Here is a 288,358-nt window from a genome sequence, read left to right as displayed (position 1 = left end):
TGTAGGCTTTAGGTGCAACATATTTAGGTTCTTCCTCTTTACTCTCCCTCTCCTTACTTCCTTTTTCTTCCACTGAATTTTCTTTCTCAGCTTCAATTCTAACTTCAGCTTCAGTTTGTCCATCTCCTTCTCTGCTTTTCTTTTCTTCAATTTTCTCTTCAATCTTTTTATCTCCATTTTCCAATATTTTTCCACTCCTTAATGTAATAGCCTTGCAATGCTCCCTTGAATTCTCAGGCTGGCTAGGGAGCTTCCCAAATGCTTTGTTATTTGAAGAGCTAGCTTGTTGAGCTATTTGATTCTCTAACATTTTGTTGTGTGTTGCCATTTGATCCACTTTAGATGCTAATTGAGAAATCATTTCTTGTTGACTTTGATGGCTTACAAGTAGAGTCTCAATCATAGCTTCCAATCTAACTGTCTTGTCTGGTTGTGCTTGTTGTGGTAGAGGTGAAGTAGGTGCATTTTGAGGTTTAGAAATTCCAGGAGGAGGGCCTCTATTCTGCTGAAAATTCTAATGTTGTTGATACCCAGAAGGCTGCTGAAAATTCTGATTTTGTCCTTGTCTACCTCCCCAAGAGAAATTGGGGTGGTTTCTCCATGCTGGATCATAAGTTGCAGAAAATGAGTTACCACCTGGTCTTTGATTGTAGTTCCCCACATAATCCACTTGCTCACTTGAAAAATCTTGATTAAGTGCAGAAAAATCTGCTGCACAATTGACATTTGTAGCTCCAACTTCTGCTGAATTACTAGACCCTCCAGCTGAAGAATCTACTTTCATGCTTAGCTTGTCCATCTTCCTTGTCAAAGCATCAAACTTAGCATTAATCATATTCATGGCATCAAGCTCAAACATACCAGCTAGTTTCTTGATCTCATTCCTCTCACAACTCCATTGGTAGTTGTTATAAGCAATTTTATCAAGAGCAGAAAAAGCTTCATCTTCAGATTTCTCCATAAGATCACCTCTAGAAGATGCATCAATTGTACTTCTAATAGCTGGTGAAACTCTATTGTAAAAGTGTTGAACAAGCATCCACTTAGGAATCCCATGATGTGGACATCTTCTTTGCAAATCCTTGTACCTCTCCCATGCTTCATACAAGCTCTCATCATCTTTAGGTTTGAAAGAAGTCAGCTCATTTCTTAGCTTAGCTGTCTTGCTTGGTGGAAAATATTGAGCTAAAAATGCTTGAGAAAGTTCATCCCATGTTGTGATAGAACCCGGTGGCAAAGAATGTAACCACTCTCTAGCTCGGTCCTTCAGAGAAAAAGGAAATAATCTGAGTCGAATTGCATCATCAGAAACTCCATTTATCTTCAACATATCACTGATCTCAAGAAAGTGTGCTAGATGCACATGCGGACTTTCACTTGGATTTCCTCCAAATTGTGATTGTTGTACCATCTGACAGAGTGCAGGCTTCAGTTCAAAATTATTAGCTTCTACTCTTGGTCTTGTGATACTTGGCATGAAATCCCCAATGTTAGGATAGGCATGATCCTTCACAGAGCGGTTGTTATTGTTGTTGGCCATTTCTTCTTGTAATTGCTCTTGCTCTTGTGCTCTTTCTTGTTGTCGTTGAGCTTTAATTTCAGCTTTTCTTCTTTTAGATTCTGCTCTTAAAGCTTTTGCTGTCTTTTTTATTTCTGGGTCAAAGAATAGATTGATTTCTTCACTTTTTGTCCTTCTCATAAAATAAAGTACCTGAAAAAAACAAAATAGACAAATTCTCAAAGTAAAATGGTAAAAAGAAAATAAAATAAAATGCCCAAATTAACCAAACAAACAATTGTTCAATATCAAACAAAAATCAAATCCCCGGCAACGGCGCCAAAAACTTGATGTGGCGAATCCGCAAGTATACGGGCCGTCTCAAGTAATAAAGTGATGAATCAAGTATCGTTCCCACGAGGATTTGCTGTTTGAGTACCAAACTATGAATGAAGCGATTATTTGGGCTAATGATTAATGGATAAATGGTAAATGTAAATAAGCAAGGTAAATTGATTAATCTAATTGAAATGGGTAAAGAGCAAACAAATAAATTCTAATTCTAGTTCGCAATTAAACTAAATTAACAATGGGTAATTTAAATGAAAGTCTAATTATGTTAAAAGTGATTCCAGAGTTGGGGGTTTATGCATAAATTAATTAGGATTTGTCTTGGGCATTCCAATTTTTAGGGAAAAATAGAGTTTGAAGGTGATTAATTCTAAATTCCTTTGATTTCTTTTTCAAGCAAACCAAAGTGTGTTCTAAAATAACCAAACCTACTTTCGTATGATATTTGATTAATTTAAAACCCATTAAGTTTTGTAACCAATCATTAATTCCTCTTAAAACCCAAGTTTATTTCTAAATCTAGGTAATTTTAAGTTCCAATCCTTGATTATTTATCAATGACTTTCACCTTTCGGTCCTTCAATCAAAGATTAACACAATACCCAATGGGTACCAACATTAGGCAAGTAAATCAAGTGCACAAGGAAGGAATCAAAACTCATATTTATGTAAAATAAGGAAATACCCAGTCCAAATCCACAAATTAATCTAAAACATATTTCCCAACTCTGAAATCTAAAGAGTTTTACTCACTCATGATGGTATTTACAAGAAAGGTTGATGGAAAAGTAAAGAAAAACATGATAAAAGGACTAAAATAGAAAAACCCAGATAGAAGAACCAAAATCTCTGGTTTCTGGAGCTCCAAAACTAGTGCAGCAGCTCCTCCCCAAGAGAAAAATGGCGTCTCCTCTCTCTCTCTATTAAATTTTCTTTCCTTTTGTCTTTCCTCTCTTTTCCTCTTTTCGCAAAAAATTAGGAAATGATGAATTTATATGGTCCTAAAAAGCTGCCCTAAAAGTAAATAAGAGCCAAGGAGTGGATAGAAAATGAGATATAAAATTATCCAAGTCAGCAATATTTTTCACGTTCTGGGCAGTCTGCTTAGGGTTCGGCTTAACCCTAAGCAGCTTTTTAGCAGATTTCAGCTTCTGGTCGCACTGTCTGCTTAAGGTTAAGCAGACCTTCAGCAAATCTCGGCAGACTTAGAGTAAAATAGACTTTTCTGCTCATGCTTAACTTGTGCTGCACCTTAAGCGCTGCCGCTTTACCCTAAGCATGATCTTAAGCAAAGTCTCAAGCAAATTTCGGCTGGTTTGCTCTTTTAAGGCTTGATTTCTTAAACTTTCCTCCATGCTTAAAGAACTCCAAATCTCTTCAAATCACTTCCTATTGCACTCATTGATCTTCGATTTGCCACAAAATCCTATCAAAAACAACAAAATTACGAAAATCAAATATAAAGTATCTAAAATTAACAAATAAGCTAAAATAAAGCTAAAAACATAAAATATACTAAAATATAAGGGCAAAATGAATGCAAAACTACCCTAAAATGCCTATATGAAATGAGTGTAACAGGTCACATGGGTTAGGGAAGGGAAGAGACTAGTAAGGATTTCACCTACACTACTTAAGATGGAAGAAACTATGGCCATGCTTGATGAAATATTAAACGCTAAGATATTTGAGCTAGAAGAGAAAATTGTGGTCAACTTTAGAAAGAGGCCCCGAGGTAGGCTAGTTAAGTGGCATTAAAGTTATTGAGGTTCAAATTATGTCCCACACCCAAAGGAGATTTTTCCAATTCAGCCAACCATTTTCCAAAGTTTTGGAGCGTGTCAAAGCTCAAGACCTCCTATAGCTCTTAGCACCCAGAGCACTATCAAATCCACTCCCACCTAGCTATGATATCAACCAATACTGCCAGTTTCACCAAACCCACAGTCATGACACCGACTGATGCTTTCAACTTAAGCATAATATCTAAGACCTAATTGATGCCAAAAGGATAATTGACCTAGAAAATTAACCAAAAAAAAAAACCCACACTAGCCCCATGCCTAACCAAAATTTCTACCTACACCAGGTATCTACATGATCTCCATCACCCCAAATAACCCTAACAAAATTATTGACTTTATCCAACCCATCCAAAAGCCCAATGAACCTATCCAACCCATCCAAAAGCCCAATGAACCTCAGTCTATAATGGTTGTTGACATTTGTGATAATTCTAGCTATGATGAGGGTTCTTTGGATGTCTGGACTGATTCTGATGAGGAGATAGTTGCATTACAACTAGATGGTTCAGTTCCACTAGTGTTTGATTTTCAAGTTGTTGGGATCTATGAAAACTAGATGGATCTAAAAGTGGCTACTATGAAGAAAGGAATGAAGTTTTTTCTTAGCATAGGCCTAGGAGAAAGTATAGATGGTCTGGTAACTTTCTTGAGATGAAGGGATAGATCATGAGTCATGGTTTGGGCTATGAGCCAACAAAATAGGAAGAAGAGCCAAAGCCTCCTAAGTTCTTGAAAGAGGGGGCAATTACCTTGATATATGATTAGGGGTTACCACATGTAAAAGAGCTAAAGCAGAAAATCAACACCATTGATCTAAGGATTGCATGGAAAGCCAAACACCTAAAGCTACACCCCTAAGTTTGAGTCTGTCTTTTGTAATGCTCACAGTAGTGATACTGATGTTTCCAATTCTGATGTACTTGATAAAGATTTTGAGGCAAAGATCAATAACATGACCAGTCCTTTTGCTTACTTATTTAATGTTTATTCTAATAGGTGTATGAATGGCATTCATAATCATTTAGAATTTATTTCTATTAATGCATCAAAATCAATCTCTATTAATTTGGGTACACCAAATAATCCTAAAGACATTAAGTTAGCTGAAGATTTAACCCAAGAAGAAGAGATAAATTTATAGCCTTGTTAACAAAGTACCAAGAAGCACATGCCTTAAGCTTAAAATTAGATGGCCGATTCCCAAGCCAAGCTAGTGTCCCCATAGGAAAAGAATGATCAAAAGTTGACTTAGCTAGTTATCCTAATGAAGAATAAAATTTCATGCTATGAAAGATTAATAGTAGCACATGTGGACCTAGAGGGAGAAGGAAAATGATATGAAGACATAAGGAGGTCTCTGGAAGTGAGAGAATACTCGCAATAAGCCTACAAAAGAGATAGAGCAATAATTCATAGATTAGCCACTCAATTTACTTTAGCTAGGGGGCAATTCTACAAACTCTTATATCTGATAGAAAAATAGGCTAAGCAAATAATGAAAGAAGTATATGCAGGAATGTGTGGCCCCCATATGAATGGAAAGGTTCTAGTTGGAAAAAAAAAATGTTCGAAACATATAAGGATTGGCCTGAAAAACTCCTTTATGTTCTTTAAGGTTATCGTAGTACTACAAGGACATCCACGGGGGCAACCCCATTCTCTTTAGTGTATGGGACTAAAGTAGTGCTATCCATTAAGCAAGAGGTCAAATCCTTAAGAGTGATGTTAGAAGCTAAGATCCTAGAAAATGAGTGGGCCTAGAAGAGATATGAGGAACTAGCTTTGATTGATGAAAAGAGGATGTGAGCCTTGTATCATATGCAGGCTTATCAGAGAAAGATAGCTAGAGCCTTTAATAAGAAGGTGAAGCCAAGAAAGATCAAAGAGGGAGACATGGTTTTAAAACAAGCTCGGCCCATCCCTTTTGATTTAAAAGGAAAGTTTACCCAAGCTAGGATGGTCCATACATAGTCAATAAGATCTTATCACAGTAAGAATATCAGACCTGGATGGGAATGAATTTCAAGAACCAGTCAATTTAGATAGGCTCAAATGGTACTTTGTGTGAGATAGGCCCGCTAGGTTGAAAACCTACAAAAGGCGGTCTAGGCAAAAGTAAGAGTTAAAGAAAAAAAAAAGAAGAAAAGCAAAAAAATACTAGATTGAAAATCTGCAAAAGGTGGTCTAGGCAAAAGGAGAGATGAGAGAAGATTTGGATGCAAAACCTGAAAAGGCCATTCAGCAGGTTATAAAGCTTATTTCTAACTTTGTAAGGTTGAAAATTTAGTAAAACTAAATGTAAGAGGGAGTAATGATGTACTTGAATAGATAAAGAAGGTTTTATTGCATTAATCAAGAATAGGTTTTATTTAATTGTGATTGTTAATGTTTGTGTCTTAAGGGATACATAAAATGATTAGATAATTGAACAGCATTGTTTTGATTTAATCTATGTCTTGTGAGCATGACAGAATAGGTGCTTGATATGAATGCCCAGGTGATTGTCTAATTTCAAAAAAAAAAAAAAAGAGAAAAAGAACAAGAAAAAGAAAAGAAAAAAGGAGCTCGCTAGGTGGAAAACCCAAAAGGGCCGCTTAGGCAAAAGTTAAAGCAAGCCCACTGAGATGAAAACCCAAAAGGGCATTTCAGACAAAAGTTAGGGCATAGAGAATGGAGTTCATGGAAGAGAAATGAGTCAAGGCAGAAACCATGGAGAGAGAGAAGAAAAAGAAAAATCAGAGGGAAATTGTATTGTGCTTAAGGAAGTCTTTTCTGATGAACAATTCTTCTAAAAAATTTTGAGGTTATAAGAAAATTTTTTCAAAAAGAGGTCCCCCAGAGGACTAAGTTTTTTTAGAATCTCTAGTAAAATCAGCATGCCCATGATAGGAAGTAGCATACAGAAAGCATAAAAATCAGAGAGAATTTTGAGACCTAGTCATCCCAATTTTTTCAAATCATGAATTAGATATTTTTTGGTAAGTCCTTAGACATTGTTTAGGGCGCACGACATAGTTATGTAAGGCATAGAAGAACATGCATCAACATGTCACCTGTAGCTGTGTAAGGCATAGAATAACATGCATCACCACAGTTTTAAGTGTCGAACTACGAGGGGGTCTGATTCTTCCTCAGGATAGCGAGGGGGATACGTAGGTAGTTTAGGACTGCGGTCCTAAATACGAACCCACAACATTTCATGACAGATGTTTTTTTGATAAGTCCTTAGACATTGTTTAGGGCATATGGCATAGTTGTGTAAGGCGTAGAAGAACACGCATCAACATGTCACTTGTACATGTGTAAGGCGTAGAAGAACATGCATCACCACAGTTTCAAGTGTCGAACTACGAGGGGGTCTGATTCTTCCTCAGGATAGCGAGGGGGATACATAGGTAGTTTAGGATCGTGGTCCTAAATACGAACCCACAACATTTCATGACAGATTTTTTTGGTAAGTCCTTCGACGTTAATTAGGGCACATGGCATAGTTGTGTAAGGCGTAGAAGAACACGCATTAACATGTCACCTGTAGGTGTGTAAGGCGTAGAAGAACATGCATCACCACAGTTTCAAGTGTCGAACTACGAGTGGGTCTGATTCTTCCTCAGGATAGCGAGGGGGATACGTAGGTAGTTTAGGACTGTGGTCCTAAATACGAATCCACAATATTTCAAATCACATAGTTGCCATTGTCATGAGACCGTAGCTAGTCTCATGACACGGAGTGTATCGATAGGGCAAGATGTACTCAATTTTCACATGACACAGTTATCACTGTTATGAGACCGTAGCTAGTCTCATGACGCAGAGTGTATCGACAGAGCAAGATACACTCATTTTTCACATGACACAGTTATTACTATTATGAGACCGTAGCTAGTCTCATAACATAGAGTATGTCGACCGAGCAAGATATACTTGATCCTCATAGCCAATGTTTCATAGTTATTAGAAATTTGAGTTTCACTTTGATGAAAGTTGAGCAATGCTTTCGCATTGATTTTAACTTTCGCCAAAGTGGGGGGGCAAACTGTAGACCCTTATTTTGTAATGAGTATGTGCATTGAAGCTGTAGGAAACCCGATGATGAAAAATTATATGACTGTAAGATATAATTGAAGGCATGGAACTGAATTATTAATTTCGTGGCATGATCTTAAAAAAAAAAAAAATATGCTTTTTGGAAAATTAATTTAATTTAAATAAAATTTTGTTTTGTTTAAATTTAATATGGGTAGTTCTTAAATGGACCTAATTGAGTTTAATTGGGCGTCATGGGCCTAAGAAAGCCTAGTTAGGAATTTTAAATAAGACCTATTTAATTTATTTTTTAAAAATTAAAATTAAAAAAAAATATATCTTTTTCTCTATCCCTCTCTTCCTATTGGTTGGAACACCTCACCCATATCCCAGTCTCACCCAAATTCCTCAATCCCAGTTGTTTAAGTTATCTGAACTTTATCACACTAGGACTTCAAACCCTACCACACCTCTTCCTCACTCCCTATTGGTGCCTTCCCCTTTCATTCTCTTCCCATTGGTTGAAACACCTCATCCATATTTCAGTCTCACCCAAATTCTGCAATCCTAGTTGTTTAAGTTATCTGAACTTTATCACCCTAGGACTCCAAACCCTATCACACCTCTCTCCCAAAATCCTATAAATACCCCACTGATAAAAAATGAAAAAAAGAGGGGGAGGAAAAAAAGGAAAAAGGAAGGAGGTGGAGGAGAAGACAAAAAAAATTAAAGAGAGGAATAGCCAAAATTCTTTTAGTTCTTCTTTCTTCCTAGCGATATTTCTTAAAGGTTAGTTTTTTTATTTTCTTTTCAAGATCTATGCTATGTAATGTTTAATTCTATGTTCTTTGTTTTTAATTTATTTTATATGTTCATATAAATCATGTGATCATGTTTAATTTGAGAAGATACACAATTCTGCACATGTTCAGTTTTCTGTCTCTCGTATTTTTATTATTTTTCGTTATCTTCTGAATCTGCAAAAAATTTGTAAAAATTATATTTATATTCTACACGAAATTCTATTAATTTTAGGCTCAAGAATCACTAAAAAAACTTTAATATTTTGTAAGTTATGGCTGTTTGAAGTTAAGGTTCCTATAAAATTCGATTTGCAGGATATCCAACTTGTGGAGCCCATATCTCCCTTGTTTCTTAATATTTTTGTATAAATCTAGTGTCTAAAATTAATTTCAGAATCTTATGAATCTTTTTCAATTGGTTTTGTATTTATATCTGTTGTGGTTAATGAGTTATGAATTTTATAAAAAAGTAATACGATTCTGTCACTTAAAAAAGTTACGATTTATGTAGACTATTCGGCTAGGGTTTTGTTTGATTTATAAATTTTATGATCTTGTATGATATGTAGGCTATCTTCTGTAATTTTGTTATGATTTTTAGGCATGTCTAACTATTTTTAAAAAATCGGATTTCTTGCTACCGTTAATCTGCCAGAATTTGGAAATTGTATATTTTTGTATTTTCTTGGATTTTAATTGATATTTGATCTATTTTTCTGTATTTTTTTTAATTCAAGAAGTGTTATGAAGTGTTTGGATCATGTTAGAAGACTTAGACTATTAGGTAGTTGTAACTAATTAGAAATTTTAACCCTTTAGAAGACTAGAGTTAGAATCCAATGTAAATTGTTATTAATATTTTCTTTATTTCTTTTATTTTCTTTAGTTTCTTTATTTTTTTATTACAAATAAAATTGTTAAGTAGCCCTAAGCTAAGTACCAAAGAGGGCATTTGCGTGGAGCTTATGTGGAGCTAAACGGGAGTAAGCCAGGGATATCATTGCCATACTAGAAGAGAAGACCCTTTTTTAAGGGTAGCTTGTCCCAATGACAACTGCATTTACCAACAAATAAGTAGCTCTAAACTCTTCGAATAACCATTGGCATGAAATTGTAGTAATAATAGAATATTTTATTTGGTAAATTAAAATTAACTTTATTTTTAATTTAACTGACTTTTGCATGTAATTAATTTAAATAAATACTTTGTAAATTAAAATTAATCTTGTTTGTAAATTAAACTAACATTAGCATGTAAAACAAATTTAATTTAATACTTGGTAATTGTAAAATAAATTTGCATGTTAGAAATTTTTATTAGGTTGTGATTGTTTGGGCCTTATGTGATATTAGAATAAATTACGCATGTACATAATTAACTTAGTTCAATTTTCCTTAGGGTAACTTGGTGAAAATTAATTAATTAGGTTAAATAGAAACGTAGGGTTATTTGAAATTGAATCTGTTTGTAAATTAAATTCTCAATAATAAATTAATTTTAGTAATCTGGTAAATATCATTTAAATAATTAGCAACCCCATAGATAGGAATTACTTGTGCATGAAAATTGTGTGTAAACAACAATCCTTTTGTGAATTACTTTCGTGTATAGGATTAGAATTGCATTTTTTAGGATAAAGTTTAATAAATGAATAATAAACAAGACTTCTAAAAACATTAGTAGAGGACTGGCACTCGAATCAACGAGGTTAGACCAAGCGTAAGGGGTGCCTAACACCTTCCCCTTACGTACCCACTATCCCGAACCTAGACATTGGGCTATGGTAATGACGGTTGTGAAAACTCTGCAAAGAGTAAGTTGCCATCCATGACTCTCGAAAAAAACACTGAATATGTCCCGGTTATTACTCGGGTGGCGACTCATGTATATCTATGCCTTCGTGGAATAAATCCTTAGTACCGTGGTAATGTTATGGGAAGACGGTACTTACCATTGGTTTGATTCTATTAAGATTGTATGAAGTGCATGTTTAGGAAATGCAGTCTAAGAAGGTGGTACTTAAGTGAGACCATTATGACTCCATCATCTTTCCTAGACATTAAAAAAAAGTATTCTTTAACGGTATGATTTTTTTTTTGTTGTTTTCCTTTCGTAGCGGGAGTCCCTGTGTCCGCATATGCACAAATAGCTGTGTGTTATTAATGAGACTCAGCTCAATGATAATCAACTCATTTTTTATGGTTTTTAAATTAAATTTTAATTTAAACTAATTATGTATATAAAAAAAATATTTGCATGCTGGGACAGGCTTGGGCAACGCATGGGATAATATAAAATAATAAATGAAATCCAGGAGCATTACAGCTTAATTAATGGAATATATTAATTAATCAACGAATGAAAAGTCTTAATCAAAATCCGTCGCTGACCGTTATCATATAGTTGTTGAAAGCTTTATTGACTAATTTTTAATGGACAAAATTCATTTAATACCCTTATCAGTGATTTTGGAAATGAAAATTTGTATAGATCTTTCAATTTATCAATATAAATATTTTAAATTGTGCTCACTGCTCTTTCTTTACTTAAATTCACCAATCCATAATAATTTATATGTTCTATTATTATTATTATTATTGTTATTATAGACATAAATAGCAAAGCCAATTAATCTACTAATAAGATGATAAATTTTTTATTTTTTAGTTTTTAGTAAGATCTGAAATAAGTCTAAAATTATTAAAATTGTTTTTTTGAAGACATCAAATTAGGAAAAGTCAGTTTTAATTTCTTGCCTAAAAAAATAATTAATATAAAATTTATTAAAAATATACAAATGTTTTTAACATAAAATTAACAGAATGTAGGTCTCTTTGGTTTAACCGTTAAATATAGCTAATAGCTATTAACTGATAGTTATTACTGTTAACTGATAGCTAGTAGCTGATTACAGTACATTTATATTAAATGTTTGATAAAATTATGTTTAATTATTATTATTAATATATAAATGACTAATAACAGTGTGTATCATATAATTTATTTTATTATTAAAATAAATATAAAATTATAAATTTATTATATTATATTATTTATTTTATTATTAAAATAAATACATAATTATTAATTTAATATATTATATTATCTATTTATCTATATAAAGTACGAATGTATTAAAAAAAAATATCACACAGTTTCCCTTTTATAATACTGTCATGTGACATTCTATATTGTCACATAGTTAGGCATTATCTATTATATATAAATTATAAATTATTTAATAATTATCTTATTAATACTATAATAAGTAGTTATTATCATAAGTTAAGTTACAATATATTAACATATAATAATTATATATATTTATATTAATGTTATATATATAGATACTTATATTAATGATATATATATTATATATAGGTAGATTTTAATTATTTATTATGACGAAATCTTTATTATAAAGTTTTAGAGATAAAAGTAATAAAAATAAAATTTAAAATAATTAATATGAGCAATTTTCTAGTTGATTATATTATTAAGATAAAAATATAATTACTTGTTTATTTATTATATTATATTATTTATTTTATTATCAAAATAAGAAAATAATTAAATAATTTTAAAAATATAATTATAAAATAATAAAGTAATTATTATTGTGGATAAAGAAAAAAAATCTTATAATTTTAAGTTTTAAAAAAAATTATTTTTTTAACAAATAAGTATTTTATATTTTATGTTATTAATTAAAAAATATTTTAATAAAATTGTAATATTAATAAAAGTATTAAAATTGTAAATGAAAAAAAAGTAAATAATATTAATAATATTAATTTACAAGTTACATGAAAATGATAATATAGTTTAAATAAAAAATAAAATAAAATTAGCTATCAACCAATAAAAAATAACTCAAAAAATAGAGGTAATAATATATCAATTGCTCATTAGCTACTAATTATATATTTTTTAGTTATCAAATACTTTAATTTAACTATTTGAGTATCTATCAGTTATCAACCGTGCTTAAAAGGTGAATGAAACATCTATATATAGAGATATATAAAAAATAAATAATTTTATTATTTTTTTTAAATTAATTATTTATTTCTTATAATTACCTATCTATTGTAATAAAAAAATATACCAGTTAAAAATATAATTAAACTTTTTAAATTACTAGCTTAATTAAAACTATATTTTTTATTTAAGGGCATAAAACAAAGATTTTAAAAAAGTTTGAAGAGATCAACAATCATAAATGATAGAATTTTCTTAATAATGATTTTTTCAGTGATTTCTTGGATATATAAATGAGTTATAATTAATTTATTTATTAAGACAAACAATTAAAGATCTTCGAATTGGTCCCAGTTAGGTGTATTTTAATATTCGACAAGTCTCAATCAACCTCCATAGATAAGACATTCGAAGCTTCTTATTGATAACTCTCTTTCTCATGTAATAAAATATTTGGACTAATTCCAACTCCACAATTTCACGCGCTACGACTTTTACGGTTCTACGCTTAACGACAACGCGTAAGTGTTTTCTTTTGAAGTTGAAAAATAAATTAAATCGATTCATTGGATTTATTTTTTTTTTTTAAATTATCATTTAGTTTTCGTATCTTAATTATTTTAAAAAATTATATTATTTAATTTTATATTTTATTTTCATTAAATTATTTAATACAACTCAACTCAACTAAGCCTTTATCCCAAAAATTTGGGGTCGGCTATATGGATTCGCTTTTTCCACTCTGAACGATTTTGGGTTAAATCCTCAGGAATGTGTAATGCTTCTAAGTCATGCTGTACTACTCTCCTCCAAGTCAATTTAGGTCTATCCCTTTTTTTCTTTCTCTAGCCTAATGTGCTCTACTTGTCTAACTGGAGCCTCCGTATGTCTACGCTTCACATGACCAAACCACCTCAATCTCCCTTCTCTCAACTTATCTTCAATTGGCACCACTCCTACCTTTTCTCTCATACTTTCATTACGAACTTTATCTAGTCTAGTATGGCCACTCATCCACCTTAACATTCTCATCTCTGCAACTCTTATCTTAGATGCGTAGGACTCTTTCAGTGCCCAACACTCACTACCATATAGCATAGCCACGTATGGTCATGCGGTAAAATTTTCCTTTTAATTTATTGGGAATCTTACGATCACATAAAACTCCCGTGGCACGTCTCCACTTCAACCATCCGACTTTAATCCTATGACTAACATCCTCCTCACATCCCCCATCTACTTGAAGGACTGAGCCTAGATATTTAAAGTGATTACTTTGGGACAGTGTCACTCCATTCAAACTAACTCCTTCCCTATCACCAGTTTGGCCTTCACTGAACTTGCAATGCATGTATTCTGTCTTCGTTCTACTTAACTTAAAACCCTTTGACTCTAGAGTACTTCTCCAAAGTTCTAGCTTCCTATTGACTCCTTCTCGTGTCTCATCTATCAGAACAATATCATCCGCAAACATCATGCACCAAGGAATACTCTCTTGTATATGTTTCGTCAGTTCATCTAAAACTAATGTAAAAAGGTAAGGGCTTATGGCTGATCCTTGGTGTAATCCAATTGAGATCGGAAAATCTCTTGTTTCCCCTCCTTTGCACAATAGTAGTTGCTCCTTCATACATATCTTTCAATACTTGTATATACCTAATAGATACCCTCTTTTGTTCTAACGCATTCCATAAGACCTCTCTTGGAACACTATCATAAGCCTTCTCCAAATCAATAAAAACCATGTGTAGATCTTTCTTCCCATCTCTATATTTCTCCATCAAGCTTCTAATGAGAAAGATCGCTTCCATAGTTGAACGACTGGGCATGAAACCAAATTGATTGAGAGAGATAGAAGTATCATGACGTAGTCGATGCTCCACAACTCTCTCCCACAACTTCATAGTATGGCTTATGAGTTTAATTCCCCTATAGTTTGAGCAACTCTGTATGTCTCCCTTATTTTTAAAAATAGGTACTAAAATACTCTTCCTCCATTCATCATGCATTTTCTTTGAGTTTAGAATCTTATTAAATAATTTAGTTAACCATGCCACTCCCATATCTCCCAAATACTTCCACACTTCAATTGGTATTTCATCGGGTCCACAGGCTTTACCTACTTTCATTCTCTTAAGTGCTTCCTTTACTTCTAAAGATCTAATCCTTCTAGTATAATTTACATTCTTTTCTATTGTTCTATAATCTATATTCACGCTATTTCCATTTTGACTATTATTAAAGAGATCATTAAAATAATTTCTCCATCTTTCTTTAATGTCCTCATCTTTCATCAACACTTTTCCTTCTTTATCCTTAATGCACCTAACTTGATTGAGATCTTGACATTTCCTTTCTCTACTCCTTGCTAATCTATAAATATCTTTCTCCCCTTCTTTAGTTCCAAGTTTCTCATATAACTTTTCAAAGGCCTGTGCTCTTGCTTGGCTAACTGCCTTTTTTGCCTCTTTCTTTGCTATCTTGTACTGTTCATATGCCTCATTATTATCACATTTAGGTAATTTCTTATACCATTCCCTTTTTCTCTTCAACGCTATTGTACTTCCTCATTCCACCACCATCTCTCTTTTGAGGGTGGTCCATGTCCTTTAGACTCCCCAAGTACTTTTCTAGCTACTTCTCTAATCTTTGATGCCATCTGTATCCACATATCATTGGCCTCCATATCTAGCTTCCATACTTCAGACTCAAGGAGCTCATTTTTGAACTTCACTTGCTTTATTCCTTTGAACTCCCACCACTTTGTTCGAGCTACACTATTTCTTCTGACCTTACTTGAATTGTTCCTAAACTTGACATCCAAGACCACCAACATATGTTGACTTGTTAAAGCTTCTCCTGGAATGACCTTGCAATCCTTGCATAGAGCTCTATTTGTCTTCCTGGTTAAGAGGAAGTCGATTTGGCTTCTATGTTGCCCACTTCTGAAAGTCACTAAATGTGACTCTCTTTTTATAAAGTAGGTATTTGCTAGTATTAGGTCGTATGCCATAGCAAAATCCATGATGCTTTTTCCCTCCTCATTTCGACTGCCAAAACCAAAACCTCCATGAACATTCTCATAACCTTGCCTATCACTTCCTACATGTCCATTCAAATCTCCACCAATGAAAACATTCTCTTCATTCGATATGCTTTGCATTAAATCATCCATATCTTCCCAAAACCTTTGTTTACTCTCACTGTCTAGTCCTATTTGTGGGGCATAAGCACTAACTATATTTATTGTTTCTCCGTCTAGTACTAGCTTTACTAGTATAATTCTATCTCCTACTCTTTTCACATTACTCTGCGTCTTTCAATGTCCTGTCTATGATTATACCCACTCCGTTCTTATTTCTCTCCTGTCCGGTAAACCACAATTAGTTACCTGAATTACCCACTTCCTTACTTATCTCTCCTACCCATTTAGTCTCCTGAATGCAAGCAATATTCACCCTTCTCCTTTCCAAGGTATCCACAAGCTCCATTAATTTTCCTGTAAGTGATCCAACATTCCAAGTACCAACCCTGATCCTCCTCCTATCCTGCTCCTTCCTAATTGGTCTCCTTCTATGATATTTTCTATTATTTTCTATGTCTATCTTGTGTTCTGTTCTACTATTTGTTCTATTATCTGTCTTATGGACTAACTTCTTTACCCACACCCGTCCATGATGTGGGAACCCTTGCTCACTTAACACCACACCCGGGCGCCGGCATGGCGCTTTCCGTGAACGCCCTACACCCTTGCATATTTATCACTACACCCGGCTCCGGCGTAGCGTCGTTAGTAGAGGACGCCCCAACGTTTATATCATTTGAATCCATATCATAGGGTGTGACGAAATTTTTACGCTGGTTGTCACCTACCGCAACCCTCCTCCTTTATCCGGGCTTGGGACCGGCTAAGCGCAAACTACTTAGGCGGAGTTTCATTAAATTATTTAATAATTTTATAAATTTTTAATTAATTAATTCTATTAAATTATAATTTAATATTTTTTTATTTTAATAAAATTAATTATTTAGTCATGTGTTTTTAAAAATGCTTCTATTTAATTTTTTTAATAATACTAATTAGTTAATTTTTACATTTTAAAATCATAATGTTTTAATAAATATATTTCTAGATAAAAATAAAATTTTATTATGTAAGACTAAATAAGAATTTATATTTTTTACAAATTATTTAAATATTTTCATTTAATTCTTTAAGTATTATTTTCATATTTTATATATTAAAAAATAAATTTTCTATATTATTTTATAATTACTTAGAGATTTAGAGAATTTAATCTTTTTATATATTAAGTGTATTAAATTCTATTAAAATATAAAAAATACAAAGAGAATGAAAGAGAATAATGTAGACATAAAAGAGAAGAAATATGTAAAAAAAAAAAAGAGAGGATAAGAGCAAAACATGAGAGAGAGGGTCAAGACAATTTAGATATTAAAAAAAATGACTAAAGAGTTAATGAAATCAAGTTATAGAGACTAATTAATGTGTTTTAAAATATAAAAATTAATAAATTAGTTTCATTAAAATAAATAGATTAAATAATAATTTAATTGACATTAAAATATTATGATTAATGAAAATTTAATGGAATTAAATAATTTAATAAAAGTAAAATATAGTAATTATATAATATATTTTTTAAAATATGTAAATTAAATAATTAATTTTATTAAAATATATTGATTAATCTTTTATTTTTTAAAGATTCATTTAGTGTAATTTAAAAATTTTTGAAATTTTGATTTACTGGGTTTGGTAGGATTTAATGATTTAAAAAAAAAATAATTGAATGGTATGTGTAAATAATATATAATTATTGTTGATGGATAATTATAAAAAAATTAGATATTTATCTCTTCATAAATTCAAAGTTAATTATTAGCTTATCACCAAAGTTTACAAAGTATGAAAAAATATTTTATTTAATAAAACATAAATTGAATTAAAATATTTTAATTTTTTAATTTACATTTTGGTTTATAATTAATAATAGGTTTGATTTGATTCCCATATATACATATGTTTTCAAATATTTATAATTTAATTTTAAATTAAATCAATACATTTTACAGTTCAATTAATTATATTTATCAACTCTAATTTCTATGAATAAAATCAGAGGATAAAGAAAATAAAGGCGCGCAGACATAGCTCTTTTTTTTTTTTTTTAATTGACATCCATCACACTCGCCACCATTATTTTAATTATTATTATTATTACTTTTTCACTTGGGTCTCTCTCTGCGCCAGCTGAGTCAGAACACCGTTCCGCACCTTGTTTCTTTGGCTTTGCTCTCTCTCTTTCTCTGTCTCTTGTTTTTACTTGGGTCCCTTCATTTCTCCGTCGCTTTATCGCCGATCGCAGCAGAATGGATACCGGCTACGTTCTCAGCGTCGAGCCTCAGGAGCTCCAATTTCCATGTAAGCTCCTTTCACAACTAGGTTTTGCCTAGCTAAACTGCCTGCTTGCCTCTGTTTTCACATTCTTGGTTTTGCTTTTTTCCTGTTTCGATTTTTTTTCTAAATTTGTTTTTTTTATTTTTTATTTTTATCCGGACAAGTTGAATTGAGGAAGCAGATCTCTTGTTCCCTACACCTGTTAAATAAGAGCGAAAATTATGTGGCTTTCAAGGTATTTAATCAGTTTCAAATTTTTTCTGGCATTTATTGTAATCCTTTTTTATTTTTTTGGGAGTTCTTGTGCTCTAGAATTTTGTAATTTTCATTTGGCTGGTAATTTTAGGTTATGACGACGAATCGAAAACAGTACCGTGTTAGGCCTAATGCTGGGGTTGTGCCGCCAAGGTCCACTTGTGATGTTAGAGGTCTTTCTTCTCTCCCTCTTTTTCCAATTTCCTCATTCTGTTTAGATGACATTTCTCTTTCATTAGTGTCTGATTTACTGATCAGCGATGGTCACTCATTCTGTGTTAAGTTATTTGGTGATTGATTGTCAATTTACTTAAATCAGTTACAATGCAAGCACAAACGGAGGCGCCTCCTGATATGCAATGCAAGGACAAGTTTTTACTTCGGAGTGTCGTTGCAAGTCCTGGAGCTACTGCAATGGATGTCAATGCAGAGATGGTAAGTTCTCTTTTTATCGTTTTTTGGGTCCATTCAACTTAATTTATGGTTTGCACTAATGGGTTTTTACTATTTTCTGATTCTCAGTTCAATAAAGAGGCAGGGCATCATGTTGAAGAGTGCAAATTCAAGGTTGTTTATGTTGCTCCTCCTAGACCACCATCATCAGTTCGAGAAGGGTCAGAGGAAGGTTCTTCACCCAGAGCTTCTGTGTCTGACGATGGGAGCCTGAGCGCCTCTGTACAAACCAGTGTTATTAAACCCCGTCCGAAAGATGACCCGGCGAATGGATCCGGTGAAAGGGTTAGTAGTTCAATCAATTGGTTAATGGTTAATGGGTCAATGAATGGTTCAATGAGTGGGTCATTACCAAAGTGAGTCATTACCAAGGGGTCATTAAAAATTAATTAAATATAATATCTATTAATATAAATAAATAAATATAACTATCAAGTTAGTTCAATTTATTTTGATTTTATAGATTTTTTTTGAGATTTTGAATTCAATTCATTATACTAACATTTAAAAAAAAGGATTCTATTGAATAATTGAACTGGCCGAGTCAATCGGTTCACACTGGTTCATTAGTCAACCCTGAGTTGACTGCATTATACTGGGTTGCTTTCTTATTTAATTTAATTATAAATCTGGACTGTTTTAAGAATTAATTCACCGGTTTACTGATTCAATTAGCTGGTTTGGTCCAAATTTAATGACTATGGTATGAGCAGTTGTGAGTGTTTGGTGTCTTTGTTCTTGCAACATGCATGCATGCATAATTGCAAGAAAACACCCTGGTGTCTATTGAAGTGATTGTGGTTTGCATACTTGCAGCTTTTGACGGCTTTTCCCTCGGGAATGCCCAGTAATATTGGGCCAACACAATATAGTTATGAACAACTATCAAAAGCAACTGGTTATTTCTCCAACAAGTACCTCCTTGGCCAAGGTGGTTTTGGTCAAGTATATAAGGGTGACCTACATGGTGAAATCCTTGCTATTAAGAAACTTTGCTATTTCCAGGAACAGACCAGAGAAGAATTGGTCCATGAGATTGCAGTGATTAACAGTGTTCGTCATTGTAATCTTGTTAAGTTGCTTGGCTACTGCATTGAAGGAGGCAATGCATTGCTTGTTTTAGAGTATTGTCTCAATAAATCCTTGAGATTTCATTTACATGGTGAGTTCTTTTTCATTTCCTGAGATATTCATATACACAAATAAGAATTATGATTTAAGATCTTACATAAGAAATTGCATCATAGGAGGAGGAAAGGAGATTTTGGATTGGCCAACAAGAATGAAAATTGCCATAGGCTCTGCAAAAGGATTGGAATATCTACATGAGCACTGTGAGTAATCAATCATTGCTCGCTAAATTCTATAGGATTTTAATAGAGCTATTGAGGCTTTTTTTTTTTTTTTAAATTGTGTTGTTAGTCTTTCCTTTTAAAGTTTTCTACTCTCATAATATCTATATATCTTCAGCGTCTCCTAGGATTATTCACCGAGATATCAAGCCAGATAACATTCTTCTTAATATCAATTTTGAACCAAAGGTGAGATATATAATTTAATTACAAACAAAGTGTTATCTATATAATTAGTTATATACTATAATGAAAAATTGGAGTTAAATTTCATAATTGGATGTAATTCATAAGTAAAATTCTATCCTTTTTTTTTGTTGTATTTATGCCAAATTATATTATCTATGGCACAATCAATCCACTAATGTACTTGATAATTTTGTTTAGATTGCTGATTTTGGACTTGCCTTATTTTTTCCGAATACTGTTACTCATATCTCAAGATCCATTGCAGGAACTGAAGTGTAAGATACAATTAAATTTTCTTATTACTTAATTACATTGCTATTATGGTGTTTTTTTAGGTGCTCTTATATGTGGAATAATGACACTATAAGAAAACTAGAAATTAGAGATAAAATGATTATATTTTTCGTCCATATTAGAGAAGAATTAGGTCGTATTATGATCTATATGTGGCATTATAGGACATTTTCTTTTCATGATTAATTTTTATTTTTCTGGTAGTGTAAAAAAAATATATATATATATATAATTATAACCAAGAAAAACTCATTAATTCAGGCTTCTCTAAGCTAGGATTTTCATTTTCTTGAAACATTTCTTAACCCAAATCTTTTACTTGTAGTTATATAGATCCAGAGTATTCCAGAAGGGTATCTAGTAACTCAGATGTCTATTCTTTCGGCGTGGTGCTTCTAGAACTTATCACTGGAAGAGAACCTAAATATCAAGGCATTGACATTGTTAGTTGGGTATGACACTAGTTTATCCTCTATATAATATTAAAGTACTATAAAATTTATATTCTTTTACATAAGCCAAACCATAATTGAATATTTTTATATTCTTTCTATTTTTTTTATTTGATTCATCTTTCTCTCTGCATTCCTCTACCTCTTTCTCTCTCTCTCTCTCTCTCTCTAATTTAGATATAATCAGCAACCAATGTAAATATTTGGATTTATTTGGCCAGTAGGCCTTTATATTTTTAGATTTTGGTCTTGTATTTAGAGGCGAGCCAAAGCATATTAAATTTTAAAGTTCTTTGAAGTTTTGTTGATAAATGCATGTTTTTTTTTTTTACCTCATTTTATAAAAAATTTGATTTATGAGCTAATATATATTTTTGTTAGAGATGAATTTAGAATCATTTTATTGAGGGGTTAAATTCAAACTTCTGTCTTTTACTAAAAAGTAATAACGGCATGTAATAATTACAACGAGAAAACAAAATCTTAACAGAGATTAGCGACGGGCTTACAATATATTCGTCACTAAAGAGTTTTCATGACAAGTTGTTAGCGGCTATTATAATCTATCACTAAAAGTCATGTATTTTATTTTTTGAGTTTAAAGTTAAAATAGAATGAAAATCATAATTGTATGAGTTTTATGTAGTTATTTAAATGGAAAATAGAAAAAAATTAAATATTAAAATGTTAAAATTTACAAATTATTTATATATTCCGACTGTTCTGTCTTTTTAAATGACATTTATATATAATTGAGTTTTTTATTTATCATACATAATAATAAAAAATTATAGTAATACTAACACTCTTATGCATAAATATTGAAAGTTGCACATTTTAGTCACTGTCAAAAAAAAAAAAAAAACTACATGCTAAACAAAATTCTTAAGTTTAGCATACGTTTGCAAATATGGTAGAAAATTGTACCTTATTTTTGATGGAATTTTTTTTTTCTCTTTTATCAATATCTAGGCAAAAGCTCGAATTGGACATGCTTTGAATGGACAATATACAGACTTTGTTGATTCAAATTTGCAAAGCTATGATAGAAGTGAAATGGAATGGATGATTTCTTGTGCTGCGGTTTGTGTTTATAATCCTTTTGAGTCTCGCCCACAAATGAAAGAGGTAAAAACTTTTTTGATTACCACATTTTAGAAACTCTTTTTTCTATAATTTCATTTGGTTCTGTGTGTATTTCAAATAATAAAATATTTAAATTTAATATTATGTTGAAATTAATAATTTATAAATCTAAATTCTCAATAATTTCAAATGCACACCTCTACCTATTCAAATGCAATTGTAGTATTTTTCTGTCAAAGGCATTCAAAAATTAAGAGATTACGCAGTTGATTTATAAGTATATGCCATGCAGATAGTTCGAGCTCTTGAAGGATATGGTCCTCCAAAGGATAAGGCTGGTAATGACAACAATTTTCTGCACAATTTAAAATTTCATTTCTTATTTTTGTTAACTCTATGTTTAGAAGGAGGTTTTTAAGGGTAAAAGACATGAGTGCATTCTTGCCTGCAGTTGATGCCCCTTGCTTGGAACTTCAGCTGAATTAATAATTAAATTAAAATTGGAATTAAATTTATGTAATTAAAAATTAATTTGATTGAATCTAAATCAAAGTAAAATTTGAACTATAATTTAATTAAATATTTATTTCTATAAATATTATTTTAAAAAATCCTTTTTTTTTTCAAAATGGGTTAAGCTTGGCTTTATTGGGATTTTTCTTATCCAAAACTAATACTAATATCACTATTTTTTTTAATGGGGGCCGAGATTATTATTATATCTTTCCTTTGAAAATAATAATTTTATAATCATATTAGAAATATTTTTATCAATTCACTAAACCATAAAATCACAGCACTCTCCCTATATAAACCATCTTCTAACCTTCACTCCAACATCCACAAATATAATTATTATATCACAAGGGCTTTGGCCTTCACAGTTTCTTCTCTGTTGTTGACGTCCCTTTTCCTTGGAATCTCAGCAGAGCAATGTGGATGGCAAGCTGGTGGTGCTTTGTGCCCAGGAGGCCTATGTTGCAGCCAATATGGCTGGTGTGCCAACACACCTGAATATTGTGGCAGTGGCTGCCAAAGCCAATGTGACGGTGGAGGTGGTGGTGAAGATGGCGGCATAGACCTTGGTAGTATCATCTCAAGATCAACGTTTGAGGAGATGCTTAAACATAGAAATGATGCTGCTTGCCCTGCCAAGGGATTCTATACCTATGACGCTTTTATATCAGCAGCCAAAGCATTTCCAGCCTTCGGCACCACCGGAGATGTTGATACACGTAAAAGGGAGATTGCTGCATTCTTTGGCCAGACATCTCATGCAACTACAGGTTTTTGGTTTTATTACCCCTTTTTTTTTTCTCATTTAGAGGGTTTGTTTTGATTAAAACTCATTTAGAACTCCTAACTCCAAATCTCATTGTTTTAAAGGCTACTCAAATATTATTGGGTAAAACTCATTAATTTAATTAATTAGCTTTAATTAATTTAAAGATTAATCACCTTAATTAGTATATAATTAAGTAGTTAATTGAGAAATTTGTGTTGGTGATGCACTGTAGGAGGGTGGCCAACTGCACCAGATGGACCATATGCTTGGGGATATTGCTACAAGGAGGAGCTAAATCAAGCGTCGTCTTACTGTTCTCCAAGTCCCGCTTATCCTTGTGCTCCTGGCAAGAAATATTACGGTAGAGGTCCCATCCAACTTTCATGGTACGTTTTCTTTGGCAGCATAATTTTGATTTTAAGCACATAAATTTATTATTATAATAAAAAAAATTGAATTAATTACTTGCAAATGTAATTTAATCCATGTCTGATATAAATTTTTTTGTAATATTATATATATTATAAATGATGCAGGAATTATAATTATGGGCAATGTGGGCAAGCCTTAGGATTAGACCTATTGAACAATCCAGACCTTGTAGCGACAGATCGAGTCATTTCTTTCAAGGCAGCAATTTGGTTCTGGATGACTCCACAATTTCCAAAGCCCTCTTGTCATGACGTCATCACTGGACAATGGTCACCCACCGGCCACGATATTTCAGCTGGAAGAGCTCCAGGTTATGGTGTGATAACAAACATCATCAATGGTGGTCTTGAATGTGGTAGGGGTTGGGATGCTAGGGTTGAAGATCGTATTGGGTTTTATAAGAGATACTGTGATATGTTCGGAGTTGGCTATGGCAGCAATCTTGACTGCTACAATCAAAAGCCATTCGGATTAGGGTGAGCACTATTCGGTTTGAATCGAATAAATCGAATCGAATCGTCCTAATTCGATAATTTAGTTTAATTTTTAAGGTAATTCAGATAGGTTCGGTTTTAGATTTTAAAAATTTATGTTATTTTGGTTCAATTCGGTTTGATTTTGAAGAGAAAAAATCGATTGAATCGAACTAAATTGAATTATTTTATTGATTTTTAAATTACTTTTTTTATAGGAAATTTATGTATTATATATATTATTGTATATACAAATTATTTGATTTCATTGATTAATGGTTATTAGAGTCAAATTAATGTTAAAATCAAACTAAATTAAAAAAAAAAATCAGAAGCCCAAGAACCAATCGGCTTGAATCGAATCGAACTGAACCAAATTAGAATGATTTGGTTTGGTTTAGTTTATTTTTTATAAAGTTTGGTTCGGTTCGGTTCGATTTTTAAAAGATAATAATTTGATTAATTCAATTTTATCGGATTAGTTCGGTTCGGTTTCGAAATGAATGCTCAGCCCTACATTTGGAAATGGGCTCGGGGATTTGATAGATGCAATATAATTAATTTCCATGTTATACTGGGAGAAATAGATAAAACATATGTTTTTCTATAGTTTGTTTGCAAATTGGATTATTGGTTTATAGTTGCTTGCTTTCTTAACATAACAGATTAAAACATTTTACCATACAAGGTAAATTAAAGAATCAAATGAAATAATTTTGATAGGAGCTATCTTCCTGTGAAATAGCAAGACTGTAAATATTATTATTATTTTTTTAATAATTCAGTGAGATATGGTGTCTGTGTGTTGCTCCAGTTTGTTTACAAATTAGATTATTAGTTTTATGGTTGCTTGCTTTCTCTGTATACTTCATTAACACCCTATTCTGATAGTATGGGAATATAATTGCTTTTAACATGCTAAAGAGGTCAATAAAAGCCCTGGTTTGTAGATTTTGAAGACTGTATTTGCAACCAGCTTAATAATTTCATAAATAGGGATCAGTAAAATTATAAACTGAACTAGGTTGAATTTTTAGGCATAGTCATACTTTTTGAATTAGATGAAGCGAAATATTTATTTTCGTAAATGAATCAGAAATGTTCATTATTATATTTCTTGCTCCCCTCTCATGCGTTCATTATTTTTTGTTTTAAACTTGTCATTGTAGATTTCTATCTTAAATTATTTAGTTGCTTTCTATAGAAATGAGCTTAGTACTGTGGTTGACTATCAATAGCAGGATAAGAACATCTCTTTGATTCTAACAACCGATGAGATTTTTTACCGGTAATTAAAATTATCATATAAATCAATATTAATTCATTTAATGTGATTCGATATTAATTGATATCTATTTTAATAAGAATAAATATTGATTATAGATGAATTATTTGATGAACATACCTGATTAAATCTTAAAAATATATATAAACTTATCATCTTTCTACATATAAAGTTACACACACCTCATTTTCTTTCATACTTTAAAAATTTCCGTCATTTCAATCATTGTTTGAACCTATCACAAAAATACTATAACATCACAATGATTTATTTTCTGAAAAGGATGAGATTTATTCTTCACTAAAAAGTGCTACTGAAATTTATCATTCACTGGAAAGTGCTAAAAGTATATATCTAGACGTTATACTGTGGTTTAGAAAAAAATTTTAATATGAAAATCTGCTATTGCGAGTTAAAGTGATTTTTTTTTTATGAAATAAAATTAAACTTTAGAGATTTTTTAATAATAAATTAAAATTAATGTATAGAAGCAAAACATAAGACAAAATTCAAGAAAGAGTTATAAAAATTACACGTATTTTCACATATGTCAGCACATGTAAAGGGCAAAAGTGGGGGGGAAAAAAAAAAAAAAACTATTTGTTGAGACCCGTAGCAGCTTTGCTGTTTTTATTTTGTAAGGGCAATTTCTTAAACACACTATTAGCATCCTACACAATAGAAGAGAGTATAGCTTTAGCATTTTCAAGTGCATGTAACCAAACAAATTTCAAAAGGTAGCTACAGTATTGATTGTTTGCAGCAGCCCATTACCCATTCCCAGTAAAAGCTTTGAATTGAAGGTTGTGTATTTTTTTTTTTTTTTTTTATAGAATTGAATGCTATATTATTAATGAATTAATTACAATTTTATATTTTCAATTTTAATTATTTTATAAATATATATTTACTTTTATTTTCATATAGTTTAAAAAAATATAGTTACTATTATTAAAATAATAAATTTATTTATCTTTTTCTAATGTACCATTTATTTATATTACTTCATTAAAAATTAAATAATTCATGTTATTAAATTATTATTAAAGCTAATTAATTTATTTTTCAATGGATATTAAATAGAGATATATTAATAAAGTAATAATTAATGTAACACTCCAAAAACTTTAAATAATTATTTTATATGTAAATATCAGTATTTTATTTTATTAAATATTTTGAGAATTATTTAAAATTTTCTGAATTTTTAGAATCGGGTTTGATTTTGAGGGAATATTAAACTTTGATAATTTTTAAAAATTAACTTAAAGTCCACGTGGAAAAAATAAAAATATATTTAGACTCTACAAATTTTTCTAAATTTTCTAGAATTTTTTCGAAATTTTTGGACCTTATTTTTGTTCCTAAGATAGAGTAAAAATTTAATTTTGGGTATTTTGAATCGGACCGATCCGATTGAACCGGATCGGGTTGGACCAATCAAATCGGACCGGCCCACCTCCTTTTCTCTCCTCTCCCCGCGCACTGCAGCCCTCCTCTCTCCCTTGCATTCTCTCTCTCACCCCACCCCACACCTACCGACCACCCCCTGCCCTTCCCCAGTCATTGGCGCCCCACTTGGACACCTCCCCCTCGCTGGCCGCCACCCAGAACACCAGAAAACCGTGCCTAAAACCTCCCCAGCGCACGTGCGACCTTCCAAATTTCAAGGCTGATTCCAGCCGATCCAGCCACCAATCGGACCGGTTCTTGTCTCAAAACTCATGTACACCTCGAGAGCTTTTCATAGACACTAAGAACACTAAATTTCATTGAGTAGTTTGTCCAATTTTTATCTGAAAAGTTTTAGCTTATTTTGACTTTTGAGCTAAATTTCAAGTAAATCGTGAACCCCACGAAGAATCTTAGGGTACCAAGCACTCTACACAACGAGGGCTTCGTGGCAATATAAATTTCAAAATTTTATGACAGTTTTTCTGTAGGTCCCATGAAATTTAGCAGTATTTTTTCAGACTTTAAATGAACTTAATAAATTTCTTAAAAATTATGTTCTAACTCTCGTGATATGGGCTTTGCGTAGGTACTTTCGTTTCGCAAAAATTCGACTGTCGATAGAATCTGCATTTTCGAGTAGGACAGACAGGCCGCCGAAATGACTTCAGAACTGGGTCAAAGTTATAGGCTACCCCACCATTGTCAGACATTTCGGACATGTTTCAAGTATCAGAATTGGCGTAAGTAACCCCGAACCCTAAGTTTCTTTAATTGTTTAGTTTCCGGTTTAGATTGAAAATCCATAAAATATTCATGGATAGCTAGAAAATTACAATTATTTTTGTATTATCTTTTTAATATTGCTAAGGATTGTAGAGCAAAATTTTAGAATTTTTATAGCCCATTTAAGTGGTTTTTGCAAAAAGTTAGTTTTAGGGACAAAAATATAATTTTTCAATATTTGTGGTTATTAACTATTTTGGTGGGCCTAGGAGGGGCCATATGATGTGATTGAGATATGATTGTGAGACTTGTGGATATAAAAGTGCATTTTGAGCTATTTCACAGGTTGGGTAGGTCATAGGTATAGGGAGAACTCTACCGGATTTTAGACACAACTTAGGGTGTCTTTTGACTCTTTTAAGCTTATATTGAGTTAATTATATTGAATAATTGTAATGTGATTATTCAGGTGAGCTGGGATAGCCTTCTTCCTCCGCCCAGCCACCACAGTGATCTCGGTTTAAGTCTGTGAGTAGATATTGATTTTAATTATAATTTCAATATTATTATTTATTCAAGCATACCCATGCATCACTTATAAATATATCTATATAGTTAATTACTAAGCATGTTTTTCACTGCATATATATATATGTGATAAGATTATTGTGATGATTGTTTGATGGTGATTTAGAGTAGTGTGCGTATGTTGGCGTGCGTGTGATAATAGATATAGATAGGATGGGCAAATCGGCTAGAGCTAGTCTCACTTGGGGCTCGGCCCTTGCTGTGTTAAGTCGGGGTAGGCACGGCTTTGAGTTGATCTCGCTGGTAGAGGTTGGATTAAGAGAGCTATATAGGGGATTAGCTCCCATATATGTATTTGCTTGAATATTATATGGGTGTGTGAGTGCTCCAAATTATCTTTTTGTTTGTTTATGATGTGACTTATATGGAATCTATAAAGGTGTTGCATTCTATTCTTTAGGATGCACTAGTCTTAGATAGTTATAGAAATTCTACTTAAAATCAATACCTTACTCTATGAGTTAAAAGCTCATTCCTGTTCACTTATTTTTTCAGGCTACAGAAGGATTCTTTATTGTGACTAACCTGCTCCTCTTCCTCACAGGTCAATTAGTAGTATCTATTGTGTTTGTATAATTTAAATAAATTCTAGAACTCTGCATGTGTTAGGAGTGCTTTAATTTATTTGAGACTGTAATATATTGTTAAATTGAACTTGTAAGCATATTAAATGCATGTATGTGTGTATGATTGGGTTGGATGAGGTAGATGAGCCCCCATTTAATTATATGATATGATGAGTACTTGAAGGGTGAGCTGAGCTCCCCATTTTGAGATATTTTTGTTATTACAGGTTGGGTGAGTCATAAACTCCCTATTGGGTGGTCCAGTTTATGGCCGGATTTTGTTCAGTTGTTTTCTTGAAAATTGAATTACAGTAATGGGCCTTAGGATTGGGTTAAGGAATAATAGGCTTTTTACTGGCCTTAGGGGTTTTAGGCTGGCCCAGATCCTAAAGCCCATAAGTTGAGTTGTGAAAAAGTTGGTATCAAAGCTTAGGCTCCAGATTTGTGAGAAATATATGTTAAGGTTCTAAAAGAGAGTCTGGCTAGGAGTCACATGCGAAGTATAAGGTCTATTTTCATCCTTACTTTGTCATCCTTGCATCTAGTTTCTGCTTTATGTACCTATATATGTTTATGAAATTGTAGATATGTAAAATATTTTTAGTTTTAGATTTTGTGGGCTAATGCTGCTGAATTTCAGAAAAATGTGTAGAAGTAGGAGAGCTGCCACAGCGCTAGAATGGGAAGTGCTAGACGAAGTGTCAGCACAAGATGAGGCACCTGCCCTAAGGAGATGGGGCAGGAGACCTAGAGTTGTTCAAGTAGAAGAGCAATAACCACTAGTTCAGGAACAGTCTTTCATTGCCCAGAGTCCTATGGATCCAATGGCAGCTACCTTAGCTGGTCTACAAAGGACCATTGATATGATGACATAGTACATGGTCCGTCCTCCACCACAGCAGCAGCCCATAGTACCAAGAGCAGAAACTTATAAGCAAATTATAAGTTTCAAGAAGTTAGTACCTAGTACTTACGATGTGTTAGATGATGCCTACCAGTTTTTAGACTCGTGCAGACAGGCAGGAATGAAACTGCAGCTAACTGATAGGAGGTTAATAGAATGTGTGCAGCATGTATTGGAACCCATGCCTAGACAGTGGATGTTAGACTATGTGCTTCCTCGCACTGAGGGGTTATCTTGAACGCAATTTGTGGATTTGTTTATAAACAAATTTGTGCCAGAAAGCTTTAGAGACCAAAAGCAGTGGACATTTGAGGCCTTGAGACAAAATGGTAGATATGTAGATGAGCATGCTTCAAAATTCTTGGAGCTAAGCAGGTATGCCCCTACGGTTGTGGCTACAGAAAGCATGAAGATAAAGAGATTCCTAAAGGGGCTAGATAGAAAGTATGTAAACCTATCTATATTGTCAGATAAACCTTTTGATGTAGTAGTGGACCACACCAGACAGATTGAAATTAGTTATATGGGTGATAATGGAAGCAAAATAAAGAAAAACTGAGCTGAAGGGCCATCCAACGTACCAAAGATAAGTAGTATGGGTGGCAGTCAAACCCATCATAGTAGAAGGGTCAGAGGAAGTAGGAAGGCAGGTAGTAAACACATAGCTAGAGGGTTTAGACTGGGTTATGGCTCCAGCAGTAGTCAGAGTTCAGGCTACAATAGTTTTAGGTCTAGTTTAAAATCTTCCTTGGCACCTTGCACACAGTGTGGAAAAGGACATTCAGGGCCCTGTATGATGAGTTCAGAAGGATGTTTCCAGTGTGGCTAGTAGGGTCACTTTGCCGGAGAATGCCCATGTTCAGTGAGTCACAGATGGGGTCATAGGGTTCTATTGCTAATGTCCACCATCAGTTATATCCTGGTGCTTCCAAAGATTGTGGGCGATTAGTTCATACAACAGGCCGAGGACAAGGAGGACGTGGATTTGGATGCATCAGAGGCAAGAGTCGCCTGTGGCTCTGCAGATAGGGTAAGGGTCAGCTCGCTTTGCACTCACACACCTTACCCTCCGTAAGGCATAACATGTTCAGTAGAATACTTAATGAACTACCGAACTTCACCTACCGATAACTCATTAAGTACCCTACAAAGGATTTTAAAATGATTTTCTTACATTTTGGAAGTGGTGAGCATTTTAGTGAGAATTAAAACCATTTATTCAAAGCTTAAAGACTAGTAAAAATTTTTTTCCATTTAAATTTTGTCGAAAATTTAATAAAAATTTTGACAGAGTTCCGTTTAAAACTGGAGAAAATAGTTCTTCAAATACCTAAAAAAAACACTTCCAAAAATATTTCACAACTCCCAACCTTCAATAACTCAATCATCTCAATTCAATGCACTTCAAAATAATTTCACAATACAAATCAAGATTTCTCATTTCAAAATATTTAATATCTCTATTCAAAAAGCATAAAGGAAATTCATATGTACAAATATTAAATTTACAGAAGAAAATCCAAAATAATATTATTACAATTTATTTACAACTGCTCAACTACATTGATACATACAACACTTTTATATTTACATCAAGATTATCTACAAGAGTGTAAAATAATACCCGTACAAAATAGTCAGAGTAGTCCTCGATTTAACAAAGACTCACTCACTGCTTTCTCCTTGCTCTTATCTCATGATAAAGAAAATAAGCTATCACGAGTATAAAAATACTCAGTGGTGCACAATAAAAATTTAAAATACAATAAATAAATCATTCATTGCCAAACACAATTTAAATATTTCTCAATCACATTTCACAAATATCAAAGTTCATAATAACATCATTTTGTCAAATAATATATTAAACATAATTTAGTCAAACAATTTCATAAACACAGTGTTGCCAAAGTCATACACAACTTAAGCCATGACATAAAATTTCCGATCAATGCCGCGTTGTACACCACGACAAAGCAATCTCAACCCCATTAATCGAAATCAATGAGGGAGGTGGCTAGCTAGCTAATGAGTACTCATCCGATCTACAACCTCAACTGGCAAGCCAGAGAGGGAGGAAAATAAACGATCTCAACCCCATGAATGGAGGAGGAATAATGTGGTACTGTCATGCTAAGTGTGAACATAAAATCCATTCAAAACAATTTATGCAAACAATTTATGAGAAATCTGATCACTTTCCAAAGTCACATTTACGATTATAAAATGGCAACACAATACATAATTAATCAAAGAAGTCAAATTTTTGAGATTAAAATATTTAAACAATTATTATTGTGCACAAACCTGACTGGAGTCGCCTTGAAGCCTTGACTCAGTCTCTTTGAGCTTCCAAGTCTTTTTCAGCTGAAACACACAGTTTCACAGTGTTTCAGTACCATAACTTAGCATAAATCCAAAAATAAACTTAACTTCATTTTTACCTAGCTTTAATGTACTATTTTCGACGTTCTTGGAGTTTTTGTATTTCGGGTTACTATTGACTACACTATTCAAGTTAAATTGTTGACTTTTTAAGGCTTAATAGGTATGGGAACTCCAACTTCACCCACATACCACATTTTGGTCACCAAACTTGTTGGTTTTGGTCATTTTCTCAAAGTTTAAGTCATTTTGGCCAAATTGTCAAATTTTAGTTTTGGTGCTCTTAGTTGCACTATTCCATTGATCCTTTTACTGTTGGAATTTGGCAAACCTTCCTTCATAGAAAATGTTCCTTATTGTCTTAAGTGTATTCTCATTTTTTAATCACCCCAATTGGAGTTTTGTAGCTCAAGTTATGGCCAAAATACAATTACTGTTCATGTGCACTGTTTATACTGGTATTTTGGTTCTGGCAGATTTTTGGTCCAACTTTGTTCAGTAATTTGATCAAGTTAAGTCCATAATTTGGTCTAACTTTCTTCATATGAAATGTTCTACTATGTCTTAGGTTTCCATCGGTTCAAGAATCACCTAAATCCGAGTTTTCTAGAGAGAGTTATAGCCATTCAAACATTACTGCTCAAATGGCAATTCTGCAGTTTTGCAGGTACAGTAACTCAACTTTGCTCAATAATTTGAATGGGTTAATGGCATAATTTGGGTTTGTGTTCTTCATGAAAGTTTTAGGTCTATATCTCCTCTAACCACTGGCCAAATTTTAGGTCAATTTGACCTGTCTAGCTTGAGTTATGACTAAATGAACAAACACTATTCATTTGGTCAATTTGTGCAGTAGCAGCCTGCTCTCATTTCACTTTGGTCAATTGGTTTACTAAGTTTTAGTCAGTTTTTGGCCATGGTTCCTTAATGAAAATTGTGCTATTTTATGTCTATTTTCATTCCCAATTAGTGGCATATCTATTGGACTTGTAAAATTTCTATTTTGGTCCTTCAAAGTTGGCTTGGTCATGCTGCCAGCAGCATGACCATTTGCCCTCCGAATTTAACTTTCATTCTCACAATTTCCACGTATCTCTTTTGGTCATTATTGACCATTTTCATCTCACAATAGACCAAAGTCATCATTTAAGCATTTCTCCAAAATTTGGTTCACAAACCCTAACATTCAAACCCTAACATTTTCATCTCTACAAATTTTTCTAAATTTTCTAGAATTTTTTCGAAATTTTTGGACCTTATTTTTGTTCCTAAGATAGAGTAAAAATTTAATTTTGGGTATTTTGAATCGGACCGATCCGATTGAACCGGATCGGGTTGGACCAATCAAATCGGACCGGCCCACCTCCTTTTCTCTCCCTCTCCCCCCGCGCGCACCAGAGCCCTCCCCTCTCCCTTGCATTCTCTCTCCTCACCCCACCCCACAGCCGGCCGACCACCCCCTGCCCTTCCCCAGTCATTGGCGCCCCACTTGGACACCTCCCCCTCGCTGGCCGCCACCCAGAACACCAGAAAACCGTGCCTAAAACCTCCCCAGCGCACGTGCGACCTTCCAAATTTCAAGGCTGATTCCAGCCGATCCAGCCACCAATCGGACCGGTTCTTGTCTCAAAACTCATGTACACCTCGAGAGCTTTTCATAGACACTAAGAACACTAAATTTCATTGAGTAGTTTGTCCAATTTTTATCTGAAAAGTTTTAGCTTATTTTGACTTTTGAGCTAAATTTCAAGTAAATCGTGAACCCCACGAAGAATCTGAGGGTACCAGCGCACTCTACACAACGAGGGCTTCGTGGCAATATAAATTTCAAAATTTTATGACAGTTTTTCTGTAGGTCCCATGAAATTTAGCAGTATTTTTTCAGACTTTAAATGAACTTAATAAATTTCTTAAAAATTATGTTCTAACTCTCGTGATATGGGCTTTGCGTAGGTACTTTCGTTTCGCAAAAATTCGACTGTCGATAGAATCTGCATTTTCGAGTAGGACAGACAGGCCGCCGAAATGACTTCAGAACTGGGTCAAAGTTATAGGCTACCCCACCATTGTCAGACATTTCGGACATGTTTCAAGTATCAGAATTGGCGTAAGTAACCCCGAACCCTAAGTTTCTTTAATTGTTTAGTTTCCGGTTTAGATTGAAAATCCATAAAATATTCATGGATAGCTAGAAAATTACAATTATTTTTGTATTATCTTTTTAATATTGCTAAGGATTGTAGAGCAAAATTTTAGAATTTTTATAGCCCATTTAAGTGGTTTTTGCAAAAAGTTAGTTTTAGGGACAAAAATATAATTTTTCAATATTGTGGTTATTAACTATTTTGGTGGGCCTAGGAGAGGCCATATGATGTGATTGAGATATGGTTGTGTGACTTGTGGATATAAAAGTGCATTTTGATCTATTTCACAGGTTGGGTAGGTCCTAGGTATAGGGAGAACTCTGCCAAATTTTTGACACAATTTAGGGTGTCTTTTGACTCTTTTAAGCTTGTATTGAGTTAATTATATTGAATATTTATAATGTAATTGTTTAGGTAAGTCGGGACAACCTTCTTCCTCAGCTCAGCTACCACAGTGATCTCGGTTTAAGTCTGTGAGTAGATATTGATTTTAATTATAATTTCAATATTATTATTTATTCAAGCATGCCCATACATCACTTATAAATATATCTATATAGTTAATTACTAGGCACATTTTTCACTGCATATATATATATATATATATATATATATATATATGATGAGATTATTGTGATGGTTGTTTGATGGTGATTTAGAGTAGTGTGCGTGGGCGTGCGTTGGCGTGCGTGTGATGTGTGATAATAGATATGGATAGGACGGGCAAATCGGCTAGAGCTAGTCTCGCTTGGGGCCCGATCCTTACTGTGTTAAGTCGGGGTAGGCACGGCTTTGAGTTGATCTCGCTGGTAGAGGTTGGATTAAGAGAGCTGTATAGAGGATCAACTCCCATATATGTATTTGCTTTAATATTATATGAGTGTGTGAGTGCTCCAAATTACCTTTTTGTTTATTTATGATGTGACTTATATGGAATCTATAAAGGTATTGCATTTTATTCTTTAGGATGCACTAGTCTTAGATAGTTATGAAAATTGTACTTAAAATCAATATCTTACTCTATAAGTCAAGCACTCACTCTTATTCACCTTATTTTTTCAGGCTACAGAAGGATTCCTTATTGTGACTAACCTGCTCCTCTTCCTTGCAGGTCAATTAGCAGTACCTATTGTGTTTGTATAATTTAAATAAATTCTAGAACTCTGCATGTGTTAGGAGTCTTCAATTAATTTGAGACTGTAATATATTGTTAAATTGAACTTGTAAACATATTAAATGCATGTATGTGTGTATGATTGGGTTGAATGAGGGAGATGAGCTTCCATTTAATTATATGATGTGATGAACAGTTGAAAGGTGAGCTAAGCTCCCCATTTTAAGATATTTTTGTTATTACAGGTCGAGTGAGTTATAAACTCCCTGTTAGGTGGTCCAGTTTATAGTCGGACTTTGTCCAGTTGTTTTCTTGAAAATTGAATTATAGTAATGGGCCTTAGGATTAGGTTAAGGAACAATAGGCTTTTTATGGGCCTCGGGGGCTTTAGGCTGGCCCAGATCCTAAAGCCCATAAGTTGAGTTGTGAAAAAGTTGGTATCAAAGCTTAGGCTCCAGATTTGTGAGAAATATATGTTAAGGTTCTAAAAGAGAGTCTGGCTAGGAGTCACATGCGAAGTATAAGGTCTATTTTCATCCTTACTTTGTCATCCTTGCATCTAGTTTCTGCTTTATGTACCTATATATGTTTATGAAATTGTAGATATGTAAAATATTTTTAGTTTTAGATTTTGTGGGCTAATGCTGCTGAATTTCAGAAAAATGTGTAGAAGTAGGAGAGCTGCCACAGCGCTAGAATGGGAAGTGCTAGACGAAGTGTCAGCACAAGATGAGGCACCTGCCCTAAGGAGATGGGGCAGGAGACCTAGAGTTGTTCAAGTAGAAGAGCAGCAACCACCAGTTCAGGAACAATCTTTCATTGCCCAGGGTCCTATGGATCTAATGGCAGCTACCTTAGCTGGTCTACAAAGGACCATTGATATGATGGCACAGTATATGGTCTGCCCTCCACCACAACAGCAGCCCATAGTACCAAGAGTAGAAACTTATAAACAAATTATAAGTTTCAATAAGTCAGTACCTGGTACTTATGATGTGTCAGATGATGCCTACCGGTTTTTAGACTCGTGCGACGGCAGAATGAAAGCTGACTAAGCGATAGGAGTTTAATAGAATGTGTGCAGCATGTATTGGAACCCATGCCTAGACAGTGGATGTTAGACTATGTGCTTCCTCGCACTGAGGGGTTATCTTGAACGCAATTTGTGGATTTGTTTATAAACAAATTTGTGCCAGAAAGCTTTAGAGACCAAAAGCAGTGGACATTTGAGGCCTTGAGACAAAATGGTAGATATGTAGATGAGCATGCTTCAAAATTCTTGGAGCTAAGCAGGTATGCCCCTACGGTTGTGGCTACAGAAAGCATGAAGATAAAGAGATTCCTAAAGGGGCTAGATAGAAAGTATGTAAACCTATCTATATTGTCAGATAAACCTTTTGATGTAGTAGTGGACCACACCAGACAGATTGAAATTAGTTATATGGGTGATAATGGAAGCAAAATAAAGAAAAACTGAGCTGAAGGGCCATCCAATGTACCAAAGATAAGCAGTATGGGTGGCAGTCAAAGCCATCATAGCGGAAGGGTCAGAGGAAGCAAGAAGGCAGGCAGTAAACACAAAGCTAGAGGGTTTAGACCGAGTTATGGCTCCAGCAGCAGTCAGAGTTCAGGCTACAATAGTTTTGGGTCTAGTTCAAAATCTTCCTTGGCACCTTGCACACAGTGTGGAATAGGACATTCAGGGCCCTGTATGATGAGTTCAGAAGGATGTTTCCGGTGTGGCTAGCAGGGTCACTTTGCTAGAGAATGCCCATGTTCAGTGAGTCACAGAGAGGGTTATAGGGTTCTATTGCTAATGTCCACCATCAGTTATATCCTGGTGCTTCCAGCATTGTGGGCAGTTAGTTCAGTGGCCAACAGGGCCGAGGACAAGGAGGACGTGGATTTGGATGCAGATCAGGAGGCAAGAGTCAGCTTCAGGGCTCTGCAGTATAGGGTAAGGGTCAGGCTCAGTTTTGCACCCCTGTCACACCTTACCCCTCTGTAAGGCATAACATGTTCCCGTAGAATACTTAATGAACTACCGAACTTCACCTACCGATAACTCATTAAGTACCCTACAAAGGATTTTAAAATGATTTTCTTACATTTTGGAAGTGGTGAGCATTTTAGTGAGAATTAAAAACCATTTATTCAAAGCTTAAAGACTAGTAAAAATTTTTGTTCATTTAAATTTTACCGCAAATTTTATAAAAATTTTGACAGAGTTCCGCTTGAAACTGGAGAAAACAGTTCTTCAAATACCTAAAAAAAACACTTCCAAAAATATTTCACAACTCCCAACCTTCAATAACTCAATCATCTCAATTCAATGCACTTCAAAATAATTTCACAATACAAATCAAGATTTCTCATCTCAAAATATTTAATATCTCTATTCACAAAGCATAAAGCAGGAAATTCATATGTACAAATATTAAATTTACAGAAGAAAATCCAAAATAATATTATTACAATTTATTTACAACTGCTCAACTACATTGATACATACAACACTTTTATATTTACATCAAGATTATCTACAAGAGTGTAAAATAATACCCGTACAAAATAGTCAGAGTAGTCCTCGATTTAACAGCAGCTCACTCTGCTGCTTTCTCCTTGCTCTTATCTGCGACAGCAAAATAAGCTATCGCTGAGTATAAAAATACTCAGTGGTGCACAATAAAAATTTAAAATACAATAAATAAATCATTCATTGCCAAACACAATTTAAATATTTCTCAATCACATTTCACAAATATCAAAGTTCATAATAACATCATTTTGTCAAATAATATATTAAACATAATTTAGTCAAACAATTTCATAAACACAGTGTTGCCAAAGTCATACACAACTTAAGCCATGACATAAAATTTCCGATCAATGCCGCGTTGTACACCACGACAAAGCAATCTCAACCCCATTAATCGAAATCAATGAGGGAGGTGGCTAGCTAGCTAATGAGTACTCATCCGATCTACAACCTCAACTGGCAAGCCAGAGAGGGAGGAAAATAAACGATCTCAACCCCATGAATGGAGGAGGAATAATGTAATGTGTCATGCTAAGTGTGAACATAAAATCCATTCAAAACAATTTATGCAAACAATTTATGAGAAATCTGATCACTTTCCAAAGTCACATTTACGATTATAAAATGGCAACACAATACATAATTAATCAAAGAAGTCAAATTTTTGAGATTAAAATATTTAAACAATTATTATTGTGCACAAACTGATCGAGTCGCCTTGAAGCCTTGACTCGGTCTCTTTGAGCTTCAAGTCTTTTTCATTTGAAACACACAGTTTCCAGTGTTTGATACCATAACTTAGCATAAATCCAAAAATAAACTTAACTTCATTTTTACCTAGCTTTAATGTACTATTTTCGACGTTCTTGGAGTTTTTGTATTTGGGTTACTATTGACTACACTATTCAAGTTAAATTGTTGACTTTTAAGGCTTAATAGGTATGGGAACTCCAACTTCACCCACATACCACATTTTGGTCACCAAACTTGTTGGTTTTGGTCATTTCTCAAAGTTTAAGTCATTTTGGCCAAATTGTCAAATTTTAGTTTTGGTGCTCTTAGTTGCACTATTCCATTGATCCTTTTACTGTTGGAATTTGGCAAACCTTCCTTCATAGAAAATGTTCCTTATTGTCTTAAGTGTATTCTCATTGTTTAATCACCCCAATTGGAGTTTTGTAGCTCAAGTTATGGCCAAAATACAATTCTTGTTCATGTCTGCTTATATCTTGGTATTTTGGTTCTGGCAGATTTTTGGTCCAACTTTGTTCAGTAATTTGATCATGTTAAGTCCATAATTTGGTCTAACTTTCTTCATATGAAATGTTCTACTATGTCTTAGGTTTCCATCGGTTCAAGAATCACCTAAATCCGAGTTTTCTAGCGAGAGTTATAGCCATTCAAACATTACTGCTCAAATGGCAATTCTGCAGTTTTGCAGGTACAGTAACTCAACTTTGCTCAATAATTTGAATGGGTTAATGGCATAATTTGGGTTTGTGTTCTTCATGAAAGTTTTAGGTCTATATCTCCTCTAACCACTGGCCAAATTTTAGGTCAATTTGACCTGTCTAGCTTGAGTTATGACTAAATGAACAAACACTATTCATTTGGTCAATTTGTGCAGTAGCAGCCTGCTCTCATTTCACTTTGGTCAATTGGTTTACTAAGTTTTAGTCAGTTTTTGGCCATGGTTCCTTAATGAAAATTGTGCTATTTTATGTCTATTTTCATTCCCAATTAGTGGCATATCTATTGGACTTGTAAAATTTCTATTTTGGTCCTTCAAAGTTGGCTTGGTCATGCTGCCAGCAGCATGACCATTTGCCCTCCGAATTTAACTTTCATTCTCACAATTTCCACGTATCTCTTTTGGTCATTATTGACCATTTTCATCTCACAATAGACCAAAGTCATCATTTAAGCATTTCTCCAAAATTTGGTTCACAAACCCTAACATTCAAACCCTAACTCATTCATCTCATGCATCTAACTACATTTAATGGTTTTAATGCTAATCATTCAACTAAATAAGGTTTCTAAACTCATTCAAACCCCTTAAATTCATGCAATTCATACTCCCTTAAAGCTGGCCGAAAATTCAATAATAGTCCTTCCCCCCATATTTTCATTTCATTTAATGAATTCTAAGCTCATTTAAGTAACAAGCATGCACTTAAAATAGAAATTGAAGGTTAGAATACCAACCTTAGGTGAAGCCTTTGATCTTCACTTTTTGTTTCCTCTATTCTTTGCTTTCTAATATTTCCTCTATACTCTTCAAGATGCAATAACAAGCTTTAGTGAAGTTTTTTTTTTTGGGGATTTATGAAGATTAAGTGGAGAAAATTAAGCTTAAGTGTAAGCTTAAATGGAGGAAATTCATGGAGGGAATTGGGAGAGGATGGGGCGGCACAAAGAAGAAGAAAATGAGGTTTTTAATTTTTTTTTTCTTTTCTTTTATAAATTTTGGTTTATGGAAGACCACAAAAAGCCTATTTAATTATTTTATTAATTATTCCTTTTATGACATCATGCATGATGTCATCACCTTTTTACTTTTCCATTTTTCTCTTTTTTTTTTCTATTTTTCTATTAGTTCTTTAATTTAATTTTCGATTCTGAAATTCTCTTTTCTCCGATTTTATTTGACAGTTAGGTCAGGAGTCAGCTCTCGGGGTCAATTGACCAAATTGCCCCTCGCCGGTTCATCCCGGTTTGCAAATAATTCCATATTTCTTCTGGCTCTCTGACCTAATTATTTGACTGGCTTAACAGTTCTTTTTCGTGATTTTCTCTTTTCCACTGTGTTCATAAGGGTCCTAAGGACCACAGCGTCACTTTTTACGGTTCGAAATTTGAGTTTAAAACGACTTCGCAGTCGTTCCCGAGGAGGTCACCCATCGCTGTGACTCTCGGCTCGTTTAACTCCTTATGTTCTGTTTTTCTTGTTTATACTTAACTAATTGAACATTACTAATTATTTGTGTTTATGTCTTCTCTAATTGTCTTAAGTGTGGTTCTAATCCCCTTAATTGTCCGGATCGACACCGGTCATCGGAACAGTGAAATCTACCAGGCTATGCAAACGGGGGTGTTACAACCCCGACCCATCAAGATGCTCAGGCTTCAAATGTAGTGGTGGCAGGTATTCTTCTAGTTTGTTCCTATGAGGCTTGTGTTTTGATAGATCCGGGTGCTACACACTCATTTGTTTCCCCCGTTTTTGCTATGAGGTTATGCAGGAACCTTACAACTTTAAATTGTCCCTTGTCTGTAGCTACCCTTCTTAGTAACAAAATAGATGTAGATATGGTTTTTTCGGGTAGCCCAATGATAGTGGATGGAAGGATCCTCCTAGCGGACTTGGTTCCTCTACCATTAATGGATTTTGATATAATTTTAGAAATGGATTGGTTGGCAACTCACTATGCCATTTTAGACTGTAGGAATAAAAAGGTATATTTCCATATAGAAGAGTTTAGCTTCGATGGTGACAGGAGCATGGCTCCATATAACTTGGTGTCAGTAATTAGTGCTAGGAAGATGTTGAAACATGGATGTCAGGGTTATTTGGCTCTAGTGAGGTACACATTTACTGAAGGTGTTAATATAGAGAATGTTTCCGTTGTCAGAGAATTTATGGATGTCTTTCTTGAGGAGCTTCCAGGGTTGCCACCAGAGAGAGAAATAGAATTCTGTATAGATATTGTGCCAAGTACAAATCCCATATCTATGCCACCCTATAGGATGGCACCAGCAGAATTAAAGGAACTGAAGGAGCAGCTACAAGAGCTTCTGGACAAGGGTTTTTTCCAGCTAAGTACCTCCCCCTAGGGCGGTCCTATTCTGTTTGTGAGGAAGAAGGATGGATCCTTGAGGTTGTGTATTGATTATAGATAGCTGAACAAGGTGATTGTGAAGAACAAGTATCCACTTCCCCAGATTAATGATCTGTTTGACCAGCTCCAAGGAGCTAAATTCTTCTAAAAAATATACCTATAGTTGGGCTATCACTAGTTGAGAATTCGAAGTGAGGATGTGCCAAAGATAATATTCAGGACAATGTATGGTCATTATGAGTTCCTGGTGATGTCTTTTGGACTCAGTAATGCACCAGCAGCCTTTATGGACTTCATGAACAGGGTATTCAGGCTGTCATTATATTCATAGATGACATTCTGGTGTATTCTCGGATCGAAGAAGAGCATGTTTGGTATTTGAGGATGGTGTTACAGACATTAAGGGAGCATCAGTTGTATACCAAATTTTCAAAATCTGAATTTTAGCTAAAGAGCATCTCATTCTTGGGACATGTAGTTTCCAATGAAGGTATTCAAGTGGATTCCAAGAAGATTGAAGTAGTAATAGAGTGGCTTAGGCCTACAACAATCACTGAGGTGCAAAGTTTTCTGGGCCTAGCCAGCTACTATAGGCACTTTGTACAGAACTTCTCTAGAATAACAGCTCCCTTAACCAAGTTAAATAGAAAGAATGTCCCATTCATTTGGACAGATGAGTATGAGGAAAGCTTCCAGAAGCTTAAGGAACGTCTAACTACAGCTCCTGTACTAACATTACCTGTAAGTGGTGAAGGATATATTGTGTATTGTGATACTTCTAGAGTTAGATTGGGGTGTGTTTTAATGCAATGTGGAAAAGTAGTGGCTTATGCATCAAGGTAGCTGAAGAGGCATGAGCAAAACTATCCCACCCATGATTTAGAGATGGCAGCCATAATCTTTGCATTAAAGATTTGGAGGTACTATCTGTATGGTGAAGTGTGCGAGATATACACTGATCACAAGAGCTTAAAGTACATCTTCCAACAGAGGGATTTAAACTTGAGGCAGAGGAGATGGATGAAGCTTTTAAAGGATTATGACTGTACCATTCAATACCACCCAGGAAAAGCAAATGTAGTGGCAGATGCATTGAGTAAGAAATCTTCAGGCAGCTTGGCGCATATATCAACTGAAAGGAGGCCATTGATTCAGGAGTTGCATGAACTGATGGATCAGGGATTAATCTTGAATCTTTCTGATGAGGGTGCATTGTTGGCTCATTTTAGAGTAAGGCCAGACCTACAGGATAGAATCGGAGCTTCCTAGCATAGGGAGCCACAATTAATAAGAATTGTAGAAAGGGTATAACAGGGTGAAGATTATGAATTCAGATTTGATGTTGATGGTGCTCTTATGCAAGGTTCTAGGGTATGTGTGCCAGATGTGGATGACCTTAGAGCTGAGATCATGCAAGCGGCACACTGCACACCTTTTAATGTCCACCCAGGCTCCACCAAGATGTACCATGATATGAAAGATAGGTATTGGTAGAATGGTATGAAGAGAGATTGTTTGCCGATTTTACAACCATCGCAAGTTCACGGATCACTAACAAATAATAAAGTAGTGAGTGAAGTATTGTCCCATAAAGAATTTAGTTAGCAAGTACCAAGCTACATAGCAATTTTGACTATTTAGGCTATCGAATATGAGTGAAGAGTGAATTAAATCTAATTTGGATACTGAAAATAAACTTTGAATAAAACTATCTATTAAAGCAATTTTAGAATTAAGATTTCACACTGTAACCTCATTATGGATTTTAATCTTGTTTATTCATTGGATTGAGGATCGTCACTTTGATGAAAATTAATCCTAAGATATCCTAGGTCTTCTCTCAAGACACCTAAGGTGTGTTTCGATTAGAGCTAAACCCTTATTTTGTTGGTGATTAGTCCTAATAAAAATACTTTAAGATATTTGATTAATTATAGAACTCCATAGAGTTCATCAGTCTATCTCTAGGTCAGATTACCTAGGTTTAAAATCTCGATTTTTTAATATTAATCTTTACTTTTCAGTTCTTCAATTAATATCTATAATCAATATTAAGTGGGTACCAACACATAGCATGCATAAAGATCGCAAGAAACTGAATCAATGAACAAAACTCAAATCCAATAAATAAAACTCAATATTTGTCCATAATAACAATCACAAGTGTTTCTCTCCTAATTCCAGAATAAAGGGATTACTCACTCAAGGTGAGTTTAACAAACACAATAAAAGTAAAATGAAAGAACATGAACAGTTGGCTTAAAGAAATAGAACAAAAGAGCTGATGAGGATTTTCTGCAGCCTTGAACTTGTGGAACTTTGGCTGAAGGTTTCCTTTTGTGTTGATGCTCTCTTCTTCAAGACGGCTATGAAGAATATCTATCTAAAAATGAGATTAGGTCTAGATTGAGATTTTTTTCGAACCCCTCCTCTTGCTTTCTGCTGCCTCTATTTATATTCCAAATGTAGGGTTATGTTTTTAGAGTCCCAAAAGCATTAGAAGTCTCTCCTCTCTGTAGAAACTAGAGTTGGAATCAATTCAGGAAACTGGCTGTCGCGTGATACACAGCCGGTGTGTCACTACATGGCCCAGGGTCGTATAACTTATTGGAGCTTGAATGGTTGCCTCTTGTATAGGGACAGGAGTTTACACGGACCTCAGGAAGTTACACGGGCCTGATTACATGGCCCGTGTACTTTTGTTCTTCAGAGAAATCTTCAAGCCTGGCCTGACAGAGACTTACACGGGTCTTCATAGTTTACGCGGGTCATGGTACACGGCCCGTGTGTTTTGTTTCTTCCTTGGCTCTTTGGTTTTCTCCTGGCAGTAGGTTACACGGGTTTGTGGCTTTGCTTTCACAACCCGTGTAAGGTGTATCAGCAACACTTCTCTATCCTTAATTCTTTCCAAGCTTTCTTCTTTGCTCCTATGCCTTGAAACTTCTTCAAAACACCTGGAAACATACAGAAAACATAGAATTCAGAGCTTGGCAATGGAATTTACAAAAGTTGATGAAATTGATGATTATGTATGGTTTTACTTATCTAAATGCTATGAAATATTATACAAATGTACTTAAGAATATCTATATAATACAAGTGTATCAGAGATATAGCAGACTTTGTGTCAAGATGCTTAACTTGTCAAAAAGTTTGAACATCAAAGGCCATCAGGGAAGCTACAGGAAATCCCCATCCCAGAATGGAAGTGGAAAATGATTACTATGGACTTTGTAATTATGTTGCCTCGTACCACGCGGGGATATGATTCAATATGGGTAATTGTGAATCGTTTGACTAAGTGGGCTCATTTCTTGCTTGTGCGAAGCACCTATTCTGTTGCATAATATGCCAGGTTTTATATTCAAGAAATAGTCAGATTGCATGGAGTTTTTGCTTCTATAATATCTAACAGGGGGCCCCAGTTCACTTCTCGGTTGTGGAGGAAGCTGCAGGAGGCACTTGACACACAGTTAAACTTTAGTACAACATTTCATTCTCAGATAGATGGACAGTCTGAAAGAACGATTCAGACGCTGGAAGATATGCTTCGTATGTGTGCCCTAGACTTTGGAGGCCAATGGGATGACCAGCTACCATTAGTAGAATTTACCTACAATAACAGCTATCATTCTAGTATTGGGATGGCACCTTATGAGGCACTGTATGGAAGGAAGTGTTGGTATCCTTTGTGCTAGATAGAAGTTAGCGAGGCAAAGGTACATGATCTAGATCTGGTGCAGTACACCTTAGAGATGGTTTCTAGGATCAGAGAATTTTTGAAAACAGCCTTTAGCAGATAGAAGAGCTATGCAGATCCTAGGCGGAAGGATGTAGAGTTTGCAGTGGGTTATTATGTATTCCTGAAGGTCTCTCTCATGAAGGGAGTTATGAGATTCGGGAAAAAGGGCAAGCTAGCACCCTGGTACATTGGGTCTTTTGAGATTACTGATAGAGTTGGAGAAGTGGCCCATTGGTTGGAGTTACCCCCAAGCCTTACTCATGTCCACCCCGTGTTTCACATCTCCATGCTCAGGAAATATATACCTAATCCTTCCTATGTGCTACAACCAAATACAATGGAGTTGAATGAAGACTTGACCTTTGAGGAGCAGTCAGTAGCCATAGTAGACTATCAGGTGAGACAGCTAAGGTCAAAACAGATCCCTATGGTGAAGGTTTTATGGAGGAGCCAGTTAGTGGAAAAATGCATGTGGGAGTTAGAGCGGGACATGCGTAGTAAGTACCCCTATCTATTTAATATGTAATTCTGGTTTTTTTATTTTGCCTTCTATAAAATTTGAGGATGAATGTAACACCCCAAAAATTTTAAATGATTATTTTATATATAAGTATTAGTATTTTATTGTATTAAATATTTTGATAACTATTTGAGATTTTCTAAATTTTTAGATTAGGTTTGATTTTCCTGGAATATTAAACTTTGATAATTTTTAAAAATTAATTTAATGTCCACGTGGCAAAAATAAAAATATATTTAGACTCTACAAATTTTTCTGAGTTTTCTAAAATTTTTTCGAAATTTTTGAGCCTCGTTTTTTGTCTCAAGATAGAGTAAAAATTTAATTTCGAGTATTTTGAATTGGACCAATCAGATCGAATCAGATTAAGTCAGGCCAATCGAATTGGACCAGCCCACCTTCTTTTCTTTCCCTCTCCTCCCACGCGCACTAGACACCTCCCCTCTCCCTTGCATTTTCTCTTTCCTCACCCCTTCCCACTGTCGGCCGACCACCCCCAGCCCTTCCTCGGTCACTGGCGCCCCAGCTGGACACCTCCCCCTCACTGGCCGCAGCCTAGAATGTCGGAAAATTGCGCCCAAAACCTCCCCAGTGGGCGCACGACCTTCCACATTCCAAGGCCGATTTTGGCCGATCCAGCCACCAATCAGATTGTGTCTTGTCCCAAAACACATCTACACTTCGAGAGCTTTTCATAAATGCCAAGAATACCAAATTTTATTCAGCGGTTTGTCTAATTTTTGTCTGGGGAGTTTTAACCCATTTTAATTTTTGAGCTAAATTTCTCGTAAACCGTGAACTCCACAAAGAATCTGAGGATACCAGCGTGCTCTACACAATGAGGGCTTCGTGGTAATATAAATTTCAAAATTTTTTGACATAGTTTTTCGGTGGGTCCCATATAAATTCGTAATATTTTTTCAAGCTTTAAATGAGCTTAATAAATTCTATAAAAATTATGTACTAATATGGGCTTCGCGTAAGTACTTTCGTTTCACAGAAATTTGACTGTCGATTGGATCTGCATTTTCGGGCCGGACAAACAGGCCGTCAGAACCACTTCAGAATTGGGTCGAACTTATAGGCTACCTCACCATTTTTAGACATCTTGGAAACGTTCCAAGTATCAGAATTGGCGTAGATAAGCCCAAACCCTAAGTTTCTTTAATTATTTAGTTTTGAAATTAGATTAAAAATCCATAAAATATTCGTGGGTAGCTAGAAAATTATAATTATTTTTGTATTAGCTTTGTAATATTGCTAAGAATGGCAAGGCAAAATTTTCAAATTTTTAGAGCTCGTTTAAGTTGTTTTGGAAAAAGTTAGTTTTAGGGATAAAAAATATAATTTTCTAAGATTGTGGTTGTTGACTATTTTAGTGGGCCCAGGAGGGGCCATATGATATGATTGAGATATAGTTATGTGACTTGTACATATAGAAGTACATTTTGAACTATTTCACAGGTTGGGTAGGTCCTAGGTATAGGGAGAACCTTGTCAAATTTTCGACACAACTTAGAGTATTTTTTTTTTTACTCTTTTAAGCTTGTATTGAGTTAATTATATTGAATATTTGTAATGTAATTGTTCAAGTGAGCCGGGACAGCCTTCCTCCTCAGCCCAGCCACCATGGTGATCTCAATTTAATTCTGTGAGTAGATATTGATTTTAATAATAATTTCAATATTATTATTTATTCAAGTATACCCATGCATCATTTATAAATATATCTATATAGTTAATTACTAGGCATGTTTTTCACTGCATATATATATGTGATGAGATCATTGTGATGGTTGTTTGATGGTGATTTATAGTAGCATGCGTGTGTTGGCGTGCATGTGATGTGTCATAATGGATATGGGTAGGACGGGCAATTTGGCTTGAGCTAGTCTTGCTTGGGGCTCGATCCTTGCTGTGCTAAGTCAGGGTAGACAAGGCTTTGGGTTGATCTCGCTGGCCCCTGCATTTGGATTATTAAGAGAAAATCCAGCTTTGAGTTGATCTCGCTGGCAGAGGTTGGATTAAGAGAGCTGTATAGGGGATCAGCTCCTATATATGTATTTGCTTAAATATTATATGGGTGTGTGAGTGTCCCAAATTACCTTTTTATTTGTTTATGATGTGACTTGTATGGAATCTATGAAGGTGTTGCGTTCCATTCTTTAGGATGCACTAGTCTTAGATAGTTATAGAAATTATATTTAAAATCAATATCTTACTCTATGAGTCGAATGCTCACTCCTGTTCACCTTATTTTTCCAGGCTACAGGAGGATTTCTTATTGTAACTAACATGCTCCTCTTCCTTGCAAGTCAATTAGCAGTACCTATTGTATTTGCATAATTTAAATAAATTCTAGAACTCTGCATGTGTTAGGAATGTTTTAATTAATTTGGGATTGTAATATATTGTTAAATTGAACTTGTAAGCATATTAAACACATGTATATGTGTATGATTAGGTTGGATGAGGCAGCTGAACTTCCATTTGATTATATGATGTGATGAGCACTTAGAGGGTGAGCTGAGCTCCCCAGTTTGAGATATTTTTGTTATTACAAGTCGAGTAAGTCATAAACTCCCCATTGGGTAGTTAAGTTTATGGCCGGACTCTGTCCGGTTATTTTCTTAAAAATTAAATTACAATAATGGGTTTTAGGATTGGGTTAAGGAACAGTAAGTTACTATGGGCCTCGGGAGCTTTAGGCCGGCCTAGGTCCTAGTGCTAGTCCGGCCCATAAGTTGGGTCGTAACAATTAAACTATTATTTCAAAATAGAAAGTACCTTATAATTTGAGACAGAATAAAAAACAATAAGCTTGTCTTTATATGATGGAGGATGTATTAAATAAGGTAAAGGGTAATGGCCATTGGCCATAGCTAATAAATGCTTTGATTTGAATGCTTTATTATTAATGAACTAACTAAATGATTGTGATATACACAAATTTAATAGAAATTATTTTTTTTTTGTATTCAATATAAATTTTAATATTTTATTTTTTATTAAAATTATTTCTAATATTTTTATAAAATTTGATTATTAAAATCTACAGTATGTAACTATAATACTTTCACTTTTATATTTTATTTTTAATCTTTATATGTTCAATTTAGATTTTCAATAAAATTATATTTTTTTATCACTTTTTGTAATCCATTTTCTATGAAAAATAAATTAGTTAACATATATGTAATTAACACATAAAAATAAATAAATGAAAAAGACAAAAAATATATGAAAATGTCATTATAATAATCAGTAAATAAATAATAAAAATAAATTAAAAAAAATAAAGATGAAAGGAAACACATGCAAATTTAACTTTGGAAGCTTATATTGGTATATATCTACAAAAAACTACATTTCCTTGCTACAATTGCTTCTTCTTTTCTTTTTTTTTTTGTTGGTGATACTTGATCTTTTAATTTTTGAAATCAACGATCTCTTTCTAGTATTATAAGGAATGAACAATCAATAGAAATGTAAACAAATTTTGAGAACCAAGACTAATAAAACTTGAATAGAAATAAATAAAAAAAGAGAAAATCAAATAACAATTTGAAAGCTTTAGATGATAGAAAAAAGTTTGGTAATTCTCAAATAGCACAAAATGCTTACTATTTATAGGCAAGATTATGAAGAAAAATTGAAAATAAATTTAAATCAATTATTAAACAATTTTAATTGAAAAAAAAGAAATCCTTGCTATTAAGAAACTTCACTATTTCTGGGAACAGACCAAAGAAGAAATGGTCCATGAGATTGTAGTCATTAGCGGTGTCCGTCATTGTAATCTTGTTAAGCTGCCTGGCTATTGCATTGAAGGAGCCAATGCATTGCTTGTTTTAGAGTATTGTCTCAATAAATCCTTGAGATTTCATTTACATGGTGAGTTCTTTTTCATTGTCTCAATAAATCCTTGAGATTTCATTTACATGGTGAGTTCTTTTTCATTTCCTAAGATATTCATATACACAAATGAGAATTATGATTTAAGATCTTATATAAGAAATTGCGTCATAAGAGGAGGAAAGGAGATTTTGGATTGGCCAACTAGAATGAAAATTGCCATAGGCTCTGCAAAAGGATTGGAATATCTGCGTGAGCACTGTGATTAATCGATCACTGCTTGCTAAATTCTAAAGGATTTTAATAGAGCTATTAACGCTTTAAAAAAAAATTGTGTTATTAGTCTTTTTTTTCAAATTTTTCTACTCTCACAATATCTATGTATCTTTAGCATCTCCTAAGATTATTCATCAACATATCAAGCTAGATAACATTCTTCTTGGTATCAATTTTGAACCAAAGGTGAGATGTATAATTTAATTACAAACAAAAGCGTTACCCATATTATTAGTTATATCCTATAATGAAAAATTGGAGTTAAATTTCATAATTGGATGTAATTCATAAGTAACATTTTTATCATTTTTCTGTTGCACTTGATGCCAAATTATATTATCTATGGTACAGTCAATCCACTAATATACTTGGATAATTCTATTTAGATTGTCGATTTTAGACTTGCCTTATTTTTTTAGGATACTGTTACTTATCTCTTGAGATCAATTACAGGAACTGAAGTGTAAGATATAATTAATTTTTCTAATTACTTAATTACATTGCTATTATGGTGTCTTTTTATGTTGTCTTATGATCTATATGTGGAATGATAACACTCTAAGAAAACTAGAAATTAGAGATAAGATGATTATATTTTTCCATCCATATTAGAGAAGACATTAGGTGGCACCATGATCTATATGTGGCATTATAGGACATTTTATTTTCATCTTTAATTTTTATTTTTCTGGTAGTGTAAAAAAAAAAAATAAAATACAATTATAACCAAGAAAAACTCATTAATTTAGGCTTCTCTAAGCATGGATTTTCATTTTCTTGAAACATTTCTCAACCCAAACCTTTTGCTTGTAATTATATAGATTCAGAGCATTGCAGAAGGGTATCTAGCAAGTCAAATATTTATTTTTTTGGTGTGCTGCTTTTAGAACTTATCACTAGAAGAAAACCTAAATATTAAGGCATTGACATCATTAGTTGGGTATGACACTAGTATATCCTCTATATAATATTGAAGTAATATAAAATTTATATTCTTTACATAAGCCAAACCATAATTGAATATTTTTATATTCTTTCTAATTTTTTTAATTTGATTTATCTTTCTCTCTTCATTCCTCTCTCTCTCTCTCTCTCTCTCTCTAGTCTAGATATAATCAACAACCAACCAACGTAAATGTTTGAATTTATTTGATCAATAAACCTTTATATTTTTAAATTTTAGTGTTATATTTAGAGGCAAAGCTAAAGCATATTGAAATTTAAAGTTTTTTGAAGTTTCGTTGATAAATGCATATTTTTTTTTACCTCATTCCATATAAAACTTGATTTATAAGCTAGTTTATATTTTCCTTAGAGACAAATTTAGAATCATTTTATTGAGGGGTTAAATTCAAACTTTTGCTTTTTACTAAAAATGTAATAATGGTATGTAATAATTACTATAAGAAAACAAAATCTTTAGCGACGAAGTGACAGATAACATAGATCAGTGATGGGCTTATAATGCATTTGTCACTAAAGAGTTTTCACAACGAGTTTTTAGCAACTACTGCAATCTGTCGCTAAAAGTCATGCATTTTATTTTTTGGGTTTAAAATTAAAATAGAATGAAAATCATAAAAGTCTGAGTTCTATGTTGTTATTTAAACGAAAAAGAGAAAAAAAAAAGATATTAAAAATGTTAAAATTTACAAATTATTTATATATTTCGATCGTTCCAACTTTTTTAAATGACATTTATTTATAATTGAAATTTTTATTTATTATACAGAATAATAAAAAACTATAGTAATACTAACACTCTTATGCATAAATATTGGAAGTTGCACATTTAGTTACTGTCAAAAAAAATAAAAAATCTACATGCTAAACAAAATTCTTAAGATTAGCATGCATTTGCAATTAAATATGGCAGAAAATTGTACCTTAATTTTGAAGGAAAAAAAAAATGAATCTATATAATTTTTTCTTCTTTCTTTATCAATATTTAGGTAAAAACTTGAATTGCACAAGCTTTGAACGGACAACATATAGACTTTGTTGATTCAAATTTGCAAAGTTATGATAGAAGTGAAATGGAATAGACAATTTCTTGTGCTGCAGCTTATATGTATAATCCTTTCGAGTCTTGCTCGCAAATGAAAGAGGTAAAAACTGGCCATGTGTCATGTTTTTTATTATCACATTTTAGATACTCTTTTTTCTATAATTTCATTTGGTTCCATGTGTCTTTCAAATGATAAAATATTTAAATTAATATTACGTTGAAAATTAATAATTTATAAATCTAAATTCTCAATAATTTCAAATGCACACCTATTGTAACACCCCAAATTTTTAAATTTATTATTTTATGAGTAATATTAATATTTTTATTTTTATTTAAATTTTAGGAAATTATTTGAAATTTTTCAGATTTTTGAAATCGGGTTTGATTTCCCGAAAATATAAAACTTTGATGATTTTTAAAAATTAATTTAAAGACCACGTGGCAAAACTAAAAATATATTTGGAGTCTACGAATTTGTCTGAGTTTTCTAGAATTTTTTCTGAATTTTTGGGCCTCATTTTCGGTCTCAAGGCAGAGTAAAAATTTAAAATTTTGTATCTTGAATCAGACCGGCCGAATCGAACCAGACTGGATCGGACTGGCCCTTTTCTTTTTCTTCCTTCTTCTCCCTTGCGCGCCCGACCTCTCATTCTTCCCTTCCGATTTTCTCTCTCCTCCCTCACCCCCAAGCCGCGCCGCTGCCACCCAGCCTTCCCCACCTCGCCGGCGCACCGCCCCACCACCTCCCCACTGCCGGCCGACGCTCCAGGCGGCCGAAAAAAGCGCGCGAAGACCACTAAACGCGCGCTCGCCGTTTCGGCTTCCAGGCTGAAAATCCGGCCGATCCGGCCACCGATTGGGCTGGGTCTTGTATCAAACATTATCTATACCTTGAGAGCTTTTCACAGACACTAAGAATACCAAAATCCATTGAGCGGTTTGTCCAATTTTTGTCTCTGAAGTTTTTGCCCATTTCGAATTTTAGGCTAGATTTCTCGCAAACCGTGAACCCCACGAGAAAACTGAGAGTACCAGAGCGCTCCACTCGTCGAGCGCTTCGCGGCAATATAAATTTCGAAATTTTCTAACACCGTTTTTCAGTGGATCTCACGAAACTTTGTAGTATTTTTCCGAGAATTAAATGAGCTTAGAAAATTTCATAAAAATTATATACTAACTCCCGTATTGTGGGCTTCGTGTAGGTACCTTCAATTCACGGAAATTCAATAGTTGCCTAGGTCTGTGAATTTCCAGCCAGACAGATAAGCTACCAAAAAAGTCTCAGAATTGGATTGAGATTTTGGCTACCCCACCATTGTCAGACGTCCCGAGCGAATTCCTGAGATCGGAATCGGCATAGGTAAATCCGAACCTTGCTTTTTCATAATTTTCTAGTGCTTGAATGGGATTAAAAATCCATAAAATATTCGTGGTAGCTCAGAAAATTTTGATTCTTTTTGCATTAGCTTAGTAATGTTGCTGAGGACCGCGGGTCAAAGTTTTAGAATTTTTAGAGTTTATTTGGGTAGTTTTTGCTGAAAGGGTCAATTATAAGGACTAAACTATAATTTTACATATTGTAGAGAAGGGCCTTTTCAATTGTTGCAAATTTGATTATATATTGTGTTTACAGGTCGGGTGAGTCAAAAACTCCTCGTTAAAAGGTCCATTTTATGGCCGGACTCTGTCCGGTTGAATTCTTGAAATTGGGCCCAAATGGGCCTTAGAGTTGGGTTGATGAATAGTTAGGCTTACTACGGGCCTCGGGGGCTTTAGGCTGGCCCAGGTCCTAGTGCCGGTCCGGCCCATAGGTTGGGTCGTGACACCTATACTTATTCAAATGAAACTATATTATTTTTCTGTCAAAGGCATTCAAAAATTGAGAGATTACATAGTTTATGTATAAGTATGTGCCATGCTGATAGTTTGAACTCTTGAAGGATATGGTCCTTCAAAGGATAAGGCTGGTAATGACAACAATTTCCTGCACAATTTAAAATTTCATTTCTTATTTTTGTTAACACTATAAGGTGAGGTATGAAAATTTTGAAGTAACAGTTTCTCTATTAATTTTTCAGGAACTCCGCCTACTAGACGAGCAGTATCAAGTTCACAAACCGAACATTTTTTCTTACCAAACAACTTATTATTTCCCTCATCCTTTTTTACTTAAGATTTTTCCCCCTTTTCTAGTGGGAATCCTTGTGTCTGCATATTCACGACTTTTTTGTCTATATCTGATCCATTATAAATATAAGATGTATAATACGATTCACTTATTAAATATATAAGTTTCACATATTTGTATTTTGAGTTGACAATGAATTAAATCTAAATAAAAATTTTTCCATACACACAAATAGTTGTATATTATTAATAAGACTTAGCTCAATGATAATGAACTCATTTTTAAAATTATGTGGTCTTAAATTAAATTTTAATTGAAACTAATTATAAAAAAAAAGTATTTGCATGTTGTGACAGACTTGGTCTACGTATGGGGGATTAATCCCGTGGGCTGCGTCAATATAAAATAATAAATAAAATCCAGGAGCATTACAGCTTAATTAATGGAATATATTAATTAATCAACGAATGAAAAGTCTTTTACTATACTCAATATGTATTGTGATGATGAAATTTCAATAGAATATCATATGTTCTACTATCAACCTAGCTTGGACAATTCGTTTTCACACATTCACTTATTATACATAGTTGTCTCACCAAATGATATAGTCATTAGCATAACTGAATTAATTAATTAAAAGGATTTCAACAATTAAAAAATCTGTCCCTAATTAATAGTCATTTCATCATTACAGACAAATTTATAGTGGACAAAAATTCATCGTAAATACTCCTATAAGTGATTTTTGAAATGAAAACTTGTTTAAATCATGCAATTTAATAATGTAGATATTCTAAATTGTGCTCACTGCTCCTTTTTTTACTCAAATTCACTGATCGATAATAATTTTAAAAGCAAAAAATATATATTTTATTATTATTATTATTATTATAATAGATATAAATAGCAAAGCCAATTAATATATTAATAAGAGGATAAATTAGAATAGGCAATTAATCTACAAACAAGATGATAACATTATATTTTTAACATTTTATTTAAGGGCACAAAATAAAGTAATTAAAAAAGTAACTTACTAACTTAATTAAAATTATATTTTTTATTTAAGGGCGCAAAGTAAAGATTTTAAAAAAGTTTGAAGAGATGAACAATAGTAAATGATAAAATTTTATTAATAATGATTTTTCCAGTGATTTCGTGGATATATTGATAAGCTATAATTTATTTATTAGGACAAACAAAGACCTTGGAATTGTCTATTATTATAATAAAATATTGTAGAATTTTTGGACTGATTCCAACTCCACAATTCCACGCGCTGCGACTTTTACTATTCTACTCTCAACGACAACGCATAAGTCTTTTTTTTTTAAATTAAAAAATAAATTAAATTAATTTGATAAATTTAATTTTATTTTGAGAAAAACGGTATGTATTTTAATTATTTAAAATTTATAATATTTAATTCTTTATTTTATTTTCATTAAATCATTTAATTTTTATAAAATTTTTAATTAGTCAATGCGATCACTTTTTTAAAATGTTATTATTTAATTTTATTATTTTAATAAAATTAATTAGTTAATTTTTTATGTTTTAAAATTATAATATTTTGAAAAATATATAAGATTAAATTTGAATTTATATTTTTTAAAATTATTTAAATATTTTTATTTAATTTTTTTAGATATTTTTATATTTTTTATATTAAAAGATAAATAACTTTTTTTATATATACAGAAGAGTATTAAATTTTATCAAAGATGAAAAATTACAAGAATATGATAATCCTTCTTGCTTGTCCATATGAAAGAAATTAGAAAAATAATTTTTTTCCCCAAAGATGTAATTTCCCCGAAGACAAAACGAAGAAATGTATAAATAAAACTGCGCATACACATTTTTTTTTTCAATTGTCAGACACCGTTTGGCGCTGTTTCTTTGTCTTTGCTCTCCCCCCGCCCTCTCTCTCTCTCTCTCTCTCTCTCTCTTTCTCGTTTTTACTTGTATCCCTTCCTCTCTCTGTCGCTTTATCGCCGATCGCAGCGGAATGGATACCGGCTACCTTCTCAGCGTCGAGCCTCAGGAGCTTCAATTTCCATGTAAGCTCCTTCACAGCTAAGTTTTGCCTAGCTAAGCTGCCTGCTTCCCTCTGTTTTCAGATTTTTTTTTTTGCTTTTCCTCCTTCGATTTTTTTTTTAAAATTTGTCTTTTTAATTTTTATTTTCTCCGGACAAGTTGAATTGAGGAAGCAGATCTCTTGTTCCCTACTGCTGTTAAATAAGAGCGACAATTATGTGGCTTTCAAGGTATTTAATTAGTTTCAAAAATTTTCAGGCATTTATTGTAATCCTTTCGGTACCTTTTTGGGAGATCTTGTGCCCAAGAGTTTTGTAATTTTCATTTGGCTGGTAATTTTAGGTTAAGACGACGAATCCAAAAAATTACTGTGTTAGGCCTAATGCTGCGGTTGTCTCGCCAAGGTCCACTTGTGATATTATAGGTCTTTTCTCTCCGCCTTTTTCCAATTATCCCGTTGTGTTTAGATGACATTTCTCTTTCATTAGTGTCTGATTTACTGATCAGCGACGGTCACTCATTCTGTGTTAAGTTATTTGGTGATTGATTGTCAATTTACTTAAATCAGTTACAATGCAAGCACAAACGGTGGCGCCTCCTGATATGCAATGCCAGGACAAGTTTTTACTTTTGAATGTAGTTGCAAGTCCTGGAACTACTGCAAAGGATGTCAATGCAAACATGGTAAGTTCTCTTTTTATCTTTTCTTGGGTCCATTCAACTTAATTTATGGTTTGCACTAATGGGCTTTTACTATTTTCTGATTCTTAGTTCAATGAAGAGGCAGCGCATCATGTTGAAGAGCGCAAATTGAAGGTTGTTTATGTTGCTCCTCCTAGATCACTGTCACCAGTTCGAGAAGGGTCACAGGAAGGTTTTTCACCCAGATCTTCTGTGTCCGACGATGGGAGCCTGAGCGCCACCGTACAAACCAGCGTTATTCAATTCGATCCGAAAGTTGTCCCGGTGAATGAACCGGATAAATGGGTTAGTAGCTTTTTAATAAATGTCGGTCATTAAAAGTTAATTAAATATATAAAATTAGTTAAATATAATACTTATTAATATAGATAAATAAAATTAATTAAATTTTAATGATTTAAAATAAAATTTTAATATTTATTAAGTTATATTTAATAATTTTTAATAATATTTTTAAATTTTATATAAAAATATTTAAGTAATATAATGCATAAAAATTTCTATAAATGTATAATTCTCTTTTTAATATTTATGAAATATTAAGTATATGTTAAAAAATAAATATATTGAAATTAAAAAAATATAATTATCAAGTTAGTTTAATTTATTTTGATTTTAAATAATTTTTATGAAATTTTGAGTTTAATTTATTATACTAATATTAAAAATAAAAAGATTTTATTGAATAATTAAATTGACCGAGTTAATTGGGTCATACCGGTTCATTAGTACAACTCTGAGTTGCTAGGTCGCTTCCTTATCTAATTCAATTATAAATTCAGACTGCTTTAAGAATTAATTTATCAATTTATTAATTCAACCAACCGATTCCATCTAAATTTAATGACTATGGTATGAATAGTTGTGAGTGCTTGGTGTCTTTGTTCTTGCAACATACATGCATAGAATTATCTTAATAACGATTATTAGATTGATTTAGTGGATATATACATAAGCTATAGTTTATTTGTTGGGACAAACAATTAAAGACCTTGATGGTGGTCCTAGTTAGGTAGGTCTATTATTATAAAATGTTGTATTATGAATTTTAATATTGTACAAGTCTCAACATGATTATTTTATATCATACATAGAAGCTTTTTTTAATTGCTACCAAAGCATTTACAAGGCTCCTCGGGCATCACTAGACAAAACATACAAGAGCTCTTGCAGAGTCGCCAAATGCCAGTTTCTAGGAAGAGTACCTTTGATATTCAACTTAGCTAAATAATCTGCAGCCTTATTACCAGTCTGTTAGAATTATGACTCAAAATCCTAGTAAGATTTATAGAGACCTTTTCTAATTTGAGTGGGAGAAATATTCCTCAATAGGATGGATGAATATTTCATATATTGAGTAGAATTCTTATTTTTAGTGTTATTCTTAAATTAAGTAGGACTCCTAATCAGAGTGGGATTGAGAAAATTAACATTATAAACAGGAGAATAGTGAAAAATTTTATTTAGCTTTTGCCCATTGAAGAAAGTGGCTTTGCCTATGGAAAGTGACTTTCAGCTCATAGAGTGAGGCTGTCGCCCGTTGTAGAGAAGGGCCTTGTCAATTATTGCGAATTTGATTCTACCAATTGATGAGAGGCTTTTGCCTATTGCAGTTGAGAAAGACTTCAGCCTAAGGTGGAGAAAGGACATAGAATTCAATAGGAAGGGATTCTTGCCCATTGGTGAGAGGGCTCTTGCCTATATAGTTGAAGACACCCTTGGTAGTGTAATGTTATAATAGTAAATATATTGAGTTATATTTAGAGGAGACTGAAAGGGACTAACTAATGTATTTACTATGAGCAGTTTGATGTAGTATCGGTTCTCTTGGGTGTAATTGGATTTATGGATAGTATAGTTTTGAGCTTGTAATTGATGATTTATTATTATTGATAGTGAAAAATAGCATACCCGTAGATGTAGCCCTATGTTGAGAGGGTGAACCACGTAAATATTAGTATTTTGTATGTTTGATTTATTTCTTTGTAGTTTACACGCTTCTGTGATACACAATAAATTGGTACTAGAGCATGGGAATGATCTTGGTGAGTTTGGTTGAAGGTGGAGCTGCTGCAATATGTAGAAAGTTGCATATGTAATAATAGTGATGGTGAAGAGTTAAAATTGAGGTAGAGCTCTTGATGCAAAATTAAGAAAGTTGATGACGCGAAGATTTTTTAAAGAAAAAAGCAAGTTACACCCAAGATAAAGATTAGAAAGATTAATGATTTGAAGGGTTCAAGCTCAAGCATGGAGATGTGATGATTGGAGGCACCCAAGAATTTGAGGTATATAATGGTTGATGGATTTTGAGTCAAGGTGGAGATTGTTAGAATTATGACTCAAATTTCTAGTGAGATTTGGAGAGACCTTTCCTAATTTGAGTGGGAGAAATATTCCTCAATAGAATGGAAGAATATTTCATATATTGAGTAGAACTCTTATTTTTAGTGTTATTCTTAAATTGAGCAGGACTCCTAATCAGATTAGGATTGAGAGAATAAACACTATAAATAGGAGAATGGAGGAAAAAAGGTTATTTGGCTTTTGCCCATTGGAGAGAGTGGCTTCGCCCATAGAGAGTGGCTTCGCCCATAGAGAGTGGCTTTCAACTCATGGAGTGACGCTGTTAGCCATTGTAGAGAAGGGCCTTGCCAATTGCTGCGGATTTGGCTCTACCCATTGATAAGGGGCTTCTGCCCATTGTAGTGGAGCGAAGCTTTGGCCTAAGGTAAAGAAATGACATAGAATTCAAGATGAAGGAATTCTTGTCTTTTGATGAGAGGACTCTTGCCTATATAGTTGAAGACACCCTTGGTAGTGTAATGTTATAATAGTAAATATATTGAGTTATATTTAGAGGAGACTGAAAGGGACTAACTAATGTATTTACTATGAGCAGTTTGATGTAGTATCGGTTCTCTTGGGTGTAATTGGATTTATGGATAGTATAGTTTTGAGCTTGTAATTGATGATTTATTAATATTGATAGTGAAAAATAGCATACTCGTAGATGTAGCCCTATGTTGAGAGGGTGAACCACGTAAATATTAGTATTTTGTATGTTTGATTTATTTCTTTGTAGTTTACACGCTTCTGTGATGCACAATAAATTGGTACTAGAGCATGGGAATGATCTTGGTGAGTTTGGTTGAAGGTGGAGCTGCTGCAATATGTAGAAAGTTGCATATGTAATAATAGTGATGGTGAAGAGTTAAAATTGAGGTAGAGCTCTTGATGCAAAATTAAGAAAGTTGATGACGCGAAGATTTTTTAAAGAAAAAAGCAAGTTACACCCAAGATAAAGATTAGAAAGATTAATGATTTGAAGGGTTCAAGCTCAAGCATGGAGATGTGATGATTGGAGGCACCCAAGAATTTGAGGTATATAATGGTTGATGGATTTTGAGTCAAGGTGGAGATTGTTAGAATTATGACTCAAATTTCTAGTGAGATTTGGAGAGACCTTTCCTAATTTGAGTGGGAGAAATATTCCTCAATAGAATGGAAGAATATTTCATATATTGAGTAGAACTCTTATTTTTAGTGTTATTCTTAAATTAAGTAGGACTCCTAATCAGATTAGGATTGAGAGAATAAACACTATAAATAGGAGATTGGCGGAAAAAAGGTTATTTGGCTTTTGCCCATTGGAGAGAGTGGCTTCGCCCATGGAGAGTGGCTTTCAACTCATGGAGTGACGCTGTTAGCCATTGTAGAGAAGGGCCTTGCCAATTGCTGCGGATTTGGCTCTACCCATTGATAAGGGGCTTCTGCCCATTGTAGTGGAGAGAAGCTTTGGCCTAAGGTAAAGAAATGACATAGAATTCAAGATGAAGGAATTCTTGTCTTTTGATGAGAGGACTCTTGCCTATATAATTGAAGACACCCTTTGTGGTGTAATATTATAATAGTAAATATATTGGGTTATGTCCAGAGGAGATTGAGAGGGACTAACTAATGTATTTACTATGAGCAGTTTGATGTAGTATAGGTTCTCTTGAGTGTAATTGGATTTATGGATAATATAGTTTTGAACTTATAATTAATTATTTATTATTATTGATAGTGGAAGATGGCATGCCTGTGAATGTAGTCCTATGTTAAGAAAGTGAACCACGTAAATATTGATTGTTTGTATATTTGCTTTATTTCTTTATAGTTTACACGCTTTCGAGGTGCACAATACAGTCCTTCGTACCAAAGAAAAGGTCACAGATTGACAACTAACCACTAGATTTTGAATAATTAAAATAGTAGCTTGAATTTACGATAATTGCTTCGGATTTGAACCTTTTAGAATTGAGATGAGACATTCTAAATCTGATTCAATGATGGGAGAGCTAACTCCCATAATTAAGGTAAGCTTTAAGGCTTCCAAAACTGCAGAAGCTTTCCCAGCTAAAGGAGATGCACAATAGATACTACGAGCCACACCATCAATCAATGATCCATAATGATTCTTAACTGTTACTGTATTGGAAGCAGTTTTACATCTACTTTTAAAAGCAACATTAGTATTAAATTTCATTTTTCCCTGTGGGGGAGGAAGCCATTCGCAGGAATTGGAATACTGGAATTTATCGAAGCGGGTTGCCATTAAGCTCCTTGACCTACTGAAGCTCATTCATACTTCTAGTAATATGACAATCAACAGGATGAGGATTAGGGGTCAACATGATAAAAAACAATAGTATTCCTCTCCTTCCAAATAAACCAACATGTAAGCGCCTATCACATCCAAAGGTTCCAAGTCTCCTTTGAACTCTTTAACAAGAGAAGACCACCACTGAGCAACAGACAAGAAACCAATGGAATTTGGTTTGTATAAGCATGGACTTGAGCACTAAACTACCTAAGAATGATTACACCAGAATATGAGATGCTCAATGATTTCATTATTCTTAAAACATATAGAACAGCTCGGGGAAGTAAGAATTCCTCTCTCTTTGTCAGATTACCCTTGACAGGAAGTGCTTTAAGCACTACATTCCATAAGAACACTTTAACTTTAGGCTGCATAGATAGATTCATCAAGAAGAGGGAATTAGATGGAATTGCATTTCTTTCCTCTTGATCTTTCCTCATCAACAATTTATAGTCCGAACGAATAAAGTAAACTCTAGACCTGTCAAAATGCCAAATAAGGGTATCATTACTATGCCTCGGAGCTACATAAATTGAGAGAATGGATTTTGCTTCATTTTGATCAAACATATGATTCACCAGATTTGTTTTCCATTCCATATTATCATGGTCAATGAGGTCTGACACCAAATTGACATTTAGAGACACATTAGTAGGGCTGTTAACTCTAAAATTGAGAAGCCTAGGAATCCGAGGGTTCTCCAAATAGAGTATTTTGCCCATTAGCTATATTATTTCTGAACCCCTTTTTGAGCATATGTCTTCTAGCAATTAACCCCTGCCACACCTAAGAATTTCATTTTGAAGGGGAAGATTGCCAAAAAGGGGAGTGAGGAAAATAAATGCCCTTTATAACTTTGGCCTACAGACTAGATGGATTATTGATCAAGCGCTAGCATTGTTTAGCTAGACAAGCAAGATTAAAATTTTGAAATTCTCTAAAACCTAACTCTCCTTGCAACTTTGGAATGGAAGTTTTGTGCCAACCAATCCAATGCATTTTCCACTCTAAATCTTTACTCCCCTACCAGAAGTTAGCTATGAGACTGTTCAAGTGGTTGCAAAAACTCTTTGGGTATTTCAAGATGGCCATCGAATATGTAGGGATGGCACTCAAGACTGCTTTAATCAAAGTTTCCCTTCCTGCTTGAGAGAGCAACTTGTGCTTCCAAGGTTTATTTTTGGCTCTAATTTTGTCCTTAACAAAAGATAAAGCCTAGTTCTTCGATCTCCCAAAAATGAAGGCAAGCCAAAATATTATCTTCTTGCTTCATTTCCACCGTATTAAAAAGATTCAAAATGTTGTGCTTAAGATAGGAAGGAGTTTTCTTACTAAAATGGATGCTTGACTTGTGAAAATTGCCTTGTAGCTGTAGAAAATTTCTTAATGATCTCCAGAATTGCATAAGCCTCTCTAGTGGATGTTTTACCGAATAACAAAATGTCATTAACAAATAAGATATTAGTTATTGCCGGAGTGCTTCTTACCAACTTAATTCCTTGTATGCTTCTTGCATCTTTTGCTTGAGAAATGAGATAAGATAATGCCTAAGATACAAAATAAATAAATAAATAAATACATAAATAAGGCAATAGCGGGTCTCCTTGACAAAGACCCCTAGAAGGCATAAAGGCTTGAGATGGAGCACCATTTATAATAATAAAAAAGCTCACAGTAGATACACACTGCATAATGATATGAACCCGCCTTGAATCAAAGCCAAATTGGAGGAGAGCTTTTTCAAGAAAGTCCCAGTCTACTTGATCATGAGCTTTATGCATATCTAATTTCATAGCCATTGAGTGATTTTTGCTTTTGGAAGTCAGCAGATAATGAAAAGCTTTATGGGCCATGATTATATTGTCTTGAATAGCCCTTGATGAAATAAACGCTACCTGCTGAGAAATCAAACTACCCATCCATGGTTTCAAATGATTAACAACAAGTTTTTAAAAAATCTTAATAAAGGAAATTGCATAGGTTTATAGGCCTCAATTGATTGTAATAGGGATTTTACAATTAGGGACTAGAACAATGTTAGTTCTGTTGAGTTCTTTCAACAAAAAAGCAAACTCGAAAAATGATTTTATGGCATTACAGACTTCACCTCCTACTATCTCTCAATATTGTTAGTAGAAGATACTTAAGAACCCATTTGGCCCTAGAGCTTCATACCCCCTAACTCAAAAGCATCTTTCTTAATCTCCTCATTAGAAATAGGAGCAAGCAGTCAATTGTTTATTTCTTCTGTTAGAATTATGACTCAAAATCCTAATGGAATTTGGAGAGAGATCTTTTCCTAATTTGAGTGAGAGAAATATTCCTCAATAGGATGGAGGAATATTTCTTATAATGAGTAGAACTCTTATTTTAGTGTTATTCCTAAATTGAGTAAGACTCCTAATCAGATAAGGATTGAGTGAATTAACACTACAAATAGGAGAATGATGAAAAAGATTATTTGGCTTTTGCCTATTGAAGAGAATGATTTTCAGCCTATGGAGTGAGGCTGTCACCCATTGTAGAGAGAGGCTTTGTCAATTGTTGCAGATTTGGCTTTGCCCATTGATGAGGGGAGAGAGGTTCGGCCTAAAGTGGAGTAAGGACATATAATTCAAGAGAAAGAGATTCTTGTCCATTGGTGAGAGGGCTCTTGCCCATATAGTTGAAGACGCCTTTTGTGGTGTAGTGTTATAATAGTAAATATATTGGGTTATGTCTGGAGGAGACTGAGAGGGACTAACTAATATATTTACTATGAGCAGTTTGATATTGTATGGGTTCTCTTGGGTGTAATTGGGTTGATGAGTAGTATAGTTTGAACTTGTAATTGATGATTCATTATTGATGATAGTGGAAGATGGCATGTCCGTGGATGTAGCCCTATGTTGAGAGGATGAACTACGTAAATATTAGTATTTTGTGTGTTTATTTTATTTATTTACAGTTTATACGCTTCCGTGGTGTACAACAATTGGTATCAGAGCATGGGAATGATCTTAATGAGTTTGATTGAAGGTGGAGTTATTGCGACATGTAAAAAATCGCACATGCAATAATGGTGGTGGTGGAGAGTTGAAATTGAGGTGGAGCTCTTGATGCAAAATCAAGATGGTTGATGACATGAAGATTTTTTGAAGAATAAAGCAAGTTACACCCAAGATGAAGATTGAAGAACTAATGATTTGAAGGGTTCAAGCTCAAGCATGGAGATTTGATGATTTGATGACACCCAAGAATTTGAGGTATGCAATGGTTGATGGATTTTGAGTCAATGTGCAGATTGTTAGAATTATGACTCAAAATCTTAATGGTTTTGTAGAGAGATCTTTTCCTAATTTGAGTGGAAGAAATATTCCTCAATAGAATGAAAAAATATTTCCTATAATGAGTAGAACTCTTATTTTAGTGTTATTTCTAAATTGAGTGGGACTCCTAATCAGATAAGGATTGAAGGAATTAACATTATAAATAGGAGAATAATGAAAAAAGTTATTTGGCTTTTGCCCATTGAAGAGAATGGCTTTTCAGCCCATGGAGTGAGGCTGTCACCCATTGTAGAGAGGGGCTTTGCCAATTGCTGATGATTTGGCTCTGCCCATTGATGAGGGGCACTTGCCTATTGTAGTGGAGAGAGGCTTCGGCCTAAAGTAGAGTAAGGACATAGAATTCAAGAGGAAGGGATTCTTATCTATTGGTGAGAGGGCTCTTGCCCATATAGTTGAAGACACCTTTTGTGGTGTAGTGTTGTAATAGTAAATATATTGGGTTATGTCTAGAGGAGACTGAGAGGGACTAACTAATATATTTATTATGAGCAGTTTGATGTTCTATGACTTCTCTTGGGTGTAATTGAGTAGATGGGTATTATAGTTTGAGCTTGTAATTGATGATTCATTATTGATGATAGTGGAAGATGGCATGCCTGTGGATATAGTCCTACGTTGAGAGGGTGAACCACGTCAATATTAGTGTTTTGTATATTTGCTTTGTTTCTTTGCAGTTTATACGCTTCTGCGATGCACAACATCTTCAAACAACTCTGGGAAGCAAGCTTATCACGTCATCAATACTCAACCCATTACTCTTGCTATAAGAGAGGATCTCATTTCTTAAATCTATCTCAGATTCAATCCACTGGCCATTAGCTTTCTGGAGCTTAACAATGGAGTTTCTTTAGCGGCATTGGACGGTAGATAAGTGGAAGGATCGAGTGTTTTCATCACTTTCCATTAACCAATTAATACGAGATCTTTGCCTTCAATGACTTTCCTCCCTTTTCCATAGCTCTTGAAGGCGGTTAAGAACATTTTGTTCATCTGTTTTGTTCCCTGTTGCCACTGGATTAGAATAAAGCTCTTCCAATCTCAACTTGAGCTGGCTCACTACAGAAAAAATTGGAGAACCCCTCACTGAATACTGCCAAGAAGCGTCAATAATGGATGCACAATTCGGATGCTGAAGCCACTTTGATTCAAACCAAAAGAGAAACTTCTTCTTAGACTGCTGAGAATCCAGGCACAACACTATTGGTCTATGATCAGATCCCACCACAGCTTTATGAATAAGAACTGCCTTAGGGAAGAATTCTTTCCAAACAACTGACACCAAAGCTCTATCGAGACGCTCCTAAATGGCATGCTTACCGAACTGTTTATTGAACCAAGTCAACAGAGGACCTTTGCATCCATAAGGGAACAATGATTAATGAACTGAGCCATATCTTGAACTTGGGAGTCTCTCGCTAAATTCCACCATAACTTTTCATCCTGCGATAAAATGGAATTAAAGTCTCAAATACAAATCCAAGCATCATTCTCATCACGCATCAAGGTCCGTAAATTTTGCCAAAAGTAGACTCTATCCTCCCTTATAGGACAGACATACACAAAAGTCATGAGCCACGCAAACTGACTGCCTAGCAAAGTGATAATAGAATCCACAAAATTACATGAGTGTTGATTAATGCAGACATATACCTCATCAGTCCACCAAATTGCCAAACCTCCAGACAGCAGAAGCTTCTTTTAATAATTCTCTTTCTCAAATAATAGAATATTTGGACTAATTCCAACTCCACAACTCCACGCGGTACGATTTCTACGGCTCTTATTCTCAACGACAACGCATGAGGTTTTTTTTTTTTAATTAAAAAATAAAATAAAATGATTCATTGGATTTGATTTTATTTTCAGAAAAAAAATTATGTATTTTAATTATTTAAAAAAATATATTATTTAATCCTTATTTTATTTTTGTTAAATTATTTAATTTTTCTATAAAATTTTCAATTAGTCAATGTTATTAAACTATTATTTAGTTTCTTTATTTTAGTGATATTTTTAAAAATTATTTAAATATTTTCATTTAATTTTTTAGACATTATTTTTATATTTTCTATATTAAAAAATAAATTTTCTATATTATCTCATGACTACTTAGAGATTAAGGGAGTTGATTTTTTTTTATGCATACAATATACCAAATTCTATGAAAAAATAAAAAATATGAAGGGAATGAAAAAGAGAAAGTATGAGTACAGATGAGAAAAAATACGAGATATAGGAAAAAGGGAGGATAAAGGCAATTTGGATATAAAAAAAAGATTAAAATGTTAATGTAATTAAATTACAAGAATTAATTAATATATTTTAAAATATAAAATTCATAAATTAATTTTATTAAAATAGAAAAATTACATAGCAATTTGATTAGTATTAAAATCTTTTGACTAATAAAAAATTTGACGAAAGAATTAAATAATTTAATGAAAATAAAATAAAATGACTAAATAATATATGTTTTAAAATATATGAATAATTAATTTTATTAATATATAGAAGTTGAATAGTAATTCTTTTCTTTTATTTTTTCAAAGATTCATTTAGTTTAATTTAAAAATTTTTGAGATTTTGGTTTGCTGGCTTTGGTAGGATTTTATGATTTAAAATGCGCCCGCTTTTAAAAGTTTTTTTAATTTAATTTTTTAATATTTAAGTTTGATTTAATTTTAAATTGAATAAATAGATTTAATAGTTTATATAATTATATTTATCAACTCTAATTTCTATAAATAAAATAAAAGGATAAAGAAAATAAAGGTGCGTAAAAATGACAAGAATCGATACTTCCTTCCGGCTTGTCCGGATGAAAGAAAATTAGAAAATAAAAATTACAAAAGTTTTTTTTTTTTGAAAGATGTAATTACTATTTAAAAAAATTTAAAAAAATGATTATAAACTTTTAGATTATTTTTATATATCCATTCACTGTTAAATTGTCAACACTGTTTGGGACGTCGTTTATTTGATCTCTCTTGTTTGTACTTGGATCCCTTCCTCTCTCCGTTAGCTTATCGCCGATCGCATCGGAATGGGTACCCGCTACCTTCTCAGCGTCGAACCTCAGGAGCTCCAATTTCCATGTAAGCACCTTTCACAACAAAGTTTTGCCTAGCAAAGCTGCCTGCTTCCCTATGTTTTCAGATTCTTGATTTTGCTTTTCCTCTTTCGATTTTTTTTTCTAAAATTTGTCTTCTTTTTTTTTTTTTTTCTGGACAAGTTGAACTGGGGAAGCAGACCTTTTGTTCCCTACAGCTGTTAAATAAGAGCGACAATTATGTGGCTTTCAAGGTATTTAATCAGTTTCAAATTTTTTCAGGCGTTTATTGTAATCCTTAGGTATTTTTTTGGGAGTTCTTGTGCTCTAGAATTTTATAATTTTCATTTGGTTGGTAATTTTAGGTTATGACGACGAATCCAAAAAAGTACTGTGTTAGGCCTTATGCTGGGGCTGTGTCGCCAAGGTCCACTTGTGATGTTATAGGTCTTTTCTCTCCCTCTTTTTCCAATTACCTCATTGTGTTTAGATGACATTTCTTTTTCATTAGTGTCTGATTTACTGATTAGCGATGGTCACTCATTCTGTGTTAAGTTATTTGGTGATTGATTGTCAATTTACTTAAATCAGTTGCAATGCAAGCACAAACGGAGGCGCCTCCTGATATGCAATGCAAGGACAAGTTTTTACTTCGGAGTGTAGTTGCAAGTCCTGGAACTACTGCGAAGGATGTCAATGCAGAGATGGTAAGTTCTCCTTTTATCTTTTCTTGGGTCCATTCAACTTAATTTATGGTTTGCACTAATGGGCTTTTACTATTTTCTGATTCTTAGTTCAATGAAGAGGCAGGGCATCATGTTGAAGAGCACAAATTGAAGGTTGTTCATGTTGCTTCTCCTAGACCACCATCACCAGTTCGAGAATGGTCAGAGGAAGGTTCTTCACCCAGAGCTTCTGTGTCGGACGATGGGAGCCTGAGCGCCTCTGTACAAACTAGCGTTATTGAATCCGGTCTGAAGGTTGACCCGGTAAAAAGACTGAGTAAATGGATTAATAGTTCAATCAATCAATGGATCATTATTAACAGGTCATTAAAAATTAATTAAGTATATAAAATTAATTAAATATAATATTTATTAATTTAAATAAAAAAATTAATTAAATTTTAATTATTTAAAATAAAATTTTAACATTTATTAAGTTATATTTTATAATTTTTAATAATATTTTTAAATTTTATATAAAAATATTTAAGTAATATAATGCATAAAAAATTTTATAAATATATACTTCTCTTTAATATTTATTAAATATTAAGTATATATTAAAAAAATAAATATATTGAAATAAAAAAATATAATTATCAAGTTAGTTCAATTTATTTTGATTTTAAAAATTTTTTATGACATTTTCAGTTCAATTCATTATACTAACATTTAAACAAAGATTTTATTGAATAATAAAATCTATCAAGTCAATCGGGTCACACCGATTTATTAGTTCAACTCTGAGCTGATTGGGTTACGTTGGCTCGCTTCTTTATCTAATTCAATAATAAATTCAGACCTCTTTAAGAATTGATTTACCGATTTACTGATTTGATCGACTAGTTTGGTTCAAATTTAATGAGTATGGTATGAACAGTTGTGAGTGTTTGGTGTCTTTGTTCTTACAACAAACATGCATACATAATTGCAAGAAACCTCCCTCGTGTGCTATTGTCAGAGACTTTTATTGAAGTGATTGTGGTTTGCATGCTTGTAGCTTTCGACAGCTTTTCCCTCGGGAATGCCCAGTAACATTGGACCAACGCAATATCGTTATGAACAACTATCAAAAGCAACTGGTCATTTCTCCAATGACTACATCCTTGGCCAGGGTGGTTTTGGTCAAGTCTTTAAGGGTGCCCTACATGGTGAAATCCTTGCTATTAAGAAACTTCAGTATTTCGAGGAACAGACCAGAGAAGAATTGGTCCATGAGATTGCAGTCATTAGCAATGTTCGTCACTGTAATCTTGTTAAGCTGCTTGGCTACTGCATTGAAGGAGCCAATGCATTGCTTGTTTTAGAGTATTGTCTCAATAAATCCTTGAGATTTCATTTACATGGTGAGTTATTTTTCATTTTCTGAGATATTCATGTACACAAATAAGAATTATGATTTAAGATCTTACATAAGAAATTGCATCATAGGAGGAGGAAAAGAGATTTTGGATTGGCCAACAAGAAGGAAAATTGCCATAGGCTCTGCAAAAGGATTGGAATATCTGCATGAGCACTGTGAGTAACCGATCACTGCTTGCTAAATTTTATAGGATTTTATTAGAGCTATTGATGCTTTTTTTTGAAAAACAATAAAAATTGTATCATTAGTCTTTCCTTTCAAAATTTTCTACTCTCACAATATCTACATATATTCAGCATCTCCAAAGATTATTCACCGAGATATCAAACCAGATAACATTCTTCTCGATATTAATTTTGAACCAAAGGTGAGATATATATTTTAATTACAAACAAAAGTGTTACCTATATAATTAGTTATGTCCTATAATGAAAAATTGGAGTTAAATTTCATAATTGGATGTAATTCATAAGTAACATTTTTATCATTTTTTTGTTGTATTGATGCCAAATTATATTATCTATGGCACAATCGATCCACTAATGTACTTGGATAATTATGTTTAGATTGCCGATTTTGGACTTGCCTTATTTTTTCCGGATACTGTTACTCATCTCTCCAGATCAATTGCAGGAACTGAAGTGTAAGATACAATTTTTTTTTTTTTTATTACTTAATTACATTACTATTATGGTGTTTTTCTAGGTGGTCTTATGATCTATATGTGGAATAATAACACTATAAGAAAACCAGAAATTAGAGATAAAACGATTATATTTTTCTGTCCATGTTAGAGAAGTTAGGTGGCATTATGATCTATATGTGGCATTATCGGACATTTTCTTTTCATGTTTAGTTTTTATTTTTCTGGGAGTGTAAAAATAAAATACAATTATAACCAAGAAAAACTCATTAATTCAGGCTTCTCTAAGTAAGGATTTTCATTTTCTTGAAACATTTCTCAACCCAAATCTTTTACTTGTAGTTATATAGATCCAGAGCATTCCGGAAGAGTATCTAGTAAGTCAGATATCTATTCTTTTGGCGTGGTGCTTCTAGAACTTATCACTGGAAGAAAACCTAAATATCAAGGCATTGACATCATTAGTTGGGTATGACACTAATCTATTCTCTATATAACACTAAAATAATATGAAATTTATATTCTTTTACATAAGCCAAACCACAATTGAATATTTTTATATTCTTTCTAATTTTTTTATTTGATTCATCTTTTTCTCTCGATTCCTCTACCTCTCTTCTTTCTCTCTCTCTCTCTCTCTCTCTCTCTCTCCTTTGTTCTCTCTCAGCAATGAACGTAAATATTTTGATTTATTTGGCCAATAAGCCTTTATATTTTTAGATTTTGGTTTGTATTTAGAGGCAAAGCCAAAGCATATTAAATTTTAAAGTTCTTTGAAGTTTCGTTGATACATGCAGTCTTTTTTTTATTTATTTTTTATTTTTTACCTCAATTCAATATAAAATTTGATTTATAAGGTAATATAAATTTTCATTAGAGACAAATTTATAATCATTTTATTGAAGGGTTAAATTCAAACTTTTGTTTTTTACTAAATATGTAATAATGAAATGTAATAATTACTCCAAGAAAACAAAATCTTTAGCGACGAACTGATGGCTTTATTGCTAATAACATAGATTAGCGACAGGCTTATAATGCATTCGTCACTAAGGGAGTGTTTGGTTCATCTGTTGGGTGCAGTTGATAGTTAATAGACACCTAAATAGATGAATTAGAATGTTTGGTAAGTTTAAAAAAATAAATCTAATAGCTGATGAGTAACTTATATGATACCTATCAACTCTATTTTTAGAGCTGTTTCTAATCAGCTGATAGCTGATTTTATTTTATTTTTTATTTTAACCATATTATCTTTTTTTTTTTTCATTTAACTTGAAAATTAATATTGTTAATACTTTTATCTTTTTCATTTATAACTTTAATATTTTAATTACTGCATTTTAATTTTGTTAAAATATTTTTTTATTAATAAAATAAAATAAAAATATTTGTTTAATCTAAAAACTTAAAATTAATTATAAGTTTTTTCTTCATGAACAATAATAATTACTTTATTATTTTATCTATTTTTTTAAAGTTATTTAATTATTTTTTTAAAGAATTTAATTTTTTTTCTTATTTCAATAATAAATAACATAATATAATAGATTAATAATTATATAATTATTTTAATAATAATAAATGATATAATATATTAATTTAATAATAAAATAAATAATATAATATAATAAATTTATAATTTTATATTTATTTCAATAACAAAATAAACTATATGATATATATCCTTATTAGTCATTTCACATATCAATAGTAACAGCTAAATATAGTTTTATCAAACACTTAATATAAATCAGCTAGCATCAGCTAATTGTAACAGCTATCAGCTGACAGTTATCAGCTGCATTCAACAGTTAAACTAAACAGCCCTAAAGAGTTTTGATAACGAGTTGTTAGCGACTATTGTAATCTGTCACCAAAAAGTCATGCATTTTATTTTTGGATTTAAAGTTAAAATAGAATGAAAATCATAATCGTATGAGTTTTATGTAGTTATTTAAATGGAAAATAGAAAATAAAATTAGATATTAAAATGTTAAAATTTACCAATTATTTATATATTTTGATGGTTCCAACTTTTTAAATGACATTTATTTATGTTAGAATTATGACTCAAAATCCTAGTGGGATTTGGAGAGAATTTTTCTAATTTGAGTAGGAGAAATATTCCTCAATAGAATGGAGCAATATTTCCTATATAGAGTAGAATTCTTATTTTAGTATTATTCCAAAATTGAGTGGGGCTCCTAATCAAATTGGGATTGAATGAATTAACACTATAAATAGAAGAATAGTGAAAACGGCTATTTAGCTTTCGTCCATTGCAGAAAGTGGCTTAGCCCATGGAGAGAGGTTGTCGCCTATTGTAGAGAGGGGCTTTGCCCATTAATGAGAGGCACTTGCTTATTGCAGTGAAGAGAGGCTTCAGCCTAATTAAGGTGGAGAAAGGACATAAAATTCAAGAGGAAGGAAATCTTTTCCATTGGTGAGAGGGCTCTTGCCACCCTTTATGGTGTAGTGATGTAGTAGTAAAAATATATTAGGTTATATCTAGAGGAGACTGAGAGGGGCTAACTAATATATCTACTATGAGCAGTTTTATGTAGTGTGAGTTTTATTGGGTGTAACTGGGTTGATGGGTAGTATAACTTTAAGCTTGTAATGATGATTTATTATTGTTGGTAGTGAAAGATGACATGTCCGTGGATGTAGCCCTATATTGAGAGGGTGAACCACGTAAATATTAGTATTTTGTATATTTTCTTTATTTCTTTACAGTTTACACGTTTTCGCGGTGCATAATAAATTGGTATCAGAGGATGTGGATGATCTTGGTGAGTTTGGTTGAAGGTGGAGCTATTGCAACATGTAGAAAATCGCAGATGCAATAATGGTAGTGGTGAGAGTTGAAATTGAGGTGGAGCTCTTGATGCAAAATCAAGAAAGTTGATGACGTGAAGATTTTTTGAAGAAAAAAGTAAGTTACACCCAAGATAAAGATTGAAGAATTTATGATTTGCAGGGCTTAAGCTTAAGTATGGAGATTTGATGATTTGATGACCCCAAGAATTTGAGGTATGCAATGGTTAATGGATTTTGAGTCAAGATAGAGATTATTAGAATTATGACTCAAAATCCTAGTGAGATTTGGAGAGATCTTTCCTAATTTGAGTGAGAGAAATATTCCTTAGTAAGATGGATGAATATTTCCTATATAGCGTAGAACTCTTATTTTAGTGTTATTCCAAAATTGAGTGGGACTCCTAATCAGATTGGAATTGAGAAAATTAAACTATAAATAGGAGAATGGTGGAAAATGCAATTTGGCTTTCGCCCATTACAGAAAGTGGTTCGGCCTATGGATAGGGGTTGTTGCCTATTGTAGAGAGGGGCTCTGCCCATTGATGAGAGGCACTTGCCTATTACAGTGAAGTGAAGCTTCGGCCTAAGGTGAAGAAAGAATATAGAATTCAAGAGAAAAAAATTTTTATCTATTGGTGAGAGGGCTCTTGCCAACCTTTGTGGTGTAGTAGTAAATATCTTGAGTTATGTCTATGGGAGATTAAGAGGGACTAACTAATGTATCTACTATGAGCAATTTGATGTAGTTTGAGTTTTTTTTAGTGTAATTGGGTTGATAGGTAGTATAACTTTAAGCTTGTAATGATGATTTATTATTGTTGATAGTGGGAAATGGTATATCAGTGGATGTAGCCCTATGTTGAGAGGGAGAACCACGTAAATATTGATATTTTATATATTTGCTTTATCTTTTTACAATTTACATAAATTGGTATCAAAGGATGGGGATGATCTTGGTGAGTTTGGTTGAAGGTGGAGCTATTGGGACATGTAAAAAATCGCACGTACAATAATGGTGGCAGTGGAGAGTTGAAATTAAGGTGGAGTTCTTAATGGAAAATCAAGAAAGTTGATGACACGAAGATTTTTTGAAGAAAGAAGCAAGTTACACCCAAGATGAAGATTAAAGAATTGATGATTTGAAGGTTTAACTTCAAGCATGGATATTTGATGATTTGATGACACCCAAGAATTTGAGGTATGTAATGATTGATGGATTTTGAGTCAAGGTAGAGATTGTTAGAATTATAACTCAAAATCCTAGTGAGATTTGGAGAGACCTTTTTCAATTTGAGTGGGAGAAATATTTCCTATATAGAGTAGAACTCTTATTTTCGTGTTATTTCAAAATTGAGTGGGACTCCTAATCAGATTGGGATTGAGGGTATTAACACTATAAATAGGAGAATGGTAGAAAACGTTATTTGGCTTTCGCCCATTGCAGAAAGTGGCTCGGCCCATGGAGGGGTTGTCACCTATTGTAGAGAAGCGTTTTGCCCATTAATAAGAGGCACTTGTCTATTGTAATGAAGAGAGGCTTCGACGTAAGGTGGAGAAAAGACATAGAATTCAAGAGGAAGAAATTCTTATCCATTGGTAAAAGGGCTCTTGCCACCCTTTGTGGTTTAGTAGTGTGGTAGTAAATATATTGGGTTATGTTCAGAGGAGACTGAGAGGGATTAACTAATATATCTACTATGAGTAGTTTTATGTAGTATTGGTTCTTTTGAGTGTAATTGGGTTGATGGGTAGTATAACTTTAAGCTTGTAATGATGATTTATTATTATTGATAGTGAAAGATGGCATGCCCCTGGATGTAGCCCTATGTTAAGAGGGTGAACCACATAAATATTGATATTTTGTATATTTGCTTTATTTCTTTGCAGTTTACTCGTTTTCCTGTGCAAAATAATTTATAATTAAATTTTTTATTTATCATGCAGAATAATAAAAAAAAATAGTAATAACACTAAGACTCTTATGCATAAATATTGAAAGTTGCACATTTTAGTCATTGTCAAAAAAAAAAAAATCTATATGCTAAACAAAATTCTTAAGATTAGCATGCATTTGCAAATATAGTAGAAAATTGTACCTTTTTTGATGGAATTTTTTTTTTCTTTTTTATCAATATTTAGGCAAAACCTCGAATTACACAAGCTTTGAATGGACAATATATAGACTTTGTTGATTCAAATTTGCAAAGTTATGATAGAAGTGAAATGCAATGGATGATTTCTTGTGTTGCAGCTTGTGTTTATAATCCTTTTGAGTCTCGCCCGCAAATGAAAGAGGTAAAAACTTTTTTGATGAGCACATTTTAGAGACTCTTTTTTTCTATAATTTCATTTGGTTCCATATGTATTTCAAATGATAAAATATTTAAATTTAATATTATGTTGAAAATTAATAATTTATAAATCTAAATTCTCAATAATTTCAAATGCACACGTATACCTAGTCAAATGAAACTATAGTAATTTTCTGTCAAAGGCATTCAAAAATTGAGAGATCACACAGTTGACGTGTAAGTATATGCCGTGCAGATAGTTCGAGCTCTTGAAGGATATAGTCCTCCAAAGGATAAGGCTGGTAATGATAACAATTTCCTGCACAATTTAAAATTTCATTTCTTATTTTCGTTAACACTATGTTTTGAAGGAGGTTTTTAAACGTAAGGGATGAAATTTTAAAGCAACAATTTGTCCGTCAACTTTTCAGGAACTCCATTCTACTAGATGAGCGGTCCCAAGTTCACGACCCAAACATGTTTTCTTACCAAACAATTATCATTTCCCTCATTCTTTTTGACTTGAGATTGTTTTAAATCTAGTTATCAAGTGGATGAACAAGCGAATGGTTTGGCATCTGAGAGTTTTAGCATAAAATTAACAGTATTATGAATTTAGCATATGGTGGAGTTTTTGAAAAAAACTCTTGTATTGTGTCTTGCGTGTTGCAGAATCTTGGCTATATGTGTAGTTCTGCCCTGCATGCTGAGAACTTTGTAAAAATTCATCTAGATTTGATTTTCTTTTAAGAGGTTCCCGTTGTTGGAATTTGTTGGGCTCTAAAAGGAGAAACCAATAAATTTGTGAGAGATTATTGCAAAAATTTAAATTGATTTCTTATATTTCTTTTTTCATATTTTGTTTTTTTATGCTCTATTTGCTCACTCTATTTTCTGCAACATATAAATTATATATAGCAAAACATTATATATTTTCTACTTAATCAATTAAAAATTTTATACGACCAAATTTATTGATAAATTATTAAATATTTTTGGTGTATGTGTACTTTCACTCATAAAATAGTGGGATTACACTTCTAAATTCAATGAATAATTGCTTACACTCTTAAATTCAATTAACGATTGTTTCTTTGTGGACAATGGATACACTATTTTTTAATATATTGGATATATCTTATAATTTACCAAATTTATTTATGACTGTAGAAACATGCTATTCATAAAAAGATAAATAAGACAATAAAAATATTTATTTGATTTGTTGTCAACATAAGATTACATATATTAGCATGTCATCATTCATCTCGAAAGTTTATCATTACCCATTACACCATGAGATGATTTATACGTTTTAATATGCCATAGGCATAATAACAAATAGGTTTTGTTTCTCTGCGGACAACAACCCTTTCTCCCTTCATAGACTGCAATGCATAACCGTTCTTCCTCTTGAACTTTATGTTTTTTTTTTTTTAATATATGTTAAAGTTGAGTAAACTCTCCTACAATGTTATTATTTATAGGTTTAATCCATTTAATGTTAATTACAATAAGAATCTCTTTTAATTAAGAAAATTCCTAAATAAAAGTTTTAAACTGCATAATAAATTTATTTAATTAATAAATATTTTTTCCATTCAAATTAAAAAAAAAATTATTTTTTCATCACAACAAAATTTTGAGTTGAGCTATAATAAAAAAGAACGGAGCACCATATTTAAAAGTTTAGCTTTACAAGTTCAGATGAATTAAACAGACGTTTGCATTTTGAGTTTTGAATTCAAAATAAATATTAAAAATACATAATTAGATTTTTAAAAGTTTCAAAAATTTATCTAAGTTTGATTTTTCTTTTAGAAGGTTTTCGCCATTGGAATTTCTTGGGTTTTAAAGAAGGAAAAATAAGATATTTGAGACTGAATATTAACCAAATTAAACTTTTATCCAATAATAATATTCTCGTTGACTTCTCTTTGGGTTTTGATCGGTATACTTCGTGTTAGTTTCGTGTCTTAATAATTTTTAAAAATAAAAAAATAAATTAAAAAAAAAAGACAAAGAAAAGCTCTCCCTTACCTTTTTTGTGTAATGATTAGGGGTGAGTATTATTCAGTTTCAATCGAATAAATTAAATTAAACTGTCATAATTTGGTAATTTAGTTTGATTTTTAATGTAATTTGATTCAATTTAATTTTTAATTTTAAGAATTTTGGTTATTTTAGTTTGATTTGATTTCTTAGAGAAAAAATCGATTGAAGTGAACTAAACCAAATTACTTTATTTTCGTAGGGAATTTATGAATTATATATATATAATTTCAGTTATTTTGGTTTGATTTGATTTCTGAGAGAAAAAATCGGTTGAAGTAAACTAAACCAAATTACTTTATTTTCATAGAGAATTTATGAATTATATATATATATATATATATATATATTTTTTTTTTTTTAATTTTATTGATTAATGGTTATTAAGTTCAAATTAAGGTTAAAATTAGAATAAATAATTTGGAAACAAGTCTAAATAAAAAAAATTTTCAAAATTCAAAAATCGATCAATTCAAATTGAACCAAATCAAATTAAAATGATTTGATTTGGTTTGATTTTTTATGCATTTCAGTTTGGTTTGACTTCTAAAATATGATAATTTAGTTAATTTAGTTTTGATAGTTAAGTTCAGCTTAAATCGAATGCTCAACCCTAATAATAATTTTATGTGAGCTGATTCACAACTACGATGATACAACTTTATGACGTGTAGGATTCACTTATTTAATAGATAAATTTTATTAATAAAATTTTTTAATAAAATATATATTTATATTATTTTACAATATATAATATAAATTTAATGTTAATTTTTAAACTATTAATAAATACTACTCAAATTTTAATAATATATTAAAATATGATTTTTAATCATTTATAAAATAATACTTAAAAAAAATATTTTATAAAATAATAAAATTAAAATAAAAAATAATTTTCAATCTATTACTTAATGAGACGAAAATGATGATATAAAATTGCGTTTCGATCACCATCAAATTTTAGCCTAACAATATTGAATTTATTTTTTAAAATTTAAATTTAAATCTCAATTATGATAAATTATATTAAAAAATAATTAATATTATAAAAATAATTTTCATTTATATTCAGGTGTATATAGTCAACCGATCATCAAACCCTTAAGAAATTTCCGACCAGCCCGTGCTACTTTAATGAGCATCTTCATGCCAATTGCCAAGTACTTTCTCTTAAAAAAAAGATATATACAAAAACAAATATAAATTTGATCGGTCATATATATATATATATTTTTTAAATTGCGATTGAGCATTACAAGGCCAAAAATATCACCTGCAACACCTTTGTCCCTTCTTCTCATCCCAAGGTCGCTGAACACCTTAACTCTCTTTCTCTCTCTCTAACTGAGAGGTGTAACAGCACATTAGCAAGAAATTAACTTCGCCGGCGGCCATGGGGCTCTGCGGCTTGTTCAATAGGAAGACGAAAGATGATCGCCGCCCTACTAAAGGTATGTTAGAAAGTGAATCGAAAAAGACCTCCAATCTCCATTAACAATTTGACGCTTCTTTTAAGATGTTTAGTGGTTTTATGTTTACCATAACGAATCATTTTTTGAAAGTATTTTCTTGCAGATCAGCAACGAATCATCCAATATATATATATATATATATATATATATATATATATATATATATAAATAATTTAATTAGTCATTTATTCACACGTTGTGTGATAATAATTTTTATTTTTATTTTTTTATTTTTTATTTTATTTAAATTAAATTAACTTCAATCATTTAAATTACTTATTTTTTACTTTTTTTTTTGTATATTGATAAAAAAAGTAAGTTATTATATTAGTTTGTATATTAATATATATATTGATTCAATAGTATTTAGTTTAAACTGAAATAATCAATTAAATTAAAATAAAGGTAGGAGAAATATTGTAAACAAAGATTTATGAAAAATAGAATTGTAATTCTTAGCTCATAAAATATGATTAGTAAAAAGAATCTTTTAATATACTTGATAGTACAAAATAATGTAAAAACATTAAATAAAAAATATAATTAATGATTGAGTATCTCTAAAATAAAAAATATAATTTATTAACGTTCCTAATAAATTATTTTTATTAGTCATATAGAAATATAATTGAAAAAATGACATGAATTTAATATTTTATAATGGATTCTTACTATTTTAAATTTTTAGTTCTTAAATTATAGTAATAAGCCTAATAAAATTAAATTTAAAATTTTAAAATAAAATTTTAAGTATTAATTATCAAATACTAATAAATAAATTTATAATCTAAAAATAAATTAAAATAAAATTTCTTAGTTAAGATAAAATTATTAAGTTAAGCATTATTTAATATCAATAATTAAATCTATAATTAGGAAAATATAAGCTAAAATAAAGAAATAAAATTATTATTTTTAATTATACCAAGTGCTAAGTAATGGTGGATATAAGTGCTAAATTTTAATTAATAGTTTTGAGTCTTTAACTATATATATATATATATATTATAGATGGACTATCTTTTTAATATTATTAATTATAAATTTATACTTTTTTCCTTTTACTTAATAAAAGAAAATTAAAATTTATAAATCTACATGTGATATGTGTATATTTAAGTTTTAAGCATTATAAAACACTCATTTTTTTATGAAGTGTTTTTATATAATATTTATTTGATATTATATTAATAAATATTTTATATTTATTTGTATATATTAAAAAAATGTCACAATTCGAAAATTTTTAAAATATGTAATTATACATATATAAATTTTATTAATTTTAATTTATACATACTTTTATTTTATCTTATATTTATAAGAATTAAAATAATTATATAACTTAAGATAAAATTATTAAGTAAACATTATCTAATACTAATAACTAAATTTACAATTATAAAAAGAAAAATTGAAATGAAATTTTTATAAAAATATTACTTTTTTGATTATGTCATGTGTCAAATAATAGTATATATTAGCACGTGTTTTATACATATTTACATATATTAAAAAAAAAGTAAAATTTCAAAAGCTTTGAAATATATAATAAATATAATTTTTATGTTTTTAAATTATAATTTTTATTCATTGTAATTATATCTTACCTATATTATCTATAATAATTTATTATATATATATTGAAATTATATTTATGTTAAATAAATTATATATTTTAAGCTAAAATTATTAAGTTAAGTATTATCTAAAATTAATAGTTAAATTTATAAAGAAAGATAAATTAAAATGAAATTTTAAAAATTTATAAATTTTAAATATTTTTTATTTTTAAATAAAAATTATTATGATTAATTATGTCATATGTCAGTTAATTATGAATAAAAGTATCTAATTTTTTTTAACTAGTTTATATATAAAAAAGATAACAAACAAAAAGTGTTATCTATATAATTAATTATTATATACTATATCGAAATTTCGGGGTTAAATTTCATAATTGGATGCAATTCATAAGTAAAATTTTATCAATTTTTTTTTTGTTGCATTTGATGCCAAATTATATTATCAATGGCACAATAGATCCAGTAATGTATTTAGATAATTTTGTTTAGATTGTAGATTTTGGACTTATCTTATTTTTTTGGATACTGTTACTCATCCATCCAGATCAATTGTAGGAACTGAAATGTAAGATACAATTATTTTTTTTTCATTACTTAATTACATTGCTATTATGGTCTTTTTTTTAGGTGGTATTATGATCTATTTGTAGAATAGTAACACTATAATAAAACTAAAAATTAGAGATGAAACAATTGTATTTTTCCATCCATATTAGAGAAGAAATTAGTAGGCATTATGATCTATATGTGGCATTATGCCGTTTAGCATTGTAGTTGAATGGTCAAATTTATTTTTCAGAAAAATTTATACTATTTTAGATTTTATTTAAAAAAAATAATTTAGAAAAATATATTTTGTTATTATAATAATTTTATAAATAAATTATTTTTTAATAACCACACTAATATTTTAAAAAGTGTCTTTTTCTAATAACAATATGAAATAGACACATAGGACGTTTTCTTTTCGTCTTTAATGTTTATTTCTCTTATAGTGTAAAAAATATATATATATAATTATAACCAAGAAAAACTCAAATTAATTTTGACTTCTAAGCAAGAATTTTCGTTTTCGTGAAACGTTCCGTAACTCAAATCTTTTACTTATAGTTATGTAGATTCAGAGCATTCTGAAAAGGTATCTAGTAAGTCAGATATCTATTCATTTGATGTGATACTTTTAGAACTTATTATTGAAAAAAAACCTAAATATTAAAGCATGGACATCGTTAGTTGGGTATGACACTAATCTATACTTTATATGATATTAAAGTAATATAAAATTTATATTCATTTACATAAGCCAAACCACAATTGAATAATTTTACAACCTTGGAGGTTTTAAATTTATCTTAACATTTGTATTTTTAAATTTTGGTCTTGTATTTAGAGGCAGAGCCAAAACATATCAATAAATGTGTTTTTTTTTTTCCTTGTTACCTCATTCCATTTAAAATTTGATTAATTCACGAAAAAATTAATCAAATAAAGTGAATTAAAGTCTCACAATTATATTGAAAATAATGGTCGAAAGCTTAATAAACTAGAAGATATATTTAATTATAACATAAGAGATGAAGTAATAAAATATTATTTTAATTTATTTGTATCTAGCTAATGTCAAAATATTATTTACATATTTTAATGTATAATTATTTTTATGTCTAATATATATCTATCGTTAGAGACGAATTTAGAATAATTTTATTGAAGGGTTAAATTCAAACTTCTATTTTTTACTTAAAAATATAATAATGGCATATAATAATTAATACAAGAAAACAAATATTTAGTGATGAGCGGAAGGATCTGTCGCTAATTATACAAATTTGTGACGGACCCATAATGCATTCATCGCTAAATCATTTTCGCTACGAGATGTTAGCAACTACCATAATATGCCGCTAATCCAAGTTTTTTATAATTTAATTTTCAGCGATGAATTTATATATATAAAAGCATTATTTTTTTTGTTTAAATTTTAAAATAGAATGAAAATCATAATTGTATGAATTTTATGTATTTTTTAATTGGAAAATAGAAAAGTAAAATATTAGAATTTACAAATTATTCCAACTATTTTAAATGACATTTGTTTATCATTGAATTTTTATTTATTATACAAAATAATAAAAATTATAGTAATACTAACACTTTTATGCCTAAATATTGAAAGTTGTACATTGTCAAAAAAATTCTACATGCTAAAAATAAAGAAAAGGTATTTTAATCCTTTCACTGTAGTACATTGTCAAAAAATTTCTACACGCTAAACAAAATTCTTAAGATTAGCACATGCATTTGCAAATATGGTAGAAAATTTTTTGATGGAAAAAAAATAATATATACTTATTTTTCCCTTTTTATCAATTTTTAGGCAAAAACTCGAATTGCACAAGTTTTGAACAGACAATTTATAGGTTTTTTTTTATTCCAACTTGCAATACTATGATGGACGTGAAATGAACTGGATGATTGCTTATACTGCAGCTTGTGTTTATAATCCTTTAGAGTCTTGTCCACAAATGAAGGACGTAAACTAGCCACATGTTATGTTCTTAATTAGCAGATTTTAGAGACTCCTTTTTCTGTAAGTTCACTTGGGTAGATGTATATTTCAAATGATAAAATATTTAAATTTAATATTATGTTGAAATTTATAATTTATAAATCTAAGTTATTAATAATTTCAAATGCTCACCTATACGTATTCAAATGAAACTATATTATTTTCTTGTCAAAGCATTCAAAAATTGAGAGATTGCATAGTTGATGTATAAGCTATGCCATCCAAGTACTTCGAGCTCTTGAAGGGTATAGTCCTAATGATAAGATGGGTAATGACAACAATTTCCTGCAAAATTTAAATTTCATTTCTTATTGCAACTATATATAAGGTATAGATGACGTACATGCTTCTTTTATCATCAAAATTAAAAGTTATTTAACTTATCATCTCCACTCTTCTTCTGATAAAACTTATTTGTTATTTTCTTGTACGATAGTCCTATCTCATGGGACTGCTCTAATATTATTTTAACCCTTGTATCTCTTGTTTGATCTAGATAACCCTAATGTCAACCTCCTCCAGCCTATGGTGTCGAACCTTCCGATCATTCCAGAAACTAATGAATCGAGGTTATTTACCTACCAAAAACCAACAACGAAAACTTATGACTTTTGTTGTGAAAAATCACACCCACATAAAATAAAGGACACAAAATTTAACGTGGTTCGACATAAGCCTACTCTACCAAATAAATTCACTATCACGGAAAAATAATTACAATCATTAATTATTTTTCTCACTCTCAAAATCACTCAAACAAAACTCACTAAATTCAATACACCTCTCTACTTTATGGGCTCTCTGTAATATATTTCATATAATGGCTAACCAAATATTCATATATATAGGCCACTAAAACCTAGTTCTTTTAGGACACTAATTATTAAACTTAATAATTTAAATTTTACTAAACTTTCTAAACTAATTATACTTCCTAAATTAATTATACTTCCTAATTTCAATTGTACTTGGACTTTAACAATCTCTACCTCCAAGTCAAATGAAATTAGTCTTCACAATTTTTGTAAAAGTCAATTTTCTCTTGAGTACTTCCTTGCACTCTTGATTGTTGATGTTGCCTCTTGCTTCCACTTGTATTCTTCCAATCAATGTGCTTCCTTCCAATTTGTAGAGATTCTTTGTACCAATCTTCTCACTCTTCATGATCACAAGAGCACCTTGGCTAACTCTCATGACTCCACTATGAATCGAACACCCATAACCCAAAGAATCCAATTTACCCAAGGAAATTAAGTTCCTTTCAAATTTAGAAACATATCTCACTTTATCGAACACTTTTACTTGATCACCATGCAGCTTGATCTTCACTCTTCCAATACCATCAACTTCCATCTTGTTCCCATTGGTTAGCTTCACTTTTTCTCTTTTCTTTTCTTCAATCACATCAAACCACTCATTCTTTGAGCAAATATAGAATGGGCAAGCAGAATCCATTAACCACTCATCTTGTAATGGATCATTTGCCTTTTCTTTATCATCATCCACGTTCAAACATTCACTATCAATACCATCATCCATTGCAATTGCAGCAGTTCCTTCTTTTTCTTTTCTGCGACTCCTTTTGAATTGTTTAAATTCTATAAAATCTTCCTTCATCTTCATACAATGGTATTGAATGTGACCCTTCTCATAACAGTAGTAGCATTCTCTATCTTTGTGGTCTACTCTTGGTCTCGAACTCGATCTACTATTCCTTATCCAATTGTTTCCATGTGGATTGCTTCTACCACTATTAGAACCAGCAATAGAATCTCCACCTTCATTGCTACTACCTGTCTTCTTAAACTTCTCACCATCCAAGATAACTGCAGTAACCTCGTCTACCTTCAAAGTCTCTTTCCCAACTGTTAGAGCTGTTACCAGGCTTTTATAAGAGTGTGGGAGAGAGGTTAAAAGCAAGAAGGCTTTATCTTCTTCATTAACCTTCACACCAATACTAGCCAATTGGGTAATTAATTTATTAAAAATATTAAGGTGATCTCTCACGTCAGTACCTTCATCCATTCTGAGTTGATACAACTCATTCTTCAAGTACAAACGATTTGTGAGTAATTTTGACATATATAGGCTCTCTAATTTCTTCCACAAAATAATAGGCGAGGTCTCCTCCAAGATATTGTGCTTCACATCTGGAGTTAACGTCAATCTAATCGTACTCACAGCCCTTTGTTGAAGCTCCTCCCAATCATCATCTTTCATAGTCGCTGGTTTCTTCTCATTCAATGCTTTAATTAATTCTTATTATACAAGGACATCTTTCACGGTGCTTTGCCATAAACTGAAATTATTTATCCCATCGAACGGCTTCACCTCAAATTTTGTGCTCACCATCTTTGACACCTCGAACCAGGCTCTGATACCACTTGTTGTGAAAAACTACACCCTCACAAAATAAAGAACACAAAATTTAACATGGTTTCTCGTAAACATATTCCACCAAAAAAATTCATTATCAAGGAAAAATAATTACAACCACTAATTATTTTTCTCACACTCAAAATCACTCAATTAAAACTCACGGAATTCAACACACTTCTCCACTTTATGGGCTCTCTTCAATACATTTTATATAATGGCCAACCAACTATTTATATATATAGGCCATTAAAACCTAGTTCTTTTAGGACTCTAATTATTAAACTTAATAATTTAAATTCTACTAAACTTCCTAAACTAATTATACTTTCTAAATTAATTATACTTCCTAATTCCAATTGGACTTAGACTCTAACAACTTCTCTAACACCATTCATGAAAATCCATCTAGTAGTACATTTGCGGATGTATGTGAGTAGAAATCGGTTATAATGGAAAAAATTAACATTTTAATTAGATTTTTCAGTTTGGTTTTTTAATTTTTCATTCATTTTCAATTATAATTTTTTTAAAAATATCAATTTTTCGATTCGATTTGATTAATTTAATAAAAAATAAAAAAAAAGCAACTGTTTTCTGATAAACCCTTCCAGACCCAGCGGCCTACGTTTCCGTCGAGGTCTCTTATAGATCCCTCTGCTCCGCCGCAAGCCATTTCAATCCTATCCAAGCTCAACGACTAGCATCCTGGAGTTCCATTACCCATCTTCTTGTGCATCTTAATCTGGGTATTGTGGTTCTTCAAGGAGATGTCAAGATGAAGTGCAAGCTAGCAGCTCAGTTCACTAGAAGTGCAAGCGCGAGCTAGCAACAGGAGGGCAAAATCTCAAGCCATTGTTTTCGTTTTGTTAGATTTTGTTGATTGTTGATGTAACACCTGACTTTTTTTCAAACTTATTATTATTTATTTATTTTTATTCTTGAAATGCATTATGTTGATGAAGTCTAATTTTAGTGTATGTGATTTAAATGATATTTTAAAGAAATTGAATAATTATTCTCATGGTAGTTTAATTCATAAAATTAATTATATATACTTTGCTTAAGGAGAATTTGGAATAAATCCTGAAGGAATTAAATTAAATAATTTTTTTATGTAATCAATGTGATTTTTTTATGATTTATTTTATTATTTTAAGGTGATTATATTTTGTAAATTAATAAAATTTAATAGTTATTTCATATAAAATATGCACAATTAAATTTATTTACATTATAACACTAAATATCTATAATAAGTACGATCATATTTTTCACATTCTAAAGTATAAATAACAGTAAATTGATATCAAAATAAATAAATAAATAAATAAATATATATATATATATATATATATATATATATATGATATAAAGTTTCACTCACATTTTGCAAAAAGAAAAAAAAAACCACCACAACAACTTCCAAATTCCTTATAGCCATATTTTCCACATAAAAAGAACTTCTCAAAGCCTTCCTCTAAGATAATGCCACTTTCATTTTCACACAATAAATATATTAATAGATGAATAATTTTGAATTAATAAAGGTAAAAAGAAAAATCAAGTCAATTAACAACTCACAATATCTACTAATAAACTCTAATAGATAGAATAATAATCTCCATAAATTCAGAATCTTGAGTAATCTTTGAATTTCATTATGTGAAAAAGAAAATAAGTTAAAAAAAAAAGTTGCAAACAGTGAATAATTAAAATCATACAATATTTGTTGCAATAGTTATACCTAGCTTCCAGCTTTCAAGCTGTTTAATGGATTATTTAAGTTGGATACATTTGCTTTCACTTCTCAACCAATCTTGGCAGTAAATCAAGACCTTTGCAGTAATTGGAGCAAAGAACTCCTAAATTGATCCAAAGTCCTCCCTTCAATGCTAAATGAAGATTTAGAAGCCAAAGTCAAACACTGAATGGCCAGAACATCCTTGGCTACCTTAGATAAAACTAGATGCCTCACTAAATCCCAGAAATTATTAGAACCTTTCTTCTTATCACCCTCTTCCTTAGCCTTTTCTATCTTAATGCCACTTCATTGGCTTACCCCCGGCCTCTTTCCAAAGTTGACCATAATTTTCTCTTCCAACTTAGACATCTTGGTGTTTAAGGTTTCATCAAGCATTTTCTTAAACATGGCCATAGTGTCTTTCATCTTAACTAGTGCAGGTGAAATCCTTACTAGTCTATTCCCTTTTCTAACCTAAGTGACTTAATTGAAAGTCTCTTTGTTGTGTTTTGGTGCTATGTTTGTTACAAAAATAAGGTTTAAGCATTAATCAGGCATGTTATGTATACAAATGCAATGCACGAATGCTAGTATGAATATGCAATTTCACCTTTATCTTTACTTTTACCTTTAAAACTAAAATTTACAAAATCAAAACCAAAATATTCAAATCAAACCAAAAAATTAAAACCAAAAGCAAATCGAAATCTTTTACTGCAATTGTATCTTTGGCCCTTTATACCTCCAATCTCACATAGGGTAGAAATCTATCCTAAGCTTTGGTACACTAGAGACATCAATAGGCATGGTCTAGGATGGTCCTTCCTTCACAAACAATAGTTATATCTTTAAAGTTTAACCATAAGTAGGCATCCTCTTACCTAACATTGGTTTTGAAATGGACCTAGCCCTATACACACATTAGGTTTATACATAGGTCTAGGTTCATTTCAACTACCACTAAGATTTATAGTTTGGACAATAAGGCCATAATTTCAACACAACAAATCTACAGGGTGCCTAGGGCTGAAATCTAGTGCTCATGGGTTTCATTGGGTAAGAGAAAGGGCTACCCATGTGAGAGCTTTTCCATTAAGCACAACAGCTGGAGCTGTGGCTCTTTTATATACCTAAATATATGAGCATGGGGTGTTAGCATTCACTAATTTTCCATAGCTTGAGTGGAATTATGCCTCTTCAGTTAGTACTAGCGGGCTAGAAGGGTAAGTGTGATCCATGTTATAGTGTAGTGCAATGTAAAAAAGTTTAACAAAGGAATAATATTAGACTATTATAAATATGTTAGATTAACTATCCATTAGTCCCTAGTGAAGTCACCAAACTATGGGGTCATGTAGCGTGAGGCGAAAGATCATCTATTAAGATTACATAAAGTGCACTAAGTAATGCTCTGGAAAAATGTTGGAGTCACATCAGTCTCACTTAAGTACCATCTCCTTAGCTAATATTTTCTAGACGTGCAATTTATATAATTTTAATAGAATCGAGTTCACTGATAAATACCATCCTCCCATAATATTATCACGATACTAAAGATTTATGCCACAAAAGCGTAGACAGACAAGAGTTATCACCTAGGTAATAACTAGGACATATTCATTATTTCTTCTGATGGACATCTGACTGAGGCATCAATTTCTGAAGGGATAACAACAGGGATTTGATTGGTGCACACAATTTTCCAATAGGGTCATAAATAACAACTTACTCCTTGTAGAGGTTCCACAATCATCGTCACTACAACTCAAAGTCTAGGTTCATGATAGTAGGTATGTAAGTGGAAGATGTTAGACACCCCTTACGCCTAGTCTAACCTGATTAATTAGAGTGTCAATCCTCTACTAATATTTCTAAAAGTCTTATTTATTATTTTTTTTTATTAAACTTATTACTTAAATGTGCAATTTCTAAACCTACACACTCAAATAGTTCAAATAGTGGTTATGGCTTATAAAAAATTTTCATGCACAAATATTCCTATCTATAGGGTTGCTAAATTTAATTAAATGACATTTACTGAGTGAATAAAATTAATTAATTATTGATAATTTAATTTATAAACAAATTCAATTTACAAACAACCCTAAGTTCCTATTTAACTAATTAATTTACTAAATTACTCTAAAGATAATTAAACTAATTAAATTATACACATGTGTATTTTATTCTAAAAAAAAACTTAAGCCCAAATAATTACAACCTAAAATAATTTATTTCTAACATGACAATTTATTTTATAAGTTAACAAATATTTAATTTAATTTATTTACATGCCAAAATTAGTTTTTTTGCAAATAAAATTAATTTTAATTTACGAAATATTTAGTTAATTCAATTTTAATACAAAAGTGGGTTAAAAAATGCGGAAAAAAATTGATTTTTATTATTTATCTGATAAAATTTTATTATTACTACATATTGCATATAAAATTATCATTTTAAAAATTTACGTTAAAATAATTGCAGTTGTTATTGGAGTAAGTTACCCTTGAAAAAGGATTTTCTCTTATAGTATGATATGTTTATCCCTGTCTTGCTCCATGAAAGCTCCATATAAGTTCCACATAATTATTACCCTTTTTGGTACTTACTTTAATTTATTTATAATATGAAATAAATTAATAATAATTTATATTAAAATTTAACACTTATATCCTAATTAATTTAGACTTCTATTTGACTAAAATTACTTAATGATCAAGGGTCTTATAATTCAATTCTACTTAATGGATGGGATATAATTAACAAATATATCTTATCCATAAGTTCCCTTTAATTTAGAAGAAACATGAGTTTGATAATCCAAAAGCATTTTAGCTAGTCCAAAATCTGTAATCTGAAAAGGAGAAAAAATTATACAAGCGAATCAGAATTCCCTTTCATAGAAAAGAAACCTCTAGATTCCCTTTCATTTGGCAAAATCATGGTATTAATTAAGCAACGAAGTGAACTCAGTTTTTTCATTTCAGGCTAATATAAATTAGAGAAAAACTTACCTAAATTCAGTTCATTATAAATTCAAAATACATACATATCGATATCACTTATTTTAAATTTGGGAAAACATTTGGTAAGTAATTTTAAATTAAGAATGTCAAAGTTGTCTAAATCTTAAAGCGACATTTATATTAAATATTTTTGAAAAACTATTGTTTACTGGTATGAATTTTTTTTTCCTTTTTTTAGTGGGAATCCCTGCGTCTGCATACGCATGAATTTTTTTTTTATCTAGAACTAATTCATGATAGATATAAGGTGAATGATAAAATTCATCTATTATATATGTATGTCTCACATATTTATATTTTGAGTTTATAATAAACTGAATTAAGTAACAATATCTCTATATGCACAAATAGTTGTATATTGTTAATAAGACTTACTAATAATCAACTTGTATTTAAAATCATGTGGTTTTAGATTAAATTTTCATTAAAACTAATCATAAAAAAATATTTGCATTTTGCGACCGGCTTGGTTGCGTATGGGCTGCGTCAATATAAACTCAACTCAACTCAACTCAACTCAACAAAGCTTTTATCCCAAAAATTTGGGGTCGGTTATATGGATTCGCTTTCTCCACTCTAAACGATTTTGGGTTAAGTCCTCAGAAATGTGTAATGCTTATAGGTCATATTGTACTATTCTCCTCCAAGTCAATTTAGGTCTACCCCTTTTTTTCTTTCTATCCTCTAACCTAATGTGCTCTACTTGTCTAACTGGAGCCTTCGTATTTTTACGCTTCACATGACCAAACCACCTCAATCTCCCTTCTCTCAACTTATCTTCAATTGGCACCACTCCTACCTTTTCTCTAATACTCTCATTACGGACTTTATCTAGTCTAGTATGGCCACTCATCCACCTTAACATTCTCATCTCTGCAACTCTTATCTTAGACGCATACGACTCTTTCAGTACCCAACACTCACTACCATATAACATAGCCGGTCATATGGCTGTACGGTAAAATTTTCCTTTCAATTTATTGGGAATCTTAGGATCACATAAAACTCCCGTGGCACGTCTCTACTTCAACCATCCAGCTTTAATCCTATGACTAACATCTTCCTCACATTCCCCATCTACTTGAAAGACTGAGCCTAAATATTTAAAGTGATTACTTTGGGACAGTACCACTCCATTCAAACTAACTCCTCCCCTATCACCAGTTTGGCCTTCACTGAACTTGCAATACATGTATTCTGTCTTCGTTCTACTTAACTTAAAACCCCTTGACTTTAGAGCACTTCTCCAAAGCTCTAGCTTTCTATTGACTTCTTCTCGTGTCTCATCTATCAGAACAATATCATCCGCAAACATCATGCACCAAGGAATACTCTCTTGTATATGTTTCGTCAATTCATCTAAAACTAATGTTAAAAGGTAAGGGCTTATGGCTGATCCTTGGTGTAATCCAATTGAGATCGAAAAATCTCTTGTGTCCCCTCCCACCGTGCGCACAATAGTAGTTGCTCCTTCATACATATCTTTCAACACTTGTATGTACCTAATAGATACCCTCTTTTGTTCTAACACATTCCATAAGACATCTCTTGGAACACTATCATAAACCTTCTCCAAATCAATAAAAACTATGTGCAGATCTTTCTTCACATCTCTATATTTCTCCATCAACCTAGCTTGGACAATTTGTTTTCATGCATTCACTTATTATATATAGTTGTTTCACCAAATGATATAGTCATTAGCATAACTGAATTATTATAATAGATATAAATAGCAAAGCCAATTAATATATTAATAAGAGGATAAATTAGAATAGCCAATTAATCTACTAATAAGATGATGACATTATATTTTTAACGTTAAATTAACAGATTATAACCACTTATATATTCTATTATTATTATTATTATTATTATTATTATAGACATAAATGGCAAAGCCGATTAATAATGAGATCCGCGAGTTAGTGGGTGTGCCAATTGAGGCTAAGTTTTTGGACTCCCATATCGATTGAGGATGCATTTATGCGTGAATTTATAAATATTGTCAAGGCTTTACTTAGTCAGCAATTAATCCTTATTGGTTGGAATTTTAATATTCGACAAGTCTCAACATGATTATTTTATATCATACATGGAAGCTTCATTTTAATAGTTCTCTTTCTTATATAATAGAATATTTGGACTCATTCCAACTCCACAATTCCACGCGCCACGACTCCTACTGTTCTACGCTCAACGACAACGCATAAGCTTTTTTTTTTTAATTAAAAAATAAATTAAATCGATTTGATGGATTTAATTTTATTTTGAGAAAAATATTATGTATTTTAATTATTTAAAAATTAATATTATTTAGTTCATATTTTATTTTCATTAAATTATTTAATTTTCACAAAATTTTTAATTAGTTAATGCTGTCATTTTTTTTAAATACTGTTATTTAATTTTATTATTTTAATAAAATTAATTAATTAATTTTTATATTTTAAATTTATAACGTATTGACAAGCATATTCTGAATGAAGATTGAATCTATGAATTCACAATTTTTTAAAAATTATTTAAATATTTGTATTTAATTTTTTGAATTATATTTTTTATATTAAAACATAAATTCTTTATATTATTTCATGATTACTGAGAGATTAAAGGAATTGATTAATTTTTTTAATATATACAGTGTATCAAATTTTATCAAAAAATGAAAAATAAAAGGCATTGATCTTCCTTCTTCTTGTTTGTCCATATGAAAGAAATTATAAAAAAAAAAATTATTTTTTTTTCAAAGATGTAATTTACCTGGAGACAAAATGAAGAAATGTATAAATAACACTGCACATATACAAGGTTTAGTGTTGTTATTAAAATTATTATTAAAAAAATTACTTTTTTAAATATGTAAGTAAGAGAGTATTAAAAAATAATTGAAAAATAAATTTAATAAATTTTAATTATAAAAATATTAAAGTAATAAAATATTTTTTTAAAATTATTTTTTTTAATAATATCTATAATAATATTTTTATTAAAAAAAATTAATCTTTAAAATTCAATACCAGTTTGATAATTTTTCTTTTTTAATTTACATTCCTTCGTACCCACCACCATTATTTTGGTTAAAAAATAAAAAACAATAAACCCCAACTGAGTCAGACACTGTTTTGCACGTTGTTTCTTTGGCTTTGCGCGCTCTCTCTCTCTCTCTCTCTCTCTCTCGTTTTTACTTGGATCGCTTCCTCTCTCCATCGCTTTATCGCCGATCGCAGCGGAATGGGTTCCGGCTACCTTCTCAGCGTCGAGCCTCAGGAGCTTCAATTTTCATGTAAGCTCCTTCACAACTAAGTTTTGCTTAGCTAAGCTGCCTGCTTGTCTCTGTTTTCAGATTCTTGTTTTTGCTTTTCCTCTTTCGATTTTTTTTTTCTAAATTTTTTCTTTTTTATTTTTTCTTTTCTCCGGACAAGTTGAATTGATCTCTTGTTCCCTACACCTGTTAGATAATAGCGGCTATTATGTGGCTTTCAAGGTAAATTAATCAGTTTCAAATTTTTTCAGGCATTCATTGTAATCCTTTCGGTATGATTTTTGGTAGTTCTTAGGAGCCTTTTACTAGACGGGTTAAACAGAAAAAATAAGAGGTAGAGTATGAAGATTTGGAATATTTTGAGGGCGGGACTCCAGCAAAAATTTTTGTTTAGTATAATGATGAAATATATATATATATATATATATATATATATATATATATATATATATAGATTTTATTGTATAATTATTAAATAAAATAATTAAAAAATAAAATAGAGCTGGGTATTTTAATTTTTTATTAATTATTTTATTTTATAATTTTTAAATAAAAAATAAAATTATTTTTTAATTTAAAATTAAATTAAATAAAAAAAATTAAAGTATAAAATATTATTAATTTTGCTTTGGTAATTTCTGTTAAAAATTAATAAATTACTAAATATAAAATATTATTAATTTTGTTTTAAAAATTTTTTCCAAAAAATAAATTACTAGTTATAATTAAGCATTATTATTATTCTTAAATAAATTAAATAAAAATAATATTTCATTGAATAAATGCTTGATGAGAAAAATATAAATTAAAATTATAATAGAAAGAGAGAAAGAAAAATTAAAATTAAGATTACAATATTAAATATGTTATGCAATATATATATATATATATATATAAGAAGTTTGCTAAAATTATTAAAAATATTAAAATTATTGAATAAATTAATAAAATTAAATAGATGAGATAAAATTGATATATAAATAAAAATATTTGAATAATTTTTAAATGATAAGTTTAATTGTTTTTAATTAAATATAATCACGAAAATTGAAGACAATATCAAAAGTTTATGATTAAATTTATAAAATTAAAAGGTTTGATTAAAATTAGGGATGATAATGGATAAGGTATCTGCGAATATCGTCCTACCGAAATTTGAATCTATCACGAGTATTATTTCTAGCAAAGTCAAACTCATCTCAAATCTAAATTTGATTATATACTATCCAAATGTGTCCCATCAGGGTTCATTCAGATCGGGTACTCACAAATACCTAACTCATTGCTATCATTAGTTAAAATTGATAATTGATATAAATATTTTTTTTTGTCATTTAGCCTAATACTAATTAAATTTATAATAAATAAAATTAATATTGACCAAATGCACACATTAATTGAGACAAACAAGGTTTTTAAACTTAATTCAGTCATCAAATAGGTGAAGGCAGAAGGTTTAACTTTTCAACTCGGCATAATTTCACCTTTTGGTAATTAACATTTCATTTGGGAGGAATTTAATAAGGTAAGGTTTGGTTTTTTTGGGAAAAAGTAAAGTAATGGAAGGTAATGTAAAATATTACGTTATTTTGGAGAAAATTAAGATAAATAATGGTTCATTAACGTTATATTGTTTGGATTAAAGATTGATAATAACTAATATTTAATTTTTAAAAACTTCCAAAAACCTTACCTCTCCCATGAAATCTCTCTCCTAAACAAGTCCATATGTCTTAACATTGAAAAACCTTACTCTACCTCAAAAACTTGCTCTCAAAGGAAGTGTAAGTTCAAACTCACCCCCTTCTGGAATATTATTTTTTCTGTTGTACCCGTCTAGTAAAAAGCTCATGTTCTTGTGCTCTAGAATTTTGTAATTTTCATTTGGCTGCTAATTTTAGGTTATGACAACGAATCCAAAAAACTACTGTGTTAGGCCTAATGTTGGGATTGTGTTGCCAAGGTCCACTTGTGATGTTATAGGTCTTTTTCTCTCCCTTCTTTCCAATTACCTCATTGTGTTTAGATAACATTTCTCTTTCATTAGTGTCTGATTTACTGATCAGCGATGGTCACTCATTCTGTGTTAAGTTATTTGGTGATTGATTGTCAATTTACTTAAATCAGTTACAATGCAAGCACAAACTACTTGGCCTCCTGATATGCAATGCAAGGACAAGTTTTTACTTCAGAGTCTAGCTGCAAGTTTTGGAGCTACTGCAAAGGATGTCAATGCAAAGATGGTAAGTTCTCTTTTTATCTTTTTTGGGGTCCATTCAACTTAGTTTATGGTTTGCACTAATGGGTTTTTACTATTTTCTGATTCTTAGTTCAATAAAGAGGAAGGGCATCTTGTTGAAGAGTGCAAATTGAAGGTTGTTTATGTTGCTCCTCCTAGACCACCATCACCAGTTCGAGAAGGGACAGAGGAAGGTTCTTCACCCAAAGCTTTTGTGTCCGACGATGGGAGCCTGAGCGCCTCCGTACAAATTATTAAGCCCGGTTCAAAGCTGGACACGTCAAATGGATTGAGTGAATGAGTCAGTAGTTCAATCAATGCGTCAATAAATGGTTTAAGTCATTATCAGTGGCTCATTAAAAAATTAATTAAATATATAAAATTAATTAAATATAATACCTATTAATATAAATACATAAAATTAATTAAATTTGAATTATTTAAAATAAAACTTTAACATTTATTAAGTTATATTTAATAATTTTTAGTAATATTTTTAAATTTTATATAAAAATATTCAAGTAATATAATGTATAAAAATTTCTAAAAATGTATAATTTTCTTTTTAATATTTATGAAATATCAAGTATATGTTAAAAATAAATATATTGAAATTAAAAAAATATAACTATCAAGTTAGTTCAATTTATTTTGATTTTAAAGACTTCTTATGAGGTTTTGAGTTAAATTCATTATACCAACATTTAAAAAAAAAAAGATTCTATTGAATGATTGAACCAACCGAGTTAATCAAGTCACATTGGTTCATTGGTTCAACCCTGAGTTGACTAAGTTACATGAGGTCGTTTCCTTATTTAATTCAATTATAAATCTGGACCACTTTAAGAACTGATTTACTGATTCAATCGGTCAATTCGGTTCAAATTTAATGACTATGGTATGAACAGTTGTCAGTGTTTGGTGTCTTTGTTCTCGTAACATACATGTATACATAATTGCAAGAAACCTCCCGTGTGATATTGTCAAAGATTTTTATTGAAGTGATTGTGGTTCGCTTACCTGCAGCTTTTGACAACTTTTCCCTTGGGAATGCTCGGTAGTATTGGGCCAACGCAATATAGTTATGAACAACTATCAAAAGCAACTGGTCATTTCTCCAATGACTACATCCTTGGCCAGGGTGGTTTTGGTCAAGTCCTTAAGGGTGCCCTACATGGTGAAATCCTTGCTATTAAGAAACTTCACTATTTCTAGGAACAGACCCGAGAAGAATTGGTCTACGAGACTGCAGTCATTAGCAGTGTCCATCATTGTAATCTTGTTAAGCTGCGTGGCTACTGCATTGAAGGAGCCAATGCACTGCTTGTTTTAGAGTATTGTCTCAATAAATCCTTGAGATTTCATTTACATGGTGAGTTCTTTTTTGTTTCCTGAGATATTCATATACACAAATAAGAATTATGATTTAAGATCTTACATAAGAAATTGTATTATGATACATGCATTTTGCATAGTTATTTAGGTTTAATTTCATGACCATTTTATTTGATTGTTAGTCACTTTTATCTAATTTTATTAGTTATTTAGATAGTTTTTCATTATTGCTAATTTTTGGATTAATTTGTAATTTTACTTTGTTTTGTAAGAAAAATGGTGTTTTTGAGAAACTAAAAAAAAATTATGCCAATGAGGAGTGATTTCTACAGCCAAAGATGTCAAAAACAAGTTTGAAAGTTGAAGTATGCAGTGGTCAAACTGCGCATAACTTGCTGCATAAGTTGTTCTGCACAGGGAGAAGAAGCAATTTTTCCATTGCTGCCGAAATCTATGCAGACTTACTCCTTGCTTATGCAGCTTCACACAGAGGGCCCAGAAACCCGCCGAAAACTGCATAAGGGACTGCATTACTTAGGGCTATAATGACTGCATAAGGGACTGCATTATAGATTCCCACATGAAAACACACCTCAAACACACCATTTTAGGGCTACTTGTCAGAAAAAGATATAAATAGGTCCTTATCTAATTTTAGAAAGAGGGAGGAGACATAAAAGGAAGCAGCAGCAGGGGAAGAGTCAAAAAGAGGGAGCAAAACGTCACCTCTCTATTTCTATACTAGATTTGGAGTTTTCTTTCCTTTTTTGCATATTTCCTACCTTTCTTATATTGGGTTTCTTAGTTCTTAGCTTAGATTAAAGATTTGTTTTCATATTAACTCAGAAATTCTTGTAAATATTATGGATAGTGAGTAGTTTTCATTAGATTCTGAAATTGGGATGTAATATTTGAGATATTTTGTGGTTTTAATGAGTTTTATTCATTTCTTGTGTGCTCAATGACATGCTTAGTGTAGGATCCCATCAAGTGTTGTTCTTAATCCATGGTTAAAGTACCGAAAAGAGAAAACCTTGCAATAGATAATCAAGAAATTGGACTTAATTAACTTAAATCTAGAAATAGACTAAGGATTAAGAGGATTTACAGATTAATTAAGGAACTTAATGGGTCTTGATTAATTTTAACTCCACAAAAGTAGGATTAGATTGATTAAGACACTCTTTGTCCCACTCAAAAGGGTATTCAAAGGATTTAAGAATTAATCTCCTTAAAACCGTAAGATCCATAAGAATGGATAACCAATTTAAAAATCTCAAAATAGCTTAAATATGAACTCCCGAACTCCGGAATCGCCTCTTTTATCATTGTTAATTTCTAATTGAACTTAATTACTTGCCATTTTAAATCTTACCATATTTTAATTTGCTTATTTTAATTTGATGCAAATTTATTTAAATCATTACATTGTTGAATAGATTATTAATTTTGCTCATATAGATTTCACACTCTAATTTCTATCAATTTATTGCTTTAATTTCAAAATAATTCAAATTAGTTAAAAATTTTTATATCAGAAATTCAATCATTAACACAACTCCTCGTGGGAACAATATCTTTTCTATATTACTTATACGACCCGTACACTTGCGGTTGGGCCACATCATATTATAGGGGGAGGAAAGGAGATTTTCGATTGGCCAACAAGAAAGAAAATTGCCATAGGCTCTACAAAAGGATTGGAATATCTGCATGAGCACTGTGAGTAATCGATCACTGCGTGCTAAATTCTATGGGATTTTAATAGAGCTATTGACACTTTTTTTTTTTTTGAAATTGTGTTATTAGCGTTTCCTTTCAAATTTTTCTACTCTCACAATATCTATATATCTTCGGCATCTCCTAAGATTATTTACCAAGATATTAAGCCATATAATATTTTTCTTGATATCAATTTTGACCCAAAAGTGAGATATATAATTTAATTACAAAAAAAGTGTTACCTATATAATTAGTTATATACTATAATGAAAAATTGGTGTTAAATTTCATAATTGGATGTAATTCATAAGTAACATTTTTATCATTTTTTTGTTGTATTTGATGCCAAATTATATTATCTGTGGCACAATCAATCCACTAATAAGATTGCCAATTTTGGACTTGTCTTATTTTTTTCGGATACTATTACTCATCTCTCCATATCAATTGTAGGAATGAAATGTAAGATACAACTAATTTTTCTTATTACTTAATTACATTCTATTATAGTGTTTTTTTAGGTGGTCTTTATGATCTATATGTGGAATAATAACACTATAAGAAAACTAGAAATTAGAGATAAAATGATTATATTTTTCCGTCCATATTAGATAAAAATCAGGAGGCATTATGATCTATATGTGGCATTATAGGACATTTTCTTTTCATGTTTAATTTTTATTTTTCTGGTAAAATAAAATACAATTATAACCAAGAAAGACTCATTAATTCAGGCTTCTCTAAGCAAGGATTTTCATTTTCTTAAAACATTTCTCAACCCAAATCTTTTACTTATAGTTATATAGATCCAGAGTGTAATGACCTAAATTTTAAATACTCATTTATTTAGTTTTATTTACAATACTTTAATTATAATTTAGTTATTTAAAGTATGTGATGAAATCAATAGTTATTTTATGAGAATATTTTATGCATATGTATTTTTTTTAAATAGATCACCTCCAATTTATAAATAATTATATATATATATATATATATATATATATATATATATATATATATATATATGTTATAAATAACAATTTATGCATCTATATTAAATAAGCAGTATCATATATTAATAAAATAACATAAGCAATAATAAATGATAATATAGATTCTAAAATTTCTATTAAAATTTTTAATGTTTTATTTTAGTTAACTAATTGATAATTTAATTAATTTCGATTAAATGATTTTCTAATTTACATTAATATATTATTACCAATAAAATAGGATAGATTAAATTTTAAGTAAATAATTTATAGTATAACCTATTTGCTCTTTGCATAAGTTAGTAATATATTGTTTTAAGAGAATAGTACAAAATAGTTATAATAGTATATATATAATATAAATAGGCAAGAGGACATCAGCATGTGAATTTTCTTTAATCAAGAGCTTCTCCCTCTATCAACAACCAATCAAATAATTAAAAAAAATAAAAAGAAAGAAAGAATCTTAAGTGTGGAACCACGAAGAACAGACCTAAGAAATGGGTCCTTTAACTCGTCTCTTCCCCGAGGAGCTTTTAGCTCCACCAGTTTTGTCCGGCAAGAACCAATGGCCGGTGAGGGTGCCAAGCAACTCCAGCATCCTTCGACGAGCTCCCTGAACGTCGAACGATCACCACACAGCCCAAGAAACGGCAAGCAACAAGGAAGGAAAGAATGTGAAGTTAACACCTTTCCAGCATCCAAGTCATCGTCTGCCTTGTCATTTTCCCTAGTTAAAGTGTTTCAATCCAAGGGAGAAGTTTCAACTCTTCCCCATCGGTTTTAATGGAGATTCCGGTAAGATTCAAATAAAGAGAAAGAGGAGAGAGAAAGAAGAGGTAGTGGCTTTCTAGAAAGTTTCCGGTCGATCCGACCATCGGATCAGAAATCCGAGACCACCGATGGACTCAGGGCATCGGAATCTTTGAGATGGGACTGGCCCCGCTCCGATCGGACACTGTTGAAAAAAGGTGATCATCGGACGGTCCAAATCACTTGGTGAGATTTTCAAATTTTTTCAATTCCCAAAAATCAAAAATAATTTTATGATAATTATTAACAATTCTTGGATAAAATTTAGATGCGATCGGATCGATGGTAACTCACTGGTGCCAGGACTTTATTTTCGGCCATATCTGGCTGTCCAGTGACTTGTCTCAGAACGTGATTGATATTGTAACACCCCTGTTGGCATAGCCTAGTATATTTCACTATTTCGGTGACCGGTGTTGGTCCAGATAATTAAGGGGATTAGAACCACATCTAAGACAACTAGATAAGCCCTAAACACAATTAATTAGTAATTATCAATTAGTTAAGTATAAATAAGAAAAATAGAACACAAGAAGTTAAATGAGCCGAGAGTCACAGCAATGGATGACCTTGTCGGGAAGGACTGTGAGGTCGATTTAAACTCAAATTTCGAACCGTAAAATGTGACACCGCGGTCCTTAGGACTATTGCGAACACAGTAAAAAAGAGAAAATCACAAAAAAGAATTGTTAAGCAGGTCAAATAATTAGGTTAGGGATCCGAAAGAAATATCAAATAACTTGCAAACCGGATTGAACCAGCGAGGGGCAATTTGGTCAATTTACCCCTAGAGCTGACTCTTGACCTAACTATCTAATAAAATTTGAGAAATGAAAATTTTGAAATGTAGATTTAAATTGAAGAGGTAAATAAAAAAAAATGAAAAAGAAGTGAAAAATCAAAAAATCAAAAAGTTTATGACATCATCCATGACACAATAAATATTAATTTTTAAAATTTGAAAATTGGGAGATAATGCAACATAAAAGGAGCCAATAAGAATTAAAAAAAAAAAAAAAAAAAGAAAATTCATTTTTTTTCCCTTTCTTCTTCTTCTTGCCATGAACCTATTCTCTCCTCTCTCTCATTTTTCTTTTCCTTTCTTCCATTAAATCTCTCTTTGAGCTTTTGAAACCCCAAAATTAACTATAAATTCCATAAATTCCTTCATTAAACCTTGTTTTTGAAGCTTGGTAAAACTATTGACAACAAAAAGAAGAGGAAAGAAAGGAGATTTGAAGAGGAAAAAATTCAATAAAAGAGGTTAGTGGTTAGTTTTCAATTTTATGTTTAAATTCATAATTAAGTAGTTGAATTACATTAGAAATTGTGAAAAAATGAAACAAAAATAACATGTATAGAATTCCATGGAATTTCAGCCAACTTGAGATGTGGTAGGAATTGATTGAGTTTGATTGAATTAAACATGTTAGAAAGCTTGAATGAGTTGAGAAATTATGTTTATATGTTTTGATTCAGTAAAATGTAACAAAATTAATGAGTTAAGGTTTTGGACCTAGGGTTTGGGAGATAAAACTTAGAGAATTGGCCAAATGGTGTGTTTGATCTTGTTTGAGCTGAAAAATGGTCATATGTGACCAATTATGGTGTGTAGGAAGTGTTGGAATTGAGTTTGAATTCGGATTGGATATGGTCATTACCAACCCAATTGGTGTGAGGCCAATTGGGAATGAAACTAGACACAAAATGGCACATTTTTCATTTAGGAATCATGCCTAAAAAGTGACCATAGCATAGTGAACAAATTGACCAAATTCGAAATTGAGTGTTCTGCCCTGTACAAAAATGAACAAATGAATAGTGTTTGTTCATTTGGCCATAACTTGGGTTAGGCAGGTCTAAATGACCTGAAATTTTATCAGTAGAAAGCTGAGATATAGACCTACAACTTTCATGAAGAACACAAACCCAAATTATGCCCTTAACCAAGTCATTTAGCCACCCAAAATTAGTGACCTAAAACTGTCAGAACCAGTTTTGGTGCCCAAAAAATCTGGGTTAGGCCAATCTAGCCAACCATGTTCCAATGGCTATAACTTGAGCTACAAAACTCCAAATAGAGTGATTCAAAAAGGGAAATAAATTTAAGATAATAAGAAACAATTTCTATGAAGAAAACTTAGCCAAATTCTAACAGCAACATGACCAATGGAACAGTGCAAAATAGGTCACAAAAACTGAAAATTTGAAATTTTGCCTAAAAGACTTAAGATTGGAGAAAATGACCAAAACCAACAAGTTAGGTAACCAAAATGTGGTATGTGGATATAATTAGATTTCCCATACCTATTAAGCATAAGAAAGTCAATATTTTGACTTAAATAGTACCATGAATAGTAACCTCAACATGAAAATTTTCAAGAATGTAAGTTTAAGTTTATTGGAGTTAGAATTGAACATATATAAATTAATTATTGGAATTATTATGAGATAAGATACTGAGACACTATAAATTTCATCTTTCAACTAAAAAAGACCCGGAAGGTTAAGAGACTGAGTCAAGGCCTAGAGGCGACTCACGTTAGGTTTGTGCACAATAAACCTTAATTTATCTTTTTCCCATAGAAAACTTGTTCAGTTATACATTGTGAAATTATTGTGTTAATTATGGGTTTTGAGAACTACTGTGTTGCCACTTTGTGGATGGAAATTTGACTTTAGAAATTTATTGTGTTTTGCATAAAATATTTGAATAACTTGATTTAAATTATTTTTAATTCACACTTGGCATGACAATATTAATATGTTCATCCTCCACTTGTGGGATGAGTTTGATATTTGACTATATTCTTCCCTTTCTGGCTTGCCAGTCTGAGGTGAGTTTGGATGAGTACTCATTAGCTAGCTAGCCACCTCCCTCATTGATTTCGATTAGTGGGGTGAGTTTGCCTTGTCGTGGTGTACAACACGGCATGTTTGAAAATTTTGTGTCATGGCCTAAGTTGTGTTATTGATTGGCAACACTATGATTATTAAATTGTTTGATCAAATTTGTGTTATATTAAACTTTGAAAATTATGATTTGCTATAACTGTGATTTGAAAAATTATGAAATGTGATTGTGAGATTTTTGAATTATGAATTATTCATAAATATTTTATATTACGCATTTTGTATTTTATTGTGCACCATTGAGTATTTTTATATTCAGCGATAGCTTTCTTTGCTGTCGCAGATAGAGACAAGGAAAAAGTAGTAGAGTGAGCTACTGATTTTTGGGACTACACGGAGGCTTTTGTACGGATATTTAGTTATAACTTGTAGTTTATTTTGATGCAAATAGTTTAATGTCATATGTATTAATGTAAAGTTGAGCAGTTGTACAGTAAATAATATTATTTTAGATTTTCTTTTTGTAAATTAATATCTGTATTTGTAAATTAAGTACTATATTCAATGTGAATGAATTTGTAAAGTATTTTGATATGACAAATTTTTGTTTGAGTTGTGAAATTGAATTGAATTGTGCTGACATTGAGTTGTTTTGGGTTAGGAGTTGTGGAACAATTATTGGAAGTGTTTTTTTTAGGTATTCGAGGAACTATTTTCTCAAAATACAAACGGCACTCTGCCGAAATTTTTCTAAAATTTGCGGACAAATAAAAATGGACAAAAAATTTTTACTAGTTTTAAAACTTCAATTAAATGTTTTTAATTCCTACTAAAATGCTCACTACTTCCAAAAAGTAAGAAAATTATTTTAAAATCCCTTGTATGTTACTTAATGAGTTATCAGTAGGTGAAGTTTGATAGTTCATTAGGTATTCTACGGGATCATATTATGCCTTATAGAGGGGTAAGGTGTGACAGATATTATAATCAATCCTAGCGTTTTCAGACATTCTGGACTTGTTCCAGGTGTCAGATTTTGCATAGGTAAACCTGAACTTTAAATTGCTTAATTTTTATCTCATACTGGGTTTAGAATAAAATTCATAAAATATTCGTAAATGATCAGAAAATTATGATTCCTTTTGCAGTAGCCTTATAAGGTTATTAAGGACCGCAGGACAAGTTTATAAAATTTTTAAAGTTAATTTAGATAGTTCTTGAAAAATATTAGTTTTAAGCCTTATAATTGAATTATTTGATGTTGTGATTATTATCTAGTTTGGAGGGTCCAGGAGGAGTTATATGATATTAATGAGATATGGGTTGAGTTTAGTTTAGAAGTGTTATTTGAATCTTTTTGTAGGTTGGGTAAGTCCTAGGTACAGGGGAAACTCTATCGAATTTTCGGCTTAAATTAGGATGTGTTTGCCTCTCTAAATTTATTTTTATTTGAATTAGCACTAATAAATTCACAATAAAATTATGTAGGTGATCAGGATCAACCATCTTCCTTCACCCAATCTCTACAATAGTCTCTAGTGTACTGTGAGTAGATACTGATTTTAATTATAATTTCAATATCATTATATATTCAAGCATGCTCATGCATCACTTATAAATATAGTTATATAGTTAATTACTAGGCATGCTCTATACTGCATTTTATTTATGTGATGAATTTATTATTGTCGTGGTTTTATGATAATTTGGAGTAGTGTGCGTGTGTTGGTGTGCGTGTCGTATGTGATATTGGTTATAGATAAGACGGGTAGACGCGGCTGGAGCTTGACTCGCTGGGACCCAATCCTTTATGGATAAGTCGGGGTAGGCATGGCTTAAGATGATCTCGCTGGCTCCCGCATTTAGTCTATTAAGAGAAAGTCCGACTTAAGATGTATTCGCTGGCAGGGGTTGGATTTAAGAGGGTTATATAGGGGATCAGCTCCCATATATATATATATATATATATATATATATATATATATATATATTGTTTGAATATCATATAGGTGTGTGAGTGCTCCAAATTACTTTTTGTTGTTTATAAAGTGATTTGTATGAAAACTATGAAAGTGTTGCATTCCACTCTTTAGGATGTATTAGTTTTAGATAGCTATAAAAATTGTACTTAAAATAGGTATTTTACTCTCTGAATCGAAAACTCACTCCTGTTCACCCTAATTTTCTAGGCTACAGGAGGAGTTTTTTTTTTTCCAGAGTAACCTGCTTTCTTTCTCGCAGGTTTAATATCAATTATTTAATTATTTTATTATTTTTTAAATTTGAAATCTAGAAACTCTGCACTCGTTAGCAGTAGTATGGACCATGTTAGGAATTGAGTTAATTTAAATTCTTGATATTAATAAATGAGGATTGTATGATATTTAAACAATTTATAAATGATGATATCAAGGTTGAGCGAGGCTCCCCTGACTTCAGTTTTTTATGGTTATCGGGTTGGATTGGCCCGAATAAAAAAAAAAATTATATTATTTTACTTTTATTTTATTTACATATTGGGCCTCAATTTTTGGGCATTAGTTATGGATTTGAGAACAGTAAGGCTTACTACGGGCCTTGGGGGTTTTATACCGGTCCAACTCCTAGTGCCGGTCTGGCCCATGGGACCGGGTCGTGACACAAAGCATTCCAGAAAGATATCTAGCAAGTCAGATGTTTATTCTTATGACGCGGTGCTTTTAAAACTTATTACTGAAAGAAAACCTAAATATCAAGGTATTGACATCGTTAGTTAGGTATGACACTAGTCTATCCTCTATATAATATTAAAGTAATATAAAATTTATATTTTTTTACATAAGCTTCCACAATTGAATATTTTTATATTCTTTCTATTTTTTTTATTTGATTCATCTTTCTCTCTTTCTAATTTTGATATAATCAGCAGCCAATCAACGTAAATGTTTGGATTTATTTGACCAATAGGCCTTTATATTTTTAGATTTTGGTCTTGTATTTAGAGGTAGAGTCAAAGCATATTAAAATTTAAAGTTCTTTGAAGTTTCGTTGATAAATGCTTTTTTTTTTTTACCTCATTCCATATAAAATTTGATTTGTAAGCTAATATATATTTTCGTTAGAGACGAATTTAGAATCATTTTATAGAGGGGTTAAATTCAAACTTCTGTTTTTTTACTAAAAATGTAATAACGGCATGTTATAATTACTACAAAAAAACAGAATCTTTAGCGACGAACTGACAGTTTCATCGCTAATAACATAGATTAGTGATGGACTTACAATGTATTCGTCACTAAAGAGTTTCATGACGAGTTTTTAGTGACTATTGTAAGTTGTCGCTAAAAGTGATGTATTTTATTTTTTGGGTTTGAAGTTAAAATAGAATGAAAATCATAATTGTATGTGTTTTATGTAGTTATTTAAATGGAAAATAGAAAAAAAAATTGGATATTAAAATGTTAAAATTTACAAATTATTTATGTATTTCTATGGTTCCAACTTTTTAAATGACATTTATTTATAATTGAATTTTTTGTTTATCATGCAAAATAATATTAATACTAACACTCTTATGCATAAATATTGAAAGTTGCACATTTTAGTCATTGTTAAAAAAAAAAAATCTATATGCTTAAGATTAGCGTGCATTTGCAGATATGGTAGAAAATTGTACCTTAGTTTTGATGAAACTTTTTTTTTTCTGTTTTATCAATATTTAGGCAAAAACTCGAATTACTCAAGCTTTGAACAGACAATATATAGACTTTGTTGATTCAAATTTGCAAAGCTATGATAGAAGTGAAATGAAATGGATGATTTCTTATGCGGATAAATTTCAACAACTATCCTTGAATTTATATAATTGTAACACTATAATCCTTCAACTTTAAAAATAAAACATAAAACCCCATAAACTTTCAAATTTTACAAAGTAAAATTCCTTTGACTTTCAATTACTAATTTTTCAGTTAAAAACTAATGTGAACAGCTCCCGCATGGTGATTAGTCAATATTTATCTCTCCTCTCTTATGTAAAATGTAAAATTATTCTTTTTATATATGAAAAATTATTTTATCTACAGAAATAAGAAGGATTCAATTTACACATAGTTTGAGAAAGAAAAGAGAAATACTGACTAAGCTCCATACTGGGACTATCCAGGTCGGTGTCTAACTGAAAAACCAATAATTTTAGGTTAGAGAGATTTTATTGAGCAAAAATTAAAAGTTGATGGGGTTTTATGTTATATTTTTAAGTTGGGGGACTGTAATATTATAACTAGATAAGTTCAGAGACAGTTGTCAAAATTTATCCTTTCTCATGCTGTAACTTGTATTTATAATCCTTTTGAGTCTCACTCACAAATGAAAGAGGTAAAAACTTTTTTGATTAGCACATTTTAGAGACTCTTTTTTCTATAATTTTATTTGGTTCTATGTGTATTTTAAATGATAAAATATTTAAATTTAATATTATGTTGAAAATTAATAATTTATAAATCTAAATTCTCAATAATTTCAAATGCACACCTACACCTATTAAAATGAAACTACATTATTTTTCCGTCAAAGGCATTCAAAAATTGAGATATTAGACAGTTGATGTATAAGTATATGCCATGCAGATAGTTCGAGCTCTTGAAGGTAATAACAACAATTTCCTTCACAATTTAAAATTTTATTTTTATTTTTGTTAACACTATGTTTAAGAGGAGGGTTTTTAAAGGTAATATATGAAATTTTAAAGCAACAGTCTTTCCGTCAACTTTTTATGAACTCTGTCTACTAGATAAGCAGTCTCAGGTTCACAAACCGAACAACTTTTTTTACCAAACAACTTATCATTTCCCTCATTCCTTTTGACTTAAGATTTTTTTTTATTCCTTTTCCAGTGGGAATTCCGCATATGCCTTTTTTTTTTATCTAAATCTAATATACTATAAATACAAAATATATAATAAAATTTATTTATTAAATATATAAGTCTTACATATGTATATATTTTAAATTTATAATAAAATGAATTTAAATAAAAATTTCTCCATATGCACAAATAGTTGTATATTATTAATAAGACTTAATTATAATGAATTCGTTTTTTAAATTATGTGTTCCTAAATTAAATTTTAATTAAAACTAATTATAAAAAAATATTTGCATGTTGGGAGAGGCTTGGTCAACGTATGGGAGATTCATCCCACGGGCTACGTCAATATAAAATAATTAATAAAATCCAGGAGCGTTACAGCTAAATTAATGGAATATATTAATTAATCAACGAATGAAAAGTCTTTTACTATCCTCAATATATATTGTGATGATGAAATTTGAATAGAATATCATATATTCTACTATCAACCTAGCTTGGACAATTTGTTTTCACTCATTTACTTATTATATATAGTTGTGTCACAAATGATATGGTCATTAGCATAACTAAATTAGAGGCTGTATGGTTTAACTGTTGAATACGATTGTCAATTGTTAGCTGATAACTGGTAGTTGATGATAACTGATTTATGTTAAGTGTTTGGTAAAACTATATTTAGCCATTGCTGTTGATATGTGAAATGACTAATAAGAGTATATATTATATAATTTATTTTATTATTAAAATAAATATAAAATTATAAATTTATTATATTATATTAATTTTTTATTAATAAATTAAATATATAATTAATATATTATATCATTTATTATATTATTAAAATAAATATAAAATTATTAATCTATTATATATATCATTTATTTTATTATTGAAATAAGAAAATAATTAAATTTTTTTAAAAAATAATTAAATAATTTTAAAAAAATAGATAAAATAATAAAGTAATTATTATAATTGATAAAGAAAAAATTTATAATTAATTTTAAATTTTTATATATAAATAAATATTTTATATTTTATGTTATTAATAAAAAATATTTTAATGAAGTTAAAATGCGTTAATTAAAATATTAAAATTATAAATAAAAAATATAAAAGTATTAATAATATTAATTTTTGAGTTAACTAAAAAATGATAGTATAGTCAAAATAAAAAATAAAATCAAATCAGCTATCAGCTGATGAAAAACAGCTCTAAAAATATAACTGATACAAACTGCAACTGATGGATACCATATCAGCTGCCCATCAACTTTATTTTTTTAACTTACCAAACACTATAATTCACATATTTGTGTGTAATTCAGCTATCAACTGTACCTAATAGGTGAACCAAACACCCCCTTAATTAATAAAAAGGCTTTTAACAACTAAAAATAAGTCCGTCGTTGATAGTCATTTTACTGTTGCTGAAGGTTTTAGTGACAAATTTTTAATGGACAAAAATTCATCGCCTTATAAGTGATTTTTAAGATGAAAATTTGTCTAAATCTTGCAATTTAACAATGTAGATATTCTAAATTGTGCTTACTGCTCTTTCTTTGCTCAAATTCATCAATCGATAATAATTTTAAAAGCAAAATATATATGTTATTATTATAATAGACATAAATAGCAAAGCCAATTAATATATTAATAAGAGGATAAATTAGAATAGGCAATTAATCTAATAATAAGATGATAACATTATATTTTTAACATTTTATTTAAGGGCACAAAATTCAGTAATTAAAAAGTAACTTACTAACTTAATTAAAATTATATTTTTTTATTTAAGGGCACAAAATAAAGATTTTAAAAAAGTTTGAAGAGATGAATAGAATTTTCTGAATAATGACTTTTACAGTGATTTCATGTAGGGGTGAGCATTATTCGGATTAAACTAAATAAATCGAACGGACTTAATTAGATAATTTGATTTGGTTTTAAAGATAATTCAGTTCGGTTCAATTTTATATTATAAAAATTTTATTTATTTCAGTTTGGTTCGATTTAAAAAAAAAATCGATTCAACCGAACCAAACCGAATAGTTTTATTATTTTTTAATTGATTTATTTTTATAGAGAATTTATGAATTATATGTAATTATAAATATATAAATTATTTAATTTCATTGATAAATGGTTATTATGTTCAAACCAATGTCAAAATCATACTAAATAACTTGAAAATCAAGTCTCGATTAAACAATCAATAAAAAGAACCGAATCAAAATAGAGTAATTCGATTTGATTTAATTTTTTATTCATTTTGATTCGGTTCGATTTTCTAAAATATGTAATTTAATTTTTATGATTTAATTCTATTCGTTTTAGTTTGATTCGATTTAAATCGAATGCTTACTCTTAATTTCATGAATATATAAATAAGCTATAATTTATTTATTGGGAAAACCAATTAAAGACCTTTGTGTTGGTCTAGTTCGGTAGGTCTATTATTGTAATAAGATATTGAAATATGAATTTTAATATTCGACAAGTCTAAACATGATTATTTTATATCATAGATAGATAGATAGGACATTAGAAGGTTTTTTTTTTAATAATTCTCTCTCATATAATTGAATGCTTGGACTAATTCCAACTCCACAATTCCACGCGCTTCGACGTCTAATGTTCTACGCTCAACGACAACGCATAAGCTTTCTTTTTTTCAATTAAAAAATAAATTAAATTAATTCGATAAATATAATTTTATTTTGAGAAAAACGTTATGTATTTTAATTACTTAAAATTTGTATTATTTAATTTTATATTTTATTTTTATTAAATCATTTAACCCTCATAAAATTTTTAATTAGTTAATGCGGTCAATTTAAAATACTATTATTTAATTTTATTATTTTAATAAAATTAATTAATTAATTTTTATATTTCAAAATTATAATTTTTTGATAAATATATTCTTGGATGAAGATTAAATCTGAATTTGTATTTTTTAAAAATTATTTAATTATTTTTATTTAATTTTTTGAATATTATTTTTATCTTTTTTATATTAAAAAATAATTTTTTTATATTATTTTATGATTACTTATAGATTGACAGAATTGATTATTTTTTTTTATATATACAGTATATTAAATTTTATCAAAAGATGAAAAATTGCAAGAATATGATATTCCTTTCTTGCTTGTCCAGATGAAAAAAATTAGAAAAATATATTTTTTTTCAAAGATGTAATTTCCCCGACGACAAAATGAAGAAATGTATGAATAAAACTGCGCATACACAGTTTTTTTTAATTGACATTCCATCGTACCCACAGCCATTATTTTAATTATAAAAAAAAAAAAAATAAAAAAAAAAAAAACACTAAACCCAACCGAGGCAGGCGCTGTTTCGGACGTTGTTTCTTCGGCTTTGCTCTCTCTCTCGTTTTTACTTGTATCCCTTGCTCTCTCCGTCGCTTAATCGCCGATCGCAACGGAATGGATACTGGCTGCCTTCTAAGCGTCGAGCCTCAGGAGCTTCAATTTCCATGTAAGCTCCTTCACAACTAAGTTTTGCCTGGCTAAGCTGCCTGCCTCCCCCTGTTTTCAGATTCTTGTTTTTGCTTTTCCTCCTTCGATTTTTTTTTTTCTAAATTTGTCTTTTTTATTTTATTTTCTCCGGACAAGTTGAAGTGAAGAAGCAGATCTCTTGTTCCCTACTGCTGTTAAATAAGAGCGAGAATTATGTGGCTTTCAAGGTATTTAATTAGTTTCAAAATTTTTCAGGCATTTATTGTAATCCTTTCGGTACTTTTTTGGGACTTCTTGTGCCCATGAGTTTTGTAATTTTCATTTGGCTGGTAACTTTAGGTTATGACGACGAATCCGAAAAAGTACTGTGTTAGGCCTAATGTTGGGGTTGTCTCGCCAAGGTCCACTTGTGATGTTACAGGTCTTTTGTCTCCCTCTTTTTCCAATTACCTCATTGTGTTTACATGACACTTGTCTTTCATTAGTGTTTGATTTACTGATCAGCCATGGTCACTCATTCTGTGTTAAGTTATTTGGCGATTGATTGTCAATTTACTTAAATCAGTTACAATGCAAGCACAAAAGAAGGCGCCTCCTAATATGCAATGCAAGGACAAGTTTTTAGTTCAGAGTGTAGTTGCAAGCCGTAAAGCTGCCGCAAAGGATGTCAATGCAGAGATGGTAAGTACTCTTTTATCCTTTTTTTTTTTTTTGGTCCTACCAACTTAATTTATGGTTGCACTAATGGGTTTTTACAATTTTCTGATTCTTAGTTCAATAAAGAGGCAGGGCATCTTGTTGAAGAGTGCAAATTGAAGGTTGTTTATGTTGCTTCTCCTGGACCACCATCACCAGTTCGAGAAGGGTCAGAGGAAGGTTCTTCACCCAGAGCTTCTGTGTCCGACGATGGGAGTCTAAGCGCCTCTGTACAATCCGGCCTGGAGGTTGATCCGACGAAGGGATCGAGCGAATGGGTAGTAATTTAATTATCATTAAAAATTAATTAAATATATAAAAATTAATTAAACATAATATCTATCCATATAAATAAATATAATTAATTAAATTTTAATTATTTAAAATAAAACTTTAATATTTGTTAAGTTATATTTAATAAATTTTAATAATGTTTTTAAATTTTATATAAAAATATTTAAGCAATATAATGCATAAAAATTTCTATAAATGTGTAATTTTTTTTTAATATATGTTAAAAAATAAATATATTGAAATAAAAAACATATAACTACTAAACTAGCTCAATTGATTTTGATTTTAAAAATTTTTTTTATGAGATTTTGAATTTAATTCTCTATACTAACATTAAAGAAAAAATATTCTATTGAATAATTAAACTGGTCGAATCAATCGGATCACACTGATTTATTAGTTTAATTGTTAGATCGATCGGTCACACCGAGTCATTTTCTTATTTAGTTCAATTATAAAATCAAATCGATTTAAAAATTAATTCACCGATTTAACCGATTGATTCATTCTAAATTTAATAATTATGGTACGAACAGTTGTGAGTGTTTGGTGTCTTTGTTCTTACAACATACATGTATACATAATTGCAAGAAACCTCCCTTGTGTGATATTGTCGACTTTTATTGAAGTGGTTGTGGCTTGCATACCTGCAGCTTTTGACGGCTTTTCCCTCTGGAATGTCTAGTAATATTGGACCAACGCAATATAGTTATGAACAACTATCAAAAGCAACTGGTCATTTCTCCAACGACTACATCCTTGGCCAGGGTGGTTTTGGTCAAGTCTTTAAGGGTGCCCTACATGGTGAAATCCTTGCTATTAAGAAACTTAACTATTTCCAAGAACAGACCAGAGAAGAATTGGTTCATGAGATTGCGATCATTAACAGTGTCCGTCACTGTAATCTTGTTAAGCTGCTTGGCTACTGCATTGAAGGAGCCAATGCATTGCTTGTTTTAGAGTATTGTCTCAATAAATCCTTGAGATTTCATTTACATGGTGAGTTATTTTTCATTTCCTGAGATATTCATGTATACCAATAAGAATTATGATTTAAGATCTTACATAAGAAATTGCATCATAGGAGGAGGAAAGGAGATTTTGGATTGGCCAACAAGAAGGAAAATTGCCATAGGCTCTGCAAAAGGATTGGAATATCTGCATGAGCACTGTGAGTAACCGATCACTGCTTGCTACATTTTATATGATTTTAATAGAGCTATTGATGCTTTTTTAAAAAATAATAATAAAAATTGTGTTATTAGCGTTTCCTTTCAAAATTTTCTACTCTCACAATATCTATATATCTTCAGCATCTCCCAAGATTATTCACAGAGATATCAAACCAGATAACATTCTTCTCGATATTAATTTTGAACCAAAGGTGAGATATATAATTTAATTACAAACAAAAGTGTTACCTATATAATTAGTTATATACTATAACAAAATATTGGAGTTAAATTTCATAATTGGATGTAATTCATAAGTAACATTTTTGTCATTTTTTTGTTGTATTTGATGCCAAATTATATTACCTATGGCACAATCAATCCACTAATATACTTGGATAATTCTGTTTAGATTGCCGATTTTGGACTTGCCTTATTTTTTCCAGATACTGTTACTCATCTCTCAAGATCAATTGCGGGAACTGAAGTGTAAGATACAATTAATTTTTCTTATTACTTAATTACATTGCTATTATGATGTTTTTTTAGGTGGTCTTATGATCTATATGTGGAATAACAACACTATAAGAAAACTAGAAATTAGAGATAAAATGATTATATTTTTCCATCCATATTAGAGAAGAAATTAGGTGGCATTATGATCCATATATAGCATTACAGGGAACATTTTCTTTTCATGTTTAATTTTTATTTTTCTGGTAGTGTAAAAAAAAATAAAATAAAATACAATTATAACCAAGAAAAACTCAATAATTCAGGCTTCTCTAAGCAAGGATTTTCATTTTCTTGAAACATTTCTCAACCCAAATCTTTTACTTGTAGTTATATAGATCCAGAGCATTCCGGAAGGATATCTAGTAAGTCAGATGTTTATTCTTTTGGCGTGGTGCTTCTAGAACTTATCACTGGAAGAAAACCTAAATATCAAGGCATTGACATCGTTAGTTGGGTATGACACTAGTCTATCCTCTATATAATATTAAAGTAATATAAAATTTATATTCTTTTATATAAGCCAAACCACAATTGAATATCTTTTATATTCTTTTTAATTTTTTTTATTTGATTCATCTTTTTCTCTCGATTCCTCTACCTATCTTGTGTTCTCTCTCTCTCTCTCTCTCTCTCTCTCTCTCTCTCTCTAATTTAGATATAATCAGCAACTAACGTAAATGTTTAGATTTATTTGATGAATAAGTCTTTATATTTTTAGATTTTGGTCTTTTTATTTAGAGACAAAGCCAAAGCATATTAAATTTCAAAGTTCTTTGAAGTTTTATTGATGCATGCCCTTTTTTTTTTTTTTTTACCTCATTCCATATAAAATTTTGATTTATAAGGTAATGTATATTTTCGTTAGAGATGAATTTAGAATCATTTTATTGAGGGGTTAAATTCAAACTTCTATTTTTTACTAAAAATGTAATGACGGCATGTAATAATTACTACAAGAAAATAGAATCTTTAGTGACGAACAAATAGTTTCATCGCTAATAACATAGATTAGCGACGGGTTTATAATGCATTTGTCACTAAAGAGTTTTCACGACGAGTTGCTAGCAACTGAGTCTTATGTAGTTATTTAAATGGAAAATAGAAAAAAAATTAGATATTAAAATGTTAAAATTTACAAATTATTTATATATTTCGATCTTTCAACTTTTTAAATGACATTTATTTATAATTAAATTTTTTATTTATCATACAGAATAATAAAAAAAATGTAGTAATACTAACACTCTTATGCATAAATATGGAAAGTTGCGCATTTTAGTCATTGTCAAAAAAAAAAAATCTACATGCTAATCAAAATTCTTAAGATTAGCATGCATTTGCAAATATGGTAGAAAGTTATACCTAAGTTTTGATGGATTTTTTTTTTTTGTCAATATTTAGGCAAAAACTCGAATTACACAAGCTTTGAATGGACAATATATAGACTTTGTTGATTCAAATTTGCAAAGCTATGATAGAAGTGAAATGGAATGGATGATTTCTTGCACTGCAGCTTGTGTTTATAATCCTTTTAAGTCTCGCCCGCAAATGAAAGAGGTAAAAACTTTTTTGATTAGCGCATTTTAGAGTCTTTTTTCTATAATTTGATTTGGTTCTTTGTGTATTTCAAATGATGAGATATTGAAATTTAATATAATGTTGAAAATTAATAATTTATAAATCTAAATTCTCAATAATTTCAAATGCACACCTATTCCTATTCAAATGAAACTATATAATTTTTCTGTCAAAGGCATTCAAAAATTGAGAGATTACACAGTTAATGTGCAAGTGTATGCCATGTAGGTAGTTCGAGTTCTTGAAGGATATAGTCCTGCAAAGGATAAGGCTGGTAATGACAACAATTTCCTGCACAATTTAAAAGTTCATTTCTTATTTTTGTTAACACTATGTTTAGAGGAGGTTTTTAAAGGTGAGATATGAAATTTTAAAATAACAGTTTCTTCATCAACTTTTCAGGAACTCTGTTTATTGGATGAGCGGTCTCAAGTTCACGACCCGAACATCTTTTCTCACCAAGCAACCTATCATTTCCCTCATTCTTTTTGACTTAAGATTGTTTTAAATCTAGTTATTAAGTGGATGAACAATCGAATGGTTTGGCATCTGAGAGTTTTAGCATGAAATTAATGGTCTTATGAATTTAGCATATGGTTGGAGTTTTTGAAAAATACTCTTGTATTGTGTGTTACGTCTGCAGATTCTTGGCTATATGTCTAGTTCTCCCATGCATGCTAAGAACTTTGTAAAAATTCATCTAGATTTGATTTTCTTTTAAGAGGTTTCCGTTGTTGGAATTAGTTGGGCTTTAAAGAAGAGAAACCAATAAATTTGCTGAGAGATTATTGCAAAAAACTTAAATTGATTTCTTAAATTTATTTTTTCATATTTTGTTTTTTTATGCTATGTTTGTTCACTCTGTTTTCTGCAGCATAAAAATTATATATAACAAAATATTACATGTTTTCTACTTAATCAATTATGGAATTTATACAACTAAATTTATTGATAAATTATTGAATACTCTCGGTACATGTGTATTGTTACTCATAAAATAGTTGATCTTACTGTAACGCCATCACCATAGGTAGTCCGTACATTTCACTGTTCCGACAACTAATGTCTGTTCGGACAGTTAAAATGTCTGGTCGGACAGTTAAAATGTCTGAAACTACACCTAGACTATAGTGAGGAGGCATAAATTGAAGAAAAAAAAATGTTAAGAAAATATAGGAAAAATGTAGAGAAAAAAAATTAAAGTTTAGAGAATTTATAAATTGGTACAAAAATAATAAAAATAATCCGATGGGCACCATGAAAGGCATTTTAGTCATTTCACCCCTAGAGGTGAATTTTGACTTAAATGTCAAATTAAAATTTGGAAATAGAATAATTAACATAAATTAATTTTATGAATTTGAAATTGAAAAATGAGAAGAGAAAGAAGAAGAAAAGAAAAGAAAAGAAAAGAAAAGGAAAGAAAAGAAAAGAAAAGAAAAGAAAAGAAAGGAAATAGATTTATGAAATTTAAAAACAATAAAGTACACATAAATGTATATATATAAATACCCACAAGAGACAAAACCCCACCAACCATCTTCTTCTTCCTCTTCTCTCTCCCTCCTTGCCGTCTCCCTTTGTCTCTCCCTCCCCACCATTGTTATCAAGCTTAAAGCTTGATTTCCCAAGCTTTCACTCACCAAAACCCATAGACCCCTTCACAAAAAATTTAGCCCACACCATAAGGAAGATTTAGATACCCATAAGAAGAAGAAAGATTAAAGTTTGAAGTGGGTCACAAGAGGTTAGTGCACTAATCCCTCTTCTTCTCTTTATTAAACATGAAAAGCATGTTTAGCTAAGCATAAATACCATTAAAATAAAAAGAAAATCTAGAGGAAAGAACCCTTGAATTTTTGGTAGCCATGGAACTTGAAGTTTATTGCTTTTAAGTGATGAAAAATGATTCCATGAGAATATGTGATTAGTTGAAATGTTTGGGTGTTTGATTGTGTAGTGTTTGTGTAAATTTGAAACTTTAAAAACTAGGGTTTGTGTAAATGTTGAGGACTTTGTGTAAAATGTTGAAATTGACCAATTGGGATGAGATTATTGCTTATAGAAGTGTATTGCATGCAAATTGAAGTAAGGAAGTTGGAGGAGATTGAGTTTTGAAAGTGTCAATTTTCTGCAGGTTGTGTTTGTTGAGGGCAGTGTACATTTTAGGCCATAAATGAAATTGTGTGACCCCAATTGGTATGAGGCCAATTGGAGGTGAAACTAGACCCAAAATAGCCCATTTTCCATGGAGAAACCATGCCCAAATTCTGTCCAAAACTTGACCTAAATACTGCCCAAATTCGGATTTCCCTGCACCCAACCCAGAAAATGACCAAATTAACAGTACGTGTTCATTTGGTCATAACTCTCTTTATACTGGTCCAAATGACGTAAAATTTTACCCATGGAAAGTTTAGACATAGGGCTACACTTTTCATGAGGACCACTTAACCCAGTTTTGCATTTAACAAATTCAAATTGTTAGCACAAGTTGGGTCACTGAAACTGCCAACCCAGAAAATGACTAAATGAACAGTACCTGTTCATTTGGTCATAACTCTCTCTATACTGGTCCAAATGACCTAAAATTTTACCCATGGAAATTTTAGACATAGGGCTATACTTTTCATGAAGACCACTTAATCCAGTTTTGCCTTTAACCAATTCAAATTGTTAGCACAAGTTGAGTCACTAAAACTGCCAACTCGGAAATTATCCAAAATACTGTTCCTTTGGTATGCTTGACCAGTTTTGGCAAAAATGCCATAACTTGGCCTCCAAAGCTGCAAATTGAGTGAAACTAGTGCCAAAAGTTTTATAAGACATAGCACAATAATTTTTATGTTTTGATCAAGCTCTAGAAACCATTGCATCATAGGGAAAATATTAGCCAAAGTTAGGAATTGAAATCTAGAAAATGTTAAGTTGAACCCAGAATGCTATTTGATACCTGTGTGTTCATTTGGCCATAACTCCCACTAGGAAATTCCATTTGAGATGTCCAATATGATCTGGAAACATGACACTTAGGGATACAACATTGATTTAGACACTTTTACCAAATTCTAAGTGTAAATACCCTAAAAAGAGGGTCAAATATACTGCCCTGAAGTTGGTTATTGCCCTTATAGGACTGAGAGTCCAGGTTAATACACTGACTATAACTCACTATACCAAGCTTGAAAATTTATGAAATTATACCTGGGAGTCCCTAAGACATAGAGGAACATATCTTGTGAAGGAACCTAAGTATAAAAATGACCATAAAATGATCAAATGACTGGTCAAAGTTTATTGACCAGGAATTGTAAATTCTGGACAGCTTAGAGGCAAAGGGACCAGTTATGGTATTTTGACCATAACTTGAGTTCTATAACTCCAAATTCAGTGATTCAAAAACTGAAATTCAAGTTTAAACATAGAGGAGCAATTGTTATGAAGAAAGTGTGACTAAATAGACATTCTAACCTAGTCAAATTCCTAGATAAAGATAACACATCAACATGAACCTAAAGAAAGGTTCATGAGAAAAATACTATATATGATAATTAAAATATTCATAAGAAAAATTAAATATTAAAAATTATATGAATATGTAAATTGGGACTAATGTCCTATTAATATGAAATTCATGGTACTAATGAACAGTACTAGAAAATAGTAACAGTGAATAGTGCTAAATTAATTAAAAATGTTTAATTGCCCATAGTATACCTAGACTTATTTATTTAGTTTGGATAAATTGGTATACCAATTAGGGACTATAGATAGCAGTACTGCCTACCGAGAAAATCATGAACTGACAATATATGTCTGATATGATTGTTCTATAGGCTATATGCCTACTTACTGGCTATTGTGCCTACTTTATTTCTGGCTTTAAAAGCTCTCGTGCGCCTCGTGCGATGTATCTGAGGTAGACATATGGCTGTCTAACCCGTATACTCCCGTGTATCCAGCTTTTATAATTTGTTATAGGTTTCTTGGGCATTGATAATAATTAATTAATACTGAATATATAATAAGTAAACAGGAAAGATCCCAATAATTTTAATTGTTTCCAAAGTGTAATAAAAAAATGTAAAAGACCCAGAATTTATGATTTGTAAATATTAATTCAATTGTTTAATTATTGTTATTATAAATTATGTACCACTAAGCGTTATGCTTAGCGCGTTGGTTTTCCATCGCGTAGGTAGATCGATGAGTCGCCACGAGTATTTGGACAGAGTTCCAGATCGTAGTCACCTCACCAGTCTTTTGTATTTTGGTAGGGCCCATGTGTAGACTAGTATTTTGGTTCATTATGTCTAGTCATGATGTAATTACTAGTTTATGATGTATTTTATTTTGGACTTGAAATGAAAACTTATAATTTATTATCTATGAATTTCAATATGAATGCAATAGATGACACTTCATTTTGAGATCTCATAAATAGTTGTGAATGATATGATAAAAGAGAATATGATATGGAAATATGTGAGATGACTATGAATATGTTAACAGGTGATAGTGGAACCCGCCAGATGCTAATAAAACAGAGGAGGATCTGTTTGGGCCTCCACAAAAATAAGATATAAAAAAAAAAATTCTACACTTAAATTACTTGATTTAAAGGACATAAAATTTACAATAGACATGACAAGACAAGATAGGGTGCTCCGGCACCGAATGTGGCACTTCTTGCTCGGCTATACAATAGACGGGTAAGGGGCGTCACACTTACCCTCATAAATTTAATGAACAATTGCTTATACTCCTAAATTCAATGAACAATTGCTTCTATATTTATGATTTTAGAAACATGTTATTCATAAAAAGATTAAGTAAATAAGACAATAAAAATATTTATGTGATTTGTTTTTAGCATAAGGTTACATATATTAAGTCCTGTTTGGCATTGAGTTTTAGAGTCTGAAATTATTTTTCTGAATAAAAGCACAATTTTGGATGCTATTGAAAAAAGCAATTTAGAAAAAATTGTTTTGTTATTTTAACGTTCTTATGACTAAAACTGATCGAATTTAATTTTTAATTATTTTTTAACACTCTTTAACTAGTATATTTAAAAAAATAATTTTCTTAACAACAATTTTAACAGTAATACCAAATAGACCCTTAGTATGTTATCATTCATGTTGAGACTTTATCATTACCCATTAATCTCATTACACTATGAGATGATTTATCCTTTTTAATATCCCATAGGTATAATAACTAATTGGTTTTGTTTCTCTACGGACAACAACCCTTTCTCCCTTCATGGACTGCAATGCACAACCATTCTTCCTCTTGTACTTTATGGTTTTTTTTTTTTTAATATATATTAAAGTTGAGTACACTCTCCTACAATGTTATTATTTATAGGTTTAATCTATTTAATGCTAATTACAGTAAGAATCTCTTTTAATTAAGAAAAATACTAAATAAAAGTTTTAAACTACATAATAAATTTATTTAATTGATGAATATTTTTTTCTACTTAAATTGAAAAAATTTATTTTTCATCACACAAAAATTTTGAGTCAAGCCACAATAAAAATGATCGGAGCACCATATTTAGAAGTTTAAATTAATTAAACAGACGTTTGCATTTTGGATTTTGAATTCAAAACAAATATTAAAATATATAATTAGATTTTTAGAAGTTGCAAAAAATGATCGAAGTTCGATTTTCTTTTAGAAGGTTTTCACTATTGGAATTTGTTGGGCTTTAAAAAAGGAAAAATAAGAAATTTGAGACAAATTAATGCAAAAACTTGAGAAAAATCAGAGACGGAGATAAAAGAATTTAGAGAGAATAATAACATTAAAACTTTTTATAAAGTTTAGGAAATAATTCATAAAATGTCAAAAATACTTTTTTAATCCCTCTATTGAAGCATGTTTTTATATATTTGAAATTTGTGTAAATTTATTAAATTCATCGACTATAAAATTAAATTAATTAAAATTTTTAATTTTTATGTAACTGAATATTAACCAAATTAAACTTTTATCCAATAATGATAATCTCGTTCACTTCCCTCTGGGATTTGATCGGTCTACTTCGTCTTAGTTTCGTGTCTTAATAACTTTTTAAAAATAAAAAAATAAATAACAAAAAACAAACAAAAGCTCTCCCTCACTTTTTTGTGTAATGGTTAAGGTGAGTATTATTTTATTTAAATTGAATAAATTAAATTAATTTATTATAATTTAATAATTTAATTTAATTTTTAAGATTATTTAATACGATTTGATTTTAAATTTTAAAAATTTTAATTATTTTAGTTTGATTTAACTTAAAAAAAATTAGTTAAACTAAATTAAATTGAATTATTTTATTTTTATAGAAAATTTATTAATTATATGTGTTTATATATATATATAAATTATTTAATTTTATTGATTAATAATTATTAAGTTCAAATTAAAGATAAAATCGAATTAAGTAACTTGGAAACAAGTCTAAATAGAAAAAATATCAAAATCTAAAAAGTTCAGTTTGAATTGAACCAAATTAAATTAAAGCGATTTGGTTTAGTTTCAATTTTTACACATTTCAATTTGATTTGATTTTTAAAATATGGTATTCGATTTTGATAATTCGGATCGATTTAAACTGAATGCTCAACCCCAATAATAATCTTATGTAAGCTAGATTCACAATTACAATCGACACAACTTTGTGACGCGTAAGATTCACTTATTTAATTTGATAAATTTTATTAATAATTTTTTTTAATAAAATACATATATTTATATTATTTTAAAATACATAATATAAATTTAATGTTATTTTTTAAACTATTAATTAATAATACTCAAATTTTAGTAATATATTAAAATATGATTTTTAATAGTTTATAAAATAATATTTTAAAAAAATAGTTTATAAAATAATAAAATTAAAATAAAAAATAATTTTCAATCTATAACTTAATGAGACGAAAATGATGATATAAGATTACGTTTCGATCACCATCAAATTTTAGCCCAACAATATTGAATTTATTTTTAAAATTATAAAATTTTAAATTTAAATTTCATAAAATTAATATTATAAAAATAATTTTAATTTATATTCAGTGTATACACTCAGCCGATCATAAATAGATTAAGAAATTTCCAACCAGGCTGTGCTACTTTAATCACCATCTTCTTACCAATTGCCGTCTACTTTCCCTTAAAGAAAGATAAATACAAAAGCAAATATAAATTTGACAGGTAATATATTTTACTACCTTTTCTTTTTTAAATTGCTAATGAGCATTACAAGGCCCAAAAATCCACCTGTCCTCATCCAAGGTCGCTGAACACCTTGACTCTCTCTCTCTCTCTCTCTCTCTCTCTCTCTCTCTCTAACTGAGAGGTGTAACAGGACATCAGCAAGAAATTAACCTCGCCGGCGGCCATGGGGCTGTGTGGCTTGTTCAATAGGAAGACGAACAATGATCGACGCTCTACTAAAGGTATATTAGAAAATGAATCGATATAGACTTCCAATCTCTATTAACAATTTGACGCTTCTTTTAAGATGTTTTGTGGTTTTATGTTTCCCATCAACGAATCGTTTCTTGAAAGTATTTTCTTGCAGATCAGCAACAGGTGGTGCAGCCCGGTGCAGTTCAAGGTTTATATCTTCTTTGACCTTGAACATCTTCTTTCTCTAATGGAATTTTAGCTCTGGGTTTTTATGAAAAAGTGTTATAATTGATCTAGACCGCATAGATCTGCTAAATTCATTTTGATTCCCTGTTTAGAAGGCCGGCCTCAGCAAACCCCTTCAGCTCAGACTACTGCTCCTTCATCTACAAAAGAGCAATCGGAGCTTAAGCCTCTTGGCGATGGACAAACTCCACTTCCGTTCCTTGAAAATCTTCCAAAGTTTTATACTTACGAACAGCTGGCAAAGGCAACTGGGGATTTCACCAACAACAACCTAATTGGTGTGGGTGGTTCTGGTCAAGTTTTTCGGGGAGAACTTCCAGATGGTAAAGTGGTTGCCATTAAGAAGCTTAAGTATACTGCTGGACAGGCGGAATTGGAAGGGGCGCAAGCTCAATTCGAGACTGAGATTAAAACCAATAGCAGCATCCGTCACCGGAATCTTGTAGAGGTGATAGGGTATTGCAGTGATAAAGCTGATCAATTGTTTGTTTGTGAGTTTGTTCCCAACAAATCATTGAGATATCATTTGCATGGTCAGTCCTTTCCCTAGTTTAATTTACTTCCAAATATAGCATGCGTGATTATTACTAATACAGAGATGAGGTTAGGATTGTTGAAACTCTGAAATCGATCTTTAATTTCCCCTTTACAACTTTCTTGATCTATAAAACAAAAGGAGTATACTGAATGATAGATGGAAAATAACATTGCAGGAAAGGAAGATAAGATAATCAATTGGCCAAACAGAATGAAAATCGCTGTAGGGTCTGCTAAAGGATTGGCATATTTACATGAAGGATGTGAGTATTTGCTATATATATACTTCAATCTAAGTTAAAGAGTTAATTGGTCTGCCAAATTCACTCTTCTTTCTTGATATTCATGTCTTTAGGTCCAAAAACAATAATCCACCGAGATATCAAGAGCGAAAACATTCTTCTAGATCATAACTTTGAACCAAAGGTGAGATGTAACTCATTCTCATTATATTTTTATGCCTCATCTAGAAAACAGAAGTACTTGTAATAGAAAAGGATAGTCATCAGATTATTATTTATTGTACTGAGCTTATTTGAAACCTAATTAATTTATTTTAAATTTCTTGCATATATCCGACGAATCGTGAATCTAAGACACAATATGTATGATGGATCCATATGTAAAATAAGTGATATCCACATGTGTATGTTTTGGATCTATGATGGACTGAATCTAGGGAAGTTTTTCCCTAATTTATATTAGCCTTATATGTTCAAACTAAGTTCACTTCAGTGCTTAATTAATACTATGATTTTGTCAAGTCAAAGGGAATCTAAGAGGTTTCTTTTCTATGTGAGGGAATTCTGATTCGCTTGTATAATTTTTCCCCCTTTTCAGATTGCAGATTTTGGACTAGCTAAAGTGTTTTTGGATTATCAAACTCATGTTTCCACTAAACTAAGGGGAACTTTTGGGTAAGATACATTTGTTAATTCTATCCCATCCATTAGTTGAATGTTATTATGTAGCCAACCTCTTCCTAAAATTCACAATTTAATTTTTAGAAAAATTTTAACTATTAATTTTAAGTTTAAAGACTAACATGATATGATGTTTACACAAACATAAAAAGGATCCTGATCTCTTTAAATCATAAAAAGGATCCTAATCTCTTTAAATCTTCTATGTGCTATATATAATTTATTTCTTCAACTTAGGTTCTTCTCTTGAATGTAGTTATTTGGCTCCTGAGTATATCAAGGATAAAAAGATCACTGTTAAATCCGATGTCTTTTCCTTTGGAGTGGTGCTTCTGGAGTTGATTACGGGGAAACTAGTTGAAAAGGAAGGCAATGATTCTCGCAACTTGGCTCTTCGGGTACTTCTTCCTCCAAACACTTTCTTACTCTTTAACACTCAACATATTCTTACAAATCTTACATCATTGTATCCTTAGCTTATTAATTAGCATATGGTTTCTCAGATAATTTGGAGATTTCAACAGAGAAATTGACTTATAAATTGATTTGTCTACGCTGGATTGGGCCTGTTATGACAATGGAATATAATAATCTTTGAGGTGTGGAAGATATTGTCTTTCAGGTGTTAATTGCTCTTCCTCTCAAGTTTGCTATGGGAAATAAAAGGGAAGAAAACAACAAAGATTAAAAATTCTCACAGTTTTGAACTTCTGTAGAGCAACTTGAAATATATATCAAAAGACAATTTTTGGATTTGGGATAGGGCAAATAAGTAACATAAATAAACTGCTTATCTTGACAAACTTTAAAAACTGAATTTTATTTAAAAATTGATTAAATATGAAAATAATAATAAAAATAAATATTTATTTCAGAACAATTGCCAACTCTTTTATTTTGTTTTTCTTTTGTCCTTCATTTTATTGTTCTGCTGATAACATATTTAAATATTGTATTTGCCTTTCCTTTCCAATACTTTCCTCCAAATCTTAATGTGACTTGTAAGAAAACCAATGTCTTGTAAGCACTTTAAAATTCTTATAAGTTTTAAATGTGGGACAAAAGAACTTAAAAGAACATAAACTACTGTAATGGGGTCTTTTGTAATTATTCTTGACTTTCTTTGGTTAATTTGATGAGGCCTTGGTAAAATTTATTCATGAAAGCAATGACTATATATATTTAAATGCATATACATTTTTTTTTTGTCATTTTAGCTTATTTGTTTAATTCAATTAGTTTTAGTCTATTCTTATGATATTGGTAATTATTTTTGCTAATTTAGTGAGAAACAATGAAAATGACATGCATAAAACCCATGTAACTATCTAAGAATGAAAACGGTATGTATAAGACCCATATAACTATCTAAAGTGGCCAGCTATTTTTTTCACTTAGCAATGATCTTTAGATACAGAATATTATTTGTTTTTTTTTATAAAACTAATTACATCAGTTTTTAGTGAATTGATAAATAAAAATATGAATTTGTTTAGAAAAAGAAAAAAAAATTATATTATCAACAATTGGAAAATAAAATAGAAATAATTTTTTGGCCTAATAAAATTTCTATGTAACCTTTATGCATGCAATTCAATTTCTCAATCACTATATTAATCTGAGTCTTCCAAAATTCAGGCAACGTCTCTACTCAAACAAGCTTTGGACACTGGCAATTACAAGCCTCTTGTTGATTCCAAATTGCAAGACTATAACAAAGATGAAATGACACGCATGATTTATTGTGCCATAGCTTGTGTCTATAAACCTGAAAGTTCACGCCCAAAAATGAGCCAGGTAAGTCCACAGGAGCTAGGTATATATTATGCTCTATTTTTGAGTTCTTTCTTTTACCAATCTCATTCATTTTCTTTATAATATAGTTTTGGGGCAACTCATTCAGGAAAAAGATATCATTAGAGTGTCTTAACGAGATTAATGGTTTTTTGTTTTTAAGTATACTGCAATGAGTGTTAAAATGTAAATATTTTGTTACAGATATTTGAAGTCCTACAAGATAATATGGCAGTGGAGCGTATATGGGTGAGCGAGGACGTCAAATTCATATATGATGGAGCTCCATATTACTCAGATTCTAACTCAACTGTTCTACCCGATACAATGCCAGCCTCGGCTTAAAGAAATTGAATAGTAGTTCGTTTTTGTTCAACAGCTTTGGAAACTCCTCAACTGCTAAATGACCTTGCTTGTTGGATCAGCTCTTTAGGGGTCTAGTCTTTTCACAATCCATTTTTGAGGCTACCTTTTTTAAGTAAATCCTATAAAGGCTTTTGTTGTTGTTTTAATTAAGACTTGAACTGTGAATATGGTTGCTTTGTTCATTACTTTGATAAATAAAGAAATTGAGTGTTTGAGCAGATGTAGAAAATGGGTCGAGGTGGATGGGTTATGATAACATGAGTTATTCTGAATTGTGGGTCATCTTGAATTTCAATTTTATTTTTTGCAGATGAGTTTAAATTGAGTTATTGTGAGTTTGATTCGTGTAATTCGCTTGGTCACTGTATAAACTAACTTTGCTCTAAAAAAAAAGCTAATTTTATTTATTTAATTTTTAAATCAAAATTTAATTCAAATAGTTCAAACTTCAAATTGAGTAATTCATATTTATTACTTATTTTAAGATATGTAACTGACTTTCTGAAAATTGTAATTTACAGAAAATGGTTTATTTGAAGTAAATAAGGAATATTAGATAGACCATTGGACGGATGTTGGATTTTGTGTTATTGGTCTGAGGTCTTTTTGTATTAAATTGCACTTCTTTTCAAAGGTAAAGTCATAATTTTGGGAAAACTCAACTGAATTCCTTAGTATCTTAAGCGCATTCTTTTGATTTTATATTCTTTATTAGTTTTTTATGTCATTATTAAATTATTTTTATAGATATTTTTATTCATCAATTAAACTAATGGATTATTGAATCGTAAGTTTGTGAGTTGATATTGAATATATATATAATATCTATAATATTACATCTTGTCAAACTCATGTATTCATTAAATATATCTAAATTAATTATTTATTTTCATTTATGAAAATTTTATTGCATAAATTTTATTTCCATTAAACTATACTCTACTACCTTAAAAAAATTAGTGGCGGATGCATCTAACGAAATGAATTGGCCTTTCATTTTACTAAAAATTTCTTATATATTTTATTTTATTTTATTATTAATTTTTTTTATAAAATTTAAAATTAAATAAGAATATAATAATATTTTATCTAAATAAAATTACATAATTGAATGTGTAATTATTTGTCAAAAGACTGTTTAATCACGTATAAAGAGAGAGATATATTTAATAATATTATAAATTTTAATATTTTTTAAGATCAATTTAATTATAAAATATTAATATAATATTTTTTTATGAATAGTGTGTACAGATGTAATAAAACAAAGAGGTAATGGGCCGAAACATAATTTCGGAAAGTCCAGACAGATGGCTAGCGCGTAGAAGACACGCAGATGGCCTGAGCGTCATGGAAACTGTCCAGACAGCTTCTGCGCGATCCAGCTGCCACCTCACATTTTTTTGTCCTTTTTTGTTGCGCCCGCCAGCTGCCACTGGAGAGCCTCAATTACTTTTCGAAGAGTTCATTATTGAATAGACAAATAATAGCTTGGAATAATTTTCCAAGACTCCCCCACTAAATTAAAATATATTAATTACTAAGCAAGTATTATCCCTTGAAAAAACAAAACTTTCACATTTGCATTCTCTCGAGGGAAAAAAAAAGTCTACACCTTCGCAGTTCGCACCCACCCACCACCCTCCATTGCATCTTGCTCCGCTAGAATATGCAAAAATAATATACAAGAGACCTATTCAGCCTCCAGCCGCCGGCCACCACATTATTACCGACTTTTGTTGTAGTGGTCATGTTAGCAAAACTGTAGCGAGCGACTCTGCCACTTTTGATGGGTTGCTTCTTGAGCAAGATCAGTACTGACGCTAGAGGTATTTGCTTTAACTGACACTTTATGATTAGTCTAAAGTAATAGAGCCGTACAGGCTTTTGAGTTATACTTTTATTTATCTTCCATGAAGGTATCATTTCATTTCTCAGCAGAAGGTATTTAAATGTAGAGGCTTTTGAGTTGTACTTTTGAGGTTTTCCTTTTTTTTTTTTTTTTTTCGAGTTGTACTTTTGAGTTTTCTTTCTGCCCTAACCAATTGTGGCCTGTTATAATTTGGTCAGATGATAGATCTAACTTACCTGCACCGCTACCTCACCAGTCGACAGATCCGATTGAATCTAGCTCATCTTCTGATATAAAGAATCGAAGTCATGCACCTGCACCTCTATCTCACCAGTCACCGTTTCTAGATCCAATCGAATCTAGCTTATCTTCTGATGAGGAGAATCAAATTGATGCACATGCACAGCTATCTTACCAGTCACCGGTCGTAGATCTAATTGAATCTAGCTCATCTTCTGATGAGGAGGAGAATCAAAGTCATGCACCGGCCTCTGAGAATGCTGAAAGACAGAAGATGAGGAATATGGCTTTAAAGAACTAGCAGAGGCAACTGATTATTTCTCCAACAACTGCCTACTTGGTGAGGGTGGTTTTGGTCAAGTCTTCAAGGCAACCTTAGATGGTGAAGATGTTGCCATCAAGAAACTTAAAAAAATAAAGTTGGAAGATAAATTGGAGGAGGGTGAGTACCTTAGCTGTGTCAAACACCCAAATATTGTTAAGATGATTGGGCACTCCACTCAGGGAGCCGATAGATTACTTGTTTTAGAGTTCGTTCCCAATAATACCTTGACAGATCATTTACACGGTGAGTTTTCTTTTACTAATACACTCAGACATTCTTCTATCATTTTCTTTATCTTTTGTAGTTTACACTGAGGCGTTCATACACGTTTATCTGAGCAGTTCTTTAAATGTATTTTATCAAAGAAAATAGAATAAATCCTAAATTAGTTAATAACAAAATCAAATCATAATTAATAATTTAATTTAAAATTTACATTTTAATTTTAATTGTGTTTATTTTATATGTGTCTAACAGAAAAAAAATAAAATTTTAGAATGGCCGAAGAGAATGAAAATTGCCATGCACTCTGCAAAAGGGTTATTATATCTACATCAAGGTTGTGAGTGATTCTACTTTATTAAGGCTTGATTTATTTTTAATTTTTTTAACTTTATTAATTTATCTTCCATTAAAGGTTTTACTTCTCTTCTTATACCTATATATATATATATATATATTTAGGTAAACCTAAAATTATACATCGAGATATCAAAGCAGATAATATTCTTCTTGATAATGACTTCGAACCAAAGGTAAAATATTTTCAGAAGAAATACAATTTTAGCATTTAAATGTCAAAATATTTTATAATATATTGACAAACTTTTTGTAATTTCATAAATTTGATATTTGGATGTAAGTTAATTTATATAAATCATTGATTCAGGTAGCAGATTTTTCACTCGCAAATTTTTTGCCGAATACCGGTGATGTTAACCACATCACCAGCATATTGAGGGGAACTAACGTGTAAGATATTTTTTTTCTATTAATTAAATGATCTAGTATAATTGTATTTATGAATATTTAAAAATATAATGGAGAAAACACCCCTTTTAAGAAAATATACCAGTGAAGATTTTTATTTTTTATTTTTTTAAAACATTAACTAATATTTTTGTTGCAGTTATACAGATCCAGAATATGGTGATATTCAAAGAGTATCAGAAAAATCAGATATTTATTCTTTCAGAGTTGTACTTTTAGAATTAATTACCGGAAGAAAACCTTTAGATAAAAAAGGTGACACTATTGTTAATTGGGTATGACACTAACTTTTTATATATATATATATATATATATATATATATATATATATATATATTCTTTTAACAGATATTAATTCCATAATAAATTATTAGCTTTATACAGCTGTTATGGACTTTATTTAAATAGAAATTTTAAATATTTAATTATTTATAAAAAATAATAAAGAAAAATGCTCTATCTCAATAAAAAAAATACTTTAATTAATTAAAATAAATTAATTAGACATATATAAAAATATGTCAATTTATTAATAATTTAACATATTTTTTTAATTTTATTTATATTTTTATGTAGACTATAGATAATTTATTGTTTTCGATTCCGTAGAATATATGTAGCCTTTACATTGATCATATGCAGAAAAAGAAATAATTTGTAACAATAGTAAAAGATTAAAGTTTTATTTTGATAAAAAATATTAACAAATACTTATCATCATTCAGGCTAAGGATCGGATTGGGCAAGCATTAGACGATAATGAATGTAACGATCTTGTTGACTCCAAGAATATAATGAGGAGGAAATGATAAGAATGATTTGTTGCGCTGCAGCTTCGGTGTATAAACCTTCACATTCTCGGCCAACAATGAAACAGGTGAATATCTACGCTATACATAAATATAGGAAGAGGGATGATTAGTTTTGTAAAAAATGTCTTTTATTTCTAAATTAATTATAATTATATTTTTATTATTAAAATTAATATTAATATTTGAATAAATTTAAAATTTTGTTATATTTAATTTTAATTAAATATAAAATATTATATGAAGTAATTATTGAAAATAAAAAATTAATGACTGAAAATACATTATGACAAGTTTTAATTATTTTATATATTAATAACTAATAGTCTAATTAGAATATTATTGCATAACCTTTTTCTGAATTTTAAAATTGTATTAAAAGATTATAAATAGTGAAATTATTAAAGTTTAAAAATATTAATAAAATTTTAGTAAAATTTCCGATAAAGAATTTAATAGGAGAGGAAAATGTAAAAGCCATTTTTTAGCTAATTTATAAAATTTTTATTTTATTAAGTTAAATAAAATTAATATCTAGAAAGCATCCTAATAAAAGAAGAAATTAAATTTTCATATTCTCATAAGAATTTTAAATTATAATTTTAAGATTATTTCAGAGATGGAAAAGGAAGAAAGAAAGAGATGAAGATAATGTAAGAGAATAGAGAGATAAGAGAGACACAGAAGAGAGTGAAAAAAAGGAAAAAAAAAATAGAGAGGTATGATATTTATATTATTTTTATTTTTTATAGCAATGCTAGGTCAACATGTTATTAAAAAATTTAACAAAAATAAGATAAAAAAATATTTTATTGTACATAAAATGATGTCTAGAGATTTTTATATTAATTAAAAACAAAAAAAAAATTAATGAACATTATTACAAGGGCTAAAATTGGAAGACAACAAGTGAATTACAAATTCATTTAGTTCCCTAATACAAGTGAAATAGCATAAATTGTGAATGTATCGTATTAATATATAATGTATGTGAACTCAATTTTAATTATCTCATTTTGATTATCAATTTGTTGTGATATTAATATTATTGCACTTATTTTTATTATATGTCATCCATGAACATATATTTCAAAAAAATTACAATAAAAATATGTAGTTAAATTATTTATGCTAAATATATTGATATGTATGAAAATTAAATTTAAATTAATATTCATAAAATATATAATTGTTACAAAAAAGAAATTATCATATTTTAAAAATTTTGTTTTAAAAATTTACTGTAGATATGGAAAATACTTCTAAAAATAATAAAATAATAGATACAAAAATATTTCAAATATTTATATATTATGCTGCATTAACTAAATTTTAATATTAATTATTAAAAATTTAATATTTTAAGTTAAATAATCTAATTAAATCTAATTTATAATAAATATGGTGTTTGTTTGAGAATATAATGTATAATTTTTTTATATATATTTTTTAAATTATAGATGATGTTAAAAAAATCTTATTAGATTTTTTCACAAATATATGATTGATTAAGTGTATACAAGTATTTAATTTTTTTTTACTAAATAACAAAAAAAAATCAAAATTTTTATATCAATTATAAATTCAATCAAAAATTTTTAATTTTATCAATTTAATGAAAAAATTTTCATATTATTTTTAATTTTAACAATAAATTTAATTAAAAAAATTAAACTCATCAATTAACAAATTATTTAAATCTTTTCATTTATATATTATCAGTTTTAACTAATCTATTTAATTTTTTTAATTTATTTAATAATTTTAATATTTAAATTAATTTAAGCAAACTTTTTATTGATAAAAAATATAATAATTAAATAACTATTATCTTAATTTTAATTTTTTTCACTCTCTTTTTATTGTATTTTTAATTCACATATTTCTTATCATTTTATCCTAAATTTAAGGCCTAATACATAAAAAATTTCAAATGTTTAAACATAAAATATTAATAAATAATATAACTAAAATAAATCTAATTATAACTTTCAAAATAATAATATTTTTATTTTATTCTTTTAGAATTATTGCTAAAATAATAAAAAAATTAAAAAGATTAATTAATATTAATAACGTTAAAAAATATAAAAATAATTTTTATCAATTAAATTATTTAATTAACCTAATTGTTAAAATTAGTTTAAAACTAAATTGATAAAATTAAAAAGTTTTGCTAAAATTGAACAATTTTTCAATATTTGATTTTTTTTTAATCATTTAGCTTTTTTTTTTTAACATGTTTGATTTCATTTTCGCAATTTTTACTTCTAATATATATATATATATATATATATATATATATATATATATATATATATATATATATATATATGATTTTACAGTTAATTTTTTGAGTTTGGACCTCGATTAAGATTTTTTTTTTCATTTGCATAATGATTAAGCAGTCATATGCTACTATGACTTGTGTTCTTGATTTTTTTAAATGATGGATTATAACGAGATAATACGACTTATGAGAGAAAAATATATCTTAAAAATGTTTTTGATAATAGAAGTTATATATTTTAAATATAAGAGTTATGAAAAAAGTTTTAGAGTTAGAGAAGAGGTTAAACTAATTAAAAAAAATGTCATATATCTTCAAAAATAAAGTTAAAATAAATGTGCAATATTCTCATTAATGGACTCGACATATAAAATGAGAATCAATAGAAGCATTTTGTGCAAATCAAAATATATTTTATTTGATATAAATTATTGCTATATATAACCCTTTAAGATTGTCATGCAGATAATTAAAGTGCTTGAAGGAACTATGCCTCATGTGAAGATTATGAATTGGAAAGACATCGAAACTCTACAGGGTACTATATATAAAGTTCTATTTCTTATCACAACTATGAAATGCAATTTTTATTTATTTTCTTTGTAGATGAAATATGTTTTCTGTATCATTTGTCCATCACGTACAGGAAGGGCTACTACTAATCTAGAATCTGTACTTGGTGTTGAGAGGATACAAATTACTCCACAGAAAATCTTTGCTTATAAAGAACTAGCAATGGCAACTGGTGGTTTCTCCAACGTCAACATCCTTGGCCAGGGTGGTTTTGGTCAAGTTTATAAGGGAACACTTTCAAATGGTGAAGTTGTTGCAATTAAGAAGCTTAGTCTTTCATCTCGGCAGGGGGAAAGAGAATTTCTTACGGAGGTTGGGACGCTTAGCCTGGCCCATCACCAACATCTAGTGAAGCTAATTGGATACTGTGTTGACAGAGCCAATAGATTGCTGGTATACGAGTATGTTCCCAACAACTCCTTGCGAAATAATTTACACGGTGAGTCCTTACCTTTTGTCTAATGTGCAACTAAAAAATATGACATAAATGGGTAGATAATCATATGGAGGAGGTTAATAAGCATCGTTCAAATCAATCCGGAACACCCTCTCCCCTTATATGTATCTAAAAGGAAAAGCAAAATCACATACAAGATTTCAAAAATTGCAGGACAGAATAGAATGATTATCAATTGGGCAACCAGAATGAAAATCGCTATAGGTTCTGCAAAAGGATTGGCATATTTGCATGAAATCTGTGAGTACTTAGCTAATAAGCCAGATTCTTTTTTCATGTTTGAGGTATTGGTATGGTCATTGAATTTCACTTTAATTTTATGATTTATGTATGATTAGGTAATCCTAAGATCGTACACAGGGGTATCATTGCAAACAATATCCTTCTTGATCACAACTTTGAACCAAAGGTAAGATTTATGTGAGATAAAGTTTTATCATGGTCCCACAATTTTTGCTAATCTCTAATGTTGCGCAATTTTTTCTGAGAGCTTTAATCACATGCCTTTAAAGTTTGAGCTAGCTAGAGCCCTGAAATAGAAAAGGGATCAAGGCAGTCATCATTAGAAACTACGATGACTAAAGACCCTTTCAGATAATTTTAAAGATGCATTCTAACACATCAATCTAATGCATTTAGTATAAATACTTTTGAAGTGCTCCATGTCTAGCCTTAGCAAGAAGTTCACTATGATGATCAAGTCAGAAAATAAAAGGTTTGGTGAAATTTGTTGAAAAAATATATATATATGGTAAAAAATGAATTCACATAGGGCTAAAATATTGATTTTATAACGGGTCCAAAACATATTTGTAGTGCATGAATCGTGCACTAGATAAGTAATATAATTCGATTTAGACAATATTCACAGAGTGACAGTGTTTCGATTAACTTAAGATAATCTATACCATGTTCAAGGTTCTGTTCATCTTGAGTTCTGTATTTGCCGGTTTAATTTTGTTCTCTGTTTTGCTTTCTTAATAAAATTTTGGATTATAAAAAAATTAAAAAAAAATCTATACGATGTCCAGGTGAGCTATTAGGGATATCTAAAGTATCATTTTGCTGATAGGATTTAGAGAATATATGTTCACTATGGTATGTTGAGATCATATATAGAAACAAACATTTAGAGCCTAAGCCAATGGATTATCTGGTATGAAGACTATTCATGAATCCAACGTTTTTTTTTTTTTAAAAAAAGGAAATTTTCACATTAAAACCCAGTTATTAAAATAAGAAAAGTTACATCCTTATTGACTGGATTAATAAAATTGAATTTTTCATAATATTGTTATTAAGTATAAATTCACTAATTTCAGTTTAAAGTATAAAATATTTAAATGAGACTCAGTTATCTGATTTTTATGCTATTTGATATAATCAATTCTTTCTTTTCAGATTTCAGATTTTGGACTTGCCAAGGAATTTTCAAATTCATCTGTTACCCTGACGTCCACTATGTTAGCGGGAACCTTTGGGTAAGATATGTATATATTGTATTTGTTAGCTAAGCATGATTACATCTCCCAAGATTTTCATTAGTAAGGAAAATTTATCGAATAGGTTCTTCTCATACACAATTTCTCCATTTGCAGCTATCTTTGCCCTGAATATTGCATAACTGGCCAGCTAAGTGACAAGACCGACGTGTATGGCTTCGGTGTTGTACTTCTGGAGTTGATTACTGGGAAACAAGCTAATGCAAGGGAATTCAATCCATATGCATCCTTGACTTCTTGGGTACGTGTTTATATATATATATATATATATATATATATATATATATATATATATTTGTTCCTGCAGCCAGAGTACAGCTCTATATCTGTCAACACATTCTTACAAATCAATGCATTATTATATCCTTCACTTAGGTTTCATTTGGTTTAAACATGCTATTCTTTTTTTTTTTTAATTAATTTTTTGGACATAAATGTAGAAAATATTTACTTTTAGAACTTTTATATTCTCCCTTTTAAAAACAAGAAAAATTTGTATCGTTGTTAAATTATTTTGATACTAAATATACAAGCGCAAATGAAATTTGTAACTTGATAAAAAAAAAAATTTGATAATATTTATGTACGTAAATTAAAAAAAAATAGTAACAGAGAAATTGACTTTCCATTTATCTTTATATTTCTTTACAATTGAACTTAATAAGTTTATATCTTCAACTAAAATAAAAAACAAGTCAAATATCATTAAGTTAATAAGAGAGTTATAATGATATTGTTGATGATATTATGAATTAAAATTTCTTTTTTTATTTTTAAATTTCAGGTTGCAGGCTCAACTCAGACAAGCTTTGGATACTCACAATTATAATAATATTATTGATGTCAAATTACAAAATAATTATAGAAAAATAGAAATGATTCGAATGATTCGTTGTGCTGCAGCTTGTGTATATAAACCTACAAAATATCGTCCAAAAATGAGTCAGGTATGTCTCTCTCTCTATATGTATATATATTAATTTTAGTGGTTAGTTTACAATTGTAATAGTGTCAATTGGTTAAAATTAATCATTGAATGTCCTCACACGACAGCTGATTATAACAAAAATATATTTTATAAATTATAAAATCTATATAATATAATTAAAATGTTTTTAAAAATTATGCAATTCATATATGTGAATCTTATAATTAAAAAATAATAATATTTTTATGATTACGTTGTAAAAATTATAAAAATTTTAATTTTAACCGGTGGACATAATTATAAACAACCTTTAAAATTGATACAAAATTACTGAAACTAAAAAACATATTCATTAAGAGTAAAAAATTTAATAATTTATTTCTAAGTTAATTATCATTAATTAATTAATATTTATATGTTTAAGCGTTAATTCTACAATTGCCATTTGATGCAGATTGTTCTAGTCTTGCAAGGAAAATTGGCATCGGAAAGTATATGGCTAAACAGCGACAACAATTTCCTTAAGGATGCGCATCAACAGGATCAGTCATGGGGATCATACACAAGGTCTGCGAATGATTATGTGGCTTGATTATCGTTATTGTCTGATTTTCTGTTTCCATGCGGCTCGTGTGACGCCTCTTACTTGCCCACTGTATAGCCGAGCAAGAAGTGCCACATTCGGTGCCCGAGCACCCTATCTTGTTTTATCATATCTATTGTAAGCTTTCAATATCATTTAAAAGTAGTAATCCATGTGTATAATTTTTTTTTTTTTATAACTTATTTCTGTGAAGACCCGGACAGAGCCTCTCCTGTTTTATTAGCATCTGGCGGGTTCCACTAATTACCTGTTAACATGTCTATATTCATTTCACACATTTCCATATCATATTCTGTTGTATCATATCATTTACAATTATTTATGAGATCTAAAAATGAAGTATTATCTATTGCATTAATTTAGAAATTCATAGAAAATAAATTACAAGTTTTCATTTCAATCTCAAAGTTTAATTACAAGTCCAAAATGAAATACATCATGACTAGACATAATGAACCAAAATACTAGTCTATACATGGGCTCTACAAAAATACAAAAGACCGGTGAGGTGACTCTAGACAGTGGCAGATCTGGTCAGAGCTCTGTCAGTGCATTACTGGTGCTGCTGCTAAGCATAACGCTTAGTGGTGCATAATTTATAATAACAATAATTTAACAATTGAAATAATATTTGTAAATCATAATTTCTGGTGCTACCCTAGTCTCCTGCCTCTGCACTGTCTCTGCAGTAGGCCTCTGTGATATACCAGCTGTTTCAGGCCTCACAGGTCTCCTACCCCTCTGTGCTGCTGGGGCAGACCTCTCTAGCTGAGGTGGAGCAGTGGGAGCACTAGTGTTCTTCTGTGGACAATCCTTCAGAAAGTGATCCGTAGACCCACATTTGAAACATCCACCCGTCAACAATCTGCACTCTCCTCTGTGGGGTCTACCACAATGTACACAAGCAGGTGGTGGGGCTGATCCTCGTGTAACTGCACCAGGTGAACTACCCACTAATGCACCAGACTGTCCTCCTCCTCTCCTTGGAGCAAACCGAGACTTCTGTTTCTTGTCCCGACCCTAAGTTTGACCTTGAGACTCCTTGGGCCTCTTACTACCTGTATATGCTGAACCAGACTGACCAGATCTAGAACCCCTCTTGCGTTGCGTATCCTTTCTGGACTGCTTTTCATTTCTGACTCTCTCAACATCAAGGGCTGATGCTACCAACAGAGAGAAATCCATGAAGTGGTGAGATGTCACTATCAACCTGATGTTGCTATTCAGTCCGTCCTCAAACCTTTTGCATTTATCTATTTCTGTGGGCATTAACTCCAATGCATATCCGCTGAGTCTCACGAATTCCCACTCATATTCGGAGAATTCAGCTGCCTCTGTCTCAGTGCCAGAAATTCTCTCCTTCTGGCCTCCAAGTACACATGACTGATGTATTTCTTTCTGAATTCAGCCAGAAAGAACTCTCAGGTGATCTGTGCAGGCTGTACTACTCTAGATACTGTCACCCACCATCTATATGCATCCTCCTGTAGCAGTGACAGAGCACACTCCAACTGCTGCTCTGGGGTGCAGTGCAACTGCTGCAATACCCTCTATGTCCTCTCCAGCCAATACTCTGCTACGGCTGGCTCATCATCCCTCTTACCTCTGAAGTCAATTGCCCCATACTTCTACAGTCTCTCTAGTGGAGATCTGTATACAGGTTGTGGCTGTGGAGGTGGATATGGCTGTACAGGTGGTGGTGGCTGTGGCTATGGAGGTAGAGGTGGCTGTGGCTGAGGGATGGCTCTGGCAACCTGACAGAATAGCTGTGTCATCTGTTCATAGAAGGCCTGCTGTGCCCTACTCACAGTACCTCGAGATGACTCCGCTCTACTACCACTTCTCCCCCCACTAGGAGCAGGTGCAGGTGCGTGACTCTCTACTTCCTCCACTATCGGTCCTGGAGGTCCGTGATCTGAAGGTTCAGATGCCATCGATCCTATAAAACAGACAAAGAACATATCTACATTAGTGTCACCTCGACTCTATTTAAAGACCCATGCATGTGATGCACTCTATCTATTTCTAACTATTTAGGTCTAAGACTGCCTAAACCTCTGCTCTGATACCACTAAATGTGACGTTCCTTACCCACCCACTGTATAGCCGAGCAAGAAGTGCCACATTCAGTGCTGGAGCACCCTATCTTGTTTTATCATATCTATTGTAAGCTTTTAATATCATTTAAAAGTAGTAATCCATGTGTAGAATTTTTTTTATATAACTTATTTCTGTGGAGACCTGAACAGAGCCTCCCCTGTTTTATTAATATCTGGTGGGTTCCACTAATCACCTGTTAACATGTCCATATTCATTTCACACATTTCCATATCATATTCTCTTATATCATATCATTTAAATTATTTATGAGAGCTAAAAATGAAGTATCATTTATTGCATTCATATAGAAATTCACAGATAATAAATTACAAGTTTTCATTTCAATCTCAAAGTTTAATTACAAGTCCAAAATGAAATACATCATGACTAGACATAATGAACCAAAATACTAGTCTATACATGGGCCCTACCAAAATATAAAAGACCGGTGAGGTGACTCTAGACAGTGGCAGATCTGGTCAGAGCTTTGTCAGTGCACTACTGGTGCTGCTGCTGCGGCTGCTGCAACTGATCTCCAGTACCTACGCGATGAAAAACCAACGCGCTAAGTATAACGCGTAGTGATGCATAATTTATAATAACAATAATTTAACAATTGAAATAATATTTTCAAATCATAATTTTTGGGTCTTTTACATTTTTATTGCTCTTTAGAAGCAATTAACATTGTCGGGATCTTTTATGATTACTTATTGTATTTTAAGTCTTAATTAATTTTTATCAGTGCCCAAGAAACCTATAACAAATTATAAAAGTTGGATGCATGGGTGTATACTGATTAGACAATCATATGTCTATCCAGTATACGTCTGTCAGGCACGAGGCCAGCTATCGGGCACGAGACCCACTCTCAGGCTTGTAAAGCCAAAAATAAAGTAGGCACAATGGCCAGCAAGTAGGCATATAGCCTGTAGAACAATCATACCAGACATCTATTGTCAGTTCACGATTTTCTCGGTAGGCAGTACTGCTATCTGGAGTCCCTAATTGATATACCAATTTATCCAAACTAAATAAATAAGTCTAGGTATACTATGGGCAATTAAAATTTTTTAATTATTTTAACACTATTCACTGTTACTATTTTCTGGTATTGTTCAGTGATACCATTAATTTCATATTAATAGGACATTAGTCCCAATTTACATATTCATATCATTTTTAATATTTAATTAGCCTTATGAGTATTTTAATCATCATGTATAGCATTTTTCCCATGAACCTTTCTTTAGGTTCATTTTGATGTGTTATCTTTATCTAGGAATTTGACTAGGTTAGAATATCTATTTGGTCATACTTCCTTCATAACAAATGCTCCTCTATGTTTAAACTTGAATTTTAGTTTTTGAATCACTGAATTTGGGGTTATAGAACTCAAGTTATGGTCAAAATACCATAACTGGTCCCTTTGCCTCTAAGCTGTCTAGAATTTTCAATCCCTGGTCAATAAAATTTAACCAGTCATTTGATCATTTTATGGTCATTTTTAGACTTAGGTTCCTTCACAAGATATATCCCTCTATGTCTTAGGGACTCCCAGGTAAAATTTCATAATTTTTCAAGCTTGGTATAGTGAGTTATAGTCAATGTATTAACCTGGACTCTCAATCCTATAAAGGCAATAACCAAACTTCAGAAAAGTATGTTTGACCCTCTTTTTAGGGTCTTTACACTTAGAATTTGGAAAGGTGTCTAAATCAATGTTGTAGCCCTAAGTATCATGTTTCCAGATCGTATTGGCACATCTCAATTGGAATTTCCTAATAGGAGTTATGGCCAAATGAACACACGGGTATTAAATGGCATTCTGGGTTCCACTTAACATTTTCCAGATTTCAATTCCTAAATTTTAGCTAATATTTTCCCTAGGATGCAGTGGTTTCTAGAGCTTGGTCAAAACATAAAAATTGTTGTGCTATATCTTATAAAACTTTTGGCACTAGTTTCACTCAATTTGCAGCTTTCGAGACCAAGTTATGGCATTTTTTCCAAAACTGGTCAAGCATACCAAAGGAATAGTATTTTGGACAATTTCTGGGTTGGCAGTTTTAGTGACTCAACTTGTGCTAACAATTTAATTTGGTTAAAGGCAAAACTGGGTCAAGTGGTCTTCATGAAAAGTGTAGCCCTATGTCTAAGCATTCCATTGATGTAAATTTTAGGTCATTTGGACCAGTATAGAGAGAGTTATGACCAAATGAACACGTACTATTCTTTTGGTCATTTTCTGGGTTTCAGTGTTTGGTCATCTGGGTTTGGGCAGAGAATTGATCATGATTTTGGCAAAATTTGGACATTGTGTCTACATGAAAAATGGGCTATTTTGAGTCAATTTTCACCTCTAATTGGCCTCATACCAATTGGAGTTACACATTTTCATTTATGGGTCAATAAACCCACTAGACTCATTGAGTCCAAACCTACAAAAAATTGAACACTCTCAATATCTCAATTCCTTCAACTTCCTTACTTCAATTTGCATACAATATACTTCCATAAGCAACAATCTCAACTCAATAGGTCAATTTCAACATTTACACCAAGTCCTCAAGCATTTACACAAACCCTAGTTTTCAAAGTTTTAAATTTTCACAAACACTACACAATCAAACACCTAAACATTTCAACTCATCACACATTCTCATGGAACCATTTTTCATCACTTAAAAGCAACAAACTTCAAGTTCCATGGCTGCCAAAAATTCAAGGGTTCTTTCCTCTAGATTTTCTTTTTGTTTTAATTATATTTATGCTAGGCTAAACATGCTTTTCATGTTTAATAAAGAGAAGAAAAGGGATTAGAGCACTAACCTTACTTGAGCTTCCTTAATTTCAATTTTCTTGCTTCCAATGGGTGTCTATAGCTTTCTTAGGGTGTGGAGAGTATTTTTTGTGAACTGGGCTATGGGTTTTGGTGTGTGGAAGCTTGAGAAATCAAGCTTGGAAGCTTGACAACAATGGAGGAAATGAGGGACTATGGGGGCCGGCAATACAAGGGAGAGAGAGAGAAAGAGTGGAGAAGAAGATGGTGTTTGGTGGCTTTTGTCTCTTATGGCTATATATATATATATATATTTATATGTGTGCTTAAATTGTTTTAAATTTTCATAAGCTTTTCTTTTCTTTTCCTTTCCTTTCTTTTCTTTTCTTTTCTTTTCTTCTTCTTTCTTTTCTAATTCAATTTATAAAGTTTTAATTCATACTAACTATTTTAATTCTCTAAATTTTTAATTTGACATTTAGGTCAAAATTCATCTTTGAGGGTGAAATGACCAAAATGCCCTTAGTAGTGCATATTGGGTTATTTTTATTATTTTTGTACCAATTTATAAATTCTCTAAATTTTAATTTATTTTTCTCTATATTTTTCCTATATTTTCTTAACATTTATTTCTTCAATTTATGACTCATCACTATAGTCTAGGTGTAGTTCCACACATTTTGACTGTCCGAACAGACATTAGTCGTCGGAACAGTAAAATATACGGACTACCTATGGTGAGAGCATTACAGCTCGGTTGTGGTTTCGCATTGTTCGATTGTAGCTTGATTTTCTGGTCCATGTGGCTTGGCACCAAAACCCATCCATTCTATTTATACTAACAAATTATAGAGATGAATGTTTTGACAGACAAAATTGGCTCCCCTCAAAGCTTTTCTCTTCTCCTCTCTACAGCAGTTTTAAATATAATTAGTTTCTAATTCAGATAAGAAATACAAATAAGAGGGAAAGATGAGAGAATTTTAATGATTCATCGACATTATTTTGCTTCGCATTTAAACATGGTGAACCTTCAGATAATATATGACTGAACCATGCATGTTCAGTAGATAGAACTGTACAATGATTCACTTATTGTCATTATTTAAAAGGAAAAATGTTAAAATACAGTTAGTATTAATTTATCCCTAAAAAAGTTAATTGTCATGGCGTTGGATTGGGAAACAGCACTCCATCGGACGGGGAGCTCTCATAAGTCACAGCGAAGGGAGCTCACGAATAAATGGCGGAACGCGGAGAGAGAAAACATTCAACGCGTAATTTCTGTGCACTTGTTTGCGTTTTTCTTTTGTCACGTATAGCGTATCTGTTGAGGTAGTGGGTGTAGAATAGGCTTTGAGGCGTGATGAATTACTATCTTTAAGGTATTAATTACCCCCACTAGATTACTGCAAAGTTATGGCAATATACCTCTAGATTACTGCAAAGTTACTGGTATAGATATAGGTTGTAACAACCCTGATGGAACCTGATGCTCAGCCTTAACCTGCTGGCATGTCAAACATCTAGTCACAAAATCACCAATCTCTTTCTTCATTCTAGGCCACCAATAATGTGTTTTTAAGTCTTGGTACATCTTGGTACTTCTTGGGTGAATAGCATGGAAGCTACTGTGCGCCTCTTTCAAGATATTCTTCTTCAGTTCCTCATCTCTTGGTACACATATTCTGCCTTTATAGTACAGGCACCCATTTCCTTTCAACTCATAATCAGTCTCCTTCCCCTCTTGAGTTCTGCCCATAACAGTTAGCAACTTTTCATCCTTAACTGTGCTTCTTGTATTTGCTGTAACAAACTTGGCTTTACACACAACTCAGCCAAAAATACCCCATCCTGTGCTAAAGACAACCTAGCATTCAATGCTCTCAAAGCCATCATGGACTTCTTGCTTAGGGTATCAGCCACTACATTTGCCTTCCCAGGATGGTAGTCGATTAGACAGTCATAGTCTTTAAGGAATTCAATCCATCTCCTCTGTCTCAGATTGAGTTCCTTCTGAGTTGGCAAGTACTTTAGACTCTTGTGATTAGTGTAGAAGTAACACTTCTCACCATATAGGATGCCTCCATATCTTCAATGCAAATATTATTGCCGTCAATTCCAGATCGTGAGTCAGGTAGTTCTTTTCATGTGGCCTTAGCTGTCTAGAAGCATAGGCAACTACTTTCCCTTCCTGCATTAGAAGACACCCAAGTCCATTGTGAGAGGTATCACTGTAGATCACATAGTTTTTCTCTGACTCTGGCTGTGTCAACATTGGAGCTTCTGTAAGCATAGCCTTCAGCTTTTCAAAGTTGGTTTGACATTTATCATTCCAGTCAAACTTTGCATTCTTATGCGGTAACTTAGTCAGTGGGACTGCTATAAGGGAAAATCCCTTCACAAATCTCCTGTAGTATCCAGCTAACCCCAAAAAGCTTCTGACTTCTGTTACATTTCTGGGAGGCTTCCATTCAACTATTGCTACAATCTTCCTTGGATCTACCCTGATTCCATCTGCTGACACAATGTGTCCAAAGAAGGATATCTCATCCAACCAGAAGTCTCACTTGGACAACTTAGCATACAACTGCTTTTCCCGTAGTGTCTGTAGTACTACTCTCAGGTGTTCATTATGCTCTTCCCGGTTCTTAGAATATACCAAGATATCATCTATAAAGACCACAATAAACCGATCCAAGTAGGGATGAAAGATGCAGTTCATTAGGTCCATGAAAGCTGCTAGTGCATTTGTCAGCCCAAATAGCATCATTAGGAACTCATAGTGTCCATACCGGGTCCTGAAAGCAGTTTCAGGAACATTTGTCTCCTTCAACTCTCTCAGTTCAGTAGGTGCCATCCTATATGGAGCAATGGACATCGATGCAGTACCCGGCATAACCTCTATGGCAAACTTCACTTCTCTATCGGGTGGCAAACCCGGGAACTCTTTCGGAAATACATCTGGAAAATCACATACAGTGGGGATCTCCTGCATGCTTGGGCTAGTCTTCCTGGTGTCAACCTGATGGGTGTCGAATCCACCAGAAATTAAATTAACTAAAATCACCAAGTATGAAATATTTTTTGCAGTAAGTGGTGATTCCAGGTCGAACCCTAAAGACTGAATTATTAAATTTCATGCGCTTGTGTAATGGAAAAGAAGCAAAGGTTGGGGGGATTAATTCACAATCCAAAGAAGAAATAAAAAATCAGAAATTAAGAACTAAAATTAAATATGAAACTCTCGAATTAAACAAACTTCAGTCCAAGGTAATTCTCATTCTAATGCATTGATTTGATCATAGACAAAAGAAATACAATTATATCTTATTGAATACTTAACGTAGATTTACCAAACAGCGAGGTAAACCCCTGACTTCCCTATACTCATCAATTCGAGCTCAGCACTCTTATTGACTCTAATTATTAATTGAATTGGTATTAAGCAATCTTCATCAAATTAATAACTACTTTAAGAATAGGAAGTAGTTAAGCTGAACAATAATTTATAAAGCATAAATCATTTAATTCACCCTATTATTTCCTTAGGTTATTATCGAAAACTGGGATCATAATCAATAAAACCTAATTGCTACTCATGTTCAATCTTACATAACAATTACAGATTATGAAGATGAACTAGTAATTGACCACATCAAACAATTAACTAATAGGCATTTTTAACAAATCATTCAATAGATCAAAGACAATGAAATCAGAAAACAATAGATATTCAAAAAGATATAAATTAAATTAAGAACTTGATCTCACAAATCATGCAAAAGAACTTAGATCCCTTGAACTGAATTAAAAACTTAGCCACTCATGTTCATGGCTCACAGAAAAATAAAGAAAAATAAAGAAGAAATCAATCTAAAAAGAGAATGGAGAATGAAAGCTTTCAAATGGAGAACGAAGGTCTGAATTGGGATGCTCTTAGCTGTTGCCCAAAGACGTATTTATACTAACAAAAACCTAATCCCAAAGATAGGAACCAAACCAAACTAGGAAAAGTTTTGAAATTCAAGATGCAGATTTTCAGCCTGCATTCACGTTTTTAGAATCAAGGCAAATTTTCAGTGACTTTCTTTTCGAATCTACCTCTGCCCTCTTCAAGAAAGTTGTAGCTCTATTTCTTAGCTTTCCAACGGGTACTCATGGACCCAAATCCGAGGTCTGCAACCCAAGTTATGGCTCAAAAACCGAGACTAGTTCAGTCAGACGGTCCAGCCCATTGTGACGACTTCATTGCCATTTTTAACAATTAAAATGGCCTCATCTCTCATCTAGCCCTTCATAGAAGTTGTAGAGGTGGCTCTTAAGGTTCAATTGGCCTTAGCCTTGCTTCATTTAGACGTCTGAAACTCCAGATACAAAATAAATACTGAAACTGGTTGTGACCCATCGAGTCTGGGCTTTTGCAATAGATCCATAGCTCATTTTGTCAACCTTGGAGACTGATTTGGGCTTTGGTCCCTCTTTATCATTTGAAGTGCTCTATCTTAGCTTTTCAATGGATTAAACAGTAATCAATTTGGAGACCCACAACTTTAGAAACACCTAAAAAATATAGCAAATGTCAAATGCTGAAAATTTCTCCATTTAACACAATTATTCCACAACTATCTAAAAATATGCTTAAATGATAAATATATTTTAACCAACTGAATTAAACATAAAAACACACTAAAAACACTAAATGTGATGAGAGTAAAATTAATAAATTATACACTTATCAAATTCTCCCACACTTATTTTATGTTTGTCCTCAAGCATGACTTAAACTCTCAATCAACTCCACTTAGAAGTTCCTTAACTTCACCTTATCACAAAATTCTCTAACAAAAGATTAAAAATTTGAAAGAAGAGGCAAGTAATAACCATCACAACAAATTTCATCAACACCATACCAATATATCAACAATTTTCCAACACAAACAAAAGGCTTGAAATCAATTAAGCTCACACAATTAAAGTTTCATAAAATTTTAAGTCAATACACACCAAAACACAATGCTAATTTATCAAGGCACAACCATTATAGTTCGTTGCAAATCTTAAAAATGTCTTTTTTTTTATATATATTTGAAATTGGTACTTCTCTCTTATCACAGTTACTTTTTTTTTTTATTTCAACCGTCACCTTCAGAAAAGTACCTTGCTCATATCCTAGCTAGCTTTTGGCTTGAGAATCGACATGGGGTTCATAAAGACCCCTGGTTAGTTTGCTAAAATAGCGGAGCAATTTTCAAGTTCAACCATTTATTTCCCCTAATTTATGCATCTACATATTATAAAGTGCCCTGATAGATTAAACAAAGTTCTGAAATATGCATGACACTAGTTTAAAGCACACATAACTAATTATTTCAATATTAAATTAAGCCTAAATGATTTATGAAGGAAAAAAATTGCTCTATGGTATGTAGAAGAGGGAAAAATCTATCATTAAAGTTACTATTACCTTGCCTAAAATTTCAAAAATTCAATCTAAAATAGAAAAGTCATTTCAAGGACAAAGCACTTCTCTTCGAGAGTTAATAAAGAATCATGAATCAAGCTTATGAGAATAAATTTTATTTTATTTTATTTTATTTTTTATTTTTTTTAACAATTAAAAAGATTGCAGCAATAAATTTCTCCTCCCCCACACTTAAAATTTACATTGTCTTCAATGTAAAGCCCAAATGCAAAAGAAAAGGAAAAAAAATGTTAGAAAATAAAATAAAGTAAGGGAAAGAAAACAAATCTGATTGCGGCTAACAAGCCACCCATGGGTTGCCTCCCAAGAAGCGCTTTTGTTTATCGTCGTTAACTCGACATGACAAAGCTCCTTAATCCACTGAATTCTCCTGAAACCCCTCATAAAATGGCTTGAGTTCATGACCGTTGACCTTGAACACTTTGTTAGTTCCTAAACTTTGAATTTCAACTGGACCATAAGGAAATACATTAGTAACAACAAATGGTCCAATCCAACAAGAACGCAACTTACAATCATCAGCTTTAATAAGAAATTATACAATAAAACTTTTTGCCCAATCACAAACTGCTTCCTTAGTTTATCATGGAATGCCTTTGTCTTTTCTTTATAGATCCTAGAATTCTCATAAGCCTTAAGGCGAATTTCCTCTAATTCATGCAATTATGATTTTCTTTCTAACTCATCCTCAAAAACATCCTGCACAAATATATCAACAACATTAATAGAAAAGACAGAATGATCATCAGCAGGATACTTCATGACATCAAAGATATTAAATTTGACAGTCTCTCCATCAAACTCCATAGTTAAGGTACCATCATCCTCATCAATTTTTGTCTTGGCAATTTTGAGGAAAGGTCTTCCAAACAAAATCAAAGCGGACTTTGATGTGGGAACACTATCCTCCATATCCAGAATGTAAAAATCTGTAGGAAAAATCAATTCTCTAACCTGCACCAACACATCCTCAACTACTCCAAATGGGTAAGCATTAGAACGATCAGCTAACTGAATAATGACACTGGTTTCTTTCAAAGGACCCAAATTTAAAGTTTGAAAAACTGAATTTGACATAACATTAATAGATGCTCCTAAATCTGTCATTGCACGTTCAAATTTAGAATCACCTATTCTGTAGGGAATAGAAAACGAACCTAGATCCTTACACTTAGGGGGTAATTTTCGTTGAATTAATGCCGACACATTTTCTTCCACACTGATCTTCTCATTATTCCTCAACTTGCGCTTTGTATTGCATAATTCTTTGAGGAATTTAGTATACCTGGGGATTTGTTTGATCGCATCAAGTAAAGGTATATTAACCTTCACCTTCCTGAAAGTCTCCAAAATTTCTTTCTCTTGTTCTTCTTTCTTCGTTTTGGCCAACCTACATGGGAATGGAGGAAGAACAGAATTATTAACCTTATTCAAGTTAGGTTCAGTATTTACCTCAACTTCAGGAACTTTAGACTCTTTTGCTCCTTGCTTTTTCTTTTTCATTGGCTCATGTGGAGTCTGATTATCAACTTCTTTCCCACTTCGCAACAGTATCGCACTCGCATTTTCTCTGGGGTTCATGACTGTTTGTGATGGAAGCTTTCCAGAACCTTGACCTTCCAGCTTACTCACAGATGAGGCTAACTGACCAATCTGCCTCTCTATATTTTGAATGCTATTTCTGGTCTCCTGTTGAAACTATTGAGTATTGTTAGCCAAAGCCTTAACAATTTCATCAAGTGACATACTTTGATTTGAGGGAGGTGGAGGTGGTAGATTCACTTGTCTCTGCTGCTGGTAGCGGTTTTGCACCGGTTGATTCCCATAACTTAGATTGGGATGATCTCCCAATCCTGGATTATAAGTATTAGAAAAGGGATCATACCTGTATTGTGGCTGTCCATAATTTCCTACTGCATTAACATGTTGCATTGATTCATCCTCTTGTAATGCAGGACACATGTCAGTAGCATGACCTGAACCCGAATAAATTCCACATACCTTAACAGTTTGCATTTTTCCTACAGCCAATTGCCTCAACAAAGAAGTTAAATCAGAAATTTGTTTCTCAAGGGTAGATGTACTTACCTCATTAACCTTCATGGGTGAGTGATCCATTCTCATTCCAAACTGCTGAGAATTTGCTGCCATGTTAACAATCAGCCTCCTTGCCTCTTCTGGTGTTTTGTCAACCAAAGCTCCTCCACTAGCAGTATCTATCATACTGCTGTCCATTGGTAGAAGTCCCTCATAGAAATATTGAATCAACAGCTGCTCACTTATTTGATAATGGGGACAGCTTGCACACAGCTTCTTAAATCTCTCCCAATACTCATATAAACTCTCTCCATTGTACTGCCGGATACCACAAATTTGTTTTCTTATGTTAGCAGCACGGGAAACAGGAAAATACTTCTCCAAAAATATCTGTTTCATTCCATTCCATGAGTTGACAGATCCAAAAGGAAGGTAATACAACCAATCTTAAGCTGTGCCCTCCAGTGAGAAAGGGAAAGCTCGAAGTTTGATTTGATCCTCTGAAACTCCTTGAGGTTTCATGGTGGAATGCACAACATGAAATTCTTTTAGATGCTTATGTGGATCCTCACCTGCAAGACCATGAAACTTAGGCAATAAATGGATTAGTCCAGATTTCAACTCAAAAGCAACATTTAAAGCAGGGTATTGGATACACAAAGGCTGTTGGTTTAGATCAGGAGCAGCCAACTCTTTCAAGGTTCTAGCAGTAACCATGGTCTCGTTTTCGAAACTTGACTCTGAATCCGAATCCGAACTTAGCTCCTTTGGAGATTGGACTCCTTCAGATGTACTTGGAATATGCCTAGCTTTCTTAGCCAATTTTCTCAACTGTTTAGCTATTTTTTCTACTTCTGAATCAAAGATCAACTCACCAGATTGAGAATTTCTTGTCATAAACCAAAAAAAAAATCAAAGTAAAAACAGAAAAATGCCTTAAAACACTAGAAAACAATCGAATTTGGCCTCAAGAGGGTGGGGCCAAGGAATCCTATGGATTGATTGGTCTTGATCAGAGCGTCGTTTCCTTCAAAATAGGTATGGGCCGCCCTCCAAATTCAACCAAAATCCTTAATGAACAGTAACACCGTAAATTTTTTTTTTTTCAAAAACCTAAAAATAGCACAAACAGAATTAATAACAAAATATCCTAACACCAAAAATACAAATTCCAATAAATTTCAGTCCCCGGCAATGGCGCCAAAACTCTTGATGGGTGTCTAATCCACCAGAAATTAAATTAACTGAAATCACCAAGTATGAAATATTTTTTGTAGTATGTGGTGAATCCAGATCAAACCCTAGAGACTGAATTATTAAATTTTGTGCGCTTGTGTAATGGAAAAGAAACAAAGGTTGGGGGGGTTAATTCACAATCCAAAAAAGAAATAAACAATCAGAAATTAAGAACTAAAATTAAATATGAAACTCTCGAATTAAATAAACTTCAGTCCAAGGTAATTCTCATTCCAATGCATTGATTCGATCATAGACAAAAGAAATACAATTATATCTTATTGAATACTTAACGTAGATTTACCAAAGAGCGAGGTAAACCCCTGACTTCCCTATACTCATCAATTCGAGCCCAGCACTCTTATTGACTCTAATTATTAACTGAATTGGTATTAAGTAATCCTCATCAAATTAATAACTACTTTAAGAATGGGAAGTAGTTAAGCTGAACAATAATTTATAAAGCATAAATTATTTAATTCACCCTATTGTTTCCTTAGGTTATTATCGAAAATTGAGATCATAATCAATAAAACCTAATTACTACTCATGTTCAATCTTACACAACAATAACGGATTATGAAGATGAACTAGCAATTGACCACATCAAACAATTAACTAATAGGCCTTTTTAGCAAATCATTCAATAGATCAAAGACAATGAAATCAGAAAACAATAGATATTCAAAAAGATATAAATGAAATTAAGAACCTGGTCTCACAAATCATGCAAAAGAACTTGAATCCCTTGAATTGAATTAAAAACTTAGCCACTCATGTTCATGGCTTACAGAAAAATAAAGAAAAATAAAGAAGAAATCTAAAAAGAGAATGGAGAATGAAAGCCTTCAAATGGAGCACGAAGGTCTGAATTGGGATGCTCTTAGTTGTTGCCCAAAGACGTATTTATACTAAAAAAAACCTAATCCCAAAGATAGGAACCAAACCAAACTAGGAAAGGTTTTGAAATTCAAGATGCAGATTTTTAGCCTGCATTCATGTTTCTGAAATCAAGGCAGATTTTCAGTGACTTTCTTTCCGAATCTGCCTCTAACCTCTTCAGGAAAGTTGTAGCCCTATTTCTTAGCTTTCCAACGGGTACTCATGGATCCAAATTCGAGGTCTACAGCCCAAGTTATGGCCCAAAAACTAGAATTGGTTCAGTCAAATGGTCCAGCCCATTGTGACGACTTCATTGTCATTTTTGACAATTAAAATGGCCTCATCTCTCGTCCAGCCCCTCATAGAAGTTGTAGAGGTGGATCTTAAGGTTCAATTGGGCTTGGCCTTGCTTCATTTGGACATCTGAAACTCTAGATACAAAATAAAAACTAAAACTGGTCGTGACCCATCGAGTATGGGCTTTTGCAATAGATCCATAGCTCATTTTGTCAACCTTGGAGACTGATTTGGGCTTTGGTCCCTCTTTATCATTTGAAGTGCTCTATCTTAGCTTTTCAATGGATTAAACAACAATCAATTTAGAGACTCACAACTTTAGAAACACCTAAAAAATACAGCAAAGGTCAAATGCTGAAAATTTCTCCATTTAACACAATTATTCCACAACTATCTAAAAATATGCCTAAATGATAAATATATTTTAACCAATTGAATTAAACATAAAAACACACTAAAAACACTAAATGTGATGGGAGTAAAATTAATAAATTATGCACTTATCACAACCACATGTGCTAAGAAAACCTCATCGTCATTTATTATCAATCTCCTGGCTGTTGTGGCTGAGATATGATGGTGGAAAGATAACCCGTTCCTTCACCCACAACAGTAATCTCATCCCCATCTACTGTTTGTAGTGACATCCTCTCTAGCCGACAATCTACCATTGCCTGATGACGCGATAACCAGTCCATACCCAATATCACATCGAACTCAAGGAATGGTAGCTCAATCTAGTCAGCTGAAAACTCATACCCTTGTATTTTTAGAGGACAACCCTTGTAGACCTTTTTCACTATGACACTATGGCCTAAAGGGTTTGTGACTTGTATGTCCTCCTCTAGCTCCTCTACTTGTACCCCTCTACTAACTGGTGGTGTGATACACACATATGAATGTGTGAAACCCGGATCAATCAATGCACATACTAGTAGGTCATAAAAAGAAAATGTACCTTTAATGACATTAGCTGGTTCTGGCTCATCTTGAGCTCTCATAGCATAAGCACGTGGTGCTACCCTAGTCTCCTGCCTCTGCACTGTCTCTACAGTAGGCCTCTGTGATGTACCAGCTGTTTCAGGCCTCGCAGGTCTCCTACCCCTCTGTGCTGCTGGGGCAGACCTCTCTAGCTGAGGTGGAGTAGTGGGAGCACTAGTGTTCCTCTGTGGACAATCCTTCAAGAAGTGATCCGTAGACCCACATCTGAAACATCCACCCATCAATAATCTGCCCTCTCCTCTATGGGGTCTACCACAATGTAAACAAGCAGGTGGTGGGACTGATCCCCATGTAGCTGCACTAGGTGAACTACCCACTGATGCACCAGACTATCCTCCTCCTCTCCTTGGAGCAAACTGAGACTTCTGTTTCTTGCCTTGACCCTGAGTCTGACCCTGAAACTCCTTGGGCCTCTTACTACCCGTATATGCTGAACCGGACTGACTAGATCCAGAACCCCTCTTGCATTGCCTATCCTTTCTGGACTGCTCTTCATTTCTGACTCTCTCCACATCAAGGGCTGATGCTACCAATAGAGAGAAATCTGTGAAGTGGTGAGATGTCACTATCAACCTGATGTTGCCATTCAGTCCGTCCTCAAACCTTCTGCATTTATCTGTTTCTGTGGGCATCAACTCCAATGCATATCCTCTGAGTCTCAAGAATTCCTGCTCATATTCAGAGAATGTCAGCTACCTCTATCTCAATGCCAGGAATTCTCTCCTTCTGGCCTCTAAGTACACATGACTGATGTATTTCTTTCTGAATTCAGCCAGAAAGAACTCTCAGGTGATCTGTGCAGGCTGTACTACTCTAGATACTGTCACCAACCATCTATATGCATCCTCCTGTAGCAGTGACAGAGCACACTCCAACTGCTGTTCTAGGGTGCAGTGCAACTGCTGCAATACCCTCTCTGTCCTCTCCAGCCAATACTCTGCTGCTGCTGGTTCATCATCCCTATTACCTCTGAAGTCAATTGCCCCATACTTCCGTAGTCTCTCTAGTGGAGATCTGTGTATAGGTTGTAGCTGTGGAGGTGGAGGTGGCTGTACAGGTGGTTGTGGTGGTGGTGGCTGTGGCTGAGGGATGGCTCCAGCGACCTGATGGAACAGATGTGTCATCTATTCATAGAAGGCCTGCTGTGCCCTACTCACAGTACCTCGAGATGACTCCGCTCTAATACCACTTCTCCCCCGACTAGGAGCAGGTGCGGGTGCGTGACTCTCTAGTTCCTCCACTATCAGTCCTGGAGGTTCATGCTCTGAAGGTTCATATGCCATCGATCCTATAAAATAGACAAAGAACAGATCTACATTAGTGTCACCTCGACTCTATTTAAAGGCCCATGCATGTGATGCACTCTATCTATTTTTAACTATTTAGGTCTAGGACCGCCTAAACCTCTGCTTTGATACCACTAAATGTGACGCCCCTTACCCGCCCACTGTATAGCCGAGCAAGAAGTGCCACATTCGGTGCAAGAGCACCCTATCTTATTTTATCATATCTATTGTAAGCTTTTAATATCATTTAAAAGTGGTAATCCATGTGTAGAAATTTTTTTTTTTATAACTTATTTCTGTGGAGACCCGGACAGAGCCTCCCCTGTTTTATTAGCATCTAGCGGGTTCCACTAATCACATGTTAACATGTCCATATTATTTCACACATTTTCATATCATATTCTCTTGTATCATATCATTTACAATTATTTATGAGATCTAAAAATGAAGTATCATCTATTGCATTCATATAGAAATTCATAGATAATAAATTACAAGTTTTCATTTTAATCTCAAAGTTTAATTACAAGTCCAAAATGAAATACATCATGACTAAACATAATGAACCAAAATACTAGTCTATACATGGGCCCTACCAAAATACAAAAGACTGATGAGGTGACTCTGAACAGTGGCAGATCTGGTCATAGCTCTGTCAGTGCACTACTGGTGTTGCTGCTGCGGTTGCTAGGACTGATCTCCAGTACCTACGCGATGGAAAACCAACGCGCTAAGTATAATGCTTAGTGGTGCATAATTTATAATAACAATAATTTAATAATTGAAATAATATTTGTAAATCATAATTTCTGGGTCTTTTACATTTTTATTGCTCTTTAGAAGTAATTAACATTATCGGGATATTTTATGATTACTTATTGTATTTTAAGTCTTAATTAATTTTTATCAGTGCCCAAAAAACCTATAACAAATTATAAAAGCTGGATGCACAGGTGTATACTGGTTAGACAGCCATATGTCTATCCAGTATACGTCTGTCAGGCACGAGGCCAGCTGTCGGGCACGAGACTCGTTGTCAGGCTTGTAAAGCCAAAAATAAAGTAGGCATAATGGCCAGTAAGTAGGCATATAGCCTGTAGAACAATCATACCAGACATATATTATCAGTTCATGATTTTCTCGGTAGGCAGTACTGCTATCTGTAGTCTCTAATTGGTATACCAATTTATCCAAACTAAATAAATAAGTCTAGGTATACTATGGGCAATTAAACATTTTTAATTATTTTAGCACTCTTCACTATTACTATTTTCTGGTACTGTTCAGTGATACCATTAATTTCATATTAATAGGACATTAGTCCCAATTTACATATTCATATCATTTTTAATATTTAATTAGCCTTATGAGTATTTTAATCACCATGTATAACATTTTTCCCATGAACCTTTCTTTAGGTTCATTTTGATGTATTATTTTTATCTAGGAATTTGACTAGGTTAGGATATCTATTTGATCACACTTCCTTCATAACAAATGCTCCTCTATGTTTAAACGTGAATTTTAGTTTTTGAATCACTAAATTTGGGGTTATAGAACTCAAGTTATGGTCAAAATACCATAACTGGTCCCTTTGCCTCTAAGTTGTCCAGAATTTTCAATCCCTAGTCAATAAACTTTAACCAGTCATTTGATCATTTTATGGTCATTTTTAGACTTAGGTTCCTTCACAAGATATGTTCCTCTATGTCTTAGGGACTCCCAGGTACAATTTCATAATTTTTCAAGCTTAGTATAGTGAGTTATCGCCAATGTATTAACCTGGACTCTCAATCCTATAAAGGCAATAACCAAACTTCAGGGCAGTATGTTTGACCCTCTTTTTAGGGTCTTTATGCTTAGAATTTGGCAAAGGTGTCTAAATCAATATTGTAGCCCTAAGTATCATGTTTCCAGATCATATTCGCACATCTCAATTGGAATTTTCTAGTGGGAGTTATGGCCAAATGAACACACGGGTATCAAATGACATTCTGGGTTCCATTTAACATTTTCCAGATTTCAATTCTTAACTTTGGCTAATATTTTCCCTAGGATGTAGTAGTTTCTAGAGCTTGGTCAAAACATAAAAATTGTTGTGCTATGTCTTATAAAACTTTTGGCACTAGTTTCACTCAATTTGTAGCTTTGGAGACCAAGTTATGACATTTTTGCCAAAACTAGTCAAGCATACCAAAGGAACAGTATTTTGGACAATTTTTGGGTTGGTAGTTTTAGTGACTCAACTTGTGCTAACAATTTGATTTGGTTAAAGGCAAAACTAGGTCAAGTGGTCCTCATGAAAAGTGTAGCCCTATGTCTAAGCGTTCCATTGATATAAATATTAGGTCATTTAGACCAATATAGAGAGAGTTATGACCAAATGAACACGTACTGTTCATTTGGTCATTTTCTGGATTTCAGTGTTTGGTTATCCGGGTTTGGGCAGAGAATTGGTCATGATTTTGGCAAAATTTAAGCATGGTGTCTACATGAAAAATGGGCTATTTTGAGTCATTTTTCACCTTCAATTGGCCTCATATCAATTGGAGTCACACATTTTCAGTTATGGGTCAATAAACCCACTAGACTTATTGAGTCCAAACCTGCAGAAAATTGAACACTCCCAATATCTCAATTCCTTTAACTTTCTTACTTCAATTTGCATGCAATACACTTCCATAAGCAACAATCTCAACTTAATAGGTCAATTTCAACATTTACACCAAGTCCTCAAGGATTTACACAAACCCTCGTTTTCAAAGTTTAAAATTTTCACAAACACTACATAATCAAACACCCGAACATTTCAACTCATCACACATTCTCATGGAACCATTTTTCATCACTTAAAAGCAACAAACTTCAAGTTCCATGGCTGCCAAAAATTCAAGGGTTCTTTCCTCTAGATTTTCTTTTTGTTTTAATGATATTTATGCTTGGCTAAACATGCTTTTCATATTTAATAAAGAGAAGAAAAAGGATTAGTGCATTAACCTTACTTGAGCTTCCCTAACTTCAATTTTCTTACTTTCAATGGGTGTCTATAGCTTTCTTAGGGTGTGGGGAGTATTTTTTGTGAAGTGGGCTATGGGTTTTGGTGTGTGGAAGCTTGGGAAATCAAGCTTGGAAGCTTGACAACAATGGAGGAAATGAGGGACCAAGGGTGGCGGCAATATGAGAGGGAGAGAGAGAAAGAGTGGAGAAGAAGATGGTGTTTGGTGACTTTTGTCTCTTATGGCTATATATATATATATATGTGTGTGTGTGTGTGTGTGTGTGTGTGTGTGTGTGTGTGTGCGCTTAAATTATTTTAAATTTTCATAAGCTTTTCTTTTCTTTTCCTTTCGTTTCTTTTCTTTTCTTTTCTTTTCTTCTTCTTTCTTTTCTAATTCAGTTTATAAAGTTTTAATTCATACTAATTATTTTAATTCTCTAAATTTTTAATTTGACATTTAGGTCAAAATTCACCTTTGAGGGTGAAATGACCAAAATGCCCTTAGTAGTGTATATTGGGTTATTTTTATTATTTTTGTACCAATTTATAAATTCTCTAAATTTTAATTTATTTTTCTCTATATTTTTCTTATATTTTCTTAACATTTATTTCTTCAATTTATGACTCCTCACTATAGTCTAGGTGTAGTTCCAGACATTTTGACTGTCCGAACAGACATTAGTCGTTGGAACAGTAAAATGTACGGACTACCTATGGTGAGAGCGTCACAGCTCAGTTGTGGTTTCGCATTGTTCGATTGTAGCTTGATTTTCTGGTCCATGTGGCTTGGCACCAAAACCCATCCATTCTATTTATACTAACAAATTATAGAGATGAATGTTTTGACAGACAAAATTGGCTCCCCTCAAAGCTTTTCTCTTCTCCTCTCTACAGCAGTTTTAAATATAATTAGTTTCTAATTCAGATAAGAAATACAAATAAGAGGGAAAGATGAGAGAATTGTAATGATTCATCGACATTATTTTGCTTCGCATTTAAACATGGTGAACCTTCAGATAATATATGACTGAACCATGCATGTTCAGTAGATAGAACTGTACAATGATTCACTTATTGTCATTATTTAAAAGGAAAAATGTTAAAATACAGTTAGTATTAATTTATCCCTAAAAAAGTTAATTGTCATGGCGTTGGATTGGGAAACAGCACTCCATCGGACGGGAAGCTCTCATAAGTCACAGCGAAGGGAGCTCACGAACAAATGGCGGAACGCGGAGAGAGAAAACATTCAACGCGTAATTTCTGTGTACTTGTTTGCGTTTTTCTTTTGTCGCGTATAGCGTATCTGTTGAGGTAGTGGGTGTAGAATAGGCTTTGAGACGTGATGAATTACTATCTTTAAGGTATTAATTGCCTCCACTAGATTACTGCAAAGTTATGGCAATATACCTCTAGGATACAACAAAGCCTGAAATCTGCAGACAGCAACTCCTGAAGATTTCCCTTAAGAACTCTTTATACGAACCATTTAGAGTGACTAGAAGAAAAGAAGAAGAAGTAGAAGTAGTATATATCTGGATTGAAAAACTCATCCATATTTATAAAGAATGAAAAGTTATGGCACATTTTCTAGATAAACACATTTATCTATCTCCAATAGATATAATTGTTTATGTAAAAGACATATTTATTTATTAACAGACACATATATAAATAGTTGTGACTGTTTGTATATAATAAACATGTCTGTTTATTAACAGACACTTATACAAACAGTTGTAACTGTTTGTATAGAATTGACATGTCTGTTTATTAATAAACATATTTACTTATTAATAAACACATCTGTTCATAATTTATTTATGGAAATTACAATAAGATAATTATTTTATTTTACACATATACGTGCCAAGTGCCATAATAGAATAATATATATATATATATATATATATATATATATATATATATATATATATATAATTCTATATATATTTCACTCTTGTCATTTTTTTACTTTCTTATATTTTAATAATATAAGAATTTTTTCTTTCTATACTATCTAACATACAAGCTATTTATAACAGTATCAGGTTGAGAAATGTTATGCTTTGTCTGGCAGTCGCAGACCATCGGCAATCGTGTGATCACGTGCCCATGCCTTTTTTTAATTATTATTATTAATATTTCAAACTGCAACTTGCATTACAATTGGTATTAATCATCACTGTAAGTCTTATTTATTTGTATTTAGCAAAATAATAATTTTTATTTTAATAAAATAAAATTTCTAAAAATGTGTTTTATTTAGTTATTAGAGACCTGATTGATAGCTTATTGACTTCTAATAATTAGGTCAATTCATTTGATAAAATTGAAATACTAGCAATTTTAAAGTGTTGAAATGTTGAATAGTTGTTGATTTTAAAAGCTCCACACTGAAACTTTTTCTCATTAGTGAGTAGCTGTTTTGATTTTATTTTTATTTTTTTATTTAATATATATTTTTAAAATTTTTTTCATAATAAAAAAGAGCTTTTCAAATTAATTTTTATAAAATATAATTACTTATAAAAATTAAAGAGTAATAAATAAATATTATAATATTTTAAGTATTGGATGAAATAATTGCATTATTTATATATATTCACAGGCAAAAATTATTTATTATAAATATAAAAAAACAAAGTTAAAAATAATTTATTATTGTTATTATTCTATACTTATTTTTTTATAACAAATTAAAGAAAAATTAACATAAAATAATTTAATTTTTGGTTTACCTATTTGCTATTAATATAAAATTAATATTAAAAATCTAGTAAAAAAATTAAATTACAATCCAGACAACACACAGGTGTAAGAAGAGAAAAATAGAGTTAAAAACTTAAAATTAATAGAAAAAAATATTAATGCATGTAGAAAAATAAAATTAATAATATAATATAATTTTTATTTAAATTTAATTTATATAAAAACAAAATATAAAATATATTCTAAAATTTATTTATTAAATATATGAATTATATATATTTATATTTTAAATTAATAATAAATTCAATCTATGTAATAATTTCTCTATAATATAAATATGGTTAATAACTCCACCATATGCAACTCCACCATAGGACATGATCTATGTATTATAAAATGTGGACTTTCGGATAACTCTCAAGTCTCATTCATTGGAGACAAGCAAAATATTTAAAGACTTTTATATATTCAAATTGCACATTTATTTTCTATCGTTCACATCTTCCAACTACCTACTGCATATATAATATATAATAGTAGATTAATTAATTATATTTATTTTGAAGAATAATTATATATTTTTTATTATTATCTATTAATTAACATTTTATCACGATTTAATTTTAAAATTAGATTGTCATTAAAATTTGATAAGAATTAAAATAACTAAGGCAGATAATCGGTAATATTGCACTTTTCTAATTAAGTATAATATAACTTATTAATTTATTTTTTAATTTATTATATTTTAAATTATATTATGTATATTATTATTTTTTGTAATTTAATAACAAATTCACTTTTTAGAAATTAATTTAAATATCAAACATATTTATATTATATTTTTAAGAAGTAAAATATTTTCAACCAAATGAGAACTAAAATCTATAATAAGCTTTTATCAAAGAATTGATGTGGCCCAACCGCAAATGCATGGGTCGTACAAGTAATATAGAAAAGATATCGTTCCCACGAAAAGTTATGTTAATGATTGAATTTTTTATATAAAAATTAACTAATTTGAATTAATTTTGAAATTCAAGCAATAGATTGATAGAAATTGAGGTGTAAAATTTATATATGCAAAATTAAATATCTAATTACCAATATGAAGATTCAACTAAATTCGCAAAAAATTAAAATAAGCAGATTGAAATATGGCAAGAATTAAAATAGCAAACAATTAAATTCGATTAGAAATTAACAATAATAAAAGGGCTATTCCGGCGTTTAGAATTTATATTCAAGTTATTTTGGGATTTTTAAATTAGTTATCCAATCTTATGGAAATTATGAGTTTTAAGAAAATTAATTCATAAATCCTTTGAATACTCTTTTGAGTGAGACAAAGAGTGCCTTAATCAATCTAATCTATTTTCGTGGAGTTAAAATTAATCAACACCCATTAAGTTCCTTAATTAATATGTAAATCCTCATAATCCCGAGTCTATTTTTAGATCTAAGTTAATTAAGTCTAATTTCTGGATTATCTATCACAAGGTTTTCTCTTTTCGGTGCTTCAACCATGGATTAAAAACAATACTTAATGGGATCCTACACTAAGCATGTCATTAAGTACACGAGAATGGGATAAAACCTCATTAAAACCACAAAATATAGATTACTCAATCAAAATCCATAAAATATCTCAAATATTACATCCCAACTCCAGAATCTATGAAAAACTACTCACTATCCATAATGATTACAAGAAATTCTGAGTAAATATGGAAATGAAACTTGAATCTATGCTAAGAACTGAGAAACCCAATACAAGAAAGATAGAAAATAGAGAAGAAAGAAAGAAAACTCTAAATCTGGTTTAAAAATGGGAAAGTGACATTTCTCTCCTCTGTTTTTCTGATGTTTCCCACTGTTGCTGCTCTCTTTCCTTCTTTTCTTCTTTTTTTCTTCTCTTGAAATGAGATAAGGACCTATTTGTATCCTTTGACAAGTAGCCCTAAAAATGGTATGTGTGAGGTGAAGTTCATGTGGGAAAATCTTTCTGCCAGCTCATTATGAAGAGTTGCACAAGTTGTGCAAGTTTCTTATGCAGATTCTATGCAAAATTGGTGGCTCCAGGTACTTCTCATGATGTTGTATAAGCTATACAGATTGGTTGTGCAGTTTTTTTCAAGTTTTGGAGTCTTCTATGAAATTGCATAAGTTATACAGTAGCTTATGCAGTTTTTGGCAGGTTTAGGGCCTCTCTCCATGAAGCTGCATATGCAAGGGATGGGTCAGCATAAGTTATGCAGTGGCTTATTCAAGTTTCGGCCAAAGTGATTGTCTCCTCCGTGAAGCTGCATAAGCAGAGTGCGAGACTGCATAAGTTATGCAACTTTCCGTGATGTTGAATAAGCAGGACGTGAACTTGCATAAGTCATGTAGGGTAGTTATGCAGATTTCGATAGGTTTGGAAATTTGTTTTTTCTTCCTGTGCAGAACTGTATAACTTATGCAGTAGATTATGTACATTTCGGCCATTTTGCATTTTTTATTTCAAGCTTTGTTTTTTATATCTTTGGCTATATGAATAACTCCTCATTGGCATAATTTCTTTTTAGTCCCTCAAAAACACCGTTTTACCTACAAAACAAAAAAAATTACAAATTAACAAAAAAATTGACAATTATGAAAAACTATCTAAATAACTAATAAAATTAGCTAAAAGTGACTAACAAGTGAATGAAATAGCCATAATATCTAACCTAAATGACTATGCAAAATGCATATATCAAGAATATAACTCGATTATCATGAAAAATATTATTAATTTCATAATATATCAAATACATAATTGAAATTAAATATTCCTAAATTCTCAAAAAACACAAATAGGGATGATAAAGTATAAATTCCAAATATTCCACTACAATGAACAACAAAATTAACCTTTATTCCAATACATGTGACGATAGAACCAACCGTTTACATAAACATTAGACAAATAAGTAAGTCATTAATTATTTTTTATAAGCAAAAAAACCAGCCATAAACATATCAATTCCATAAAAATAGCAAACTTATGTACGTTCATTTTATTATTATTATTATTATGACACTTTCTAGAAATTGTTTCTCCAATTTAAACTTTCAATTTTCAATTCCATAGTTAATATTTTCATTTTCATTCTTCTCTTTTCTTTTTCATTTATTTATATATATACACATATATTTTTTTCAGTTTTTAGTCTTCAAGGATTTTTTTTTTTATTTAGACTAAATTTATATTTTCATCGTCTGAACCAAATTAATAAATTTGCAGAGTTTTGGATTTTTGCTGATCTATTCAAGGAACTTTCCCAGAAAAAAAAAATGTAACGTGGCTTATCCAGAAAATGGAACTTTCCCACGTCAACTTATCCAACGTGGCTTCCAGCCTTTTTCCCTCCCTTCTCAAGTCTCAATCCTGCACTCCTCTACTCTCCAGGATATTAAGACCTGAGAGCTAAACAAGTCCACTGTCCAGCCTCTCTCTCTCTCTCTCTCTCTCTCTCTAGTAACTATAACAGCATAATTGCAAAAAACCTCGCTGGTTGCAATATTGCCACATGCTTATATTGTATGGTCGTTGATTAGAGAAACTCTACATTTATTGATGAATATTGACAACGACATGATGCCCAGTACTGAGTCATATCGCCCAACATCCACCGGGGGTATTTTTTTTTGGCATATATTCATTTTATAATGATAAAACTTGCTCTTTCACATGTTTCCTTTTTCCTTTGAGACGGGTTATAACTTTCTCAGTTGGTGGATCTATGTTCACAGAAACGTACTCAGTGTCCCCACCACAGCAAATGGATCTGACTGACTCTAGCTCACCTGAGGATTTTCAAGTATATGAACCCAGGAAATTTACATTTGAAGAACTAGCAATTGCAACTTGTCATTTCTCTAACAACGAACTCCTTGGCATTGGTGATTTTGGTGATGTCTATAGGGGATACCTTCCAAGTGGTGAGGTCATTGCTATTGAGAAACTTAAATATAAGCGGGAAGGACAACAGGAAGAAGAATTCAAGAATCAGATTAAGGACTTTGGCATTGTGTCTCACCCAAATCTTGTTAAGCTGGTTGGCTACTGCGGTGAAGAAACAGAAAGATTGCTTGTTTTAGAGTTTGTTCCCAACAAATCTTTGAGATTTCACCTAAGCGGTGAGTCCTTTCTGTGCCCTGAGATACACATATATACGAACCCCTCTACACATAATTTGGATTATTAGTATTTGATTGTGACGATTATTAGTATTTGATTGTGATCTTACAAATGATAAATGGCATCAGATGTAAAGCAAAGATCAAATTTGAAGTGGTAAAAAAGAATGCAAATTGCCATAGACTCTGCGAGAGATTTGGCATATCCACATGAAAAATGTGAGTAATCTATGTCAATCAAGGTTTGCTATATATGCTCTTTTAGCAATTGAGGCTTTATCTATTTTCATTTTTTTTTTCTTTCTGTTTTAATGTTGTTATTCTACTTGAGATTCTACTTCTTCATATATGTAAATTTAGGTAATCCTAAAATCATCCATCTAGACATCAAGTCAGAAAACATTTAGAAAATATTCTTCTAGATAATGACTTTAAACTAAAGGTATGGTATTTTGTATTATATAATGAGAAAGGATGATTTAATAACAAATATAAATGCGTATAAGTATTGATAATCTTACTATATGTTATAGGCATTCAAAATATATATAATATATTCTTACACATATCAGTTAATGTTAATTATAACAGTCTTGTTGATTCTACACTGGAAGGAGACTACAATTAAAGTGACATGGAATGAGTAATTTATTGTGCTGCTGCTAGGGTATATAGTAAATTCTCAAGGCATCGGCCTACAATGGAACAGGTATGAATTCACACATCAGACTTTATTAAATCATGTATTAATTGTCTTTTAAAGTAATCAAAATTTGAGAATTTGAGAAAACATTGATGCATACATTTTGCATAGTCATTTAGGTCTAATTTTATAACCATTTTTATTTGATTATTAGTCATTTTTAGCTAATTTCATTAGTTAATTAGTTAGTTTTTCATAATTGTCAATTTTGGATTAATTTGTAATTTTTACTTTGTTTTGTAGGAAAAATGGTTTTTTTGAAGGACTGAAGAGAATTTTGCCATTGAGCAGTGTCTTCTACAGCCAAAGATGTCAAAAATAGGTTTTCAAGCTGAAATATGCATTGACCAAACTGTGCATAACTTGCCGCATAAGCTATGCAGATCTGCATAAGGAGACAGATCATCGTGTTCGAACCAATAGAAATGTGCATAAGGGATGCATAGCTTATGCACATTCTCGCCTCCCTTATGCACCTTCACGGAATTGTGCATAACCTATGCACCAAGTCATGCGATTTCGCATAAGTGACTCGAACCAGTAAAATCGCATAAGGGACTGCATAACTTATGCGATCCACTTATCTGATCCCATAAAGAGTTCATTAATGAGTGCGGAGATTCCCTCAAATAATACCTCCTAGAACATACCATTTTAGGGCTCCATGTCGGAAAAATGCTATAAATAGTCTCATTATCCCATTTTAGAGGAGACAAGGGAGCGAGAAAAGAAAAGGAGGGGCCGAGCAATTTGGAGAGTTACTTTCACCTTCCACACCATTTTCAACCAAGATTTGCAGATTTCTTTCTTTCCTTATATTTTTCTACATTTCTAGTGTTTAATTTCTTATTTCTTAGCCTAGATTAAAGCTTTATTTCCATTTAAACTCAATATATCTTGTAAGCATTATGGATAGTGAGTAGTTTACCTTTGATTCTGGAGTAAGGGTTGTAATATTTGAGATATTTTGTGGATTTTGATTGGGTAATCCATATTTTGCGATCTTAATGAGTTTTATTCATTTCTTGTGTGCTTAATGACATGCTTAGTGTAGGATCCCATTAAGTGATGTTCTTAATCCATGGTTGAAGCACCGAAAGGAGAAGGCCTTGTGATAGATAATCAAGAAATTGGACTTAATTAACTTAGACCTAGAAATAGGCTAAGGATTAAGAGGATTCACAGATTAATTAAAGAACTTAATGGGTCTTAATTAATTCTAACTCCACGAAAGTAGGATTAGTTTGATTAAGGCACTCTTTGTCTCACTCGAAAGGGAATTCAAAGGATTTAAGAATTAATCTCCTTAAAACTCATAAGTTTCATAAGATTGGATAACCAATTTAAAATCCCAAAATAGCTCGAATATGAAATCCCGAACTCCGGAATCGCCTTTTTACCATTGTTAATTTCTAATCGAATTTAATCACTTGCCATTTTGAATATTGCCATATTTGAACTTGCTTATTTCAATTTGATGCAATTTTAGTTTAATTAATACATTGTTGAATAGAATATTAATTTTGCAAATTTAGATTTCATACTCCATTACCCATCAGTTCATTACTTTAATTTCAAAAATATTTCAATTTACTCAACTTTTTATATCAAAAATTCAATCATTAACACAACTCCTCGTGGGATCGATATCTTTTCTATACTACTTGTACGACCCGTGCACTTGCGGTAGGGACGCATCAAGTTTTTGGCGCCGTTGCCGGGGAGTTGTTTGTTTGAGATTGAATTCTTGATTATTTTAGTTGTTTTTAGTTTTATCTTTGTTATCTTTTCATTTTGTGTTTGTTTGTTATTTTTCAGGTACTTTTAATCTTTTATGAGAAGAGCTAGAAGTGCAAGTGACACATCCTTATTGTTCAATCCTGAAATTGAGAAATTTTGTAAGGCCAACAAGAAAGAAACTAGAAAAAGGAAAGAAGTTTTGAGAGAAACCGAAATTGAAGCAGACATGGCTGATGAAAGAATTAGAATTGGTGTTGGTAATGCTGGAAATGGTCAAAACAATGAAGATGCAGCCCAAGGGGAAGAAGTTGTTAATGCAAACGTGCCTAGGGGAAGTATGATGGATCATGCTTTTCCTCGTTTTGATGATTTGAGAGAGAGCATAGCAAGACCAAGGATTGATGCAAATAGCTACAAGATGGATTTTGGAGTTCTTCAAATGATTCAAAATTCTCAATTCGGAGGTCATCCTTCTGAAAATCCACACACACATCTGAAGAAGTTTGCTATGATCTGTGACATGCAAAAACAACCTGGAGTGTCTGATGATGCAGCAAGATTGAAGCTATTCCCGTTCTCTTTAAAAGATAGAGCATTGGATTGGCTTGACTCTTTACCTCACAACTCCATTACAAATTGGGAGCAACTCACTGATGCATTTCTTGCACAATATTTTCCACCTGAAAAAACTCAAGAGTTGAGGAATCAAATGACAGCTTTCAGACCAAGAGAAGATAAAACTTTATATGAGTCATGGATGAGATGGAAGGAATTAGAGAGATTATGCCCACATCATGCCATTCCAAAATGGATGATAAATCAGAATTTTTACACAAATGTCACTCCTGCAATCAGAGGGATTATTGATGCTCAAACAGGAGGGGAATTTATTATGAAGCATGAAGATGAAGCTTATGAGCTATTGGAGAAAATTGCAAAGAATACTCATCTTTGGAGTAGTCCAAGAGGACCAGCTCCAACTCAAAAAAGGCAAGCTGCTGGAATGTATGATCTTGATTCATTCAACATGATTAATGCAAAGTTTGATGCACTTACAAATATCCTTGCTAAGAAGATGGAAGATCTGAGTATGTTGGTTAGTTCATCATCATCAGCTGGAAGTTCACAACAAGTGGCTTATGCAGAGGAAACTACCAGCTGTGGAGTAGATTATGGAGAACAAGCAGCATATGTTGGTAATTATGGAAACAAGCAAATGGGGAATCCTTACTCTCAAACTTACAATCCAAATTGGAGGAATCATCCCAACTTTTCATGGGGAAATCAGCAAAATCAAGTTCAAAATCAGAATTTTCAACCACATCAGCAACAAGGAGTTCCATATCAGCAAAATAGGCAACCACTGCCTAATTTTCAGCAGAAAAATATGAACCCTCCACCAAAACAGCAAGAACGAAATTCCACCACTGAAGCTTTATTGCAACAGATTCTTGCTAACCAAAATAAGCATGATGAGGAGATGAGAGAGATGAAAGAAAGGCTGGAACAGATGCAAACACATAACAGAATGCTGGAAAACCAGATTGCACAACAAGCATCTTCCTCAAGTGCTAAATCTTTTGGAAAACTGCCAAGTCAACTAGAAAACCCAAGAGAGCAATGTCAAGCTATTACTTTAAGAAGTGGGAGAGTTGTAAATAATGATGGGAGTGAAAAACACGAGAAGAGTGAAAACAGTGAGAAGAGAGAAAATGAGAAAAATACTGATGAGAGTGAAAAACAAGAGAGTGCAGAAAAATGTAAAGAGGAAATTGAAGAGAAGGAAGAGAAATATATACCTCCACAGACCCTACAAGCCACAACTTCCCTTTCCACAAAGATTTCACAAAGCCAAGCTTGATAGGCAATTTGGGAAGTTCTTAGAGGTTTTGAAGAAACTTTATATAAATGTGCCTTTTGTTGATGCTCTTTCACAAATGCCCTCTTATGCAAAATTCTTGAAAGAAATTCTCTCAAACAAGAGGAAACTTGAAGATGATGAAACTGTAGCTTTGACAGAAGAATGTAGTGCTATCCTCCAAAGGAAACTTCCTCCAAAGCTCAAGGATCCAGGGAGTTTTTCAATTCCATGCCACATAGGGGAATCATGTTCTACAAAAGCTTTATGTGATTTAGGGGCTAGTGTTAGCCTTATGCCCCTTTCCATTTATGAGAAGCTCAACATGGGAGATCTTAAACCAACCCACATTTCTCTTCAGTTAGCTGACAGGTCAATTAAGTATCCTGAAGGGATTTTGGAGAATGTGCCTCTAAAGGTTGGGAAGTTCTACATACCTGTTGACTTTGTCATCTTGGACATGGAGGAAGATTTTAATATCCCAATCATCTTGGGAAGACCCTTTCTAGCTACAGCAGGAGCATTGATTGATGTTAAGGGAGAAAAATTGACTCTTAGGGTTGGTGAAGAGCAATTGGTTTTCAATATTAATAACACTATGAAAAAGCATCATTCTGAAGCTGATACTTGCTTGAGAGTTGATATCATTGATGAGCTGGTTGAAGAACACTTCAGAAAGAAATATCCAGAAGATCCACTTGAAAATTGTTTGGTTCATGGAGGAGGCATAGACTATGACAACCCTCATGTAGCTGCATATGCTCAACACTTAGAGGAAGTCCACCATTCACTACGCTCCGGTTTTCAACTCACACAAAAGGAAAAAGCAGAATCTAAGCAACCATCATTCAAGGAAGAAGATGCACCTAAGGTAGAACTTAAGCAACTTCCTTCTCAGCTCAGGTATGAATTTCTTGGCACTAATAACACTTATCCAGTAATTGTAAATGCAAACTTGAGTACCTTAGAGGCTGATAAGTTGTTAAGAGTGTTGAGACAATTTAGGAAAGTCTTAGGATACACCATAGATGACATTAAGGGAATAAGCCCACACTTTTGCATGCATAGAATCATTTTGGAAGAAAATTGTAAGCCATCTATTGAACATCAGAGGAGGTTGAACCCAAATATGAAAGAAGTTGTTAAAAAGGAAATTTTGAAGTTTCTTGATGCAGGGATCATTTACCCTATCTCAGATAGTACTTGGGTGAGCCCAGTACATGTTGTCCCAAAAAAGGGTGGAATGACAGTTGTCAAAAATGAAAATAATGAATTAATTCCCACCAGAACAGTGACTAGTTGGCGAATGTGCATAGATTATAGAAAACTAAATGTTGCCACTAGAAAAGATCATTTTCCACTTCCCTTCATTGATCAAATGTTGGAAAGACTAGCTAGGCATTCTTACTTTTGCTATTTAGATGGATATTCAGGTTTTTTCCAAATCCCTATCCATCCAAATGATCAAGAGAAAACCACTTTTACTTGTCCATATGGAACCTTTGCTTATAGGAGGATGCCATTTGGGTTGTGTAATGCACCAGCCACTTTTCAAAGGTGCATGATGGCAATTTTCTCAGATTTCATTGAAGACATAATGGAGGTTTTTATGGACGATTTCTCTGTTTATGGATCTTCATTTGATATATGCTTGGTTAACCTTTCTAAAGTTTTACAGCGATGTGCAGATACTGACCTTGTGTTAAATTGGGAAAAGTGTCATTTCATGGTTCAGGAAGGGATAGTGCTTGGACATTTGGTGTCTAACAGAGGAATAGAGGTTGATAAAGCCAAAGTTGAAGTGATAGAGAAGATGGCTCCTCCTACCAATGTCAAGGGAATTCGAAGTTTTCTAGGACACGCCGGGTTCTACAGACGCTCTATCAAGGATTTTTCCAAAATAGCTAAACCTTTGTCTAATTTGTTAAGTAATGACACACCATTTGTATTTGACCAAGAGTGTTTGGATGCCTTTTGCAGGTTGAAGCAAGCTCTTGTCACTGCACCAATCATGCAACCACCTGATTGGAGCCTCCCTTTTGAAATTATGTGTGATGCTAGCAACTATGCAATTGGGGCTGTTCTTGGTCAAAGAAAGGACAAAAAGGCTTATGCTATTTATTATGCTAGTAGAACACTGGATGAGGCTCAAACAAATTATGCAACAACTGAAAAGGAATTTTTAGCAATTGTCTTTGCATTGGAAAAATTCAGACCTTACATTATTGACTCAAAGGTGGTTATATTTTCAGATCATGCAGCCATCAGGTATTTGCTTCGTAAAAAGGAGGCTAAGCCTAGGCTCATTAGGTGGATTCTGATGTTACAAGAGTTTGATTTGGAGATTAGAGATAAGAAGGGAGCTGAAAATGTAGTTGCTGATAATCTTAGTAGGTTGAAATTGGATGGTGAAGAATTGGATGAAATCCCTATTGATGAGTTTTTCTTGGACGAATAACTTTTCTCTCTTGTTGCTAAACTACCTTGGTATGCAGACTTTGTGAATTATCTATCTTGTGGAGTTTTACCTCTAGGTATGACATGGCAACAAAAGAAAAAGTTTTTGCATGAGGTGAAGTTTTATAGATGGGACGATCCTTTACTCTTCAGGAGATGTTGTGATGGTTTAATAAGGAGGTGTATTCCTGAAGAGGAGACACAGAGTATTTTGCATCATTGCCATGCTTCAGATTATGGAGGACATTTTGGAATCTCTAAAACAGCTAGTAAAATTTTGCAAGCTGGTTTCTTTTGGCCAAATCTTTTTAAGGATGTGAGGAAATTTGTGTCGGATTGTGATAAATGTCAAAGGAGTGGAAATTTGTCAAAAAGAGATCAAATGCCCCTAAATAATATTCTTGAAGTGGAATTATTTGATGTTTGGGGAATAGATTTTATGGGGCCATTCCCTCCTTCATATGGTAATAGATACATCTTAGTTGGAGTTTACTATGTGTCAAAGTGGGTGGAAGCTATTGCAACTCCAACTAATGATGCTAGAGTGGTAGTGAAATTCTTGAAGAAATTTGTCTTGAGCAGATTTGGAGCTCCTAGGGCTATAATTAGTGATGGGGGTTCCCATTTTTGTAATAAGCAATTTGACAGCCTAATGAGGAAGTATGGTGTAGTGCACAAGATAGCTACACCATACCACCCTCAAACTTCAGGACAAGTTGAAATTTCTAACAGAGAGCTCAAGCATATTTTGGAGAAAACAGTGAACAATTCTCGGAAAGATTGGTCTATCAAACTAGATGATGCTTTATGGGCATATAGGACTGCCTACAAAACCCCTATAGGAACTACTCCCTTTAGGTTGGTGTATGGTAAGTCTTGTCATTTACCTGTGGAGCTAGAACATAGAGCATATTGGGCCATTCAAACCTTGAATTTTGATTTTAAGCAAGCTGGTGAGAAAAGGTTGTTACAACTTAATGAGCTTGAGGAATTAAGGATGGATGCTTATGAAAGTGCCCGTATTTACAAAGAAAGAACTAAAGTTTGGCATGATAAGCATCTGAGGAAAAAGGAATTCAAAGAAGGTGATTTAGTTTTGTTGTTTAAGTCAAGATTGAAATTGTTCCCCGGAAAACTCAAGTCAAGGTGGACTGATCCATATAGAGTTTCTAAGGTTTTCCCTTATGGAGCAATTGAAATTTGGAGTGAAAAATCTGGGAATTTCAAGGTCAATGGGCATAGATTGAAGCATTACATAACTGGAAACCCAATAAAGGGAGCAAACTGTTACAAGCTATCCAATCCCTCACCTCTTTTCAGTGCAATTCATGAAAAGTCCAGCTAAGGACTATAAAGTAGCCCTCTTGGGAGGCATCCCAAGTCCTTTTATTTTGCTTTTGCTAATTTACTTTCATTTTCATTGATTTTGTTCTATCTTAAATCTCCCCAAATTCAATTTTTGACATTGTTAAATCTTGTCCCTTGTAGATGTAATTCCATGAAGAAAGGCTGGTGAACTGTTGGGGGAGTGACCCTTAACTTGAAAATTTTATCCTTCAAACTCTCCCAAAAACTGATAAGTTTTTGCTGCATAATCTATGCAGGAGCTGCAATCTGGTTCATGCAGAGGACAAATGAAATCTGCAGCAAAGAGGGTGTCTGCAGTAGATGGCTTGTGTTTTTGGTGAGGTGGGGTGTGTGACTTTTAAGTATATGTGCTTTTAATGCTAATATGGTGGTAAGTTGGTCATTTTTGTAGTTTTGAGATTATTTGGGTTGTGGAATTCAAGGTAGAAATGCTGCATTTTCTTGGCAAAACTTGGAGAGTTCATTTCTCATTTGTGGTTAGATGCAACTTCATGCAGATTTTATGGAGTTTTATGTGCTAAATGTTGATTTGCAGAATTTGACTTAAAATGGCATAGTTCTCAAAGGTCTTTTATGTAGGATCCATTTTTACATGCTTGTGTGATGCCTTTTTGATACACTTTGTATATATTGATGTGTTTTTAGTGAAAATTTCTCATGGTTTATGCTTCACGGAATTATATTTCTTCATTTTAGGGTATTTTTCACACTTACAAATCATATTCCATTGCAATCTTAATTTTGTTGAATTGTGCATAAGCAACTGCATAGCTTATGCAATCCTGCATAACCACAATTCTTGCCATTTTCCACCTTTATTGCAAGTGCATAAGGAGAGTGTATAGCTTATGCAACTCTGCATAACCTCATTTTGTCAAATTTCATATCTGTCAAAACTTGCATAAGGTGAGTGCATGACTTATGCACATTTGCACAACTTCAAATTCTGCATTTTCTCTCTCTGCCGAGGGGTGCATAAGCAGAGTGCATGACCTATGCACTTCTGCATGACCAGAAATCAGAAAATTTCAAAAGTTGCCGAGACCTGCATAAGCAATGTGCATAGCTTATGCACTTCTGCATAACCAAAGATTCTGAATTTCAAAACCCACCGAAGAGTGCATAAGCAGAGTGCATAACTTATGCACATCTGCATGACCACCAACCCAAGTTCCAAAAATTGCCGAAGAGTGCATGAGCAGAGTGCATGACCTATGCACTTCTGCATGACCCGATTTTTTGAAAAACCAATTCTGCCGAGAGGTGCATAAGGGGAGTGCATGACTTATGCACTCCCGCATGACTTCACTTCCCAATTTTCAAAAGTTGCCGAGACCTGCATAAGCAACGTGCATGGCCTATGCACTTCTGCATGACATATTTTTCTGAACTTCAAAACAAGGCAACACTTGCATAAGCTGGTGCATAAGCCATGCACATGCACTTTCCCCTTATGCAGTCTTTCACAAAACCCATTTAAATCAAAATTTTTTTTCCTTTTTCTTTCCCACCTTCACCCCGATAAACCTGTTCACTGCCCTTCTTCTCTCACAATCCTCATTCCGGCATAACTCCTCCTCATGCCTTCTTCTCCATTTCGATTCTCACTACATTTGCCCTAATTCTCATTCTTCTTCGATTTTCTTCTTTCCCCATTATCTTTTCCATCTTCTTCATCAGCAATGGAGTCACCTCCCCACTCCCGTCCAGCTTCTCCTCTTGAAGTCTCTCCATTGTCATCGATACCCCCCACTTCCAATTCTCCTCCACAAGCGACACCCCCACCACCTCCCCCCACCACATACAAACGTAAAATACGGTACAAATCATGCGACCCATGTCCTCCGCCTCCTCTGTCCAAACGCAAAGACCCACCTACCCCATTGTCGGAACCGCCACCCAAAAAGCCAAAAGCTCCAGCCTCTACACCCTCTTCCAGCAAAAAGACAATTTCGGCAGCCTCACATGTATCAAAGCTACCCTGGCCTCTTCCTGATACAATTCAAAAGGCAGCTTTTAAGCGACTCAAGGATATGAGGGTCCAACCCACTAGGTATATATCTGCCGATTCTCTACAATCCCTTGGTTTATTTGACAATGTAGTTGCATATCTTGATGGGATGGGTTGGATGGAATTTGTGCATAAACAGGAGATAGTTTATCCAACTCTAGTTTTGGAGTTTATTGCTTCATTCTCTGCTACCCTTAAATTACATGATGTAGACCATAAACCAATTATGAAATTTAGATGCTTGGGGCAAAATAGAGAGCTGTCATTGGACCAATTTCATAGCATTTTTGGTTTTGCTATTGATGGGTTATTTAGAGTACCACATATTGGAGTAGAGGTAGCCAACAAGGGCATTTGGAGTGCTGCCCAATTTTGGAGAATCATCACAAACCAACCTCAAACTTTCTCTGCTGGAAGATCAAAAACATCCCAAATACTTGACCCTGCACTTAGGTTTATTCATAGGCTGATTGCTAGCACAATATTGGGCAGAGGGACTAGTTCTGGTGCTGTAGGAAAATTTGAATTCTTTATATTATGGTGTGCATTTCACAAAGTTAAGGTTTCTCCTGGTTATTTCTTTTGTGAGCATGTGCTGCATATTGTCACCAAATCCATAGGTGACATTGTTTTGGGTGGCCTCATCACTGTCATAGCCAAGCATTTTGGTTTTAATCCTACAGAGCACTCAATACCAGCACTTGTGGACACTTTATATTTTGATACTGCACACTTAACCAAAACAGGGTTCAATTTGTTATATTTTGATACTGCCCACCCTGCAGCAGAATCTGAGCCTATTGCACAACCAGAAACCCAACCTTTCACATCAGTCCCACAGCACCCTACTACACCTACCCCACCCCTCGGCTGCTCGGGACACCCTGCTCAGCCCATTCCTCCTACAGCTGAACCTACCTCATCCACAGCCCCTCCTGCATTCAACACTAAAGCCTTATTCACCTACCTTGACAGGCTTAGTGATGATATCTACTTTGTGGATAGGAAGCTTGACACTGGTCTTGATACACTCCAGGATCGTCATGATCACCTATTTGACCTTGTCATGGAAACCAGGGACAAGCAGAAAGAATTGAAGGAAATGGTGAAGCAACTCATGATCTTTTTGGGCATGCCACCCCCACCTCTATCACCTCCTCCAAAGACCATCATTTCGATTGACAAAATGACCACGGCCCTTAGCAACATCCTTGGACAAAGGCAAAACAATAGACATAGATTAGCTTCTGTTTTACTTTTGTTCAAACCTTTTCTTTGTAAATATGTTCAAACATTTATAGTTTGTTTCAAATTATGTTTGTTTGTTTTGAATTAGTTTGTTTTAAATTCTGTTTTTCTTGAAGTTTTATTGGATAGCTATTACATTAGTCTTCTTTAATTTTCATTGCACTTATTGCCCTTTTGTACATATTTGCCCATACTCTGTATATATTTCAATACTTCTACTGCTGGTTGTACATTTCCCTTGCCAATTCCCATGCAGCAGCTTTTGTATACACTGCACAGGTTGTATTTCCCTTATGCAACTGTTTTGCATAGCCTGTGCAACCCTTTCTGCTACTTATGCAGCACTGCACAGGTTGTATTCCCCTTATGCAACTGTCCTGCATAGCCTATGCAACATATATTGCCTCTTATGCAGCACCGCACGGCTTATGCACCTTACTTATGCACATGCTCTGGACAGCACTTAACTCTGCATAACCTGTGCAGTTTCTTATGCATCCCTTTATCTTGAATTCTCATCTGCTACATACCAGGTAACTCTTTCTTTTTGCTCTTAATCTTTACAATTCCTGGTAATTACCATTTACTTTGACTTTTGATAACACATTGCATGAGACATTGAGGACAATGTCCAATTTTGAGTTTGGGGGTGCACATTCTGATTTTTGCTTAATTTTTGCTTCATTTTTCACATTTTGAGTATAGGAACATCTCATCCCATTTCATTTTCATATATTGTAAATATTTTACATATACATCCATACATACATATACATAACACATTTACACACACATTATACATCACTTAGAAATTGTACAAATTGCATACAAATAGACTCCCTCCATTTAGTTAATGCATTACTCATTTTAGGAATCATGCATCATGCATTAAAATCTTTTGCCAAATCCCTTGAGTATTGAAAAGTTGCCTATGAGAGTGATTTGACTTACCTTTAGTTGGGTTTGTGGATTGAAAGTTCCTAAGAGGTGCAAAGTTTTGAAGTGTTATCCCTTGCCTATATCTTCTTAGCCAAAAAGCCACCCAACTAGTCATTTGGAGATGGAAGTGTTTAGAGGGAGTTATTGGATATAAGGTAGTCAAATGATGTCTCACCAATCCTAGAACAAATTTTCTAAACCTTTCAAGGCGAAATACCAGCTTGTACTTGAAAAGAGAGATGATTAGGCATTCTTTGATTTAAACCCTCTCATTTTAAACATTTGGCCTTTTTCCTAATTAAAATTAACCCTTGCAAACCCCTTTGAACCTTTTTATTCCTAATTTTTCTTGAAACCCTTATTGCTACCTAGCCAATGAACCAAACACTCCAACCCTTTTTCATGAGAATAATATTGAATATTAGGTGCACTTTCTAAAAATAATAAAAATAAAAATAAAAAAAGAAGAAGAAAAAATATACAATAAAAGGGAGAAGAAATGCTTGTCATCTTGTAAAAAGTGCTAGTATATATGCTTTTCACCATTGTCATTCAAAATGAAAGAAATCCACCCAAAGTATTAAAAGAAATGAGTTTGGGGGTGGCATTTTTAGGGACAATCATCAAAAGGAAATGCAAAATGCAAGTTTAAAGAATCAAAATGTCCCTCCATTTTTATGTGTTTTGTAAATTATGCTAGCACTTGACAATCCTCATTGTATATTTCTCTCTCCCATATATATAAAAAAAGAGAAAAAGAAAAAAATATAATAAAACAAGAAGTGTACCTTATGTTTCAAAATTGAAAATATTCTCATGCTTTGAAGCCTTTTTACCCCTTTTTCTTCTTAGCCTCATTTTGAACCCCATGGCCCCATTACACCCCTAAAAAGACCTTTGATCTCTTGATAGTACTTGCTACATTAGTGGAGATGGGAATAGGGAATCTGCCTATGGGATTGGAAAATTATTCATTCATTCATTCAATTCCATCATTCCATATAGAGACACTTTGGTTATTGATGATCCTAGAAATCCTTTTGAGCATGACTCTCTCTTTTGATTGGTTGGTTTGGGGATTTTGATTGATAATTGACTTGATGGCTAAGCGGTGAAAGCTTGGATAAGCATTAAATTCTTTGCATTTTGAAGGATGGGTATATGGATTGTTGGTATGGCTGAAGGGGTGTTAAGTTACTTCAATTGGTAATTTTCATAGCTTTTTGGACAAGGCACCCTTAAAAATTTTTGCATTACATTTTAAAGTTTGCTTAAGGACAAGCAAAAGCTTGAGTTTGGGGGTATTTGATGCATACATTTTGCATAGTCATTTAGGTCTAATTTTATAACCATTTTTATTTGATTATTAGTCATTTTTAGCTAATTTCATTAGCTAATTAGTTAGTTTTTCATAATTGTCAATTTTGGATTAATTTGTAATTTTTACTTTGTTTTGTAGGAAAAATGGTGTTTTTGAAGGACTGAAGAGAATTTTGCCATTGAGGAGTGTCTTCTACAGCCAAAGATGTCAAAAATAGGTTTTCAAGCTGAAATATGCATTGACCAAACTGTGCATAACTTGCCGCATAAGCTATGCAGATCTGCATAAGGAGAAAGATCACTGTTCCAGAACCAGCCGAAATGTGCATAAGGGGACTGCATAGCTTATGCACATTCTCGCCTCCCTTATGCACCTTCACGGAATTGTGCATAACCTATGCACCAAGTCATGCAGTTTCGCATAAGTGACTCAGAATCAGTAAAATCAGATAAGGGACTGCATAACTTATGCAGTCCACTTATGCAGTCCCATAAAGAGTTCATTAATGAGCTGGCAGGAGATTCCCTCAAATAATTCCTCCTAGAACATACCATTTTAGGGCTCCATGTCAGAAAAATGCTATAAATAGTCTCATTATCCCATTTTAGAGGGAGACAAGGGAGCAGAAAAGAAAAGGAGGGGCTGAGCAGAATTTGGAGAGTCTCTTTCACCTTCCACACCATTTTCAACCAAGATTTGCAGATTTCTTTCTTTCCTTATATTTTTCTACATTTCTAGTGTTTAATTTCTTATTTCTTAGCCTAGATTAAAGCTTTATTTCCATTTAAACTCAATATATCTTGTAAGCATTATGGATAGTGAGTAGTTTACCTTTGATTCTGGAGTAAGGGTTGTAATATTTGAGATATTTTGTGGATTTTGATTGGGTAATCCATATTTTGCGATCTTAATGAGTTTTATTCATTTCTTGTGTGCTTAATGACATGCTTAGTGTAGGATCCCATTAAGTGATGTTCTTAATCCATGGTTGAAGCACCGAAAGGAGAAGGCCTTGTGATAGATAATCAAGAAATTGGACTTAATTAACTTAGACCTAGAAATAGGCTAAGGATTAAGAGGATTCACAGATTAATTAAAGAACTTAATGGGTCTTAATTAATTCTAACTCCACAAAAGTAGGATTAGTTTGATTAAGGCACTCTTTGTCTCACTCGAAAGGGAATTCAAAGGATTTAAGAATTAATCTCCTTAAAACCCATAAGTTTCATAAGATTGGATAACCAATTTAAAATCCCAAAATAGCTCGAATATGAAATCCCGAACTCCGGAATCACCTTTTTACCATTGTTAATTTCTAATCGAATTTAATCACTTGCCATTTTGAATATTGCCATATTTGAACTTGCTTATTTCAATTTGATGCAATTTTAGTTTAATTAATACATTGTTGAATAGAATATTAATTTTGCAAATTTAGATTTCATACTCCATTACCCATCAATTCATTACTTTAATTTCAAAAATATTTCAATTTACTCAACTTTTTATATCAAAAATTCAATCATTAACACAACTCCTCGTGGGATCGATATCTTTTCTATACTACTTGTACGACCCGTGCACTTGCGGTAGGGACGCATCAAACATATGATAAATTCATTACCTGTTTTATAATTGCTATGCAATGCAGATGGTTAGAACTCTCGAAGGAAAAATGACTCATAAGAAATTATGGGTTGTTGAAGGTAACTATTCATATGATAATCATATATGATTTGCCTTTGTTGTGATGTTAATTCATTTAAGAAATTAAAAAGTTTTATTATTTACAAAATATTCTGTGTTCACAGAAATGCAATCATCTAAGGATTATGAAGCATATGAACTGAGGACATTAACATTTCCAGAACTAGCAAATGCAACTGGTCATTTCACCAACGCCAGACTCCTTGGCGGTGGTGGTTTTGGTACTGTCTATAGGGGATCCCTTTGGAGAGATATAGTTAAAGCATTTGGTTTAGTTCAATTTTTCATGCATTTTGTTTTAATTTGATTTTTAAAATATGATAATTTAGTTAATTCGATTTTAACAATTTGATTCGATTTAAACTTAATGTTCAGCCCCTATAATGATCTTATGTGAGCTAGATTCACAACTAAGACGACACATCTTTATGATGGATAAGATTCACTTATTTCATAGATAAATTTTATTAATAAAATTTTTTTAATAAAATACATATATTTATATTATTTTAAAATACATAATATAAATTTAATGTTATTTTTTAAACTATTAATTAATAATACTCAAATTTTAATAATATATTAAAAAATGATTTTTAATAATTTGTAAAATAATACTTCAAAAAAATAGTTTATAAATAATAAAATTAAAATAAAAAATAATTTTCACTCCGTTACTTAATGAGACAAAGAGATGATATAAAATTGCGTTTCGATCACCATCAAATTTCAGCCAAACAATATCGAATTTATTTTTAAAATTATAAAATTTAAATTTAAATCTCAATTATAATAAATTATATTAAAAAATTATTAATATTATAAAAATAATTACTCAACCGTTCGTCAATAGCTTTAGAAATTTCCGACCGGGCCGTGCGCCTTTACTCAGCATCTTCATACTAATTACCGTGTACTTTCTCTTAAAAAAAAAGATATATTAAAAACAAATATAAATTTGACCCGTCATATAATTTACCACCTTTTCGTTTTTCAAATTGCGAATGAGCATTACAAGGCCAAAAATACCACCTGTAACACCTTTGTCCCTTCTTCTCATCCCAAGGTCGCTGAACATCTTAACTTTCTCTCTCTCTAACTGAGAGGTGTGACAGCACATCAGCAAGAAATTAACCCCGCTGGCGGGTATGGGGCTGTGTGGCTTGTTCAATAGGAAGACGATCGATGATCGACGCTCTACTAAAGGTTTATTAGAAAATGAATCGGTATGGACCTCCAATCTCCATTAACAATTTGACGCTTCTTTTTAGATGTTTGGTGGTTTTATGTTTCCCATCAACGAATTATTTCTTGAAAGTATTTTCTTGCCCATCAGCAACAGGTAGTGCAGCACGGTAAAGTTCAGGGTTTATATCTTCTTTGTCTTGAACTGTAAAAATAAATCTTAATTTATCATAACAATTATAAACATAATATGAATTATAAATATAAGATTCAATCATTACCCTAATAATAAATTTTGAATAAATAAATTCTCACAGATTTAGAAAGTGTACCTGATGCAGAATTTAATTGAACCATGCTAATAATTGAGAGAGATCCTTTAATTAATAAGCCGATTTCTCCCTCTTGACCCTTATTGATTCACACACAACCCTTTAGCTATGGAAAACTTTCTTGATATGATCCTATTATCTCTGACTTTATGAAAGAAAATATATGTGATCTTATAAGTAGAGAGAGGACCAACTTATATATATATTTTAGATTTCTCTAGATAACCAATAAAGTATCCACTTATCATTCGAGAATCTAATTTCTTTTCATGTGAATTATAAATTCTTGCTTCCGTCCGGCAACCCCAAACACCTGTCTTAAACTAGATTTCATTTCAGTCCACAATTCATAAAGTGTTTTTGGGACTGCCTTATTGGGAACCCTATTTAACAAGTATACAGCTATTTTAAGTGCATACATCCATAAAGATATAGGTAAAAAAGAGTTACTCATCATACTCCTAACCATAACCATTAAAGTTTGATTTCGCCTTTCTGTCACCCCATTTTGTTGAGGAGTACCTGGCATAGTATACTGTGCACATATGCTATGACTTTCTAAAAACTTTGTAAATGGACCAGGACATTATCCCATTTCAGTCTATCTAATTGCCTCTCAACCTCATTTATGTACACTTTAAGTGCATTTATTGATTGGGATTTTTCATTAAGCAAATAAATATATCAATAATGTGAAAAATCATCAATGAAGATAATAAAGTACTTTTCTCCACAAAAAGATAGAGTATCAAAAGGCCCACATATATCAGTGTGTATAATTTCAAGAAATTGATTACTTCTTGTGGCTCCTTTCTTATTGTGCTTGGTTTGCTTTCGCTTAATTCAATTCAAACACACATCAAGATCAGTAAAATTTAGACTCGGTAGAATCTCATTATTTATCAACCTCTCTAATATTTCTTTGGATATATGGCCCAAACGCTTATGCCACAAAAAAACAGAATTTTTATTCAGTCTACTATGCTTAATCCCAATATTGCTATAAGTGACAAGCAAGGATTTAACAAAATTATCATCAAGTTTTAGCCTATAAAACCATCAATAAGAATTCCAGAACCAATAACGAAATTATTATTATTATTTAATAAACTGAAATATCAATGTCCAAACTTAACATAACATTAAACCCAGATTCATCAAGTTTTAAAATAGAAATAACATTCCTAGAAACTGAAGGTATAGAGAGAGTTTGTAAAAGATCTAAGTGATAACCATTGTCTAAGATCAAACGGCAAGTCCCTATGCCTTCAATTGGGGCCTTCATCTGGTTCCCCATAAATAGGAAGTCTTTAGTTGGGTTTGTGGTTTGGATCGTAAGAAATCCCTGTATCAAATTGGACACATGAGTAGTAGCACTAAAATCAAACCACCAAGTATTATTAGAAACTTCAATTAAGTTTGATTCAAAACATACATAAGCATATGGATTACCTTTCTTTTCGAACCAAGCTTTACGTTTCAGGCAATCTTTCTAACAGTGTCCTACTTTCTTAAAGAAGCGATACTTATCTACCATTTGTTCCCTTTTTTCAGTTTGAGAAGCATTTGAAGATCCTTTCTTTTTTCTTCTTAAACTTGTTGGCCTTTGGTTTAAGTCCTTTACCAGTTTCTTGATCCATAATATTGACAGAATGAGTCCCTTGATTCTTTAGTCTCGTTTCCTCCTGAACTAGCTTACTGGCCAATTCATTAACATTCCACTTATCCTAAATAGTGGTGTAATTGATTTGAAATTGCTCATATTCAGGAGGTAGTGAGTTCAGAATGAACTGCACCAAGAAGGAATCATCCACCACCATCCCTAAGGTCTTTAGCCTTGCTGCAATATCACTCATCTCTACAATGTGCTCATGCATACTCTTCAACCCATTATACTTCATGGTCGTGAGTTGTGCCATTAGAGTACCAGCAAGTGACTTGTCTGTAAAATGAAACCGTTCTTCCACAAAATTAAGGTGTAACGCTCTCACCGTAGGTAGTCCGTACATTTTACTATTCCGACTACTAATGTCTATTCGGACAGTCAGGATATCTGGAACTACACTTAAACTATAGTGAGGAGGCATAAATTAATGAAATAAATATTAAAAAAATATGGAAAAAATTTTGAGAAATAAAATAAAATTTAGAGAATTTATTAATTGGTATAAAATAATAAAAATAACCCGATGAGCACCATGAAGGGCATTTTGGTCATTTCACCCCTAGAGGTGAATTTTGATCTAAATGTCAAATTAAAATTAGGAAATAAAATAATTAACATAAGTTAAAATTATGGATTTAATTAGGAAAAGAAAAGAAAAGAAAACAAAAGAAAAGAAAAGAAAAAGCTTATGACATAAAATAAAATAATAAAGTACAATAAAAATATGTATATAAATAGACACAAGAAGACAAACCCCACCAACCAAGTCTTTTTCTTCCTCTTCTCTTTCTCTTTTTGGCTGGCACATTGGTTCCCTCTTCCACCATTTTCTTTCAAGCTTCAAGCTTGAATTCCTCTCTATCCATCCACCAAAACCCATGGTCCCCTTTATTAAAAATTTAGACCACATCATAAGGAAACTCTAGGTACCCATAGGGAAAAGGAAAGTTGAAGTTTTGGGACAATTTTCAAGTTGTGTCACAAGAGGTTAGTGATTTTTTCTCTTCCTTCTTCTTTTAATACTTGAAAGTGACTTGAGATAAGTGAAAATTTCAAGAAATTAACAAGAAATTCATAAACCCATGATGTCCCCAAATTTTGGCAGCCATGAAATGTGTTGGGCTTTATTGTGTTCAAATAATGTAAATGAGTTTAGAGATGATGATTGATATGATTATATGTATGAGAAGTGAAAAGGGATTGAATTGATTGAGTTTGAAACTTGAAAATTAGGGTTTGTGTATATGACTTGGAGATTTTGTGTAAATGCTTGAAATTGACCTAATTGAGATGAGATTGTTGCTTATAGAAGTGTATTTCATGCAAATTGAAGTGAGAAAGTTAGAGGAGATTGAGTTTTGGAAGTGTCAATTTTCTGTAGGTTGGGACTCAATGAGTCCAGCATGAGTTTTGAACCATAACTGAAAATATGTGACTCCAATTGGAGGTGAAACTAGACCCAAAATAGCCCATTTTCCATGAAGAAACCATGCCCAAATTCTATCCAAAACTTGACCTAAATACTACCCAAATCTGGATTACCCTGCACCAAATCCAGAAAATAACCAAATGAATAGTACATGTTCATTTGGTCATAACTCCTTCTACATTGGTCCAAATGATATGAATTTGATACCATTGGAAAGCTTAGATATAGGGCTACAATTTTCATGAAGACCACTGAACCTAGAAATGCCAAAAACCAAACCAAATTGCTGGCCCAAATTGGGTCATAAAACTATCCAGAATTAGGTTGTCCAGAAATTGCTCGACATAAACTTACCATACCAGTTTTGGCAAAATAACCATAACTTAGTCTACAAGAACTCAAATGTAATGAAACCAGTGGCAAAATGTCCACAAGACACAGACCTACAAAATTGGTGTTTTGACCAAAACCCAGAAAATAAGAGAACTAGGTCAAATAGTTAGAATAAGTCACTGCGTCAAAACCTGTAATCTAACTAAACTTCACTTGACCCCAGAATAGTCTTTTAGTCATAACTCTCACTAGAAAAATCCAATTGAGATTAGCCATACCTTTCCAGAAACTTAAGAAATAGGGCTACAACTTTGTTTTAGGAACCATCCTCAAATTATGAATTTAAGAATCTCAAAAAGTGACATACAGTCACTATCCTGAACTGAGCCCTGTTGGCACAGGGTATATGAACCCAAGTAAGTTAATTGGCCATAAATAATTCCACAAAACTTGAAAAATTGTGATACAAATTTCTCAATGATCATAAGAAATAGGGCAACAATTTTTATGAAGATCACCATGCCTAAAAGTAATTGTAACCTATTCCATTAATTAGGTAAAATTTAAGTCTAAAAGCTGCTTAGTTAAGGAACCAGAATCTAGGAATGAGTCAGTTATGGTTATCCAACCATAACTTGAGTTCTAAAAATCAAATTGATATGATTCAAAAGGGAAAATAAAGATAAGACATAGAGAAACAACTTCCATGAATGAAGTATGACCAAACAGTGGCTACAAACTAATCATATGGATAGGTAAAAGTAAGACACAAAAACTGAAACTAAAGAAAGGTCCATGAGATAAATTATCTTATGGAAGGAATTTAATCCTAACAAGCCATTAAACACTAAACCACATGAAAGGGTATGTGGGACTTATTTTCCCACTATAAAGTGATATGTACATTTTAAAAAAAAATAAGTAATAATGTGTAATTGCTAAATGTGATATGTAAAGTCAAAACAGTGAAACTGAACCTAAAGAAAGGTTCTTGAATTAAATTGTTTTTAGTAAGAACTTATCCCTAATAAGTCTCTACATGCTAAATTACATAAAAATAGGTATGTGGGACCTACTTTCTCACTATAGGTGACATGAAATTAGTTGATACATAAAATGTAAATTTATCTAAATGGTTTGTTAAACACATAAGTCATAGGAAAATACACTTGGAAACTATGTTGCCATCATATATGAAATAACAATACTATAAATATGTATAGTACATGACATAAAATAATAAGAGTGATAAATACATAAGTTATACGAATATGTAACGCCCTTGCCGTAGGTAGTCCGTACATTTTACTGTTCTGACGACTAATGTCTGTTCGGACAGTCAAAATGTCTAAAACTATACCTAAACTACAGTGAGGAGGCATAAATTGAAGAAATAAATGTTAAGAAAATATAGAAAAAATTTAGAGAAAAATAAATTAAAGTTTAAAGAATTTATAAATTGGTATAAAATAATAAAAATAACCCGATGAGCACCATGAAAGGCATTTTGGTCATTTTACCCCTAGAGGTGAATTTTGACTTAAATGTCAAATTAAAATTTGGAAATAGAATAATTAACATAAATTAATTTTATGAATTTGAATTTGGAAAATGGGAAGAGAAAGAAAAGAAAAGGAAAGAAAAGAAAAGAAAGGAAAATAAAAAGACTTATGGCATTTAAAGAAAAGAAAAATAAGCTTATGAAAATTTAAAACAAAATTAAGTACAATAAAAAAATATAAATATATAAGCCACATAAGACAAACCCCAACCACCTTCCTCTTCTTCCTCCACTTCTTCTCTCTCTCCCTCTCCCTTGTGCCGCCCACCTTGCCCCTCAAGTCCTCCATTAATATTCAAGCTCCAAGCTTGATTTGCCAAGCTTTCACTCACCAAAACCCATAACACTCTTCATTAAAAATACTCCCCACACCCTAAGGAAGCTATAGATACCAAAAAGAAGCAAGGAAAGTGAAGTTTAACAAGTTACAAAAAAAGGTTAGTGCTCAAAACTCTTAATCTCTTCTTTAAGCATGAAAATCATGCTAAACTAAGTGAAGATTTACATGAAATTAAAAAGAAAAATTTGAGAAAGAAATCCTTGAATTTGGAAGCCCTAGAGGAACCATGAAAATGATGGATTTTGTTGGTTTTAGTTTAGTTAGGGAAGTTAATTAACAAGGTATGATATGTGGGAATTGATTTCATGGTTATATATATGCATTTGATGTTTGAAATTAGGGTTGTGCACTTGAAATTGAGGATTTTGTGATATTTTTGAATTTGACCTAATTGTGTTGAGATTGATGATAATAGAAGTGACATGTATGTTTATTTGGAGTTTGGAGAAGGTGGAGATTAAATTTTGGGAGTGTCAAATTTCTGCAGGTTGGGACTCAATGAGTCCAGTGTGTTTGTTGAACCCTAACTGACAATGTGTGACTCCAATTGGTATGAGGCCAATTGGAGGTGTTTTGGGACATCCAAACCTTCATTTTTCAAGAAGAAACCCTACCCAAATTCTATCAAAATCATGACCAATTCTCTGCCCAAACCCGGATGACCTAACACTGCCAACCCAGAAAATGACCAAATGAAGGTCATAACTCTCTCTATACTGGTCCAAATGACCTAAAATTTCATCAATGGAATTTTTAGACATAGGGCTACACTTTTCATGAAGACCACTTAACCCGGTTTTGCCTTTAACCAATTCAAATTGTTAGCACAATTTGGGTCATTAACACTGCCAACCCAAAAAATGACCAAATGAACAGTACGTGTTCATTTGGTCATAACTCTCTCTATACTGGTCCAAATGACCTAAAATTTCATCAATGGAAAGCTTAGATATAGGGCTACACTTTTCATGAAGATCACTTGACCCAGTTTTGCCTTTAACCAAATCAAATTATTAGCACAAGTTTAGTCACTAAAACTGTCAACCCAGAAATTGTCCCAAAATACTATTCCTTTGGTATTTTGACCATAACTTGAGTTCTATAACCCCAAATTCAGTGATTCAAAAACTGAAATTTAAGTTTAAACATAGAGGAGCAATTATTATGAAGGAAGTGTGACTAAATAGACATCCTAACCTAGTCAAATTCCTAGATAAAGATAACACATCAACATAAACCTAAAGAAATGTTTATGGGAAAAAATGCTATATGGGATAATTAAAATGCTCATAAGGAAAATTAAATATTAAAAATGATATAAATATGTAAATTAGGACTAATTTTCTATTAATATGAAATTAATAGTACCAATGAATAGTACTAGAAAATAGTAATAGTGAATAGTACTAAATTAATTAAAAATATTTAATTATCCATAGTATACCTAGACTTATTTATTTAGTTTAGATAAATTGGTATACCAGTTACGGACTACAGATAGCAGTACTGCCTACCGAGAAAATCATGAACTGATAATATATGTGTAGTATGATTGTTCTACAGGCTATATGCCTACTTACTGGCAATTGTGCCTACTTTATTTCTGGCTTTACAAGCCTGACAGCGAGTCTCGTGTCCGATAGCTGGCCTCGTGCCTGACAGACATATACTGGACAGACATATGGCTGTCTAACCAGTATACACCCATGCATCTAGCTTTTATAATTTGTTATAGGTTTCTTGGGCACTGATAAAAATTAATTAAGACTTAAAATACAATAAGTAATAATAAAAGATCCCGATAATGTTAATTGTTTCCAAAGAGTAACAAAAATATAAAATACCCAGAAATTATGAGTTGCAGATATTATTTCAAATGTTAAATTATTGTTATTATAAATTATGCACCACTAAGCGTTATGCTTAGAGCGTTGATTTTCCATCGCGTAGGTACTGGAGATCAGTCCCAGCAGCCGCAGCAGCAGCACCAGTAGTGCACTAACAGAGCTCTAATCAGATCTGCTATTGTCCAGAGTCACCTCACCGGTCTTTTGTATTTTGGTAGGGCCTATGTATAGACTAGTATTTTGGTTCATTATGTTTAGTCATGATGTAATTACTAGTTTATGATGTATTTCATTTTGGACTTGAAATGAAAACTTAAAATTTATTATCTATGAATTTCCATATGAATACAATAGATGACACTTCATTTTGAGATCTCATAAATAGTTGTGAATGATATGATAAAAGAGAATATTATATGGAAATATGTGAGATGACTATGACTATGTTAACAGGTGATAGTGGAACCCGTCAGATGCTAATAAAACAGAGGAGGATCTGTCCGGGTCTCCACAGAAATTAAAAAAAAAAATTTACACATAAATTACTTGATTTAAATGACATTAAAATTTACAATAGACATGACAAGACAAGATAGGGTGCTCCGGCACCGAATGTGGCACTTCTTGCTCGGCTATACAATAGACGAGTAAAGGGCGTCACAGAATAAGTACTTGGGACCTATGGTCCCATTATAATAACATGGGAATGGTATAAAGCATAGGTAGTACATGAAGTGAAATAAAAATATGTTATGAACCCTTAATAGTACATAGCATGAAATAATAAAACTATAAATGCTTAATAGTACTAATTTGCCCAAAGTATGCTTAGGCTTATATGTATATAGTTGGATCGATTGGTATACCAATTAGGGACCACAGATAGTAGTACTGCTTACAGAGCAAATCATGAACTGACAATATATGTCTGATATGATTGTTCTATAGGCTATATGCCTACCCATTGGCCATTGTGCCTAACTTTATTTCTGGCTTTACAAGCCTGACAGCGGGTCTCGTGCCCGACGGCTGGCCTCGTGCCTGACAGACGTATACTGGATCGACATATGGCTGTCTAACCAGTATACACCCATGCATCCAGCTTTTATAATTTGTTATAGGTTTCTTGGGCACTGATAAAAATTAATTAAGACTTAAAATACAATAAGTAATCATAAAAGATCCCGATAATGTTAAAAAGATCCCGATAATGTTAATTATTTTTAAAGAGCAATAAAAATATAAAAGACCCAGAAATTATGATTTACAAATATAAATTCAATTGTTTAATTATTGTTATTATAAATTATGCACCACTAAGCGTTATGCTTAGCGCGTTGGTTTTCCATTCTCGTATGTACTAAAGAGCAAAGAATGCCACAAAGAGTGTTCTGGACAGAGTTCCGACTGTAGTCTGCACGACTGCAGTCACCTCACCAGTCTTTTGTATTTTGGTAGGGCCCATGTATAGACTAGTATTTTGGTTCATTATGTCTAGTCATGATGTATTTCATTTTGGACTTGTAATTAAACTTTAGATTGAAATGAAAACTTGTAATTTATTATCTATGAATTTTTATATGAATGCAATAGATGATACTTCATTTTGAGATCTCATAAATAGTTGTGAATGTTATGATAAAAGAGAATATAATATGAAAATGTGTGAAATGAATATGGACATGTTAACAAGTGATTAGTGGAAACCCGCCAGATGCTAATAAAATAGGGGAGGCTCTGTCTGGGTCTCCACAGAAATAAATATAAAAAAAAAAATTCTACACATAGAATACATGTTTTAAATGACATCAAAAGTTTACAATAGATATGATAAAACAAGAAAGGGTGCTCCGGCATTGAATGTGGCATTCCTCGCTCAGCTACACTGTAGACGGGTGAGGGGCATCACATAAGGTATTCTTTTACATTTTCAGTTTGTGGAATTGTTGTCTTGATGTTGTTGGCAATAGTCATTCGTAGAAACATTAAGGCTTAATTTGTTTGACCATTTCCATTGCTTATGGTACAACTTCTCTTCTTCACTGCTTGTACCTGTAATAGGAGTGGGTTTGTCTTCCAATAATGCTAAGTCAAGTTCCAAGACACCTAAATGGAACTTGACTTGCTCACACTATTCAAAGAAGTTTAGCCCGTTGAATACAATAACAGATGAAGCTTGTGAATGAAGAGTAATAGCTGCAAAATATTTATACATACTTAAATTAAAATAGATTCAGACAATTCAAACAATTAGAGTATACTACAACTCTCCTTTGGGTAGATACTATAATATACTTTCTTAAATTAAATGCTTTTAAATTTGATTGGACAATAATTAACTTAGATCAAATATATATATTGTCTTCGACATCCAATATATTTGATGAAATATTATTGTCATCATAATTCTCACTATCATAGAATAATTGATTTACTTTTGAGTAAAATCCTTAAGTTCTGATGACTAATGGATATCAATTAATCTATTTTTTTATCATAGGCATTTATTAGTATGGATAATTGATAATTTTTATATGTATGTAAACATCATTCATAGTTTGGCCACTTTGGTGACTAACAAACTATTAATTTTATTTTATTTTAATTTGGCCACTTTGGTAACTAACAAATTAAAATAAATATCATAAGGCATCCGTATAAATTATGTATTTTAATAAAACTAACATTTATTCATTCATTAGGTTTAATTACAAATCTTAATTAGATTGGGTGGAAAACATATATATATATATATATATATATATATATATATATATATATATATATATATATATATATATATATATATATATATTCTATTTTCCTTACTTTCGGGAGAATATGTTCCCAAAAGAATTAATTTTTCCAACACGTTTTCTTCATCATGTTAAACTTTTATGGTCTAATTAAATTTGGGCCAAAACTTTAATTTAGTAATTAATTAATTAATTAATTTTAAGCATCTTCCTTCACAAACATGTTTTCACATAGTTTGAAATTCATGGCCAAAACAATTACGCCACTTTGATATATAATAATTTTTTTTATTTCTTTTAATTTCTTTTTTTTGAGAAAATATGATCTTAAATTTAAATATCTTTATAACGCGATTTTTTTGTTGTGTTAATAATTCTCATGCCCAAAATTTAATTGGGTTAAATTTTAATAATATTATTATAATTATTTTAATCATTAACATTAATCATAAAAATTTCATGATCTACACTTTAATTTTACCCATATTTAATAACAAGTAAGATCTTCAATATTATGTTCATCATCATAAATTTAATTGAGAAATTTAATTGTTCAAAATCTAGGGCTTTGATACCACATGTAAAAATTCTTAATAGATCATAATAATTATAAACATAATGTGAATCATAAACATAAAATTCAACCATCACCCTAATAATGGATCTTGACCAAATAAATTCTCACAGATCTAGAAAGCGTACCTGATGCGAAGTTTAATTGAGCCATACTAATATTTGAAAGGGACCCTTTAATTTAATAAACTGATTTCTCTGACCCTTCTTGATTCACACACAAGACTTTAGCGATGGAAGACTTTCTTGAGATGACTCTATTATCTCTGACTTTATGAAAGAGAATGTGTGTGACCTTATGAGTAAAGAGAGAACTAGCTTATATATATATATATATATATATATATATATCCAAGATTTAATCTGGTACGTCTATCAAGTATCCTTATACAATTAGTATTAAGATTTACTTTAATTAAGTAATCCTTGTATAATTAGGATTTATATAAATTAAAGTAAACATCAATTAATATTGGACCACATTAAATAAATTGAATTTGACTCATATAGTAATATTAATTACCGGACAAAATCTTACATGAACATCTTTTTTCTATAATGGAATTTTATCTTTGATTTTTTTTTTTTAAATAAGCGTTATAATTGATCTAAGACCATATAGATCTGCTAAATTCATTTTCATTCCCTGTTTAGGTCAAGCTTAGACTACTGCTCCTTTATCTACAAAAGAGCAATCGGAGCTTAAGCCTCTTGGCGATGGACAAACCCCACTTCCGTTGCTTGACAGTCTTCGAAAGTTTTATGCTTACATACAGCCAGCAAAGGCAACAGGGGATTTCACCAACAAAAACCTAATTGGAATGGGTGGTTGTGGTCAAGTTTTTCGGGGAAAACTTCCAGATGGTAACGTGGTTGCCATTAAGAAGCTTAAGTATAGTGCTGGACATGCGGAATTGGAAAGGGCGCAAGCTCAATTTGAGACTGAGATTAAAACCATTAGCGGCATCCGTCACCAGAATCTTGTAAAGGTGATAGGGTACTACAGTGATAAAGCTGATAAATTGATTGTTTATGAGTTTGTTCCCAACAAATCATTGAGATATCATTTGCATGGTCAATCCTTTCCCTAGTTTAATTTACTTCCAAATATAGCATGCGTGATTATTACTACTTATACAGAGATGAGGTTACGATTGTTAAAACTCTGAAATCTATCTTTAATTTCCGCTTTACAACTTTTTTTATGTATATATATAAAAAAAAAGAGTATACTGAATGATTGATCTGGAAAATATGATATTGTTTCCTTATAGAAGGAAAATAACATTGCAGGAAAGGATGATACGATAAACAATTGGGCAAACAGAATGAAAATCACCGTAGGCTCTACTAAAGGATTGGCATATTTACATGAAGGATGTGAGTATTTGCTATATATATATATATATATATTTCAATCTAAGTTTGTGAATTGGTATTGAATATGTATATAATATTGTCGTCAAAAATCATACCTACACAAAATAAGGAATACAAAATTTAACGTGGTTCAGCGTAAGCTTACTCTACTAATAAATTCACTATCAAGAAAAAATAATTACAACTACTAATTATTTTTCTCACTCTCAAAATCACTCGAATTCAATACACCTCTCTACTTTGTGGGCTCTCTGTAATATATTCCTTATAATGGCAAATCAACTATTCATATATATAGACCACTAAAATCTATTTTAGAACTCTAATTATTAAACTTAATACGTTATAAATTAATTATACTTCCTAATTTTAATTGGACTTAGACTCTAACAAATATCTATAATACTATACTCATGTATTCATTAAATATATTTAAATTAATTATTTATTTTAATTTATGAAAATTTTTGCTATTAAATTATACTTTACTACCTTAGAAAAATTAGTGGTGGATGCATCTAACAAAATGATCAAATGAGGAGTCAACTCAACTTTCATTTTACTAAAAAATTCTTATATATATTATTTTATTTTATTATTAATTTTTTTATAAAGTTTAAAATTAAATAAAAGTATAATCATATTTTATCTAAATAAAATTACACTAATTATATGTGTAATTATTTTTCAAAAGACTGTTTAATCACATATAAAGAGAGATATATATTTAATAATATTATAAATTTTAATAAATTTTTTCAAAAAAAAAAATAAATTTTAATATTTTTTAGGATCAATTTAATTATAAAATATTAATATAATATTTTTTATATTTGTAAAATTATTTTTATAATTTATTTTTTATGTGTTAACTCTAAAAAAATTTTTCTAGTACACACGTAATAAAACAAAGAGGTAATGGGCAGAAACATAATTTCAGAAAGTCTAGACAGGTGGCTACGCGTAGGAACACGCAGATGGCCGGCGGGTCGCGGACGCTATCCAGACAGCGTTTGCGCGCTGCAGCTGTCACCGACACTTTTTTGTCCTTTTGTTATTGCGCCCGCCAGCTGCCACCGGAGAGCCTCAATTATTTTTCGAAGAGTTGCATTATTGAATAGACAAATAATTATCGAAATCCTTGAATATTCTAATGGATTAGAATATTTATAGACAAAAAGTATTAGTTACTAAGCAAGTGTTTTGTTAGTAAACTTTTGGCTTCATGTTCAAATAAATTTATTTTGAAATTTTTGTTTTAATTTATTCATTATTTTTTGTTTGAGTTTAAATATGTTATTTTTATAAAAAAAATTAAAATAAAAATTTTTTAATTAGTTTTTATAATTTTATATTTATAATAATAATTTTAATAAAAAATATTAATATTTTATTATTAAAAATTTAAAATATTATTATTTTTAATTTTTTAGCAAAAATTATAATTATTTAATATATTTATTAAATTCAAACCGAATTGACTGGTTAAACCAGTAAACTAATCTCTGAATAGATTTAGATTTATAATTGAACTAAATAAAGAAGTGATTCAACGTAATTCGATCAATTCAGTGATTGAATAAGTGAATTGATATGAGTCGATTAAGTGAATTCATAAAATCTCTTTTTTTTATTTTTTTTTATTTTAATATATAAAATTAAACTTAAAATATTATAATTATAATTATTTAATTTTAAATAACTAAAATTTAATTAATTATATTTAATTAATTTTTAATAATATTGATTCAACCATTAATTGATTGAATCATTGATCCATCCACTCAATCTCTTCGCTGAGTTAATCTTCACACTAGATTTAATAACACTGCTATTTAACTTAAACACAGAGGTGGAAATTAATTAATATAAATCTTTCTAAAAAAACAAAAAAACCTGTAAATTGATAGCAGTATAATAATAATAATAATAATAATTCTGTTGCTTACAATATTAAAAAAAAAAAAAAAAGTCTACACCTTCGCAGTTCGCACCCACCCACCTCCCTCCCTTTATCCCACTCCGCTAGAATATGTAACAGAATATACAAAGAAACCTGTTCAGGCTCCAGCCGCCGGCCACCATATTATTACGGACTTTTGTTGTAGTGGTCATGTTGGCGAAAGTGTAGCGACCGACTCTGCGACTTTTGATGGGTTGCTTCTTGAGCAAGACCAGTACTGACTCTAGAGGTATTTGCTTTAGCTTACACTTTATGATGATTCTAAAGTAATAGAGCCGTAGAGGCTTTTGAGTTACACTTTCATTTATCTCCCATGAAGGAATCATTTCATTTCTTATCAGCGGGTGTTTAAATGTAGAGCTTCTGGGGTTTTTTTTTTTTTTTTTTCTTTTTTTCCCGAGCTGTACTTTTGAGTTTTCTTTCTTCCCTAACCAATTGTGGCCTGTTATAATTTGGTCAGATGATAGATCTAACTTACCTGCACCGCTACCTCACCAGTCGATAGATCCGATTGAATCTAGCTCATCTTCTGATAAGAAGAATCCAAGTCATGCACCTGCACATCTATCTCACCACTCACCGTTTCTAGATCCGATTGAATCTAGCTTATCTTCTTATGAGGAGAATCAAATTCATGCACCTGCGCAGTCCTTGGTTATAGATCCAATTGAATCTAGCTCATCTTCTGATGAGGAGGAGAATCAAAGTCATGCACCAGCCTCTGAGAATGCTGAAATACATAAGATGAAGGAATATGGTTTTAAAGAACTGGCAGAGGCAACTGATTATTTCTCCAACAACTGCCTACTTGGTGAGGGTGGTTTTGGTCAAGTCTTTAAGGCAATCTTAGATGGTGAAGTGGTTGCTATCAAGAAACTTAAAAAAATAAAGTTGGAAGATAAATTGGAGGAGGGCGAGTACCTTAGCTGTGTGAAACACCCAAATATTGTTAAGATGATTGGGCACTGCACTCAGGGAGCCGATAGATTACTTGTTTTAGAGTTTGTTCCCAATAATACCTTGACAGATCATTTACACGGTGAGTTCTGTTTTCCTAATGCACTGAGACATTCTTCTCTCCTTTTATTTTTATTTTTTTTATTTTTTATAGTTTACACGGAGGCGTTCATACATATATATCCGAGCATTTCTTTACACTTCAAACAACTTCGCACACACCATTTCCCTAACCTTACTGTACACGGTTCTTGAAAATTAAGGGCCTGTTTGGTTTAACTGTTGAATACAACTGATAGCTATTAGTGATAATCATATCGATGGTGATAGGCGATAGCGATGATGATAATTTGTTTTATGTTAAGTGTTTGGTAAAATTATATTTAGCTGTTGCTGTTGATATGTGAAATGACTAATAAGGGTATATATCATATAATTTATTTAATTTTTAAATAAATATAAAATTATAAATTTATTACATTATATTATTAAATCAAATATATAATTATTAAATTAATATATTATATTATTTAAATAAATATATAATTATTAATCTATTACATTATAGCATTTATTTTATTATTGAAATAAGAAAATAATTATTTTTTAAGATAATTAAATAATTTTAAAAATATAGATAAAATAATAAAATATTTGTTATTGTTAATAGAAAAATTTATAATTAATTTTAAGTTTTTGGATATAAATAAATATTTTATATTTTATGTTATTAATAAAAAAATATTTTAACAAAGTTGAAATACGTTAATTAAAATGTTAAAATTATAAATAAAAAAATAAAAATATTAATAATATTAATTTTTAAATTAAATAAAAAAGGATAATATGGTCAAAATAAAAAATAAAATCATATCAGCTATCAGCTGATGAGAAACAGCTCTAAAAATAGAGCTGATACAAACTGCAGCTGATGGGTATCATATCAATTGCCCATCAGCTATCAGCTCTATTTTTTTAAGCTTGCCAAATACCACAATTTACCTGTTTGGGTATCTATCAGCTATCAGCTGCACCCAACAGGTAAACCAAACACCCCCTAATTCGAATCATTGAATTAAATTTATTTTGATATTTTAATTTGATTCTGATTCTTTACTAAAATCAAACCAAAATAAATCAAATCATTGAATTAAATTTATTTTAATATTTTAATTCGATTCTGATTTTTTATTAAAAATTAAATTAAAATCGTACTAAAATTAAATTAAAACCGAATTGAGAACAAAAATTATATATATATTTTTCTATATTTTTTTAGATATATTATAGACTTTCAATATAAATTTATATATTTATATATGTATATATAATTATAAACTAAATACAACCTAATATTATATTTCTTTTTTTTTTTCTATATTTTATTATAATTTTAGTTATAAATATATTAAATTATTATCTTATATATATATATATATATTCTTAATTATATTTATATTTTATAGTTAAATATTATATAATTAATAAATAGTCAAAATATATATTATATGATATACTATTATATTACATAATATATTTAATCATAAATTATACATACACTTTATAGTTAAATATTATATAATTTAGATATAGGTAAAAGATATATTATATGATATATTATGTATTAATAATTCAATTCAAAACTTAAATATTAATTCAAGTGTAACTTTTTAAGGAAATAATTATACAAAATTGTTTTAAGAACCAAGAACTGAACCGAACCAAAATCGAAAATCGAGAATCGTACTGAACTGAAACTGAAACAATAAAGAAGCAAACTGGAATCATACCGAAATTTTGATTTGGTTTGGGTTTCTAGGTAAACCTCGAATCGAACACCCTAACGGGCACATAAAATAAATCCTTAACCAAGAAATAATATAAATCAATTTAGGATTTATATTATTTTATCCTAAATTAATTAATTACAAAATCAAATCGTAATTAATAATTTTAAAATATACATTTTAATATTCATTGTGTTTGTTTTACATATTTTTAACAGAAAAAAATAAAATTTTGGAATGGCCGACGAGAATGAAAATCGCCATAAACTCTGCAAAAGGGTTGTTATATCTACATCAAGGTTGTAAGTAATTCCACTTCTTTCTAAGCTTCTGTGAGTTATTGACGCTTGATTTATTTTTAATTTTTTTAGTATTAATTTATTCCCATTAAAGTTTTTATTTCTCTCAATATATATTCATTCAGGTAGACCTAAAATTATACATCGAGATATCAAAGCAGATAATATTCTTCTTGACGATGACTTTGAACCAAAGGTAAAATATTTTCATAAGAAATGCAATTTTAGCATTTAAATGCCAAAATATTTTTATAATATATTGAAAAACTTTTTGTAATTTCATTAATTTGATGTTTGGATATGAGTTAATTTTCATAAATCATTGATTCAGGTGGCCGATTTTTCACTTGCAAATTTTTTGCCGAATACCGGTAATGTTAACCACATTACCAGCATATTGAGGGGAACTAACGTGTAAGATATTTTTTTATTAATTAAGTGATCTAGTATAATTGTACTTATGAATATTTAAAATTATAATGGAGAAAATACCACTTTTAAGGGAACATATTAGTGAAGATTTTTATTCTCTAAAAAAATAAATTTTAATTAAGTTTTTTTTATTGCAGTTATGCAGATCCAGAATATGGTGATATTCAAAGAGTATCAGAAAAATCAGATGTTTATTCTTTTGGCGTTGTACTTTTAGAGCTAATTACAGGAAGAAAATCTTTAGATAAACAAGGTGACACTATTATTAATTGGGTATGACACTAACTCATATATATATATATATATATATATATATATATATATATATATATTAATTTTATTATAAATGATTAGTTTTATGCCCCATTCCTATGGACTTTATTTTAATAGAAATTTTCAAATATTTAATCATTTATAAAAAAAATAATAAAGAAAAATACTCCTCAATAAAAAATACTTTAATTAATTAAAATAAATTAATCAGACAAATATAAAAATATATCAATTTATTAATAATTTAACATATTTCTTTTATTTATATTTTTATATATACTATATATAATTTATGGGTTTAGATCCCTTAAAATATATCTAGCCTTTACATTAATCATACGCAGGAAAAGAAATAATTGTAATGATAATAAAAGATTAAAGTTTTATTTTGATAAAAAATATTAACAAATACTTTTACTTATCAACATTCAGGCTAAAGATCGGATTGGACAAGCATTGGACAATAATGAATATGCCAATCTTATTGATTCCAGACTGCAAGAATATAATGAGGAGGAAATGATAAGAATGATTTGTTGCGCTGCAGCTTCAGTATATAAACCTTCACATTTTCGGCCAATAATGAAACAGGTAAATATCTATACCATATATAAATGTTGTGAAGATTAGTTTTGTCAAAAACTTTTTTTATTTTTTAAATTAATTATAATTATCATTTTAGTATTTCAATTTATTTTAATATTTATATAAATTTAAAATTTTTAATTTTAAAGTTTATATAAATTTAATGTTTTTAGTTACACTTAATTTCATTTAAATATAAAATTTTATATAAAAATAATTATCTAAAATAAGAAATTAATAAATAAAAAATAAAAATACAATTAATATATAATCTACCTATATCTATCTTTATATAATCTTTCATAAATGTACGAATGAGAGAATGAATTTTTAAACTAAATAAAATACCCTCATAAATTTATATTATTTATAAAAATTAATTGATAAAAATTAAAATTTTATTTAAATTTTAATTTTATTTTAACTTGGAAGATGAATAGTGTCATAATTAAAATCTTAACATGACTAGGATTATATAAATATAATTTATTTAGAAAAAAATAAAAACTAAGGCTTCATTTATTTAATTTAGAAAAAAAAATACTAATTATCCATAAAAGGCTATACACAAATTATGACAAGCTTTAATTATTTTGTATATTAATAACTAATAGCCTAATTAGAATATTATTGCATAATCTTTTTCTGAATTTTAAAATTGCATTAAAAGATTATAAAGAGTGAAATTATTAAAGTTTAAAAATATTAATAAAATTTTAGTAAAATTTCCAATAAGGAATTTATTAGGAGAGGAAAATCTAAAAGCCAATTTTATTTTTAGCTAATTTATAAAATTTTTATTTATTAAGGTAAATTAAATTAATATATAACAAGCATCCAAATAAAAGAAGAAGTTAAATTTTCATATTTTTATAAGGATTTTAAATTATCATTATAAATTTTTAATTGAATATGAATTTCATTATAGATAAGAAATTATTTCAATAAAAATATTCAGACATACTGAGGGAGACAGAAGAGGAAGAAAGAGAAAGAGACGAAGATAATATGAGAGAATAAAGGGGTAAGAGAGACATAGAAGGGAGACTGAAAGACGAAAAAAGAACAGAAAAGTATGATATTTATATTATTTTCATTTTTTATAGCAATGTGAGGTCAACAAGTTAATAAAAAGTTTAACAAAAATAAGTTAAAAAATATTTTATTGTACATAAAATAATGTCTAGGAATTTTTATATTAATTAAAAACAAAAAACTTAATGAACAATGTCATTATAAGGGATAAAATTGTGAGACAATAAGTAAAACTTACACAAAAAATTATAAATTCATTTAATTCCCCAATATAAGCGAAATAACATACATTGTGAATGTATCATATTAATATATAATGTGTGCGAAACTCAAATTTGATTATCTCATTTTGATTAACAATTTGTTATGCTATTAATAGTATTGTTTCACTTATTTTTATTATATGCCATCCATGAACATATATTCCAATAAAGTTACAATAAAAATATGTAGTCAAATTATTTATTCTAAATATATTAATATGCATGAAAATTAAATTTAAATTAATATTCATATAATATATAATTGTTAAAGAAAAATGAAATTATAATATTTCAAAAATTTTATTGTAAATATAGAAAATACTTCTAACAATAATAAAATAATAGATACAAAAATATTTCAAATATTTTTAGAAGCTAGAGTAGTACAACATGACCTATAAGCATTACACATTTATGAGGATTTAACTCAAAATCATTTAGAGTGTAGAAATAGAATCCATATAGCTAACCTCAATAAATTTTTAGGATAAATGATTAGTTGGGTTGAGTATTTATATATTATACTGCATTAACTACATTTTAATATTAATTATTAAAAATTTAATAATAAGTTAAATAATCAAATTAATATCTAATTTTTATATATATAAATAAAATAATTACATGTTATAAACTATTTATTACAAGTACTTAAATATATATATATATATATATATATATATATACTCTAATGTTGGTGTTTGTTTATGAACATAATGTATAAATTTTTTATAATTTCTCTTAAATTATAGATGATGTTAAAAAATCTTATTAGATTCGTTCAAAAATATATGATTGATTAAGTATGCAAGTTTTTTTTTTTTACTAAATGATAAAAAAAATTAAAACTTTTAATTGTATCAATTATGTTGGAAAATATTTGAATTATTTTTATCAATTAAATTATTTAATTAAGCTAATTGCTAAAATTAAAATTGGAACTAAATTGATAAAATTAAAAGATTTTGTTAACAGTGAAAAAACTTTTAAAAATTTGAATTTTTTAATCATTTGGCTTTTTTTTTTTTAACATGTTTGATTTCATTTTCGCAATTTTTACTTCTAAAAACAATCTCATAAATTAAAAAAAAAAAAAAACTATGATTTTACAGTTAATTTTTTAAGTTTGGAAAAGTTTGGACCTCGATTAAGATATTTTTTTTTCGTTTATATAGTGATTAAGCAATCATATGCTAGTATGAATTGTGTTATTGATTAATTTTTTTTTTTAAAATGATGGATTGTAACGAGATAATAAGAGTTATGAGAGAAATATATCTTCAAAAAAGTTTATGATAATAAGAGTTATATTTTTTAAATATAAGAGTTATGGAAAAAGTTTTAGAGTTAGAGAAGATGTTAAACTAATTTAAAAAAATAATAATAATATATCTTAAAAAATAAAGTTAAAATAAATCTGCAATATTCTCATTAATGGACTCGACATGTAAAACGAGAATCAATAAAGGTATCTTGTACAATCAAAATATATTTTATTTGATAAACTATGGCTATATATATATGTATAACCTTTTGAGATTGTCATGCAGATAATTAAAGTGCTTGAAGGAACTATGCCTCATGTGAAGATTATGAATTGGAAAGACATCGAAACTCTACAGGGTACTATATATAAAGTTCTATTTCTTATCACAACTATGAAATGCCATTTTTATTTATTTTCTTTGTAGATTAAATATGTTTTATGTGTCATTTGTCCATCACGTACAGGAAGAGCCACTACTGATCTAGAATCTGTACTTGGTGTTGAGAGGATACAAATTACTCCACAGAAAATCTTTGCTTATAAAGAACTAGCAATGGCAACTGGTGGTTTCTCCAACGTCAACCTCCTTGGCGAGGGTGGTTTTGGTCAAGTTTATAAGGGAACACTTTCAAATGGTGAAGTTGTTGCAATTAAGAAGCTTAGTCTTTCGTCTAAACAGGGGGAAATAGAATTTCTAATGGAGGTTGGGACGCTTAACCGCGCCCATCACCAACATCTAGTGAAGCTAATTGGATACTGTGTTGACAGAGCCAATAGATTGCTGATATATGAGTTTGTTCCCAACAACTCCTTGGGAAATAATTTACACGGTAAGTCCTTACCTTTTGTCTAACGTGCAACAAAAAATATGACATAAATGGATAGATAATCATATGGAGGAGGTTAATAAGCATCGTTCAAATCAAGCCCCAACACCCTCTTCCCTTTATATGTATCCAAAAAGAAAAGCAAAATCATGTACAAGATTTCAAAAATTGCAGGACAGGACAAAGTGATTATCAATTGGCCAACCAGAATGAAAATCGCTATAGGTTCTGCAAAAGGATTGGCATATTTGCATGAAATCTGTGAGTATTTAGCTAATAATAAGCCAAATTTTTGTTCATGTTTGAAGTATTGGTATGGCCATTGAATTTCACTTTAATTTTATGATATATGTATATTTAGGGCGATTGACAAAAAAAGTGTAATCAAAAAATATAAAATACTAAAAAAGGGTGAGTTTGAGATTAATTACCAAAAAGGGGTAAATTTTGCTGAGGTGGAGAAGGTGAGTGCGGGACGCTAATTATAATAGCGTTTTTAAGGTCCGGACGCTATTCAAAATAGCGTCCGGGTGAAAAAATTGAAAAAAGAGCCGGACGCTATTCAAAATAGCGTCCGGCTCTAATTTAAAGGTTGGACGCTACTTATAGTAGCGTCCAACCTTTTTTTTAATTTTTAATAATTTTATTTTATATTTTAAATAAAATATAAATATTATTTTAATAAATAAAATTATAATATTATATATTATAATATTTTTATTATGAATATTATTTTTTAATTTAAAATAAAATTAAAATTTAAATCAATAAAAAATTAAAATTAAAAAATAAATAATTAAAAAAATTTAAGAAAAGTTGGACGCTACTATAAGTAGCGTCCAACTTTTCTTTAAATTTTTAATTATTTTATTTTATATTTTAAATAAATTAAAAATATTCTTTTAATAAATAAAATTATAATAATTAATATTATATATTCTATAATATTTTTAATTATTTTATTTTATATTTTAAATAAATTAAAAAAAAATAAAAAATTATAATAAAAATATAAAATAAAATAATTAAAAAAAATTAAACTATAAATTGCGTCTAATTTTTTTAAGCCTTTTTAATTATTTATTTTTTTAATTTTAATTTTATATTTTATTAAATTTTAATTTAAATTTAAATTAAAAAAATAATATTGATAATAAAAATATTTTAATATATAATATTATAATTTTATTTATTAAAATAATATTTATATTTTATTTAAAATATAAAATAAAATTATTAAAAATTTAAAGAAAAGTTGGACGCTATTTATAGTAGCGTCCAACTTTTCTTAAATTTTTTTAATTATTTATTTTTTTATTTTAATTTTTTATTTATTTAAATTTTAATTTAATTTTAAATTAAAAAAATAATATTGATAATAAAAATATTATAATATATAATATTATAATTTTATTTATTAAAATAATATTTATATTTTATTTTAAATATAAAATAAAATTATTAAAAAATTAAAAAAAAGTTGGACGCTACTTATAGTAGCGTCCAACTTTTTTAAAATTTTTTAATTATTTATTTTTTAATTTTAATTTTTTATTTATTTAAATTTTAATTTAATTTTAAATTAAAAAAATAATATTGATAATAAAAATATTATAATATATAATATTATAATTTTATTTATTAAAATAATATTTATATTTTATTTTAAAATATAAAATAAAATTATTAAAAATTTAAAAGAAAAATTGGACGCTACTATAATTAGCGTCCAACTTTTCTTAAATTTTTTTAATTATTTATTTTTTTATTTTTATTTTTTATTTATTAAAATTTTAATTTAATTTTAAATTAAAAAAATAATATTGATAATAAAAATATTATAATATATAATATTATAATTTTATTTATTAAAATAATATTTATATTTTATTTAAAATATAAAATAAAATTATTAAAAAATTAAAGAAAAGTTGGACGCTACTATAAGTAGCGTCCAACTTTTCTTTAATTTTTTTAATTATTTATTTTTTTATTTTAATTTTTTATTTATTTAAATTTTAATTTAATTTTAAATTAAAAAAATAATATTGATAATAAAAATATTATAATATATAATATTATAATTTTATTTATTAAAATAATATTTATATTTTATTTAAAATATAAAATAAAATTATTAAAAAATTAAAGAAAAGTTGGACGCTACTAAGTAGCGTCCAACTTTTCTTAAATTTTTTTAATTATTTATTTTTTAATTTTAATTTTTTATTTATTTAAATTTTAATTTAATTTTAAATTAAAAAATAATATTTATAATAAAAATATTATAATATATAATATTACATATTATAATTTTATTTATTAAAATAATATTTATATTTTATTTAAAATATAAAATAAAATTATTAAAAAAAAAAAAAAAGGTTGGACGCTACTATAAGTAGCGTCCAACCTTTAAATTAGAGCCGGACGCTATTCAAAATAGCGTCCGGCTCTTTTTTCAATTTTTTCACCCGGACGCTATTTTGAATAGCGTCCGGACCTTAAAAACGCTATTATAATTAGCGTCCCGCACTCACCTTCTCCACCTCAGCAAAATTTACCCCTTTTTGGTAATTAGTCTCAAACTCACCCTTTTTTAGTATTTTGCATTTTTTATTACACTTTTTTTGTCAATTGCCCGTATATTTAGGTAATCCTAAGATCATACACAGGGGTATCAATGCAAGCAATATCCTTCTTGATCACAACTTTGAACCAAAGGTAAGATTTATGTGACATAAAGTTTTATCATGCTCCCACAATTTTCGCTAATCTCTCTACGTGCATGTTGCGCAATTTTTTCTGAGAGTTTTAATGATATGCCTTTAAAGTTTGACCTAGCTAGAGCCCTGAAATAGAAAAGGGATTAAGGCAGTCATCATTAGAAACTACGATGATTAAAGACCCTTTTAGATTATTTTAAAGATGCATTCCAACACATCAATCTAATCCATTTAGTATAAATACTTTTGAAGTGCTCCATGTCTAGCCTTAGTTAGAAGTTCACTACGATGATTAAGTCAGAAAATAGAAAGTCTCGTGAAATTTGTCAAAAAACAAAAAAAATCTGGTAAAAATGAATTCACATAGAGCTAAAATATTGATTTTATAACGGGCTCAAAACATATTTATAGTGCATGAATCATGCACTGACAAGTAATATAATCCAATTTAGACAACACCAACAGAGTAACAGTGGTTCGATTAACTAAAGACAATCTATTCCATGTTTAAGGATCTGTTGATCTTGGGTTCCGTATTTGCTGGTTTTATTACACCCACATTTTGTTTTGTGTTTTTGCTTTCTTTTTAAAATTTTGGCTTATAAAAAAGAAAAAAAAATTCTATACCACGTCCAGGTGAGCTCTTAGAGATGTCTAAATTATCATTTTGCTGATAGGAGTTAGAGAATATGTGTTCACCATGGCATGTTGAGATCATATATGGAAACAAATATTTAGAGCCTAAGCCAAATGATTGTTTGGTATGAAGACTATTCATGAGTCCAACTTTTTTTAAAAAAAAGAAATTTTCACATGCTATCAAGAATTAAAACCCTAGTTATTAAAATAAGGAAAGTGACATCCTTATTAATTGGATTAATAATATTGAATTTTTCATAAATTAATAATTAAGTATAAACTCGCTAATTTCAGTTTAAAGTATAAAATATTCAAATGAGACTCGGTTGTCCAATTTTTATGCTATTTGATAGAATCAATTCTTTCTTTTCAGATTTCAGATTTTGGAATTGCCAAGGAATTTTCAAATTCATCTGTTACCCATATGTCTACTGTGGTAAAGGGAACCTTTGGGTAAGATATATATGTTTTGTATTTGTTTGCTAAGATTTTCATTATTTAAGAAAATTTATAGAATAGAGTCTTCTCACGCATGCTTTCTCTATTTACAGTTATATTTGCCCTGATTATTATCTGACTCAGAGGCTAAGTGATAAGACCGATGTGTATTCCTTTGGTGTGGTACTTCTAGAGTTAATCACCGGAAAAACACCTATTTTAAGGGAAGGCAATGTTGCCAGTGCAGGCTTGACTTCTTGGGTACGCGTTTGTGTATATATATATACATTTTTTCTCCATCCGGATCGTACTACTCTATAACAGTCAACCCATTCTTTATTCTTACAAATCCATGCATCATTATATCCTTCGCTTAGTTTCATTTGGTTTAAACATGCTTTTCTTTTCTTTTCTTTTTTTTTAAATTCTTTTAATGAAGTAATTTCTCAGTAAAAAAATGCTTATTAGAAAGTTACTTGTCAAATATAGTAAAAATAATAATTATCAAAATATTTTTATTTGAATTCCTTATTATGTTTTTAATAAGGATTATTTTTTCTATATAAAGTATGACTCTATCATAATATTATTTTTAAACTAAATGAGATTCTTAAATATTTCTCAAACTGAATTTACTTGCAACAAAATTTTTAGTATTGACTAATGGAATATATCATTAACTGTCAAAAAGTATTAATGGCTCACAATTTAATTATACATATATACACACACAACTTTTCGAACTATACTGTAAAAAATATTTACTTCTAGAACTTTTTCATTATCCCTTTTAGAAACATGAAAATTTGTATTGTATCATTTTTAGTGCCGTAGTTAAATTATTTTGATACTAAGACTCCATTTGTTTGATGGAAAATATTTTTTTAAATATAATTTTTATATTTTTTAATATTTAAGGCACTCAAAAAAATAAATTAATAGTAAATATTTTTTTTGTTAAAAGGAAAATTAAATTATTTTTAAAGAAAAATTTCCTTTTTTCAAAAAAAGAAATTTTTTATTTTCTAAATTTTGATAATCTTATATATATAACATAAACATATATTATTAATTTAATATTACAACTAAATAATGAAAAATATTTTTATGAGAAAATTTTTTTAGAAAATACTTTTCATAAAAAATATTTATCATATATAAATTATTCTTCATGAAATAAAGAGAACTAAATATATAAAATATACATAAACTTTGTATAATTAGTAAAAATATTTTGATAATATTTATATATGCATAAAAAAATCACATATTATAAATTCAAAATTTTGCAAAACAAGTGATAAAAAAAGCTAGTGTTTTAAATGCACTGATCTCCTCATATAAATTTAATTTTAAAAATTACTTTATATTGATCTTGATAATTTCTTTTTTGATATACATCTATTAAGGAAGTCCAATTTAATTGCTAATCCCTTTCTCAACTTATTGACTTTTCTCAGTAAGTTACTTTCATAATTCAGAAAGTTATATAGTCGTAGAGAAATTGAACATAATAAGTTAACATCTTAAACTAAAATTAAAAAAAAAACAACTATCATCCAGTGAATGGAAGAGTTATGATGATATTGTTAATGATATAATTAATTAAAATTTCTGTTTTTTAAATTTCAGGTACGCGCTCAACTCAAAGAAGTTTTGGACACAGACAATTATAATAATATTGTTGATGTCAAATTAAAGAATAATTATAAAAAAATAGAAATGATTCGAATGATTCATTGTGCCGCAGCTTGTGTATACAAACCTGTAAAATATCGGCCAAAAATGAGTCAGGTATGTAAATTTAAAAGAGCTTTATTTAAGCATTTTTCATTTGCTATAAATAAACTATACATATATATATACACAAAAAGGCAATCAAAAGAAAAATTCCAAATTTTGCAAATATTTTACAATTATATCTTTTTTTTAAGTTGATTTAAAAAAAAAATAGTGGTTAGTTGTAAACTTGTAATAGTGTTCATTGATTAAAATTAATCATTGAATGTGCTTACATAATAACTGATTATAAAATATTTTTTATACATTATAAATTATGCGATTCATATATTTGGATCTTATAATAAAAAAATTAATAATATTTTTATCATAATATGCTATAAAAAGTTTAATTTTACAGTGGACATAATTATAAACCTTTAAAAATGACACAAAATTACTGAAATTTAAAAAACATATTCATGAATAGTAAAAAGCTTATTTATAAGTTAACTATCATTAATTAATTAATTAATATTTATAGGTTTAAGCATTAATTCTAATATTGCAATTTGATGCAGATTGTTGAAGTCTTACAAGGAAAATTGGCATCAGAAAGTATATGGCTAAGCAGTGACAACACTTTCCTCAAGGATAATTATCAACTGCATTAGCCATAGGAATCATAGATTTAGAAATATACCCAATACAAGGATTCACAAGTCTGCGGACCAAGAGAAGCCTCAGCTGCAATTAATTTATGCAACTCTCTACTCCATTCCCTTTTCATATATTGACATAGTCATCCCTCCTTTGGTTCAAATTGCCCTTTACAGCCTCCATTGATTCAAATTGGTTTTTATAGATATGGTTAGTGCTTTTGTAGACCTGAGTTATGCTTAGAGCTCTCTTTCCCTCCGATTTGTATTCTTTTTTGTTATGAATTTTGAGTATATTCTTCATAGATCTATGTGGTTTGATTATGGTTATGGTCTGATTTTCTGTTTCAATGTGGGTTGGCTGTGGTTTTGGATTGTTTGGCTGTGGAGTCGGCTTGTTTTGGTTAGAGAGAAAGCCCCGCCCATGCCCTCCCCTCTTTACATCAGAAATTAAGAACGATGATGCTGATGAAGATACAGCAGAAATACAAAAGTGATAAATGCGATGATTTTGTTTTGAATCACCAGTACATGCAAATTAAAAATCTGGATAACAAAAAAAATTGACTCTGAAACCCATCCATTCTATTTAGCCATTATTTTTCACTTATCCATAATCTTTTAAATATGAAATATTATTATTTTTTTAAAACTACTTACATAAACAAAAATATGAATTTGTTTAGAAAAGAAAAAAAATATATATATACTTATTTGTGCCTGATAAGATAAAAACAAACATTCGGAAAATAAAATAGAAATCATTTTTGCGCCTGATAATATATTTATGCAATCTTTATACATGCATTTCGATTTCTCAATCACTATATTAATCTCAGTTTTCTGAATTCCAGACACTGCCTCTACTGAAACAGGCTTTGGGCACCGATAATTATAAAGCTCTCGTTGATTCTCAGTTATAAAGCTCTTATTGATTTCAAATCACAAACTATGATTAAAATGAAATGATTCGAATGATGTATTGTGCAATGACTTGTGTTTTATAAACCTGAAAAATTGCACCAAAAATGAGCTAGGTAAGTCGACAAGAACTGGATATATATTATGCTCTATAATATCATTCATTTCCACTATAATAGTTATGGGGCAACTTATTCAAGAAAAAGATACCATTAGAGGGTCCTAACAAGAAAATACGGCAACTCATCGTATACGGGTGAGCGAGGACAGCAAATTCCTACGCGATGGAGCTCCGTATTATGAAAACTCAGATTCTATGTAACTCTACTGCTCTGCGTATGCCAACGTCGGCTTAAAGAAAGTGAATACTTCTTTGTTTTTTTCAATAGCTTGGGAAACTCCTCAACTGCCGAAACAACCTTGCTTATTGGGTCTGCTCTCAAGGCCTTTCACAAGCCATTTTTGGGGCTACCTTTTTTCAGTAAATCCTAAAGGCTTTCGTTGTTGTTTTAATCAAGACTTTAATACAACAGTGAATATTATTATTATTATTTTAAATTTTAAGTAATTAATTCTTTACTGTCTTTTGAATGAACAATTACCCTATAATTAATAATAGGATAATTTTAAAAAACTATATATCTTGTGAGCTATAAGAAAATCTCTTAATACCTGTTTGATATTTAGTTTGAAGAGCCAAATTATTTTTCTAAATAAAAATATCATTTAAAATACTGTTGAAAAATAGTTTGAAAAAAATTATTTTATTATTTTAATATTTTTATGATTAAAATATATTAAATTTAATTTTAAATTATTTTTTAATACTTTCTAACTATAATATTTTAAAAAAATTTTAATAGCAGTTTCAATAATAATACCAAACAGATCCTTAGACTTTGGATAGATATATGCTTTTAACAATATTAAAGAGGTAGATTTGATATAATGCGAAAAGGTTAATTTGTAATACTACCTTACTATAATAATAAAAAATAATATTACTCTCGGTCTTATAATTAATATAATTTTTGCTTATTAAAAAAATCCCCAAAAATATGTTGATTTAGAGTTAAAGTTATAAATGAATTAAGCTACTTGTGACCTATTCGAGACTCAGCTTAATAAAATCTCAATTTAGCTCAATTTGTTTTATAAATGAGACACACTCAAGCTTATTGAATATTCACTTCGTTAAAGTTTAGGAGCTCTCTTATTTAATAGGTTTGTGAGCAGCAGCGGATCTAATTTTTTGTTGTCAATATATGAAATCTAAATAATAAAATGTTATTTGATGCATGCATTTTATATCATCATTTAGGTATAATTTTTGCACATAATTTGCTCTTATTCATAGCTATTACTATAGATATTAACATATATTTAGTCAATTTTGCCTTTTTACACTTCTTAGTTTAATTTTTAGAATTTATTTGTTTTGTAGGTTGAATTAGGAGAATTTTGGTATATTTTGATCAGAGCAGCCATTTGGAAGAAATTAGAGTTGAATTACAAAATTTTGAAGTTGAGTTAAAAAAATCAAAAGTTACACAACCTATAACACAGCTTGTGTCACAGGCTGTGTCGTTGTCAGATATGAAGTTTTTCTCTGGCAGAAGGTTACACAACTTGTGACACAAGGCGCAACACAACCGATTCAGTTTGTGTCATTTTAATGAAAATGGCTGATGTGGCACTTTCGTCCCTTTGATTTAATACATCACTTTCTCCAGAATCTTCTGCCTTTTTACCCATTCTTGGGCACACCTCTAAACTATATAAAAACTTCTTTTTCTCTTTCTTTCCATAAGGAGAAAAATAAGGAGATTTTGCAAGTGAGAGAGAGAGAGGAAGAGGAGCACGTGAAATCGTTTTGCAGCAACAGCAGAGGACATTTTTTGCAATACTCCAGCAGCAGATTCTTCATCATTTTATTGGGTTTTTCTGTTCCTTAGCTTAGATTTTCATTATTTCTTCATTTCTATACTTGGGTTTCTCTTGAAACCATGATTTGTGAGTAGATCTTTGAGATTCTAGAGATGAGTTTGTAAATATTGCTTTGTATTGTAATTGTGAACTGATTTAGTCATTTAAATGAGATTTGCTGCATTTTGATTTATTGCTTGTGAGCTTGTTGCCTTGCTTGATGAATGGGCCCTCATTAAGTTAAGTTTTAATCCTTGATAGATAGATTGAAAAGTGAATATTTGGGATAGATAATCTTGCAATAAACTTAGTTTTCTTGGTGTTAGAGATAAGCTAAGAGGATTAAGGGGACTTTCAAAAATCAATTAGAGCTTTAATTGAGTTTTTATCAGGTTTGAAATACCGTAAAAACATGGTTTAATTTGATGAATACCAACTTTGAAATGCTTGAAAAAGGTTTCAAAGAACTAAGAATTGATTTCCCTCAAAATTGCAATTCTCATGTGTTTGGCTAAATTGGGGATAAACCACATGCAAACAATATTGAAAACCCTATCTCTAGAATCACTTTAATTTTTATTGAATTTAGATTTAATTCCTCCCAATTTCATAATTAGCAATTTCATTTTAAATTTTGGTAATCTAGTTTAATTAATTTAGTTAATTATTTGATTTAGCTTAAATTCCTCAAATACCAATTTTAAATTTTAAATTTCATTTTTTTTAATATCTTTAAATTTTACCATTCTAATTAGCTTATCCTTTCATTTTCAATTTAAGCACAATTCCCTGTGGGAACGATATTCTTTTTAAAACTATACTACTGTGACCTGTGCACTTGCGGAAGCTATGTCACAGCTAACATCAAGTTTTTGGTGTCGTTGCCGGGGAATTGTTTATTTTTAAGTTGGATTTTAATTGTTTTAAGCTGATTATAATTTTTATTTTCTTTTATTTTCACTGTTGTTTCTTGTGTTTTTCAGGTACTTTTCTTGTTTATGAGACGATCAAAAAGCACAAGTGATACTCAATAGTTTTCAACCCTGAAATTGAAAAATTCTGTCAAGCTAACAAAAAGGAATCTAAGAGGAGAAAGGAAGCAGAAAAAGAAGAACAACAAAGGTTTGACTAAGAGGAGAAAATTGAAAATATGGAGAATCAAAATAGAGCTATTAGTGGAGATAATAGAGAAAATGAGTAAAATAGGTAGAATGAATTTGTTAATCAAAATGATCCTCAGAGAAGATCCATGTTAGATTATGCTTTTCCTAGAAGTGCAGATGTGAGAGATAATAGACCTATCATTGGAGCTAATCAATTTGAGTTAAAGACTGGTCTCATTCAAATGGTTCAGAATTCACAATTTGGAGGTAGCTCACTTGAAAATCCTCATTCTCATTTGAAGAAATTTTTGATGATATGTGATACACAAAGGCAGCCTGGAGTTTCAAATGAAGTGATTCGGCTCACCTTATTTCCATTCTCTCTTCGGGATTCAGCATTAGAGTGGTATGACTCACTTCCACAAGCTACTATAGCTACTTGGGAGCAACTATCTCAAGCTTTTCTATCTCAGTTTTTCCCACCTGGGAAGACCACTCATTTGAGGAATTTGATGGTAGCTTTTAAGCCAAGGGATGATGAAACTTTGTATGAATCTTGGATGAGATTTAAGGAGCTTAAAAGGCAATGTTCTCATCATTAAATACCCAAATGGATGATTGTTTAGAATTTCTACACCAGAGTTACTCTAGCCATAAGAAACACAATTGATTCACAAGCAGGAGGAGATTTCATGAGAATGACAAGTGAAAAGTGCTATGATCTATTAGAGAAGATTGCTCATAATACCCATTTATGAGGAAATCCAAGAACAATTGAGCCAAAGAAGGCTCGGATTTATGAACTTGACTCAGTTAGCTACATAAATGCAAGATTTGATCAGTTGACTCAGCTTCTTAGTGATTTTTGTACAAAGGCAACAACCTCAACTCCTACAACTATGCAACAAGTTGCCTACAATGATGGAACCCAAAGTTGTGGAGTTGATTACTCTTCTTATGGTGATGATTATTTGCAAGAACAAGCTACTTATGCAGGAGGTTTCAACAGAAACCTATGGGAAATTCTGACTCTAATGTGAACAACTCAACATGGAGACCACAAGCAACTTTTGCTCAGCAAGTTCAAAACTCAAATTATGCTCATAACCAGCAGTATATGCAGCAGAATAGGCCTCAGTTTCAGCCTCAATTTCAGCCCACAAGGCAGCCACAAACTGGATATCAAGCAAGAGCACAATAATCCCTTCCACCTCATGAACTGAAGCTAACCTTGGAAAGCATGATGGAGAAATTTTTTGCTGAACAAAACAAGATGAATAGAAAATTGGAGGAAGAAATGCAACACATGAGACAAACCATGGATCAATTACAAGCCCACAACCGTATGTTGGAGACTCAATTAGCTCAACAAGCAAGCTTATTAGGAAGTAAATCCTATGGCAAACTACCTAGCCAACCACAAAACCCTCATAAACAAGGTAAGGTTGTGACCTTGAGAAGTGGTAAGAAAGTTGGTCAAGAGAGTGAAAACGAGAAAGAAGAAAAAGAGAGCACAAAAGAAGAAAATTCAGTTGAGAGCAAGAAAAATGAAAAAGAAGAAGAAAGCAAAAGTGAGCAAGATGAGGGAGAGAAACCATACATCCCACCTGAGCCTTACAAACCCACCCTTCCCTGCCCTCAAAGATTCATCAAGCATAAACTAAACAAACAATTTGACAAATTCCTTGAAGTGCTAAAGAAGTTGGATATCAATGTGCCATTCACTGAGGCACTATCCCAAATGGCAAGTTGTGCCAAGTTTTGGAAGGAGATTCTTACCAACAAAAGAATGCTAGAAGATTATGACACCATCAACTTGAGAGAGCAATGCAGTGCTATAATTCAGAAGTTACCTCCCAAACTCAAAGATCCGGGTGTGTTTTCCATTCCTTATCATATAGGTGATAATTGTGTGGCAAATACCTTATGTGACCTTGGAGCTAGCGTCAGTTTAATGCCTCTTTCAATATATGAGAAGCTAAATATGGGAGAGTTGAAGCCCACAAACATGTATCTTTCATTGGTTGACGGTTCAATTAAGTATCCAGAAGGCATTCTATAAAATGTGCCTATCAAGGTTGAAAAATTCTACATTCCGGTGGACTTTGTCATTTTATATATGGAAGAAGACACAAAAATTCCGATCTTATTGGGAAGACCCTTTTTGGCAATAGCTGGTGCATTAATTGATGTAAAGGGTGAGAAATTGACACTAGAGTGGGACATGATCAAATGATATTCAATATCAATCCAGCCATGAAAAGGAAACATGAAGAAGTTGAGTCTTATTTGCGGGTAGACATTATTGATGAGATTGTTCAAGAGCATTTCAGAAAAAGCTATCCATAAGACCCTCTTGAAAATTGCTTAGTCCATGGTGGGAGCATTGATGATGACAATCACAACATAGCTGCTTTTGCACAACACTTGGAGAGCTCTCCACCACATCCTGAAGCCACAATTTTTCAGCTTGAAGAAGTGCAAACTTTGGAGATTAAACCACCATCATTAAAGGTAAAGGATGCCCCAAAGGTAGATCTTAAACCTCTTCCTTCCAACCTCAGGTATGCTTTTCTTGGACCTAATGGAACATATCCTGTTATAATTAATGCATCTTTGACTGATATTGAGATTGACAAATTGTTGAGAGTTTTGAGAGAATATAGGAGAGTTGTGGGTTATGCAATTGATGATATAAAGGGAATTAGTCCAACAGTCTGTATGCATAGGATTTTCCTAGAGCCAAATAGCAGGCCTTCTATTGAATACCAAAGAAGATTGAATCCTACAATGAAGGATGTCGTGAAAAAAGAAATCCTGAAATTACTAGCTGCTGGAATTATTTACCCCATTTCTGATAGTGAGTGGGTTAGTCCTGTGCATGTTATACCAAAAAAAGGTGGGGTGACAGCTGTTAAAAATGAGAATAATGAATTGATACCCACTAGAACTATTACAAGCTGGAGAATGTGCATAGACTAGAGGAAGTTGAACAATGCTACAAGAAAAGACCATTTTCCCCTTCCTTTTATGGATCAAATGTTAGAGAGATTAGCCAAGCATTCTTACTTTTGTTACTTAGATGGATATTCTAGTTTCTTTCAAATTCCAATCCATCCTGATGACCAAGAAAAAACTACCCTTACTTGTCCCTATGGCACCTTTGCCTATTGAAGGATGCCATTTGGATTGTGTAATGCGCCTGCCACCTTTCAAATGTTCATGATGGCCATTTTTTCTGATTTTATTGAAGAAATTATGGAGGTCTTCATGGATGACTTTTCAGTAAATGGCACTAATTTTGATTCATGCTTGACTAATTTGTCTAAAATCTTACAGAGGTGTGCTGATAATGATCTGGTGTTGAATTGAGAGATGCCACTTTATGGTCCAAGAGGGGATCGTTTTAGGGCATTTGATCTCAAACAGGGGAATAGAAGTAGATAGAGCCAAAATAGAAATTATTGAAAAAATGCCCCCTCCAACCACTGTCAAAGGAGTGCGGAGTTTTCTTGGACATGCCGGATTTTACCGGCGATTTATTCAGGATTTTTCTAAACTTGCTAAACCCTTAACAAATCTCTTGAATCATGATGTTAAATTTGATTTTAATCAAGATCATGATTGTATGGTTGCTTTTTGCAGGTTAGAGATGGAATTAACAACAGCTCCTATCATGCAACCCTGGATTGGACTTTGCCATTGGAAATCATGTGTGATGCAAGTGAGTTTGCTGTTGGAGCTATCCTTGGCCAGCGAAAAGATAGAAAACCTTATGCCATTTACTATGCAAGCCGAACCCTTGATGAAGCTCAAGTTAATTATGCTACAACTGAAAAGGAGTTCCTTGCGGTAGTATTTGCACTCAATAAGTTCCGTTCTTATTTGGTCAACTCAAAGGTAATAGTTTTCACTGATCATGCAGTAATAAGGTATTTAATGAGCAAGAAAAAAAGCTAAATCTAGGTTGATTAGATGGATTTTGTTACTTCAAGAATTTGATTTAGAAATAAAAGATAAAAAAGGTATTGAGAATGTGGTGGCTGATCACCTTTCTAGGATAAAAACTGAAAATAAAGATGATGATATTATGCCAATTGATGAGTTTTTTATGAATGAGCAGTTGTATGTGTTGAAATCTGCACTTCCATGGTTTACTGATATTGTGAATTATTTATCTTGTGGTGTCTTGCCACCTGATTTATCTTGGCAGCAAAAGAAAAGATTCTTGCATAATGTTAAATTTTATTCTTGGGAAGAGCCTCTTTTGTTTAGGAGATGTAATGATGGAATAATTAAGAGATGTATACCAGAGGAAGAAATAAATGATGTTATTTACCATTGTCATTCCTCTGAATATGGTGGTCATTGTAGTGTCTCAAAAACTGTTGAAAAAGTCTTGATATCAGGTTTCTATTGGCCTAATATGTTTAAACATGTGAGAGACTTTGTAAGCAAGTGTGATAGGTGTCAAAGGGTAAGCAATATTTCCGAGAGAGATGAGATGCCCCAACAGTCCATATTAGAAGTTGAATTATTTGATGTGTGGGGAATTGATTTCATGGGGCCATTTCCAACCTGATATGGGAATAAATATATCTTGGTAGGGGTGGACTATGTATCTAAATGGGTAGAAGCTATTGCTACACCTACCAATGATGCAAAAGTTGTGGTGAAATTTATGAAAAAATTTGTTTTGACCAGATTTGGTGCCCCACGTGCCATAATCATTCATGGTGGTAGCCATTTTTGCAATCACCAATTTGAAAAATTGATGAGAAAGTATGGGGTCAAGCATAGGATTGCCACACCATATCACCCTCAAATAAATGGCCAAGTAGAAATCACAAATAGAGAACTTAAGCAAATCTTAGAGAAAACTGTCAGCAAGTCTAGAAAAGATTGGTCCCTTAAGTTAGATGACACTCTTTAGGCATATAGAACAGCCTTTAAAACCCCCATAGGAACTACACCTTATAAGTTAGTTTTTGGAAAATCATGCCATTTGCCCGTAGAGTTAGAATATAAAGCTTATTGGGCCATAAGAACAATCAATTTTGATTTACAAGCTGCTGGACAAAAAAGATTTTTGCAACTTGATGAGTTAGAAGAATTGAGACTTTATGCTTATGAAAATGTTAGGATCTATAAAGAGAGAACAAAAAAATGGCATGATAAGCATATCAAGAAAAAGGACTTTAAAGAAGGAGATTTGGTGCTCTTATTCAATTCAAGGTTGAAATTTTTTCCAGAAAAATTAAAATCAAGGTGGTCAGGTCCATTTAAAGTTGTAAAAGTTTTCCCTCATGGTGCTGTGGAAATTTTTGGTGAAAAATCTGGTAATTTCAAGGTAAATGGGCAAAGGTTGAGGCATTATTCAGTTGATGAGTCAATTGAGAAGATAACAACCTGCTATCTCTCTCATTCTCCATAAAATTTTGGTGGAGTAAGGTCAAGTTAAAGACTTAAACTTAGCATTTCTGGACATAACCTACAATTTTTCTCTGATTCTTTATTTCTTTCATAAATTTATTTTAAGTTTTTCTATACTCTTTATTCAGAGTTTGACATTGTTCTAATTTTCTTATGCAGATGGGATACAATTCATTGCAAGCAAATGAGCATTAGTCATTCTATTTTAGTTCTAGTTTTAAATTTCAGCTTTAAATTTTAGTTTTGAATTTGTTCCCTTATACTTTTCATCTTTCTATTATTGAATATTTGCTGGTGGATTTTGCAGGACTCATTGCTCTTTTTGTTAATCTTAAGAGGAAGTTTTTCCAAACTTTGTCATATTGGCTTAAAAAGAAAATTATTTGAATGTGGATGTGTGAATTAGTACTTTGAAAATTTTTAATGAGTGTTTAATGAACATAGCAGGTTGAGCAATTAAAATTCATGTTATGAAAGTCTGATCACTTGAAATCTAATTTGTTTCAATTCTTTTAGGTACTGTGTAATTTTGTCAAATTTGGGCAAAAAATTTCACAACCTGTGGCACAATCGATTTTGATTGTATAGTAGCTTGTGTTCACTAGGCGCAATTTGGGCAGAAGGTTTCACAACCTGCGGCACAATCGATTTTTGTTGTGTCATAGCTTGTGTTCACTGGGCAACATTTGGGTAGAAAGTTTCACAACTTCTGGCACAACTTACATCCCTATGTTCTAACTTATGTCTTTTATTTGGTTTTGCAGGTTGACAACCCAATTCGCTAGAACGGGCCCGTGACCAACCCCATGCCCAAAAGCCCACTAACCCATTTGATTTAAAAAAAAAAAAAAACTACTAACTAACTAAACCAAACCCATTCCCAAAAGCCCATTATCATTTCCTTTTTACCAAAAAGCCTACCCCTAAATAACAAAGCCCAAAACCCATAACCCATATCCAAAACCCCTCACTTTTACTCCCTAACCCGAACTTATACCCGATACCCAAAATCCCCACTACCCCCTTCTTTCTCTCGCTATAACCCTCGATATAACCATAATCTCTGCCCCTGTTCCTTCCCTCACGCCACAATCCTCGTCATAACCCACGAGCCATAACCACATTCTTCTTCTTCTACTCCTTCCTCGTCACCTTCTTCTTCATTTTTTTTTTTGCTCCCTCTCTTCCATTTTCGCCATGACTGATTCCCCTCTTTCCTTCAAAAACTCTCCTCCCCACTCCTCACACCCTACACCGCAACCTCCACCCATCCACCCCATGGATACTGACTCGCTGGTAGCCCATTCTGGTGATGCCCCTATTGCTACATATAAGAAGAAGAAAGCCAAGAGTATTAAACCACACAAAACCACAAGCGGCACAAAGAGAAAGAAATCCGAACAGCCCACTCAGCCTCAACCAGTCCAGCTACCTACTTCTGTCGTACCTGGTGCTCGCATTGGAATCTCGATATCAGTGGTAAAGTGCCCAGGGAAATCTTTAGGTAACCCCACTATTCCTTCATCCGTACCAACTGCCAGACAATGGGTGTTTCCTACTACCGAAATGAAGAAAAATAAGACAAGAATTGAAACTAGAGAAATTGTTCAGACTCGGTATTTAGATGTGTTTACAGTTAAGTCTTTGAATATATATGATGAAATGCAGAATTTGTTGGATGCTTTGTGTTGGGTGAGATTTGTTCATAAACAGGAATTGGTTTACCCCACTCTAGTGCAGGAATTTATGGCCTCCCTATCCACTAGTAAGCATAAATATGAATTGGATTATAACTTGACAATGAACTTTAGATGCCTAGGTCAAGATAGAGTATTGTCCATGGATGACTTTCATCATATATTCGGATTCCCCACTGATGGTTTGATTAAAATGCCTACCAGTAGAAGGGACTACAATGGGCATGATTTCTAGCAGCAAATAGCACCCTTAGCAGGTGTTTTCAAACCTGGGCACAGTAAGGCCTCTAAAATTGAGAGTCACTCTTTGCGGTTGCTTCAAAGGTTAATTGCAAACACAATTCTAGGAAAAGGAGCAAGTGTTGGCACAATGTCTCAGTATGACCTATTTTTTTTGTGGTGTGCCAAAACTGGTAAAAAGGTTTCACCTAGTTATTACTTTTGCCGCCATGTGCTCCACCAAGCTACTAGGGGTATTGGTAAGATTGTGTTTGGAGGTTTGGTCACACCCATTGCACACTATTTTGGTTTTGACCCTCAAGTTCATAGGTGTGCTGCCATCACAACTGGCTTGCTGTATTTGGATGGACCTCATTTGGCCAACCAAAAATTTTGTGTTAAAAATGAGGCTACACAGCTTTATGAGATTCCAGCACCAGCAGCAACACCACCAGGCTCCCCTACTACAATTAGCTCCTCTTCACCATCTGAGCAACCTACTAAGCAGCCTTCTACACAACCTCTACGTCAGGCTCCACCAGCTGCACAACCTGCTTCATCAACAGCTTCTGGACCCTCCATGGCAACCCTCCTGACATTCATGGAGAATCTCAGTGATGAAATCTACTCCTTTCGCCAGATGACAGATGTCTCTTTTCAAACATTAAGGGATTTAGTTGATATATATTTGGATAGGAGTGCTGAAATGCAAGACGAGTTAAAAGCCATGCGAGCTAAGCTAGAGCAGATAAAAACTAACCGGACACTCATTTTGAGCATCATTTCTCCACAGCAACCACCAACAGCACCACCACCTCCACCAGATGGTAAGGGCAAAGGAGTTATCATTCGTGACTGACCAGCTTTTAGTTTCAGTTTACATATTTCATGTCTTTATTTTAGTTGCTTAATTAATTAGTGTTTTTAGTGACTTGTTTAGTTAATATTTTACTTGTGTTATTTTTCTTTTATTTAAAACATTTGCTTATTTAGTATTTTTTTTTAGTTCCTCATAAGTACATTTTTCTTTTGAATCTTTAATGCTTTGCTCACTTGCTTTTATATGCTACTTCAGAATTTCACTTGATGAGTGGATATCTCATGGTTATATTTTTTGAGCTTAACCTCCCTATTTCAACTTTTTGAGTTTAATTGCTTTAATGGATTCCATTCCACTGTTTCTTTTGCAATGAGTGCAGCAGTTGTCCAAATTTTATTTAATTAAATTGGCTGCACCTTCAATGAGGTAACAATTCTTATTTCAGCTTGTGTTATTTTCAGCACAAGTTGTGCTACCACTTATGAAACAGGGTACCCCTTATCCACTTTACGCTTACATATCCATTCTTTATGCACAAATTAGTCACATATTTTCTGCACAGTGTTTGAGTGAGCCCGTTGAATTTATGGCTAAAATTATCCCATTCTTTGCATTCTTTTAACATTGAGGACAATGTGCAATCTGAGTATGGGGGAAAGGGTAAATTTTTTGCAAAAAATTATTTTTCCCTTTCATTTGCATATAGTGACATACTCATTCATTAATTTATATTTGTACATATTCACATATATACACTGCATATAGCTTCATATACTTAGATATGCATACTTAGTTGCATATAGGTTCATTACACATTCATGCGTTTCATTTATTCATTTAAAATTTTTGGATTTTTAAACTAGTCTTTGATTTCCAGAAGTTGCTTATTCAAACAATCTAACTTGCCTTTAGATGGTTAGTGGAATGAAAGTTTCCAATTGGGTACTGTAACGCCTTCACCATAGGTAGTCCGTACATTTTACTGTTCCGACGACTCATGTCTGTTCGGACAGTAAAAAATGTCTGGAACTACACCTAAACTATAGTGAGGAGGCATAAATTGAAGAAATAAATGTTAAGAAAATATAGAAAAAATTTAGAGATTTTATTAATTGGTATAAAATAATAAAAATAACCCGATGAGTACCATGATGGGCATTTTGGTCATTTCACCTCTAGAGGTGAATTTTGACCTAAATGTCAAATTAAAAATTAGGAAATAAAATAATTAACATAAATTAAATTTATGAATTTGAATTTGAAAAATGAGAAGAGAAAGAAGAAGAAAAGAAAAGAAAAGAAAAGAAAAGAAAGGAAATAGATTTATGAAATTTAAAAACAATAAAGTACACATAAATATATATATATATAAATACTCACAAGAGACAAAACCCCACCAACCATCTTCTTCTTCCTCTTCTCTCTCTCTCTTTGCCGTCTCCCTTAGTCTCTCCCTCCCCACCATTGTTATCAAGCTTAAAGCTTGATTACCCAAGCTTTCACTCACCAAAACCCATAGACCCCTTCATTAAAAAGTTAGCCCACTCCATAAGGAAGCCATTGATAGTGAAAAGAAGAAGAAAAGTTGAAGTTTAACAAGTTACCCAAGAGGTTAGTGCCTAATCTTCCTTTCTTCCTTTATTAATCCTTGAGTTAAGGTTAAAATGAAGTGAAATTTGTAAGAAACTAAAAGAAATAGGTGAGTTATGAGGGGAGTGAATTTTTGGTACCCATGGTGAGTGATGGTTTTTGATGACTATGATGTATATAAAGTGATTTAATGATGTTGGTTGATGCATTTATAAGTATTATAAGTTGATTTACATTGAGATTTTATGAGGTTGAAATTGTGAGTTAGGGTTTGGCCTAACTTTGGTATTTTTGTATTATACCATGCAATTGGGATTGTTGAGATGTGTTGATGATATTTAGAAGTGCCTTGAATGTCAAATTGAAGCAAGGAAGTTAGAGGAGAAATGAATTATTGAAAGTGCTATTTTCTGTAGGTTGTGTTTGTTGAGGGCAGTGTACATTTTAGGCCATAAATGAAATTGTGTGACCCCAATTGGTATGAGGCCAATTGGAGGTGAAACTAGACCCAAAATAGCCCATATTCTATGAAGAAACCATGCCCAAATTCTGTCCAAAACTTGACCTAAATACTGCCTAAATTTGGATTTCCCTGCACCCAAACCCAGAAAATGACCAAATGAACAGTACGTGTTCATTTGGTCATAACTCTCTCTATACTGGTCCAAATGACCTAAACTTTCACCCATGGAAAGTTTAGACATAGGGCTATACTTTTTATGAAGACCACTTAACCCAATTTTGCCTTTAACCAATTCAAATTGGTAGCACAAGTTGGGCTACTGAAACTGCCAACCCAGAAAATGACCAAATGAATAGTACGTGTTCATTTGGTCATAACTCTCTCTATACTGGTCCAAATGACCTAAAATTACATCAATGGAAAGTTTAGACATAGGGCTACACTTTTCATGAAGACCACTTGACCTAGTTTTGCTTTTAACCAAATCAAATTGTTAGCAAAAATTGAGTCACTAAAACTGCCAACCCAGAAATTGTCCAAAATACTGTTCCTTTGGTATGCTTGACCAGTTTTGGCAAAAATGCCATAACTTGGTCTCCAAAGATGAAAATTGAGTGAAACTAGTGCCAAAAGTTTTATAAGACATAGCACAACAATTTTTATGTTTTGACCAAGCTCTAGAAACCATTTCATCCTAGGGAAAATATTAGCCAAAGTTAGGAATTGAAATCTGGAAAATGTTAAGTTGAACCCATAATGCCATTTGATACCCGTGTGTTCATTTGGCCATAACTCCCACTAGGAAATTCCATTTGAGATGTGCAAATATGATCTGGAAACATGATACTTAGGGCTACAACATTGATTTAGACACCTTTGCCAAATTCTAAGTGTAAAGACCCTAAAAAGAGGGTCAAACATACTGCCCTGAAGTTGGTTATTGCCGTATAGGACTGAGAGTCCAGGTTAATACACTGACTATAACTCACTATACCAAGCTTGAAAAATTATGAAATTGTACCTGGGAGTCCCTAAGACATAAAGGAACATATCTTGTGAAGGAACCTAAGTCTAAAAATGACAATAAAATGATCAAATGACTAGTCAAAGTTTATTGACCCGAAATTGTAAATTCTGGACAGCTTAGAGGCAAACGGACCAGTTATGGTATTTTGACCATAACTTGAGTTCTATAACCCCAAATTCAGTGATTCAAAAACTGAAATTCAAGTTTAAACATAGAGGAGCAATTGTTATGAAGGAAGTGTGACTAAATAGACATCCTAACCTAGTCAAATTCCTAGATAAATATAACACATCAACATGAACCTAAAGAAAGGTTCATAGGAAAAATGCTATATATGAAAATTAAAATACTCATAAGGATAATTAAATATTAAAAATGATATAAATATGTAAATTGGGACTAATGTCCTATTAATATGAAATTAATAGTACCAATGAACAGTACTAGAAAATAGTAACAGTGAATAGTGCTAAATTAATTAAAAATGTTTAATTGCCCATAGTATACCTAAACTTATTTATTTAGTTGGATAAAATGGTATACCAATTAGGGACTACAGGTAGCAGTACTGCCTACCGAGAAAATCATGAACTGACAATATATGTCTGGTATGATTGTTCTACAGGCTATATGCCTACTTACTGGCCATTGTGCCTACTTTATTTCTGGCTCTACAAGCCTGACAGCAGGTCTCGTGCTCGACATCTGGCCTCGTGCCTGACAGATGTATACTGGGTAGACATATGGCTGTCTAACCCGTATACTTCCGTGTATCCAGCTTTTATAATTTGTTATAGGTTTCTTGGGCATTGATAATAATTAATTAATAATGAATATACAATAAGTAAACAGGAAAGATCCCAGTAATGTTAATTATTTCCAAAGAACAATAAAAATATAAAAGACCCAGAAATTATGATTTGCAGATATTAATTCAATTGTTTAATTATTGTTATTATAAATTATGCACCACTAAGTGTTATGCTTAGCGCGTTGGTTTTCCATCGAGTAGGTACTGAAGATCAGCAGCCGCTACAGTAGTATTCGGAAAGAGTTCCGACCAGATCTGCCATTGTCCAGAGTCACCTCACTGGTCTTTTGTATTTTGGTAGAGCCCATGTATAGACTAGTATTTTGGTTTATTATGTTTAGTCATGATGTAATTACTAGTTTATGATGTATTTCCTTTTGGACTTGAAATGAAAACTTATAATTTATTATCTATGAATTTCCATATGAATGCAATAGATGACACTTCATTTTGAGATCTCATAAATAGTTGTGAATGATATGATAAAAGAGAATATGATATGGAAATATGTGAGATGACTATGAATATGTTAACAGGTGATAGTGGAACCCGCCAGATGCTAATAAAACAGAGGAGGATCTATCCGGGTCTCCACAGAAATAAGATATAAAAAAAAAAAATTTCTACACATAAATTACCTGATTTAAATGACATTAAAATTTACAATAGATATGATAAGACAAGATAGGGTGCTCCGACACCGAATGTGGCACTCATCGCTTGGCTACACTGTAGACGGGTGAGGGGCGTCACATTAGTGGTATCAGAGCCGCTCCGCGTGCAACCTTGAACGATGGTGGGGCAAACCTCAACGAGGATGCTGAGTCTCATAAGGGGGGTGAATTGTAACACCCTAGGCAAATCCCACATCGACAAAACACGGGAGAGATGTGGGTTTATAAGTTGATGGTTCGTAACTCCTAGTGATGCGTTTTAAAACCGTGAGGGCTTCGGCCCAGAGCGGACAATATCACTAGTGGGCCGGGCCGTTACATTTTATTAATGTGACGCCCCTCACCCGTCTACAGTGTAGCCAAATGATGAGTGCCACATTCGGTGTCGGAGCACCCTATCTTGTCTTATCATATCTATTGTAAATTTTAATGTCATTTAAATCAAGTAATTTATGTGTAGAAATTTTTTTTTTTTTATATCTTATTTCTGTGAAGACCCGGATAGATCCTCCTCTGTTTTATTAGCATTTAGCGGGTTCCACTATCACCTGTTAACATATTCATAGTCATCTCACATATTTCCATATCATATTCTCTTTTATCATATCATTCACAACTATTTATGAGATCTCAAAATGAAGTGTCATCTATTGCATTCATATGGAAATTCATAGATAATAAATTATAAGTTTTCATTTCAAGTCCAAAAGGAAATACATCATAAACTAGTAATTACATCATGACTAAACATAATAAACCAAAATACTAGTCTATACATGGGCCCTACCAAAATATAAAAGACCGGTGAGGTGACTCTGGACAATGGCAGATCTGGTCGGAACTCTGTCCGAATACTACTGTGGTGGCTGCTGATCTTCAGTACCTACGCGATGGAAAACCAACGCGCTAAGCATAACACTTAGTGGTGCATAATTTATAATAACAATAATTAAACAATTGAATTAATATCTACAAATCATAATTTCTGGGTCTTTTATATTTTTATTGTTCTTTGGAAATAATTAACATTACTGGGATCTTTCCTGTTTACTTATTGTATATTCATTATTAATTAATTATTATCAATGCCCAAGAAACCTATAACAAATTATAAAAGCTGGATACACAGGAATATACGGGTTAGACAGCCATATGTCTACCCAGTATACATCTGTCAGGCACGAGGCCAGATGTCGGGCACGAGACCCGCTGTCAGGCTTGTAAAGCCAGAAATAAAGTAGGCACAATGGCCAGTAAGTAGGCATATAGCCTGTAGAATAATAATACTAGACATATATTGTCAGTTCATGATTTTCTCAGTAGGCAGTACTGCTATCTACAGTCCCTAATTGGTATACCAATTTATCCAACTAAATAAATAAGTCTAGGTATACTATGGGCAATTAAACATTTTTAATTAATTTAATACTATTCACTGTTACTATTTTCTAGTACTGTTCATTGGTACTATTAATTTCATATTAATAGGACATTAGTCCCAATTTACATATTCATATCATTTTTAATATTTAATTATCCTTATGAGTATTTTAATTTTCATATATAGCATTTTTCCCATGAACCTTTCTTTAGGTTCATGTTGATGTGTTATATTTATCTAGGAATTTGACTAGGTTAGGATGTCTATTTAGTCACACTTCCTTCATAACAATTGCTCCTCTATGTTTAAACTTGAATTTCAGTTTTTGAATCACTGAATTTGGGGTTATAGAACTCAAGTTATGGTCAAAATACCATAACTGATCCGTTTGCCTCTAAGCTGTCCAGAATTTACAATTTCAGGTCAATAAACTTTGACCAGTCATTTGATCATTTTATTGTCATTTTTAGACTTAGGTTCCTTCACAAGATATGTTCCTCTATGTCTTAGAGACTCCCAGGTACAATTTCATAATTTTTCAAGCTTGGTATAGTGAGTTATAGTCAGTGTATTAACCTGGACTCTCAGTTCTATAAGGGCAATAACCAACTTCAGGGCAGTATGTTTGACCCTCTTTTTAGGGTCTTTACACTTAGAATTTGGCAAAGGTGTCTAAATCAATGTTGTAGCCCTAAGTATCATGTTTCCAGATCATATTTGCACATCTCAAATGGAATTTCCTAGTGGGAGTTATGGCCAAATGAACACACAGTATCAAATGGCATTCTGGGTTCAACTTAACATTTTCCAGATTTTAATTCCTAACTTTGGCTAATATTTTCCCTAGGATGCAATGGTTTCTAGAGCTTGTTCAAAACATAAAAATTGTTGTTCTATGTCTTATAAAACTTTTGGCACTAGTTTCACTCAATTTACAGCTTTGGAGACCAAGTTATGGCATTTTTGCCAAAACTGGTCAAGCATACCAAAGGAACAGTATTTTGGACAATTTCTGGGTTGGCAGTTTTAGTGACTCAATTTTTGCTAACAATTTGATTTGGTTAAAAGCAAAACTAGGTCAAGTGGTCTTCATGAAAAGTGTAGCCCTATGTCTAAACTTTCCATTGATGTAATTTTAGGTCATTTGGACAAGTATAGAGAGAGTTATGACCAAATGAACATGTACTATTCATTTAGTCATTTTCTGGGTTGGTAGTTTTAGTGGCCCAAATTGTGCTACCAATTTGAATTGGTTAAAAGCAAAATTGGGTTAAGTGGTCTTCATAAAAAGTGTAGCCCTATATCTAAACTTTCCATGGGTGAAAGTTTAGGTCATTTGGACCAGTATAGAGAGAGTTATGACCAAATGAACACGTACTATTCATTTGGTCATTTTCTGGGTTTGGGTGCAGGGAAATCTGAATTTAGGCAGTATTTAGGTCAAGTTTTGGACAGAATTTGGGCATAGTTTCTGCATAGAATATGGGCTATTTTGGGTCTAGTTTCACCTCCAATTGGCCTCATACCAATTGGGGTCACACAATTTCATTTATGGCCTAAAATGTACACTGCCCTCAACAAACACAACCTGCAGAAAATAGCACTTCCAATAATTCATTTCTCCTCCAACTTCCTTGCTTCAATTTGACATTCAAGGCACTTCTAAATATCATCAACACATCTCAACAATCCCAATTGCATGGTATAATACAAAAATACCAAAGTTAGGCCAAACCTTAACTCACAATTTCAACCTCATAAAATCTTAATGTAAATCAACTTATAATACTTATAAATGCATCAACCAACATCATTAAATCACTTTATGTACATCATAGTCATCAAAAACCATCACTCACCATGGGTACCAAAAATTCACTCCCCTCATAACTCACCTATTTCTTTTAGTTTCTTACAAATTTCACTTCATTTTAACCTTAACTCAAGGATTAATAAAGGAAGAAAGGAAGATTAGGCACTAACCTCTTGGGTAACTTGTTAAACTTCAACTTTTCTTCTTCTTTTCACTATCAATGGCTTCCTTATGGAGTGGGCTAACTTTTTAATGAAGGGGTCTATGGGTTTTGGTGAGTGAAAGCTTGGGAAATCAAGCTTTAAGCTTGATAACAATGGTGGGGAGGGAGAGACTAAGGGAGACGGCAAGGAGAGAGAGAGAAGAGGAAGAAGAAGATGGTTGGTGGGGTTTTGTCTCTTGTGGGTATTTATATATATATATATTTATGTGTACTTTATTGTTTTTAAATTTCATAAATCTATTTCCTTTCTTTTCTTTTCTTTTCTTTTCTTTTCTTTTCTTTTCTTCTTCTTTCTCTTCTCATTTTTCAAATTCAAATTCATAAATTTAATTTATGTTAATTATTTTATTTCCTAATTTTTAATTTGACATTTAGGTCAAAATTCACCTCTAGAGGTAAAATGATCAAAATGCCCATCATGGTACTCATCGGGTTATTTTTATTATTTTATACCAATTAATAAAATCTCTAAATTTTTCCTATATTTTCTTAACATTTATTTCTTCAATTTATGCCTCTTCACTATAGTTTAGGTGTAGTTCCAGACATTTTTGACTGTCCGAATAGACATGAGTCGTCGGAACAGTAAAATGTACGGACTACCTATGGTGAGGGCGTTACAATTCTTCCCCTCTAAATAAAATTTCGTCCTCGAAATTTACACAGTGTAAATAATCGAGAGATCGCTATCTCCTTGTCTTTTCACCTTTTTGTGTTATAATACTTTACTTTTTCTTTAGCCTGTCTTATTAATCCTAGTTCTACAATCTTATCCTTATCTCGATTTACTATTAGAAATACGTAGCTCTACACAATAGTCCTAAGTCGGTACTGTAATCTGCAGCTTACAGTACAAACATTAAGAGCATTGCATAGTTACCACGGTATATCCCAATAGACTAACTCTTTTTTTTTTTTTCAACCAGTTCTGTACTCATCTTCTTTCATCTCATATACAGCCTCCTTCTCATTTCCATCTATTATCTTTGATACGATCCTTTTTGGTTGATAATCTACCATAACCTTATGGTTCAAAGGGTTGGTGACAAGCATGTTATCTTCTAACCCATCTCTCGGTATCCTCTTTTTAAAAGGAGATACAATGTATATATAGGGGTGAATATAATTAGGGTCTATCAATACATACTTAAAGGTATTATAATTAGGAAATGTACCTCTGATAACGTCTACCGGATTTGGCTCCTCTCGAGCTATAGCGTACACACGGGGTGCTACTTTAGCCTCGGGGTGTTCTATAGTCTTAGAAGCTCTCTGTGATGTACCGGCTATCTCTGGTCTCATCTGTCTTCTACCCCTCTGTACTGTCGGGGCAGACTTCTGAGTTTGTGGTGGAGCTGTGGGAGCACTCCTCCGTGGGCAATCTCTCAAAAAAATGCTCTATGGACCCACATCTGAAACATCCACCCGTTAGCAATCTACACTTTCCTCTGTGGTTCTTTCTACAATGTTTACAAACTGGCATCGGGGTTGATCTCCGTGCTATAGGACCCACAGAATTACCAATTGATACACTCATCTGACCTCCTCTCCTCGGGGCAAATCAGAACCTCTGCCTCTGTTCTCTGCTCTGAATCTAACCCTGAGACCCCCTGGGTCTCTTGCTCTCTGTCGCATATTTGGGTGGCAGTCAGACCCTCTCTTGCACTGCCTGTCTCTCCTAAACTGCTTATCATTTCTAACTCTCTCTACTGGGCTCCTATATACTAGCTGGGGAGGTGGTGGCATACCTCCAGTGACCTGACGGAGCAATTGAGTCATTTGCTCTAGGAAGGCCTGTTGTGTCCTTACTAAAGTACCCAACGATGGTTCTGCTCTACTGCTACTACGCCCCTGACTAAACGCAGGTGCAGGTGCTTGACTTTCTACTTCCTCCTCCATCGGTCCTGGAGGTTCGTGCTCTGAAGGATCAGATGCCATCTATCCTATAAAATAGATAAAGAACAAATCTACATTAGTGTCACCTCGACTCTATCTAAAGGCCCATGCATGTGATGCAACTATTTCTTTCTATCTATCTAGGTCTAGGAGCGCCTAAACCTCTGCTCTGATACCACTAATGTGACGCCCCTCACCCGTCTACAGTGTAGCCAAGCGATGAGTGCCACATTTGGTATCAGAGCTGGACTCCCTCTAGTACGGTGTATGGTGCGAGGACGCACCAGGCGGAAGCTGGTGGGCTTGTCACGACCCAGGGATGGGGTTGGGACGTGCTTGTTCAACCAGCTACGCACTGGGGTGGAAACTTCGTGTCCCACATCGGAAACGGGAAGAAAAGATTTGGGCCATATATGTGGGAGCCTTCCTCACCTGGTCAGCGCGCTTTTGGGAATGAAACCTCCCAAGGGACAAATCCGTGAGGCCCATGGGCCAAAGCGGACAATACTAACTGGAGAAGGATCGGGCTGTTACAGGTACAAAGTCTTAAGCATTATTCTTTCTCTTACTTAATAGCTGAAAATTAATATATTCATTTAGGTATGCAGATTCTGATTAGTCATTTTGAGTTTTTGAGTGTCTGAATAAGCCTTTAAGGAAGAAAATGGTCATTGTCGTTTGACCATTCCTTAAACAAACATTTTAGATCTTTCAAAGCGAAAGTTTTAACTTGCATTTGATAAGAATATGATTTAGGCATTCCTTCATATTTTAAACCTCATATTTAGCCTTAACCTACCTTAATTTCATTTCAACCCTTGCAAACCCCCTTGAACCTTAATTTCCTAATTTCTTTGGAACCCAAATCATTTACCTAGCCATAAAACCTAAACACTACCACCTATTTATGAGAATAATATTTTAGCAATTAAGTGCACAAAAAAAAATTGGAGAATTGAAACATCTTGAAAAGTGCTAGAGTGATTGTGAAAAGCTGATAAAAAAAGGGGGGGGGGGGGGTTATCAAAATATCCCAAGGTAATTTTGGGTGTGACATAAAATATGGACAAGTACAAAATCAAAAGAGTATAAAAAGTAGTCCCTTTATATAATCATTGTGATAGCACTTGAGATTTATTGTGAATTTCTTTCCTCTTAATATATATATAAAAAAGGATATTGGATGCACTTTGAGTTTCATGATTAATATTATTCTCATATTTTGTTTTTCTTATTCCCTTTTTTTGTTAACCACAATTTTACTTTATTTGACCCCATTACAACCCTTAAAAGACCTAATGATTCTTTGAAAAATGCTTGTTACATTAGTGGAGTTAGATCTTTTATGCTTGCATATGGGCCTGACAATATAATCCTCCATGCATTACTCATCATCTATTTGAGACACATTGGCTATCTATTTCATTTAGGTTTGTTTAGGCACAATTGACTCTTGTAGTTGGTTGGTATTTATTGCTTTGGTTGATTGGTTAATTCTTAGCTATTCTGTAATTGTTGAGAGTGATTGCTTCATTCTTTGTGCTTTGCTGGTGGGAATTTGGAATGTTGGTGGCTAGGGGTAAGTTGGTGGTTTGGATTAGTGATTTTTATGTTTTCAAAGACTGATTCTATTTCTTTCCAAACGAGTTTTAATGAAATTTTGCTTAGGGACAAGCAAGAGTTTGAGTATGGGGGAATTTGATGCGTGCATTTTATATCATCATTTAGATATAATTTTTGCACATAATTTACCCTTGTTCATATATAGCTATTACTATAGATATTAGCATATATTTAGTCAATTTTGCCTTTTTACACTTCTTAGTTTAATTTTTGGAATTTATTTATTTTGTAGATTAAATTTGGAGAATTTTAGTGTATTTTGATCAGAGCAGCCATTTGGAAAAAATTAGAGTTGAATTGCAAAATTTTGAAATTGAGTTAAAGAAACCAAAAGTTGCACAACCTATGACACAACTTGTGTCACAGGTTGTGTTGTTGTCAGATATGAAGTTTTTCTCGGGCAGAAGGTTACACAACTTGCGACACAAGGCGCACCACAACCGATTCAGCTTGTGTCATTTTAATGAAAATGGCTGAGGTGGCACTTTCATCCCTTTGATTTAATACATCACTTTCTCCAGAATCTTTTGCCTTTTTACCCATTCTAGGACAGGCCTCTGAACCATATAAAAACTTCTTTGTCTCTTTCTTTCCATAAGGAGAAAAATAAGGAGATTTTGCAAGTGAGAGAGAGAGAGGAATAGGATCACGTGAAATTGTTTTGCAGCAGCAGCAGAGGACGTTTTTTGCAACACTCCAGTAGCAGATTCTTCATCATTTTACTGGGTTTTTCTATTCCTTAGCTTAGATTTTCATTATTTCTTCATTTCTATCCTTGGGTTTATCTTGGGTTTGTCTTGAAACCATGATTTATGAGTAGATCTTTGAGATTCTAGAGATGGATTTGTAAATATTGCTTTGTATTGTGGTTTTTGAACTGATTTAGTCATTTAAATGAGATTTGCTGCATTTTGATTTATTGCTTGTGAGCTTGTTGCCTTGCTTGATGAATGGGCCCTCATTAAGTTAAGTTTTAATCCTTGACAGATGGACTGAAAAGTGAATGTTTGGGATAGATAATCTTGCAATAAACTTAGTTTTCTTGGTGTTAGAGATAAGCTAAGAGGATTAAGGGGACTTTCAAAAATCAATTAGAGCTTTAATTGGGTTTTTATCAGGTTTGAAATACCGTGAAAACAGAGTTTGATTTGATGAATACCAACTTTGAAATGCTTGAAAAAGGTTTCAAAGAACTAGGAATTGATTTCCCTCAAAATTGCAATTCTCATGTATTTGGCTAAATTGGGGATAAACCACATGCAAACAATATTGAAAACCCTATCTCTAGAATCACTTTAATTTTTATTGAATTTAGATTTAATTCCTCCCAATTTCATAATTAGCAATTTCAATTTAAATTTTGGTAATCTAGTTTAATTAATTTAGTTAATTGTTTGATTTAGCTTAAATTCCTCAAATATCAATTTTAAATTTTAAATTTTAAATTTCATTTTTTTTAATATCTTTAAATTTTACCATTCTAATTAGCTTATCCTTTTATTTCCAATTTAAGCACAATTACCTGTGGAAACGATATTATTTTTAAAACTATACTACTATAATCCGTGCACTTGCAAAAGCTATTTCACAACTAACATCAAGTTAACATCAAGCTATTCTAATTTTTTTGTTTGTCAATATATGAAATCTAAATAATAAAATGTTATTAAAAAATTTAATTAAAAGTCATTCATCAATTTATCACATGTATAATCATACCATTTTGTGTAGATAAAATTCATTACCAAAAAAGTTACAATAGAATTTTGAAGGCAAATAAACTTTTGAATGCATAACATGCTTATTTGTCTTAAATAATTTTAAATTTTATAAAAAAGGATTCAATAATTAAATTCATGATGGGTCAAAGTATACAAATGTACATAAATTCAAAGAGTTTTTAACAAAACAGAGGGGTCAATTAACCTTTCTTTTCATATATTAGATCTGACACTATTTATGAGCCAGTATATGAACAAACTTATGAGCTAGCTTGTTTAATTGAAATTATTTAGTTTTAAATTGATTATCTTAAATCTAATAAAAATTACATAGTTTTGACTTTGTAACCTTAAACATAAAACTAATTAGAGTTATAAATGAGTTGAATTGCTGGCGAGTTATTCAAGCAAGTGTATTGATATTCGACTTCTTTAGAAAGCGAGCCAAGTTTAAACTCAGTTCAAACTCGAAAAAGTTTTGACAAGTTATAACTAAACTCTCCAAAGTTTAGGTCAATGAAATATTGGCATATTTGCATGAAATATGTGAGTATTTAGCTAATAAGCCAGATTCTTTTTTCATGCTTGAGGTATTGGTATGGTCATTGAATTTCACTTTAATTTTATGATATTTGTATGATTAGGTAATCCTAAGATCGTACACATGGGTATCAATGCAAAAAATATCCTTCTTGATCACAACTTTGAACCAAAGATTTATGTGAGATAAAGTTTTATCATGCTCCCACAATTTTTGCTAATCTCTAACAATATGTTGTGCAATTTTTACTGAGAGTTTTAATTATATGCCTTTAAAATTTGAGCTAGCTAAAGCCCTGAAATAGAAAAAGGATCAAGGCAGTCATCATTAGAAACCAAGATGACTAAAGACCCTTTCAGATAATTTTAAAAATGCATTCCAACACATCAATCTAATGCATTTAGTATAAATACTTTTGAAGTGCTCCATGTCTAGCCTTGGCTAGAAGTTCACTATGATGATCAAGTCAAAAAATAAAAAGGTTGGTGAAATTAGTAAAAAAAAAATCTGGTAAAAAATGAATTCACATAGAGCTAAAATATTGATTTTATAACGGGCTCAAAACATATTTAGAGTGCATGAATCATGCACTAGACAAGTAATATAATTCGATTTAGACAATACTCACAGAGTGACAGTGGTTTGATTAACTTAAGATAATCTATGCCATGTTCATGGATCTGTTGATCTTGAGTTCTGTATTTGCTGGTTTTATTTTGTTATCTGTTTTTGCTTTCTTAATAAAATTTTGGCTTATAAACAATAATAATAAAAAAAATCTATGCCATGTCCAGCTGAGCTATTAGGGATATCTAAAGTATCATTTTGCTGATAGGATTTAGGGATTTTGCTGATAGGATTTAGGGAATATATGTTCACTATGGTATGTTGAGATCATAGAAACAAATATTTAGAGCCTAAGCCAAAGGATCATTTGGTATGAAGACTATCCATGAGTCCAACTTTTTTTTTTTTTAAAAAAAAGGAAAATTTCACATTAAAACCTAGTTATTAAAATAAGGAAAGTTACATCCTTATTAACTGGCTTAATAATATTGAATTTTTCATAATATTGTTATTTAGTATAAATTCACTAATTTCAGTTTAAAGTATAAAATATTTAAATGAGGCTCGATTAATCTGATTTTTATGCTATTTCATAGAATCAATTCTTTCTTTTCAGATTTCAGATTTTGGACTTGCCGAGGAATTTTCAAATTCATCTGTTACCCATATGCCCACTGCGAGAAAGGGAACCATTGGGTATATATTGTATTTGTTAGTTACGCATGATTACATCTCCCAAGATTTTCATGCACAATTTCTGCATTTGCAGTTATATTTGCCCTGAATATATCAGAACTGGCTGGATAAGTGACAAGACCAATGTGTATGGCTTCGGTGTTGTACTTCTGGAGTTGATTACTGGGAAACAAGCTACTCTAATGGAATTCAATTCATATACATCCCTGACTTCTTGGGTACGTGTTATATATATATATATATATTTGTTCCTGCAGCCGGAGTACAGCTCTATATCTGTCAACACATTCTTACAAATCCATGCATCATTATGCTATTCTTTTTTTTTAATTAACTTTTTGGACTTAAATGTAGAAAATATTTACTTTTAGAACTTTTATATTCTTCCTTTTAAAAACAAGAAAATTTGTACCATAGTTAAATTATTTTGATACTAAATATATAAATATGCATGAAATTTGTAACTTGATAAAAAAAAATAATTTGATAATATTTATTTACGTAAATAAATAAAATAATCAAATAATTTTTATTTTAGAAATTTATTTTATATTAATTTAGATAATTTCTTTTCCATACTTTTTATTATGGAAGTCCAATTTAATTATTGACTTTTCTTAGTAACTTACTATCATAATTGAGGAAGTTAAATAGTCACACAGAAATTGAATTTCCATTTATCTTTATATTTCATTATAATTGAACATAATAAGTTTATATCTTCAACTAAATAAAAAAAAATAAGTCAAATATCATTAACTTAATAGAAGAGTTATAATGATATTGTTGATGATACTATGAATTAAAATTTCTTTTTTTTTTTTTTTAAATTTCAGGCAACAACTAAATTCATATAAGCTTTAGACACTCACAATTATAATAATATTATTGATGTGAAATTACAAAATAATTATATATATATATATATATATATATATATATATATATATATATATATAAATTATTAATATCGCCAAAAAATGAGTCGGGTATATATATATATGTATATATATATATTAATTTTAGTGGTTAGTTTTAAAATTTTTAGTAGTGTTAAATGGTTAAAATTAATCCTCGAATGTGTTTACACAATAACTGATTATAACAAAAATATTTTTTATGCATTACAAAATCTATATATATAATATAATTCAAATATTTTTTAAAATTATGCAATTCATATACATGGATCTCACAATTAAAAAATAAAAATATTTTTATCATTATGTTGCAAAACTTATAAAAACTTTTATTTTAACCGGTGGACATATTTATAAACAACCTTTAAAATTGACACAAAATTACTGAAACTTAAAAACATATTCAAGAAAAGTAAAAAATTTAATAAATTATTTCTAAGTTAATTATCATTAATTAATTAATATTTATATGTTTAAGCGTCAATTCTACCATTGCCATGTGATGCAGATTGTTCAAGTCTTACAAGGAAAATTGGCATCGGAAAGTATATGGCTAAATAGCGACAACAATTTCCTTAAGGAGAGCCTCAGCGGTAATTAAGTTATACAACTCTCCACTCCATTCCCTTTACATATATCGGCATACTCATCAACACAATTCTTATCCTCCTTTGATTCAATTGGTTTTTATAGATATGGTGATCTTGTATGTGATTAGAACTCTCTTTCCCTTCGATTTGTGATTTTATTTTTTTATTATGAATTTTGAGCATATTCTCCGTTGCCTTGATCTATGTGGATTGATTATCGTTATTGTATGATTTTCTGTTTCCATGTGGCTCGGTTGTGGTTCCGAATTGTTTGATTGTAGCTTGATTTTCTGGTCTATGTGGCTGGGCAATAAAGCCCATCCATTCTATTTGCTCTCCTCAAAGCTTTTCTCTTCTCCTCCCTACGGCGGTTTTAAATATAATTAGTTTCTAATTCAAATAAGAAAAACAAATAAGAGGTAAAGGTGAGAGAATTGTGATGATTCATTAACATTATTTTGCTTCGCATTTAAACATGGTGAATCTTCAGATGATATATGAATGAACCATGCATGTTCAATAGATAGAACAACTGTACAAATGATTCAGTCATTCTCATTATTTAAAAGGAAAAAAGTTAAAATACAGTTAGTATTAATTTATCCCTAACTAAATAAGTTAATTGTCATGGCGTTGGATTGGGAAACAGAACTCCATCGGATGGGGAGCTCTCATAAGTCACAACAAAGGGAGCTCACGCACAAATGGCGGAACGCGGAGAGAGATGACTTCTAACGCGTAATTTCTGTGTACTTATTTTGTGTTTTTCTTTTGTCGCGTTTAGCGCATGGGGTTGTGAAATGTTATGCTTCGTCTGGCAGTCGCAGACCATTGGCAATTGTGTGACCATGTGCCTTAGTATTATTATTAATTTTTTAAACTGCAACTTGCATTACAATTGGCGTTCAAGGCAAAACAAAGACCCTAAGAGATTCTGCCGTAAAAAAACAACCATTATATACAGAAAGTCTTATTTGTGGACAAAAAATTCCTAAAAACCCATTTTCTACATTAAGAAATCTTACTCAGGGGAAGTCAGGCACCCACCGTAGACTTCACTACTTGATCACAAGAAACAGCCAAGATCAGAGCTCATTTATCTGATTCAAATTCAACTGACTGAGCTCCCTGTTGAGCTAAAATTGTCTCTCTACTCTTGGAAAAGCTACTGCTTCACCACATCAACACATTTAATAATTATCATCTTATATAAAACCTATCAATCACAATTATTGGGGGGACTGCCTTATTAATTTCACTACAATAATTATTGTAACCATCACTATAAGTTTTATTAATTTGCATTTAGCAAAATAAAAAAAAAAAAAAAAAAGAGGGATATGTGGTAGGGTTGGGACTAATGAAGGTTAATTGAAAACTGATTGTGATGGTGTAATGGAATTTGTGTTGGTGTGATGTTGTAAAGAAGGAGTGTGTAATTGGGTTGTGTCTTCTTGGAAAACAGGTAATGGCATAACAAAATCACTGTTGGGAGTAGCATTTGTCTTTTGGTAAGGAAAATCATTTTCATAAAAAACTACATCTCTAGAAAAACGTATTTGCTTTGTAGAAAGATTGTAAAGTTTGTAAGCTTTGTAACCATGTGCATAGCCAATGAGAATACATTTGAAAGCTCTAGGAGTAAAGTTTTCTTTATGAGGAGTGATGTTGGTAGCAAAACGAAGACATTCGAAAACCTTAAGATTTGTGTAATCAGGGGGTCTTCCAAATAAAACCTCATGAGGTGATTTCCAATTAAGTACAATAGTGCGTAATTTATTAATAAGATGAGTAGCAGTAAGAATAGCTTCACCCCAAAAACATTTAGGAAGATTTGACTGAAACATGATTGCCCTAGCAACCTGTAGGAGGTGTTTGTGTTTCCTCTCTACAACCCCATTCTGTTGGGGAGTATAAGGGCAAGATTTTTGATGCAAGATTTTTGATACAAAATTCCCTTGGATTTGAAAAAACTTGTGTAAGAATGATTGAGAAATTCTGTACCATTATCTGATCTTACTACTTTAATGTCTTTGCTAAATTGAGTTTTAATCATGAGAATAAAATTAGATAAGGTACTGCAAACTCTAGTTTTATCATGTAAAAGGAAAGTCCATGTAGCCCTAGAAAAATCATCAACTATAGTTAGAAAATATTTAGCTCCAGTAATAGTTTGTAAGGGATATGGACCCCCCACAAATCGACATGAATTAAATTAAAGGTACTAACAGAAGTAATTTTGCTTTTAGGGAATGAAATCCTTTGCTGTTTTGCCAAATGACAAATGTCACATGCTTGGTGACTGTTATTCATTACATGTAATTCAGGAATCTGTAGAAGTTTAACAGAAAATGGGTGACCCAGTCTAAGATGCCACAAATTGTTATTTACATGTGCAAATGTTTGACAGACTTTATTGCTAGCTTTAGGCACATATGTATGTAGACTGATAGTACTCTTATTGCTGCTAAAAGGTGCAAGATCTAATCTATACAATCCTCCATGCAAGCATCCTGTAGCCACTACTGTATTATTCACTTGGTCCTGCAAGACACACTTATTATGGAAAAATTGAGTAGTGATAGATGAATTTTGGGTAAGCTTGCTAACAGATAATAGGCTGTATTTAAAACTAAGGGTATACACTACATTAGTTAAGATAAGACTTGATGGGAGATGAACAGTACCAATGTGTGAAACAGGTTTGGAAGAACCATCTAGAAATGCAACTAAATTGTTATGGCTAAGTTTTATAGGTTTATGAAACAAACTAAGGTCATTACACATGTGAGAACTAGCTCCTGTATATACAATCCATATTACCTCAGGCTTACCTTTAGAGCTAGTAGAGTAGCAATTAAGAGTGCTACCTGCAAAATCATTGTAGGTCACACATCCAGCTTCATTCGCCCCTGATGGAATAACAGTTTGGCTCTAGCTTCTTATGTACTTCAAGAGTTCTTGCTGGATCATATTTGATTGTTGTATCATGTTGGATAATCACACATTCCATTCAACTTGTTTAGGAACATTCTCATCAACACAATCTAATGGTGTCTCATTCATTTGACTGACAGCAGCAACATTAGCCTTTCCTTTTCCCTTTTTGTGCTTGAAATCTGTATACCAGTCTGATATCCATGCAATTTAAAGCATGTATCCTTAGTATGTCCACTGGAATTACAGTAACTACAAATTCTATCATCCTTCTTGCCATCTAACTTCTTCTTGCCTTGGTATTTATTGATTCCTGCATTGACAGCCAAGGCAGTATTAAGATCTTCCATTCCCAAATTATGAACTTCCTTTTGTTTTTCCACACTTAGAACCATAGAATAAGCTCTATTTACGTTAGGCAAAGCCTCTGAGATCAGGATCTGGTTCCTAACATGTTCATAACCTTCATTCAGACCCATTAAGAATTCAATTAACTTGTCTTCATTGTCAATATCTGTCATATATTTTGCTGCTCCACAATTACAAGCAGATAAAGGTCTTAAACAGGCTAACTCATCCCAAAACTTCTTGATCTTAGTGAAATAAGCCATAACAGACAAATTTAATTGAGAAAAATTACTTATCTCACGTTTGATTTGGTAGAGTAATGGTCAATTGCTCTCACCAAACCTTTGTTTAATCTCTTCCCATAGTTCTTTTGCAGATGCCGTGTACAAGAAAGCCTCAACAAGATTTTTTGAGAGAGAATTCAAGATCCAAGAGAAGACCATAGAATCCACTTTCTGCCATTTTTCATAACTGTCAGATCTAGGATCTGGCATAATACACTTCCCATTGATAAAGCCCAACTTATCCCTAGCTCTTAAAGCAGTAACCATAGATCTGCTCCAAGTTAGGTAATTATTGCCATTCAGAGGTGTACTGACTAGAAGCACACCAGAGTGATCAGAATTCTACAGATTCAAAGCATCTACAATGGATTTACTGCTGACTTCTTGGCTTTTGCTACCAAGATTCAGAGCAAAATCATCTTGAATGATTGTTTCAGCCATTGTAAGCGAATCACAAAAAAAAAAAATCTGAAGAATCAAAAGATTAAAGAACAACTGAAAGTTGCAAAGTTGAGATCTGAAGCTTGGTAACTACTTAGATCTAAGAAGAACAGAAAACGGTTATCAAGGCACAGGCAATGCTCTGATACCATGCACAAAGCATGCGGGAAAGCAAAAAATGGAAGAACGAAAAATTACTTTATTGATTCACTTGACGCCCATTTATAAGAAGTTACTGAAATCATCTTCAATATTCTAGAATTTGCTCAGCTATTAGAGAGTGTACTGTTAGTTAAAACTGAATGTCCATTTAGGGAAAATAAATAGAATTAGTTATAACAGCTCTAATTCTCTTTGTTACAGATGTGACGACTTTTCTGACTTTGGCTTGCATCGCACCGTTTCATTAATATGCCACATGCACTGTTTTGCTTCTTTTCTATTTGCTGCTGTTGTAGCTTTGGTGTTACGCACCGTTTTGGCAAATATTCCACAGTTATAATTGATTTAGACCATAGAGATCTGCTAAATTCATTTTCATTGCCTGCTTAGGTGGCCGGCCTCAGCAAACCCCTCAAGCTTAGGCTACTGCTCCTTCATCTACAAAATAGCAATCGGAGCTTATGCTTCTTGGCAATGGACAAACTCCACTTCCGTTCCTTGAAAGTCTTCCAAAGTTTTATGCTTACGAACAGCTAGCAAAGGCAACTGGGGACTTCACCAACAACAACCTAATTGGTGTGGGTGGTTGTGGTCAAGTTTTTCGGGGAAAACTTCCAGGTGCTAAAGTGGTTGCGATTAAGAAGCTTAATTATAGTGCTGGACAGGATGAATTGGAAGGGGGGCAAGCTCAATTTGAGACTGAGATTAAAACCATTAGCGGCATCCGTCACCGGAATCTTGTAGAGGTGGTAGGGCACTGCAGTGATAAAGCTGATAAATTGTTTGTTTGTGAGTTTGTTCCCAACAAATGATTGAGATATCATTTGCATGGTCAGTCCTTTCCCTAGTTTAATTTACTTCCAAATATAGCATGCATGATTATTACTAATTATACAGAGATGACGTTAGGATTGTTCAAACTCTGAAATCGATCTTTAATTTCCCCTTTGCAACTTTTTTGATCTACAAAACAAAAAGAGTATACTGAATGATTGATCTGGAAAATATGATATTGTTTCCTTATAGAAGGAAAATAACATTGCAAGAAAGGAAGATAAGATAAACAATTGGCCAAACAGAATGAAAATCGCCGTAGGCTCTGTTAAAGTATATATATATATATATATATATATATATTGGTCTGCCAAATTCACTCTCCTTTCTTAATATTCATGTCTTTAGGTCGAAATAGAATTATCCACCGAGATATCAAGAGCGAAAATATTCTTCTTTATCATAACTTTGAACCAAAGGTGAGATGTAACTCATTCACATTATATTTTTATGCCTCATCTTGAAAACAGAAGTACTTGTAATAGAAAAGGATAGTCATCAGATTATTATTTATTATACTGAGCTTATTTGAAACCTACTTAATTTATTTGAAAATTCTTGCATATATCCTACCTATAAATCTAAAACACAATACATATGATGTATGATGGATCCATATGTCAAATAAGTGATATCCCACATGTGTATGCTTTGGATCTATGATGGACCAAATCTAGGTGAGTTTTTCCCTAATTTATGTTAGCCTGAAATGTTCAAACTAAGTTCACTTCAATGCTTAATTAATACTATGATTTTGCCAAATCAAAGGGAATCTAGAGGTTTCTTTTCTATGCGAGGGAATTCTGATTCGCTTGTATAATTTTTTCCCCTTTTTAGATTGCAGATTTTGGACTAGCTAAAGTGTTTTTGGATTATCAAAGTCATGTTTCCACTAAACTAAGGGGAATTTTTGGGTAATATACATTTGTTAATTCTATCCCATCCATTAGTTGAACGTTATTATGTAACCAACCTCTTCCTAAAATTCACAATTTAATTTTAAGGAAAATTTTAACTATTAATTTTAAGTTTAAAGACTAACATGATATGATGTTTACACAAACATAAAATGGATCCTGATCTCTTTAAATCATAAAAAGGATCCTAATCTCTTTAAATCTTCTATGTGCTATATGTAATTTATTTCTTCAACTTAGGTTCTTCTCTTGAATGCAGTTATTTGGCTTCTGAGTATATCAGGGATAAAAGGATCACCGATAAATCCGATGTCTTTTCCTTTGGGGTGGTGCTTCTAGAGTTGATTACGGGGAAACTAGTTGAAAAGGAAGGCAATGATTCTCGCAACTTGGCTCTTCGGGTACTTCTTCCTCCGTACACTTTCTCACTCTTTAACACTCAACATATTCTTACAAATCTTACATTATCGTATCCTTAGCTTATTAATTAGTACATGGTTTATCAGATAATTTGGAGATTTCAACAGAGAAATTGACTTAAAAACTGATTTATCTACACTGGATTGGGCCTGTTATGACAATGGAATAGAATAATCTCTCAGGTGTTAACTGCTCTTCCTCTCAAGTTTGCTATAGGAAATGAAAGGGAAGGATACAACAAAGATTAAAAATTCTCATGGTTTTGAACTTCTGTAGAACAACTTGAAATATATATCAAAAGACACAATTTTTGGATGCGGGATAGGGCAAATAAACAACGTAAATAAACTGCTTATCTTGATAAACTTAAAAAACTGAATTTTATTTAAAAATTGACTAAATGTGAAAATAATAATATTAAAAGTAAATATTTATTTCAGAACAAGTGTCAAGTCTTTTATTTTGTTTCTCTTTTGTCCTTCATTTTATTGTTCTGCAGATAAGATACTTAAATGTTGTATTGGCCTTTCCTTTCCAATACTTTCCTCCAAATCTTTATGTGACTTGTGAGGACTTTAAAATGCTTATAAGTTTTCAATGCGGGACAAAAGAACTTAAAAGAACATAAACTACTCTAATAGGGCCTTTTGTAATTATTCTTGGCTTTCTTTGGTTAATTTGATGAGGCCTTGGTAAAATTTATTCATGAAAGCAATGACTATATATATATATATATATATATATATATATATATATATATATATAGTCATTTTAGCTTATATGTTTAATTCAATTAGTTTTAGTCTATTCTTATAATATTGGTAATAATTTTTGCTAATTCAGTGAGAAAGAATGAAAATGACATGCATAAAACCCATATTATAACTATCTAAGAATGAAAGTGATATGCATAAAACTCGTATAACTGTCTAAATTGGCCAGCCATTTTTCACTTTAGTTTTTAGTGAATTGATAAATAAAAATATGAATTTGTTTAGAAAAAGAAAAAAATATATTGTCAACATTTGGAAAATAAAATAGAAATCATTTTTTTAGCATAATAAAATTTCTATGTAACCTCTATGCGTGCAATTCAATTTCTTAATCACTATATTAATCTGAATCTTTCAATATTCAGGCAACGACTACTCGAACAAGCTTTGGACATGGGCAATTATATGCCTCTTGTTGATTCCAAATTGCAAGACTATGACAAAAATGAAATGACTCAGCATGATTTATTGTGCTATAGCTTGTGTCTATAAACCTGAAAAATCACGCCCAAAAATGAGCCGGGTAAGTCCACAGGAGCTAGATATATACTATGCTCTAATTTTGAGTTCTTTCTTTTACCGATCTCATTCATTTCCTCTATAATATGGTTTTGGGGCAACTCATTCAAGAAAAAGATATCATTAGAGTGTCTAACTAGATTAATGGTTTTTTGTTTTCAAGTATAATAAAATGAGTGTTAAAATGTAAACATTTTGTTACTGATAGTTGAAGTCCTACAAGGAAATATGGCAGTGGAGCGTATATGGGTGAGGGAGGACATCAAATTAATATACGATGGAGCTCGGTATTACCCATATTCTAACTCAACTGCTCTACCCGATACAATGCCAACTTCGGGTTAAAGAAATTGAATGGTAGTTCGTTTTTGTTCAACACCTTTGGAAACTCCTCAACTGCCGAAACGACCTTGCTTGTTGGATCAGCTCTTTAGGGGTCAAGTCTTTTCACAATCCATTTTTGAGGCTACCTTTTTTAAGTAAATCCTATAAAGGCCTTTGTTGTTGTTTTAATTAAGACTTGAACTGTGAATATGGTTGCTTTGTTCATTACTTTCTTTGATAAATAAAGAAATTGAGTGTTTGAGCAGATGTAGAAAATGGGTAGGGGTGGATGGGTTATGATAATATGAGTTATTCTAAATTGTGGGTCATCTTGAATTTCATTTTTTTTTTCAGATGTGTTTAAATTGAGTTATTGCGAGTTTGATTCGTGTTATTTACTGGGTCACTCTATAAACAAACTTTGCTTAAAAAAAAAATAATTTTATTTATTTAATTTTTAAATTAAAATTTAATCGAAATAGTTTAACTTCTAATTGAGTCATCTATAGAGCCGTTTTAAAATTATAATTGTGAAAATTATTTTTTTAAATATATTAATTAAAAAATATAAAAAATAATTAAAAATTAAATTTCATCAATTTTAATTATAAATATAAATTATTTTTTTAATAATATTTAAAATAATATTTTTATTTAAAAAAATAATTTTAATCTTCAAAATTTAATGGCAAATATGCTGATAATTATTATTTTAAGGTGTAATTTACAAAAAATGGTTCATTTGAAGTAAATAAGGACTACCAGATAGACTATTGGAAAAATGTTGGATTTTATATGTTATTGGCCTGATCCCTTATGTGCTTTATTTGTGCTAAATTGCATTTCTTTTTAAAGGTAAAAGTCCTAATTTTGGGAAAACTCAACTGAATTCCTTAGTATCTTAAGGACATTCTATTGATTTTATATTCTTTATTAGTTTTTTATGTCATTATTAAATTATTTTTATAGATATTTTTATTCATTAATTAAATAAGTGAGTTGTTAAATCATTAAGTTTGTGAGTTGATATTGAATATATATAAAATATCTATAATGCTACATCTTACCATGCTCATATATTTATTAAATATATCTAAATTAATTATTTATTTAAATTTATGAAATTTTTTTTGCATAAATTTTATTACTATTAAATTATACTTTACTACCTTAGAAAAATTAGTGGTGGATGCATCTAACAAAGTTGATCAAATGAGGAGTCATCTCACCTTTCATTTCACTAAAAATTCTTACATATATTATTTTATTTTATTATTAATTTTTTTTATAAAATTTAAAATTAAATAAAAGTATAATAATATTTTATCTAAATAAAATTATAATAATTATATGTGTAATTATTTGTCAAAAGACTGTTCAATCACATATAAAGAGAGATATATTTAATAAATTATAAAATATTAATATAATATTTTTTATATTTGTAAAATTATTTTTATAATTTATTTTTTATGTGTTAACTCTAAAAAAAATTTTCTAGATTCGTGAATAGTGTGTACACACGTAATAAAACAAAGAGGCAATGGGCCGAAACATAATTTCAGAAAGTCTAGACAGGTGACTAACACGTAGCAGACACCCAGATGGCCTGCGCGTCGCAGACGCTATCCAGACAGCTTCTGCGCCCACCAGCTGCCACTTGACACTTTTTTGTCCTTTTTTATTGCGCCCGCCAGCTGCCACAGGAGAGCCTCAATTATTTTTCGGGGAGTTGCATTATTGAATAGACAAATAATTATCGAAATCCTTGAATATTCTAATGGATCAGAGTCATAATAAAATTATTTTTATAATAAATTTTTGTTTGAGTTTAAATTTTTATAAAAAATAAAAAAAAAGTTTTTTGATTAGTTTTATAATTTTATATTAATAATACTACTTTTAATAAAAAAATAAATATTTTTATTAGTAAAAATTTAAATAATTATTATTTTAATTTTTTAGATAAAATTAGAATTATTTAAACTCAAACACATAGTTGGAAATTAATTAAAATAAATCTTTCCTTTAAAAAAAAAAAAAAACCTTCCTGTCACTCACCCTTTAAATTGACAGTAGTAAAGTAATAACAACAATAATTCTGTTGCTGACAATATTAAAAAAAAAAAAAAAAGTCTATACCTTCGCAGTTCGCACCCACCCACCCTTGTATCTCACTCCGCAGGCTCCAGTCGCCGGCCACCATATTATTACCGACTTTTGTTGTAGTGGTCATGTTAGCAAAACTGTAGCGGGCGACTCTGCGACTTTGATGGGTTGCTTCTTGAGCAAGACCAGTACTGACGCTAGAGGTATTTGCTTTGGCCGACACTTTATGATGAGTCTTTGGTAATAAAGCCGTAGAGGCTTTTGAGTTATACTTCTATTTATCTTCCATAAAGGAATCATTTCATTTCTTATCAGAAGGTGTTTTTGCTTTCTCTCCTCTCTTTTTCTGAAGTCGTCAACGCAGATTAACCCAGGGGAGGTCCGGCCGTTGGCCGTCGACCCTCTCCCTACCTCAGTTAGCTTTTCCTTTAGTTTTATTAATTTTCCCTCTTGCTTTCCTAGTTTCCTTAGTCTCCAGTTTGGAGTTATTGGTAACCATCTTGGATGGGGTTTTGGTTGTGTCTCTATTGCTGATCTGCATACCGGGTATCTAAGTAATGCAGTCGGTTGAGGGGCTTTTTGGTGTAAATTAAGGTTGGTTTCCAGGGGCTATCCCTGCTGACGGGTTGGCATCTCAAGGATAGATCTAGTGCCATTCGAGTACTGATCTTTGACCCTAAGGGCTATATGAGATTGAAAGGCCTGAGCACTGCCAAGCCTCTCCTGGTTCGTCGGCATCTATGGTCCTAGTTCATCGGGTTCGTTTATGAGACTGATTTTTCTAGCTGCCTAAGTTGATTTGTGTTGGAGATCTCTACTTCAATCGGGGATGGGGGTGTTTAGCCCGCATGTCCGTTAAACACCCCCCATCCCCGTTGTGTTTGGTGGAGTTTCCTCTTTGTGTTGTGGCTGACGTTCTGCGACGTCTGATGATCCTAGTGCAGCGGCGATCCTTCTCTGTTTTTGCCGGGTTTAGTTGGGGTCTGTCTGCCCAAGTTGGCTAGGGTTCCAAGTGAGAGTTGGGTTTTTTTTTTTTTGACGATTGGGTTTTAGAGTTTGCTGGACTCGTATTAGGACCATGTAATTTGCTTCCATCAATGACATCTGCCCATTCTGGTTATAAAAAATAAGTGTTTAAATGTAGAGGCTTTAGAGTTTTTTTTTTTTTTTAGTTGTACTTTTGAGGTTTTTATTTTTATTTTTATTATTATTGGACTTTTGAGTTTTCTTTCTTCCCTAACCAATTGTGGCCTGTTATAATTTGGTCAGATGATAGATCTTACTTACATGCACCGCTACCTCACCAGTCGATAGATCCGATTGAATCTAGCTCATCTTCTGATAAGGAGAATCGAAGTCATGCACCTGCACATCTATCTCACCACTCACCGTTTCTAGATCCGATTGAATCTAGCTTATCTTCTGATGAGGAGAATCAAATTCATGCACCTGCACAGTCCTTGGTTATAGATCCAATTGAATCTAGCTCATCTTCTGATGAGGAGGAGAATCAAAGTCATGCACCAGCCTATGAGAATGCTGAAATACATAAGATGAAGGAATATGGTTTTAAAGAACTGGCAGAGGCAACTGATTATTTCTCCAACAACTGCCTACTTGGTGAGGGTGGTTTTGGTCAAGTCTTTAAGGCAATCTTAGATGGTGAAGTGGTTGCTATCAAGAAACTTAAAAAAATAAAGTTGGAAGATAAATTGGAGGAGGGTGAGTACCTTAGCTGTGTGAAACACCCAAATATTGTTAAGATGATTGGGCACTGCACTCAGGGAGCCGATAGATTACTTGTTTTAGAGTTTGTTCCCAATAATACCTTGACAGATCATTTACATGGTGAGTCCTTTTGCCTGCACTGAGGTATTCATATACATATGATATCTAGGCATTTCGTTACACTTCTGTACAACTTATACCATTTCCCTAACTTTACACATAGGCACACAAAAAATCCTGAACCAAGAAGATTATAATATATATAAATCCTAAGTTAATTAGCTATAAAATCAAATCATAATAAAAAATTAATTTAAAATCTACATTTTAATCTTAATTGAGTTTGGTTTTTATATTTTTAACAGAAAAAGATGAGATTTTGGAATGGCCGAAAAGAATGAGAATCGCCATACACTCTGCAAAAGGGTTATTATATCTACATCAAGGTTGTGAGTAATTCTACTCTTTCTAGGCTATAGTTAATTATTGTGAGGCTTAATGTATTTTTACTTTTTTAGCGTTATTAATTTATTTTCCATTAAGGTTTCTTTTATATATTTTCAGGTAGACCTAAAATTATTCATCGAGATATTAAAGCAGATAATATTCTTCTTGATAATGACTTTGAACCAAAGGTAAGATATTTTCAGCATTTAAATCCACAGTAAAATGCCTAAATTTTTTAGAAGATATTGAAAAAAAAAATTTGTAATTTCATTAATTTGATAAGTTAATTTTGTTATATTTGATAAGATAAATTTTTTTAGGATATAAGTTAATTTTTGTTATGTTTGATTATTTTTATATTAAATTTTATGGTAAAAAAATCTATTAATTTACATAAATCATTGATTCAGGTTGCAGATTTTTCGCTTGCGAATTTTCTGCCAAATACTGGTAATGTTAATCACATCACCAGTATATTGAGGGGAACAAATGTGTAAGATTTTTTTCCCTTATTATTTGAATAATCAAATATTTTATAATTATTTAAATTGCGAAATAAAATATAACAGAGAAAATACTGATTTTAAGATCCCATATTAGTGAAGATTTTCATTTTCTAGTTAAAAATATCTTAATTCAACTTTTCATTGCAGTTATGCAGATCCAGAATATGGTGATATTCAAAGAGTGTCTGAGAAATCAGATGTATATTCTTTTGGTGTTGTACTTTTAGAATTAATTACTGGAAGAAAACCTTTAGATAATGAAGGGGACACTATTATTAATTGGGTAAGACACTAACTTATATATATATATATATATATATATATATATATATATATATATATATTATTTAAATAGAAATTTTTAATATTTAATCATTTATAAAAAAATAATAAAGAAAAATGCTCTATTTCAATAAAAAAATATTTAACTTAATTAATTAAAATAAATTAAAATATATATTAAATTTTAATTTATTATTTTATTATTAATTTAACACATTTCCTTTATTTATATCTTTGTATATTATACGTAATTTATGGGTTTAGATCTCTTAAATCATACATAGCCTATACCATTAAACTAGCATATGCAGGAAAAGAAATAATTGTAATTATGGTGAAAAATTAAATTTTTATTTTGAAAAAAAAAAATATTAACAAATACTTTCACTTTATCAACATTCAGGCTAAGGATCGGATTGGACAAGCATTGGAAAATAATGAATATACTGATCTTGTTGATTCTAGATTACAAGAGTACAATGAGGAGGAAATGATAAAAATGATTTGTTGCGCTGCAGCTTCAGTATATAAACCTTCTCACTCTCGACCAATAATGAAACAGGTGAATATGTATTTACGACATTATTTTACCTTTTAGCTCTAATTTTATTTGTGATTAATGCTTTAGTGTTATAATAATAATAATAATAATAATAATAATAATAATGAATTTTTAATTAATATTATTAAAATTATTTTTAAATTTATAAATTCATATTTTAATAAAAATTTAGTTTATATATATATATATATATATATATATATATATATATATATAATGTTAATGTTAAAACTAAACTCATATTTTAGTTAATTTTGTTAAGTTATATTCGATAAATTACTTTTTCATATTGTTCTATGCCAAAAAATTTGAGTCCCTATATCTTAAAAGTAGATTAAATCTCCGCAAGTATTTATTTTATTTTTTGTTTATGAGCATAGTGATTTCGTTTTTGCAATTTACATTTCTAAAATCAACCTTACAAATTAAAAAAAAATACCAAAAAACTATGATTTTACAATTAATTTATTTATAAGTTGATTTGGACGTCGATTAAGATTTATTTTTTCATTTACATTATGATTAAGCAATCATATGGCTGTAAGAGTAGTGTTGTTTAATTTTTTTTCTTTTTTTTAATGATGGACTGTAACGAGATTATGAGAGAAAACTATAGAGTTGTATTGATGAAAAAGGTTTTTGAGTTAGAGAAGATGTTAAACTAATTAAATTAAAAAAAATCATGTTTCTTCAAAAATAAAATAAAGTGAAAATAAATATTTGCAGGATAAAAGAGGAACTAAAAAGAAGTGCAACATTCTCATTAATGGACTCAAACGTATAAAATGATATGTATGTATGTATATATATATAATGTTTTAAGATTGTTATGTCATGTAGATAATTAGAGTTCTTGAAGGAACTATACCTCATGTGAAGATAATGAATTGGAAAGACATCGAAACTCTTCAAGGTATATTCTTTTTCTTATCACAACTATGCAATGCCATTTTTATTTATTTTCTTTGTACATGAATTATGTTTGGTTACTGAATTTTCTGTAAATTGTATTTTATGTATCACTTCTCCTTCAAATACAGGAAGGCCTACTACTAATCTAGAATCTGTACTTAGCGTTGAGAGGATACAAATTACTACATTAAGAGTATTTACTTATCGAGAATTAGCAAAAACAACTGGTGGCTTTTCCAATTTCAATCTCCTTGGCGAGGGTGGTTTTGGTCAGGTTTTTAAGGGAACGCTTCCAAATGGTATGGTTGTTGCAATTAAGAAGCTTAAACATAAGTCTGGACAAGGGGAAAATGAATTTATGGCAGAGATTGGGACGCTTAACCGCATCCATCACCGACATCTCGTGAATCTGATCGGATACTGCAGTGAGAAAGCCAATAGATTGCTTATTTATGAGTTTATTCCCAACAATTCCTTGCGATATCATTTACATGGTGAGTTCTTACCTTCGCCTAATCTGCAACAAAAAATGTATGACATAAATTGATAGATAATCATATGGAGGAAGGTCAAAACATTCTCCATGCCTAGTTCATAAAAAAAAATTAAAAAAAAAATCCCACACCCTCTTCCCTTTTTATGTATCCAAATGGAAAATGAAAATCATTTACAAAGTTTCTATAATTGCAGAACAGGACAACAGAGTGGTTATCAATTGGCCAACCAGAATGAAAATTGCCATAGGTTCTGCAAAAGGATTGGCATATTTGCATGAAATCTGTGAGTATTTAGCTAATAAGCCAGATTCTTTTTTCATGTTTAAGGTATTGGCATGTTCATCTAATTACACTTTATTTTTATGATATATATATGTTTAGGTAATCCAAAGATCATACACAGGAATATCACTGCAGGCAATATCCTTCTTGATCAAAACTTTGAACCAAAGGTAAGATTTATGTGAGATAAAGCTTTATGCATGCTCCCACAATTTTTGCTAATCTCCCTATCTACATTTTGCACAATTTTTTTCCGAGAATTTTAATGATTTGCCTTGAAAGTTCGAACTAGAGTCACAAAATAGGAAAGGGATTAAGGTAGTCATCATTGGAGACTATTTCATAATTGAATGAACTGAACTGGGCTGATTTGAAACCCTTTTTTTTTTTTTTAGCTGCAAAATTCGAATTGAAACTGCATTAAGTGAAAGCTTAGGATAAGACATCTTTTTCTTCACCAAACTTATACCTGACTCTTGATAGAGAATATGTGTTCAATATAATTTGCCGGGATCAGAGAAACAAACGTTTTGAGTCTAAGTTGAGGGGCTGTTTGTACAACGGTTGTATTATGACCATTGAGTTGGGAATCCTGTATTAATAGAATATGAAGTAAAAGAACAATATATAAGTGGTTGAGTCATAATATTAAATTGGCTAGTCATTTTGATGCGTAAAGCAATGTAACCATTTATATATTGAAATTTTAACCAACATTTTCTTCAAATTTAAGTCATTTTGATGCGAATTTAACATATTATAAGATTGTCAAGTGACAATTTTGTAGTTGTACTTAAGGGGTTGGGAATACCACATTGAAAAAAAAATGAAGTAAAATTTTCACATGCTATCAAGAATTAAACCCTAGTTATTAAGATGAGGAAACTTACATTCTTATTAATTGGATTAATAATACTGAATTTTTTCATTAATTTCAGTTTGAAATATAAAATTGTTTAAATTAATTTCGGTTGTCATTGATTTTTTTGCTATTTAACAGAATAGATGTACCCATATCAATTCTTTCTTTTCAGATTTCAGATTTTGGACTTGCCAAGCAATTTTCAAATTATGTTACCCATATGTCCACTATGGAAAGGGTAACCTTTGGGTAAGATACATATTTTTGTATTTGTTAGCTAAGCATGATTACATCTACCTAGATTTTCATTATTTAGGAAAATTTATAGAATAGGTTCTTCTCACACACATCTTCTCCATTTGCAGTTGTTATCTTTGCCCTGAATATTTCAGAACCCAACAGATCAGTGATAAGACTGATGTATATTCCTTTGGTGTGGTGCTTTTAGAGTTAATCACCGGTAAAAGGCCTAATTCAAGGGAAGGCAATTTTCCAGTCTTGACTTCTTGGGTACGTGCATGTGTGTGTGTGCGTGTGATTTTTTTTCTTCCATATTGTATTACTCCATAATAGTCAATATTGGATTTTTTTTGTTTAAAACCTGGTCTATTATAAATCTAAAATATAAAATGTATGGTGAAATTCACCTATTACATACTTGAATTTCATATATTTATGTCTTCAGTCCATTATAAATTGGTTCTAGGCAAAAATTTTTTATTCTTACAAATATATGCATCATTATATCCTTCACTTAATCAGGTTTCATTTGGTTTAAACATGCTTTTCTTTTTTCTTTTTTTTTTAATTTCTTTTATTAAAGTAATTTCCCTGCAAATAAATGCTTATTAGAAAGTTACTTGTCATGAACTTTGATTTTTTAATGTTTTATTCACCTTTGTTTCTCAAACATTATATTAATTTTTTATCTAATTTTATCACTAACCTTTTGGGAGACACACACGCCTATATATATATATATATATATATATATATATAAATATATATATTTGGTAAAAATATTTTGATGATATTTATAATGCATAAAAAAATCACATATTATAAATTCAAGCGATAAAAGCTAGTGTTACAAATGCGGTAGCATTATAGATCTTGTTAATTTCTTTTTGATTTACTTCTATTAATGAAGTCCAATTTAATTGCTAGTCCATTCTCAACTTACTGACTTTTCTCATTAAGTTACTTTGATAATTGAGAAAGTCATATAGTCGTAGAGAAATTGAATTTCCATTTATCTTGTCTTTACGTTTCTTTACTAAAAGACATAATAAGTCAACATCTTAAACTAAAATAAAAAAAAAATCAACTATCATCCAATGAATGGGAGAGTTATGATGATATTATTGATAATAAAATTAACTAAAACTTCTGTTTTTCAAATTTCAGGTAGCAGTTCAACTCATAGAAGCGTTGGACACAGACAATTATGATAATATTGTTGATGTTAAATTGGAGAATAATTATAGAAAAATAGAAATGATTCGAATGATTTATTGTGCCGCGGCTTGTGTATATAAACCTGTAAAATATCGACCAAAAATGAGTCAGGTATGTTTAAGCATATTCATGAAGTAAAAAAATTTATTTATAAGTTAATTATTATTAATTAATTAATACTTATGCATTTAAGTATTAATATTGGATGCAGATTGTTGAAGTCTTACAAGGAAATTTGGCATCGGAAAGTATATGGCTAAGCAGTGACAACACTTTCCTTAAAGATGGGTATTAACTATATTAGCCATGGGAATCATAGATTTAGAAATATAACCAATACAAGGATACACAAGGTCTGGACTAAGAGAAGCCTCAGCTGCAATTAATTGATGCAACTCTCTACTCCATTCCCTTTTCATACATTGACATAGTCATCCCTCCTTTATAGCCTCCTTTGATTCAAATTGGTTTTTATAGGTATGGTTTGTGATTTTGTAGATCTGAGTTATGCTTAGAACTCTCTTTCCCTCCGATTTGTGTGTGTGTCCGTTTGTTTTTTTTTTTTTTTTGTGTTATGAATTTTGAGTTTACAATGTGGCTTGGCTGTGGTTTTGGATTGTTTGGCTGTGGAGTCGCCTTGTTGTGGTTAGAGAGAAAGCCCCGCCGATGCCCACCCCTCTTTACATCAGAAATTAAGAAATTAAGAACGATGTTGCTGATGAAGATACAGCAGAAATACAAATGTGATAAATCCGATGATTTTGTTTTGTTAATGATCGTTTCAATCACTAGTGCTCGCAAATTAAAAATCTGGATAAAAAAGAAAAGAATTGGCACTGAGACCCATCTATTCTATTTATACTAACAAACGTTAGAGATGACAGACAAAATTGTGTGGACCAGATGAAGGTCAACTCCCTTCAATTACAGTCTTAACAAAATTAATCACCACAAATTTTCTTAATTGTGGAACTTCTTTAGTGCCACTCTCCCTTGCTGCCATCTTTTTGGCTCCCTTCAAAGCTTTTCTCTTCTCCTCCCTATAGCAGTTTTAAATATGACCAAATTAGAGGGTGGACGCTCTCTAACCCATGAACACCAACAGATAATTTCGAGTAGAAAAAGCTAATTAATCTGCACAAAAATTGACCTTTCTGTAGATATGAGTAACCTCCACGATTCTTGAGTAGAAAAAGCTAATAAAAGCTGCAGTTGAAGAGCCTAAATTTTATTTTTTTGGCAAAAATACCTTGTAAGTACGTGACAATTATTATTAAAGTTTAATAAACTATTTGTTAATTTAGTTGACTCATTTAAACCCTTTAAAAATTATTTTTAGAGTTAAATAAATTTTTGTCAATTTAGTTTATCTATTTAAGTTTTTGATAATTACTTTTGGAGTCAAAATGTTTTAGATCAAAAAAGTTTAATCTCTATCTTATGACTTATATGTGATGGATGGACATTTAGTTAATGTCTCTTTTTACTATATTGTTTAAGAGCCAAACTCTTTACTACTCTCTCATTCTTTCTTTCTACAATTAAATTCTATCAATATAAACAAATGATAGAATTGGTGTTCAAGGCAATTGTGTGATCATGTGCGCATGCCTTTTTATTATTATTGTTAATTTTTTAAAACTGCAACTTGCATTACAATTGGTGTTCAAGGCAAAACAAAGACCATAAGAGATTCTGCCATAAAAAAACAACCAATATATACAGGAAGTCTTATTTGTGGACAAAAAATTCCTAACAACCCATTTTCTACATTATGAAATCTTACTCAGGGGAAGTTAGGCACCTACCGTAGACTTCATTACTTGATCACAAGAAACAGCCAAGATCAGAGCTCATTTATCTTATTCAAATTCAACTGCCTAAAATTGTCCCTTTACTGCTTCACCACACCAACATATTTAATAATTATGATCACATATAAAACCTATCAATCACAATTATTGGGGGGACTGCCTTATTAATTTCACTATAATAATTATTGTAACATTTTATTACGATTTAATTTTAAAATTAGATCGTCATTAAAATTTGATAAGACTTAAAATCATTAAGACTTTATTTAATTTTTTTAATAAACAGGCCGTTTTATCACAGAGGGATAATTGGTAATAAATTATATTTTTCTAATTAAGTATAATATAATTTATTAATTTATCTTTTAATTTATTATATTTTAAATATATTATACACAGTATCATCTTTTATAATTTAATAGTAAATTTACTTTTCAAGAAATTAATTAAATATTAAACATATTTATATTATACTTTTAAGAACTAAAATATTTTAGGCCAAATGAGAACTAAAATCTATAATAAGCTTTTATCAAAAAATATAACTCAATTATCGTGAAAAATATTATTAATTTCATAATATCCAATACATAATTGCTATTAAATATTCCTACATTTTCAAAAAACACAAATAGGGATGATAAAGTATAAATTCCAAATATTCCACTACAATGAACAAAAAAATTAACCTTTATTCCAATACATGTACGATAGAACCAACCTTTTACATAAACATTATACAGATAAATAAGTCATTAATTATATTCTATAGGCCAAAAAAACCAGCCATAAATATATCAATTCCATAAAAATATAAACCTTATGTATGTTCATTTTATTACTATTATGACCCTTTCTAGAAATTGTTTCCCCATTTTAAACTTTCAACTTTCAATTCCATATTTAATAATTTTGATTTTCATTCTTCTCTTTTGTTTTCCATTTATTTATATATATATACATATATTCTTTTTCAGTTTTTAGTCTTCAAAAGGATTTTTTTTTATTTAGACTAAATTTATATTTTCATCGTCTGAACTAAATTAATAAATTTGCAGAGTTTTGGATTTTTGTTGATCTATTCAAGTTTCAAGGAACTTTCCCAGAAAAAAACAAAACATGTAGTAGAATTGTCAACTTATACAAGGTGGCTTCCAGCCTCTTTCTTTCCTCTCTCAAGTCTCAATCCCACACCCCTCTGCTCTCCAGGATATTAAGACCTGAGAGCTATACAAGTCCACCGTCCAGCCTCTCTCTCTCTCTCTCTCTCTCTCTCTCTCTCTCTCTCTCTCTAATAACTCTAACAGCATACTTGCAAGAAACCCCTCTGGTTGCAATATTGCCACATGCTTATATTGTAGTAGTGGTCGTTTATTAGAAAAATTCTACATTGATTGATGAATATTGACGAGGACATGATGGCCAGTACTGAGTCATATCGCCCAACATCCACCGGAGGTTTTTTTTTTTTTTTTGGCATATATACATTTTATAATGATAAAACTTGCTCTTTCACATGTTTCTTTTCTCCTTTGAGACGGGTTATAACTTTCTCAGTTGGTGGATCTATGTTCACAGAAACGTACTCAGTGTCTCCACCACAGCAAATGGATCTGACTGACTCTAGCTCACCTGAGGATTTTCAAGTATATGAACCCAGGATATTTACATTTGAAGAACTAGCAATTGCAACTCGTCATTTCTCCAACAAGGAACTCCTTGGCATTGGTGATTTTGGTGATGTCTATAAGGGATGCCTTCCAAGTGGTAAGGTCATTGCTATTAAGAAACTTAAATATAAGCAGGAAGGACAACAGGAAGAAGAATTCAAGAATCAGATTAAGGACCTTGGCTTTGTGTCTCACCCAAATCTTGTTAAGCTGGTTGGCTACTGCGGTGAAGAAGCAGATAGATTGCTTGTTTCAGAGTTTGTTCCCAACAAATCTTTGAGATTTCATCTAAGCGGTGAGTCCTTTTTGTGCCCTGAGATACACATATATACGAACCCCTCTAAACATAATTTGGATTATAAGTATTTGATTGTGATCTTACGAATGATAAATGGCATCAGATGCAAAGCAAAGATCAAATTTGAATTGGTCAAAGAGAATGCAAATTGCCACAGACTCTGCGAAAGGTTTGGCATATCTACATGAAAAATGTGAGTGATCTATATCAATCAAGGTTTGCTCTATATGCTCTTTTAGCAATTGAGGCTTTATCTATTTTCATTTTTTTTTTATTTCTGTTTTAATGTTGTTATTCTATTTAAGATTCTACTTTCTTCGTATATGTAAATTTAGGTAATCCTAAAATCATCCATCAACACATCAAGTCAGATAACATTCTTCTAGATAATGACTTTAAACCAAAGGTATGGTATTTTTTATTATATATTAAGAAAGGATGATTTAATAATAAATATAAATGCATATAAGGATTGATGATCTTACTATATGTTTAGGCATTCAAAATATATATAATATATTCTTACACATATCTCTATGCATTCTTTCTTGATTTGCCTTTTTAATTTGTTTCTTTAAAATAATCTTTTATTTTTTAATATAAATTTCAAAATATTAAAGTATAGGATTTTTAATTTTAGATTTCAAAATTGTAATTTGAGATTTTGTGATTTAAAGTTTATTTGTGGATGCAAAATTTTAATTTATCGATGTTTAATTGCCAAATATAGTTAAAATATCATTTAAAAAGATAATAAATAGCAACATCCAGAATTAGTACAAAGATAGGAAAATATTAAATGTTTTTGTAGGGAAGCTCATAATTTAATAATAAAACAAGCACAATAAATACTTAGGGTACCTTCAACAGCATCCTTTAAAATAGGAAAAACTTAGCTAGAGTTATCATCATGTAGCATTACTTAATTATTGTGTTATGAGTCACAATATATTAATCTACTAATTTCCTTAACATGGATCATTTTTGTTTTAGGTTGCAGATTTTGGGCTGGCTAAAATTTTTTCAAAAATTGATATCAGACAAATCCCCATTGATAAAAAAGAAGCTAGCATGTAAGTTATATATATATATATATATATATATATATATATATATATTTACTTGCTGATTATAATTACATGGTTATTATTTTGTTAAATGCTTCTACAAAATATATATAAGAAAAGGCTAATTTATGGCTAGAGAGATTCTTTTTTATATTTTTTTAAGAAGAAAAAAATTTATAATGTACTGATTCTTCTTTATGTATTTGAACTTGCAGTTATAAAGATTCAAAAAATGCTCATTTTGACGAAAAGTCAGATGTTTATTCATTTGGTGTTTTACTTTTAGAGCTTATTAGTGGAAGAAAAATTTATGAAGACCATGTTAGTATTGTTAATTGGGTAAGATACTAAATCTCTAAATTTCCTTTTGATAATAAATAAATAAATCATGAAAGATACATATGATATCTTGAGCTAAGGTGTTGTCTTAAAAAATGGATATTAATAAAAATATTGAGTTGTGATAAGGGATTTTGTATTTCGACCCATAATGTTTCAATCGAGAATTAGAGACCCAATTTTAAACTTTTTTTTTTTTAACTGAAATGTAAATTTCATTAAATTTAGGAGAAGTACAGAAGGTTGGCTATGGGCGAAGCCCAAACAAACAAAAGCAACTAAAGCCCAAAGTCAAGTAAAGAAATAGGGGTTCAAATTATTACTCAGTCTGAAAAAAAAATTGTTTTTTATTTTATTATATCGTGTGTATCTTAAATTTGTGTTTGTCACAACAATAACAAACATGATAATATTCAGGCAAGGCCTCTAATGATCAACGGAGATTCAGTTAATGTCAATTATAACAGTCTTGTTGATTCTACATTGAAAGGAGACAACAGTAAAAGTGAAATTGAACTTGAACGAGTAATATATTGTGCTGCTGCGAGCGTATATAGTAAATTCTCAAGGCATCGGCCAACAATGGAACAGGTATGAATTCACATATCAATAACTTTATTGAGTATTAATTGATAAATGTGTTACCTGTTTTATAACTGCTGTGCAATGCAGATAATTAGAACTCTTGAAGGAAAAATGTCTCATAAGGAATTATGGGTTGTTGAAGGTAACTATTCATATGATAATCATATATGATTTGCCTTTGTTGTGATGTTAATTCATTTAAGAAATTAAAAGGTTTTATTATTTATAAAAAATTCCGTGTTCACAAAAACGCAATCATTTAAGGATTATGAAGCATATGAACTAAGAAAATTTACATTTCCAGAACTAGCAAATGCAACTGGTCATTTCACCAACGCCAGACTCCTTGGCGGTGATGGTTTTGGTACTGTCTACAAGGGATCCCTTTCGAGAGATATAGTTAAAGCGGTTTGGTTTAGTTTAGTTTTTCATGTATTGTGTTTTAGTTTGATTTTTAAAATATAATAATTTGATTAATTTGATTTTAACAGTTTGATTCGATTTAAATTCAATGTTCAGTCTCAATAATGATCTTATGTGAGCTGGATTCACAATTAACACAACACAACTTTATGATGGATAAAATTTACTTATTTAATAGATAAATTTTATTAATAAAAAAAATTTTAATAAAATGCATATATTAATATTATTTTAAAATACAAAATATAAATTTAATGTTATTTTTTAAACTATTAATTAATAATACTCAAATTTTAATAATATATTAAAATATGATTTTTAATAGTTTGTAAAGTAATACTTTAAAAAAATAGTTTATAAAATAATAAAATTAAAATAAAAAATAATTTTCATTTCGTTAGTTAATGAGACAAAAAGATGATATAAAATTGCGTTTCGATCACCATCAAATTTCAGCCTAACAATATCGAATTTATTTTTAAAATTATAAAATTTAAATTTAAATCTCAATTATAATAAATTATATTAAAAAATTATTAATATTATAAAAATAACTACTCAACCGTTCGTCAATAGCTTTGGAAATTTCCGACCGGGCCGTGCTCCTTTACCCAGCATCTTCATACCAATTACCGTGTACTTTCTCTTAAAAAAAAGATATATTAAAAACAAATATAAATTTGACCGGTCATATAATTTACTACCTTTTCTATTTCAAATTGCTATTGAGCATTACAAGGCGAAAAATACCACCTGTAACACTTTTGTCCCTTCTTCTCATCCCCAGGTCGCTGAACATCTTAACTCGCTCTCTCTCTCTCTTAACTGAGAGGTGTGACAGCACATCAGCCAGAAATTAACCTCGCTGGCGGCCATGGGGCTGTGTGGCTTGTTCAATAGGAAGATGAACGATGATCGACGCTCTACTAAAGGTTTATTGGAAAATGAATCGGTATAGGCCTCCAATCTCCATCAACAATTTGACGCTTCTTTTTAGATGTTTAGTGGTCTTATGTTTACCATCAACGAATTATTTCTTGAAAGTATTTTCTTGCAGACCAGCAACAGATGGTGCAGCCCGGTACACTTCAAGGTTTATATTTTCTTTGGCCTTGAACAGTAAAAATAAATTTTAATACATCATAATAATTATAAATATAAAATTTAATTATTATTTTAATAATAAATTTTAAATAAATAAATTCTCATAAATTTAAAAAGTGCGTTTGATGCGAAATTTAATTGAAATATGCTAATAATTGAGAAAAATCCTTTAATTTAATAAACTAATTTTTTCCTCTTGACCCTTATTAATTCATACACAAGCCTTTAGCTATGGAATACTTTATTGAGATAACCCTATTATCTCTGACTTTATAAAAGAAAATGTGTGCAACTTTATAAGTAAAGAGAGAACTAACTTTTATATATATATATATATATATATCCAAGACTTAATCTAGTACGTACATCAAGTATCCTTATACAATTAGAATTATGATTTACTTTAATTAAGTAATCATTATATAATTAGGATTTGTATTAATTAAAGTAAATATCAATTAATATTGGGTCACATTAAAGGAATGGATTTTGGCTCATATAGTAATATTAATTATCGAACAAAATCTTACATTCTCCCACTTGGCATAATAATTAAGTGATATAAACTTTAATAATATAAACATTAGCTGCGCATGGAATAAACAAATCATTTTCATAATTTACTTCATAATTACATTCTTATAATAAATTACTAAGTATGAGTTATGGCAGCTGTATATTATTTAATCACATACTTCCTTCCATATACCATAATACTAGCAACTTACTGTAGTAGGTGCATAATAGATATATGTATATCACATCATAGTCCACAATAATGTCTTAAAAATACTTTTCCTGTTATCATTCACTCAAGATATTATATGTACACAATTATGAAAAAATAGAAAATCTATTAATATATGTCAGAAAACACATCAACGAGCTCAGAGTGTTAAAGCAAATACATCATTAATTAATACAACCAAGACCCATTCTAGGCACATGTTCTTTAAATGTGTTAAGTTGTAAACCTTTAGTCAATGGATCTGTAATCATGAGATCAGTATTAATGTGCTCAATAGACACTCTTTGTTTCTGAACTTTCTCCTTAACATCAAAATACTTTAATTTCATATGTTTGGCACCCTTTGAATATTTGTCATTCTTGAAGAAAAATACTGTTGTGGAATTATCACAATAAAATCTTAACAGCTTGCTAATGGTGTCAACTACCCCAAGTCCTGAGATAAAGTTCTGCCTCCATGATGCATGAATTTTGGCTTCAAAACATGCCACAAATTCTGCTTCCATAGTAGATGAAGCAATAATAGACCGTTTGGCTCTTTTCCATAATACTACCCCTTCAGCTAATAGGAACAGGTAGCCAAAAGTAGACTTTCTACTGTCAATACATACAGCAATATCTGAATCTGAGTATCCAGCCACTTCTAAATGATTAAATCTCATATAAGTGAGCATGTGATCCTTAGTTCCTTACAGGTATGGTAAAACTTTCTTTGCAGCTTTCCAGTGATGGATTTCAAGATTGCTTTGATATCTACCAAGCATTCCAACGGTAAAGCTAATGTCGGTTATTGTGCAGGTTTGAGCATACATCAAACTGCCCATAACTGAAGCATAAGGAATTAATTCCATTTTTTTACATTCCACATTATTCTTTGGACATTGATTGAGATTGAATTTGTCCTCATTTTGTATGGGAACAATTCTTGTTGAACATTTATGGATATTAAATCTCTCTAGAATTCTATCAATATAGGCTTTCTGAGACAATCCCAACAGTCATTGTGATCTATTACGGAATATTTCTATTCAAATCACAAAGGATGCCTTTTCCATATCTTTCATTTCAAAATTCATTGAGAGAAAATCTTTAGTCTCACGTAATATGCCCAAATCATTTGCAGCAAGCAAGATATCATCAATATATAGAATTAAGAAAATAAACTTACTCCCACTGATCTTTTGATATATACTTCGATCAACGATGTTTTCCTTAAAACCAAAAGATTATATGGTATCATTGAACTTAATATACCATAGACGGAAAGCTTGCTTAAGTCCCTATATTGATTTCTTAAGTTTACATACCATATGGCCTTTTCCTTCAACTGAGAAACCTTCATGTTGGTCCATATAAACTTCCTCTTCAAGTTTTCCATTTAGAAATGCTGTTTTCACATCCATTTGGTGCAACTCTAAGTCATAATGAGCCACTAATGCCATAATAATTCTCAATGAGTCTTTCTTTGAGACTGGTGAAAATGTTTCTTTATAGTCAATGCCATCCTTCTGAGTATAACTCTTGGCAATAAGTCTTGCTTTATATCGTTTGATTTTACCATTCGAGTCGCGCTTGGTCTTAAAGACCTATTTACACCCAACTCGTTTAGATCCTTTAGGCAACTCGATGAGATCCCATACTTTGTTTTGTTTCATAGATTTTAATTCATCTTTCATGGCATCTAGCCACTTATTAGACTCATTACTTTCTATAGCTTGTGAAAAGGAAACTGGATATTATTAATTCCTATATCAAAATCTGACTCTTGCAAGTAAACCACGTAATCATCAGCAATTGCAGATCTCCTTTCCCTTTGAGATCTTCTTAATGGCATTTCTTGTGGTTCATCTTCATTAACTCTTTGTGAGTTAGCTTCTTTAGGATGTCTTTCATCATTATGTTGTGTAGCATTATTCAGTCCTTCAATAATTGCTGGAATAACATGTGGAGTAGGAGTGGATATTGGAATATTGATAGGCACATAAAAATCAACTTTATTTTCTTGTATATCCACATCCTGTCTCTCAACACTCCCACTAACTTCACAATTCTCAAGGAATCTTGCATTACTAGTTTCCACAATTCTTAGACTATGGTTTGGAATATAAAACCTATATCCTTTATATTTCTCTCGATAGCCAATAAAGTATTCACTTTTTTATTCGAGAATCTAATTTCTTTTCATGTAGATTATAAATTCTTGCTTTCACCTGGCAATCCCAGATATGCAGGTGCCTTAAACTAGGTTTCCTTCTAGTCCACAATTCATAAAGTGTTTTTGGGACTGCCTTACTAGGAACCTTATTTAACAAGTATACAGCGATTTAAAGTACATACATCCACAAAAATATAGGTTAAAAAGAGTTGCTCATCATACTCCTAATTAAAAAGAGTTACTCATCATACTCCTAACCATATCCATTAAAGTTTGATTTCGTCTTTCTATCACCCCATGACTTTGTAAGAACTTTGCAAATGGACCAGGACATTGTCCCATTTCAGTGTGTTTTCCATAGTATTCACCACCTCTATCTGACCTTACTATTTTTACTTTTTCTATCTAATTGCCTCTCAACCTCATTTATGTACACTTCAAGTGCTTTTATTGATTGAGATTTTTCATTGAACAAATAAAAATATCCCTAACGTGAAAAGTTATCAATAAAGGTAATAAAGTACTTTTCTCCACTAAAAGATAGAGTATCAAAAGGCCCACATTTATCAATGTGTATAATTTCAAGAAGCTGATTGCTTCTTGTGGCTCCTTTCTTATTGTGTTTAGTTTACTTTCCCTTAATGCAATTCACACACACATCAAGATCAGTAAAATTTAGACTTGGTAGAATCTCATTCTTTATCTATTAGAATATTATGACTCAAAATCCTAGTAGGATTTGGAGAGACTTTTTCCTAATTTGAGTGAGAGAAATATTTCTCAATAGGATAGAGAAATATTTCCTATATAGAGTAAAATTCTTATTTTAGTGTTATTCCTAAATTGAGTGGGACTCCTAATGAAATTATAATTGAGGGAATTAATACTATAAATATAAGAATGATGGAAAAGGTTATTTTACTTTTACCCATTGAAGAGAGTAGCTTTCAGCCCATGGAGTGAGGCTGTCGCCCATTGTAGAGAGGACTTTGCCAATTATTGCGGATTTGGCTCTGCCCACTGATGAGGGGCTTTTGCCCATTGATGAGAGGTTTTTGCCCATTGCAGTGAAGAGAGGCTTTGGCCTAAGATGGAGAAAGGACATAGAATTCAAAAGGAAGGGATTCTTGTCCATTAGTGAGAGGGCTTTTACCCGTATAGTTGAAGGCACCATTTGTGGTGTAATTTTGTAATAGTAAATATGTTGGGTTATGTCTAGAGGAGACTGAGAGGGACTAACTAATATATTTACTATGAACAGTTTGATGTAGTCTTGATTCTCTTAGGTATAATTAGGTTGATGGGTAGTATAGCTATAAGCTTGTAATGATGATTTATTATTATTAATAGTGGAAGATGGCATACCTGTGGATTTAGCTTTATGTTGAGAGGGTGAACGACATAAATATTGGTGTTTTATATGTTTGCTTTGTTTCTTTGCAGTTTACATGCTTCCGGGGTGCACAACAAATTGGTATCAGAGCTTGAGGATGATCTTGATGAGTTTGGTTGAAGGTGGAGCTGTTGCAACATGTAAAATCGCACATGCAATAATGGTGATAGTGGAGAGTTGAATTTAAGGTGAAGCTCTTGATGCAAGATCAAGATAGTTGATCATGGAAGATTTTTTAAAGAATAAAGCAAGTTACACTCAAAATGAAGATTGAAGAATTGATGATTTGAAGGGTTCAAGCTCAAGCATGGAGATTTGATGATTTGATGACATCCAAGAATTTGAGGTATGCAATGGTTAATGGATTTTGAGTCAAGGTGGAGATTGTTAGAATTATGACTCAAAATCCTAGTAGGATTTGGAGAGACATTTTCCTAATTTGAGTGGAAGAAATATTCCTCAATAGGATAGAGGAATATTTCTTATATATAGTAAACTTCTTATTTTAGTGTTATTCCTAAATTGAGTGGGACTCCTAATTAAATTAGGATTGAGGGAATTAATACTATAAATAGAAGAACGATGGAAAAGGTTATTTTGCTTTTGCCCATTGAAGAGAGTAGCTTTCAACCCATGGAGTGAGGCCATCACCCATTGTAGAGAGGGCTTTACCAATTGCTGCGGATTTAGCTCTGCTCCCATTGATGAGGGGCTTTTGCCCATTGATGAGAGGCTTTTGCCCATAGCAGTGAAGAGAGGCTTCGGCCTAAGATGGAGAAAGGACATAGAATTCAAGAGGAAGGGATTCTTGTCCATTGATGAGAGGGCTTTTGCCCATATAGTTGAAGGCACCCTTTGTGGTGTAGTGTTGTAATAGTAAATATGTTGGGTTATGTCTAGAGGAGACTGAGAGGGACTAACTAATATATTTACTATGAGCAGTTTGATGTAGTCTTGATTCTCTTAGGTATAATTGGGTTGATGGGTAGTATAGCTATGTGCTTAATGATGATTTATTTATTATTGATAGTGAAAGATGATATGCCCGTGGATTTAGCCTTATGTTGAGAGGGTGAACCACATAAATATTGATGTTTTGTGTGTTTGCTTTATTTCTTTATAGTTTACACGCTTCCGCGGTGCACGACATTATCAACCTCTCTAATCTTTCTTTGGATATGTGACCTAAACGCTTATGCCATAAAAAAATATAATTTTCATTCAGTCTACTATGCTTAATCCCAATATTGCTATAAGTGATAAGCAAGAATTCAGCAAAATTTTCATCAAGTTTCAGCCTATATAAACCATCAATAAGAATTCCAAAATCAATAACGGAATTATTATTATTATTAAATAAACTGAAATATCCATGTCCAAACTTAACATTAAATCCAGATTCATTAAGTTTTGAAATAGAAATAACATTCCTAGAAACTGAAGGTACATAGAGAGTTTGTAAAAGATCTAAGTGATAACCATTGTCCAAGATCAAACGGTCCTTTTTTTTTAGTTTGAGAAGCATTTGAAGATCCTTTCTTTTTCTTCTTAAACTTGTTGGCCTTTGGTTTAAGTCCTTTACGAGCTCCTTGACCCATAATGTTGACAGAATGAGTCCCTTGATTCTTTAGTCTCGTTTCCTCCTGAACTAGCTTACCGGCTAATTCATTAACATTCCACTTATCCTTAATAGTGTTGTAATTGATTTGAAATGGCCCATATGCAGGAGGTAGTGAGTTCATAATGAACTGCACCAAGAAGGAATTATCCACCGCCATCCCTAAGGTCTTTAGCCTTGCTACAATATCACTCATCTCTACAATGTGCTCATACATACTCTTCGACCCATTATACTTCACAGTCGTGAGTTGTGCCGTTAGAGTACCAGCGAGTGATTTGTCTGCAAAATGAAACCGTTCTTCCACAAAATTAAGGTATTCTTTTGCATTTTCAATTTGTGAAATTGTTGTCTTGATGTTGTTGGCAATAGTCATTCATAGAAACATAAATCTTAATCTATTTGACTGTTTCCATTGCTTATGGTACAACTTTTATTCTTCACTACTTGTATCTATAATAGCAGTGGGTTTATCTTCTAATAATGCTAAATCAAGTTCCAAGACACCTAAATGGAACTTAACTTGCTCACACCATTCAGAGAAGTTTAGCCTATTGAATACAATAACAGATGAAGCTTGCGAATAAAGAGTAATAGCTGCAAAATATTTCATACATACTCAAATTAAAATAGATTCAAACAATTCAAACAATTAGAGTGTACTACAATTCTCCTTTGGGTAGATACTATAATATACTTTCCTAAATTAAATTCCTTTAAATTTGATTGGACAATAATTAACTTACATCAAATATACATGTTGTTTTTTGAAATCCAATATATATTTAATAAAATATTATTGTCCTCATAATTCTCACTATCATAGAATAATTGATTTACTTTTGAGTAAAATCCTTAAGTTCTGATGACTAATAGGTATCAATTAATCTATATTTCATCATAAGAATTTATTAGTATGGATAATTGATAATTTTTATATGTATGTAAACATCATTCATAGTTCGGCCACTTTAGTGACTAACAAACTATTAATTTTATTTTATTTTATTTTAATTTGACCACTTTTGTGACTAACAAATTAAAACAAATATCATAAGGTATGTATATAAATTATGTATATTAATAAACCTAACATTTATTCATTCATTAGGCATATATATATGTGTGTGTGTGTGCATACCTTATGATATTTGTTTTAATTTGTTACTCGTAAAAGTGTGTGTGTGTGTTCTACCCACACACACACACACACACACACACACACATATATGTATGCCTAATGAATGAATAAATGTTAGATGAATGAATAAATGTTAGGTTTATTAATATACATAATTTATATGCATATCTTATGATATTTGTTATATATATATATTCCATTTTCCTTGCTTTTGGGAGAACATATTCCCAAAAAAATTATTCTTTCCAACACATTTTCTTCATCATGCGAAACTTTTATGACCTAATTAAATTTGGGCCAAAACTTTAATTTAGTAATTAATTAATTAATTAACTTTAAGCATCTTTCATCACAAACATGTTTTCACATAGTTTGAAATTCATGGCCAAAACAATTAAGCCACTTTGATATATAATAATTTTTTTTTGTTTCTTTTAATTTTTTCTTTTGAGAAAATATGATCTTAAATTTAAATTTGTTTATAACACGATTTTTTTGTCGTGTTAATAATCTTCATGTTCAAAAATTAATTGGGTCAAATTTTATTAATATTATTATAATTATTATAATAATTAATATTAATCATAAAACTTTCATGATCTACCATTTAATTCTACCTATATCTAATAACAAGTAAGATTTTCAATATTATGTTCATCATCATTAATTTAATAGAGGAATTTAATTGTTCAAAATTTAGGACTCTGATAACACACGTAAAAATTCTTAATAGATCATAATAATCATAAACATAATGTGAATAATAAACATAAGATTTAACCATCACTCTAATAATGGATTTTGAATAAATAAATTCTCACATATCTAGAAAGCTTACCTGATGTGAAGTTTAATTGAGCATGCTAATAATTGAGAGAAACTCTTTAATTTAATAAACTGATTTTTCTCTCTTGACTCTTCTTGACTTACACACTTGACTTTGGTGATGGAAGACTTTCTTAAGATGACCCTATTATCTCTGACTTTATGAAAGAGAATGTGTGTGACCTTATGAGTAAAAAGAAAACCAGCTTATATATATATATCAAAGACTTAATCTAGTACGTCTATTAGGTATCCTTATAAGATTTATTTTAATTAAGTAATTCTGATTTGTATTAATTAAAGTTAACATCAATTAATATTGGACCACATTAAATGAATTTATTTTGACCCATATAGTAATATTAATTATCGGATAAAATCTTACATGAACATCCTTTTTCTATAATGGAATTTTATCTCTCTTTTTATTTTCTTTTTTTTAAATAAGCGTTATAATTGATCTAGACTATATAGATCTGCTAAATTCATTTTCATTCCCTGTTTAGGTCAAGCTCAGACTACTGCTCCTTCATCTACAAAAAAGCAATTGGAGCTTAAGCCTCTTGGCGATGGACAAACCCCACTTCGAAAGTTTTATGCTTACGTACAGCTGGCAAAGGCAACGGGGGATTTCACCAACAACAACATAATTGATGTGGGTGGTTGTGGTTAAGTTTTTAAGGGAAAACTTCTAGATGGTACAGTGGCTGCCATTAAGAAGCTTAAGTATAGTGCTGGACAGGCAGAGTTGGAAGAGGCGCAAGCTCAATTTGAGACTGAGATTAAAACCATTAGCGGCATTCGTCACCGGAATCTTGTAGAGGTGGTAGGGTACTGCAGTGATAAAGCTGATAAATTGATTGTTTGTGAGTTTGTTCCCAACAAATCATTGAGATATCATTTGCATGGTCAGTCCTTTCCCTAGTTTAATTTGCTTCCAAATATAGCATGCGTGATTATTACTAATTACACAGAGATGAGGTTAGGATTGTTGAAACTCTGAAATCGATCTTTAATTTCCCATTTACAACTTTTTTGATCTATAAAACAAAAAGAGTAGACTGAATGATTGATCTTGAAAATGCGATATTGTTTCCTTATAGAAGGAAAATAACATTGCAAGAAAGGAAGATAAGATAAACAATTGACCAAACTGAATGAAAATAGCTGTAGGCTCTGCTAAAGGATTGGCATATTTGCATGAAAGATGTGAGTATTTGCTATATATATATATATTTCAATCTAAGTTCATAAGTTGAAATTGAATATGTATATAATATCTATAATACTATACTCATATATTCAGTAAATATATCTAAATTAATTATTTATTTTAATTTATGAAAATTTTATTGCTATTAAATTATACTTTACTACCTTAGAAAAATTAGTGGTGGATGCATCTAACAAAATGATCAAATGAGGCGTCAACTCACCTTTCATTTCACTAAAAATTCTTACATATATTATTTTATTTTATTATTAATTTTTTTTTATAAAATTTAAAATTAAATAAAAGTATAATAATATTTTATCTAAATAAAATTATAATAATTACTTGTGTAATTATTTGTCAAAAGACTGTTCAATCACATATAAAGAGAGATATATTTAATAATATTATAAATTTTAATATTTTTTAGGATCAATTTAATTACAAAATATTAATATAATATTTTTATATTTGTAAAATTATTTTTATAATTTATTTTTTATGTGTTAACTCTAAAAATTTTTTTCTAGATTCGTGAATAGTGTGTACACACGTAATAAAACAAAGAGGCAATGGGCCGAAACATAATTTCAGAAAGTCTAGACAGGTGACTAACGCGTAGAAGACACCCAGATGGCCTGCGCGTCGTGGACGCTATCCAGACAGCTTCTGCGCGCACCAGCTGCCACTTGACACTTTTTTGTCCTTTTTTATTGCGCCGGCCAGCTGCCACAGGAGAGCTTCAATTATTTTTTGGGGAGTTGCATTATTGAATAGAAGAGTTGCATTATTGAATAGACAAATAATTATCGAAATTCTTGAATATTTTAATGGATTAGAGTCATAATAAAATTAGCGTTTTATAGCTTAATAATTATTAATTACTAAGTTAGTATCGTCCCTTAATTTAGTTTAATTAATTACTAAGCTAGTAGCTTAATTATCAATTATTAATAAAATTCGCATTCTTTCGAAAGCAAAAAAAAATTTAATTTAGTTTAAATCTATTTAAAAATTAGAGCAATTATTATTTTTATAATAATTTTTTGTTTGAGTTTAAATTTTTATAAAAAATCAAAATAAAAGTTTTTTAATTAGTTTTTATAATTTTATGTTAATAATAATATTTTTAATAAAAAATTTTAATATTTTTATTATTTAAAATTTGAACAATTATTATTTTAATTTTTTAGCAAAAATTAGAACTATTTAAACTTAAACACATAGGTGGAAATTAATTAAAATAAATCTTTCCTTTTAAAAAAAGACCTTCCTGTTACTCACCCTTTAAATTGACAGTAGTAAAGTAATAACAACAATAATTTTGTTGCTTACAATATTAAAAAAAAAAAAAAAAAGTCTATACCTTTGCAGTTCGCACCCACCCACCCCCCTCCCTTGTATCTCACTCCGCGGGCTCCAGTCGCCGGCCACCATATTATTACCGACTTTTGTTGTAGTGGTCATGTTAACAAAACTGTAGCGGGCGACTCTGCGACTTTGATGGGTTGCTTCTTGAGCAAGACCAGCACTGACGCTAGAGGTATTTGCTTTGGCCGACACTTTATGATGAGTCTTTGGTAATAAAGCCGTGGAGGCTTTTGAGTTATACTTCTATTTATCTTCCATAAAGGAATCATTTCATTTCTTATCAGAAGGTGTTTTTGCTTTCTCTCCTCTCTTTTTCTGAAGTCGTCAACGCAGATTAACCCAGGGAAGGTCCGGCCGTTGGCCGTCGACCCTCTCCCTACCTCAGTTAGCTTTTCCTTTAGTTTTATTAATTTTCCCTCTTGCTTTCCTAGTTTCCTTAGTCTCCAGTTTGGAGTTATTGGTAACCATCTTGGATGGGGTTTTGGTTGTGTCTCTTTTGCTGATCTGCATACCGGGTATCTGAGTAATGCAGTCGGTTGAGGGGCTTTTTGGTGTAAATTAAGGTTGGTTTCCAGGGGCTATCCCTGCTGACGGGTTGGCATCTCAAGGATAGATCTAGTGCCATTCGAGTGCTGATCTTTGACCCTAAGGGCTATATGAGATTGAAAGGCCTGAGCACTGCCAAGCCTCTCCTGGTTCGTCGGCATTCATGGTCCTAGTTCATCGGGTTCGTTTATGAGACTGATTTTTCTAGCTGCCTAAGTTGATTTGTGTTGGAGATCTCTGCTTCAATCGGGGATGGGGGTGTTTAGCCCGCATGTCCGTTAAACACCCCCATCCCCGTTGTGTTTGGTGGAGTTTCCTCTTTGTGTTGTGGCTGACGTTCTGCGACGTCTGATGATCCTAGTGCAGCGGCGATCCTTCTCTGTTTTTGCCGGGTTTAGTTGGGGTCTGTCTGCCCAAGTTGGCTAGGGTTCCAAGTGAGAGTTGGGTTTTTTTTTTTTTTTTTTTTTTGACGATTGGGTTTTAGAGTTTGCTGGACTCGTATTAGGACCATGTAATTTGCTTCCATCAATGACATCTGCCCATTCTGGTTATATAAAAAAAAAGTGTTTAAATGTAGAGGCTTTAGAGTTTTTTTTTTTTTTTTTAGTTGTACTTTTGAGGTTTTTATTTTTATTTTTATTATTATTGGACTTTTGAGTTTTCTTTCTTCCCTAACCAATTGTGGCCTGTAATAATTTGGTCAGATGATAGATCTTACTTACATGCACCGCTACCTCACCAGTCGATAGATCCGATTGAATCTAGCTCATCTTCTGATAAGGAGAATCGAAGTCATGCACCTGCACATCTATCTCACCACTCACCGTTTCTAGATCCGATTGAATCTAGCTTATCTTCTGATGAGGAGAATCAAATTCATTCACCTGCACAGTCCTTGGTTATAGATCCAATTGATGAGGAGGAGAATCAAAGTCATGCACCAGCCTCTGAGAATGCTGAAATACAGAAGATGAAGGAATATGGTTTTAAAGAACTGGCAGAGGCAACTGATTATTTCTCCAACAACTGCCTACTTGGTGAGGGTGGTTTTGGTCAAGTCTTTAAGGCAATCTTAGATGGTGAAGTGGTTGCTATCAAGAAACTTAAAAAAATAAAGTTGGAAGATAAATTGGAGGAGGGTGAGTACCTTAGCTGTGTGAATCACCCAAATATTGTTAAGATGATTGGGCACTGCAGTCAGGGAGCCGATAGATTACTTGTTTTAGAGTTTGTTCCCAATAATACCTTGACAGATCACTTACATGGTGAGTCCTTTTGCCTGCACTGAGGTATTCATATACATATGATATCTAGGCATTTCGTTACACTTCTGTACAACTTATACCATTTCCCTAACTTTACACATAGGCACACAAAAAATCCTGAACCAAGAAGATTATAATATATATAAATCCTAAGTTAATTAGCTATAAAATCAAATCATAATAAAAAATTAATTTAAAATGTACATTTTAATCTTAATTGAGTTTGGTTTTTATATTTTTAACAGAAAAAGATGAGATTTTGGAATGGCCGAAAAGAATGAGAATCGCCATACACTCTGCAAAAGGGTTATTATATCTACATCAAGGTTGTGAGTAATTCTACTCTTCCTAGGTTATAGTTAATTATAGTGAGGCTTAATGTATTTTTACTTTTTTAGCGTTATTAATTTATTTTCCATTAAGGTTTCTTTTATATATTTTCAGGTAGACCTAAAATTATTCATCGAGATATTAAAGCAGATAATATTCTTCTTGATAATTACTTTGAACCAAAGGTAAGATATTTTCAGCATTTAAATCCACAGTAAAATGCCTAAATTTTTTAGAAGATATTGAAAAAAAAAATTTGTAATTTCATTGATTTGATAAGTTAATTTTGTTATATTTGATAAGATAAATTTTTTTAGGATATAAGTTAATTTTTGTTATGTTTGATTATTTTTATATTAAATTTTATGCTAAAAAAATCTATTAATTTACATAAATCATTGATTCAGGTTGCAGATTTTTCGCTTGCGAATTTTCTGCCAAATACTGGTAATGTTAATCACATCACCAGTATATTGAGGGGAACAAATGTGTAAGATTTTTTTCCCTTATTATTTGAATAATCAAATATTTTATAATTATTTAAATTGCGAAATAAAATATAACAGAGAAAATACTGATTTTAAGATCCCATATTAGTGAAGATTTTCATTTTCTAGTTAAAAATATCTTAATTCAGCTTTTCATTGCAGTTATGCAGATCCAGAATATGGTGATATTCAAAGAGTGTCTGAGAAATCGGATGTATATTCTTTTGGTGTTGTACTTTTAGAATTAATTACTGGAAGAAAACCTTTAGATAATGGAGGGGACACTATTATTAATTGGGTAAGACACTAACTTATATATATATATAATTTTATTTAAATAGAAATTTTTAATATTTAATCATTTATAAAAAAAATAATAAAGAAAAATGCTCTATTTCAATAAAAAAAAATTTAACTTAATTAATTAAAATAAATTAAAATATATATTAAAATTTAATTTATTATTTTATTATTAATTTAACATATTTCCTTTATTTATATTTTTGCATATTATGTGTAATTTATGGGTTTAGATCTCTTAAATCGTACATAGCCTATACCATTAAACTAGCATATGCAGGAAAAGAAATAATTGTAATTTTGGTGAAAAATTAAAGTTTTATTTTGACAAAAAAAAATATTAACAAATACTTTCACTTTATCAACATTCAGGCTAAGGATCGGATTGGACAAGCATTGGAAAATAATGAATATACTGATCTTGTTGATTCCAGATTACGAGAGTACAATGAGGAGGAAATGATAAGAATGATTTGTTGTGCTGCAGCTTCAGTGTATAAACCTTCTCGCTCTCGACCAATAATGAAACAGGTGAATATGTATTTACGACATTATTTTTCCTTTTGGCTTTAATTTTATTTGTGATTAATGCTTTAGTGTAATAATAATAATAATAATAATAATAAATAATGAATTTTTAATTAATAGTATTAAAATTATTTTTAAATTTATAAATTCATATTTTAATAAAAATTTAGTTTATATATATATATATACATATGTATAATGTTAAAACTAAACTCATATTTTAGTTAATTTTATTAAGTTATATTGGATAAATTACTTCTTTATATTGTTCCATGCCATAAAATTTGAGTCCGTATATCTTAAAAGTAGATTAAATCTCCACAAGTATTTATTTTATTTTTTGTTTATGAGCATAGTGATTTCGCTTTTGCAATTTACATTTCTAAAATCGATCTTACAAATTAGAAAAAGTACCAAAAAACTATGATTTTGCAATTAATTTATTTATAAGTTGATTTGGACGTCCATTAAGATTTTTTTTTTCATTTACATTTTGATTAAGCAATCATATGGTTTTATGAGTAGTGTTTAATATTTTTTTTTTTTAAATGATGGACTGTAATGAGATTATGAGAGAAAACTATAGAGTTGTATTGATGGAAAAAGTTTTTGAGTTAGAGAAGATGTTAAACTAATTAAATTAAAAAAAATCATATTTCTTCAAAAATAAAATAAACTGAAAATAAATCTTTGCAGGATAAAGAGGAACTAAAAAGATGTGCAACATTCTCATTAATGGACTCAAACGTATAAAATGATAATCAATAGAGGTACTTTTGATATATATATATATATATATATATATATATATGTATAATGTTTTAAGATTGTTATGTCATGTAGATAATTAGAGTTCTTGAAGGAACTATACCTCATGTGAAGATAATGAATTGGAAAGACATCGAAACTCTTCGAGGTATATTCTTTTTCTTATCACAACTATGAAATGCCATTTTTATTTATTTTCTTTGTACATGAATTATGTTTGGTTACTGAATTTTCTGTAAATTGTATTTTATGTATCACTTCTCCTTCAAATACAGGAAGGCCTACTACTAATCTAGAATCTGTACTTAGCGTTGAGAGTATACAAATTACTCCGTTAAAAGTATTTACTTATAAAGAATTAGCAAAAACAACTGGTGGCTTTTCCAATGTCAATCTCCTTGGCGAAGGTGGTTTTGGTCAAGTTTTTAAGGGAACGCTTCCAAATGGTATTGTTGTTGCAATTAAGAAGCTTAAATTTACGTTTGGACAAGGGGAAAAAGAATTAATGGCAGTGATTGGGGTGCTTGACCGCATCCATCACCGACATCTAGTGAAGCTGATTGGATACTGCAATGAGAAAGCCAATAGATTGCTTATTTATGAGTTTATTCCCAACAATTCCTTGCGATATTATTTACATGGTGAGTTCTTACCTTCGTTTAATCTGCCAAAAAAAATGTATGACATAAATTGATAGATAATCATACGGAGGAAGGTCAAAACATTCTCCATACCTAGTTCATAAAAAAAAAATACAAAAAAACCCACACCCTCTTCCCTTTTTATGTATCCAAATGGAAAATGAAAATCATGTACAAGGTTTCTATAATTGCAGAACAGGACAACAGAGTGGTTATCAATTGGCCAACCAGAATGAAAATTGCCGTAGGTTCTGCAAAAGGATTGGCATATTTGCATGAAATCTGTGAGTATTTAGCTAATAAGCCAGATTCTTTTTTCATGTTTAAGGTATTGGCATGGTCATCTAATTACATTTTAATTTTATGATATGTGTGTGTGTGTGTGTGTGTGTGTGTGTGTGTGTGTGTGTTTAGGTAATCCAAAGATCATACACAGGAATATCACTGCAGGCAATATCCTTCTTGATCAAAACTTTGAACCAAAGGTGAGATTTATGTGAGATAAAGCTTTATGCTTGCTCCCACAATTTTTGCCAATCTCCCTATTTACATTTTGCACAATTTTTTTTCCGAGAATTTTAATGATTTGCCTTGAAAGTTTGAACTAGAGTCACGAAACAGGACAGGGATTAAGGTAGTCATCATTAGAGACTATTTCATAATTGAATGAACTGAACTGGGCTGATTTGAAACCCAATTAATTTTTTTTTAGCTGCAAAATTCAAATTGAAACCGCATTAAGTGAAAGCTTAGAATCAGACATCTTTTTCTTCACCAAACTTATACCTGACTCTAGATAGAGAACATGTGTTCAATATAATTTGCCGGGATCAGAGAAACAAACATTTTGATTCTAAGTTGAGGGGCCATTTGTGCAACGGTTATATTATGAACATTGAGTTGGGAATTCCATATTAAAAGAATATGAAGTAAAAGAACAATATATAAGTAGTTGAGTTACAATATTAAATTAGCTAGTCATTTTGATGCGTAAAGCAATGTAACCTTTATATAAGTGTGAATTAAAATAAATTAAATTGAAATTTGACCAACATTTTCTTCAAAACTAAGTCATTTTGATGCGAATTTAACATACTATGAGATTGTCAAGTGACAGCTTTGTGGTTGTACTTAAGAGGTTGGGAATCCCACATTGAAAAAAAATAAGTAAAATTTTCACATGCTATCAAGAATTAAACCCTAGTTATTAAGATAAGGAAACTTACATTCTTATTAGTTGGATTAATAATACTGAATTTTTAAAAATGATGCTTAAGTATAAATTCATTAATTTCAGTTTGAAATATAAAATTGTTTAAAGTAGTTTCTTTTGTCTTTGATTTTTATGCTATTTAACAGAATAGATGTACTCATATCAATTCTCTTTTCAGAATTCAGATTTTGGACTTGCCAAGGAATTTGCAAATTCTGTTATCCATACGTCTTCTTTAGTAAAGGGAAAGGGAAACTTTGGGTAAGATATATATATATATATATATATATATATATATATACATGTTTTGTATTTGTTAGCTAAGCATGATTACATCTACCTAGATTTTCATTATTTAGGAAAATTTATAAAATAGGTTCTTCTCATGTACAATTTCTCCATTTGCAGTTATCTTTGCCCTGAATATTTCAGAACCCAACAGATCAGTGATAAGACTGATGTATATTCCTTTGGTGTGGTGCTTTTAGAGTTAATCACTGGTAAAAGGCCTATTTCAAGGGAAGGCAATTTTCAAGCCTTGACTTCTTGGGTACGCGCATGTGTGTGTGTGTAATTTTTTTTCTTCCATATTGTATTACTCCATAACAGTCAACACTGGATTTTTTTTGTCTAAATTTGATCTATCATAAACCTAAAATATAAAATGTATGATAGAATTTACCTATTAAATACTTGAATTTCATATATTTACGTCTTGAGTCCATTATAAATCGGATCTAGATAAAAATTGTCTATTCTTACAAATCTATGCATCATTATATCCTTCACTTAATCAGGTTTCATTTGGTTTAAACATGCTTTGCTTTTTTATTTTTAATTTCTTTTATTAAAGTAATTTCCCTGCAAATAAATGCTTATTAGAAAGTTACTTGTCATGAACTTTGATTTTTTAATATTTTATTCACCTTTGTTTCTCAAAAATTATATTAATTTTTTATCTAATTTTATCACTAACCTTTTGGGAGACACACACGCAAATAATATATATATATTTGGTAAAAATATTTTGATATTTATAACGCATAAAAAAAATCACATATTATAAATTCAAGCGATAAAAGCTAGTGTTACAAATGCGGTAGCATTATAGATCTTGATAATTTCTTTTTGATTTACTTCTATTAAGGAAGTCCAATTTAATTGGTAATCCATTCTCAACTTACTGACTTTTCTCAGTAAGTTACTTTCATAATTGAGAAAGTTATATAGTCGTAGAGAAATTGAATTTCCATTTATCTTGTCTTTATGTTTCTTTACTAAAAGACATAATAAGTCAACATCTTAAACTAAAATAAAAAAAAAATCAACTATCATCCAATGAATGGGAGAGTTATGATGATATTATTGATAATAAAATTAACTAAAACTTATGTTTTTCAAATTTCAGGTAGCAGTTCAACTCAAAGAAGCGTTGGACACAGACAATTATGATAATATTGTTGATGTTAAATTGAAGAATAATTATAGAAAAATAGAAATGATTCGAATGATTCATTGTGCCGCGGCTTGTGTATATAAACATGCAAAATACCGACCAAAAATGAGTCAGGTATGTTTAAGCATATTTATGAAGTAAAAAAATTTATTTATAAGTTAATTATTATTAATTAATTAATACTTATGCATTTAAGTATTAATATTGGATGCAGATTGCTGAAGTCTTACAAGGAAATTTAGCATTGGAAAGTATATGGCTAAGCATTGACAACACTTTCCTTAAAGATGAGTATGAACTATATTAGCCATAGGAATCATAGATTTAGAAATATACCCAATACAAGGATACACAAGGTCTGGACCAAGAGAAGCCTCAGCTGCAATTAATTTATACATCTCTCTACTCCATTCCCTTTTCATGCATTGATCTAGTCATCCCTCCTTTGGTTCAAATTGCCCTTTATAGCCTCCTTTGATTCAAATTGGTTTTTATAGGTAATGGTTTGTGATTTTGTAGATCTGAGTTATGCTTAGAACTCTCTTTCCCTCCGATTTGTGTTTTTTTTTTTTTTTTTTTTCAAATGAATTTTGAGTCTATTCTTGTGGCTCAACCTATGTGGCTTGATTATGGTTATGGTTTGATTTTCTGTTTACAATGTGGCTTGGCTGTGGTTTTGGATTATTTGGAGTCGGCTTGTTTTGGTTAGAAAGAAAGCCCCGCCCATGCCCACCCCTCTTTACATCAGAAATTAAGAAATTAAGAACGATGATGCTGATGAAGATACAGCAGAAATACAAATGTGATAAATCCGATGATTTTGTTTTGTTAATGATCGTTTCAATCACTAGTACATGCAAATTAAAAATCTGGATAAAAAAGAAAAGAATTGGCACGGAGACCCATCTATTCTATTTATGGTAACCAACGTTAGAGACGCCAGACAAAATTTTCTGCGGACCAGATGAACGTCAACTCCTTTCAATTACAGTCTAACAAAATTAATCACCACAAATTTTCTTTATTGTGGAACTTCTTTATTGCCACACTCCCTTGCTGTCTTCTTTTTGGCTCCCCTCAAAGCTTTTCTCTTCTCCTCCCTATAGCAGTTTTAAATATAACCAAATTTTGAGAAGAAAAAGCTAATTAATCTGCATAAAAATTGACCTTTCTATAGATACGAGTAACCTCCACGATTCTTGAGTAGAAAAAGCTAATATGAACTGCAGATGAAGAGCCTTAATTTTTTTTTTTTTGGTAAAAATACCTTCTATGTACGTGACCATTATTATTGAAGTTTAATAAATTATTTCAGTAATTTAGTTGACGTCAAATAAATTTTTATTAATTTAATTGATCTATTTAAGCTCTTGATAATTACTTTTGGAGTCAAAATGTTTTAGATCCAAAAAGTTTAATCTCTGTCATATGACTTATATGTGATGAATAGATATTTAGTTGATGTCTCTTTTTATTATATAGCTTAAGAGTCAAACTCTTTACTACTCTCTTATTTTTTTTTCCTACAACTCAATTTTATCAATAGAAATAAATTATCCAAAATATAAGCGTTATCCACTGTTATTGACATTTAACATAATTTAATGCTTTTTAGCATGCTCCGTATTGAATGCAGAAAATAAGTTTTAGGCCCTATATAACCCAATGGCATTGCACACGTTACATTAAGTGGGGACTTGTAAAAGTGATTTTTGATTTATAGGGGTTTAAATGGATTAATTAAATTAACAAAAATTTACTTAACTTTATAAATAATTATAAAAAATTTAAAAGAATAAATTAAATTAAAAATTACTTATTTAACTTTAAAAATAATTATTTGAATTTAAAAAAATCAACTAAATTAACTAAACTTATTTGATTATCAGAGTAATTATCAAGAATTTAAAGGGATTTTTTTTGTCGAAGAGAAAACACTAAATATTCTCATTAAAAAAAAATAAGTGTCGAAATCCTTGAATATTCTGATGGATTAGAGTCATAATAAAATTAGCATTTCATAGCCCGGAATAATTTTCCACGAGTTGACCAAGACTCTTACCGGGACCCCAACCTAAAAAATATTAATTACTAAGCAAGTATTGTCCCTTAAAAAAAAAAATTCTCATTTGCATTCTGCTGAAGGAAAAAAACAAATTTAATTGGATAAGTATCTGAGGTTATTTCGACATATCCCAAAATTCAGAGAAAAAGTAAGCTTTTACTGGGATTAGAATCTGAGGCTTTGTTGAGCGGACACCACACAAAATTGATAGCAGTAAAAGAAAAATAATAATTATTATTATATAGCTTACAACCTTTGCAGTTCGCACTCACCCTCCTCCCTCCCTCCCTCTCTTGTATCCCACTCCACTAGAATATGTAACAGGATATACAAGAAACCTAATGGGAGGTTGTGCGGTCTCTTTCCTTTTCTTATTTTTTGGGTGATAGGATAGGGCTGATGGTGGGGTCTCTTTCTCTTAAAATTATAAAACCAAATTTGCCCAAAGAAATATAATATTAATATTAATAATAATGCCTTTACGAAAGCAACCCACCACCCACTCTCTCTCTCTCTGAGATGTGAGATATGGACTTGGAGATTGCTTGTGAGGTGTAAATTTGATTTACTGAGTTTGCCTAGCCTTCACGAAACCAGACCAGAGCATTCATAATGGACTTTGATTTCCAAGTGCTGCCCCTCATCCTAACAATGCGGCTTGATCTATGTGGCTTGATTATCGTTATTGTCTGATTTTCTGTTTCCATGTGGCTTGGCTGTGGTTTCGAATTGTTCGGTTGTCGCTTGATTTTCTGGTCCATGTGGCTTGGCACTAAAACCCATCCATTCTATTTATGCTAACAAATACTAGAGATGAAGGTTTTGACAGACAAAATTTGCTCTCCTCAAAGCTTTTCTCTTTTCCTCTCTACAGCAGTTTTAAATTTGATTAGTTTCTAATTCAAATAAGAAATACAAATAAGAGAGAAAGGCGAGAGAATTGTAATGATTCATCAACATTATTTTGTTTCGCATTTAAACATGGTGAACCTTCAGATAATATATGAATGAACCATGCATGTTCAATAGATAGAACAACTGTACAAATGATTCAGTCATTCTCATTATTTAAAAGGAAAAATGTTAAAATACAGTTAGTATTAATTTATCCCTAACTAAATAAGTTAATTGTCACGGCGTTGGATTGGGAAACAGAACTCCATCGGACGGGGAGCTCTCATAAGTCACAGCAAAGGGAGCTCACGCACAAATGGCGGAACGCGGAGAGAGATCAATTCCAACGCGTAATTTCTATGTACTTATTTGTGTTTTTCTTTTGTCGCTTATAGCGTATGGGGCTGTGAAATGTTATACTCTGTCTGGCAGTCGCAGACCATTGGCAATTATGTGATCATGTGCGGATGCCTTTTTTATTATTATTATTATTGTTAATTTTTTAAAACTGCAACTTGCATTACAATTGGTGTTCAAGGCAAAACAAAGACCATAGAGATTCTGCCATAAAAAACCAACCATACAGGAAGTCTTATTTGTGGACAAAAAATTCCTAACAACCCATTTTCTACATTATGAAATCTTACTCAGGGGAAGTTAGGCACCTACCGTAGACTTCATTACTTGATCACAAGAAACAGCCAAGGTCAGAGCTCATTTATCTGATTCAAATTCAACTGGCTAAAATTGTCCCTCTACTGCTTCACCACACCAACACATTTAATAATTATGATCGTATATAAAACCTATCAATCACAATTATTGGGGGGACTGCTTTATTAATTTCACTATAATAATTATTATAACATTTATTACGATTTAATTTTAAAATTAGATCGTCATTAAAATTTGATAAGACTTAAAACCACTAAAACCTTATTTAGTTTTTTTAATAAACAGGCCGTTTTATCACAGAGGGATAATCGGTAGTAAATTATATTTTTCTAATTAAGTATAATATAATTTATTAATTTATCTTTTAATTTATTATATTGTAAATATATTATACACAGTATCATCTTTTATAATTTAATAGTAAATTTACTTTTAAAGAAATTAATTAAATATTAAACATATTTATATTATACTTTTAAGAACTAAAATATTTTGAGCCAAATGAGAACTAAAATCTATAATAAGCTTTTATCAAAAAATATAACTCAATTATCGTGAAAAATATTATTAATTTCATAATATATCCAATACATAATTGCTATTAAATATTCCTACATTTTCAAAAAACACAAATAGGGATGATAAAGTATAAATTCCAAATATTCCACTACAACGAACAACAAAACTAACCTTTATTCCAATACATGTGACGATAGAACCAACCTTTTACATAAACATTATACAGATAAATAAGTCATTAATTATATTCTATAGGCCAAAAAAACCAGCCATAAATATATCAATTCCATAAAAATATAAACCTTATATATGTTCATTTTATTATTATTATTATGACCCTTTCTAGAAATTGTTTCCCCATTTTAAACTTTCAACTTTCAATTCCATATTTAATAATTTTCATTTTCATTCTTCTCTTTTGTTTTCCATTTATTTATATATATACACATATATTCTTTTTCAGTTTTTAGTCTTCAAGGATTTTTTTTTTATTTAGACTAAATTTATATTTTCATCGTCTGAACTAAATTAATAAATTTGCAGAGTTTTGGATTTTTGTTGATCGATTCAAGTTTTAAGGAACTTTCCCAGAAAAAAAACAAAAAATGTAGTAGAATTGTCAACTTATACAACGTGGCTTCCAGCCTCTTTCTTTCCTCTCTCGAGTCTCAATCCCACACCCCTCTGCTCTCCAGGATATTAAGACCTGAGAGCTATACAAGTCCACTGTTCAGCCTCTCTCTCTCTCTCTCTCTCTCTCTCTCTCTCTCTAATAACTCTAACAGCATACTTGCAAGAAACCTCTCCGGTTGCAATATTGCCACATGCTTATATTGTAGTGGTCGTTGATTAGAAAAATTCTACATTGATTGATGAATATTGACGAGGACATGATGGCCAGTTCTGAGTCATATCGCCCAACATCCACCGGAGGTATTGTTTTGGCATATATACATTTTATAATGATAGAACTTGCTCTTTCACATGTTTCCTTTCTCCTTTGAGACGGTTTATAACTTTCTCAGTTGGTGGATCTATGTTCACAGAAACGTACTCAGTGTCTCCACCACGGCAAATGGATCTGACTGAATCTAGCTCAACTGCGGATTTTCAAGTATATGAACCCAGGAAATTTACATTTGAAGAACTAGCAATTGCAACTCGTCATTTCTCCAACAACGAACTCCTTGGCGTTGGTGATTTTGGTGATGTCTATAAGGGATACCTTCCAAGTGGTGAGGTCATTGCTATTAAGAAACTTAAATATAAGCAGAAAGGACAACAGGAAGAAGAATTCAAGAATCAGATTAAGGACCTTGGCATTGTGTCTCACCCAAATCTTGTTAAGCTGGTTGGCTACTGTGGTGAAGAAGCAGATAGATTGCTTGTTTTAGAGTTTGTTCCCAACAAATCTTTGAGATTTCATCTAAGCGGTGAGTCCTTTCTGTGCCCTGAGATACACATATATACGACCCCCTTCTACACATAATTTGGATTGTTATTATATACTACAGCTATGAGTATTTGATTGTGATCTTACAAATGATAAATGGCATCAGATGTAAAGCAAAGATCAAATTTGAAGTGGTCAAAAAGAATGCAAATTGCCATAGACTCTGCGAGAGGTTTGGCATATCTACATGAAAAATGTGAGTAATCTATATCAATCAAGGTTTGCTATATATGCCCTTTTAGCAATTGAGGCTTTATCTATTTTCAATTTTTTTTTCCTTTCTGGTTTAATGTTGTTATTGTACTTAAGATTTCTAATGTAAATTTAGGTAATCCTAAAATCATCCACCAAGACATCAAGTCAGATAACGTTCTTCTAGACAATGACTTTAAAGCAAAGGTATGGTATTTTTTATTATATAATGAGAAAGGATAATTTAATAACAAATATAACTTTTCATGCTTATAAGTATTGATAATCTTACGATATGTTTAGGCATTCAAAAAATATATAATATATTCTTACACATATCTCAATGCATTCTTTCTTGATTCTCTTTTTTAATTTTTTTTAAAACAACCTTTTATTTTTTAGTATAAATTTCAGAATATTAAAGTTTAAGATTTTTAATTTTAAATTTCAAATTTTTAATTTGGGATTTTGTGATTTAAAGTTTATTTGTGAATGAAAATTTTTAATTTATCGATGTTTAATTGCTAAATATATTTAAAATATCATTTAAAAAGATAATAAATAGCAACATCCAGAATTAATACAATGATAGGAAAATATTAAATGTTTTTGTAGGGAAGCTCATAATTTAATAACAAAACAAGCACAATAAATACTTAGGGTACCTTCAACAGCATCCTTTAAAATAGGAAAAACTTAGTTAGAGTTATCATCATGTAGTACTACTTAATTATTGTGTTATGAGTCACAATATATTAATCTACTAATTTCCTTAACATGGATTATTTTTGTTTCAGGTTGCAGATTTTGGGCTCCATAAAATTTTTTCAGAAATTGATATCAGACAAATCCCCATTGATAAAAAAGAAGCCAGCATGTAAGATATTTTAAATATATATATATATACTTGCTGATTATAATTACATGGTTATTATTTTGTTAAATGCTTCTACAAAATATATATAAGAGAAGGCTAATTTATGGCTAGAGAGATTTTTTTTTTATATTTTTTTTAAGAAAAAAAATTTTATAATGTGCTGATTCTTCTTTATATT

General features: G+C 31.3%; 12 protein-coding genes and 4 non-coding genes across 36 annotated transcripts in view; 15 read left to right on the top strand and 1 right to left on the bottom strand.

Annotated features, from left to right (window-relative positions):
• The first annotated feature begins 1,049 nt into the window (after positions 1-1,049).
• On the top strand, positions 1,050-1,156 carry LOC131169735 (small nucleolar RNA R71). Its single transcript, XR_009140636.1, has one exon. It is a non-coding gene; the product is annotated as a small nucleolar RNA R71 (small nucleolar RNA).
• Positions 1,157-17,709: 16,553 nt separating this feature from the next.
• LOC110639626 (inactive chitinase-like protein 1) lies at positions 17,710-24,431 on the top strand. Of its 5 annotated transcripts, none has more exons than XM_058149824.1 (15): positions 17,710-17,908; positions 18,049-18,119; positions 18,231-18,312; positions 18,459-18,574; positions 18,662-18,877; positions 19,409-19,754; positions 19,840-19,926; positions 20,063-20,133; positions 20,332-20,408; positions 20,753-20,879; positions 21,852-22,007; positions 22,258-22,303; positions 22,895-23,251; positions 23,483-23,636; positions 23,787-24,431. In XM_058149824.1, exons 1-15 carry the CDS (start codon positions 17,857-17,859, stop codon positions 24,160-24,162), a joined length of 2,334 nt encoding a protein of 777 aa, XP_058005807.1. In that variant the 5' UTR covers positions 17,710-17,856; the 3' UTR covers positions 24,163-24,431. The 5 variants fall into 5 exon arrangements, with proteins under 5 accessions (XP_058005807.1, XP_058005803.1, XP_058005812.1 ...); XM_058149820.1 differs by having other exon boundaries at positions 22,892-23,251; XM_058149829.1 differs by lacking the exons at positions 20,332-20,408; positions 20,753-20,879 and having other exon boundaries at positions 22,892-23,251.
• A 31,738-nt stretch (positions 24,432-56,169) lies between these two features.
• LOC131181485 (vesicle-associated protein 1-1-like) lies at positions 56,170-56,761 on the top strand. The gene is made up of 3 exons (XM_058149805.1): positions 56,170-56,298; positions 56,435-56,505; positions 56,618-56,761. The coding sequence occupies exons 1-3, from the start codon at positions 56,247-56,249 to the stop codon at positions 56,744-56,746; spliced, it is 252 nt and encodes an 83-aa protein (XP_058005788.1). The 5' UTR covers positions 56,170-56,246; the 3' UTR covers positions 56,747-56,761.
• Positions 56,762-56,822: 61 nt separating this feature from the next.
• Positions 56,823-76,703, top strand: LOC110639627 (proline-rich receptor-like protein kinase PERK15). Of its 2 annotated transcripts, XM_058149761.1 has the most exons (15): positions 56,823-56,959; positions 57,047-57,262; positions 67,977-68,049; positions 68,187-68,257; positions 68,369-68,450; positions 68,595-68,710; positions 68,798-68,992; positions 69,729-70,074; positions 70,160-70,246; positions 70,388-70,458; positions 70,658-70,734; positions 71,077-71,203; positions 75,697-75,852; positions 76,105-76,150; positions 76,280-76,703. In XM_058149761.1, exons 1-15 carry the CDS (start codon positions 56,849-56,851, stop codon positions 76,294-76,296), a joined length of 1,791 nt encoding a protein of 596 aa, XP_058005744.1. In that variant the 5' UTR covers positions 56,823-56,848; the 3' UTR covers positions 76,297-76,703. The 2 variants fall into 2 exon arrangements, 1 of the variants encoding a protein (XP_058005744.1); XR_009149992.1 differs by lacking the exons at positions 71,077-71,203; positions 76,280-76,703.
• A 17,210-nt stretch (positions 76,704-93,913) lies between these two features.
• Positions 93,914-96,484, top strand: LOC110650634 (vesicle-associated protein 1-1-like). Its single transcript, XM_058154507.1, has 5 exons — positions 93,914-93,965; positions 94,105-94,166; positions 95,846-95,927; positions 96,072-96,187; positions 96,275-96,484. Exons 1-5 carry the CDS (start codon positions 93,914-93,916, stop codon positions 96,482-96,484), a joined length of 522 nt encoding a protein of 173 aa, XP_058010490.1.
• A 15,629-nt stretch (positions 96,485-112,113) lies between these two features.
• On the top strand, positions 112,114-117,215 carry LOC110650629 (proline-rich receptor-like protein kinase PERK3). Of its 2 annotated transcripts, XM_058149767.1 has the most exons (13): positions 112,114-112,257; positions 112,395-112,465; positions 112,578-112,659; positions 112,804-112,919; positions 113,012-113,212; positions 113,882-114,227; positions 114,313-114,399; positions 114,542-114,612; positions 114,813-114,889; positions 115,244-115,370; positions 116,318-116,473; positions 116,723-116,768; positions 116,897-117,215. In XM_058149767.1, exons 1-13 carry the CDS (start codon positions 112,206-112,208, stop codon positions 116,914-116,916), a joined length of 1,452 nt encoding a protein of 483 aa, XP_058005750.1. In that variant the 5' UTR covers positions 112,114-112,205; the 3' UTR covers positions 116,917-117,215. The 2 variants fall into 2 exon arrangements, with proteins under 2 accessions (XP_058005750.1, XP_058005756.1); XM_058149773.1 differs by lacking the exon at positions 114,542-114,612 and having other exon boundaries at positions 114,847-114,889.
• Positions 117,216-123,758: 6,543 nt separating this feature from the next.
• Positions 123,759-210,277, top strand: LOC110650630 (probable serine/threonine-protein kinase PBL5). Of its 8 annotated transcripts, none has more exons than XM_058149731.1 (17): positions 123,759-123,954; positions 124,080-124,115; positions 124,249-124,686; positions 124,867-124,953; positions 125,046-125,116; positions 131,080-131,162; positions 131,320-131,455; positions 131,906-131,961; positions 200,278-200,380; positions 203,223-203,295; positions 203,404-203,769; positions 203,941-204,027; positions 206,420-206,490; positions 207,505-207,584; positions 207,683-207,830; positions 209,202-209,363; positions 209,870-210,277. In XM_058149731.1, exons 1-17 carry the CDS (start codon positions 123,897-123,899, stop codon positions 209,960-209,962), a joined length of 2,148 nt encoding a protein of 715 aa, XP_058005714.1. In that variant the 5' UTR covers positions 123,759-123,896; the 3' UTR covers positions 209,963-210,277. The 8 variants fall into 8 exon arrangements, with proteins under 8 accessions (XP_058005714.1, XP_058005711.1, XP_058005708.1 ...); XM_058149725.1 differs by having other exon boundaries at positions 123,760-123,954; positions 124,246-124,686; XM_058149728.1 differs by lacking the exons at positions 131,320-131,455; positions 131,906-131,961 and adding an exon at positions 199,654-199,789 and having other exon boundaries at positions 124,246-124,686; positions 200,222-200,380.
• Positions 137,063-138,737, top strand: LOC110633445 (uncharacterized). Its single transcript, XR_009150001.1, has 2 exons — positions 137,063-137,758; positions 138,194-138,737. It is a non-coding gene; the product is annotated as an uncharacterized LOC110633445 (transcript).
• On the top strand, positions 150,992-151,098 carry LOC131169669 (small nucleolar RNA R71). The gene has a single exon (XR_009140565.1). It is a non-coding gene; the product is annotated as a small nucleolar RNA R71 (small nucleolar RNA).
• LOC131181483 (proline-rich receptor-like protein kinase PERK15) lies at positions 164,596-165,595 on the top strand. Its single transcript, XM_058149796.1, has 3 exons — positions 164,596-164,822; positions 164,938-165,324; positions 165,454-165,595. Exons 1-3 carry the CDS (start codon positions 164,762-164,764, stop codon positions 165,483-165,485), a joined length of 480 nt encoding a protein of 159 aa, XP_058005779.1. The 5' UTR covers positions 164,596-164,761; the 3' UTR covers positions 165,486-165,595.
• On the bottom strand, positions 168,461-168,568 carry LOC131169868 (small nucleolar RNA R71). The gene has a single exon (XR_009140814.1). It is a non-coding gene; the product is annotated as a small nucleolar RNA R71 (small nucleolar RNA).
• A 32,602-nt stretch (positions 210,278-242,879) lies between the features above and the next one.
• On the top strand, positions 242,880-243,727 carry LOC131181484 (proline-rich receptor-like protein kinase PERK15). The gene has a single exon (XM_058149800.1). The coding sequence runs from the start codon at positions 243,236-243,238 to the stop codon at positions 243,584-243,586; it is 351 nt and encodes a 116-aa protein (XP_058005783.1). The 5' UTR covers positions 242,880-243,235; the 3' UTR covers positions 243,587-243,727.
• Positions 243,728-248,659: 4,932 nt separating this feature from the next.
• Positions 248,660-256,979, top strand: LOC110663646 (proline-rich receptor-like protein kinase PERK14). Of its 2 annotated transcripts, XM_058149739.1 has the most exons (15): positions 248,660-248,873; positions 249,940-250,518; positions 250,764-250,847; positions 250,963-251,033; positions 251,256-251,338; positions 251,499-251,634; positions 252,037-252,195; positions 253,036-253,108; positions 253,236-253,601; positions 253,798-253,887; positions 253,986-254,056; positions 254,921-254,997; positions 255,114-255,258; positions 256,156-256,317; positions 256,418-256,979. In XM_058149739.1, the coding sequence occupies exons 1-15, from the start codon at positions 248,834-248,836 to the stop codon at positions 256,499-256,501; spliced, it is 2,220 nt and encodes a 739-aa protein (XP_058005722.1). In that variant the 5' UTR covers positions 248,660-248,833; the 3' UTR covers positions 256,502-256,979. The 2 variants fall into 2 exon arrangements, with proteins under 2 accessions (XP_058005722.1, XP_058005727.1); XM_058149744.1 differs by lacking the exon at positions 256,156-256,317.
• Positions 256,980-259,025: 2,046 nt separating this feature from the next.
• On the top strand, positions 259,026-262,486 carry LOC131181482 (putative serine/threonine-protein kinase). 3 transcript variants are annotated; one of them, XM_058149789.1, is made up of 9 exons: positions 259,026-259,478; positions 259,599-259,985; positions 260,092-260,181; positions 260,324-260,394; positions 260,982-261,061; positions 261,271-261,376; positions 261,812-261,985; positions 262,067-262,121; positions 262,284-262,486. In XM_058149789.1, the coding sequence occupies exons 1-9, from the start codon at positions 259,418-259,420 to the stop codon at positions 262,442-262,444; spliced, it is 1,185 nt and encodes a 394-aa protein (XP_058005772.1). In that variant the 5' UTR covers positions 259,026-259,417; the 3' UTR covers positions 262,445-262,486. The 3 variants fall into 3 exon arrangements, with proteins under 3 accessions (XP_058005772.1, XP_058005766.1, XP_058005774.1); XM_058149783.1 differs by having other exon boundaries at positions 259,028-259,478; positions 261,271-261,394; XM_058149791.1 differs by lacking the exons at positions 260,982-261,061; positions 261,271-261,376 and having other exon boundaries at positions 259,029-259,478.
• An 11,489-nt stretch (positions 262,487-273,975) lies between these two features.
• On the top strand, positions 273,976-282,163 carry LOC110671735 (proline-rich receptor-like protein kinase PERK5). Of its 2 annotated transcripts, none has more exons than XM_058149752.1 (15): positions 273,976-274,142; positions 275,221-275,781; positions 276,027-276,110; positions 276,226-276,296; positions 276,519-276,601; positions 276,762-276,897; positions 277,272-277,430; positions 278,271-278,343; positions 278,471-278,836; positions 279,031-279,120; positions 279,251-279,321; positions 280,228-280,310; positions 280,458-280,599; positions 281,458-281,619; positions 281,720-282,163. In XM_058149752.1, exons 1-15 carry the CDS (start codon positions 274,103-274,105, stop codon positions 281,810-281,812), a joined length of 2,214 nt encoding a protein of 737 aa, XP_058005735.1. In that variant the 5' UTR covers positions 273,976-274,102; the 3' UTR covers positions 281,813-282,163. The 2 variants fall into 2 exon arrangements, with proteins under 2 accessions (XP_058005735.1, XP_058005738.1); XM_058149755.1 differs by lacking the exon at positions 273,976-274,142 and adding an exon at positions 274,264-274,697.
• Positions 282,164-286,342: 4,179 nt separating this feature from the next.
• LOC110663650 (uncharacterized) overlaps positions 286,343-288,358 on the top strand; it is an 8,068-nt gene continuing 6,052 nt past the window's right edge. The window contains exons 1-5 of one of the 4 annotated variants that reach the window (XM_058149704.1): positions 286,343-286,591; positions 286,705-287,091; positions 287,218-287,307; positions 287,440-287,510; positions 288,101-288,180. In XM_058149704.1, coding sequence (XP_058005687.1) covers positions 286,531-286,591; positions 286,705-287,091; positions 287,218-287,307; positions 287,440-287,510; positions 288,101-288,180 — 689 coding nt within the window. In that variant the 5' untranslated portion in view covers positions 286,343-286,530. Of the gene's footprint in view, positions 286,592-286,704; positions 287,092-287,172; positions 287,308-287,439; positions 287,511-288,100; positions 288,181-288,358 lie in introns of those variants that run through there. The other 3 variants (XM_058149697.1, XM_058149688.1, XM_058149700.1) reach the window with 3 other exon arrangements.

This window comes from Hevea brasiliensis, chromosome 1 (assembly GCF_030052815.1).
Source record: "Hevea brasiliensis isolate MT/VB/25A 57/8 chromosome 1, ASM3005281v1, whole genome shotgun sequence".
Classification (NCBI taxonomy): Eukaryota; Viridiplantae; Streptophyta; class Magnoliopsida; order Malpighiales; family Euphorbiaceae; genus Hevea; species Hevea brasiliensis.
Note: the sequence above shows the minus strand (reverse complement) of the source record. Positions and strands in the feature narration are given on the sequence as shown.

What these genes read in the sequence shown, in the direction of transcription:
- LOC131181483 (XM_058149796.1), top strand. Translation starts at nt 164,762, where the DNA reads ATGAATATTGACAACGACATGATGCCCAGTACTGAGTCATATCGCCCA. An exon ending in TCGCCCAACATCCACCGGGG is followed by an intron (nt 164,823 to 164,937) that starts GTATTTTTTTTT and finishes CTATGTTCACAG; the next exon opens with AAACGTACTCAGTGTCCCCA. An exon ending in TTTGAGATTTCACCTAAGCG is followed by an intron (nt 165,325 to 165,453) that starts GTGAGTCCTTTC and finishes AAATGGCATCAG; the next exon opens with ATGTAAAGCAAAGATCAAAT.
- LOC110671735 (XM_058149752.1), top strand. Translation starts at nt 274,103, where the DNA reads ATGGGTTGCTTCTTGAGCAAGACCAGCACTGACGCTAGAG. An exon ending in GGCATATTTGCATGAAATCT is followed by an intron (nt 279,121 to 279,250) that starts GTGAGTATTTAG and finishes GTGTGTGTTTAG; the next exon opens with GTAATCCAAAGATCATACAC. An exon ending in ACCGACCAAAAATGAGTCAG is followed by an intron (nt 281,620 to 281,719) that starts GTATGTTTAAGC and finishes TATTGGATGCAG; the next exon opens with ATTGCTGAAGTCTTACAAGG.
- LOC131181482 (XM_058149783.1), top strand. Translation starts at nt 259,418, where the DNA reads ATGAATATTGACGAGGACATGATGGCCAGTACTGAGTCATATCGCCCA. An exon ending in TTTGAGATTTCATCTAAGCG is followed by an intron (nt 259,986 to 260,091) that starts GTGAGTCCTTTT and finishes AAATGGCATCAG; the next exon opens with ATGCAAAGCAAAGATCAAAT. An exon ending in GATAAAAAAGAAGCTAGCAT is followed by an intron (nt 261,062 to 261,270) that starts GTAAGTTATATA and finishes TTGAACTTGCAG; the next exon opens with TTATAAAGATTCAAAAAATG.
- LOC131181484 (XM_058149800.1), top strand. Translation starts at nt 243,236, where the DNA reads ATGCTTCTTGGCAATGGACAAACTCCACTTCCGTTCCTTGAAAGTCTT.
- LOC110650629 (XM_058149767.1), top strand. Translation starts at nt 112,206, where the DNA reads ATGGATACTGGCTGCCTTCTAAGCGTCGAGCCTCAGGAGCTTCAATTT. An exon ending in TCAGGAGCTTCAATTTCCAT is followed by an intron (nt 112,258 to 112,394) that starts GTAAGCTCCTTC and finishes TCTCCGGACAAG; the next exon opens with TTGAAGTGAAGAAGCAGATC. An exon ending in GTCCACTTGTGATGTTACAG is followed by an intron (nt 112,660 to 112,803) that starts GTCTTTTGTCTC and finishes TACTTAAATCAG; the next exon opens with TTACAATGCAAGCACAAAAG.
- LOC110650630 (XM_058149715.1), top strand. Translation starts at nt 129,563, where the DNA reads ATGGGTTGCTTCTTGAGCAAGATCAGTACTGACGCTAGAG. An exon ending in GTTATATCTACATCAAGGTT is followed by an intron (nt 199,088 to 199,209) that starts GTAAGTAATTCC and finishes ATATTCATTCAG; the next exon opens with GTAGACCTAAAATTATACAT. An exon ending in ACGATGACTTTGAACCAAAG is followed by an intron (nt 199,281 to 199,415) that starts GTAAAATATTTT and finishes TCATTGATTCAG; the next exon opens with GTGGCCGATTTTTCACTTGC.
- LOC110639626 (XM_058149820.1), top strand. Translation starts at nt 17,857, where the DNA reads ATGGATACCGGCTACGTTCTCAGCGTCGAGCCTCAGGAGCTCCAATTT. An exon ending in CTCGCCCACAAATGAAAGAG is followed by an intron (nt 22,008 to 22,257) that starts GTAAAAACTTTT and finishes TATGCCATGCAG; the next exon opens with ATAGTTCGAGCTCTTGAAGG. An exon ending in TCCTCCAAAGGATAAGGCTG is followed by an intron (nt 22,304 to 22,891) that starts GTAATGACAACA and finishes TTGGAATCTCAG; the next exon opens with CAGAGCAATGTGGATGGCAA.
- LOC131181485 (XM_058149805.1), top strand. Translation starts at nt 56,247, where the DNA reads ATGGATACCGGCTACCTTCTCAGCGTCGAGCCTCAGGAGCTTCAATTT. An exon ending in TCAGGAGCTTCAATTTCCAT is followed by an intron (nt 56,299 to 56,434) that starts GTAAGCTCCTTC and finishes TCTCCGGACAAG; the next exon opens with TTGAATTGAGGAAGCAGATC. An exon ending in ACAATTATGTGGCTTTCAAG is followed by an intron (nt 56,506 to 56,617) that starts GTATTTAATTAG and finishes TGGTAATTTTAG; the next exon opens with GTTAAGACGACGAATCCAAA.
- LOC110639627 (XM_058149761.1), top strand. Translation starts at nt 56,849, where the DNA reads ATGCAAGCACAAACGGTGGCGCCTCCTGATATGCAATGCCAGGACAAG. An exon ending in CCGGTCTGAAGGTTGACCCG is followed by an intron (nt 68,993 to 69,728) that starts GTAAAAAGACTG and finishes GCATGCTTGTAG; the next exon opens with CTTTCGACAGCTTTTCCCTC. An exon ending in GCATTGACATCATTAGTTGG is followed by an intron (nt 71,204 to 75,696) that starts GTATGACACTAA and finishes ATCAATATTTAG; the next exon opens with GCAAAACCTCGAATTACACA.
- LOC110663646 (XM_058149739.1), top strand. Translation starts at nt 248,834, where the DNA reads ATGGGTTGCTTCTTGAGCAAGACCAGTACTGACGCTAGAG. An exon ending in CTCGACCAATAATGAAACAG is followed by an intron (nt 252,196 to 253,035) that starts GTGAATATGTAT and finishes TATGTCATGTAG; the next exon opens with ATAATTAGAGTTCTTGAAGG. An exon ending in ATCAAAACTTTGAACCAAAG is followed by an intron (nt 254,057 to 254,920) that starts GTAAGATTTATG and finishes CTTTCTTTTCAG; the next exon opens with ATTTCAGATTTTGGACTTGC.
- LOC110650634 (XM_058154507.1), top strand. Translation starts at nt 93,914, where the DNA reads ATGGGTTCCGGCTACCTTCTCAGCGTCGAGCCTCAGGAGCTTCAATTT. An exon ending in TCAGGAGCTTCAATTTTCAT is followed by an intron (nt 93,966 to 94,104) that starts GTAAGCTCCTTC and finishes TCTCCGGACAAG; the next exon opens with TTGAATTGATCTCTTGTTCC. An exon ending in GCTATTATGTGGCTTTCAAG is followed by an intron (nt 94,167 to 95,845) that starts GTAAATTAATCA and finishes TGCTAATTTTAG; the next exon opens with GTTATGACAACGAATCCAAA.